Genomic DNA, 250,943 nt, shown 5'->3' with positions numbered 1-250,943 from the left:
GAGATACCGGCTGGGTGCGGTGGCTCATGCCTGTAATCCCAGCACTTTGGGAGGCCGAGGCAGGTAGATTACCTGAGGTCAGGAATTCAAGACCAGCCTGGGCAACATGGTGAAACCCCATCTCTACTAAAAATACAAAAAAATTAGCCGGGTGTGGTGGCGGGCGCCTGTAGTCCCAGCTACTCGGGAGGCTGAGGCAGGAGAATGGTGTGAACTCAGGAGGTGGAGCTTACAGTGAGCCGAGATCCCACCACTGCACTTGAGCCTGGGCGACAGAGCGAGACTCCATATCAAAACAAAACAAAACAAAACTACTGAGATACCATTTGTTACCAATCAAATTGGCAAAATTAAGTAAGATGTCACACTCTATCGATAAGGTTGTAGGGAAACTAAGACTCTCATAAATTACTGACAGGAATACAAAAATAGAACAAACTATATGTCCTAACATTTGTCTATATGCATCAGATTACAAATGCATACATCCTTTAATTCAGCATTCTTGCCTCTGGGACTGTATCCTACAAATATAGGTACTCTTGCACATGTACAAAATGGTATGTGTGTCATGGTTGCAGAATTGTTTTAAATGGCAAAAGACTGGAAATAATACATGCTTCTCAATAAGCTGTCAAATAACATATGGTACAGCTGCACAACACTGTGCAGCTGTTTAAAAAATTGTGAATTTTTTTATGTACTGATACAGGAAATACATATTGTGAAGTGAAAAAGTGAGGTACTGAAAAGTGTATATATGTTATTTGTGTAAGAAAGATAAAAAGGAGAGTTGGGCATGGTGGCTCACACCTGTAATCCCAGTACTTTGGAAGGCCAAGAGGGGTGGATCACTTGAGGTCAGGAGTTTAAGACCAGCCTGACCAACATGGTGAAACCCTGTCTCTACTACAAATACAAAAATTAGCTGGGCGTGGTGGTGCATGTCTGTGATCCCACCTACTTGGGAGGCTGAGGCAGGAGAATTGCATGAATCCAGGAGGCAGAGCTTGCAGTAAGCCGAGATCATGCCACTGCACTCCAGCCTGGGTGACAGAGCAAGACTCCGCCTCAAAAAAAAAAGGAAAAAGAAAAAAAAAAAGGATAAAAAGGATATTTGTTTATATTTGCTTGTATTTCTATAAAGGAACTTCAGAAAGATGCTGAGGATGCCTATATGTGGAGAAGGGACTGTATTAGAGGAGGACATAAAAAAAAGACAAAGAATGAGAGCGATGGGGAGTGGGGACAAAGCTTGGTGGCCCTTTAGCTATTGGAGGTAACACATATTAAATGTGTGATTTGTTCTCCAGTCCATTTGTATTGAATATATTAGTTAAGTTATTGGTTTGGCTGCTAAACAGACGACACTGAAATTATCAATGCATTAGACAAGACAGAAACGTATTTGCCTCTCACAAGACAATCTTGAGGTAAGTGGCCCAAGCCTGGTAGAACAGCTGTGCTCCATAGAACATCCAGGGACCCGAGGTCCTTCAATTATGTGGCTGTGCTATGCCTGGGGTGTTGTACTTATTCACATGCGTCATTTAGCATGATAGACTGGGCATTCATTGCCCAGCTAAAATTCTATTTTAAATTTTAACTTCAGATTTAAAACATAATGGAAAAAAGGGAGAATGGACATTTTGGGTCAACCCACATCAATATCTGACATGCTGAGTGACTTGAAAAGGCTGTCAACTCTAACGGAGCCCAGAGCATCAGAAGAATCTCCAGCTGGTTCAGGTTGGAGCACAAGATAGCTCTGCCACTTGGCCCTTGTGAGCCAGTGGATTTGATGGTGTGCAAAGTGTCTGTGGCCCTTCAGGAAACTGTGATGTCTTTATTGGAGAATCACAGTGAAGATCCCTAACAAAGACACATTTTTAAAGCAAATTACTATTCTTTCTTTTTTCGTTTTGTTTTGTTTTCTTTTCTTTTTTTCTTTTTTTTTTTTTTTTTGAGACAGAGTCTTGCTCTGTTGCCCAGGCTGCGCACTTTCAGCTCACTGCAACCTCCACCTCCCAGGTTCAAGCAATTCTCCTGCCTCAGCCTCCTGAGTAGCTGGGATTACAGACACCTGCCACCACACCTGACTAATTTTTGTGTTTTTAGTAGAGATGGGGTTTCACCATGTTGGCCAGACTGAACTCGAACTCCTGACTTCAGGTGATCTGCCTGCCTCGGCCTCCCAAAGTGCTGGGATTACCGGCGTGAGCCACTGCGCCCAGCCCAAATTACTATTCTTTTGAGAAACAGACCTTGTTTTACTACTGGGTGCTTGTAGCAAATAAATGCCTTATCACAGGACACTGGGAGCATAAGCAGTCTGAGCTGTCTTTCATCAAGTTGATGCTCTCTGACCCTCTAAGCTATATGATTGGGCATGTCCAGGAAGATTCTATCATTAAGATGAAGTAGTCTGTACAAGACCAGACATGAACAGGTCCTGAAGGCACGAGCAAGTTATGTGGGCAGCTGAGTCACACTCCCACCATTCCCGCCCCTGCCACAACTCCTCCCTCAACACGCAGTAGGAGACAGACTAGACAGACACAAAATGAACAAATAGATCTGAAAGGCTGGGATAGGTGCCTGTAAAAGGGAAATTGACATGATTTCCTTTCGGAACTACTGTTAAAGATAGCATCAGGCCGGGCACGGTGGCTCACCCCTGTAATCCCAGCACTTTGGGAGGCCAAGGTAGGCAGATCACTTGAGCCCAGGAGTTTGAGACCAGCCTGGGCAATATGGTGAAAACCCATCTCTACAAAAAATACAAAAAAAATTAGCCAGGTGTGGTGGCACATGCCTATCGTCCCAGCTACTTGGGAGGCTAAGGCAAGAGGATCGCTTGAGAGCCTGGGAGGCAGAGGTTGCTGTGAGCTGAGATGGTACCATTGCATTCCAGCCTGGGTGACAGGAGTGAAACCCTGTCTCAAAAAAAAAAAAAAAGAAAAAAGAAAAAAAAAGGCATCAGACAAGGTAAAGATGTCTTACAGTTACTAAAACAGCAATAATGGTGGACATAAAGAAGTCTAACAGAGAAAGCAGGGTATCCCAGTGCAGTCTAGAATGATTCTCCCAGAGGGGCTAACAACCAGGGAATGATTTAAGGTGGTCTCCTCAAGTTAAAGAAAAAATCCAGAATTATTATAATAGAGACACTGCCCCCTATTTACCGGGACAGCCATACTAAATGGTGGCAGAATTTTAGAGCCAGTGATCAAAATCAGTATAACACCAGTTCACTGATTGACCAGTAATCAGTGAAATTACTGGTAAGTTTCATTGTGCACACAACCATTATAGTGAGTTCAGAGTCATTGTCCTGAGGGACCCTAAGAATCCTTAGGAAAGGCTCTGTAAACGTGAGATTAAAGAGGAGCATGAAGAAAAATGATAACTTGCATCCAGGTCTGAACTGGATGATGGCCTGACAGGGAAACATGTTTCCCAGATGGAATTATTCAACCGAGGGAACTAAAGGTCGACAAGATGTATTTGAACAATGGCTGTTTTTGTAGACCAAGAAGTTATTGATTTTGTATCTCTCACCATAGAATACTTCATGAGACAAAGCTAGATGAATGTGTTAGATAAATAAATACCTAGGCAAAGGGGAGTGCTAGATTCCAGGACCAAAATTTTGCCTGGGATGCTCTAGGGACTGGGGATAGCTTGTTTCTTAAATTGGTTGGATTTGGCCAGGCGCGGTGGCTCATGACTGTAATACTAACGCTTTGGGAGGCCGAGGCGGGCAGATATGTCTTGAGATCAGGAGTTTGAGACCAGCCTGGCCAACATGGCAAAACCGCATCTCTACTAAAAATATAAAAATTAGCCGGACATGGTGGCATGCACCTGTAGTCCCAGCTACTTGGGAGGCAGAGGCGAGAGAACCGCTTGAACGTGGGAGAATCGCTTGAATGTGGGATTTGCAGTGAGCCGAGATCATGCCACTACACTCCAGCCTGGGCGACAGAGCAAGACTGCCTCAAAAAAAAAAAAAAAAAATTGGGGGGATCCAGCACCAGTGTTCTGATTGCCTTGTGTATATGGTAACTCAGGCTCTTTGAAAAGGAAGGTTCATGAAAGACTTGGCACTGAATTAATGCAGCTTCTGAGGCCATGAAGGAATGATATACTTTACAGTAAGAGAAACTTCAGGCTTTCCCTGTTGAAAAAGCTTCAAATCTCACCCAGACTTGAGAAGCGTGTAACTGAGGTTGAGCAGAATGAACAATTGAACATTTAAAGCGCAATTTGTTTCAGGCCTGAAAATTTATTTGGATTTTAATGCCGTTGAACTTTAACATGCAAAGGGACTTAGGTTTTTGGACTTTAAGTTTTCCCTGGGAATTTCGTATTGGGAGGGGGCTTATATTCACATTTGGGACATTTTAAAAAATATTTTGGGCCTTTTATTTTTGGAGTATATCTATGCACAGTACTATCAGAGGACCTTCTTTTCAAGATTTACTGTCATTGTGGAACTTCCAGTATGCTATGTTTGACAACATAGCTGGGTGTCTTGGACTAGGGACTGAACTTGTAGCCTTAGGAACACAGTGGACTTGGACTCATTTGGGCCCTTTTTTTAGTGCCTTCTTGGGAGACATTTATACTGCCCCCTAGTGATTCCAGGAGGACTCCCAAATAAGGAGTAGTAGTTTTGGACGAGCCATCGCACGAAGCTGGAAGTTAATAGCCTCACTTCTGTGAATGCTGAAACAGAAAGTGTTAGAAAAAAAAATCTGGGCCAGGTGCGGTGGCTCACACCTGTGATCCCAGGACTTTGGGAGGCCGAAGTGGGCAGATCACTTGAGTTCAGGAGTTCAAGACCAGCCTGGGCAACACGGTGATATCCCGTCTCTTTGAAAACTAAAAAAATTAGCCAGGTGTGGTGGCGCATGCCTGTAATCCCGGCTACTTGGTGGGGTTGAGGCAGGAGGATCACTGGAGCCTAGGAGGTCAAGGCTGCAGTGAGCCAAGATCACGCCACGGCACTCCAGCCTGGGTGACAAAGTGAGACTCGTTCTCAAAAAACAAACAAAAAACAACAAAAGAAACCAAAATCTGAAAAATTTGGGAAAAGTTAGGCAGAAACACTTTCTCCCTCAATCCTGATTTCCAGGAGGTGGTGGAATTTATCTTATCTACCTATCAGGGAAGCATAAGCTAGGCTCATGGCTTTCTCCTTCCTCTTGAGTGAGAGCTGCAACCCCAGGAGTACTTTTTATCTTTACTTGCATGTCTGAGTCTTACCTTGAGAGGGCCCACCCATCAGGAAACGTGCCCTGATCCAGAGCTGCCTGCAGCTGGGTGTGGAAGTCTGCTTAATTCTAGGCCTCCAGTGTAAGGCCTGTTTGTCTCTCTCTCAAAGCTACAACATCCAACTTAGCCTTTAGCAGAAACAAGGGGATGTTTTGGCTTCCATACAACTTCCTTGTTTTATTTCTCTCTCTCTCTCTTTTTTTTTTTTAATTTTCAAAAAACAATTGGGGAAGAGATGTGCTATTTATTGGCCCTGCTATGGTTTTAATGTGTCCCCCAGAGTTCACGTGTTGGAAACTTAATCTCCAATGCAACAATGTTGAGAGGTGGGCCCTTTAAGAGGTGATTATGTCAGAGGGCCCTGCACTCATAAATCAATTAGTTGTCTCTGGAGCGAGTTCCTGATTAAAGGGTGTGTTCCAACCCCTTGGCTCTGTCTCTCAGCTCTCTTGCCCTTCCACCTTCCACCATGAGATCACACAGAGAAGGCCCTCAGAAGAGGTTGACACCTTAATCTTGGATTTCACAGCTTCCAGAAATGAGAGAAATAAATTTCTTTATAAATTACCCAGTCTGTGGTATTCTGTTATAGCAACGCAAAATGGACTAAGACAGGCCCCCTTGAAAACTGCAAACTATTTCTTTTTCATTCCAGGGTAGCTGGGTACCAGGCAGATTGGGACTGCATAACATTTGTTGATCTTGCTTGAATTCAAAGAAAATGACCAAAAAAGGAGGCAATATACATTGTTTTTGCATAAATGAATAAAAATAACATTTATATTTTAAATCTCTATTTCTTTGGAAATTAGGAAAGACCTTTTTGAAGTTAGCAGGAGCCACCAAGAACTCCCTGGACAACTTCCACTTAACAGCTCATCTTAGTCCTGACATCCCCGGATGATGGTCAGGAGTCAGAAGTAAACAATTCAGTGGCATTTAGTAGAGAAGTAAGAAGGTTGGAAGGGGAAAACAACAGCTGAGTCAGGGTACAAAAGTAAAAATCATTTCCTCCCCCTCCTGTATACAGAGGCAGACAGTGGTTGCGTTTTATTCCTCGGATTTCTCGCTTTCCATTCACTATTCAACCCACTGCAATCTGGCACCCACCCACACTGAAACTGCTTTTGACGACATTTTCAGTGACTTCCTAGCTGCAAAATGCAATGGACAGTTTTCGGCCTTCATGTTGCTGGACCTTTTTGCCTTATTTGAAAATCCTGATTTGCTATTTTCTTTGTCCACATCTTTGACATCAGTTTCTCTTGGTTCTTTTCCTGCCTCCTGACTGCTCCTTCTTAGCCTGCTTCATTCATGTAAGGTCCTATGCTAGGTGCTGGATATAGCAGTAAACACAACAGACACAGTGTCTTCCCTTACAGGGAAAAGCAGACATTAAATCAACAATTATACATCAATATTTTTGTTAGTTTGTTTTGAGACAGTCTCGCTCTGTCGCCAGGCTGGAGTGCAGTGGCACATTCTCAGCTCACTGTAACCTCCACCTCCTGGGTTCAAGCAATTCTCCTGCCTCAGCCTCCGAGTAGCTGAGATGACAGGTGTGTGTCACCACGCCCAGCTAATTTTTGTATTTTTAGTAGAGATGGGGTTTCACCATGTTGGCCAGGATGGTCTCGATCTCTTGACCTTGTGATCTGCTAACCTTGTCCTCCCAAAGGAGGACGAGGGATTACAGGTGTGAGCCACTGCACCCAGCCAATACATCAATTTTTTACTTAGGATTATGAAAAGTACAACAAAGAGGAGTACAAGGGGCTTTGAGAGCACGTGCCAGGGGTCTAGTTTATACCAGAGGCTCAGCGAAGTTTTCCCTAAAGAAATGATATTTGAGCTAAGACCTGAAGGATGAGTGGGGAATTGGGAGAACTGTCCTCCAGGCAGAGGGAACAGAATGAGGAAAGGCTGTGAGATAGAAAAGAGTTTGCAGGTTTCAGGAACAGAGAAGCCAGCATGGCTGGAGAAGAGGAAGTGAAGGGGAGAACTGGAAAGGACAAGATTTTACAAGGCCCTGCAATCATATAGGGTTTGGGACTAAATCTTAAAAGTAATGAGAAGCCACTCAAGTGTATAAGATAGGAAAGTAATATGATTAGATCTGTGATCTAAAGATCTCACCAAGTCTATTGAACTTACCATATCCCTGAATCTGTTTCTCCTCCTGTCTCCCTTATGTGGCACCACCATCCATTAGAAATCCAGCATCATCCTAGATGACTTCATCTCCCTTAGTTTCCACTTCCAATCAATTACAAGTTTGTGAATACCTGCTAATTATTTCTAGATTCAAGCCCTTTCACCATCTCTACTACCATGGACCCACTTAGGTCCTTATTATCACTCTCTTGGCCTATGCAACAGCCTCTTAACTAATCTTCCAGACTTGTCCTTCCTTCAAGCCATCCTCCACATTGTAACCTGTGTGCCTTTGCCTATCTCCAGCCACTGCTGCTTCCAGCCTCTTGCTGGACAGCCCAGAAAAAAAACCATACTGTTTCACTGTACTCAGTCTTTGCTTATATTTCCCTTTTTTTTTTTTTTTTTTTTTTTTTTGAGACAGGGTCTCAGTCTGCCGCCCAGGCTGGAATATGCAGTGGCGTGATCATGGCTCACAGCAGCCTCGACCTCCCTGGCTCAAGTGATCCTCTCACCTCAGCTTCCTGAATAGCTGGGACCACAAGCATGTGATACAATGCTTGGCTAATTTTTGCACTTTTTGGTAGAGACAGGGTTTCACCATGTTGCCCAGGCTGGTCTCAATTTCCTAAGCTCAAGCAATCCTCCCACCTCAGCCTCCCAAAGTGCTGGGATTACAGGTGTGAGCCACTGCACCTGGCCTTATATTTCCCTTCTGCCTAGAATCCCCTTACAATTTTTCTTTCAGTGGCTATCTCTTACTCATCCTTTAAAACTCAACACAGGTGGCTGGGAGGGGTGGCTCACACCTGTAATCTCAGCACTTTGGGAGGCCAAGGCAGGCAGATCATGAGGTCAGGAGATCGAGACCATCCTGGCTAACACGTTGAAACCTCATCTCTAATAAAAATACAAAAAATTTGCTGGGCTTGGTGGCGGGCGCCTGTAGTCCCAGCTAATAGGGAGGCAGAGGCAGGAGAATGGCCTGAACCCGGGAGGTGGAGCTTGCAGTGAGCTGAGATTGCGCCACTGCACTCCAGCCTGGGCGACAGAGTGAGACTCCATCTCGAAAAACAAAACAAAACAAAAACAACAAAAACAAAAAAACCCAACACAGGTGTTAGCGCATCCCTCAGTGGTTTTGGGTCCCTCCTGAATGGTTAACAATTGGAAGTTCTGATAAGCCCCAAACACAGGTCTGTCATGCTTCTGAAGCTAGAGAATATCCACAGGCCAAGAGAATATAAATGGAAGTCTGGGTAGGCCAAGGGGGTATTGACAATGCACCAACAGTACAGTTTCCACCAGAAGTGACATACATCACTTCTGCTCACATTCTGCAGGCCAAAGCAAGTCACATGGCTTCCAGAAAGGCAGAGAAGTCACACCCACCATGTGCTAAAAAAGCAAAGAGCTGAAAATTTTCAAAATAAAATATTGAAAATATTTTATGCTTAGCACTAATGATCACCACCAAGCAATGTCAAAATTAATAAATGATAGGAAGGAAAATATTGGACCAAAACCAATTTTCATCCATACAGTTATTTATCTACTAGCCAGTTTGGGGGCACTTTCTATGTGTCTTGCAGTGTATTAGGCTTATAATATTCAGCTTATATGTTAACCAAGAAGACCAGAATGATTGACTAAATATTGAAATATTATTGTATCAATTGGTAAAAAGTATAACTTCAGTAAGTTATAAAATGAAATAATAATATAAATTCTAATGTAAGCCATTTGTTTAAGCTAATTATTTAGAAAATTGCAATAATAAATCAGTGAGCTCCTGTCCTTGAAACCCCTGAAGAACTCAAGCACTTTACTTTGGAGTTCAGCCTGTGTCAAGGTGGGCACCATGGCACATCCTCTACAAGGTTCTCTGGGTGCTGGTGGGCTCACCAGTTTATAACTATCCTCAAGTGGCACGGTTGTTGTTATTTCTTTTTTTGTTTGTTTGAGATGGAGTCTTGCTCTGTCACCCAGCTCAGAGTGCAGTGGTGCGATCTCAGCTCACTACAACCTCCCCCTCCAGGTTCAAGTGATTATCTTGCCTCAGCCTCCCAAGTAGCTGGGATTACAGGCACCCACCACCACACCCAGCTAATTTTTGTATTTTTAGTAGAGACGGGGTTTCACCATCTTGGCCAGGCTGGTCTGGAACTCCTGACCTTGTGATCCACCCGCCTTGGCCTCCCAAAGTGCTAGGATTACAGGCGTGAGCCACCGCACCCGGCTTCTTTTATTTTTTATTTTTTTTATTTTTATTTTTTTGAGACAGGGTCTTACTCTCTCACCTAGACTGGAGTGCAGTGACGTGATCTCGGCTCACCGCAACCTCCGCCTCCCAGGCTCAAGTGATTCTTCTGCTTTAGCCTCCCAAGTAGCTGGGATTACAGGTGCGTACCACTACTGCCCAGCTAATTTTTGTATTTTTAACACAGACGAGGTTTCACCATGTTGGCCAGACTGGTCTTGAACTCCTGACCTCAAGTGATCCAGCTGCCTTGGCCTCCCAAAGTGCTGGAATTACAGGTGTGAGCCATGCGTCCAGCCTGCTATTTCTTAATAGTGTAGGTTTTGTTCTGGTTTTATTAAGTTGTAATTCTGGTATAAGTAATAAGTATGTTGATAATTAGGATTTTGAGGATTTATAATAAAATGTTAAAAACAAACAGTATGAAGAGAAATGACAAAATGTGGATAAGTTTTTTTATGTTTATTTTAAATGTCATACACACGAATCTTCTGAATCTGTGTAAGAACAAAACAGAAATGATACTAAAATGAATTATACCTTGAGCTGGCTCTTCAAAGAGGGAGGCAACCTTGGGACCACTAAGAGGCTCCAGAGGTGGCAGAGGGGTACCTGCACAACAGCAGGCTGTGATTCCCATAGATCTCGGGGCAATCGTTGTGGCAATGTAGGAGGCAAGAGAAAGGCAGATGTGGGGGCTGGGTGCGGTGGCTCACACCTGTAATCCCTGCACTTTGGGAGGCTGAGGTGGGAGGATCACTTGAGCCCAGGAATTCAAGACCAGCCTGGGCAAGATGATGAGACCTCATCTCTATAAAAAAAATTTTTAAATGAGCCAGATGCAGTGGTATGCACCCACGCTCCCAGCTACTTGGGAGGCTGAGGTGGGAGGAGCGATTGAACCCAGGAATTCAAGGCAGCACTGAGCCATGATCCCGCCACTGCACTCCAGCCTCGGTGACGAAGTGAGACCCTGTCTCTAATAAAAAATATAAAAAATAAGAAAGAAAAATGACCAACACCAGATAAGGAAAATAAGAACTACATATAATTCTGCCAGTAAGAGATAACCTCTGTGATTAGTGCATGTAATTCACTTTTAAAAGTGTATTAAAGTATTTTTCAACAAAAATGGGGATATATTGTTGGGCGTGGTGGCTCATGCCTATAGTCCCAGCACTTTGGGAGGCCGAGGTGGGTGGATTCCTCGAGGCCAGGAGTTTGAGACCAGCCTGGGCAACATGGCGAAACCCCGTCTCTACTAAAAATACAAAAAAAAAAAAAAAAAAAAAAGGCCGGGCGCGGTGGCTCACGCCTGTAATCCCAGCACTTTGGGAGGCCGAGGCGGGCGGATCACGAGGTCAGGAGATCGAGACCATCCCGGCTAAAACGGTGAACCCCCGTCTCTACTAAAAATACAAAAAATTAGCCGGGCGTAGTGGCGGGCGCCTGTAGTCCCAGCTACTCTGGAAGCTGAGGCAGGAGAATGGCGTGAACCCGGGAGGCGGAGCTTGCAGTGAGCCGAGATCCCGCCACTGCACTCCAGCCTGGGCGACAGAGCGAGACTCCGTCTCAAAAAAAAAAAAAAAAAAAAAAAAAAATTAGCTGGGTATGGTGGTGCATGCCTGTAATCCCAGCTATTGGGGAGGCTGAGGCACGTCTCACGCAGGAGGCGGAGGTTTCAGTGAGACAAGATCGTGGCACTGCACTCCACACTCCAGCCTGGGTGACAGAGCAAGACTTGGTCTCAAGAAAACAAAGGGATATATATAATATTATTTTGCTACTCAATAATATTTATTGAGTTGCTGCTTTGTGTTATCCATGAGGTTTTTCCCTAGGGACATGATTTTGTACCCTGCCTTTTCATAAAATAGTATACCATATTATAAACATCTTTCCATGCAAATCAACCTGCTTTTTTTTTTTGAGATGAGGCCTCTCTCTGTCACCCAGGCTAGAGTGCAGTGGCATGATCTCAACTCACTGCCCTCTGCCTCCTGGGTTCAAGCCATTCTCGGGCCTCAGCCTCCCGAGTAGCTGGGATTACAGGTGAGCGCCACCATGCCTGGCTCATTTTTGTATTTTTAGTAGAGATTGAGTTTCGTCATGTTGGCCAGGCTGTTCTTGAACTCCTGACCTCAAGTGATCTGCCTGTCTCAGCCTCCCGAAGTTCTGGTATTACAGGCATAAGCCACTGTGCCCAGCCTCAATATGCATTTTAACTTTTTTTTTTTTTTTTGAGACAGAGTTTCACTCTTGTTACCCAGGCTGGAGTGCAGTGGTACGATTTTGGCTCACTGCAAACTCTGCCACCTGGGTTCAAGCGATTCTCCTGTCTCAGTAGCTGGGATTACAGGTGCCTGCCACCATGCCTGGCTAATTTTTGTATTTTTAGTAGAGATGGAGTTTCACCATATTGGTCAGGCTGGTTTTGATCTCCTGACCTCAGGCGATCCACCCGCCTTGGCCTCCCAGAGTGTTGGGACTACAGGTGTGAGCCACCGACCCTGAACTTAACGTTGTTTTTGATAGTTGCATAGTATTTCATTTTGTGGATATAACAATCCAATCAGTTTCCTTTTTTTTTTTTTTTTGAAATCTAGGTTATTCTCAGATTTTTTTGCTATTTTGCTTAATCTTTGTACACACCCTGAATTCTTTTCTTAGGATAATGTTCCAGAAGTGGAACCCACTGGCAAGCTTGTTAGATAACTTCAAATTGGGTGCGCCATTGCTTTCCCCTGTAGATACTGGGACCTCGAGCTCCCTTGCAGTGCTGCAGCAAATGCGCCTGCTAAGCTCTGACCCCTGCCTCGGAGGTCTGTGGATGCTACATTCTGTACCTCCAGGACTACAGACTGCCTCTAGTAAGGCCAAGGGGTCCCATCCACTGTCACTTGTGTGTAGTTTGCTTTCAAAATATTCTAGATGTATTAAGGAAAAGAAAGCTGAACAAATTAATGTTTTAGTCCATTTGCAAAATGTTTTCAAGAACATTTTTAATCTAGCACCCCCTCTCCCATTTTATTGCATGTGTTAAATAATGTTGTAGTATGACACATTGAGGTACTTAAGTCAATTATAGGTTTTAAAATAAATGTGTTTTGTACCCACTTTCTTGATCAGATCTGATTATTACCTTGGATTATAATGTATAGCATACAGCTGTGTTTTCCATCACTGGATTATACTCTAAGAGTTTATTGCCAGTTGGTTGTTTGGAACCTGAATGAATTTAACCATGAAAAGCAATGTTATGAATAGTTCCCAATCTTGGCTGGGCACGGTGGCTCACACTTGTAATCCCAGCCCTTTGGGAGGTCAAGGCAGGTGGATCACCTGAGGTCAGGAGTTTGAGACAAGCCTGGTCAACATGGTGAAACCCCATCTCTACTAAAAATACAAAAATTAGCTGGGTATGGTGGTGGGTACCTGTAGTCCCAGCTATTCAGGAGGCTGAGGCAGGAGAATTGCTTGAACCCGGGAGGCGGTGGTTGCAGTGAGCCAAGATCGTGCCACGGCACTCCAGCCTGGGCAACAGAGTGAGACTCCATCTCAAAAACAAACAAACAAAAAAAAAGAAAGAAAAATGAGCCAGGTGTGGTGGCAAGCACCTGTAATTCCAGCTACTTGGGAGGCTGAGGCAGGCGAATCACTTGAACCCAGGAGGCAGATGTTGTAGTGAGCTGAGATCACACCACCTCACTCTAGCCTGGGCAACAAGAGCGAAACTGTCTCAAAAAAAAAAAAAAAAAAATTCCCAATCTCTAAAGTAGCACATAAAATCCATTTGATGTGTAGTGCACTTGCAATACTAATCAGGGGTCCTGTGGCCAAGACCCCAACCTTTGACCTAAGGATTATACAGAACTATGGAGGCTTATGCCAAGAAGAGGAAGTTTTTCAAACAAGCCAGTTCCCTTCTCCCTGATGTCCAGCCCTGATGAGTCAGTTGCCCTGGGGGACAGAGGCTCTCTGGTTGAACCTCAAACCCAGTCAGAGAACAGGCATCTCCTGTTGGGTGTGGAAACCAATGCCTGGCTTCACGGGGGTACTTCTTAACATCAGGAATGCTAGTTTGACTTTAATTGGCTCAGGGTCCTTAAAACTAAACGTTTCAGCTGGGACAGGGCCAGGTGGGTAGATGTGAGCCAAAGAAACATGGTAGGAACAGAGACTCCCTTACATCATGCCTAGAGTGACCCTCCCTCACTTCTTCCTCTGAGCATCTTCCTGACCCTCAGGGTCTGGGTCAGGTGTCTCATATATGGGCTCCCTTAGCGCAGAGGGGTGACTCAGACTGAGGTACCCTCAGGTGTCACTGCCGCTCGACATGTCTGTCTCCTTTATCCTGGCCTGGTGGTTCTCAGTCCTGGCTGCACACAAAAGTGGTGAGGAGAGCTTTGCAAAAACCCTGATGCTCAGACTCCCCTGATCCCTTGTCCAGTTAAAGCCAAATCTCTGGCAGGTGGAGCCCACACATCAAGGTGTTTAAAAACTTTCCAAGAGATTCTAATATCCAGCCAGGATTTAGAACCACTTCCCTTGACAATGAGCATTTTGAAAGCAAGGAACATGCTTATTCATCATTGGTATTAAATGAGTTAACAAAGCTCTTAGAATAGTGCCTGACATACATTAAGCTCTTAATAGCTTAGCTGCTATTAGTAGTGGTAGGTTTTTTTGTTTTTTTTTTTTTTTGAGACGGAGTCTTACTCTGTCATCCACGCTGGAGTGCAGTGGCACAATCTCAGCTCACTGCAACCTCTGCCTCCCAGGTTTAAGCGATTCTCCTGCCTCAGCCTCCCAAGTAGCTGGGACTACAGGTGGGCACCACCACACCCAGGCTAATTTTTGTATTTTTTAGTAGAGATGAGGCTTCACCGTGTTGGCCAGGCTGGTCTCAAACTCCTGGCCTCAAATGATCTGCCCGCCTCAGCCTCCCAAAGTGCTGGGATTACAGGTGTGAGCCACCACGCTCGGCCATTATTAGTGGTATTAACTCCCCATTGTCCATTCCAGTTCCTGACATATAGCAAGCACCTCACCACCCATTTAACATACATAAATTAAACCATTTATTCTAGAGAAATAAGAGAGAGAGCAAGAGAGAAATAATGTTTTAAAAGCCTGGGCGATTCCACTGACCTTTCCACTCAATAAGCACAGGTTTCAGAGTGAGCCTGAAATGGGCGATCTGGACCTGCTGTTCTTCCATTGCTATTAGCCCTCTAAGTGCCTTTCAGAGTGTGAACCTTTGGACGAACTGTATTACAGGCAAGGTCATGGGAGTTTGAGAGCAATTTTGACTCTGTGGTTTTTACCAATATAGCTATAGGAGAAATTCACTGGGAGTGAAAAGTGTAAGACTCTGTCCCTTGTTAGCTACATGGCTTTGAGCAAGTCACTTTGTCCTTCTGGGCCTCGTTTTTCTCCCTAGAGATCTGCAATTCTTTCTTTTTCTTTGTTTCTTTTTCCTTCTTTCTTTCTTTCTTTCTTTTTCTCTTTCTTCCTTTCTTTCCTTTCTCTTTCTTTCTTCCTTTCTTTCTTCTCTTTCTCTTTTTCTCTTCCTTCCCTTCCTTCTCTTCTTTCTTCCCTTCCCTTCCCCCTTCCCTTCCCCCTTCCCCCTTCTCCCTCCTCCCTGTCTCTCTCTCTCTCTCTGTCTCTCTCTCTCTTTCTTTTTTTGAGATGGAGTCTCATTCTGTCACCCAGGCTGGAGTGCAGTGGTGCAATTTCAGCTCACTGCAACCTCTGTCTCCCAAGTTCAAGCAATTCTCCTGCCTCAGCCTCCCGAGTAGCTGGGATTATAGGCGTCCGCCACCAAGCCCGGCTAATTTTTTCTATTTTTAGTAGAGACGGGGTTTCATCATGTTGGCCAGGCTGGTCTTGAACTTCTGGTCTCAAGTGATCTGCCTGCCCTGGCCTCCCAAAGTGCTGGAATTACAGGCGTGAGCCACCGTGCCTGGCCTGCAATTCTCTCATTTCGAGACCTGGCTGAACTCTGCCTCACACCTCCTTGTGTGCTTTTGTGATCCTGAGGGATCCGGCTCCCGAGTCCTGACCATATGGGGTCACTCCCAACTACCCTGCTCAGGCTGCCCTGGGCAGGGTGTCAAGGGTCTTGACCTACAAATATCATGAAGCACTTGTAACCCTCCCCATGCCTGGGATGGTTCAGGGGAGGCTATCAGTACCAGCCCAAATGGTTCACTAGCTATGTGAATAAGTGGTTTTGGAAACCAGTTGCCATTTATACCTTAGCTCAGAGGGAAAACACTTCACAGTAGCCAAAGAAAAAGAGGGTAGGGCTGTAAAAAGTCTCCTCTTTCATAGATGCTGGTTCTGGGGATTAAAGAGCTCTAGGAGTCTAGCTCAGGCTTTGGGGCATCTCTCCCCACACCCCACCAAAAATAAAAAAGACCATCTGAACGTTCCTTTTTCTTTTTTTTTTTTTTTTGAGACAGTATCACTGTCACCCAGGCTGGAGTGCAGTGGCACCATCTTGGCTCACTGCAACCTCTGCCTTCCGGGCTCAAGCAATCCTCCTGGCTCAGCCTCCTGAGTAGCTGGGACTATAGGCATGTGCCACCACGCCTGACTACATTTTTTATTTTTTGTAGAGACGAGGTCTCACTGTATTGCCCAGGCTGGTCTTGAACTCCTGGGCTCAAGCGATCCACCCACCTCGGCCTCCCAAAGTGCTGGGATTACAGGCGTGAGCCACCAGGCCCAGCCTCAGCTGACTTTTCAGTCAGCCTGGCCTTTGTTCCAGTTATCCCAATCCAGGGAGATTTCTCAGCCTGGCAACTCATCAGGAACAGCTGGACGGATGCCAACAACAGCCAGTTTCTCTAGTGCACTGTAAACAAGGTGTGAAGTGCTAATCAAACACACGCGTGGCATTTTGGTCAGTTTTTCAAAGCACAAAGCCAGTTGGAGAAATGAGGTCAATTCGTGCTAGAGATGAAATAACAGAATTGCCAACATTCTCTTATTGTGCTTATTAGGCAGGGATTTGTATTTTATCCACAGAGAGAAAGGTTCTAATGGGATTCGCCCTGCATTTAAAAATAGCGACGTGACAAATCATTTAAATCCATGTTTTGTATTTGTATTTGGGATGGTTGCATGTTTTGGTTTCTTCTATTTTGCTTGATTTATTTATTTATTTATTTTATTTATTTATTTTTTTGAGATGGAGTCTCACTCTGTCACCCAGGCTGGAGTGCAGTGGCATGATCTTGGCTCACTGCAAGCTCTGCCTCCTGGGTTCAAGTGATTCTCGTGCCTCAGCCTCCTGAGTAGCTGGGATTACAGGTGCACGACATCACTCCTGGCTAATTTTTGTATTTTTAGTAGAGACAGGGTTTCACCATGTTGGTCAGGCTGGTCTCGAACTCCTGACCTTGTGATCCACCTGCCTCAGCCTCCCAAAGTGCTAGGATTACAGGCGCGAGCCACTGCGCCCGGCCTTGCTCTTGATTTTAAAGGGGTTGTGGACTGGTCTTGTTATTTTTGGGGTTTCCTGTGTGTTGTGTTAGAGTTTAATGAGATCAAACACACTCTAGAGTTGCCCATTAAGTTCACCATCTAAATCAGTTGTCCTTTATGGTAACACAGGATTCACAGAGCAGCAATCTCTTTTTGGGTCAGGCAGCAACCTTTATTTGTGCTCTGCACTTCACCCACATGTTTTTGTCTGGGATATTTCCCCGATCCCATTCTTCTGTTGTTTCACACTACTTGTTGTCCTTCTCTCCCACACCTAGGCAGTTCCAAGCCTGAGCCTTTTCTCTCCCACTGCCACAACCACCATCTCCTCACCCCTGCACTGCCACTGTAGTTTCCACTTGGCCCCACCATGCTCACCCCCTCCCTCTAGTTCATGTCACACAGCAGCTAGAAACATCTTTTGAACACACTCACGTGACCACATCATTTCCCTACTCAACACTCTTCAATGACTTCCCATTGCTGGTACTAGTGACTCAGCAACACTCCATGACACTGAGCTCCTCTGCCCATTGCACCTCCTCCTGCAGGCAGGGGGTCTTGGAAATATTCTAGAACAATATGTCTTGACATAGCAGCCTCCCTCTTCAACAGCAGAATTATACTGGTGAGCCTGGTCTCTCTGCTGCCACTGGTATATAGCAACCACACCAGAGCAGGGTTCGACTGAAGAAGTGTCACTTGCTCACACTGGCTCTTGATGTCTGCACGCCAACTGCACATCACTCCCGTGCAAACAACCCACCTCTCCTCCTGGGCAGTGAAGGGTCGAGTGAATCTTTGCATTAGCACATACGGGATTCCTACTGATCCTTGTTGGCATGGCCACACAAAACACATTTTGGACTCTGTGAACTTATGCTTCTATTTTCTGACCACTGGAATGTGCATTTTCCCCCAATGATCATGATACTTTTAATTCCTTAAGGTCTGTTTTCCCACTAGACCATAAGATCATACTTTTCTGGCATTGCATTTCCAGGCCTAGTCCAATGCTTGGCATGTGGTGGGTGCTCAAACGTTTATTGAAAGCACCTAGCAAACAGTGACAGATATGACTAAACAGAAAATCTAGATTGGCCAAAGCATTTCCCTTTTCTGACTTCAGTTTTGTTCAGGCCTTTTAGTTGATCCATTCCTATTCAATGACCCCTAAATGGGCTTGCCATCTTTGGCTTTTGAGTAGCTGCTCTTGATAGCCTCATGATTTTAGATTTTCCATAGTTTTTCTTCAGGTAAGTTTCACAAGTCAGGAATCTGCTCAGACGGCAGCTTCCCTAATTTTTATCTCTGTACAATAAATTCCACAAAATTATTTCCATTCTGCCAGGTGTGGTGGTTCACGCCTGTAATCCCTGCACTTTGGGAGGCCAAGGTGAGTGGATTGCTTGGGCCCAGGAATTTGAGACCAGCCTGGGCAATGTGGTGAGACCCCATCTCTAAAAAAAAAAAAAAAAAAAAAAAAAAAAAAAAAATTAGCCAGGTGTGGTGGTGCATGCCTTTAGTCCCAGCTACTCGGAGACTGACGTAGGAGGATCAGTTGAGCATGGGAGATTGAGGCTGCAGTGAGCCGTGACCGTGCCACTGCACTCCAGCCTGGGCAACAGCAAGAGAGCCTGTCTTAAAAACGAAAACAAAGTTATTTCCATTCTACAGGACCTACCACATGGGCAGATGAATTATCCTATTGGGGAAACGGATTCAGTCATCTTTGAAATCATCACCTCTCCTCCTGTCTTCCATTTGCCAGTTAGAAAAAACCAAAACAGATCCACAGTATTATGGGAGCAAATCAGAGGTACTCTGAGTTCACTGTTAATGTCTGGAAAGGTATATGCAGCTGTGTTTTTTCTCTACTTGTGTGTTCAGCCCATTTTTGTTACCCTTTGGGTAAGTTCAATCATAATTTCCTCAAAATGTGATGTAATAGCCTGGACTTGAAATAATTTTTGCTATTATTGTCCTCTAGTTTGACAGACCTTCAAAGGCCTTCATTCGCATTGGATATTCAGATTTCTCACTCTGGAATTCAAGCAATAGGCAGCACATGGTGGTAATCGGTCAGACTCTGGAGCCAGATTCTTCAAATCCTCTACTCAGATATGTGACCTCTATGTAAGTTTTTTAAAAATTTGTATTATCTTTTAACCAGCAAAACTAGGATACTACCAACCTTATTGGATTGTTGTGGGGATTAAATGAGTTAATAAGAAAGTGCTTGGGAAAGTGCCTGGCATATAATGGGCATTTGAGACATTATCATTACCTGGTTCTGGTCTGCCAAGAATGTAAACCCCAGAAGGGCAGGAATTTTTGTCTATTTTGTTGCTTACTGTATTCCCAGGGCCTAGAATAGTCCCTGGCACATATTAGATACTCAAATTATTTGCTGAATGAGTTAATCCATTATATATTTATTTATAGCTCAGCCAAACTATAATACTCCCTGATATGGTTTGGCTCTGTGTCCCCACCCAAATCTCATCTCAAATTGTAATCCCTATGTGTTGAGGGAGGGACCTGGTGGGAGGTGTTTAAATCATAGGGGCAATTTCCCCCATGCTGTTCTCATGATAGTGAGGGATTTCTCACGAGATCTGATGGATTTAAAAGTGGCAGTTTCCCCTGCACTCTGTCTCTCTCCTGCTGCCATGTAAGATGTACCTTGCTTCCCCTTCACCTTCTGCCATGACTGTAAGTTTCCAATTCCAGAGGCCTCCCCAGCCGTGCAGAACTGTGAGTCAATTAAATCTCTTTTGCTTGTAAATTACCGGTCTCAAGTAGTATCTGTATAGCAGTGTGAGAATGGACTAATACACTTCCCATTCCTCCAACTATTCTTAGTTTTCCTTACCTAGTGCTTTCTCTGCCACTGACCACTTCTGTTGGGTTAGTCATAACCACTCAATGCCCAGCTTAAATAGAACCTGTACAAGCTTTCCCTGATCATCCTAGGAGGAAGTAATCTTCCCATAGACTGTGCTCTCTCACTACATTGTGTGAACTAACTTCAGCACTTAACAGTCTTACCTTTACTCTTGGTAAGCTCCCTGAGGAAGTTACCATGCCACTTATTACTCAAGTTGGAATATGTTCCAAGTGTGTTTGTTGAGCAAATGTACATGATTTTTTAAAATGGATGGAAGATCTAACCTGTTACAGCATTGTCCTATTGTTGTGGCAATTTTCCTAGGATTCCCTCTGTGTGGAGAGCAAAGTCCTACCTGCAGTGGGGCCAGAGGTAGGGAAGCTCATAACTGAGAAGACAATTTTGAGCCCCAGGGAATACGGTTAGCCTTGTATACAGAAAGCATTTTCCAGTTATGGGCTACCCCCTCAACTTCTAGTCATCTCACAGCCATAGTGTGGGATTTAAACCTAGGTTTGAGGCACACAATTAGGAATTGTAATAATTATGTCTTATTTGATCTTGGTATGACCAAACAAGGAGATCATATGTGGGAGCATCTCAGTAATTACAGAATATTAAAATACTGAAAAACAAATAGCATACTTATAAAATTGAAGATGGTGTGCATCTTAATGACAGAACAAGACAGAGCCTCATGTACTTATGCAGATGCCCTGGGTAGACCTACTCAAGTTTGAAGGACTATTTTGAATTATTCAATAATACTATGTCTTTAAACAAGATGATATTGAGAAAAGGTCATAGTGATTTTAAAATACAGTATCACTTTTAAGGAATGTTAACGGTTTACCAGTTGCTTTTATAACACTTTGATCTTCTTTATCAGTGTCTTGAGATAGTGCAAATTGTAGTACGTTCACTTTACCCCTGATGGAGAAAAAGTCTGAGAGACTCCAAATCCCACAGTAAGTGATGGCAGTGGGACACCAACTTAATTGGAATAATCTGCCTTTCAAATTTGTCATAGTGACCAGGATAGAACAACAAAACTATGAGAACACTGGAGATGTTCAGGTATTGAGAATTTTTCTTCAGTGATTTTGGAAGACTGATAGGGATTTAGTCAAAGTTTTAGCTCAAATCAGTGGAAAATTTCCTCAGCAACATCCTGAATTTGGGGTAGGGTTTGCCACTGCATTCCAGATAAAGATGTGGCCTCGAAGGTGAGCTGTGAGTTGGCTGTTAAGCACCCGTCACCCCCATCCCCGCCCGCTGCCCCTCAATGAAGCATCAGCTGTTTTCTGAATGACACTAAATGGGCTTAGGCTGGTTTTCTGAAACTCCCATAGCAGAATTCCACAGAAATTCCTTTGGCCTAGAATACAGAAAAGCTATGCTGTCTTTCAATGATTTGGACTGTAAAAGAACAACTAAATCTCAAGTCCACATTCTTCACTGGGCAGTCCCATTTGGGATTATTTTACAGGGCTCAACAGACTTACTAGTGCTCAGAGACAAAACACCTCAGCAAATGGCCTCCTTTTGGAAGATGATGCACATGTGGTTTTTGTGGTGTGACTTCAAATTACCTAACAGTCTGGCTGTCCCTGAATATGAGCCATTGTATCTCTTATAAAATCTAAGGTCTTAATTCACGGTCATCCAAGTGATCAGTCTTATCTAGTTGTGATCCTAGTATCATTTAGAATCCACTGGGCTACAGCCCATGAGGCAGATGCCTCTGCTGAACTCTGCCTGCAGATGTGTTTACCTCCTCTTCCTTTTTTTTTTTTCCCCCTGAGACAGAGTCTCGCTCTGTTGCCCAGGCTGGAATGCAGTGGCGCGATCTCAGCTCACTGCAACCTCCGCCTCCTGGGTTCAAGCAATTCTCCGTGCCTCAGCCTCCCCAGTTGCTGGAATTACAGCTGCCTGCCACCGCAGCCAACGAATTTTTGTATTTTTAGTAGATACGGGGTCTCACCATGTTGTCCAGGCTGGTCCTGAACTCCTGACCTCAGGTAACCTGCCTGCCTTGGCCTCCCAAATTGCTGGGATTACAGGCGTGAGCCACCGTGCCAGGCTTTACCTCTTATTCAGTAGAAAAAAGTGCCAAATACAAGTTGCTGAGAGGTTCCCTGAAGGAGGAGGAAGTGTCTTTAGCTAGGTTTCCCAATGGCTGCATCACTAGTGAAGCTCAGCTTTGAGTAGCTGGCTTCAGTAGCTCTTGGTGATAGCACTGATAGACAGGAGATTTTCTCTCAGATCCTGCCATTTAATCCAGATCCTTGAGAAAATTAGTTCAAGTTTGCCAGATATGCTATCATTTTAATTGTGTAAATCCACTGTAACATAAAAACCCGATTTGAAACAGAACAAATGCTTTAAAAGGAACTGAGATGTGGGGCACGGCGTGGTGGCTCAGGCCTGTAATCCCAGCACTTTGGAAGGTGGAGGTGGGCAGATTGATTACTTGAGCTCAGGAGTTTGAGACCAGCCTGGACAACATGGTGAAACCCCACGTCTCTACAAAAAATACAAAAATTAGCTGGGTGGGTGGCGCAAGCTGCTTGGGAGGCTGAGGCACGAGAACTGCTTGAGCCCAGGAAGTGGAGGTTGCTGTGAGCTGACATTGCGGCACTGCACTCCAGCCTGGGTGACAGAGCGAGACCCCGTCTCAAAAAAAGAAAAAAAAAAAAAAAAAGAACTGAGATGTGGCTTCTAATAATATCCCAAGTAAAATTACAACCAAATGTGAAGTTTAACTCATATTTTATATAGATTCTATGAAGGTCGTGGGAACTATAATTCCACAAAAATATACCTGGGACAAGATGTAAGGAAACGTGGGGAAAGGTATGTCACAACCCTAAGAAGTTTTTACAAGTTCCTTTTACAAAAAAATCAAGCCCTGTCCACTAACTGAGTGCAAACCAATACCAATTTCACAAAGTTACAGTACCTCTAGTTCTTGTTTCTTTAACAGTTAAAGTTTGTTTTTAAGTTAACTAGACTAGGTGTTCAAAAATTTTACAGAAGTAGACCCTTTGCTAAGAGGTCTCCAAATAATTGCTTTCAGTGGCAAAGATACTAGGTTTTTTGTTTCTAACAGGATCATAGCAGCTTGTAAGTCAGGTCACTTTGGGAGTTTTGTTTTTTGTTAAAATACGGCAGACTTTAATTCAGAATACCTTTTCAGTGTCATTTTGTTTTGCTCATGTCTTGATTCTGCAACTGTTTTCATTTGTGGCAGTATTAAGGCTATGTTTATGGTTAAGAAATTATCCATTTTACCTATGTCAGAGCTTTTTGTGTTCAAGGTAGCAAAACATATTTTATGTGTGACTTGGAAAAACTGTAGTACTAAATGTCACCGACTTCTCATCTGAATTTTAATTTAGTAGTTAAGCTTTAAATCAAAAAAGATTTATCACAAAGTTCTCATGGCTAAAAAAGACTAAGTGCCAACAGTTTAAAGTTGAATAGGGATGACATGGCAGACATCCTGCCAGAGCTACTGTTGATTCCAACAGCGTTAGCACATGTGGAACCCCGGAGCCAGGAATTTACCCGCAATAAAGCCAGGTTTTCTGTCAGTAAAACTGATGATTACAGAAGCAGGGAGAGTCTGGCTGCCATTAGAGAAGGTAAGAAAACATCATCAGCTCCTTGGGGCTGCCTTTCTTTTGTAACCTCAGCTGTCAAGAAATGGAAATCGGGGTTGGGGAATTAAACAAAACCCCCAGTCTACCGATCACTTCTGCAGTAGTCACCTAGGTTTCCTTTCACTAGTAGTTACTGATCTCTCTCCCCCTCCCCCTCCCTCTGGAAGACTGTTTTCTTGCTTATTGCAGCTGAGCAATTCACTTACTGAGCTGTTGAACTTTAATTTGGGGTCTAAGAAAAACATTATGTAAATCATGTTTTAAGTATGACTACTATACTTCTCAAGTATTTGGAATGTTCCTCCTTGTTCTCGTTAGAGGCTATTCCCAAATCTAAATACATTTTTCTGAGTATTCTGTTAAACTCAGAGTTAACTAAAGATGGTACAATTCTGGTTCAGAGATCCAGAATGAAGGCAGATTCACATTACTGGGCTTCACACCATCTGACAAAAAGTGTACCACCGTGGAGCAACAAGCACAGTGTCTACAGACACAAGGTATGGTTTTGAGCCAAGATGTACCACCACTATATCTGAACTACAAAAAGGAAATAATCAATTTCAAGCTACACGAAATTAGTGTTCTAACATAAAGAAATTATATATTGTAAAATATGAAGCATTTTCAGATTTGCCTCACCAAAATAGATGTGTCAATAATTGAAGCTATTATACACGCAAACACAGAAATCAATCTTTTTTTTTTTTTTTTCTGAGATGGAGTCTCGCTCTGTCACGCAGGCTGGAGTGTAGTGGCGTGGTCTTGGCTTACCGCAGCCTCTGCCTTACGGGTTCAAGTGATCCTCCCACCTCAGCCTCTCAAGTAGCTGGGATTGCAAGCATGCACCACCATGCCCAGCTAATTTTTGTATTTTTAGTACAGATGGGGTTTCACCATGTTGACTAGGCTGCTGTCGAACTCCTGACCTCGGGTGATCTGTCCGCCTCAGCCTCCGCCCACAATGCTGAAATTACAGGCGTGAGCCACCACGTCCAGCCATCTTTAAAGATACTCAAATCTACTTCTTATTCAAAGGTCAGGACCTACCACTTCAATTTGTGAATGTTTTTATTTATAAGCCAGTAAGTAATGCTTTTTACTAATATATAATATTCTCTCATGACCTCCAAAATAGAACAGAATATATATATATTCTCAGCCTCCCGAGTAGCTGGGATTACAGGCATGCGACACCACGCCCAGCTAATTTTGTATTTTTAGTAGAGACGGGGTTTCTCCATGTTGGTCAGGCTGGTCTTGAACTCCCAACCTCAGGTAATCCGCCTGCCTTGGCTTCCCAAAGTGCTGGGATTACAGGCGTGAGCCACCACGCCTGGCCTGAGAGAATATATTAAAGAAGTAAAACCAAAGGCCATTCTGAAAGACAGTGCCATGTTCTTATGTTCTCAGTGTCCTCTGTGCCGTCACATGTAGTGAAGTCATTTAAGAATCAAGCAGACGCAGTTCTGCTTAGACACTACCACGGATGAGGATGGTGTATGTGAAGAGTAAGAACACAAAGTTAAAAGAATTATATATCCATACTTCAAAAGTTCCAAATGTCAAGCCTAACTTAAAGCACAACGAAACTTAAGTTTAACTTGTCTTCCCAGTTACTACTGTAATCACCTTTTATTGCCAGTTCTTGTTCTATTGGAAGACCAGTAAGAAGCCAAAAAAAAAAAAAGTTTCAAATATCAATTGTTAAAAACAACAAAGAAGAGTTTAAGGAAAGAATATATTTGAACCACATAAACAAACAAAAAGGTATTACATAAGAAAAAATAATGTAACAATTTATGTAAGTACCTAACATATGAGCATGCTCTTACATCTAAAACAAAAAATAAAAAGGTAACATTGGTACTATATATATATATTTGACAAGTGTGCATTAAAGAATTCTCTAATATAAAACATTTAAAATGTGGAGAATACTTTTTCAAGATACAGAAAACAATTGTTATGATAGGCACACCCACAATTCTTATAACAACATGCTTGCGAGGATAAAATCCACCTGAGCACTCATTTCTCAGATGTACCAACGCTAGAAAAGTGTTAAGCACTGAATATTGCCACCCACTTTTGCAATGTTTGAGTTTCAACACTGATTGGTATGAATTCTGAATTACACAATTAATTACTGTTATTTTTCAGTCTTTCTGCCATGTTCCATATAGAAGGCATGTATTTAATATGAATACTTAACACAGCAACATTATTTGTAGCAAAGTCACTTCCCTGTGTTCATTTTTCCTTTAAAGGCACTACATTTAGAAAAGTTATTACAACAAATAGTGCTTTGGAAGATCTGAAACTCCAAATCAATGTGCTCCATCAACCATAAGTAGATCTAAGAAGCCCTGACTGAAAATAACACAAATGTAAAAAGTTGATAAATTTAAAGATTATAAAATTGGTTTATTGTAAAAGCAATTCAAGAATACCCAGTTAAAATCTTATCCCAATGCTACCCAATACAACCAAGAAGCAGTTAAGCACTTTTACATTAGGAACAAGGACATAAAACAAGAGACCACATCAAGGCTATGATTCAAACTCAAAAAGGGAAAGGACTCTTAGGTCTCCTTCAGGTCAGTACAGAGGGCATCGTAAGATCAAAGCACTGTGCCAGGTATCACAGTACTGCTACAACACTGAGGTATAACTGGGCAAATTAAAGTTGAGGGGTAAAGGAAGATCTCCATATTCATATTGTTTTGTGGGTGTACTTAGGTGACTGAAACTCTAGAACAGCTGCCTTTAATGGCAGCACGGTGTAAGACAAGTCTTTATTAAAGAGAAAGAAGTTTATAAAGTTCTCTATCAAGGTCCCCCTAAATCTTCACAACCCCCCCCCCAAACTTTCCCACCCTCCCCCTAAGCTAAAGCTAATCTGCTGATATATAAGATATAATCTTAATCTGTGGCTACTGGCAAATTATAGGCACTCCTTCCAAGTAGCTTTGATCTTCTGCACATTAAAAAAAATCCCAACAACATGCTATGTAATTCATATACCCAATTTTGCATTCTAGGTAGAATTTCATTACTACTCTAAAACTCCATCTGCAGTGGCCATTTCCCCCCAGACTTAATTCAAGATTTAATCTTTCTGCTGTTTTCTTAATAAAAGCCTTAGAGTCAATTATTATGAGTGATCAACCTATGAACTATTATATACAACACAGTGATTGCATTTTTTTGAGCACTGAAAGTACTTAAAATAAAACTTCTTACTTCCAACTTTTGCCCTCCTCCAAATTGAAGGGCCAAAATACTTAGATTTTGTAATTGGGGGGAAAAAAATCTATCTTCCCAAGCTGAGGCTTTTCATAGCAGCTTTTGCCAGGAGAAGAGATTTTATGCCTGTTATGAACCCTTGAAAATAAGGGCTTATTCTAGAAACATTGAAAGACCCTTAAAACACAGAGGTGCTAGCTGGTGCCACTTTAATTCACAACCAACTATTACTTCATAGCTTATATTGAAGAGTTAATTCATGCTCGTTTTGTTCCTTTAAAAAATACTCTTTGGAAACCATTATTACTCCTGTAGACACATACTCTAGTTACATCATCTCTTCCTGTAAAAATAAAGGTATAATCATGATTATCTCTATTTCTTTGCTAAATTCAACTACCAATATACATTTATTAATCTGATCACTTTTCCAGCTAACTCAAAACCTTATAGTATTCTATCCAGGGTCAATTTTCAGCATAGAAGTAGGAGCAAGTCTTGTAAGTAAGAACAATCTTGAAGGCAATATTTTAATCTAGTCGTTAATGTGTTCATTACAAATGAGAACTACAAACTAGAATTTACTTCCAAAACTAAGGCAAAGAAAACTTCCAAAGCTAAATGAAGGTAAACCACTATAAAGCTTATTTCTGTCATGCACATTATGAACCTACTCACTGAATTCCAATCGAGACTTAAAAATTAGTCCAAGGGAGAAAATAAAGCCATTTCTGGTTTGCTCCTTTCCAATTCATCAGATAATATCTACCGTATGCCCAGAGGGCGTGGAGCACTCCCCTAGGCACTATCCACAGTAATAGCTCTTTCTAGAACACTAAACTACTTCAAACATCTGCAGACTGCCCCAACCAGATTTAAACTACCAGTGAAATATAAACTACTAGTCATGTATTCTAAATGCATACAAAGCGCTACCATTTTAAAAATTAACTGGAAAGCAGGGAAACCTAAAAAAGGATACATTCCACTACCACACTATTATAAATGTTATGTTTGGGTGTGTGTATGTATATAAAAGAGAGAGCAGATAATCGAGATTTAAATAAGGTGGTAAAAAAAACCAGGAAATGAAGATTTTACCAAAACAACTACAATAACCATCCCAAGCTACAACTATTAACAGATTCACTAATATGGTCATTTGCCTAGGTTCCGACAAAACCAACCAACCAACCAACCCCCCCACCGACCCTGCCAAAAACAAAAAAAACAAAAAACCCAACAAAACAGAACAAAATGCACACCCACAAAATTATCCACCAAAATCTATATTAGAGTATGTGGCAATAATTAATATATTTATATGGAAATTGTCTCATGCCTTATAAGCTCCTAAAATAAAATCAAGGTCATTATGTGACTAATGATAGCACTAGGAGGAAAAGAAAATACTGAAAGTAAAACAGTCTTCAGCCTTGGTTTCAGCTATCTCTTCAAATCAGCATTAAGTATTTAATATCAGATATAACATTTTTGGCTTGTCAGACCAGTAAATCATGTTTTTCCACTGGACAAAGGAAGCTGAAGAAACAACTGTTGAACAAACTAAATGCTGTGACATGAAGCATCTGACTTCTAAGTCTGAGTATTTAGTTAAAATGATTGGTGAACATTTAACTGGGCAAAAGGAATGGCATCCATCATCCAAACAGGCTCACTTCCCCCAGCCCCCAAAATGAACAGTAGTTTTAATAGCAAAAGAAATAAAAAGTTTTTTTCTTTTGATTCTTTAGAGCCAACTGTGAAAGAGGTCAGCAATACATTAACAGCAGCAATGGACAAGGAAGAGCAAAATAGAGGATTAAAGTATCTTGCTGGACGTTTGTTCATCTTTTTCTGTATTAGCCTGAAAACTGCAACTGGCTTATGGAAATTTCCGGTGCATGTGTCTCCTTAGATCCTTCACAGATTTAGAATTCAGTCTGCCTGAGGGCTCTATAACCATGTAAGAAAGCTTTCTTTATCTAGCTTGGTGGCAGCCAAAACAGACTCCATGTCATTAAGGATGTCAGAACTCAAAGCTTCCTGCAGACTTGGCATCAGCTCCTCTCCTTCTATGTTCATTCCATCTCCTTCCAGTGTTCCAAGGTCCACATTTGTCCCAGGAATGGCTTCAAGGTAGTCTGGGAAACGGTTCTGCTGTGAGGGCAGGGTGCTTTGGTTGATAGTATCACCTAGTGGAAACACACAGAGATAACAAAGTCCTTTTTGAAAAGCTAACATCAGGGCTGTATCATATGAGCACAGAGAAATGCACAGGGAAAGAAAAGCGCTCCTGACTGACCTAAACTGATACCTAGAATTTATATCAGGTCAAACAACTCACAGATAACAAAATAACAATGCCAAGTTTACTTTTGCTTCAACATTGTTCAGATATCCAATAACAGCTTGATTGCTATTATGTGCTGAGCACTAAAGGAGTCATGAAAAAAATAAAAAAGCCCTTGAAAAATTATATGCAGCAGCGGGAGAAAGAACAAGTACACAACACGACAGCATCACTACCCTGTCTTCCAGATAAGCACCACCATAATAAGACTAAACATAAACATGAGTGGTATAGACCTACCTTGGCCTTAAATATACTTTGGGAAACACTAAAATAGAAAGACTGCAAGAATACTTTATTCTACCCTTAGGAGATGCACCTTCCTAACAGCAAAACAAGCCTTCCCAGAGGGCTTTGAATAAATCCATCTTCCTAGCCTTGCTTCTAGGTTTCCCAAACTTACTTGGCCACAGAGCCTTTTTTGCATATGACAACATTAACACTCCTCAGAGCTTCAATAGAACATACTTTCAGAAAAACTAACATAAACCATTAAGTGCTACAGGGGTCTGGAGAAGAGAGCAATACAGATTAGAGGAGTAAGTAAAGGTGTTGTGTGTGAAATGGGTTTGAAGTGGCTCCTAAGGATGATTTAACATCTAGATAATCAGAGAGGAGGGGTAGTGTGGATTCTAGAAAGCATCAAAGCCAGGAGCTGGATGAATACAGGCACAAAAGCCTTGCTAAACACTTTCAGAATAGAAGCAGTTAGTGAAAGAGTTGGTAGCTAAAGAACAGCTTCATTTCCCTGCCAATTCATGCACTCTGGCAGTTGTCAACTCTAGGGCAATGGTTGCCAGGTAAGCCACAGGAGAAATGCTTCCGTAATTACCCCTGTGAGGCAGGTATTTCTTAGCTCCTGCAAGACCCCTGCAACTATTCTTTTTTTTTTTTTTTTTTTTTTTTTTTGAGACGGAGTCTTGCTCTGTCACCCAGGCTGGAGTGCAGTGGTGTGATCTTGGCTCACTGCAACCTCCGCCTCCCGGGTTCAAATGATTCTCCTGCCTCAGTCTCCCGAGTAGCTGGGATTACAGGTGCATACCACCACATGTGGCTAATTTTTATATTTTTAGTAGAGACAGGGTTTCACCATGTTGGCCAGGCTGGTCTTGAACTTATGACCTCACGTGATCTGGCTACCTCGGCCTCCCAAAGTGCTGGGATTACAGGTTTAAGCCACCGCACCTGGCCTTCTGCAACTATTCTAACAAAGTAAGTGAGCCCCACCTCCTAGTCTTTCCCACCTGGTTTCCTGAGCCCCATAACACTTAAGGTGGACCAAAAACTCTTAGAGAAAAGATGAAGACAAACACTGAATTACATGTAGACATCTCTCAAAATTAAGGACACTAATCTATAAGGAGAGAGATGTTCTAACAGGGTTGTCAGTTTGTCCTGCCAATTAAGATCAACATGCTAACATAAGTCATGTTATCAGAGTTTTATTCAAATAGAGCTAATATATCCAATTTATGATTTTTTTTTTTTTTTTTTGAGAAGAGGTCTCATTCTGTCACCCAAACTGGAGTGCAGTGGTGTGATCACCGGGGCTCAATCCATCCTCCCACCTCAGCCTCCTGAGTAGCTGGGACTACAGGCATGTACCATGACAGCTGACTTATTTTTGTATGTTTTTTTATAGAGATGGGGTTTCACCATGTTGCCCAGACTGGTCTTGAACTCCTGGGCTCAAACAATACACCCACTTTGGCCTCCCAAAATGCTGGAATTAGAGGCATGAGCCACTGCACCCGGCCAATCCATGATATATATTTTTTTAAACTAGGAAAAGACAAGTTACAAATCACCGTATAGAGACAAAGCAGGATCAATTTAATTCAAATTTACAGGATTTTAATTGGTTTTCTTCTGAATCATCTTTGCTTACAATACCTTATGAGACCTGGTGATAACATATCCCACTGTTAAGTCAGGTTACTAAGAGGAATAAAGAATACCAACCTGTATCCATCTCATCCACACTGTTCAGGAAGTCATCTGGGGTTCGAGGGACACTGTAGCTGCTCATGCTTAGTCCACTGTCTGTACTCTCATCTCGAGAGTGATAGGTGCCACTACATAAACATGACAGTTAAAGACCAACACAAAAAATTTTAAAAATCAATTCAAGGTAAAAATAAACACCTGCTGAGCAGCAACATAATTCTCAAAGAGGATTAGTGAAAATTCCTGTCCTGCAATGTCTGAAACAAGCACCCTCCCTCAGGGCCATAGACAGGGCTTGTGCTATGAAGTGAAATAGACAAGTTAATCCTAATTGAAGCTGGCAGCTCTAAGGAACCAAGATTTCTCCTAAGGTTCTGTGCTTGGTGACAATAAGGGACAAAAAAAGATACCCCCAGTTAGTTTTCCTGGCTGACAGAAAATTCTCTGCATCAGTATTCTCCTCTCTGTAATATCATTTGAATCTGGGGGTGCGGAGGAACCCATACAACTTACTTGTCCCAAGGCCTCAATTCTCCAGGTGGTGGTGGCACAGAGACGTCACAACACAAACTCCAGGTGGGCGAGGAGACAGGTCTGCACTAGACTCAAGTTAAATTCCTAGCTATTGTGCAGAGAACATAAGCCAAGGAAAAATCAACCCCAAATAAACCACCAGAATTCCTTTTAGGACTGAGCCAAAATAGGTGAGTCACTGCCAATAAGATAAGAATACTCGTGGCTTGATCTCCTTGCTTCTGTGTTTGGGCGGGGGAGGAAAAAGCCTCAAACACTTCAGTACGAAACGAAACGGGAAATCATATAGCTCCAGTTAAAGAAAAGAGCAAAACAAAAAACTGCAAGGCACATCCCTTGAAAATAAAATGACCCAACACAGATTTTCACTTTAGACTAAGTAAGGTTTCCCAGATTTACATTAAAAGTATGGTAAATATCCATTACCCTGAGAAATAGAACACTTTCCTAAGCTAGTAGCATCTAGACATCAGCTGGCATTCCCTGAGTTCTACTAACTCTACAAAATCTTAGAGAAACGCATAAAATCAAGGCAGCTGTTATTCTTCAATGGTCTGTGTGAGTGTGAACTTCAACTTTCTCTACGGCTTGTACATTTAATAAGCAGCTATTTAACTTACATAAAAGTTAAAAAATAAAAACAAGTTTAACAATTGCTCAAGGCTAAAAGCTCAGTCAATACCCCAACTGCCTTCCCTAAATGATGCAATGCATTTGCCTTGTTCTCTCTCTCCCCTCATTCTATATACTGCCATCACTGGTTTACTCTAATGCTTCTGCCAGATTTTGCCAAGGCTCAAAAGCCTCACACAGATCCAAGAAAACACACATTTGCCTCTGAGACCATTGGTATACAATGCAGCCATATATGAGAAGGCCTCAGGATGTGGTTTGTTTGTATTTTGCCTGCCCTGATCTGGGACAAGAGCCTGGTCCTAGTCATCACTCTATTCGGCTGCTAAGCATGGGACACACATCAGACATTTTAGTCTATTACTGAATAACTGAACTTACAGAGTTGCGCAGAGTTCATTCCAAACCACAGGGGAAGCACATGGGCATTCCTGAGGACAGAGTTTACAGGGCCATTTTCCTGGTGAGGAACTGCTCCCTGCAGAACCCCACTTCCTACAGGCCCCACTCATTCAGTAAACATTCACTGAGCATCTGCTACTACATGACAGGCATTAGACTAGGCTTTGAGGATAAAGAGGTTAACAATCACCACCACCTACAAACAATGTTTTGTGAGAGGCTCACAACTTCAAGGAGGGAAATGAACAAATATACTAATGAATCATATTTAGGGGCTATATGAACTCAGATGTAAGCACAGTGCTTTCAGAACAAACAGGGAGCTTAGAAGTAAAGGGTAAAAGTTTCATGGAGGGGGACATCTGAGTGAGCTTTGAGGGTAAAAGTAAAAGGGAACTAAGGGAACTCAGCATTACTACTAAGAGTCAATGCCAAGGCAAGTTGGGGCAAAAAGTATTTAGAGCTTAAGGAATATACATAAATCAAATAGTAAACAAGGGAAAAACCATCAAGAGGTTTTTTTGTTTGTCTTTTTGTTTTTTGAGACCAAGTTTCACTCTTGTTGCCCAGGCTGGAGTGCAACGGCATGATCTCGGCTCACCGCAACCTCTGCCTCCCGGGTTCAAGCGATTCTCCTGCCTCAGCCTCCCGAGTAGCTGGGATTATAGGCATGCGTGACCATGCCCAACTAATTTTGTATTTTTAGTAAAGATGGGGTTTCGCCATGTTGGTCAGGCTGGTCTCGAACTCTTACCCCAGGTGGTGGTCCACTTGCCTTGGCCTCCCAAAGTGCTGGGATTACAGGCATGAGCCATCATGCCCAGCCAAGAGTTGTTTTTTTTTTTAAAGAAAAAAAAAGTCAAAGTCAGATGTATGTTATTATTAGAAACTGGGGGTACTGCAGAGAATGCATATACAATTCTGCCCTTAGATTAGTAACACTGATTATCTGCCACTCTGATCTTCCCAGAAAATAGAATCTCAAATTGTAGCCCAGCTCTCATCAAAAGTTTTAAGAAAAAAAATCTTCATAAGTGACTGTCAGAAGGATATGCAGCCTATCCATTTTTAAAATGGTCTAATTTTTATCCCTGGGATTAATATAGCCCCTTCAACAAGACAGGTACTGGAATTACATGGATATGAAATTTTCCTTGTTGGAAAAAAAGTTCTGAGGCTATGCCTCTCTTAATTAGCCTCAGTTTAAGTCTAGAACTATAATCTTATATAAATACACTTACTTTTAGAACTTTAAAGTGTATGTCAGAAGAGTAAATACAAACTTAAAATACATTTTAGATGGTCTTCAAAATCAAACCTTCCAACTAGGCCACCAGTACTAATCTTAAAAACTGAGTAAATGGTGAATTCTATTGCACTAAATACTTTTAGCAGGATAAGATATTTTCTCTTGGAATTACTAAGTTTCCAATTCAATTGGTGAGAACTGAAAAGGTGGTGTAATAGTTTTCCTAGTGCAAAATACCTTTGAGTATTTAAGAAAGTGTGTTATTTAAATCAGTTAGAAAAGGAATCCAAAGCGTAAACTAATCCCATATTTTAAAAAGTTTGAAACTCCACAACCTAGAAGAAGGAATTTTAGTTAAATCTTAATCTTAAATGACTTCCTAGGCAAAGAATATGACCTGTTTCAGCTTACAGACTTCAAAATGGCAGTTTATGTAATATTGCAATCTGTCTGAAACCCAGGATTTGTGGTAACTCACTAAGAAGCATCCCTAAGCTATGTTATTTTCAAATACTGCCGTTAATCTTAGTGCATTTTTGAAAGAGGCACAACCTTACATTTTATCTCCTTGGACTATAGCCCTTAAGAACATGAGGCCTTACAGTGCTGCTGGGTGAAACGTTTTAGCTTGAATAGCTATGTGGAAAATTCCTTCCAGTGATCCTTATAATGCAATCCTAAGTAGGTTTAACATGAAATTCATTTGCTTTCACAGAAAGGCATTCACATGTTCCTTCATGATTCTGTAATTTTAAGTAACTGTTAGTCAACAGTATAGGCAGAAGCAAACACGTCATGACTTTGAATAAGTATCCCTTGTACAAGTCTGAACAGTTCACTTCCTCTCACAGGAGACAACTTTTAATCCTCAACTCTGCATGTACTTGCCATTTACAGAGAGATTCATTTACAGCTATGGTTTTTGGCCCACACAGATGTTCCAAATAGCCTATTACAAGCACTAAGCAGAATGATTTTAAAGCAATGATCCTTTTCAGATATTCACCAGTAGCAACTTTCACCAACCTGTTAAGGAAAGGATCTGAGCTATTGGTCGTCATTGTTCTCAATTCCTGAGACATCCCGGGAGAAGACACTGGATTTTGAGTCCCACCATCCTGCTCCAGTGTTGGTAACTGGCTACGCAGGGCTAACTCCTAATTAAAAATAAAGCCAAAGAGAATCAATCTACTGATTAACACATTTAATGTTAGGTTTAAAGAAATAAAACGTTCATCAGAGTAACCGTGCAGATAGATTAAAAACATCTACTTTAAAGTTAATACATTTCCCAATCAGAATGACCTAATTCTATCCATTTCAAATGACTAAAAATTAAGTTACATATATTTAAAGTCTGTCTAGTCATATTAACCACCCCCCACCCTATATACATTTTGCTACTTTGTTTTCTTTTTGTTATTTTCCTTACTCTGGAAGATACTCCCAAATCCTCCTTTGGGTTATTATAGAATGGCAAGTCTGGTCTTTAAAAAAAAATTCTTCTTTTTTTTTTTTTTTTTTTGTTCTTCAAGACGGAGTCTCACTCTGTCACCAGGCTGGAGTGCAGTGGTGCAATCTTGGCTCACTGCAACCTCCGCCTCCTGGGTTCAAGTGATTCTCCTGCCTCAGCCTCCCGAGTAGCTGGGACTACAGGCACGCACCACCACGCCCAGCTAATTTTTTGTATTTTTTTTAGTAGAGACGGGGTTTCACCATGTTACCCAGGATGGTCTCGATCTCTTGACCTCGTGATCCACCCGCCTTGGCCCCCCAAAAGTGCTGGGATTACAGACGTGAGCCACCGCGCCCGGCCCTAAAAAAATAATTCTTAAAGTTTGCTTTTACTCGACAACTCTTATATGGTTTTGTGTGTTTGGAACCCCCCGACCCCCTCCCCCGCCAAAAAAAAAGAAGTAGGAAGAATAGCATCTGATGATTTTACTATAAGACACCAATCCTTCCCCAACCCCCAACACTATTTCACACTTTGCTATTAAATGTCTCATTTTGACTTTAGGTTTTTCTATCCTGAGCTGGATAGAATATGTTCCATCCTCTAGCAGGGAGAGAGGAGGAAAATGAAAAAAAGACATCAGAAGTTAAAACACAAACCCAAGGCTTCTCCACCACAAACATAATATTTAAAATGGGGTAAAATTTCTTCAGGGTCATCCAACAATTTCTCAGCAGGATTCTCCCTGTAAACCTGAGCAAAGGCTGTAGGTTGCTACTCTGATGGTTGCAGAAGGCCTGCCTTCAAGGGCTTCCAAACCTCCCAGGTTTCAGCCTGTATTTGCCCAGGACCTCAAAAACAGTTCATCTCACTGTGACCCATCCGTAGCACACTCATTACTACTCTGTCCTTTTTCTCTCCTTTATCTGTTCACTGTTTCTTACCCTCCTAAGAATTTTCACTGTGCCTCTCCACCTATCGTAAACATCATCTCTACTAGACCATCAGCTTTCTTTCCCTCTACTTTTTGGGTTTGATTTGAAATACATACAGTTTCTTATCACAAAGGATACTGGCCTGACTCCGTCATCCTTCCACACAGCTTTCTGAGCCAAGTCTGCTCACTGAGGCACGGCCCCACCATCTCCAGCCCTCACCTCCACAATCGCCATGGGGTCCTGAAGTATGGAAAGCTTCTCCTAGCTCTACGCTGCCACTTCTAAACTACAATTCTCCTGCATGCAAATACCACTTATTTTTCTTTAGGTTTATGCCTTCTGGATATACCATCCTTTAAACCAGAGTTTCTTAACCAGCGGACCATGACAGAATTCAGAGAGTCTCTGAACTTCAATGGGGTAAAAAAAAAAAAATTACACATTAACTTTCGCTAAATTTGTCAACATTTTCTCCAATGTAGTATGCACCATTAGTATTCACTGTACCTAACTTTTCACCAATAGAACATATAAATGTTTTCATATCACATTGTAGTTGTTGCAAATATTTTAAAATACCATTTATGATCATTGCTATTTCAATGCTACAGTAGTTACGTTATAAGATGTGCTTCTAGATTTTTTTTTTTTTTAATCTTTTTGAGACAGGGTCTCACTCTGTCACCCAATCTGGAATGCAGTGATGCAATTATAGCTCACTGCAGCCTTGACCTTCTAGGCTCAAGTGATCCTCCTGCCTCAGCCTCATGAGTAGCTGCAGCCACAGAGGCACACCACCATACCCAGCTAATTTTTTGTATTTTTGTAGAGACAGGGTTTTGCCATGTTGCCCAGCTGGTCTCAATCTCCCAGGCTCAGATGATCTACCCTCCTTGGCCGCCCAAAGTGCTGGCATTACAAGCATAGGCCACTGCACCCAGCCTTAGATCTTGTTATTTATACATTAAAAAGAAGCACGTTATATCACAAGTTTCTATTTAATATTTTCTTAACTGTATCAATGAAATTCCTTTTCTTTTCAATCCTGTACTTTAAAAAAAAACAAACACCAATGTCCTGAGAGGGAACCTAGGGACTTGGCCAAATGCCAAAATTGTTTGCCTGTCTTCCCTGCAAGGTAAACTGCTTCTTGTACTCAAATTTACTGATCTCTTCGTTACTCCATCTTATATACGGGAAAATTCTGGAGTCTGGTCAAAGCCTCTTGCCACTCCAAGTATTCTCCATGCCTCTTAACATGCTTCAGTATTAAATGGACAATTCACTTAACCTGACAGCTTCCTGAACCTTCTGGATTCCAGTGACCTTCATCTCCACTCCACTCAAACACCCATTGCACAGCCACTAAGATCCTGTTATTTGAAACCAAACCAACTCTAAAATCTTAAGTCATGTTTTGAGACGATGATCAGTGTTTCTCTTCATTCCAACTGCATTCATCACATTGGAATTATGACCTCCATGCATAAAACCCATATAATAACCCATTGTTGAAATGCCGGGATCGCCTTTACACCGAAATGATACTGACCACTTCATCACTGTATTTCAATCATTAATTCCCTCAGTCATACCCAAGAACTGGCTTAGAAACTTCTCTCCCCAAAATCTTACATGCACTTATTTTACTTTCTCACATTTTTTTCTAACCAGTTCCTGCATAGACTCATGTCCACTCTACCAGCCCTCCAACCTCAGAGACTCCAGACCCATCTCTCCTTACTAGTCTAGTCTATTGGCTGTCTTTTGGTATCTTATTTTTTTTTCTCCTTCCCTACAAGCTTAAATTCATGACTGATCATTCAAAACAGCATAAGCACCTTTTAGATTCCTGATGTACATATAATTTTATCTCAGCCCAGCAAATCCCAACCCCAAAGCAATGCCAAAGTGTATTTGTTCCATTTTCATTCTGAGATTGCTGAGAAATGCTAAGGGAAAAGAAAAAAAAGAAATCACATAACTATCCAGAATGTTATCATTACAAATTAAAGGTCTTTGGTTTTGGATGGACCCTAGTACCACTTATTGGTTTTTTTGTTTTGTTTTGTTCTTGGTCAGTTGTTTTTCACATCCTCATGGTCACTACTCCAAATATGGCATACTATCTCAAGCCCCTATTCAGGGAAGTCCATTTCTTTTCTTTTCTCTTCCTCCAAATTTTTTTGTAGAGACAAGGTCTCACTATATGTCGCCCAGGCTGGTCTTAACACCTGAGCTCAAGCGATTGGCCTCCCAAAGTGTTAGGATTACAGGCGTGAGCCACCATGCCCAGCCAGTGAAGTCCATGTCTATTTCTTTTCCATCTACATTAGAACACTGAGGCCATTGGCTGGGTGTGGTGGCTCACGCCTGTAATCCCAGCACTTTGGGAGGCTGAGGTGGGCGGATCATTTGAGGTCAGGAGTTGGAGACCAGCCTGACCAACATGGTGAAACCCCGTCTCTACTGAAAATATAAAAAAATTAGCCAGGCGTGGTGGCGTATGCCTGTAGTCCCAGCTACTCAGGAAGCTGAGGTTGCAGTGAGCTGAGATTGCGCCACTGCACTCCAGCCTAGGTGACAGAGCGAGACTCTGTCTCAAAACAAAAAACAAAAAACAAAACAAACAAAAAAAACCAGGTCATCAGGTATAATCTTTGATTTTTCTGGCCCCTCTTGCCACCTCTTCCTGCTTGCCTCAAAAGTAACTTCATTTATACTCATCATCTTTTTAACTTTTCTTGCAGTCTTATGGGGATCCCTCTTATTTCTTTTCTATCTTCTACTTTTGACTCCTCCCATGCTCATCTTACAAAGTGAGAAGTGACTTTAAAACAGTGATACTACACTCATTGTAGTCTGTCTGTGGGAGGACACATCCTCTCAATACCATGCCTTTCTTCCGTATTATTTAAGACCTGGTGAAGGCACTACCTTTTTGAAGAAACTCTCCGTGGTGATCCCATCTCGATCTTGAGATTGGATTAGACACAGACATGTCATGTCTTTAACATCCTGAACACAGCACTTATCACAAAATATCGTAATTATTTTTGCTGTACCCCCTAAGGCCAGAGTGAATGAATTACTCTGGAGCATAAAACAACTTAAAATTCCTTGAAGAATTTATTTTGCTCTTAAAATATGAGGATGTATTTAACAATAAACTTTAAAATGAATAAAATTATAGACTCCAGAAAAGGCTGATGCCTAGGGTTCTGTGACAAACATGGGAGTATTGGAGAATATTCTAAAGACTCTCATTTGCTTTTTATCAAAGAAGGTATGCTCCTGTTTGTAGCACAAAACAAATATATAACACTAAACTGTAAGTCATAACTAAAATAACTGAATTGGCTATAATTTTCATATTATTTTTACAACTTTTTATTTTAGCCTTTTAAATAAAATTCCTACTTTTTATTAGGTTAAAACTAGTATCATGTGCAGACTAGACTCTCCATGTTCTTGCTGCTTTGAATTTGGCCACTATGTTTGTTAAAAGCCGTGAAATTTTTACTTTTTACTTCATTTAACAACTGAATTTCTATGTCAGCAGACACTGCAGAACCAACTATGCAGATTTATAAAGAAAGATAACTTAGAGATGTCAGTAAGCAGGGAAATCATTCCAAGTTACCTAAGGAGATATCCGACCCCTTGAAGGGCTATGGAAACACTCTTCTCATTAAACCTATATTTGAGCCATGACTAACAGTAACTAACCTAAGGATTCACCTAAATTAGACTTGAAAGAATCAATGAAAAAAAGACACTTTACTTACTGGTGGCAGGAGTGTATTATTAATCAAATAGGGAAGAATTTGGCATGAAAACAAATATAGTTAGCCTTTCATATCCGTAAGGCAACCAAGTATGGATCGAAATATTCGAGAAGAAAAATGGAAGGCTGTGTCTGTACTTAACATATATAGACTATTTTTCTTGCCATTATTCCCAATACAGAATGACAACACAGTTATAACAGTGTAACAGCTCTTTACATAGCATTTCCATTGTATTATAAGTAATCTAGAAATGATTTAAGGTATACAGGAGGATGTGTGTAGGTTATATGCAAATAGCATGCCATTTTATATAAGGGACTTGCTGGAACCAATCCCCCAAGGGATGACTCTAATGTAACAAGGCCAATGATACAAATAACATATATGCAGATTATGGATAGCATACTAAAGGTATAAATACTCAGCTGAGTTTTGAAACTTTTAGTTACAGGTGATTAGATATTCCAAGTAAATTTTGAAAAGCTTTTTGATATATAACGGATATACAATAAATTATAAAGTGCATAAATTGATGAGTTTTGACATGTGTGTACACCTGTGAAGCTGCCACTACAATCAAGATAATCATCCTCAGCCGGGTGCAGTGGCTCACACCTGTAATCCCAGCACTTTGGGAGGGTGAGGTGGGCAGATCACCTGAGGTTGGGAGTTCGAGACCAGCCTGACCAACATGGAGAAACCCCGTCTCTACTAAAAATACAAAAAATTAGCTGGGTGTGATGGCAGGTGCCTGTAATTCAAGCTACTCGGGAGGACTTGGGAGGCTGGGGCAGGAGAATCGCTTGAACCCGGGAGGCAGAGGTTCTGGTAGCTGAGATTGCGCCATTGCACTCCAACCTGGGCAATAAGAACGAACCTCCATCTCAAAAAAAAAAGATAATCATCCTCAAAATTTTCTCCCACTACTTCTCACCTCCCCTACTTCAACCTTCAGAAGCTAATCATCTGCTTTTTGTCATTGTAGATTATTCGGTATTTTCTAGAATTTTCTAAAATAAAATCATACAGCATGTACTTTTTCACTTAGTGTGATAATCTTGGGATTCATTCATGTTATATCCACAGTTCATTCCTTTTTATTGCTAACTAGTATTCCACTGTAGGAATATATTACATTTGTTTATTCATCTGTTGATAGGCATTTGGGTTATTTCTACATTTTGGCTTTGTGTAGAAACATGCTTTCGTTTCTCTTGGATACTCTAAAAATTTAAAAAAACCTTAAAAATATTCTAAGTGTTTCCAGACTTCTGACTACTTTTACTGCCTTTCTCATTATTTTTCTAAATGATGTGGACTAAGGCATCATTTTATGTAAGGCCAACATACCTTAACTTTCAAAACTACATAATCTTAGCATCTTTTTTGACTTCTGGGAAATTATATTGCTATTTACATGAGAGGAGAGAAATGTAGTAAGAAGGGCCAATGGCTTATGGCTAGGTCTTGGTTCCATAAAAGTCCACTAAATAAAGCAGGCAAACTCATGTTTTCTTTTATGAACCACCCTGCAAAGTTTCCTCCAGAACAAACTGGGACCCTTAGTTTTACTTACAGCGTAGATAGCTCTGACTCCAAATGTGTCCCACATTAGCTAAGATTTACAAGCTCAATGGGAAAAGCTACCACATTTTTGTATTATTACAGAAGAAAATGGCTAAAAATACTTGCTTCAGTTAGAAAAAAACTATTTGACCTTTGAAATACAGAACAGAAGCATGATTATGTTTTGGCTAAATTTCCTGTAACTTATTTCCCCAGTTTTGAAAGTCTGTCAAACTATTTATCCTAGTTACCTTTGGGAAAACAGAAGTTTAACAAACTTGTATTTTTAGTCCAGTATTCTAATTTTAGGCATTGTGTTCAGGATAAAATAATCCAAAAACTTCTTAGAGATAGACGTAACTTTCAACATGAAATGTTTCAACTGAAATCAGTTTTGTAGACAATCCAATTATGTCCCAAGGCTTATGGCTCAGGACATAATTGGACTGTCTACAAAAGAGCTATGCCAGATTTACCCAATTATGAAATAATGTTGATATTCACTGAAAATGTGTTTTGATAAAATTACATTATTGAAATATAATTGGCATTTTTTAACACAGGTATAAGACATATACAGGCTTATTTTTAAATGTAATATAATGGAGAATTTATATAAAATATATTTTTGATTAAACATTCGGATTAATTTGACTTCATGCTTACCCATATTAAGATTTTTTTTTAAAGTAGCAAAATGTCTAGATAACCCTGAAACAAATTTTCACTATTTTACATCTAAAATTCTTAGTTTCCTATGGTAACTTCACTTTCACATTTACAATCCTTTGCTAAGAATACAAGGAATTATAAAACTTACTCACGATGGAAACACATGATTTAACTGTTCCTCCCCAGAAGCAGGACACCTTATAGGAGAAAACTCTTTCATTTGTCTAACTTCATGGTCATTCTCCTTCATAATCTGACTAGGTAAAGCATGGAGTAGGATACTTTCCGAAATTTCCATTTCACTTCTGCCTCCTGAAACCTTTGTTATCTGAGTGTGTTCACGCTAGCACGCGCGCTTGTATGGGAGGCAGAGGTTGTTGTTTTTTGGCTAGACTGAACCACAAAGACATATCATATTGTTAAGAAAGGGAGAAAAAGGCTGGCCTGTTTTCTTATATAAATATATGCAATTTCCCTATCCCATGTCTACTAATTCCCTTAAATAGCAACACTATTTTATCTTCCTTACTGAACCCAATGAAACATACTATGTTCGTTGCATATAAAAATATTAACAGGCCAGGCGCAGTGGCTCATGACTGTAATCCCAACACTTTGGGAGGCCAAGGCAGGTGGATCACCTGAGGTCAGGAGTTCGAGACCAGCCTGACCAACATGGTGAAACCCTGTCTCTACTAAATATACAAAAAAAATTAGCTGGGGGTGGTGGTGTGCGCCTCTAATCCCAACTACTTGGGAGGTTGAGGCAGGAGAAGCTCTTGGAACCCACGAGGAGGAGGTTGCAGTGAGCCGAGATCGTGCCATTGCACTCCAGCCTGGGTGATGAGTGAAACTCCATCTTAAATAAATAAAATAACATAAGAATTAATGATTTGGGGAGCTAACTACCTAGTCAGTGTTACTTTCTTAAAGCAATTCTGTCTTTAGTAAATACTGCATTATATAAAAGTGTGTCTTTTTTCGATAATATATGGCACAGGAGCAAGGGGTTTTTGCAGGGAGGGTGGTAATCAATTTGTTTAAGGAAGATTAACTTAGTGAACTGGAAATCCAAATTTAGAAATGGAGAATAACTCTAAAAATATATGTCTTGTAAGTAGTTTGCCTTAGTGATAGCAGTTTATGTCAACAATTCTAAAAATAGAAAAAAATGCCATTTCTTCCAACTGTTTAAGATAGAGGTCTTGCCATACCCTATTTTCCAACACAGCTTTAAACTGTAATAAAACATTTTATTATTTCTAAAGTCATTAAAACACTGAGCCAATGCTTTATGTTTTTTAATGTTTATGCCATTTACCAAAGCAGTTTTAACTTTAGAACAACTTTTTTGATTAAAAAAAGTATACACATGGATTGGGGGACAGTTATGAGAACTAGATGATAATCTTAAACTCTGAAAAATCACATCCAAAACAGGATGGCAGGTTGGTGTTCCCTAGCATTATCCTAGGATTCTACATTCTTTCTGATAGACTTCTGGAATTAGGCCTTTTGTAATCTGTATTACTCAATCATGGTCTCAAAGTTATTATGGCACTGTTCAAATAACAAGGAAGAGGCAAGTTTAATAAAACAAATGAAATAACCAGTTAAAAGTATGTGAGGTGTGAGACTAAATCTTCCCTCTTATATAAAGTTTTCAATGTACCCATTAAAAATAAAATATAATATATTCATTGGAAAACCTTCAAATAAATCTATGATTTATTTAATATCAGAACTTCGAAGAGAAAGATAACGTTAGACAAGTGTTAACAGGATTTTGAAACAGCTAACATGAAAGACAGTTTGAAGGGAAAAAAGCCAAATACTTTACTTTTACTAAATTCAGGAAAAAAATGGTTGTTGGCAATTGTTTTCATATAGCTCTGAACAATGGTATTATTTTGTTCTCATTAACTACAACTGTGAACATCTGAACCTCTTCACTGTTGAGAGGTAATGGTGCAGTATAATATCCTCATCAGCAATACTGTGGGCTTTATTATTCATTAAACCAGGGACTGACCTTGGTGTCTATTCATTACCACCTATAAGGAATGGCAACTACACATTATTCAGTAGTTGCCAAATATTTATACTGTAATTTCTATACAGATTGAAGCAATTACTTGCCCAGAAATGAAAGTAACCCCATATCATACTTTTGACCACCTAAATTGGAATTATACTGGCTACTGAGTTAAGACATCTTTATACAGCAGTGTTGTTTTTATTTCTGGGTAGTTTCAAGAATTCTCTAATTTTCTTTTTTTGAGGCAGAGTCTCACTCTGTCACCCAGGCTGGAGTGTAGTGGCATGATCTCAGCTCACTGAACCGCTGCCTCCCAGACTCAGGCCATCCTCCCACCTCAGCCTCCTGAGTAGCTGGGACTACAGGTGCATGCCACCAAGCCCAGCTAATTTTTCCGTTTTTAGTAGAGATGGACTTTCACCATATTGGCCAGGCAGGTCTCGGACTTCTGACCTCAGGTCATTTGCCTGCCTCGGCCTCTCAAAGTGCTGGGATTACAGGCGTGAGCCACTGTGCCCTGCCTCAAGAATTCTCATAAGGGCACTTGGGAATGAATCTCACCCTAAGCCTTAAAACAGAAATGAAGAATCTTTACTGGTAAGAAAGGGGATAAGCAAGGTTCTCACTATGGGGAAAAGCTTGTGAGCAGAATAACAGCAACAAGGCAGTGGAGTACACTTAGCTAATAATGGAAGAGTTACTGGCTTAACTGGAACCAGTGAGTGAAAAGGCTACTGACCACAGACCATGAGCCAGTTGCAGAGTTTAAACTCGATCTCATAGGTACTAGGGAACCCCAGATATTAAGAACCAAATTCTTTTTCTTTTTTTCAAGACGGAGTTTTGCTCTTTTCGCCAGGCTGGAGTGCAATGCCACGATCTTGGCTCACTGCAACCTCTGCCTCCCAGGTTCAGGCGATTCTCCCTCCTCAGCCTCCTGAGCAGCTGGGATTAAAGGCGCCCGCCCCACCACATCCAGCTAATTTCCGTATTTTTAGTAGAGACGGGTTTCACCATGTTGACCAGGCTGGTCTCAAACTCCTGACTTCAGGTGATCCACCCGCCTTGGCCTCCCAAAGTGCTGGGATTACAAGCGTGAGCCACCGCCCCCAGTCCAAGAACCATATTCTTAAGCACAAGAGAAGGTAGAAGTGTTCGCACCTCAGGGGGGACTATCTTTCCTCAAAGTTCTTCTCTCAAAAGACCTTAAAACAGAAGCTAGAGTGCATTCCTAAACCCACTTGCTCAAAAGGTCTCTCCAATTTACAAGTGAGCACTGATGTGTAACAGAGATATGACTAGAAAATAGCATTAACTGCTCAATCTCACAAAGCAAAGATGTTTACAGTTTCAGAAAGTTTCTTCTGAGAATGGAAATTGCTTTTGAAACATAAAAATCATAAGTAACCAAAATGAAATTAAAATGTTAAGCTCTTTGGCAGGGTGTGGTGGCTCATGCCTGTAATCCCAGAACTTTGGGAGGACGAGGTGGGCAGATCACCTGAGGTTGGGAGTTCAAGACCAGGCTGACCAACATGGAGAAACCCTGTCTCTACCAAAAACACAAAATTAGCCGGGCATGGTGGCGAATGCCTGTAATCCCAGCTACTTGGGAGGCTGAGGCAGAATCATTTGAACCCGGGAGGCAGAGGTTGCGGTGAGCAGAGATCATGCCATTGCACTCCAACCTGGGCGACAAGGGCAAAACTCCGTCTCAAAATAAAAATAAAAATAAAAATAAAAATAAAAATAAAAAGTTAAGCTCTGTAAGGATGAATTTTTCCAAAATCCTGCCAACATAGTATAATAAATTAAGGTGATAATTTCCATATTTAACTAAGAAGATATATAAATGCCTTTAAAGTTTTTTCAAAATTTTACATTTCAATATCACTTGGGCCATGGATCTTGGAATTTTTCATTAACCTCACCCATACTGACGTTAGTGTACACGAGCACAGCACCCTACAACAGCCACATGATATGTTAAATCCTATAGGAAGTACTTAAAGACAGCTTCTGTAGTAATTCATAAGCATTTTGAAGTTTAGTGGCTTTCCACATCCCACAGCATATGAGGTATACGATTAGAAAATGACACTGATCTCACTATTGCTTGCTAACTCAGCTGCATTAATATCTATTACAAAGTATAAGTTAAAAACCCAGTAACTTTACAACAGCGTCTAGTGTTCAGATACTGAGTGATGTCTTTATACCCTCTGTTCTTTGGGGCTGAAAAGTCCTTTCTAGCTTTCTTGATTATTCTGAGAAACACTATTTAAAGCCATCTTCACTTAAGATATGACTCTTCTGGCTGGGCGCGGTGGCTCACGCCTGTAATACCAGTGCTTTGGGAGGCCGAGGCAGGCGAATCATGAGGTCAGGAGGTGGAGACCATCCTGGATAACATGGTGAAACCCCGTCTCTACTAAAAACACAAAAAATTAGCTGGGCGTAGTGGCAGGCACCTGTAATCACAGCCACTCAGGAGGCTGAGGCAGGAGAATTGCTTGAACCTGGGAGGTGGAGGTTGCAGTGAGCTGAGATTGCGCCACTGCACTCCAGCCTGGGTGACAGAGCAAGACTCCATCTCAAAAAAAAAAAGAAGAAAAGACATGACTCTTCTTTGTGATCTATTTCCTGACATCTACCTTAAGGTTATTTAGAAAATAATAGGATGAGAAAAATATACACATGCTTTCTTGATACAAATACCACCAGATTTCTTGATCTATTTCAAATATAACCCTATACTTGAATTTCATACATTTACTGATAACTTTCCACAATTATGCCAGGTAAATATTAAACACTGACAACTAAAGCATATATAACAAACCAATATTTTAATCTCCAGCATATGCAAAGAAGATTTTTAAAAACCTCTTTCAAGTTTTTTGCTCTGGTCTGGGCAAATCTGAGTAATTACCTCTAATCTTCGTATCTTAGAAGCTTTACTACTAATAAGCCTCACCTTTTCTAAAACTTTACTATTTTAAAAAATCTAAGAATTCCTGATAATTTTAATAACAGTAAAGATTTACTTTTCTATTCAAGTATGAAACAAAGATCAAGAAGAATTTGACTTATTTATCAGATTCAGGGTATAAGACCTTGGGAAAAAAGGAAACAATTTCAACATTTTTTTGGCATGGAGGACTTTTTACCTGAATCCAAATCTCCTTTGAGTTAATTTCTGCTCCTATATTAGTTTCTATTTCATTTATCATGAATAAAATTCTTCTTTCAGAAACACTTCAGGCCAGACGTGGTGGCTCACGCCTGTAATCCCAGCAATTTGGGAGGCTGAGGTGGGCGGATCACGAGGTCAGGAGATCGAGACCATCCTGGCTAACACTGTGAAACCCCGTCTCTACTAAAAAATTCAAAAAGAATTAGCTGGGCATGGTGGCGGGCGCCTGTAGTCCCAGCTACTTGGGAGGCTGAGGCAGGAGAATGGTGTGAACCCGGAAGGCGGAGCTTGCAGTGAGCCGAGATCACACCACTGCACTCCAGCCTCGGCAACAGAGCGAAACTCCATCTCAAAAACAAAAACAAAAAACAAAAACAAAAAGACAAAACAAAACAAACACTTCAGAGAAATGGCAAAGAAAAAAATGGCTTCACGTTATAAAGACCCAATGCTATCCTGCACTTCACAGTCAAATGGTATATTAGTGCCCCCTCATCATAAGAATGTCTATGCTCAACTTTGGTGAAGATGGCTTATTATTGAGTTATCCCTTGCTTGGTCTTTTGATTAATGGTGGCATTTATGAGATAGATAAAGAAGAATAGAGATTTTCCCTCTCACAAAATTAACTGGTTTCTATGAAGACTGTATCTGACTTTTATCATCATGGTGCTCCAACGGACAACTTAACAGTATCCAAAATGAGTAGAATTTTGCCAACTCCTACTTCTACAGCAGATTCTAAAACAATGTACTTATTTAGCATAGTGCAGAGTAAGTTACATAGAAGGTGAGGCATTATATGGTTGCTTCTGCCCCAAGAGAAGTAGAATGATCCTCTGGCTCCGAATTTCTTCTAATCTTGTGGACCTCAAACACCTAAAATCTTTTTGGTTTTAAGAACGAGATTCTTCCCACGAGTCAGACAAGTGCCTGTGTTAGAAGAAAAATTGGCCACAATCTTTCCTTCTAAATAAGATGCCTTCACAACCAGGGCTCCCTGGGGTTCATCAGAGAATGCTGATAAAAGCCAACAAGAAAACCTGAAACACTATCCAGGCAGATACTCTCCTGATAATTTTGATATTTTTCCTTTGGAATGTCCACTAGAAAGAATTTTTCTCTTCCTCATAGTATCATGACTCTAAAATTTCCTAAAGTAGCCTATCCAAGTAAATACTGCTTTTGTTACTGTTCAATTTATTAATTCCTTTAAATCATTACACATACTATTTTAAGCTATTCAAATAAAAATTAGGCATACCTAGCTGATAGGATGTACAACTGAGACACAATACATTTAAATATAGAATAAAAAAGACCTCCATGGAATCAAAATAAACAGAAACTCCCTAGGAGGAGCAGGGAGGGAGCAGACTGTGTAGACTTTCTTGGAAGGGCAATGTTAACCTGAGTATCTTGGTAGAAAGATGGCTCAAAGTTATTCTCTGGGCTAATGTCCAATAAGGACAGGACCCTGGAATGTAAGTTTCTCTTTCCTAATTTAATATCTTTTTTTTTTTTTTTCCAGTGCTAAAACATCAGATAAGAGCCTACCTGACATTTTGGAGAATTTGCTGTGCTGGGATTGATATTCCGCATTGCCTAAGAGTAAAAAATAAGACGGATAAAAATTACTTTAAGCCACATGGTCTGGCTGTGTAGGCTGACTTACAAATTGTATCCAGACATATCACCATAGCACAGAATTCCCAAGCTACCCAAGAAGAAGCAGACTGACGAAGACAGGAGCCAATGGAGTCACCACATAACAAAACTGGAACCTCAGAAGTTTTTAACAGCATTGAGGATAGGACAGCAAGACTTTAGGAGTCAGAACTAAAAAATAAAATTTGATATTGGTCACGTAGGTTCTTTGTTTCTGAGTATTAGATAAAGCAGATACAATATATTTGATGTTTCAGTGCTAAGATAAACTGTCAAGGGAAGAAGTTCACAGGAAGCCAAAAGACTTAAGATATACTGAATTTATTGTGATTACTTTAAAAAAATCTAAAAATAGTCTATTAGTATGAGAATAGAGCAGGTCTGTCAACTTCAACATAAGAAAAGACGACACAGTAGGCAGTAAAGATGAAACAAAGAAGTTACCTTTAAAGGAAGTGAAGCTATTCTGTCCAGGACCCATCACCCAGAGTAAGTTTGAGAATAAAGATTTAGGAAAATCTTTGGAAGGAAGAGTTTTACAAATAGCAGCATTTGCCCACCAAAAAACCCCAGGATGATCTATGGCATAAAACAAAATGGCGAATGGCCCCATTTCTAGACTTTACAAATTATCTTAAAAACAGTATGGTTTTGACATTAGTAATTAAAGAACTTTTTTTTTAGTTTCTTGATTTTGACAGTTTTTATTCATAGTGAAATTGAGACCTGTATTTACTTAGAACAACTACTACTCGGCAACAACAAAATGAAAAACAATGAAAATAGGTTACATAAAACATATTTTAAAACTGCTCTTTTTTTTTCTATTAGCCATGTAATTATATTTTTGATGGTTCTAAGGTGTTCTAACAATAGTAGACGAAAAATATTCTTCCTTTATGGTAATTTGTTAGAAAGTCAGAGGTACAATAATGCTTCCTTTCTCCATCCTTTTTTATGTCAGATAAAGAAACATTTCTTTCAAGATCACTTTATAGGGGCCAAAAGGAAAACTTCCCCTCTACCCTCTAAAGGTTCGCTGAAAATGAACTGATAATAGACAAATTAACAGGAGAAAATGGCAAACAAATTTATTTAAGGTGCATAAGCATGGGGGAAATTGCAAGACAATTATTACCCAATAACCAAGTGAGTTCCAGATACTATATAATACCCTTCTTCACAGGGGAAGGGGACATGAGGGAAATGACGCCATTTTGAAGGGCAGTAAATGATTTTTAGGAAGAATGAATGGGCCCAGTACACAGACAATGGTTAGTAAATAATTCTCTTTGGAAACTGAATGGGATCTGAGAACAGACAATAGTCTGGGCAAAGTTCCTCTGAGCTCTCTAGGTGTGATATTTAATTTTTAGTCTTTTCCTCTGTCATACAAGTTTCAGGCTTCTCTGGTTAATGAAATTTTGAGGAGGGGATCAAAGGCAATTGTATTCCTTTTGGTGGGTCTGGTTTCTAGGCAGATAAAGGAACTTCAAGGAACAGCCTCATCCTGTGCTTTGGCATAGAACTTGAGGCTGCTTCCTTAGTTTGTCAAAGAACCATATTTTGGAGTATCATTTTCTGAGCCCCAACAAGTTCCTGACATCGTATGTTGGCACATACTGTCTTACTCCTTCTATCAGGGTTTACCTTTGATGCCAATCACACTAGAATTGTATGGACAGATTACCGACAAAGCACAGTTTCAACGTGAGCCTGTCTCAGATGCCATGGCTTAATTTAACTCCTGAAGTACCAATTCCTCAAACCCCAAATCAGAGTTCAGGTAGTACTGAGTTCACATATTTTCACTGACACTCAAGAGATACTTTTAAAATACAGCCCTAAAAAAAACCCAAAAAACAAAAAACAGACCTTTAGGTGCCTCCTTCCTGGTAACAGAAATGTAGAGCTTTTTTTTTTTTTAAGAGACAGAGTCTCGCCATGTTGCCCAGGCTGGTTTCGAACTCCTGGGCTCAAGCAAACCTCCTGCCTCGGCCTCCCAAAGTGTTGGGATTAGAGGCATGAGCCACCATGCCTGGCCGAGTATGACGATTTTTAAATGTCTATACTTAGCATGCTGTGATTTAGCTAGGGAAAAAATGGCACAGATACATGTATTTTATGTATGTAAACAGAGTATCTCTGGAAAAATTAACAAAAAACAAAAAACCTAAGAAACTCATAGTTATTTAGGCCCCATAGGAGAGAACTAGAAAAACAGGGAAAAGATCTTATTTTGAGTGTACTTTCACCTCTGTACATCTATCACTAGTATACCATTTTTCTATTATCTATTCAAAAAAATTTTATATGGAAATTTAAAAATATCTACGCTACTTAACAAAAGACCTTATCTCCAATATCTGAACTTAGTAGATTTAACCACTCTGAAATAAGATAAAGTAAAAATTAATGTTGAGATTAATTATATATATTAGGAACATAAAAACCAACAGTACCTTCTGGAAGAAAGCTGATGGAATTGGTGATTAAAGGGCTTCAAAGCTCTCTACTATGTCCTACTTTCCCCAAAATAAAAAAACATCCATAAGCAGGTAATTTTAAAGCACACTGGCATCTTCTAAACTTGAAGATAACTTTTTGTTTTTGAGACAGAATCTCACTCTGTCACCCAGGCTTGAGTGCGGTGGCACAATCTTGGCTCACCGAACCTCTGCCTCCGAAGCTCAAGTGATTCTTGTGCCTCAGCCTCCTGAGAAGTTGAGATTACAGGTGTGTGCCACCACGCTTGGCTAATTTTTTTATTTTTAGTAGAGATGGGGTTTCGCTAAGTTGGCCAGGCTTGTCTTGAACTGGCCTCAAGTGATCTGCCCACCCTGGCCTCCCAAAGTGCTGGGATTACAGGCATGAGCCACCGCACCTGGCCAAAGGTAACATTTATTTTGTTTTCAATGAAAATTCTTAGATTCGGTAATACCGAAGTATATTTGTCATTTGAGAAATGTCATATTGGTGTATCCCGCCACGTAAGTTATTAATAAAGGATGTTTTCTCCTGAGTGATGTTCTAGAATTTCCCCTTTAGTGAAATCCTCAGAAAAACAGCAATCCACAATTCCATGTACATTAGAGAAAGCATCCTTGCTTCCTTCAATTTTTGCTCAATTGCAATGACCATGACCAAAACAGCTCTTCATGATACAGGTTTCCAAGTCACATCCCTTGTAACTTGATCAAAGGCCATTCACAGTCACAAAACTAAGACAAGGACAGGGCTGGATAGAATGCTTCTGTGTCACTCAGTTTTACAAAGACAACATTCCTCTGTAACTAATAAATGTTAAAATGAAATCTGCCCAACTTTAAGAAAACAAACCCCCAAAAGTGGAAGGCTGGTTTCTAACCTGTGGCCTCACCTGCCGAAGCAGTTCTTGCTGTTTCAGCCGCAGCCTCTCCTTCTCCATCTGCAGTTGCTGCAGTCGCATCTGTTGCTGCTGGTTGGAGTTGCTGCCACCCATGACGCCTCCCTGTGGGCTCTGGGGAGCCAGGGGTGGTGGCTGTTTCACTGGAGCACTCTGACTGATTCTCTGGTTCATGGCTGAAATGAAAAGAAAAAAAAAATCTGTCCTAAAAAACTAGTGAAGGAAGATAAAATGATGATTTAATTATTCAAAAGCAATTTGGGATATTCGATGTAACTTTTTTGGGCAGGAAGACTGGAAATAACCTAAAAATCCATCAATATCACAATGACTACATTAATTTATTATTACTGTTGTCACAAGATACAAGGAAGTCATAAGAGAAAAGAAACAAGACGTAGTTTTAACATGCAATAAGGAACAGTTTCTAAGGACTTACTAAATTAAAAGCAAGGTGCAGAAGAGAAAGTGTTTAAAAAAAACGGGGTGGGGGAAGGGAGCGGGGGTGAATATATTGCATATTCAGAGGATATAAAAATTGATGAATAGCTAAGAAGCAACTAACATCTTTTGGCTCCAGAGATGGGAAACTGGGTGACTAAAGGACAAAGGTGGAGAACCTTATTTATAACTTCTGAAGTGTGAATGATGCAAATTCATTACTTCTTATGAAATATATAAATTAAAAATTCATCCACAAAAATTAAGACAAAGCATTCCAAACAGCAAAGCCCATCAAAATAATCAGCCCTTAATATATCCACATACACATCCCAATAAAGCAAGTAGATTAAAATGATCTGATGCTTGCTCATATCAAATTGAGTCCACAAGTATCTGGATGACATGGATTTGTCTCATTTGACACCATGGTAACCCCCAGCACAAAGCCTAGGTAGTAAAAAAAAAAAAATTTTTTTTTGAAGCTGTAATACACCATTTGGTGGTTAGAAATGGACTGGGTTTTTATACTAGTGAATTTCTGTCACTGATACAACACTGATCAAACTGTGAATTAACCTCAGTGAGCAGAGGGAAGTTTTATGTGAAAATGTTAGTAAGAATAATAAACCTTTTCAGATACATATTCAACTTAAGTTGAAATTTTGGGTCACTGTTTCTACTAAATGTTTAGTACACATTGACTAAAGAAAACCCCAGGTCCCAATGGCTTTGCAGTCATTCAAGGAAGAAATAATACCAGTCTTACACAGCCTCTTCCAGAGCATAACAAGGAAAGAATACTTTCCAACACTTATAAGGCCAGCATAACCTTGATACCATACAAGGATATTAAAAGAAAGGAAAATTACAGGCCAATCTCTCATATAAACCTTGCTACAAAAATCCTAAATAACATACACTGACAGCTCTTATAACTTAATGGTCTCCCAGTCACACAGCAAACTCCTTGTGATTTTTAATGTGTCCCATTATAACAGACTGGCTGCTTGGTAAATGCCATTTCTTCTTGGAGACTACTTGAGCAAAACCTCACAAGGCTGGGCCCATCCTATACATTAAGAATTTTCTTCTCTCAAGGAATTGCCTGGGAACTTTTCCATATTGTCTACTGACATTTATTGCCTGATTCTAATTTTTTACTTACAAATTTATATGCTCCCTCAGACTGAGTGCCACAGGAGTATGGGTCATATCGTAGTCATCTATGTGTCCTCAATACCTAGCACAGCATCTGGCACAAAGTGTGCGCTGAAAAAATACTGAGCCATTTCTACATAAGTTGAGTAGTTACTCACTGAGGCAGAAACTATTTAAGACAACAGAAGTCCTACTTTTAATTTCTCTTTACATTAGCACACCTTTTTTTTTTTTTTTCCCCTTTTCTGTCTTACTATGTTGCCTAGGCTGGTCTCAAATGCCTGGCTTCAAACAATCCTACTGTCTGTCTCTCAAGCAGCTGAGACTGCAGGCGAGCATCATACCTGGCTCAAGACTGCCCAATTCTTCTATCAGGCTAGCACAGCACCGAGACAGAACCAAGGATATTAAAGAGAGGAATATTACAGACCAACCTCCCTCAGAATAATGCCTTAGTTCAATCCAATCTTCTCAGCTACCTGTTAATAAAAGATGACTGCATTATTAACTTATTTCTATTTTTTCTGTTCTTTTTCCCTCCAGCTTTTCTGTGTTTCATTTTCTAACTTTTGAATTGAACTTAATTCATTTACATCTTTTTTTGGAAGACTTAAGTCAATAAACTTACCCTTAAGTCCTGCTTTACCTGCATCCCACATGTTTTGAAATAGTATAATTCATGACTGTTCTATTCCAAAAAACGTGTAATTTCTATGGTGACTTACATTTAATTCATGAGCTATTTTGGAATATATTTTTATGTTTCCAAACATATATTTTACATTTTGAAGGTAATTTCCATAAACATAGAAAAGTAGAAAAATTAATACAGATAATGAATCCTTGTGTACTCATCACTCGCTTTCTTCCCAATTGTTAATACATGGCCAATCTCTTTTACCTCTATCCTCAACTACTTTTCAGCGCCAATTATTTTCAAGCAAACAATATAGCATTTTACCCATAATTTTAACATGTATTTCTAAAAAGACAGGGCCTTCTTTAAAAAAAGAAAAATATAATTACAATACCATGATTACACTATCAAAATTTACCAATTCCTTAATATTATCAAAAGTCCATCCCATGTCTACATTTCCCTATTATCAAGGGAATTATTGTTATTTTTACAATTGGCTTGTTCAAAACAGAATCCAAACAAGGTCCATACATTGTATTTGATTCATAATCCAAGACTTCTTTAATAACATGGTTCTGTGGTTTCTGGATCATCAGGAGGAAGAGCACCTAGCAGCGTTTTAGAAATGCAAATTCATGGGCCCTAACCCAGGGCTAATGAATGAGAAACTACGGGATGAAGCCAGCAATCTGTGTTTTGACAAGCCCTCCCAGTGACTTTTGATTCATGCCAGCGCTCTGAGGACCACTGTTTTAATACACAGGTTCCCCCTTGGTTTTTTCTTTGTCATTTATTTGTCAAAGAAACTGTGTCATTTGCCTCAAAGAATCTTCTACAACCTGGACTTTGCTCATTGCATCCCCATAGTACTATGCAGCATGCTTTTCCATTTCTTGGTTTGCTGTAAACAAGTTCGAATATAGAGGCCTGATCACAATTTTTGGCAAGAATACTTCATTGGTGGCACTACATGAGGAGAGAAGGCACAAGATGACTGTCTTCATGATAAGGATGAATCAGTGGTGCAGATGTGGTAAACTTATTATATCCATTTTAGGTTATTTTCACCCAATGGTTTTTAGCAACCACTGATTTTTTTAAACCTAAACCCATTATTTCATTAGAGGTTACAAAATGATGGTATCATTCCTTCCCATGTATTATTTGAAGTTCTATAAATAAGAATTTTCCCATATTAAGTATTTGGTTACTCTGAAACATAATTTGTACAGGTAAGATACAGAATAAATGTTTGATTCATTCCCTTTTTGTGTACACTTTCAGGATGATGAGTTGGTCCCAGAGTCCTCCAAAAGGTAGCCAATGAGGGTTTAAAAAAAAAAAAATCGGCCAGGTGCAGTGGCTCACGCCTGTAATCCCAGCACTTGGGGAGGCCGAGACAGGCGGATCACGAGGTCAGAAGATCACGACCATCCGGGCTAACATGGTGAAACCCCATCTCTACTAAAAATACCAAAAAAAAAAAAAAAAATTAGCCAGGTGTGGTGGCGGGTGACTGTAGTACCTACCAGCTACTCAGGAGGCTGAGGCAGGAGAATGGCTTGAACCCAGGAGGCAGACAGAGGTTGCACTGAGCCAAGACCGCGCCACTGCACTCCAGCCTGGGCGAAAGAATGAGACTCCATCTCAAAAAAAAAAAATAATAATAATTCTGATACTCTGCTACCTGGAGCGAAGGGAAAAAAAATCATTATGAAATCACAGATTTGAAAATATGTTTATGATGTGTTTTAATCCAGCACAGTTATTCTGATCAATGTTCAAAGTGTGCCATATTTGACCAGGTCAAGCTGGATCTTTTTGCTATGGCTACAATGGGCTTGTTCTACTTCCTTGTTTGCTTTTAGGCACAAAAAGATGTTCCAAGGTCATCTAGTATATTCCCTGCCCCAAATTTTACTCAGCCTTTTTTGAAGAAGCCCTGATTTCTTTGAGTGGGAAATGGTATTTAGAGACATTACTCTGCGTACTAGGGGGTACCTATTATTATTCTGTTGCTTTTTTGTAACTGTTTCTAGGTGGTACTCTCCTTCAGAAAATGCATATTTCCAATTCAGATTTAGGATGCATGGTTTTTACTTTGATTTTGTAACAACTGTTTTTTCTCATGCTGAAAAACTGGGTTCTAACAACATTAATATGTATTGTCCTCTATACATACGCAATCATCTAAAAATAACATTATGATCACTAAAATGATTCAAGTTTCAGATTTCTTTGCAATTTTATCTCCTTAAGATATTCCATTAAGTACATAAAGTAAAATCACTGTGCTTTAAAGTCACCTGAAATTATTCTTCTATAATTAGCCAACCACCTGAAATACAGGTGTACTTATGACATTCTGTCTTTGAATTTCAGAGATTTGCTTTATTTCCCACCCGCTTCCTCCTACCTCCAATAGGTAACAGGTAAACTGTATCAGTATTTCCTTTATTCTACCCTTAAAAATGTAAGCAAACACATACACATCACACATCCCTTCTTCTTTGATATATGGTAGCATACTATGCATACTTCCTTCCACTTTGCTTTTGCCTTTGTAACAATATATCCTGAGATAACTCTAAAGCAGTATATAGAGATTTTCCCTCATTTTCCTATTGACATAGCTGGTTAATATTCTATTCAACCAATTTCCTATTAGGTTTTCATTATTAGTAAAGAGTACTGTACAGAATATGCTCATACATAATTTTGTATTTCTGCTACTATATCTTTGGGTAGATGTCTATACGGGAGATTGCTTAGTTGAATGTTGAAAGCATAAATAATTTTGCTAGATATCGCCAAATTTACACCACCGCCCCACCCCAGGAGTTGTACTTTGATGTATCCTCACTAGTAATGTAAGAGTGCTTTTTTGCCCCCAAGGACTTGCCAATTTTGGGTTTCTGCCCATCTGAAAGATGAGTAGTATCTCAGTATGATTTTATTTTTGCTATGTCTTATTATACAATCTATACACTAAGGATAAGAAATCTGTGTCTGTGATATAAGTTACCAATAATTTTCCTCAGATTGTCATCTTTTTGCTTGTTTTTCATAAGAACTTATTCTTAGCCAGGCATGGTGGCTCATGCCTGTAATCCCAGCACTTTGGGAGGCCAAGGCAGACGGATCACTAGAGGTCAGAAGTTTGAGACCAGCCTGACCAAAATGGTGAAACCCTATCTCTACTAAAAATATAAAAATTAGCTGGGCGTGGTGGCAGGCACCTGTAATGCCAGCTACTCCAGAGGCTGAGGCACGATAATCACTTGAACACGGGGGGCAGAGGTTGCAGCACGCTGAGATTGCATCATTGCACTCCAGCCTGGGCAAAAAGTGCAAGACTCTTGTCTAAAAAAAAAAAAAAAAAGCTTATTCTTTACTCAAATTTGTCAATCTTTTTAAAAATCTGAATTACATTTCCTCACTTTCAAACTACAGAGAAATTCACCCATTTTAATTAAAAAACTATAGTTCTCATTTACTTGGCAACTCAAATCTGATCCACTGCAATTTTTTCTGTTGTATGGGATGAATGGATCTAATTTTATCTTCTTCCATATGCTAACTGTGTATCTTTCCCCTCATCTTTATCATAGAATAAATTCTGACATTTTGTTATTTCCAGATTTTTTATTTTATTAATCTAACTATTCTTATACTAGTACGGCAGTACTGCCTTTATGTTTATACTATGTAAACGTGTAAGTTATATACATGTATATATGTGTATATAAACATTATTTAGTATGTACAATATGTACAAAAGTACAACTTTAGTAGTATGTTTTAATAGCTGGTAGGGCAAGACATGTTTTTTGAAACTAACTTTTTTATTATAAGTTTAAATTTAGTTGCATTGAGGTTTAAAAAACATAGTCTACATAATATTGATTCTAGACAATTTGTGACTCTGTGACTTGACAGTGGTCAATCCTTGTAAACATTGTCCTAGGCCAGGGCCAGGTCAGCTGCACGCCTGGCTTTTCCCATTGAGCGTGTTTTGTGTGTCCTCTTCCTTATTAATACTTTTATTAACAGTTCTTCTCAGGAGCCAAATGGCCCCTAAAACTGGCAGGCCTCTAGCACTACCCTCAATGCTTCATGTGGTTTTATTTTCTGACCTATAGAGATTTTTAAAAAATTCCTACCCTAGTTGTGTCTTTTTGGTTATCTTGTTTTAATATTTTGTCTGGAAGAAGAGAGAAGGGATGTCAAAACATGACATACTGCTCCAGCTTGTTCAAAGCCTTATTAATCTCATATGGAAAAAAAACATATTTATTAACTCACGAAGACTTATGAAATGGCTTTATAAAAAGTAAATGGCTAAAACTTTCATCCTTATAGGTTATAGTTTATTATTTTATAGGGCAATGGATACGAAAAAAGCCAACAATTTTTGGGACCTAAGATTTGCCAGGCACCAACAACCTCATGTAATAAAATTGCTCTTATCTGTTACCAACAAACATAGTTACATAATTGACAGGTATCATAAAAAACACAGCCTTTAGAGTCAAATGAACTTGGATTAGAGTTGGGCATACTAATTTGGTAATTCACTTAATCCTTGGTTTTCTCATCCGTACCATCAATACTGACATCTCCATTTGAGTTATTATGAGGACTGATTATTCTCTCACACACCTGGAATAGTGGGTGCTCCATAAACCTTAGTCCTCTCTCTTCTGCAGAACTTCTTTCTAAACCTAAAGACTCTGACTCCTACAGACGAATTCCATATTTTGATGATTCCTATACCTCTCTCCTTCTCCTCCACAAACACATAGACATACACATACATTCTCTCTCTCCCTCCTCCTATTTTATCATACCATTTACTGTTTCCAAATATTCCTATGATTTACAAAAATATGCATGTTTCTCTTTCCTACAAGGTCTAAATAGAAAAAAGGTAGTGGAGATTGAGCCAACGATATAAGAGGATCCTTCTCTTTCGGTGAAACATCTTCTCGGTGTTTCAATACAACACTCAACATATTTCCACACAGAAACATTTTATACAGTGTGCTGTGCCAGGTTTGATAGCATGAGTTAAATATGAATTGGGGAACTGATCTGAGATTCATCACATACAATGAACATGTCGTAAATTGAGGCCCAAGGCAAACAACTATTGGGGAAAAGTGTTTTTGGTTCCAAGCAATAAAAAAGCAAAACACCAAAAACCTGCTAGAAAATAGCCCATTAGTAAGCTGAGGAGTGTTGGAATTATAAAACATGATTGATTTCAAAACAGATTCTAGAGCTATATACACTGTTAAATACTTCATCTATTAAGAAACATTTGGATAAGCTTTTGAGCTTTCCCCATTATATTTTCATTATGTAACATAACATTAAGTTATTTATGAAATAACATACATTCTTGGTGAAAAACACTGAATAGCAATAAAATTACACAAAAATAAAGTGGTAAATATCCTTTGCTTCTCACCAGTTTCCCAGAATTAGATACCAAAAGCAGTAATCATTAATGACAATAGCCAATGCTGACAACAAACTGAATTGGTTGGTAAGGTCTTTTTCAAATCTAAGCTTATCTGACTATTCAAAACCACGGAACAGGAAAAATTAGTTAGGATATCAAAAGATGAAGGAAGAACCAGTCCACAGAATTAAACAGAAACTTGCACAAAATTATGTAAGAGAAATACTCTGATGACTATTGTGAGTACTTTTGGCTTTACCTAAATGTTGTTACCTATGGATACAAGCAGCACTACAAGGTTTCCATAGAAAGAACTCACTTAAATGACCAATTCAAACAACCTTGTTTATCTACTGAAGCTGGGATTTATTCCTCTCCAGAAGCATCCTGTTCTTTACCTTCTGAGTATCTTAAGTCTTTCAACAAAGCACAGAGCGGTGCACCCACATGGGGTGCAGCAGAGACCTCACAAGCAGGCAAGAAACAAAACCGGCTTTGTTTCCTGGGGAAAGGGGGCAGGGCAGCAAGAAAAGAAAAGAATAGCATTACCAACTTCTTCCTCTGGCTATCAACTATTGAAATCCCAATGTTTCCAGTTTTAATAAAATTTCCAAAAGGTAAAAACAAAACAAAAACCCCACAAAATGTCAGAATTTTAAAAATTATGCAATATTTTAAAATTTAGAGTCTGTGCTTCTTGCACTACGAAATAGTAACTGTTTCAAGTTTTGCTTAACAAATCAGCCCTGACAGCTTTATGGTAGAAAACCAATGACTGAGCAATTACTGAAAAATAAGGGACTACTTTCTCAAAAATAAAAGAAAGGGGTCATCACCATAGGTTTTTTTTCCCCAAGTTTCATTCTAAACATGTGAATTTCCAAACTTCAGACAATTTTTAGATTGTCTAAAAATTTACATGATTTGTAACCTCAAAACTTGGATTATAACAATGTATTACAGATCTGTTAGTCATAAACTTTGGAATAATAAATTTAATTCTAGTAATCTTACTGGGTATACATTTACAATAATAAACGATTCTTAAGCTATTAAAACATTACATCAAATCTCCCACAACAAAAGCTTTTGTCTAGTATTTTTTCAAATCTCAGACACTGAATATTTCCATATTAGCATAGCTATATTAACTTGTTCAAAACATTTAGAAGAAATATTTGGGTTTTCCTCATACCTACGAGTGTACTCAAAACTACAAAACAGTAGACTTTTTAAAAGAAATTAATGTTCTTCTAAAAACACAAACTAATAGGCCATCTGTGGGTCTTAAAGCAGTAAAAACAAAACACAAAACACTCACTCCTGGCTCTAAGTGTTTACTGCATGACCTAAGGGGACTGAATCATCAATAGAGAGTCGCTATAAAGTGGCATAATAATTTATCTACTTAAACATAAAATGTAGTTTTTCAGTAAAAATTGCTTATTTTAATTCACACTGAAAAGCTATCTTTTACAAAAGAAAAGGAAAAGACGAGTGTCCTAACCTAATGACTGAATACATCTTTTTATGATCAATATACAAAAGGTATTTCTCAATACACTATATACCTAAATGACATCATGCCTAGAAATAATTTTTTCTCTTTACTGGGATAATTCACCCTTGTTACATGTACTGTCTGGTAGTTCTTACAAATTCACAGAATTGTACACCCATTGCCACGATCTAATTTCAGAACATTTTCATCACTTCAAAAAAAAAAAAAAAAAGTCACAAAAACAAAAACAAACAAAAAAGCCCTGTATCCATTAGCAGTTCACTACCTACTGCCCTTCCTCCCAGTCCCTGGCAACCACTAATCTACTTCTGTCTCTATGAATTTTCCCATTCTGGACATTTCTAAAAATGGAATTAAGCAATATATGGCCTTTTGTGCCTGGCTATTCTCATTTATAATGTTTTCCAGATTTATTCATGTTTTAATATGTATCAAGCACTGCATTCCCTTTAATTGCCAAATAATATTCCATTATATGAATATACCACATTTTGTTAGCCCATTCATCAACTAATGGACATTTGGGTTATTTTCACTTTTTGGCTATTTATTATAAAATAATACTGCTGTAAACCTGGGTACAGGTTTTTGTGGAGACATACGTTCCCACAACGTGGAGACATACGTTCCCAATTCTTTAGCCTCTATACCGAGGAATGGAATTGCTCGGTCATATGGGAATGTTATGGTTAATGTTTTGAGGAACTGTCATTCTATTTTCCAAAGTGGTTACATCATTTTTCAATCCCAACAGCAATGTATGAGGATTCCAATTTCTCCACATTCTGGACAACATTTGTTATCTTTTCAAAAAAAACTTTAGCCATCCTAATGGGAGTTAAGTGTTATCTCATTGTGGTTTTGGTTTGCATTTCTCTAATGATCAATATGTGGGGACAGTTCACCTGCTCTAACATCCTACTCTAGGTTTTGTCACAGGCTAAGTAACCTCTCCATCCCACACTCTGCACTTCTTTCCCCACTTCTGGTACCAATTTACTGTATTAGTTTGTTCTTGCGCTGTTAATAAAGACATACCCAAGACTGGGTAATTTATAAAGAAAAGAGGTTTAACAGATTTACAGTTCAGCATGGCTGGGGAGGTCTCAGAAAACTTACAATCATTGCAAAAGGGGAAGCAAACATGTACTCCTTCACATGGCAGCAGGAGAGAGAAGAATCAGTGCTCAGGGAAGGGGGAAGCCCCTTATAAAACCATAAGATCTTGCGAGCACTCACTATCTGAGAACAGGATGGGAGAAATTGCCCCCATGATTCAATTATTCCCACCTGGTCCCTCCCACAACATGTGGGGATAATGGGAGCTACAATTCAAGATGAGATTTGGGTGGGGACACAGCCAAACCTTTTCCCCAGCACCAACTCCCAGCCTCCCCAAACTGGATTAAAGTTTTCACATCTTTAGCTGTTCAAAAATACTGGTAACAAATATCAATACTTTAGTCAATTCAACTTCCCCCTCCTCCAACCATAAAAATTCATTATAATGTTATTTTTCAAACAATACAATCATGAATGGAGCTAAAAGAAAACAAAAAGAAATCCAGCAGAACATTTTCTCCTCATCACCTCATCAAGCAGTTTAGGGCAGGACACAAGGGTTGCTAAATGAGGTGAGGCAGAAAAGGGAGAACGTGTTCTAATTAGCTTTCAGCTCTCTTTGTCCCCAGAGCACAGCTAGATGTTTTTCCCCACTATGAAAATAAACTTTAAGGTCTAGTTAGGAAAGAAAGTTCAGATAATGAGACTGTAGAGAAGCAGCCAGACATGGTGATTTGCACCTGTAATACCAGCTACTTGGGAGGCTGAGGCAGGAGGACTGCTTCAGGACAGGAGTTCAAGACCAGACTGAGCAACACAGAGATACACCGTCTCTAAAAAACTAAAAATTAAAAAAATAAAGGGGCATTATCTTTTAAAATATACTTGTCACTATTAATTCATGTTAGATTAATGAATAAACAGGTCAATTATAACACTTTATTTCTAATTTCATTTATTACTAGTAAAGCTCTTTCACAGAGGATAATTTATAATTTAGAAGTGATGCATACCTCAGAGTTTTTACTGAAAAACACAAAAACTGGTCTGAAATTTGACTGGTGGCTTCCTATGTGCCTTTTTGAAAAACCTCCCTTGACCACCCAGGTGCAAGCAGGTTCCCACCACCCTAGTTCCTTTCACCCCACATTGTTTAGTACCTTTTACCATACTTAATACATTTGTAATGATTTATTTACTTGTTTAGTAGCTTGTTCCTCCCAACCCATGGCTAGCATAGTGCCTGGCATGTAACTGGCACCCAAACTTTTGTTGCATAAATAAATAAATCCTAAAATAGTTTCTCTCCCTAGTTAGGAGGATGCTATTAGTAATGCACAGGAGAATCTCCAAGTTGAAGCAAGTCCAGAATGAGTTCTAAAATGACCTTAGCAACTAGGGTAGCAGAACAAAATGAGTATAAAACAAAACAAAACAGAATCTGAACCACTCTCCTTCTAAATCACACCAATTACTTTCAACAGAAATTTGACCTTTCCAATAATTCTATAATCTCTTTCTTTTTCTTACATCTGAATCTTTGGGTTGGTACAAAAAGTAGCAAGCAACACCAAATGGTTCCTCTTTTCCAGCATATAAGATGTTTGCTGTTAATACAGAGTTAATACAAATATAACTTGAAAAAGTTTCCTTTTAAAAAACTATGTAAAAGGCTTGGCACGGTGGCTCACGCCTGTAATCCCAGCACTTCGGGAGGCCGAGGTGGGCGGATCACGAGTTCAGGAGATCGAGACCATCCTGGCTAACATGGTGAAACCCTGTCTCTACTAAAATACAAAAAATTAGCCGGGCACGGTGGCAGGCACCTGTAGTCCCAGCTACTCGGGAGGCGGAGGTTGCAGTGAGCCAAGATTGCGCCACTGCACTCCAGCCTGGGCGACAGAGCGAGACTCCGTCTCAAAAAAAAAAAAACAAAAATCAAACAAAAAAAAACCCCCAAAAAACTATGTAAGGTCTTTTTAAGTGTGTTTGATAGCGGCTTTAGTAACACGAATAAGGCATTAGTTTAAACTATCATCTAATTGACGTTGCTGGTCTTAAACTTTCATGTTTAAAAAATCCTGTATGAACAATGTACTCATTATGTAAAGAAAGATAAAAATGTTTCTTCACTGTATAATTAACTAATTGCATCAATGAAATACTGATCAAGTAGAAATTACCTATTAGTTTATCCTCCGTAACATATGTCTACTCAGCCTTGGTTAGTACAGGAGAGATTGCTTACCATAACTGATAAACTATTTTGGAACTACCTTACTGGATATTTTCCCTAGCTAACCAAAGTATTTATTTTTAGATAAAAAATAAAACATTTTAAAAAGGAACAGCGAAATTTCACAAAACATAGTTGAGACATACTGGACAGAGGAATACAACTAAAGTTGTTTACTTTTTAGAATATATCCTACTGAATTTAACATAAAATTTTAAAAACTGCAGAGCTCAAGTGTGGAACTAATTTTGAAATCTATTCTATAATCTTATGTATTAAAATATTCATTTAAGCAAATGCTTGCTTTTGAAGGAAAAAGAAAATGTAGTGAGAGCAATAATTACTAACAATCTCTATTGGTATGTCTTAAATCAGGTTTTGCTAAGCACATGGCCTGGAACTAGGCTTCAAATCTGCTTACATTAGACTTTCTGTCATGGCAACTTTATGGGAGTTTTAAATTTTAGAAACAAAGTGTACCAACAAGGCATCATCTTTAAGGCAATAAAGCTGAACTTTGCTAACATGAACATGTTTAAACTCCCATATGCTTCCAAGAGTTTGAGAGTGTGGACAAAGCTTAACTATTCAGCCCAGCACTTCCCACACCCCCCATCAGATTTGTTTGCCTGGACATACTCACCATGTGATAAGGCTTATCTTTAGATTAAAGGCTGGAAGATTTCCCTGTCTCCTCTTCAAAAGTAATTCCACACTGTGACCAGAGGACCAAAGTTAAACTTAAATGGTGCAATAAATAGTTCAAAAGTATCTCTGAAACCTCAATGCACTCAAATCAAAAAGGCTATTGAGAAGTAACCTTAAGCAAGAGTCCAAAGCAGTTACTGAGCATATTGTATTCAGTTAAAGAGTGGAAATATTCTTAAGAGCATCCAGTCTAATCCAGTCACATTTTACAGATGAGTCAAGAGAAGTTAGGTATCTTTCTGATCCAGTTGGTTATATTGTGATAGCAGAACTTGGGTCTCTTGATTTCCAACTGAGAAGGTAAATTTTTCTACATCCCAATTTAATTCAGTTGAATCAAGTACATTGTTGTAACTATCATGTGGAAAAGAGATGCTAGCCTCTACTGCAGATTGAAGAAAGATTTTTGGAGGAGATTGAAAATGACAGGTCAGAGCAATGACATAACTATTTTTCTCACAGGATAATGTACATATGAAACACTATAGAATATAACACTTAAAGAAGCACTAGCAAAATGAAGGACATCCAGAGAAGTGAGTAAATTGATAAAGAACAGAGAACTCTGAACACATGAAAAACCAGAGAAACCACAGTTAGAAGAGAACACTGCTGGGATTAGAGCTGTATTCACACATGTGAAAGGAAGTAAATTTTTGGGTAATCAAGAAATATAAACTTTGTGGTCATTAGAATTTTCCTTAAGTAGAATGGGCTACACTATAATGAAGTAAACTAGTAAAGGGAAAGGTCAAAGCTGAGATCGGTGAGGCAAGAATTGGGTAAATAATTCAACTAGATGCCTTTAAAGTCTGTTCCAATCAGAGATCTTAAATTCTCTTACGTAATTAGAAACTTGGCCAGGCCCTATGGCTCACACCTGTAAACTCAGCACTTTGGGAGGTAGAGGCAGGTAGACTGCTTGAGCCCCAGGGGTTTGAGACCAGCCTGGGCAACACGGCAAAACCCCATGTCTACTAAAAACACAAAAAAATTAGCAGGGTATGGTGGCACATGCCTGTAGTCCCAGCTACAGGCGGGAGGCTTGTATGAGCCCAGGAATTAAGGCTGCAGTGAACTGAGATTGAGCCATGCTGCACTCTAGCCTGGGCGATGAGAGTGAGACCCTCTCTCCAAAAAAGAAAGAAACAATAAAGGAAGAAAAGAAAAAAAGAAAAACTCATTATCTTTGGGTAACTTATTCAAGATGAGTCACAATACAAGATGCAAGTGCATTAACCACTATTTTTCTCCCTCTCAAATTTTCATGTATCAGCATTAGTAGGTATTTCTGAAAGATTAACTGCATTGAATCTAAATTTCTTTTAAATTCTAGGTATCAAAAGATCAAATTCAAATTTCAGTTTTGCCATTTAACTATATAACCTTGGGTATAATTTCCCTGATCTCAGAGGGGCTCAGATTTTAGACCATATTCCCTAACTCTCCCAGCATTTAAAAAAAAAAAAAAAAGTGTTGGTGGTCCGAGGAATCGTAATGGCTGTGTGGTGCTATGGCACTTAGCGGGCCAGGGATGTTGAATGTTCTGCAGTGATCAGAAGAGTAGCATTCTCCCCACTGAAAAAATGATGATTAGAGGACTCATTATGAGGGCCAAATTTTGTGAGTTTTATCAGTTAATAATTTTTTTTTTTTTTGAGATGGAGTCTCGCTCTGTTGCCCAGGCTGGAGTGCAGTGGTGCGATCTTGGGCTCACTGCAACCTCTGCCTCCCAGGTTCAAGCGATTCTCCTGCCTCAGCCTCCTGAGTAGTTGGGACTATAGGTGCGTGCCACCAGCCCAGCTAATTTTTGTATTTTTAGCAGAGATGGGGTGTCACCATGTTGGCCAGGATGGTCTTGATCTCTAACCTCATGATCCATCAGCCTCGGCTTTTGAGATGGAGTTTCGCTCTGTCTCCCAGGCTAGAATGCAGTGCACCATCTTAGCTCACTGCAACCTCTGCCTACCGGGTTCAAGTGATTCTCAGTGCCTCAGCCTCCCAAGCAGCTGGGATTATAGGCGTGTGCCATCACACCTGGCTAATTTTTGCATTTTTAGTAGACGGGGTTTGACCATGTTGGCCAGGCTGGTCTTGAACTCCTTACCTAAAGTGATCTGCCCACCAGGGCCTCCCAAAGTGCTGGGATTACAGGCGTGAGCCACTGCATCCAGCCTGTTACTAATTTTTATTTTTATTCTTAATTTTTTGAGACAGAGTCTCTGTTGCCCAGGCTGGAGTAGAGTGGCATGATATTCACTCACTGCAACCTCTGCCGCCTGGATTCAAGTGATTCTCATGCCTCAGCCTCCTGAGTGACTACAAGCGTGCACCACCACTCCCAGCTATTTTTTTCTATTTTTAGTAGAGATGGGGTTTCACTATGTTGGCCAGGCTGGTCAGGAACTCCTGGCCTCAAGTGATCCATCCACCTTGACCTCCCAAAGTGCTGGGATTACAGGCATGAGCCACCGCACCTGGCCATCTGTTAATAATTTTTAGCTCGCAATAGCTCTTTTTATCTAAAACACACATCTTTTCCTCTGTACGCTAAGTAATTAATGTAGTCCATAACCAAATACTGACAGCCCAGGATAACCAGGAAAGACTTGAGTTGATAAGGGGAAAAAAAGCCTCAAACCTCAAAACAAAACAAAACAGAACAAAAAAAACCTCACTTTTAGCATACAGCTATCAAGAGACTTGCTTTGATAAAATTTAAATAATTAGATGCTGACATTCTCTTTGCTCAAGACTCCATTAATAAAGTTACCAATTTGGTTTCTAGAGACTTCAGTGGTTTTCCCCCAACACTAATAGGATGGATTCTTAGTTATTTAGTTGGTTGTTAGGTGCATTTTCATCAAAAGGAAAATATTATTTTTAACAACAGAAATATTTGGCTTAAAAAAGAAAAAATGTTAATGAATGTCTCAAAATTTTTATAGATATTTAATTATTAATGCCAAATATTTAACTCTGATGAAAAAGAAGTCTCAACAACCTTCGGCTTTAGTCTTATTTTAATAAATTGCATATAGGTATTTGTATTTTACTTATCCTTTTATTTCTTATTTCAAGACATTATAGTAACACATACACACGTGTATGTAAATGCACAGAAAGCAAGTTTTGGGAAACTGAAACAAAGGAACCAAAATCAACCTATGAGGTTTAATACCTCTGACATTTCTACACATAGAATTTCTGTGCACAGAACTGTAGTTAGGAATTAAATATTCTGTTTTTGTCACTCTGGACTGTTCATTACTTGCTTTAAAATTCAGAAGTATAATTTTTTCCCCAAATCTCTTGCTCCAATATTTTGTTTACACCAAATATTTTTATCCCAGTGGTGCCATCAGCACTTATTTCCTAAAACACAGATTGGTAACAATATTTTAATACATCTTTTTATAATATAAACAATAGCGAAAATAACATTAAAGATCAGTTTATCAACTATTAGTGTTTTAAAGATCTTTTTTCATTCTGAACAGCAATTATAATTTCATTGTGTTTTCATTAGGCCTTTTACTGGAAAATGTCCATGACTGTATTATATACAGTAATAGATCTACAACATACAAGGTGATGTTTAAACCTGAGACTCATGTTTGCCAGTACAAAATCTCCAGGGAAAAAAAATCACCTCCTATGTGTTTATATGAAATAATTTAATGGCTTGCATAATACTCAAGGAACCATTTTCTTGAACAAAGAGTAAAAACACTCCTAATATGACTCCTTAAAAAAACAAACAAAAAAAGCCCTATTTTTCTTAAAACTCAATAAACATCAGGGCATCCTTATTGCCATCTGATGTCACTTCATGATTTGTTATAAATTACTAATGAATTCTCTAAAATTAAAATATTAAAGAAATAGCTTTTAAATGTTAAAGAAAAAAATCATTAAAAAACCCAATCCACAACAAATTACTCTTTTATTCCCTAAAATTACATAAATAACATTAATTTCATGTGAGATGTGAAGGATTGATACTATAAATATAGTCATGTGTCACTTAATAACCAGGATATGCTTTGTGAAATGGATCATTGGCAATTCTGTCACTGTGCAAACATCTTAGAGAGTACTTACACAAACCTAGATGGTATAGCCTACTACATGCCTAGGCTGTAAGGTATAGCCTATCGCCCCAAGCTACAGAACTGTACAGCCTGTTAGTGTGCTGAACACTGTAGGCAACTGTAGCACAACGGGTAGTATTTGTGTATCTAAACATAGAAAAGTTACAGTAAAAACACAGTATTAGAATCATATAGGACCACGACTGTATATGTGGTCTGCCGCTGACTGAAACGTTATTATGCAGCAAATGAAGTGTAATTACTAAATATGTTTAATCTTAAAGCAAATGGCTATATTCTAACTATAATTAATCTGAAAGCATCTGATAAATAAACATATAAAAGGGGTTGTTTGAAGGAGCTAAAATTAAGCTTCTCTAGGGGCTTAGCTCCCATTCTAAGACACTGAAAGACACACATCTACTTGACTTAAGCCAAAAATTGATAAATATTTTAATATAGATTTGAAGAATATCGAAAAGCAAACTCCACAATCATGAAAGCAATATCCTACACCATTTGTTTGTGTTTGTATGGCCCAAAGGGTCAGAAACAAGGGGATAGTTTATATTTCTTTGGCAGAGATAAAACATAATCCACTATGCAGAACTTCTGATTTCAAGGAAAACTTCAAATCCAGCAGCTAACAGCTTGTCTCTATTTGCTGTCACTCTAGATCAGAGAAACCCACACGTTTTTTTCTTTCCTGCCCCCCTTCAGTTACACTTGAGCTCTCTGAGTGAAAAGGTCTGGAACAGATTAAAAGTCGGGCCACAAAATAAAAAGCTCTGGCATATTGTCAAGCCTGTCTGGAATACACACACGGTGGGCCCAAAAAGGGAAACTAAATGCAATAAGAGAATTTTATGAAACTTTTTCTGGGCACATCTAACTGTATGCCTGTGTGTACATAACGTGCTGGAGGGTGGTAGTGTTTTTTTAAAGTACCTCCTCCTCTTAAAACAAAAGACCAAGCTGTGTGTGTAATCAATAGTCTACTTAAGCTTACAGAAAAGTTGTTTTATTTCACTGTTTTAAAGGAAAAAATTTTTTTCTTTAAAAAGCTTTGTTCTTCCTGATCTCTGCAGTTGGTAAAGCGTTCGTCATCATCTTTCATAACCTTATGTCAGGGAAAAAAATTCCGCAACACCATTCTTCAGAATTTCCAAAATGTGGAGAAACTGAATTCATTCATTTCATTAGAGATAATTTAAGGAAACATGGCTGTTATTGTTCCAGTCCAAACAATTGGCCGCATTTATTAAATTCTCTATCTTACTTGGTTTCCTGTTCCAATCACAAGGGCTAATTCAAATAGTAAACAGAATCTGAAGTTGCAAATTATTAACATACCTCATTACTTTTTTTAACACCCAAACAGGTCTTGAAGCTTAAAAGGACAGTATTTAAGCCAAACCGGTTATCTGTCAAAATGACATCACTGCCCTGATCCTGCCATTGACTTAACTTGAACAGGGGGTTCAGTCAGTTTGGGGCAAACTTGAATTTATTTTTTTAAAGGTATATATAAGACACAAAATAACTGCTCATAATATTCCCGATGGAGAAGTTATTTTATCCAACCAGCTCCAGATACAGTTTTTTCTTTTTTCCCCCCGCAGGGTTGTGTTTTCATGGCATTCACAGAGTTAATTCCTCTTTCCCGTGAGGGCCCCGCAGTTGTTGTTAGGTCAAACCCTGTAAAGCTTCAAAGGTTCCGAGTCCCCTCAGTCTGACCTATTCAGTGATCTGCACATTGTTTTCATTTAGCTGCATCTAGTCCAAGATGAAGCTTCAAAACCACAATTATCTGCTCTTTTTTAGATGCATATTCCATGGCCTTGGAAAAATATCTCAGAAACCCAAATGAAAAACTGAAAACAGTTTAAAACACACACACACACACACACACACACACACACATTTTTTAAAAAGCACTGAAGAACTGGTTACACCCTTATCAAAATGTACACATTTGGAAGGGGAGGGGTTCCTTTGTGCAAATGTGATTTATTCATGAGATCTGGAGGGGAATATGGCTTTCTTTGTTTTCTGAATGAAGAAAAAAAAACATTTATTTTTCGAGAGAGACAGAAGAGGGGGCAAAATGCTTTCACTGGGCCATTTCTGGGGTGACATGTTCCTCCTTAGGATGGGAAACACTACAACACCCAGGCATAAGATGGTACTCATCACTCTCAGAACCTAAGCACAAGCAGACATCAGGTCACTGACAAAAGCTGGTACTCCTGGTCTGAGGTGTTGCATGACAGCCTGATTATTATTGCAGCTAAAAAAAAAAAACATTTTAAAAACAATCACTGTGTTTCTCCCAAAATGTGAAAGGAACAAGTGATTCTGGTTAGTCGGCCATTATGACATTCCCCCACCCCAACCTGAGGAGCCCTAAAAATCTGATTCAGATCTAAATTTCTCAAGTTTACAATGAGAAGGATAAAAACACTACTGGTAAACATTGGGTGGGCAGGGTCATTTTTTAATACTATAAAGCAATGCGATTTTATTTAAATGTGCTTTCCGAAGTATATTTACAAAAAAAATTAGCAACCAAAAGCATCTAAAAAGGTTTTGAGATGAACCTTTACCAAAACGAGGGTCAAGCCTTGGGTCTAGCCAAGAGGTGGTCTTGTTCTTATGGTTTATATAGTAAATTTCTCCATCCTGAGTCATGGCTTGTTCCCATCCATCAGGAAGAGGACCTATAATACAGAAAAAAAAAAAAAAATCATGGTTTTTATTTGGTGCACCTAAAAAAAAGTGGGAGGGGGTACTAATTTAAAAAGAAAACACATCTTAACATAAAACAATTCATTGAAACATATTTAAGGCTGTGTTCAGAGAAGAAAGGTAAACCTATATACCTGCTTCTTCTCCACTAAAAAGAAACCACCAAATAATAAAATGAATATTCCTCAACACAGAGATGAAGAAAAAAAATTTTTTTCCAAAAAATCCTTTTGGAAGTCATGGCCCAAATAATTACTATTACTGTTAACATAAGACACGGAAGAGCTTGCAGCTCAGAAACTACCACCCAATCCAATCAGTTTTGTGACAATACCTTCCTAGGAACACCAAGGTTCATTAATAAGAAATACATGCAAGTATTTTTAGAACGTTGAAAATATCATAAACATTCTATTTAATATAAAGCACATTTTAGCTAAGACAGCCAAGCTCTATTTATTTCCATGTTTTATGTGAGTGGCTCACACCAAGAAAACTGTAAGACAGAAAGCTACAGTCCAAACAAAGCTTATTTTTCAGCAGACCAGAAATTGCTAATGGGTTGGGGTTGCAATTTGAAGTTTAAGCTTGTTGGAGGCTTGGGAGGAGGCAAGATAAGTGCTAAAGTTGTTGGAAGGCAAACTTTAAGGAACATCATTTGAGAGATAGGACTAAAGAATACAGTTAACTCTAAAAGGATTTTCCTATCTTTATAGGAATAGAGAAGTCAAGACAATTGCTCTTGGGAGGTAACAGCAATGAAAAGAGAGGCCCAGAATAAATAACTAAAGTATTCAAACATAATTCTTCCTGATTTCCTTGTCCCTCCCAACTCCCCCAGTTCCCATTTCCAACAGGAATCAAAAGAGGCAGGGCAGGAGATACAAACTGGGATGGTCAGTACATGGCTAAAATCTTTTCTTCTGTGGACTAACATGAATTGAACACTTATCTTGTGCTAGTCATTGTTCTTATATATTATGTACATTAATTCATTTAATTCTTACAGTAAACAAATGACATAAGCAGTAGTACTACTTATTCTAATGAGGAAACTGAGGCACAAAGTGCCAGGTTGATCAGTCTGGTACAAGATCCCAAAGCTAGTTAGTACCAGGAATGGTACTCAAAGCCAGGCAGCGTGATTCCTAACCCACTGACTGCTCTTCACAACTATACTTCTTTTCACTCATCTCCCACAGATGACCAGAGCCTAAGTATCCCTCCTATGCACAAATAGAACAATTCCCTTCTTCCTGTATTGGCAGTCCACACCAGTCTCATGGGTGATGCTGAATAAGTAACTTTGGTTAAACTGACCACTCACACAAGGCCCATGGGACCCAAAGTCCTATTTTTAGGCCAGTTTCATTCGTATTAGGAACAGATCAATTTGCAGCTGCATTTTCAAAGGTCTACTTTGATGGGGTAAAATCCTGTTAGGAAATGCAGACGTGTGGAATTAGTTTTCTCCATGCCTAGAATCCTTAGGAAGGCTCCCCTTCAGTCCTGGATGTGTAGTACACACTACTAACCAAGTCCAGAGGTAGAATTTGTTGTACACATCCCAAGTTTACCAGAGGCTGAATGAGAAGCAAACCTGTTTATCACATGTATATCAAACCTTTTCTCACCAGCTTTCACTGTCATTTTGGGCTCTATTTCCTCCCCAGAAAGACAGAACTCCAAAACTGAATATTAATGGTTTGCTACTATCTTTAACTGTAAAATGGCTGAATTATAAAAAGCTTTTGCAAAACAACTAACTGTATTTAAAATTTTTAGGCACTGAAAATACCATGTGACTATACATGGTGATGAACAAGTCAATAGCAATCACTGAATGCCTTTGGGAGCCTCAACTCAACAACCCCAAGATCTCATTGTAGCTTTCTTTTTTTTTTTTTTTTTTTGAGACGGAGTCTCGCTCTGTCGCCCAGGCTGGAGTGCAGTGGCGGGATCTCGGCTCACTGCAAGCTCCGCCTCCCGGGTTCACGCCATTCTCCTGCCTCCGCCTCCCAAGTAGCTGGGACTACAGGCGCCCGCCACTACGCCCGGCTAATTTTTTTGTATTTTTAGTAGAGACGGGGTTTCACCATTTTAGCCGGGATGGTCTCGATCTCCTGACCTCGTGATCCGCCCGCCTCGGCCTCCCAAAGTGCTGGGATTACAGGCGTGAGCCACCGCGCCCGGCCCTCATTGTAGCTTTCAAGCCTGCTTGAATATATGGGTTTCATATATGTGGTTTAAACACACACACACACACACACACACACACACACACACAGAAACAGCATTATTCCCCACCTTAGCTGTCTGAATGAGAGCCACAAGAGATACCTAGGATACAAACCAACCTTCCCTACCTGCTCCACTCACTTCATTTTGTAAATTCCACTTATATTCTCTCCGATGGGTCTGCCACAGTCCATCTCAGAGAACTCAGCCATCAATACTTACCAGCTCTCTTTTTTGACCACTTCCTCAGTAACTGGCTTGTCATCTCTTCTCACTCCAAGGTCCTCTATCAGTCACCAGGGGTTTCTCTTCTTAAAATATTTTCGATTCATCTTTTAAACATGTCATTCATTCTTACTAAAGAACATTCCTATTGCTCTCCATCAAGAGGAAAATGCCTAAATTCTTTACTAGCTGGATTCATTTCTGAAGTCTTCTTCAGATACCCAGTTTTCCCACCAACTTTCCATAAAATCATGCCATCTCCTTGTATATGCCGTTCCCATTATCACAAATACTCTGCATCCCCTACCTCCTAAACTCTTAGTCATCCTGCAAGAGACAGCTCAGATGTCACTTCTTTAATTCAGCCTTTCCATACTACCTCAGACAGAAATTAGTTTCCTCTTCCATTCTCCATGCACATTTAACAGGTAGAATTGTAATTACTTGATTACATATCTGTTCTCCTGGCAATGATCAAGTCATTCTTCTTTACAAGCTTGTAGGCTAATACCTGAATAGCTGCTCAATAAATGTTTGATGGAAGAATCAATGTCTTGCCTTTTAAGTAATACTTTGAACTTTCTGTAAGCTTAAAATCATGTAGAACCTATATTATTTGCAATTAACATTTATACCAACACATATATACCAAATACAAAATAATACTTTATATTCATTTTATCTTTCATTTAATACTCTCTGGGTAAAATATAATGTTATATGGAAAGAGATGGCCCAAAATAGGATACTTTCTTTGTACTGAAAGAAAGCTGCGCACCAAAGGCAAGGAATAGATTAGAAAAGATCACCTTTAAATAACTTTTCACCACACTATCTTTGTCATAGAATTAAGATAGAGAAAACTGAAAAGAAACAATTCTTCCAGTGTTAATGGAACAATACAGATAAAGGCTTTATTCACAAAAAAAGAATTTTTAGTCCAGTGGTCCTTAGAAGAAATTCAGTGACTTGATTCTCAATGCAGGATTCCAAGTCATTCTCTTAAACTAACTGTTGAATAACCATGAAAAGGAGAGAAAGCAAAAAGTGATATGTTTTCTGAAAGTGAAACAAATTACACTTAGTGAAAATGTGTTTCAATCATCTGTTTGGGCTAGGGTTAGGATGCAGGAAGGTTAAGTCCAAGGGGGGAAATGTAGGATTACCACAAAAATAAATGTAAGAGGAGACCACAGTGGCTCGATCAAAATCAATTTAGGATGCCTTTATGTTCAATTTATATTCTGATTATAATGTGCTATAAATATTCATCAGAATCACCTGGAAGGTTTGTTAAAACACATGTTGCTGAGCCTTACCCCTATACTTTTTGATTCAGCAGGCCTGAAAATTCCCAGGTGGTGCTGATGCCGGTCTAAGGAACCACTGATTTAAAACAACCACTTAGGGCCAGGCATGGTGGCTCACGCCTGTAATCCCAGCACTTTGGGAGGCTGAGGCAGGGGATCACGAGGTCAGGAGTTTGAGGCCAGCCTGACTAACATGGTGAAACCCCGTCTCTACTAAAAATACAAAAAATTAGCCGGGTGTGGTGGTGAGGGCCTGTAATCCCAGCTACTCAGGAGACTGAGGCAGGAGAATCACTTGAATCTGGGAGGTGGAGGTTGCAGTGAGCCAGATCACGCCACTGCACTCCAGCCTGGGCAACAGGGTGAGACTCCGTCTCAAAAAACAACAACAAAAACAAACAAAACACAACCACTTAGAATTCTTCAGCTAGTACAGAAGTATTTCTCAAATTTATCTGAGTTATACACAACCACATCTATTCATTTTAGGCAGTTTGGAGATCAATCTATGCAGGTCTGGGAATAGTACACAGTCACGTCTGCTAGGATTAGGCAAATCTACCATGACAAAACAGGCACCACAAGGGCAGTACGTTTTTTTTTAAATTTTATTTATTTATTTTGAGAGAGTCTTTCTCCGTCTCCAAAATTCATTTCACATTTGTCCTTAATGACCAGATAGAAATAAGGAGTAGGTGGCAGGAAGTAAAAAGAATGGATGTGACCCATAGGAGTTATTATTTTATTTTATTTATTTATTTATTTATTTTTGAGACGGAGTCTCGCTCTGCCACCCAGGCTGGAGTGCAGTGGCGCAATCTCGGCTCACTGCAAGCTCCGCCTCCCGGGTTCACGCCATTCTCCTGCCTCAGCCTCCCAAGTAGCTGGGACTACAGGGGCCCACCACCACGCTCGGCTAATTTTTTTGTATTTTTAGTAGAGACGGGGTTTCACCGTGTTAGCCAGGATTGTCGCGATCTCCTGACCTCGTGATCCGCCCACCTCAACCTCCCAAAGTGCTGGGATTACAGGCGTGAGCCACCGAGCCTGGCCTATTATTTTATTTTTTTGAGGCAGGGTCTCATTCTGTCACCCAGGATGGAGTGCAGTGGTGCAATCCCGGCTCACTGCAGCCTTGGACTCCTGGGCTCAAGTGACCTCCTGCCTCAGCTTCCTGGGGAGCTAGGACTACAGGTGCACACCACCACGCTCAGCTATTTTTTAAATTTTTCTGTAGAGATGGGGTCTCATTATGTTGCCCAGGCTGGTCTCGAAATCCTGAGCTCAAGAGATCCTCCCACCTCGACCTCCCAAAGTGGTGGGATTACAGGTGCGAGCTACCATGCCCGACCGAGAATTACTACTGGCCATTTAGCTTCGAAACATTTTTAGTTGAGAACTTTTCACTTCCTCAATACAGATGAAGAGTTCTTTCTCTGTGCTAGTAAAAAAATTTCTTTATATCTATGTCATAGCATTTATCATTCAGTATTATTATTTTTGTTTTGATCTTCTTTTTTTTTTTTTTTTTTTTTGAGATGGAGTCTTGCTCAGTCGCCCAGGCTGGAGTGCAGTGGCATGATCTCGGCTCACTGCAAGCTCCACCTCCCAGGTTCATGCCATTCTCCTGCCTCAGCATCCCAAGTAGCTGGGACTACAGGCGCCCGCCACCATGCCTGGCTAATTTTTTGTACTTTTAGTAGAGACGGGGTTTCACTGTGTTAGCCAGGATGGTCTCGATCTCCTGACCTTGTGATCCACCTGCCTCGGCCTCCCAAAGTGCTGGGATTACAGGCGTGAGCCACCACGCCTGGCTCATTCAGTATTATTTCATTATGCATGTTTTCTTCCTGGCTAGACTGTGAAATTCCTGAACACAGGAGTATATATTTTGCATTTTCCATTTTTGTCCAGTATAGGATCTACTAATTAGAAATAGATTAGGAGGCCAAGGAGGGAGGATCATGAGGTCAGGAGTTCGAGACCAGCCTGGCCAACATGGTGACATGGTGAAACCCCATCTCTACTAAAACTACAAAATTAGCCGGGTGTGGTGGCGCACACCTGTAGTCCCAGCTACTTGGGAGGCTGAGGCAGGAGAATCTCTCGTACCCGGGAGTTGGAGGTTGCAGTGAGCCAAGATTGTGCCATTGCACTCCAGCCTGGACGACGGATGCGAGACTCCATCTCAAAAAAAAAAAAAAAAAAAATAGAATAAATGTTGGCTGAAATGAATGTAATTAAAATCCTTTGTTTATGCTTGTAAAACAAAATATTGTTTCATTCTTTCTATGTAAGCTCAATTTCTGCATTATTTTTATGTATCATTTAAACTGAAGGGACAGGGATATAGCAAATACTTTTACTCAACAAGTATTTATTGAGTTCCTACTATATTCAGGCCCTGGAGATGGAGCAATAAACAACATAGTCCCTATCTGATGGAATTTATGTTCCAGATAGAAGACAGTACAATGTTGGCTAATGATACGTGCAGCAAAAATAAAGCAGCATGCATGAAAGAAAGAAAAATGAAAAATGGGAAAGAAAAAGAAAAATGGGAAACAGTTTTTTAGAAAAGCAGATCAAGGGCAGGAAGTGACCTGTAAGCTCTGACCTAAATGCACTCCTAGCCAAACATGTGACATTCCGGGCATGGGCATTCCAGGCAGGGGCAAGCATGAAGAGGCTGCTACCTGTGGATGGGGCAGAATAAGCAGTTCGCTTCGTTTTTATGGTTAAGAATCTACCAGAAAAACTTTAATTATTTCAACCAGTAAATACTTAAAGGGGATTACCATTATTAAACAGTAATTCCAATCCCCCAAACTCATGACAACCTCTAGATTGGTGAGAATGGATAATACACATTTTCACCCCAAATAACTTTTACACACTCGAAAGCTGGGCCCTTAGACGTGAAAAAGATGTGGAAGCTTTTCAAGGCTGGGCTATCATGCCTGACCACCAATACCAAAGTCTTCTTTCGAAGAAAAGATTAAAAGTAGGCCCTATAGCAAAAAGGAAGAGAGAAACAGGCCAGCATTTTAATGAGACGTAAAGAGGGTGACATGGTTTGGATGTTTGTCCCCTCCAAATTTCATAGTGAAATGGGATTCCCAAAGTTGGAGGTGGGGCCTGGTGGGGGGTGACTGGGTCACGGGGTGGGGGGTGGGGTACCTCATGAATGGCTTCGCACCATCCCCTTGGTCATAAGTGAGTTCTCATTCAGTTCACCTGAGATCTGGTTGTTTAAAAGCCTGGGACTTCTCCCACTCACTTTCTTGCACCATGTATCACACTGGTTCCCACTTGCCTTTTGCTAGGATTGTAAGCTTCCTGAGGTCCTCACCAGAAGCAGACGCTGGCACCATGCTTCCTGTACAGCCTGCAGAACTGTGAGCCAAATTAAACCTTTCTTTATAAATTACTCAGTTTCAGTTATTCCTTTATAGCAACACAAAATTAGATTGACAGAGGGTGAGAAATTTGATTCAGGATAAGCAAAAAGAGAGTAGTAGGCAATATATAAAATAATGCATAAATTAGAACTACTTAAACTTGAGGGAAGCGAGTTTTTATGTAAGATTTACTACTAGTATTACTTGATTGACAACTTAGCTACTATAGCAAAAACCAACTCCCTGTGATATTTTAAAAAGAAATACTCCATGTCATAACACTGAAGGTGACTCACCATTAACTTCCTGCTCTTGCCTAAGGACCCTCTTGCATTAGTAATGACTAACTAAAACCATTTGCCATGTCTATTCAAACAGGAAAATCCTGATTAACTACACCACGAGTTAGAGGACCAACCTCCCCTTGTCACCTGCCCCACAATTTGGGAATAAAGAAGTCACCTAGGACACTGAAGTTTACTAAACACACCCTGATGAGTCCTACAAAGTACAGGATTATCAAGTAGTTTCCTTAGAAAGTAACAAGAGTAGCTGGAAAAGTACATTCAATGACCTTTTAAAGGAACATTCTGCCTGCTGCTTGTTTTGAAATTCTGGTCTCGTGTATTTATGATGATTCACAAACTGTTCTTACTATGTACACGGCACTTTTCCTAAGTTCTTTGCAAGCAAATGTTAAGTCACTTAACAACCCTACGATGGAGGTACTATTATTATACCCACTTTACAGATGAGGAATCTAAGGCAAAGAAAAGTTAGCTTGTCCAGGATCATTCAGCCCAACCTAGTAAGTGGCAGAGTGAGATTCAAACCTTGACAGTTGAGCTCTCCAGAAATCATGCTCTTGAATACTACACCACAATTATGACAAACAGTAATCATATTTTTTTAATCCTCTTTTCTTGGAACTTTCATGAAATCCCATGGCTTGCCATATTCACATAAATGACTCCCATATCTTTAATGCCTCTCACAGGGTCAATACTAGTCTTTCTCCTCCAACTGGACATTTGACACTTCACAAGATATGTTCCCATATTTTGAGTGGGGTTTCTTCAAAATGCCATTTCCATTTGTCCCTCAAAACTTTCACATAAACTTTTTTTTTTTTTTTTTTTTGAGACCGAGTCTCACTCTGTCGCCAGGCTAGAGTGCCATGGCGCAATCTTGGTTCACTGCAACCTCCACCTGCTGGGTTCAAGCGATTCTCCTGCCTCAGCCTCCTGAGTAGCTGGGATTACAGGCCCTCACCACCACGCCCAGCTAATTTTTGTATTTAGTAAAGATGGGGTTTCACTGTGTTGGCCAGGCTGGTCTCGATCTTTTGACCTTGAAACTTTCACATAAACTTTCACATTTCCATGACAAAGTTTTAGCAGTAACTTCCAAATTGGTCTTATTCAACTCCAACATTAAACTTTGTATGTACCACAGCCACATGATCATCTTACCTCACCTCCTCTAAGGAGGAAGTCCTCTGACTCAAGGCTCAGCTCCCTAAAGGAAAATTCTCAAATTTTTAGTGGGTTATCCTCTATAGTCAGGCATTATATAGCACTGCTTCGGTACTGAAAGCATCCAACATGCCAGGCTCTATCTATTCCTCCACATCATTTCACATCCCTCCTCATTCAATCTTCTCTCAGTTCCTCAAACATCTCCTCTCCCAGCTCCAGGACCTTCACAACTGCAGTTGCTCCCTGCAGGAACTCTTCTCTCTACCTTCTTTGCTTAGCTAACTCCCTCTCATCCCTTCCCACTCTGAATGTCACTTCTTCCTAATAACTTGTCTACATATAGTTTCTTCTCCTACTTCATCAGCTGCTTTCTCTCTGGTAAGATGATTCTATCACTTTAGTAATTCATTCAGTCCTCCCAGCCGCATGGCTTGTTCACTCCTGTCTTTCCAGTACCCAGAAGTGTCATGCACTTTCCACCTCCCTACATTCTCAGTATGTCCACCCCAAAGCCTGTGTCCTCCCAGCCTCCATTGTTTTCAACCCACTGAAATTCTACTCTTTTTTTTTTTTTTTTTTTTTTTTTTTTTTTGAGACGGAGTCTTACTCTGTTGCCCAGCCTGGAGTGCAATGGTGTGATCTCAGCTCACTGCAACCTCCGCCTCCTGGGTTCAAGTGATTCTCCTGCCTCAGCCTCCTGAGTAGCTGGGATTACAGGGGTGCACCACCACACCCGGCTAACTTTTGTTATTTTTAGTAGAGATGAGGTTTCACCATGTTGGCCAGGCTGGTCTCAAACTCCTGACCTCAAGATCCACCCACATTGCCTCCCAAAGTGCTGGGATTACAGGCGTGAGCCACCGTGCCTGACCCAATTCTACTCTATTCTTATGCCATATCTTTGTGAAGCTTTTCTCCAATCTGTCCCACTAGTAAGACTCTTCCCCACCTATAAATTTAAATTGCACCTGTTCTGATTTCTTGAATACAGTATGTATTGTTTTGTGTTCATCACTCTTCTACACTGAGTTTAACTATAAGCTATGTGGAATTATGAGAAAAACTTATCACTCTGCCCTAGACTATAGGGAAAAAGTTCTCCATTTTTTATGAGTGGGAATGTACAGTTTTGCAAGGTTGCTCAGGACAAAGATAGCAACATTTATTAGAAACCACTGCCTTGTTAGTAGTTTGTGATACTTTGGTCTGCAATTTGTGCAGACTTTTGGCTTTCAAAATAAACAGGAACTAAAATGTATCACCTCTGATTCTTCTTCAGTTTTTTTTTACAAAGGAGTCTTCCATAAACATAAATATCTGAAATTCATATGCTTGACCATATATGCCTTAAACAATCCCTAATCAAGTTCTGCCCACACTACTAAGATTTTTAGGCAGACGCAATGGAAATAGTTATATACAAATTTGCTGCATAATGACATTTCAGTCAATGATGGATCACATATAGAATGGTGATCCCAGAAACTTATAATAGAGCTAAAAAATTCCTGTCACCTAGAGATGTCGTGGCTGTCATAAGGTAATGTTATAGTGCAATGCATTACCTCTTCTATGTTTAGATATATTTAGATACACATATACTTACCATTGTGTTACAACTGCCTACAGTCTTCAGTACGGTAACATGCTGTCCAGGTTTGTAGCCTAAGAGCGATAAGCTGTATCATTGAGTCTATGTGTATAATAGGCTATACCATCTAGGTTTGTGTAAGCCTACTCTATGATATTTATACAATTATGAAATCACCCAGCAACCCATTTCTCAGAACTTATCCCAGTCATTAAGCAATACATGACTATATTATTATCACTAACTTATTTTGTGGCTTTGATAAGCCGAATATGGGAAAATAAACATTTACTGAAGAAAAGGCAGTCTATACATCAAGTTTTGGTAAAAGAAATAAGTTTTTTTTTGAGACGAGGTCTCGCTCTGTCACCCAGGCTGGAGTGCAGTGGCGCGATCTTGGCTCACTGCAGCCTCCACCTCCCAGGTTCAAGCAATTCTCCCACCTCAGCCTCCCGAGTAGCTGGGATTACAGGGGTGTACCACCATGCCCGGCTAATTTTTGTATTTTTAGTAGAGACGGGGTTTCACCATGTTGGTCAGGCTGGTCTCAAACTCCTGACCTCAGGTGATCTGCCCGCCTTGGCCTCCCAAACTAATGATACTATAAACATACTGATGAAAATAAGCTTTGGGCAAACAAAGAGTGGTTGGTGGCTAATCCATCCTGCCCACCCCATCCTGAGTTCAGGTTCACCCATGTCCTATAGGTACTTAGAAGATTCTTCTGCCAAACTACTAGAACACGCTGATGAATCCAAGCCCCTTCTGGATTACAATGGGCAGTGTGGTAGAATAAGATGAAACTGTGGACCATACATATGAAGGCTTAGATTGGAATTCTGGCACTACTACTTACCTGCATTCTATGCACCAGCATACTGGTGCCCCAACTACTATGTTCATGTCCTCTTTATAGCAGATGCCTCCCTGTACCCCAATCATTTGCCTGCATCCTTCTCTTCTCAACAGACTCAAGAAGTAGAGACGCTGACTTTTTTGTCTTTGTATCCCTAGGACTTAGCACTGCCACCAAATACAACCAAAGTTTGCTGAGCTGACATGATTAAGAGCCTATCTGTGGAAAAGTATGATCGGTCTTTGTGAAGTTGCAATCTCTCAGAGACTTGTTTTGTGCCTTTACAAATAATAGATTTTTTTTTTTTTGAGATGGAGTCTCGCTCTGTCACCAGGCTGGAGTGCAGTGGCGCAATCTCGGCACAATCTCAGCTCACTGCAACTTCTGCCTCCTGGGTTCAAGCGATTCTCCTGTCTCAGCCTCCCGAGTAGCTGGGATTACTGATTTTTGTATTTTAGTAGAGACAGGGTTTCACCATGTTGGCCAGGATGGTCTCGATCTGTTGACCTCATGATCTGCCCGCGTTGGCCTCCCAAAGTGCTGGGAGTGGCGTGATCAGCCACCACACCCGGCCTGTAAATAATAGATTTAAGAAAAAGTAGGTAACATATATTTTGCAGGGTTTTTATATTAAATAAGAGCTCATGAAATGATGGAACCACTCATTTGTATTTAGGTACTCAGTAAAGGTTTCATTCCAGCCTAAAATAGGAATGCTAAAATGATCTCTAAGGATATTTCTATGGATTTAAGTTTAAGCCATTCAACAGTATTCTATTTGTGCACTCCTTTAACCAGCAGTATCAGCATCACCAGAAAATTGTTAGAAATGCAGAATCTCAGGTCCCAATCCTACTAAATCAGACCCACTGAATAAGAACTGCATTTGAACAAATCCCGAGGTAATTCCTTGACACATTACAAATTAAGAAGCACTACTCTAGAATACCAAAGACTAACAAGGACCGCTTGTATGATTCAACCTTTTCTAGAGGTACCATTAACTCAAACTTTAACAATATAGCAAAAGTACTATTCAGTGGCTTACTTGATTAAAAAATCTTTGATACATTATAAATAAAATTCATATGACTTTAGTTTCATATTCAACTCCAGAAAGACAGTATAGTTTAGAGACTATAAAGGGTTTAGATTCAGACAGACCTGGGCTCAAATCTTGGATCGATCCAATATTTATTAGCCTTCTAACCTTGGGCAAATTCCTTTACCTGCTTGATGCTCACTTTCTTTATCTATAAAACAGAGATGAACACTCAATAGATCATTGAGAGAATTAAAACACGTGTTTGACACAGGTCATGGCTCCCAGTAGGTGCTTAAATGTCAGTTCCCTACTCTTTCTTAGAATAGTTCTACCATTTTGGTCCAATGATATATTAAACATTAAAAATTCATGTATACTATACCTAAGGAAGTAGCTTTAAATATAAGAAAATGAGATATTTGGATTTCAAAATTCAAATGATCAGATAATAAAAATAGGGAAAACCATAGCAGAAGACCCCTAAAGAAGATTTTTAATGGTATCCCAACATTTTCAGGACAAGGCTCAAACTTCTTAGCTTATGACACAAAGCCATTCTGAGGTGGTCTTCAGTCTCATTGCTCATCATCTTACCACTAGCAATATGGTATTAGAGGTTCCAGGGCTTAGTAATTGCCCATCTACTAGCTACTTTTATCTTCCCTTTTCTTCTAACTTAACTTCCCACTCGTCCACTAGTACTCAAGTCCTCAACCCAATCACTTTCATCACCACCACTTTGGTCATCCTCTCCCTGGGTTACTGCAACTGCCCTCCAAGTAATCTCCCTATTTTTTAAAAAGTTACTGATACCATGTCACTCCTCTGTTCAAAACCTACAAGCACCACTGTAATGCAGCCCCATTCTGCCTTTCACAGACTCTGTTCATGCTGCAGTGGCCTTTTTGCTGTTCCCCAAACATGTCTCAGGGCCTCTGAACGGGCTGTTGTGTTATGCATGAAGCATTCTCTCCCTTCCCCAGATATTCACATGGCTCTCACTCTCAGTTCATTCAGATCTCTGCTCAAAAGACGTCAATTACAGAGACCTGCACTGGAGAAGGTAATCTAAGCTATCATCTCCCTCCATCCCCAGCCTATCACTCTGACCATAACTGGTCTATTTTTCTTTCTTCCACTTTTAATATCTGACTCATTGTATATCCGTTCTCATAACTTAGAACCATGCCTGGCACATAGTTTGTATTCAATATTTGGATAAAGAAATCAATGAACCTCCCTAAAGAAGTCTTGGCAGAGTGTGGTGGCTCACACATGTAATCCCCAGAAAAGCTGCCAAAAAGCTGGGACTATAGGCATACACTACCATGCCCACCTTTTGTCTCTACCAAAAAAAAAAAAAAAAAAACGCTGTGCATGGTGCCGTATGCCTGTAGTCCCAGCTACTTGGGAGGCTGAGGCATGAGAATCACTTGAGCCCGTGAAGTTGAAGCTGCAATGAGCTGTGATCGTGCCACTGCACTCCAGCCTGGGTGGTGGAGCAACACCCTGTGTCCAAAAAAAAAAAAAAAAAAAAAAAAAAAATTCTTCACTGTTCTTCCTTTCCACTACTGACTCATGTGTTCCTCTCTCTCTACTTTCTCAGCACTCAGTGCATACATCTGCCACAACTTTTTCTTTTATTTTTTTTTGAGAAGAAGTTCTGCTCTTGTCACCCAGGCTGGGGTACAGTGACACAATCTCAGCTCACTGCAACTTCTGCCTCCCAGGTTCAAGCAATTCTCCTGTGTCAGCCTCCCAAGCAGCTGGGATTACAGGCAAACGGCACCAAACACCCAGGTAACTTTTTGTATTTTTAGTAGAGACGGGGTTTCACCATGTTGGCCAAGCTGGTCTCGAACTCCTAACCTCAGGTGATCCACCTGCCTCGGCCTCCCAAAGTGCTGGGATTACAAGTGTGAGCCACCACGCCTGGTCCTGCCATAACATTTTTTATGGTAATATAAAAAAAGTCTGTCTTAGCTTGATTCTGCAATCACAGGGCATAGTATAAAGCAGGGCATTTGATATTTGTAGAATGAATGATTTAAGAAGGGAAAAATACTATTATCTCAAGGTAAAACTATGAAACTGCTTAAAAAATCATTTTCCTGTTTGTCAGGTTATAGCTGTAAGAACTTTCTAGAAGAAAAGGTCAAGTACAAGCTCAGTGAGCCTACTAATATGCAACTCTTCAGACTTTCTTCAGTGCCACTTAAGTCCTTTAGATTTTAACTCAATGAAATGGCTTAGAGTTAGTTTACTAAGTTTATTTATTAAAGATTAGCTTTCTGTAAAGTTTTGCCGAAGGAAAAACAAATAGCACACTTAGACTTCAGACTGCTCAAATTAATACCTTTCATTAAGATTTTAACCTAAAGAAAGTTTTACCACTTCCTTACCTTACTAACATCAAAAGAAAACCTTATTTTGGAAAACTGTGAGTACTGTTGCAAGATTTATTCTGTTTCACTTATGCTGACTATATATGGTAGTCTATGAATATCATTTTTAAAGAATTAGCATCTTAATCTTTCACACAAATATTCCTCCTATGAGTCATAAAATTATTGTAGCAATAGAGTAACCAGAAGGATTTAGAAATCAGTGGGAAAGACAAAAATAATATTCCAACACTTATCAAGAGAATAAAACAGGCATTTGAGCTGGTTCTTAAATGGAAATAATTTAATCTCTTTCTCATTCTCTCTACTCCAAAGCTGAGCAAAGTTTCCAAAAATCTACAAATAATCACTGAAGAAAAGTTGAACACAAATACTTCTATTTTTATGCCCCAATATGTAATAAGTCATTTATTAAGAGAGCTGGTAGAAATGATACTCATGGATCTAAATTTTTTTTTTCTTTTTTTTTTTTTTGAGACAGAGTCTGGCTGTATCCCAGGCTGAAGTGCAGTGGTACAATCTCAGCTCTCTGCAACCTCTGCCTCCCGAGTTCAAACGATTCTCCTGTCTCAGCCTCCTGAGTAGCTGGGATTACAGGCACCCACCATCATACCTGGCTAATTTTTGTATTTTTAGTAGAGACGGGGTTTCACCATGTTGGCCAAGCTGGTCTTGAACTCCTGACCTCAGGTGATGTGCCCACCTCGGCCTTCCAAAGTGCTGGGATTATAGGTGTGAGCCACCACACCCGGCCTACCTTAAAATCTTAATAACATTCAAAATGTAAATGAACTTTACTATCCCAAATGATTACTTCAAAGGCTTCTAGTAAATTTTTTAAAATATTTGATATCTGTGCTCTAAGATCAGGTCAAGAGCACTCAACAGTCTTGAGTTTCTATATGTTTCCCCCTTTTTAGAAGATAATCTCTAAAGTAAAGCAAAGAGGACAGGAAAGAATTACCTTATCTGGAATAATCAAGCATGTAACTAAGCATACAAAACACAGTACTCCTCAACACATTTGAGATTTAGATAGTTACTGTGGATAATCATGATACTCAAACTGAAATAATCTTTTAAAAATATGTGGCACTATTAAAAAAAATACTGATCTGCAGCTACTGAAAAACAAAGTAATTATATACCCACATCTCAGCATAATGAATGTGGGTTTCTTTAAACAAAGAATGAAGAAATTAATACTGTAAAAATCATGACTGGAATTAAACAACATCAGAGTGATTCCCAGTGGAGACGAAGTGAAAGGCTCTCACCATCAGAGTAAAATCAAAGCCATTAGTTGCCCTGACACGAGTGGCATCTTCATTATGCAGCTAAGTCAAGAGCGATGATTAGAAAGTGCCTTTATCAGCCATCACTGGGTTTAACAAAGACTTCAGAAGAACTCCCATACTAGAGTAGATACAATAATTACAAGCTAATGCCATTTGCAAGCTGGATATTATAACTGAATTACTTTTTTTATTTCAAAAAGAAAAAATTTAAGTCATCATATTCCATATTGGCATATTTTATTAAAATGAAATGGATTGGCCATAGTTTTAAGTAAGAAAAATGGTGGTTGTTTCCATATTATCATTTTTCAGGAACTTAATCATCAAATAAATCAAGCCACAAGCTATATAAAACAAACCAAGCTTCTTAAGGATTGGCTATATTGATTCCAGATTATTATGCTTTTCCTTATACTATTTTTCCATTTTATAGGGCCATTTCTCTTAATTTACCTGAACTTCTAGATGGGAAAAAGAAAACAGCAATTTTGTTCAAAAAAAATAAGTGTTTTTATTTTAAAAGTTTTTAAAAAAGGTATTTGGAATACAAGCCCGAGAGTAACTAGTCAAATACACTATCTCTTCATTGCTCTGACTTTGGGCTTTGTTATAGTTCACTGCTATTAGGTTTCCCGTTAGTATAGTCTTTTCCCATATATTGTGACTTCAGACTGACAATTTCCATCTTATAATAATCCAGAACTTTTAGAAGAATCAGGAACCAACTACTTGGAAGAGCCAATGACCTCAATTTGATGATAAAAAGCCTACAGAGATAAACATAACTTCAAAGATAGTGTGGTAACAGATTTTTAACAAAGTAACAGTGGCTACCAGGTATTACAAACTGATTAAATTCTAAAATATCAGATCACATTTATTTTATCACATTTATACCAGGCACTGTACACTATTAATAATACATTTTAACTATGTGATATGGATTCTGTCATTTAATGCTCACAACAGCCCTATGAGTTATTATCTCATTTTTCTAAGTGAAGAATACAGGTAGATACAGTAACTTGTCCAAGATTTCATGGACAATAGATGACGCCTGGGATTCAAATCAGGTCCATGGGATTTCCAGAGCCCTTGGTCTTAACCCTTAATGTAAACTGTCTCTCAGTTTCAAAGGTGAAAAGTAAAACTTTAAAGTTTCTGAATTACAGCACATAAAGCAGGAATTACCAACACCTCAACCCTGTTGGTTCTGCAACTTCTCACATCTTTACCCTCTCTGTGCTTTTTAAAGTTAAAACCTAAATCAATGTGTAATTTACCCATCATTTTTATATTTCACATCTATTTTCTAGCTCTCTCATTTTTCTTGGTAACAATCTCTCATTTGATCTTCAGTGCTGAGAGATATTACACAGGCAGGCAGGAGAACACAAGAGGCAAACCTTAAGGCAGCTCTATACTACTCACTTTGCTTGCTTCTGAACATTTTTCCCCACTTCAAGGAAGGTGCTTAGCACATTCCTCTAACACGTATCACCTTTCATGATCAAGAGGGCATTTTCTCCACCCATCTTGAGGTATTTCCTAGGAAATCCTCACAGTTTTTCATAATAGAGAAATCTGAAAGTGCTACATTGGTAGAGTTGGGAACTGTCAAATAAATCCCAACAATTTCTAACTTTAAAGCATATAAATAATGAATTCTCTAAAATGTACCTGTAATAAGACATTTAGGCTTTGGGTTGTTATCAAATGTACATTTCTCAAAAGCAGATAAATGGGTTGATTCTGCTTAATATAAATCAAGACATAACTTTTATTGATCCTAGTCATTTGTCATACAGTTATTTCTGGATTATCACAGAATATACTTTGACTTTACTGTCCCTTGAAGATTCAGCAATCTTGTGGATCAGTGTTAACAAGTACACTATTTAAAAATTTAATATATATCATACACATAGAGCTAAGGAAGTATCACTTTTCACTCCCCAGGGCTTTCTTTTCTAATGCTGAACACAAAAATCATGAAATGTTTACCTAACTCTCAATATGGGGAGAAAAACTACGGATCCTAAGCAGGCATCAAAAGGCTATTATATATAATAACTAATTTATATTATAACTTTTTTTTTGAGACAGGGTCTCACTCTGTTGTCCAGGCTGGAATGCAGTGGTGCAAATATGGCTCACTGCAGCCTTGACCTCGTGGGCTCAAGCTATCCTTCCAATCTCAGTCACCCAAGTTGCTAGCACCACAGGTGTGTGGCCACCATGCCTGGCTAATTTTTATTTTTATTTTTAATACAGATGGGGTCTCCCTATGTTGCCCAGGCTGGTCTTGAACTCCTAGGCTCAAGCAATCCTCCCACCTTGGCTTCTCAAAGTGCTCGGATTATAGGCATGAACGACCACACCCAGCCTTATAAATTATGACTTTTTTTTTGAGATGGAGTCTTGCTCTGTCACCAGGCTGGAGTGCAGTGGCACAATCTCAGCTCATTGCAACCTCCGCCTCCTGGGTTCAAGTGATTCTCCTGCCTCAGCCTCCGGAGTCACTGAGACTACAGGCGTGCACCACCAATGCTCAGCTAATTTTTAAATCTTTAGTGGAGACGGGGTTTCACCATGTTGGCCAGGGTGGTCTCAATCTCTTGACCTCATGATCCACCCACCTTGGCCTCCCAAAGTTCTGGGATTACAGGCATGAGCCACTGCACCCAGCTATAAATTTTAACTTTCAAAGGACATTCACCTCAAGTAATTTAATAGACTAGACTTATTTATACATATATTTATACATTGAATATTTTAATATAAAGTAAAGTACAACCATTATCTTAATACATTATTCCATTTCCTCTTATTTTTCCATTTTCCTCTTCTTCACCTTTCAAATTCTTTCACAAAGCTTGCTGTCATTTACCCTGCCACTTAAATGGCACAGTTAAAGAATATAAATTAATCTTCTTCCAAGGATGTATTGAGTGTTGCCTCTAGAACCTTTTCCAGGTGCATCTTTGTTTTGGGTGATTCTCAGTTATAGATATTTGGAAATTTGCCCAATCACAAACCACTGGTCTCTAGGCTATATGTAGTATCTACCATTTCAACCTCATATTTTGAAAAAGGACTTATAAAAGCATAATTATACTGATCATTTTTGCTAAAGCCAATTAGAAAACAAAATAGAGTTTCATAAAATCTTAAGAATTGGAAAGAATCTTAAAAGATCTTTCATCCTAGTCAACCATGAAAATTATGCAGAAAACAGGTTTGGGGAGTCTAGAGGAAATTACAGTATCTTAAGGAAAGCAGTTGGATGAGGAACAAGATCTCAGAGCAGAACATGAAGCTGGACTCAATTATGAATGATGGGAATTCTTTTTCAAAAAAAAGCAAAGCGAGGAAGTCCTTATTAAATAATGAGTAATAAAAATGTAAATCAAGTTGCATTTAGCATGATTAACCCAGTAGAGTGCTTCAAAAGCACGGTGTAGCTTTCTCTTTTATGTGAAGGCTTCGGGTTAGCAGACTCAGAAGACACTCCCTTCAGGGTGAAACTTTTCTGTAGATACCCTGCTTCACGGAAGCCATTTTCTGCTTTGTTACATTAAATACCCTCAAAATTTACTTACATGCTCTCACAGTTGTCCTTGTTCACTGTCTCTAACATTTTAAAAACTCCTTAAAAGATCATTTTTCCAAGTAGAGAAGAGCATCCTTTTGCTTACTGAAACCTTATTAACATGTCAACATGACGTTACGGCTATTTTATGTGAACATGAGGTATATCAAGATTACAGTGACATTCATTCCAAAACATGTCAAAACCATGGGCTTCCACTGAAATGGAAGAAAAGACAACAGACAAGTGTATGTAATTTAGAGGAAAAAGAGGCATGTGCTGTAAAGATATTATCAGTACCCTCAGCACTTGATCAGCAGGTCTCCATATGACCAAATTCAGAATAATCCAGATATAAACTTGTCTGATTCTGGGAATTCATATATATTTAAGATAACACTTCACTCTAATTTGGAAAGTTTTGACTGACTCCTAGAATCGATGTGTTGCGGATGTTTTAAAAAGCCTTTGGTTTTGGACCCATCAGCTAGTCTCTTCCCTTCCCCATCATACTGTCTGACCGTCCCCATAAAAGGCAATAACCTCGAGTGCTCTCTTTGAATATTCTCTTCTCTTGAGTGAACAGTATTTTATTTGAAACAAGGCCTCCTTAAACAAACATCATCTCCACACCCATCACCTTCTGGAGAAGCAGTTCCCCAATATTATCTACTATTAATAGTATTTAAAAATAGCGCCTCCAGGACGTTCGTTAGTGGTTCCTTGTCGCTTCTGCTTTATCGGAGGCTTCGCTCTGTCAGTTATCCTATCTGTCAGTTATCCTATCCCTGGTTAACATACAGTGAAGAACATGGGATCTTAAATGAGACAGTGCAAAATGGACCTTCACTGAATGCCTGGTATATAAATAAGAATTATTATTATACTATTATTATTGTTAAATACCTTCTAGCACGCTGTAAACATGCTCAAGCCTCTTCAGAGGTGGCTTTTCTCATTTCAGTTCCTTCTTCCAACTCTCTCCTCACAACCCTCTCCTTTATGCCTTCTCCCCCTCACTCCTAACCCTCCAGTCACGCTTTTTGCCACTCCACTGAAACTGTGTCAAAGTCACCTCTTTACTACATATAGCTCTATTATTTAGACATGTATATGCATACTAATTTTTATGTAATATATTAAAACATTTCATATTTTACAAACAAGACAAAAATTTTTGTTGTTGTTGTTAAGATGGGGTCCCACTCTATCACCTAGGCTGGAGTATGGTGGTGCAATCACAGGTCACTGTAGCCTCAATTTCCCAGGCTCAAGCCATCCTCCCACCTCAGCCTCCTGAGAACTGGGTGAGACTTCACTTATGCACCACCATGACAGACTATTTTTTTTTTTTTGTAGAGACAAGGTTTCACCATGTTTCCCAGGCGGGTCTCAAACTCCTGGGCTCAACTGATCCTCCCACCTTGGTCTCCCAAAGTGCTGAAATTATAGGTGTGAGCCACTGTACCTGCCCAGGACATACAGCTGAAATAAAACATCCACAATTATTTTCAAACCCACTAAAACCGGCTGGACATGGTGGCTCATGCCTGTAATCCCAACACTTTGGGAGGCCGAAGACAGGCGGATCACCTGAGGTTGGGAGTTCAAGACCAGCCTGACCAACATGGAGAAAACCCTTCTCTACTAAAAATACAAAATTAGCCATGCGTGGTGGCGCATTCCTATAATCCCAGCTACTCAGGAGGCTGAGGCAAGAGAATCACTTGAACCAGGGAGGCGGAGGTTGTGGTGAGCTGAGATCGTGCCATTGCACTCCAGCCTGGGCTACAAGAGCAAAACTCCATCCAAAAGAAAAAAAACAAAAAAACCCACTAAAACCAAGTTGATACATACCTTTGACTTAAAGCATAAATTTCAGCCGAAATACTCTCATTTCTCTAGACCATCACCATCAGAAAACATAATAGGACACAACCAAAGCAATGTTCTAAAAGAATTACAATCAACCTTGTTAGACGCGAAATACTTACTCTTCCAAAATAAAGTTTAAATTAATGTTATCTGTCATTAACTGCCGAGATAATTTTTAGATGGAGCATGACAAAATGAATAATGTGAATCATCTTGTTTAACCATAAATACAGGGCAGATTTCACAACTTTATTTGAAAATTTGGTAATAAAAAAACATAATAGTTGCCAAGTAAAAATATTAATATTTGTACAATTTTTGTCTTAAAATTTTTTTAATTAGGGGCCAGGCATGGTGGCTCACGCCTGTTATCCCAGCACTTTGGGAGGCCAAGGTGGGCAGATCACAAGGTCAGGAGTTTGAGACCAGCCTGGCCAACATAGTGAAACCCCGTCTCTACTACAAATACAAAAATTAGCTGGGTGTGGAGGCAGGCGCCTGTAGTACCAGCTCGGGAGGCTGAGGCGCGAGAATCACTTGAACCTGGGAGGCAGAGGTTGCAGTGAGCTGAGACCATGCCATTGCACTCCAGCCTGGGTGACAGAGTGAGACTCCGTCTCAATAAAAAAAAAAAAAAAAAATTTTTACTTAAGTGTCACATATAAAAGAGATTCTGAGAATGTATTCGTAGTATAATGAGTTAAATTTAGATTTAAGGAATTTTTCTTCAGAATTTAAAGTCTATGTCAAGAAAAGCCCAATCACAAATGTTGCCATTTTCTTTGTTTTCCACTCTTAACTCTTTAGAACTCAAATGTTCAACCCACCAAAAGCAAGAGCAGAGGTATGTAACAGCAGAAACATTCCAGCACGAGGGGCAGAAGGACATTTCAAGTTCTGTGAATTCGCCTAGTCAAGGAACCCTCCTGTCAACTAATGGTACCACCCTTCCCACCCAACCACAACAGTCCCTTGCCAAAGACTGCTGTTTAAGAAATCTACTGTGTAGCTACTAAATATGCTTGTTATCTAGGGAAAATGCATGGGCGGTGGAGAAAGCCATCAAGTCTACTAGAGCTGCCACATACTATTGTTGCCATCTGTGTCCTGAACCTGGGCACTGAGCAGCGGGGTAAAGCGTGGGGGCCAGGGGAGTGGTCAGAAATCCAGCCCAAATGCTCCAATCTCTGATGCCAGGCACAATGTTACATCTTCCCAGAGGAAGGGCACCTTTTCCTAATATGTACAAAGGTACATAATGGGCTAACTGTGGCCTTGAACCCACCTAACAAAGGAGAAAGACGCCAGACAGTATGTGATAAGGAAGATGAAGGGGCTAAACTTTCACTTAGTACCTACTCTGTAATTACTAGAGGCTTCATATAAATTGTATTATTTCCTTTCATATCTTCCCTTCTATCATAAGGGGCACTGTTACTCCCCATTATGTAGATGAGAAAAACTGCATATTCAAGTAAATTGCCAAATAAGAGGTAGAAAAAGATTTATACTCAGGTTTATCTTCTAGTAAAAAAGGTGAAGATGCGTTTAATAATCCATGCTTGCCCTGGGAATAAGAAATATTCTTTTGGGTTTACAAAAGTTACTGCCTTCCAGATATTTTCAGAGTAGAATGAATAACACCACATTAAAAGTTGGGTTAAGAACACCATAGCAAAAAAAAAAAATGAAAAAAAAAATAATAATAATAAAAAATAAGAACACTATAGCTTGGCTTTCCATCCAAACCACAAAGGGAAGAGGGTAAATTCAACTCAAATACCTGAGACACAAGAAAGCAGCAGAATAAAACCAAATACGTCAAAATTAACAGAACTACAAATTTGAGATACCCGCTTCAGAACCAAATCTTAAAGAACCACTGGCTTTCAGTTATCGGCCCCCTTATGCGTTAACAACTATACAAGGCAATAATATAGCTTACGTTATTTTAAAATAGACTATGTCTTCTGTATGAAACTGGAGAGACAATAAACATCACCATGTCCCAGTTTCTGTAAACGAGTAATGACTATTTTCCACATCAACTTTTACCAATGCGTAAGCATTACTCCATGTGCTGTAATTACAGTGTCTCACTCACCTGAAGCCGAGTTCATCATATTCTGCTGCACTGGTGGACTGGTGGGGGCTGTGACGTTCATCTGGGACAGCATGGCCTTCCTGGGGTCCTGCCATGTTGTTGTCTGATCGATGTGACTAAGACAAAACAAACCACTGCATTAGGAAACAAATACCAGGTTCCAAAAACAATTCTTATCTTGTGGGCTCATAATCAAAGGGTGCCAAGCGAGCTCTGTAAAAGCATTAAGTCACAGCATCTCACTGCTCCCACCAGCCTCCCTCTGCAACAGACATTTTTCACCCTTAAATCACTCAACTTTCAACTCTTAGATCTTACAAGTGCAACATCTGAAAAAGTTATGCCTGGAATTTTAAGTGAAAGGAAATCATCTTCAACTATTAAGATAATTATTACCCCTTCTAATGCAAAGATACAATGTAGTTTGTAAACTAAAAGAGTAACCATATGACTAAAACCCAAGATTCATAAGAAATTCATACACTTATTTTCTCCTAGAGATAAGAATGCCAAATAACATAATTTTTAGGCCTAAAACGCCTTTTTAAGGTAAAACACCACAAAACCCCAAAAGTCATCTTCTTACATACTCCAAAGCCAAAGCAGAACTTTAAACTTCATCTGTAAGTTTTCATTTTCCCCTGTGGCTCCTGAATAACATGTTCTTACACAAAGCCCTTTGATGTTTGCTGAACATTTTCTACATAATTGTTAACTTACTGAGAAATACATGTATACATATAGATTTCTTAATCTATAAAGTTGGGAATTAAAACAGCTAAATACCATGAAATGTAAGACTGCAAGGCATCTAGCACGTTATCTGACATACAAACTTGCAATAAGTACTAAGTTTTCTTGTAGCAAAGTTTCATTGTTTCAATGAAAGAAAAACTAGATATATTATACAAATAAAACTACCTTAAAAAGTATCCTGCATTAATAGCCAGAAGTAATAAAACCCTTATATATAAACATCTCTTCAGTATCATTTATTACAGCAAGCATTTGAAAGCCAGTTAACATTTAATGATAGGGAATTGGTTAAACATGGATATATATGATGGACTGTATGCAGCTGCTGAAAATGTTTTAGAAGAACATATAATATGAAAAAATATTAATAATACAGTTTTTAAAAATAGGTTATAAAACAGTATGTATTGGACAAGGCTAATTGTTTAGTGTGTGTGTGTGTGTGTGTGTGTGTGTGTGTGTGTGTGTGTAGTGAAAGTACACAGAAAGACTCTGGGAGGCCGAGGCGGGCAGATCACAAGGTCAGGAGATCGAGACCATCCTGGCTAACACGGTGAAACCCCATCTCTACTAAAAATACCAAAAAATTAGCCAGGCGTGGTGGCGGGCGCCTGTAGTCCCAGCTCCTCAGGGAGGCTGAGGCAGGAGAATGGCGAGAACCTGGGAGGCGGAACTTGCAGTGAGCCGAGATGGCACCACTGCACTCCAGCCTGGGCAACAGAGCCAGATTCCATCTCAAAAAAAAAAAAAAAAAAAAAAAAAGAAAGAAATTATTGGTGACACTGGCCAAGAGCCATTTTAGAGGGACAGTGAGAGTACAGTGAGTAGGAAGTAAAGAAGCAGACAAATTTAGTTGTGCACAGGAAATAAAAAGCTAAATAGGTGGTTATGAGTTCTTGTTTTTTCAAGAGGAAGGGATACAAGTGTTTAAATGTGAACACAGAGTAGCTGAAGATGTGCAAAGGGATTATTGATGGGGCACAGTCATCCTTCAGAGAGCAGGAAGGAATAGGATACAAGCATTGCTTCCACTGTAATAGGAGGTAAGAAAGCAAGCAAATAACTTCATTGGCTGGTGAAAGTTAAGCAAATTCTCGTACTACTGGCAACTGCCAATTCCAGTTATGTGGCATTACCAGGAATAAAAACACGTCTTTTAGCTTCTGGCTTGGGAGTTCTTGTCACTCCATCTTACTGGTCTCAAAGTAAAAAACGGTTTTTCTAAAATGATAAGTTTGCTACTAGCCGAGTAGAATTTTTACAGAGAATCCTTTTAAATGCTTTCTTTTTCAAATCATCTATTAAGACGAATCCAGAACTAGCACATAAACTCTGCTGTCAGAACAGAAAGCTACATGTAATATACATAATACACAATGTTCATGATTTGTTAACTGATAGCACTGGTAAAGAGATAAACTGGTTATGGCGGTATTATGCTTACTATTTCTACACCTTTAAGTTGGTGGTTTGAAGCTTAAAAAAATATGCTGGGCCAGGCGCAGTGGCTCACGCCTGTAATCCCAGCTCTTTGGGAGGCCAAGGCGGGCGGACCACCTGAAGTTGGGAGTTCAAGACCAGCCTGACCAACATGGAAGAACCCTGTCTTTACTAAAAACACAGAATTAGCCAGGCATGGTGGCACACGCCTGTAATCCCAGCTACTCGGGAGGCTAAGGCAGGAGAATCGCTTAAACCCAGGGGGCAGAGGTTGCGATGAGCCAAGATCACGCCATTGCACTCCAGCCTGGGCAACAAGAACAAAACTCTGGCTCAAAAAAAAAAAAAAAAAAAAAATCCTTTATGTAAATCAGGTTTTGTCAGCTATACAAATTTAATATAGATTTTTGATTCTTTTGAAATGTCTGATACATTTCTTGACGCTACTCTTCCTCCAGGGGTAATCTTTTCCCCAACTGGCCCACAAAGCACCTAATTTCTATCCAACCTTTTAAAGACCCAGAAGCCTCCTCCTTTTGGAAGACTCCTCTGTGGAAAAGAAAAGTCAAGCAGATGTATATTACAATCCCAGCTCTGCCAATGACAATCTGGATTGTGTGGGCAATTTTTATCAATCTGCTCTACCTTCAATAAAGTGGGACTGATTTATTTACTTACTTTCCAGGGTTGAGGTAATTAAATTCAGTAACATATATAAAAGCAACCAGGACTGTGACTCCTGGTACGCAAAAAGCCCTCAAAAATTTCATTCTGTTGCTACCCCAATATTTAAAATAGGAAAAACTTCATGGTGAATGGGCCAAGAATATGTTTTGTTAAAAATGAGATAAGAGTTCAGTTAAGTGAAGATGACAGGTCTAGTTTAAGAGCTTTAATAGGAGTTTGGTTTTCACCAATAAGTAATGAAGAGATGCAGTAGGTAGATGCCACAGGTTTGAAGGCAAGGAACAGAAATGATAAAAATGTTTCTGGACCGTTACTTCAACCTGCAGAGAGCTATCAGCTTAGGGAAAGAATTAACCAGAAGCCTGGACATGTGAACGGAGACCCTCCTGCTGCAGGCTGAGCACTGCGCCCTGGGTACCTGCTGGCTGGCTGGGCTTTGAGGACCTGTGCGGCACCACAACCTGTCAATAAACACCTCGCCAGCAAAAACAAACACAAACAAACAAACAGAGAGAGACAGAGAATGAACTAGAAAAGGAACTCAGCAAGTGTAGACTATATTGGCTCCTAGGGGAAGGGGAACAACATAATAATTTGGAAATAAAATAAAAATCTCATCCCTATAACCAAATGCCGCAAAATATTAATTGCTAAAAACCTTTCCATACAATCAATTTTTACTTAAGCCATAAGATAGTCGGTTCTGTCAATATAAACCAAAGCAAAGAATAAACAATATTTCTTAAGCATTAGCCAAAGCTCATCCTAATAAATTCTAAAACACACTTCAAATTCTTGATTGTGTGTTTTATTTTCAAATGCTGAATCTATAACCCTTATTTAAGGAACACTGAACAACATAATCAAAATGGGCTTTATAGTAATGAAAACACTGATGACTTTCTTATACCTATCTTCAAAGTTTAGGATTATAATTTTATAATGCTAATTTGTGAAAGCACTAGTAGGAGGTTAGTGCTCATGTAGGTTAGTAAAATAAATAACTAAAAATAATATACTAAGAAAGAGATTAACATTGATACTGGTACTGTGATAAGGTTTGGAAACTTCAAAGAATGGATACTATCAATTCTTTCATACCCCTGCTATTCAAGAGTGTGGGCCTTGGGCCAGCAGCACTGAGCACACCCAGGAGCTAGTTAAAACTGCAGAAACTCAGGCTCCACCCAACCCACTGATGAAGAATCTATAGTTTAATGAGATCCTCTGTATGTTCGTTGAAGTTTGAGAAGCACTGCCTTAGATACTACTTTGAGATTTGATCACCTACAACATTGTTTTAAGAACGACATATGCCTGGAGGGTAAATATTTTGTGTCCATGATAAAGCAAAAACCACTAATCTGAGGAGTTAAGCAACCTCTGAAACTCTCAATTTGTAAAATGATTCCATCTTGGTTAAAATCTAGAACTAGTATCAGTAGAATGAAACTGTTTTTAAACTTAAACCTAACTATATTGTATCTTTTGTCCTCTTTTCTTAATCCATTTTTGAAAATATGTTTCTTCTAAACTAAAAAACTTGTAAAACCGATTTTTCACAAAATCCCAGGAGTGTAATCTTAAATCGTTTGTACCTGTGCACAGCTACCTAACAAACTGGTTCCTTCCAAGTCTGCTAAGATTTCGTGATGTCAGATGGCACAAATTAGGCGTTAGGAATTTAATATAATCTACAAACGTTATAAATAGAAGCTTTTTATGGACACTCCAAATACCATAATTAGAAACTTTTTTAAAAATGCAGCTGTCAAGTGTTTAAGCCCCTAACACACCTTTAAGACTGTCTTCATTGTGTTGTAAGGGGAAAAGAGAAAAAAACCCAAACATGCACTTTTGATGATAGTGACCTGCTCAGACACTGAATTTTTTCTGATAAAAGTGAACAAAGATAACATGACAAAAATGTGCTTTATGTGCCCAAAAGAGACATCAGGACAACCAAGTCACCCACTTCCCTGAAGAAAAGTGAGAAAACTTGAACTTAAATATATGTAAGACCTCACAAAGCCTAGTATCTAATGAGAAATCAAATGACCAACTAAACAATCTTTTTTTATTAAGAAAAATTGACTTTTAGTAAACAATAAAACTGGAAAACCAGGAATAATACAAAACGGTGTGAAGAATGTTTTAAGCTTTTAATATTGTTGTCAGGCCCTCAAAATACTATGATGGCAGTACTGGGAGTGGGCAGTCAGCCCAGATTTACTGCTCACTTATCAGGCCCATGTTTGTTGTGCAAGTGTTATAGAGTCACATGCTAGAGGCTGTTCCCAAACTAGCTAAACCTACACGCTTAACTGACTCTAGGAACAATGATACATTGTTCAATCTAATCCTTCCATGAGCCACAGTTCCTAAACCACAACTATAGGCTTTTTATATTTGTATATGTCCATGGTGGACTATTTCTAGAACCTCAAAAATTCAGTGATTATGCATATACTATATTTCCTTGACATGCATGAGAAGACGTAAACATTTTGCCTCTATGATAATATGGTTTCTGCACTACAGGATATCAGAATCTTAAATTGAAATTTAAATAATTAAGCTATCACTGAAGGCTGTTAATGAGTTAAAATTATGAACAAGTATGAGCAGAAATACATAAAAGCAAACATGACCATTTATTATAAGTCTACAAACTGTACACCACACTATAATCTGACCCTATAGCTTTAGGTTTGATAAAATTAACATTTGCCCGCAAGCATGAAACCAATTTAAACACAACTTAAACATGTTGACAAAAAAAGTGACATGCTGACATGTTTATATATAATACATCTCCCCTGGGAAATGATTATTCCCTAAGGAAAGGGTGAGGATGGACCAGCCATGAGAATAATGCCAAAGCTCAAGTGGAGGCTTCCTGAAGCAAGCACAGTTCTCTCAATCTTGATCCCAAATGGCGTGTACCTGAAGTTACGTTCAGCAAAATTGAACATCTTTTCCTAATGCCATAGTGACTGAGAATATTCCTCCCAAAAGTTCAAAAATTGTATTTGTCCTGATTTCATGATATAGAAAACAACAGATGTCATTAGAGTATGAACTGAAAACAAAGACTAGAATTCCAATGATAAGGTCCACCTAGCTCTTTTCGTAATAATCACCTTACAGGGAAAAGGCAAAAAAAGAGAAATGGCAGAACTAAAAATAAAGAAATATTTTAAAACAGCCCTGAGAAATTTTAGTTACAGAAAGTCTGCTGTAAGTGTTTTTCAAAATGTGGTTCCCAAACAACCTGCATCAAAATTAGCAGGGCAGACTTATTAGCACCTGGGTATTTTTATGAATAACAACAGTTATTTCAGGAAAATAATTGACCTAGCAATTTTACATGTTCTTTCATAATCTCAGATCTTTACATACAGTAAGACATTTATTTACCCAAAAGAGCCAAAATAGCAATTCAACCTCTTCAAAAGATGGTTGGTGGTTTTCTCATATTCTACTGTTTTGCTTAAACTGACATTCCTGAACAAATACTATTTTAAATGGAACTACTACATGTCAGATGTCAAAAAGAAGTGAACTTTCTTATATAGGTTACAGACATTGGCAGTATTATCTTTTCATTTTATAATTGTCAGTCTAGGCACAGAATAAAAAAAAAACTGTGAAGATGAAACAAATGTGATGGGTACCAACTCTGACCTCATTTGTCATGACATGACTTAGGAGTAATGCCCTCAACCAAGGACCAGGAAGGAAGACAGGTTTAGGCAGTCAAACAAAGTTATAATCAGTGTTCTGTGGCCACATCAGACACCAGTGGCTTCCAAATAAGGATCTGTTCAGTCGGCTGGCTCATACGACTACAGTGAGGGAATCTAGTTACAAATCTGGAACCACATTCACTGTATATTTATGGTGACATTCAAATTTTCAACTGTTAACAACATAACAGGGCTTCGGCCACCCAAAATATTATTACAACACAAGTCTAACAGCGAGGGAAACATTTCCCAAAGGGTAAATCACCAGGAAAAGAGTCAGGAAAATCCACACTAAACGCTTCTTAGCAAAGTGGGCAAATGGTCTTCATCAAAATAAAGTGTATATGGAACTTGTAACGTAAACTGCTGACACCACCCACTCCTCCTCCAGCCATTTTGATGAAAATAATACAAACAGTCAAGGAACCTTCTGTGTTCTTTACCACTTACTTTTAACAAGTTTGGTAACACTACAGAATGTCTTCAATCATCTACAAAGATTCATATTGTAAGTTAGCAAAATAACTTGGGGAGGGGCCCCAAAACATAAAACAATTTAACTGTTACATATTCTATACGTAATGTATGTCAAATAATGAGATGGTTTCCATACAAATAGATACTAAGCACAGAGTCTTACCTAGTCTTAACTACTCATTAAATGATATAAAAAATCTATTTTACTTTGATGTTTCATTATTCGTTAGATGTCATTTTTAGGAAATGTTATTTAGGTAACTTTGAAACTTTGGTAATGCTTTCAGGGCCTTCCACAATCAGAAAAGAGGGCAGGACAGTGGTAGAAAGGCATTAGATTTATTTAAGTTGGGAGTTAGGTTACCCAATCTCAGTGAAGTAATTTGACTTTTCTGAACCTCTGCTTCAGCAGCTGTGATATATAACAGGCCACCATTAAACAGGAACAAATACTTCACCTATTGACTGCCTACTGTGTTGTGCAAAACAAAGTATGTTATCCATATAACCAGTTTTAAAGTAAATAAAATAATATCTGATGTCAACACTGTTCAGTCTTTTGGCTCACATGTCTGCTGTGAGGGAATCATACTTAGCTACAAACCTGAAACCATATCCATTGCGTATTTATGGCAACATTCAAGTTTTCAACTGTTAGTAACACATTGGGTGTTAAATTACCAATAAGTAACAAAGTAATTTAAAGTAAGTAAGGGAACCCTTGGCTAAATAAAGGTTACTGGTGATAATAATAAATTAGTGAATAAGTTTTACACGTAGGACTATGACAGATATTAAGGTGGCTTACCAGATCTGTGGATTTCGTATGTGGCAAAAGAGTGGTGGGATTCTTTCAATCATGGCCAAAAATTCTTGCAATAGTCACCCATCATTCTTCCATCCATTAATATCTCTTTGTATGATTATAACATGCTGTGTTTTTCTCTGTATGTATGTATATACACACATATATATATACACATGCATGTGTAATTTTTTTTTAAAGAAAATAAATGCTAGACACTCATACAAATCATGCTTACAGGACTGGCTTACTTAGAAGAGTCAGTAGTCTTTCAATACCAAATTACAAATACAGATTAAATGTCTTCCCTTCTGTCTCCTCTGGATTTAACATGTTTACAGAGAGAAAGCAAGAGAACACAGTTGTGGTATAATCATATAAAGATATTTTAAATTCCCTAGTTCACCAGAATCAGAACATTTGTTCAGGCTGAAAACTAGGATTCAACTTGCTTTCTGTTAAGTTGCAATTGAAATGTGATCCTGTCAGTGAAAATACAGCTTTCTTCTTTGAACCTCTCAAGTTAAATGACTATGAAATTCCATTATACTATGAAATATATTATCACCTTTTTGAGGGGGATTTTTATGGCTACTGGTAGAAAATGTTACTAATAGTCACAGTCATGGTCATTAAAAAGAAATTAATAAAAAGGTTATACTGTAAATATTAAGTAACATGATCACTTAGAGACTGCCTCAATCTATGAGACCCATGCTAGCAGGCTGGATCTTTAGTGTTACATGAGGATTACACAGAAGGTGGGTTCACAGGTTTCTAGGTCTTACAGATTTTTTTTTTTTTAAGAGTTCCTCTGTATGGAGAGGAATATTATTCTAGTCTCCCATTAAGATGTCAGATGTCAATTGCCTAGCAGCTCACTAAGAACAAACTCAAGCTCTCGGAATCTAAAAAGTTAGTAAAAAGGCTGTTTACTAAATTGGAAGAAAGATAATTGAGTACAGCAAATATATTAGGAGTTTCATTGAAATTCTTTTCAAAATTCTTCCAATAACTAAAAAGATTAATAATTACTGAGAAAGGTTCCTGAAGCAGGAACTCAATTTGGTTATCCACAGAACTCACTTCATTGAATTTCTAATTCACATATAATAAACACATAGAAAATAACTGATACTTCAATGCTGTATCAGAAAACACTCTTGCATTTTAAGGTGAGAAGACTGACATACCTAAGAATTATAAAAGAAAGATGATTTCTCTGCTATCCTTTTTAAAAAGAAGACAAAGTTCTATACATGTAAGAGTTTTCATAAAATGTTTTGTCCACTACAACTGTGGTGGGGAGGAGCAGTGGAAGAGTGCGCAGTGACTTTAACCATCTGTGAATCACTCATATCTGTGATACTGTGGAAAATTTTGGTCACTATTGCTCAAAACTGACATATGTAACTGCTACACAAAAGATGAACTATGAAAATGGCTTAAGGGATGGAACAAAGACTAGGCCTAACTGGAATTGGAACACCTCAGTCTATAAAGATGAAGTCCACATGGAGATGTGATTAAAATCTAAGAGAAAAGGAAAATTTCAAAGTTCTCAAAATATAAAAAACACTTCACACCTGAAAGGAAACTTCAGCCGTAGATCACTACGTCATGTCTCCATGCCCTTGTTCACACAGTATCTCCGCCTTCAATTCCTTTCCCATCCCCACTCCTCTCCTGTCAAGTCTTTGAGGACAGCTCAAATGTCCGCTCTTGGGAAGGTTTCCCTAAGCTCTCTCAGCCTCCACACAGCAGCTAACAGAACCAATGGTCCTCTCCTGCATTTTTGAGGAAAAACCCAGAATACATATATTTCCAAGAAAGGCTGTTAAGTTTCCCTTTAATTACCCAAGGACAGCACAACTTACTTCTACTAATTGAGGCAAACACTAAAATATATTCAGATTACTCAGCTATGTTCCAGGCATAATCTGAATCTTTTGAAACACTTAATAGTTTAACCTTTTGAATGGCTTCATTTGGTGATTAAGCAAATAAAAATAACAGAATTGCTGAAATCGAAGGGCAAACTCACACAGAAGAATACAATGTCAGAAAGAAACTTGGAGACCACCTGACCAACTGTTTCATTTTATACACAAAGAAATGGACATTTAATTAAGGGCCCACAATAAGACTAAAACACATATTTTCAGACTTACAGAGTAGCCTGGCTTTCCCTAGACAAAACCCAGACTTACCTCTCAAATCGAGGCGAATCTACAGAGGCCAGAGTGAAAGTCGCATGGCCACTGCCTTATGTGTCACCTCCCCAACAACTGCTAACATCGGGGTCACTGGTAGAAGAGCATCTATGATTACTTTCAGGTCAATGCCTCAGAGGTTGAGAAACAAGTCACTACAAAGCTGTTTCATCAGCATCTTACAGATAGCTTTTCATTAGCGGTGAGAAATGGTTACTGAAGACTATATGTGAACCAGATTGAATACAATAATAGTTCACTTATCCAGGCCATCAATAAAGACAGTATAGGCCAAAAGTTCCTTCACAGATAAGTGAAAGGACCTCTTCATTTGGACTCCCAGGTGTTGGGCATTTCCTATTAACTACTGTTTCTAATCTGCTGTCTTAAGTTATGGGGAAAATATCTGGCAGTTACACTGAAGCCTCTTCTGTTTATTCCTGGACACACAGCTGTGTTCAATAAGGTTGTCTGGCCTCAGTTAAGTGAGCTGTGATACACAGCTTATGGGATGAGTGCTCCTCTTAACCTTGTAGCCCAATCCTCCCTCACTCTGTACATAATTAAAACTCATAATGGTCACTCAACCATGCCTGAGGTGATGGCACTAATGGGTCGTAGAGGCAGAACTAGAACTCAAGTCTCCTGTCAATCAGCTTCTCTCTCCACAATCCCAACCCTCTCCATACCACCAAAAAAACCGCACTAAACCTAAGCCAAACAATATTATCTGAGCTACAGTTTGTCTAAAGCACTTACTGAACACCTACTAAGTGCCAAGTACTGCTGACATCAAAATGAATAACACATAATCCCTGACTTGGAGGAGCTTATCTTCTAGTGGGAAAGATCCATAAAGATACAACTTGAATATAAAATGACAGAGGTTAGAAATGAATATAAAATGATCTATAAATGAATATAAAATGATAGAGGATAGAAAAAGGTTTAGGGTGTTTATGGAAAGGTTCTTGGTACAACCTAGTGATACAGAGGAGGACACATAAAGGTGACAGCCTCTGAAGGCAATGCTGAATAATCTATAAAATTAGCCAGCTGGAGAGACTGGAGAAGCATTCTTGAAAGAGAGGCAAGGGGAAACCATGGGCTAAATTACAGAGGTATGATTTCTGTACCACTTAAATGAGAGAACCCAAGTACATTTCAGCTAAACCCCACTGGCTGAAAAAGGGCTTAACATGATTCTAGCAACCAAATATGTCTTCAGACATAGCCAAATGTACCCAGGAAGGAAAGGGACAAAATCATCCCTTGTTGAGAAGTACTATTCTAGTCTTAAGAATAAAGACCATGTTCAGCCAGGCGTGGTGGCTGACGCCTGTAATCCCAGCACTTTGGGAGGCTGAGGTGGGCAAATCACGGGGTCAGGCATTCGAGACCAGCAACCACGGGGTCAGGCATTTGAGACCAGCCTGGCCAACATGGTGAAACCCTGTCTCTACTAAAAATACAAAAATTAGTTCGGCATGGTGGTGCACACCTGTAATCCTAGCTACTCAGGAAGGTGAGGCAGGAGAATCACTTGAACCTAGGAGGCAGAGACTGCAGTGAGCCAAGATTATGCCAATGCACTCCAGTATGAGTGACAGAGCAAGACTGTCTCCAAAAAAAAAAAAAAAAACCATTTGTATGTATGTTTTCACTGAAAAAAGATTTGCATGTGTAAAAATTTTTTGACAAGGTTCTATTAATATTCTTAATATGACAATATATTTTTAACATGTTTTAAGGTTTAAAGCATAAATTAAGCCAACACACATTTTTTTAAGTTACTGTAAGCCATACACAATGCTATAGACATGTGGGGGCTAAAAAATGAGTAGTACAAGATAGAATCCCTACACTCGAGGATGTCATTTAAAGGGAGAAAAAGATTTGGGTGAAACCATTAGATAATCACATACATTATATAATGCAGGCTTAATTGGTAACTGAACTATTTGATAATATATTTTATATCTCAACAATTTGCTATGTAAGATAACTAAGCACTACGTCATCACTTTAAAATCTCCCAAGACACTGACTGGCAATACTTTACTTGGCCAAAGATCAAAACATTCTGAAACTTCTTGATTGGCAGACAAAAGACAAGGGATGCTAAAATGATACTTCTAATTTCTGTGCAAAGTAGTAAGCAGGCTGGGCGCAGTGGCTCACACCTGTAATCCCAGCACTTTGGGAAGCCGAGGCGGGAGGATCACCTGAGCTCAGGAGTTCAAGACCAGCCTGGCCAACATGGTGAAACCTCGTCTCTAGTAAAAATACAAAATTAGCCAGGCATGGTGGCACATGCCTGTAATCCCAGCTAATCAGGAGGCTGAGGCAGGAGAATCGCTTGAATCCACTAGACGGAAGTTGCAAGGAGCCGAGATAGCGCCACTACATTCCAGCCTGGGCCACAGAGCAAGACTGTCTCAAAAAAAAAAAAAAAAAAAAAAAAAAAGCACACTACTCAAAATCTCTTTTTTAGCAAATATCAGTAGAGCAGTGGAAAGACATACTCCAGTAATCTATATTTCTTCATATACGCAATTAGTTAATGAATGTTCCTGAGCAACAACTATGAGCAAAGTCATCATGCCAGGTGATGTCAGGTACAGAATAAGGGAGATCCAGTCTCCAACTGGAGTCCAAAGTTGCAACAGAACAAGAAAGAGGAGGAAAATTAATTTAATCTTTTATGTAACTGAAAACAAAGGTATTCATCGTTCCTTTCCCAAACAAATCCTTCCTACTTTTCCATGATCACAAAAGCAATATTAAGTTATTTACATACCATTTCTGTTTTTACTTTCTATACTCAGCAATAACAAGTTTGGCCAATCATTTCACATATACCTTAAAAGACTTAAACTATACTCCCTGTATCACAAGCCACTTCCATGTAAATTGCTAGGCCAGCTTCCCTTAAACATAACTGATGTTAGTCTTTCCCCTCCCTTGACAATAAATCTGCCTTCCTCTTTCATCCATCTCCTGGCTTAACATTCATTTTGAACCCTTTATCTCACTAGCTTCTTTTCTCTCTTGAAGGTATCCTATCAATTTCTAATCCAGCATACATATCATACCCATCTTATTCCATCTCCCTGTACAAACCATGTCTCTTCCTTCTCTTATCCTACAGCTTCTTCAAAGCCTGGCTCCAAAACATGCCTGTTCAGGAAGTTGCAGATTGACTCCAATGGCTGGTGATCTCCTATCTAAATGTGCTCAGGTTACATAGCATTAATATATCTTCAATTTGTTGCCTTTAGGAACAATTTCAAGATTTCCTCCAAATCCTCCAGTATGGTGTTTTGCCCAGAAATGTCACTTTAATAAGCAAAAGGAACTCATATTTCAAACTGTAACCAACAAAAACTACATAGCAACACATGAAGAGGTAAAAGATATCAGAATACCACACAAAGCAGTAAAAAAGTAATATTTTAATAGGCTCTATCTATCATTTGCAGCTAGTGGAACAACAAATAGTTATAACTGTACTAGAGAACTGTTTGGCAATATTAAAAGATTATAGTTAAACAGTCTGAAAATATACAGCCAATAAGTTATCAATCGGTTATGAGATCATTTATTTGTTCTTTTGGCTTTTATATACTTTCAAACATTTCCTCCTATATTAAATCTCTACATGTGCAATAAAAAGCATAATTTGTATATGTTCTTAAAAGTAGATTGATATAATGACCAAGAACAGACAGAAGGTGAGGAAAGGCATTTCAGATACTGATGTCTTGTCCAGAGAACAGTAAGAGAAATAATATCTTAAAAATATATTGAATAAATACTTTATAATGATTCTAGTGCTGTATGGTTACCCCCAAGTTGACACCAATACTGAGTATCATGAACTCTCATGGAATCCTTAAACTAGGCACATTAATGCCATCCAAAAACCATCAGTGTGTAGCACACGTTAAGTACACGGGATTTATTGAACTGAGTGAACCACCACTAAACCACCTAAGTCTTTGTCATAGCTCTTGTTTTTTTCAGTTCTTGTCTATCACACAACATTTCTCAGATAAACTTAATCCAAAGCTTCTCTTTTTGCAGAAACACAAGTGTCATAAATGTACACTTATTTCAGCTTTCAAACCAATGATCTTCTTAGGCTCCCCCAAAGCCTTGAAACCATGTGTTTATAGACAAGTCAGATGTTTACTTGCAGCTTAGAGATCAAAGCTGCAATCTCTTACAAGTCAACTAAGAAACACCAAAGTTTCCCAATTTTAAGCATGCTCTATTAATTTCATGTTATGAAACTGGCTAGAATTTTAAAACAGAGTAAAAGCATTCAAAATTCTTAAGTGTCTAATATAGACTACTCTGTGTTAATTATTCTAAATAACCAAGGATAGTCATAAAGCTAACACAATGCTAGAAAATTCAAAGATGCTTTCAAAATCCTTTCTATAACTTTAACTTCCACAATATACTCCAATAATTTCTAAAATCTACATAGTAGACATTTTCTTCTCCTTTCACATGACTATCATTCTAATATCTCTAATATGCCAGTTTTTAAAGCCTGTGGTATAGATGACAGAGAAATGGTGTGGTTAATATTAAGTAATATGTACATGGTTACGAAATGTTTAGTAAAAGCTGTTGAAAATAACTAAAATACGTAAGCAAAAGACAGCTAATGACCTGGTTTTAAGATAACTTAATGGTGAAATAAAAAAATGGTGGAGAAAAAAGATTTCCTAAAAACCCCAAAAATAAAAATAATATCACAGAGGCTCTGCCTGTGTAGAAGCCATCCTCAGGGGTGGAGATTCAATGCTGAAACAGATTCTGCCTGTACTTCTTGTTCAATAAGTTGGTCATATTATTTCATCTTTGAACTTCTTTTCCTCATCTGTAAATAGGGATAATGCGCACCTGCCTTAAGCATAAAAGGTGCTCAATGTTAGTTCATTTCCACCAGAGTCTGGATTTATTTCAGCAATTAAATTTAATGATTTCAAAAGGTAGAAAAGACTAGAAAGATCATCTTATTAGCCCTCAAACTCCCGCATGTACATGTAGAAATTTACTATAATATGTTTATCTCTTCATAGTATCAGAATAGAGACTAGAATTTACATCTAAAGATGACTACTGGAGTGTTCTGGCATACTACACTATAAATCCTCATGTGGCTATAATGAGGATTACATTAAAAAATGCAGCTAAAGCACAAAGCGCAGAGCTGGTTAAATAAACATTCAAATACATTTTAGTATATAACAGTGGTTACGTGGACTTTGGTGCCAGATTAACAGAGCTAGAATCCTAAGTGTGCCACTTATTAGTTCTACGATTTTGGCTGAACTGTACCCTAGCTTTCTCAAAAATAAAATAGAGATAACAGAGTTACTGTGAAGACTCACTGAGTTACTCCAGATAAAGGAATTAAAGCAGTGCCTAGCACAAAATAAAGACTCTCTAAATGCTAATCATTATTGTTATTATTGATAGATTTCAGAACAAATCATGCCCTTGAAATTCCCCTGAATATAGTAAAAGCCAGACACAGTATTTTAATTCCATTTAGCAACATTTGAGCACAAATTATTAGTTGTCGTGCTGGAAGAGGAATTAGAGATATGGACCCAAGAATGAAAGTTCCAGAAGCAAGGCAAGCACAGAATCTCAATTCTCCACCAGAATGGAAGTACCTTGTTTAATCAAAACTAAGATCCCATGAATTGTAAGAAGTACCCTAATTTCAGAGGTTAAAATGTAAAAAATAGACATATTAGAGTTGAGGAAATGCTATAGGAATAAAAATGAGTAAAGTAATGCTACAGAAGTTGGGATAAGGGAGGGGTTCAAATGTTATTAGTACGAGCTACAGGAAAAAGATGGTGACACATTTGAGTTAGATCTGAGAGCCTTAAACGATAAAGTAAAAATGAGGGGTGTGTAAGACCTTCTCAGGGTAAGTAGCTGAAGTAGTAAAGAGCATTTACAATGCTACCAATGCATGCATGAATATACAACATGTAAAAGAGGTGCATCTCTTCAGTACATCCAATTGGTGGTGTCTCACAGGCAGGAGAGAGGAGTGAGGAGGAGAGATGGCAGATGCAGATGAGGCTAGAGGCCGGGTGTGGTGGCTCACGCCTGTAACCCTCGCACTTTGGGAGGTCTAGGTGTGAGGATTGCTTGGGGCCAAGAGTTCAAGACTAACCTAGCCAACATAGTGAGACCCTGTCTCTATTTGTCTTTTATTAATTAAAAAAGAGGGAGGGAGAGATGAGGCTAGAAAGGTGATATGGGGCCAGGCTATGGACCTTAATCTGTAGGTCATCGTTCTATGACTTGTCCAAGTACATTACTTATATGTAATTTAACTAACTTAACTAACTAAACTGATTCCTTGACATTCTGACTTAACTAACTTGACCTAACTGAATTTTGATCAAATGATCTATCTTTACTATCTGGGTCAAAGAAGAGGGCTTCTCTTTTAGTCTCTCTGGCAGACAGCAGCTTCATAGCCACTTTTGTCCTGAAAGACTTCAAGACAGTCAGGAATCAAAACACTGCAAATACTGGAAAGTCCAATGAGCAAAATGAGTGAGCAAAGGAGTAAGGAAAGTAGAAATATATATAAGGCATCTTGGATCTGAGAATGGGAATAGTGAATTTATGAAGTATTATTAATCCTGTCCATAAGATGAAAACTTGTGAAGCTCACTATGTTCTGATTTTGAACAGTTCAAACTAATAGGTTATAAAATACAGTCAACATTTTACATTTACTGCCTCACAAATAACCTAATTCTTTGTCCTAATAACGTCTTTTACCTTCAATTTTTTTCTCAGTTCAATATTTATAATTTATAGAACTTAAGTTTTCAAGTATTAGAGACCTAGATGATACAATTATTATAGGTTTCTTATCAAATTGGTTACATTTAACATTAAAAATGGACACTTCTTTCCACAGTGTCTTTCCACATTTGATAGCAACTTCTATGGGGCAGGAGCAGAGGCAGGTCATACATATCAGTGGTATTTCTGATATACCAGAATTCCTTCATGAACTCTTTAAAGAAATTATTCACATTGTACCTCTCTTTATCCCTACAAAGAAATACTTGCTTGGCCACTCAAAACACAATTGGTGAGATTCTAACCAATTACTGGAGAACACCAAAAACACTGAGCTGAACTCCAATCATTAGGCAGAGCACTTCTATTCTTAGGAAAAGGAAGGGTTTGGTTCAGTTGGCAACAGTCCTGGCCTCTGGATCAAGAGGTCACAGTCTCACATTTCACATATGAACTCCGGTTTACAACTCTTGCTAATACTCCTGCAGAATAATTCAAGAGGCATTAAATGACAGCCTTACCAAAAACCAAGTATCCAGTAAAACTTCAAACCCAGAAATACAATATAGAAACAAATTTGACATACTAATCCCTCTTTTAAACAAAAGACTCTGTGCTCAGAAATAGCTGAGAGGGAGGGAAGGAGAAGGAGAGAGAGAGACAGAATAAGTGTGTGTGAGCATGAGTGTGTGAGCATGAGTGTGTGTATGTGTGTGTGTGTGTGTGTGTGTTTTGGCCAAAGGTAGGATAAATGAATTATATTGCATAACTACATCGACACGTTTTTAAACAGTAACCTATTCCAAAAAGGGTAAGGCAACATTCGCAAAATTAAAAGTAAGCTTCTGGTCTCTAAATATTTCTATTAAATAATTTAACTTCATGCTAGGCTGGTGGGCTAAAAATACAGAAAAAATTCTTGCAGAAATGAGATGCCATATCAAGTGATTTCATGTGAACAATCTACAAGCACACAACTCAGACAGGGTGGCACCAAGTGATTAACAGCCCTTTACAAAAATAGATAAATAATGTTGCAATACATGAGCTCTCATTTGAAATACTAGGCTGAATTCCTGAAAGCAGAAGCTTATTCTGCTCTTTAAAAATATGCATCCTAGAAAAATCAATAAGCCACATTACAAATTCATACAACAGGTGACTTACTTTAAATAGCAGAGGTTCTAAAATGGCATAAGGTAACTTTCTTTACATAAATTTTTTTCTCCAATTTAAATAATACAATTGAATATGTACTTTACTCCTATGGGAATAATTTGGCCCTAAGATCATGACAAGAACTATATAACCTGAACTAATTCTGTACATAGTTGAGAAAATATTACTGGGATTTCTCTATGTATATAGGCATAAATAATCATTTCTACAATGTCAAGAATTTTCACTTTTCATTAAACATTGGTTTCTCTGGTAATCACTACTTTCAGTGCTCAATCAGCTATGCTTATGGACTCTTGATCACAGGTCTGGAGCCAGAAAGCACCCTGGAGGTCATCCTGTCTCTTCTCAGGCTGGACTGCCAATGCTGGGATGCCCTCTACAAATATCTGTCAGCCTCTACATTTGCTTAGTTTTCTTTACACGTCTTTATGATGAAGGCCACTTTATCTTAATCAGGTACTATGAAAGAAATCATTCCTATTGCTTATCATTCCCAGAAGTGGGAAATTCCAAGCAGGACAGTTCCATTAAGGAGGTTATGACAAATGACTGTCAATTTGAATTTGCTACTGTTTTCACAGTTATCATACAAAAACTGAGCAACACAAGCATAAATGAAATCTTTATCAACTTCTAAGTCAATATGTAAGTACTAACAAGTAACCTGTTCGATTAAAACACTGGTTTTCAGATAAAACAAGATGGCTATGTAGCCTTCCTTTCATGCCTACACTATGTGTTCTGCTGTTAGCAATAGTCAGGTAATAAAGGGGAACATATATATGGCCCTTTACAGTTTATGTAGTAGTAGTATCACACATTATCGCACATACATAAAATAATCAAGGAAACTTGAGGGTTGGGGCAGATATGGGGGGTGTGCTGGCTAATGTTGGTGAACATTTCCACATCTGTACAATGAGGGTCTACCCATCTCATGGCTTGATGGATGTATTTGATGATATGAAAAAGTATATGCCAATCATATCTTAAATCTGAAAATTTTCCAGTTCATTCAACAACTATTTGGTAAGTGGATGGATACATCAGAATCATCTGGTGAGCTTCTGCAACAGTACTTAATTCTTCCTTATTGATGCCACTTCTTTTAAGGAACATAGCAAGTGCCCCAGTTTAATTCAACAAGTATTTACTGATCACCAAATGAATAAGTATGCCATATGAGATACTACAGAAAACGCAATATAGTCTATATTTCTCTTAACCTATGCCAAAACTTGTTGAAGGGCAAAAACAAAAAAACAAAAAAAACCTTTTAATGGTTGCAGAGAGGCAGCCATAGGGTCACAGAAACTGCTCCTGCTTTGGAGTGACACATACCTGGACGGGTGAACCTGTTTAAGTTACTTAATCTCTTCAAAGCAGGCCCCCAATTTATAAAACAGTTAACTATGAAGAGGATTAAAAGAGGTAACACACGTTAAGAGACTACACCTAAGTATTTAAGATACAGTTGCTCTCACTTCAAAGCAGTAATATCAAATGCAGGACATAAAACAAATGTTATATGCTCAAAACGAAGTTCCTATCAATTACTAAAAAAGTTTGAAAATATCTTATTAGCCACAAACGGTTCTTTGAAATTAAATCTAAGTATAAATTATTACCCTACTCATAAAATAAAAAAAAATTCTAAGTTTTACTTGACAATCCAAACAATCTAAAACTAAAACTGATTGTAAAGAATAAATTCTGAAAGCTATGGAAAGTGACACATACAAAACTTCTGAGTTGTACTTGACAATCAAAACAGTCTAAAACTAAAACTGACTGTCAAGAATAGATTCTCAAAGCTATGGAAAGTGTCTGGCTATGCCATGGCTCTGACATCAATGAATAGCTCTTCCCTCAGAAGGCTGAAGACGGCCCTTTTTTGGCTCTCAGGAATGGTGACTGCCTCAGTCTTCATGCTAAGAGAAAAGTACAAATCAGAAACAGCTGCAAGTTAAAATCTCAAACTTCTTTAATTTCTTTTCCACAGTTTGACAGATAATAAACAATTTGTGATATGTTAGCATTTTCTCAAACAGGACAAATATTGCTTAAAATTACTTTGCATTCTTACCAAAACTACAACCAAAAACTAATCATCGATCTTTCTCTAGAAAGGTTGGCCCTCTCTTTTTCAGCCCTAAATATCAACTCCCTCTTAATTTCTACCTAAATTCTATAATGTCACTGTTAGAGCTTTTATTCTTCATTTTCCTCCAAAATATCAGTTAAGTAACAGTAAGAAAAATCCTTCTGAAAATACTCCTCCTATTGCCAACATTACTAAATCTTCTGGATTAATGATAACATTTATATATTAAACTTATACTTTATTCTACATGAAAAACACTGCAAATACAATGTTATCACACTAGAAAATATATATAGACTTGAGAATTCACAGGAAATCTATTGAATTTCACAGCATTTTAGAGCTGCAAAAGTTCTTACGAATCACATATTCCAATCCCCGAATTTTACAAATGAGGAAAACAATGCTCCAGAATTCAGTCAGTAAATCAGCTGGCACACCACATTCTCAAATATCTATTGCATACCAGACAAACTATGCTAAGTGCATAAGACACAATGGTGGGTCCAATGGGCCTTACCACATCTAGTGGAGGAGAATAAGCAATCAGGCACCTAAAATTCAAATGAGAGGAAATTTTTTTAACCAAATGCAGAAATACTAAAATTACATGTTGTTATAAAACCATGACAGATAAAGCAAAGTCAACAAAAGGATTCAATACAGAATAAAATCCTATTCTGTCTATTCTTATCCATCTTTCAAATACAACCAAAGACCAAACTTCTCCAAGAATTCCAACACAGAAGTAAGTCTCTCTTTTTTTCCTGAGTTCCTAAGCTACATTACTTAGGGCTTACCACATTGTTTAGCGCCAACTGGATATTTTTTCATACCACTTCTTACCATTGCACCCACCTTGCCTCCTAACCGAGGACAGGGACTGCATTGCTCTCAATCCTTGTCCCATACCTCTGAGCATGGTGCTGAAGCTTTATAAAGACACCAAAACAGGTAAAAATAAGTCAATGCTTCTGAAATGACTGGGAACACGAAAATAGTTCTCAACTTCTTTTTGGTGAGCATTCATATTGTGCTGCATCTCTATGCTAGGCACACAAGACACAATATCAAGTCCAAAGTGAAAACTCATATTCCCAATGCAGTGTAGTTGTGAAAGGCCATGAGGGACTCCCAAGGCAGACTTTGGACAGGAAAAATCTAGGTAGACTCTCTAGAGGAATTAACACCTGAGCTGAATCTTAAGGGAATGTATATTTCATTTAAATCGTTCCGGAAAAGATGGGGGTGAGGCACAAAGGTGAGGCAACAACATCTAAGGACCACTTCCCAAAAGCCACCATTCAGTGAAATAGAAATGTCCTCAATTTCAATTTATGTAACAGAACTAGAAAATTTCTCTCAGTTGTAACTGCCACAGTTAAGAAACTCACTATTTCACCCAATCTTACTGAAACCCAAGAGAACGTAGGGATTAAGATGTCTTTTTTTTTTTGGGAAATGGAATCTCACTCTATTGCCCACGCTGGAGTGAAACAGCACGATCTCAGCTCACTGCAACCTCCACCTCCCAGGTTCAAGTGATTCTCCTGCCTCACCCTCCCAAGTAGCTAGGATTACAGGTGCGCACAACCACGCCCGGCTAATTTTTGTATTTTTAGTAGAGACAGGGTTTCACCATGTTGGCCAGGCTGGTCTCAAACTCCTGACCTCGTGATCCGTCCGCTTTGGCCTCCCAAAGTGCTGGGATTACAGGTGTGAGCCACCACGCCAGGCCTAAGATGTCATTTTTAAAAGGCCTAGTAATCTGGGGGACATCCTTTAATGACACTGTTCTTTCTCTTTTTAGTGTGTGTTGCTATCATGCGTAGTTTTGTTGGCATGGGGGGTACTGAAACAGATTAAGAAATACTTCTCTTTTATAGAATGCCCATATGACTTTTAAATATCCTAGATTATTATATTAAATGTGAACACTTTCAATTTAGAGTAGATTTCAATCCTCAAAACATAATTCCTATCAATTGTTGCTTTCTTGAAATGAAAATCATAGATATTGCTAAAAACTAATTTTCTAGTAGCTATATAAAATTTTCCTTGAAATTGAATTTTTTCCAGAACAATGGAAAAATACAGATTTTTTTTTTTACAGGGACAGAGAATAACATGCAACAACACCCAATTTTTTTTACACTATCAGACTATATATACAGAAAAGCTACTATGCTTTAAAACTTTGACACCAAAAAGTGGAAAGGTTCTAAGATTCACAGGTTAGAAGAGTCCTATTTAGGATAAACCCCTGTTAATATTATCCAGAGCAGATTAAAGCTCATTGATTTTCAGTTCATCATTTGCTGATACCAAATCAAATTTTCCAGCCAAATTCAGATAAGCCAATTTCATCCTTTGATGATAAAAAACACAATTAGGCTATTTTCATTTTCTGTCACCATTTAAAAAAAAAGCTCACAAAACCCTACACAAAAATAAATGATGTTTTCATAGGTAGGCAACAAAGCAATCTACAATCTAAAATCAAATTCCCCTCAAACACAGATTCCAGGTCTACAGGATATAATTCCTTTGACAGACAACCCAACATCTGTTTTTATAAGCGTAAGTAAAACTGCTGGAAAAATCTGCATAAAATCTGCATTTTATGATAAGATGGTTTGATTTTAAGTAACTAAAAGGGAGTAGGGGATGGGGGAATCATTGTATTCTTAAATGCTGAACAATCTCCCGAACACCCAAAAACTAGCTTATATCCTGTAACTGCTTAATAATCTACCAGTTAACAAAGCGGGTTTAGAATGCCTGAAACCCTTGCTCTTTACAAAGTAGGCAACTGATAAACACTGCAGAGGGAAAACTTTGCACAGCAGTAGTTTTGAACTCACTCCACACAGACTGCAGGATGGGGGCTTGAATGACTGTTGGCCTGCAATCACGGACTTGCTCAGCAACTTTGCTATAATAGCTTCAAATTGCAGGCCTGAGGAAATGCTCCATAAATAGCTGCTCTTTTTTCTCGCAAAGCCTCTTCATAGACCCAATACAACTCCACTACCAAAAATGGAGGAGTCACCATGGACTTTTTTTTTTTTTAAGTCAAGAGAACAACTAGGAATATCCTGCTAATCATGTTACTCATTTTGGGAGTATGAATCACAGTGCCGAAATCTGATTCACTGTTTAAAATCAACTTTTGGATAACAAAAAATTACAATGGATTAAATCAGTTTTTATAATCACTCAATTTCATGAAGAGAAAAAAAAAAAACTTGTTTTCATGGGCCTTTAGAGAAAGACATATATGCTTTGCTTTTGAAATTAAATGTCTGAGAATGTGTTAATTACCCTCCAGTGAAGCAGTGCTCCTTAAGTGTTCATTCATAAGAAACCTGGACACGTGTGATGTAATCACAGAAAACATTTCTGGGAAGCAGGAACCACAGGAATATAACAATCATCCTAAAGCCACTGCAAGTATTCGCCTCCTGCATTATTTTATCTATATTTATGTATATAGATACCCACATACACGTACATAACTTGATGACTCAGATAATTTACTAGTCTGTAAATTAACTGAAACATTCAATGAAGAGCAAATAAAGTCTAATCCATCAGTAATAACAATGAACACTTTTCTCAACTTAATTGAACTCAGGGAGGGAGAGAAAGCAACAAAGTAATTAAACGAAACACGGGTACCAGAAAATCCAGGATCCATTTCTGCTAAATTTTCCATTTCAGTTCATGCCTAAACTAATCTACAACAGAATGTGGTAGAAGTGAAATTGTACAATGGCCTCAGGAGGCCTTAAAGCTTCCACCTTCCCCCTTTTGGAATGTTCCCAGCAACACCTAAGGAAGCCTGGACTAAACAGATGAATGGTGAAAACGTGAAAAGAAAGGCCCAGATGAGCTGGCACCAGACATTTGAGTGAGAGACCTTCCTAGACCCTCCAGCCCCAGTATAGCTCCCAGATACAGATGCATGAGTGACTTCAGGCAGTATCAGCAGAAGAACTGCTCAGCTGAGCCCAACTCGAATGACAGAATTATTATTTTAGGCCACTAATTTTTTCCATAGTCAGTTAATGCAGCAAAAGATAACCAATGCACCAAAGAACTTAGTTCCCTATCAGCTGGGCACAGTGGCTCATGCCTATAATTCCAGCACTTTGGGAGGCCAAGGCAGGCGGATCACAGGGTCAGGAGTTTGAGACCAGCCTGGCCAACATGGCGAAACCCTGTCTCTACTAAAATACAAAAATTAGCCAGGCGTGGTGGCACGCGCCTGTAATCCCAGATACTCAGGAGGCTGAGGCAAGAGAATTGCTTGAACTCGGGAGGCGGAGGCTGCAGTGAGCTGAGATAGCACCACAACACGCCAGCCTGGGCGACAGAGCAAGACTCCATCTCGGAAATTTAAAAAAAGAAAAAAAAAAGAACTTAGTTCCCTTCCACCTCTCCAAAAATCAGTTAATTATAAGCTGTGTTGTAAACACTTTTAGAAGATCTTACAAGGTTAATGATATTGAGAAAAGGAACTCCATGACTTTAAAAAAAAAAAAAAAAAGTCAATGACTCTAATAACGTGAAATATTTAGAACTAAATCAACCCACAAGAGCATGTGTGTGCTAATAGTTTCAATAAAACATTTAACCTAAAAAGTCAGATTTAACTTGGCTTTACTGTGATTTCACATGGAGCAGGGAGAGGCAGCAAAGTCTTTTAAGCATTCTATATTTTTCATATATGTTGTCTTTTTCTCAAAAGTTTATGAAAATTCTTCACATACAGCAAAATTGGAAGACTTGTACAGCGAACATTCATATACCCATCACCTAAATTCTACCCATATATGTGATTTTGATAAATTTGTTAACAAGGATATTAAAACATTATATGGCACCCAGTTTAAAACTGAATATCCCACAAACTTTAAGGAGAGAGAGATGTAGTATATTAATTCCATTCACTAAGAGATATTATGCACTAGTTTCTACACTCAGGGTTTTAACATGATACCCTATTCTCTTAGTAACTCTGCTTAGTAGGTATTACCACTTATTTTATAGATAAGAAAACTAAAGTTTAGAGAGTTTATGTGACTTGCCTCAGGTCCTAAGGCAGTAAGAAGCAGAACTGAGGTTTCAACCCAGATCTTGTTAGTTCCATCTTCAGATTATAGAAACATTTACATTAAAGGGCAAAGGAGACAGATGTTTTTACCATTGTCATAGACTAGAAGACTTAATGTAAAGATACCAATTCTCCAAATTTTTCTATAGGTTCATTGCAATCTCAGAATTTCAAGAGGTCCTTTGCGGAACTTTACAAGCCAATTCTTAAATTTATCTGACTACAACAAAGAACAGCCAAGACAAGATAAAAGGACTTCCTCTACTATCAAGACATATTCTAATGTTTTAGTAATTAAGACAGTGCTACTGACACAGCGACAGACAACAAACAGAATACAGTAACAGATCTATGCAACTATTACGGACAGAAGTGCAATCACTAATCAGTGAGGAGTGAACTTTTCAGTAAATCGTCCTAGGAAAACTGGATATCCATCTGAGAAAAAAACTCCTACACTCATATATACATAGTCAATTCTGAGAAGATTAAAGACATATATATGAAACTTTTCGAATATAGAAAAATGAGCCCGGTGCAGTGGCTCATGCCTGTAATCCCAGTACTTTGGGAGGCTGAGGCAGGTGGATCACTTTAGCCCAGAAGTTCGACACCAGCTTGGGCAACATGGTGAAACTCCATCTCTACCAAAAAAACAAACAAAAACAAAATTACCCAGGCACGGTAGCAGTACCCACCTGTAGTCCCAGCTACTTAGGAGGCTGAGGTGAGAGGATCACTTGGGCCTGGGAGATGGAGGTTGCAGTGAGCCGAGATTGTGCCACTGCACTCCAGCCTAGGCGACGGAGACCCTGTTTTAAAAAAAAAAAAAAAGGAAAAATGGCTCCCTGTCCTAGGCACATGGAAGGATTAAAAGCAAGCAGTTATCATACAGGAAAAAGGGGCAAAAATTCAAAAGAACACTGGGCAAAACATTTGAGCAAGTGCTTTAGAAAGTAAAATAAATGACCAAAATGTATATGAAAATATGCTCAGATCCAATGGTGATCAAGCAATGTAAGTTAAAACCACAGTGGTATACTAATATAAACACAGAAGACCAGCAAAAGTACCATGCACTGGACATACCCTGTGACCCAGCAATTCCACTCTTACACAGCCTAGAAAAGTTCTTATGTATGTACACAGAGAAATCCTTGCACAGAAGACATACACATGAATGTTCACTGCAGCATCTTTATATAACACAAATGTTCTTTAATGACAGAATGGATAAACTGTGGTCTAGCTATACAATAGAGCCACACAGCTATGAAAATATACAGCAATAAAAATGAACTATACTAACATTCACGAGTCCCACAAAATTGATCAAAAGATGCAAACTGCAAAAATATTTGCAGATATCACTTCATTTATATAAAATTTTAAAAATTAGAACTATTATAAGAACTGTGGCAAATTAAAAATGACCACCAATTTTTTTACTATTCCTCCCATTGAAAAATGAAGTCTAATTCCTTTGGCTTGAATCCATTCTGGTCTTGGTGATTGGCCTGACCAATACAATGGGATGTCCAAGGTTAGATTTGAAGAAGCTTGAAACTTCTGCCCAAGCCTCTTGAGGCTGCCTCTCTAGGAAATCTCAGCTGCCATTTAAGAAATCCAACTGCCTTCAGACCGCAATGCTAGAAAGGCCATGTACACACACTCTGGTACACAGTTCCAGCTAAGCCCAGCCTTCCAGCCATCCACATCAAAGTGCAAGCAAGACCTATGAGTGAAGCTATCTTTGGATCCAGTCTGCCAGCTGAATGGCACTGAGTGACCTCCATCAATGCTGCATGGAAAAGAATCACCCTGCTGTGCCTTGACTGAATCCCTAATTCACAAATTTGTAAGATACAATAAAATGGTTGTTTTAAGCCGTAAGTTTTAGGGTAGTTTGTTATGCAGTAGTAGGTAACTGAAAGAAATACACATGTAGATGGTAAAACTAAAAAATAATCCAGCCTAGGCAACATAGTGAGACACCATCTCTACAAAAAATTAAAAATTAAAAATTATGGTCAGGCTGTAATCCCAGTACTTTGGGAGGCTAACGTGGGCAGACCACCTGAGGTCAGGAGTTCAAGACCAGCCTGGCCAACATAGTGAAATCCCGAATCTACTAAAAATACAAAATTAGCCAGCATGCACCTTTAATCCCAGCTACTCAGGAGGCTGAGGCAGGAGAATCACTTGAACCAAGGAGGCAGAGGTTGCAGTGAGCTGAGGCTGCGCCACTGCACTCCAACCTGGGCAAAAATAGTGAAACTCCATCTCAAAAAAACACTAGAAAACAAATTAGCTGGCATGGTGGCATGTACCTGCAATCCCAGCTACTCAGGAGGCTGAGGCCAGAGGATCGCTTCAGCCCAGGAGGTCAAGGCTGCAGTGAGCAGTAATCAGGCCACTATACTCCAACCTGGGCAACAGAGTGAGACCCTATCTCTCAAATTTAAAAAAAGGTAAAATAAAAGGCCAGAAGTTACCTCTGGATAGAGGGAAAGGGATGTGATCTGTGAGAGGTACGTGGAAGACTTCTAAGGAACTAGCAATATTCTCTTTATTAACCTGGAGAGTGGTTAACCTGGAAGCGTATTTCCATCAAAATCACTATTTAGAATAAGTGTGTTTTATGCATTCTTAAATATATATATATTTAATATATATATTATACATATATAAATAAATATATATAATTTTTCATAGATTAAAAAAAGAGCCATAACATAGCATATTAGGACAAAGTACATACCTCTGAATAATATGCAGAACAATACTGAGATGTAAAAAAAATCCAACTCTCAATCGTATATCTGCACATAATTCCATGTTGTTTATAGCATCCTGATATTTCTAAATCACAGTTAACAGATTAAGTATGATAATAAGGTACTAATCTAGCATCTTGAAATGAGAAAGCAAAAGGTTTCCCTAACAAGTCAATGGCAAATAAAGTGAGAGACCACCACTACCTAAATAGCTGATTTTTCAAACATAAACGTCCATAATGCAAACTCTTTTCAGTTAAAACAGTGTTTTGGACTAAATATCCGTGTCCTCCCAAAAGTCATCGCTGAAGTGCTAATCCCTCAATGTGCTGACATTTGGAGATAGGGTCTTTGGAGTTAATTACGATTAGATCAGGTCATGAGAGTGGCAGGGTCCTCATGATGAAATCAGTTCCCTTACAAAAAAATGACATGACAGTGTGTATTTTCTTACTGTATGTACAAAAAGCGGTCGTGTGAGCATGCAGGGAGATTGACAGCCAACTACAAACCAAGAGAAGAGACCTCAGGATGAAATCTACCATGCCAAAACTATAAGAAATAAATTTCTCTCGTTTGGGCCACTCCGTCTACAGTATTATTTTTTAATGGCTGCCCAAGCTGACTAAGATAACTAGTAACCGTAAATGACCTCCATGTGGCTTCCTACAAAACAGCAGAGTTGAAATCTTAACAGCCTAATATGCTATTGTCATCTAAACTTATTTCTTAATTATAAGCATTTGTGTGAAACTCATAACTTCCTTCCAAAACCATATTAAACTTTGACATTAGATAAACAATTCTAGGCCAGGCGTGGTGGCTTATGCCTGTAATCCCAGCCCTGTGGGAGGCCAAGACAGGCAGATCACTTGGGCCTTGGAGTTTGAAACCAGCCTTGGCAACATGTTGAAACCCCATCTCTACAAAAAATACAAAAATTAGCCGAGCATGGTAGCAACGTGCCTGTAGTCCCAGCTACTCGGGAGGCTGAGGCAGGAGAATTGCTTGAACCCAGGAGGTGGAGGCTGCAGTGAGCTGACATCGCCACTGTACTCCATCCCTGGGGTAGCAGAGTGAGACTCTGTCCCAAAAAAACCCAAAAATTCTGTGTGCCACAAGAGTTTTATTAATAAACTTAAAATCCTAGAGCTTAGTAAGAATTGTCGAGTTTAAAAATCTTTTTAAGTAAAATCCTAGTATTTTTTAAACCAAATTGTTTGTTTGTTTGTTTATTTATTTATTTTTGAGACGGAGTCTCACTCTGTTGCCAGGCTGGAGTGCAGTGGCGCCATCTTGGCTCACTGCAACCTCTAACTCTCTGGTTCAAGTGATTCTCCTGCCTCAGCCTCCAGAGTAGCTGGGATTACAGGCAAGCACCACCACTCCCAGATAATTTTTGTATTTTTAGTAGAGACGGGGTTTCACCATGTTGGCCAGGCTGGTCTCCATCTCCTGACCTCAGGTGATCTCCTGCCTCGGCCTCCCAAAGCGCTGGGATTACAGGCATGAACCACTATGCCGGGCCCCTATGCCAGTAAAAAATAAAAAAAGTAAAAAATTGTAATGTTTTACACATTTTACTATTAATTCAATTTGCAGGGATAATTACTAACTGAAACAAGAGTAACCAATGTGTGTAAACGGTTTATATTCACTTTGCACAATTCTAATAAATTTATTGGTAAACAAATGAACATGAAGCTGAATTTACCAAAAAATGAAATGCAAACAATCCCTTTCAACCAGCATTTTCTGACAAATGGTGTCAAAAAGAAGCAAAAAAGGAAAATCTTAAACAGGTGCCAACATCAAAACAAACCTTTAAAAAATGTATACAGGATACAATTATAGTTAACAATGTTTGTGTAATGCATAGTCCTCACTTTGAAACAATCTGTCTCAAACAGTGAATAAAACCAAGTCATTAAATGGCTTTTCAAGTGTTTTGATATCAGAAGAACTGTTTTTCAAAAAATGAAAAAAATACCCAAAGTCAGAATGCAAAGTAAACTGAGATTAATTAATTAACAGCATCAAGCGAGGACTCTCTTGAGATGCAATGTCATTCAAGGTGGGGAGGGAAAAGACCTTTGGTTTTACCAGAAAACCTTTTGGCAGCTCTGTCTTTGACTCCTCCAATGTCCACACAATCACTAGCTGAAAATGCTAACTCCCTTAAGCGTGACTTGAGTAGTATCTGACCCATGCTACTACCTCATGACTTTTCTCTCAGCCTTCCAGAGTTGTCTGCTCACCGGTATCACTCTTTTTTTTTATTTTTTTTGACACAGGGTCTCGCTCTGTTGCCCAGGCTGGGATGCAGTGGTGAGATCTCAGCTCACTGCAACCTCCACCTCCTAAATTCAAGCGATTCTCCTGCCTCAGCCTCCCGAGTAGCTGGGACAACAGGCGCACACCACTGTGCCCAGCTAATTTTTCTATTTTTAGTAGAGACAGGGTTTCATCATGTTGGCCAGGCTTGGTATCACTTTTACAACAGAATTTCTTACTCATTTAATCCTAAAGAAATCAGATATTCACTGCCCATGGAACAAAATTTATAATACCACAAAGTGAACTACTGTCACTTTATATCCAGAAGACAAACAATACCCTTTTTTAATAGTTCCTGTTAAAGCTTAAAAATAATCTCAAACTCATAAAATTAACTTTAGAATACACATAGTAAATACTCTAGTTCGCATATGTAATTTATCAGCCATTGTGGGATACTTTCAAGAGTGAAAAGGGCAATCATAATTATGCAGAAACTACAGTCATCAATCAGGAAGACTGTCGACCAATGGACTCTGAAATAAATGAGCACTCTATAGCATGTCATCTGCCAATAAATGTATCAAGAGCTACACACATAATGCTGAACAAAGACAGCAAGATCTCTCTTTATTGAACTCATAGCCTCAATCGTGAGGGACAGTTACCAATGAAAAGGCAAACAAGACACATGACTTACAATGAAGTTTTGAGACCTATCCAGTCCATCAAGACTGGCATGTTATTAATTTTGTCCCTATTACACAGAGTGGGATCCAGAACAACGCCTGCTACATAAAACCACTACATAGGTGTTTATAAAATCAAGAGATCAAAAGCACTTATAGTGAGTTCACAGAAAAGAATGGCAGGAAGAGCAACATCGACAATGGCCTACTAAAGACTAAGCATTGGCTACTCTTTTGGGCTACAGTTTTAGAAACTATAACTACATCAAAGCAAGTAACCAAACACTTTATCCCGAACCATGTGGGTCTTTTTTGAGAAAACCACCCAGTATTTGAGGGAAGAGAGAGAACTGGCTTATTGATAAGCTGTGCAAATTCTTATCTGCAGTATGATGGGCACCAACTCAAAGAAGACAGACAGGTACAAAGAGGGCATGGTTTATCCTCAAACACAGAGGACAATGACACTTACATATCATTGCAAAGAAACAGTGACTATTTTCTCACCCATAAGAAGAGATCTGTACTAGTCCTAACAGGAAAGCCTGCATACCCTCCAGCTGGGAGGGGTTAAAAGTGAACCCATCCAAACTACATGATTTTGGAAACATAACCTGTATCAGTCTGAACATGTGTAGAGGAAAAATAGAAACATCTGTATTTGGACAACTCTTTACCAGTTTTTTTAAATCTTAAAAAAAAAAAAAAAAAAAAAAAAGAGTAGTTATCCAGGAGAGGTCAGGTGTGGTGGCTCATGCCTGTAATCCCAGCATTTTGGGAGGCTGAAGTGAGCAGATTGCTTGAGTCCAGGAGTTTGATTCCAGCCTGGGCAACACGGCAAGACTCCATCTCTACTAAAGACACAAAAATTAGCCAGGTGTGGTGGCACATTCTTGTAGTCCCAGCTATTCAGGAGGCTGAGGTGGAGAATCACCTAAGTCCAGAGGATTGAGGCTACAGTGAGCCAAGATCATACTATTGCACTCCAGCCTGGGCAACTGGAATGAGAGCCTGTCAATCAATCAATCAATCAATCAATCATTATCCGGGAGAGCTTGGGAAATTTTAACTGTGACCTTAACACTGGTAAGAATTGGTTCCAGGCAGGGTCTCAGGAATCTCCATTTATTTAGCTCATTTCTAAACTTAGCACTTGGCTATTCTGACACACTTCCTTATTTTACACGAACTAAGGTGTACCAATTCTGTTCCACTCTTCCTCACACCATTCAATATTTTTGACTCAGAAAAATATTGAATTTTTTTTCTGAGTCAATATTTATGACTCAGAAAACCCTCTTCTCTGACTGCTATATGGTGCTCTGGTCTGGTTTTGCTTGTATGCAGTTTTAAAAGGTTTCTGGCCAGGCACAGTGGCTCACGCCTATAATCCCAGCACTTTGGGAAGCTGAGGCAGGTGGATTACTTGAGGTCAGTAGTTCAAAACCCCATCTCTACAAAAATTAGCCAGGTGTGGTGGTGCATGCCTGTAATCCCAGCTGCTGGGGAGGCTGAGGCAGGAGAATCACTTGAACCCAGGAGGCGGAGGCGGAGGTTGCAGTGAGCTGAGATAGTGCCACTGCATCACTCCAGCCTGGGTGACAGAGCAAGACCCCATTTCGAAAAAAAAAAAAAAAAAAAAAGTTTTGCTTCCTTTTCACCCAACAGATTTTCCTATGTAATCACTTTTTACCTAAACAAGGACAAGACTACTGAAAAATGGAACCTGGAGAAATTCAACTTGAGATAAAAAACAATAAAGGGTCCTAACACATCTCAGCCATCATCTATGGGTAAATTTTTTTTTTTTTTTTTTTTTTGGAGACAGAGTCTCGCTCTGTTGCCCAGCCTGGAATGCAATGGCGCAATCTTGGCTCACGGCAACCTCTGCTTCCTGGGTTCAAGAGATTCTCGTGCCTCAGCCTCCCGAGCAGCTGGGATTACAGGCACCCACCATCATGCACAGCTAATTTTTGTGTTTTTGTAGAGATGGGGTTTCACGATGTTGGTCAGGCTAGTCTTGAACTCCTGACCTCGTGATCCACCCACCTCAGCCTCCCAAAGTGCTGGGATTACAGGCGAGAGCCACTGCACCTGGCCCAGATGAATGTATTTTAACCTAAACCCAGTCTTCATGAAATTCTAACTCATTCTCTAAAAATGCTTACCTGACCATATGATAGTATATAGAAAAAAAAATTATTCTATGACATCAACAATGGTCTATTAGGGACTGAACACAGGCTACTTTTTTGAGTTCTCTATTAAATGAGCACCACCTGCCAGGGAGAAACTGAGATAAAACTCAGTTAAACACATCTCAGGGTTAACTTATGCAGTATACTGCATATTTACAATTACTGATCAATTTAGATATAAACATTTTTCCTACCACCATCTATACTGATGAGAGAAAGAAAGAGACAGTGTCAGGAGACTGGGGAGGGGACACAGGGTTTGGGGATAGGGAAGCGAGAGGGAGGGAGGGAGGTAAAAAAGGAAGAGAGGGAGAGACAAAGGAAGAGAGAGAGAGGCCAATAATTATATAAGGCTGTTTTACTTTAAAGCCCTAATTTTTAAAGCTGTTCATATTAACTAGATGAAGAACTTGGAAATGGCAAACGAACAGATAGGACTACCTCCCTTATCATACATAAGAATAGAAATTATATCTCCAGGCTCTCTGACCAGAATCCAAACCTTCTGAACAAAATTCTTAGACTGTCCATTCAATGCTAACCACTCTCGTGTCACAGCTGTAATTCTCCCTTTAAGAAAATCTAACATGCAAAAAGGTAAGCTAGCAAAACTGATACTGATAAGGACAAATATAAATGAAGTAAGCATTTGCTTGTTAAAAGCACTTAAGGATTGTATTAGTTCATTTTCACAACGCTGATAAAGATATACCTGAGACTGGGAAGAAAAAGAGGTTTAATTGGACTTAAACAGTTCCACATGGCTGGGGAGGCCTCAGGATCATGGTGGAAGGTGAGAGGCACTTCTTACATGGCAGTGGCAAGAGAGAAATGAGGAAGAAGCAAAAGCGGAAACCCCTGATAAACCCATCAGATCTCGTGAGACTTATTCATTATCATGAGAATAGCACGGGAAAGACTAGACCCCATAATTCAATTACCCCCCGCCGAGTCCCTCCCACAACACGTGGGAATTCTGGGAGATACAGCTCAAGTTGAGATTTCAGTGGGGACACAGCCAAATCATATCATGCTGCCGTTGGCCCCTCCAAATCTCATGTCCTCATATTTCAAAACCAATCATGCCTTCCCAACAGTTCCCCCAAAGTCTTACTCATTTCAGCATTAACCCAAAAGTCCACAGTCCAAAGTCTCATCAGAGACAAGGCAAATCCCTTCCACCTATGGGCCTGTAAAACTAAAAGCAAGCTAGTTACTTCCTAGATACAATGCGGGTACAGGTACTGGGTAAATACAGCCATTCTGAATGGAAGAAATTGGCCAAAACAAAGGGGTTACAGGGCCCATGCGAGTCCGAAATCCAGTGGGACAGTCACATTTTAAAGCTCCAAAATGATCTCCTGTGACTCCAGGTCTCACTGATACAAGAGATGGATTCCCATGGTCTTGGGCAGCTCCGCCCCTGTGGTTTTACAGGGTACAGCCTCCCTTCTGGCTGCTCTCACAGGCTGGCACTGAGTGCCTGCAGCTTTTCCAGGAGCACGATGCAAGGTGTCAGTGGATCTACCATTCTGGGGTCTGGAGGATGGTGGCTCTCTTCTCACAGCTCCACTAGGCAGTGCCCCAGTGGGGACTCTGTGTGGGGGCTCCAACCCCACAGTTCCCTTCTGCACTGCCCTAGCAGAGGTTCTCCATCAGGGCCCCGCCCCTGCAGCAAACTTTTGCCCACACATCCAGGCATTTCCATGCATCTGAAATCTAGGCAGAGGTTCCCAAACCTGAATTCTTGACTTCTGTGCAACTGCACTCTCAACACCAAGTGGAAGCTGCCAAGGCTTGGGGCTTCCAACCTCTGAAGCCACAGCCTGAGCCATACGTTGGCCCCTTTCAGCCACAGCTGGAGTGGCTGAGACACAGGGCACCAAGTCCCTAGACTGCACACAGCACAGGGACCCTGGGCCCAGCCTACAAAACCATATCCTCCTGGGCCTCCAGGCCTGTGATGGGAGGGGCTGACGTGAAAGTCTCTGACATGGCCTGGAGACATCTTCCCCTTGGTCTTGGGGATTAACATTAGGCTCCTTGCTACTTATGCAAATTTCTGCAACTGGCTTGAATTTCTCCTCAAAAAATGGGTTTTTATTTTCTACTGCATTGTCAGGCTGCAAATTTTCTGAACTTTTATGCTCTGCTTCCTTTATAAAACTAAATGCTTTTAACAGCACCCAAGTCACCTTTTGAATGCTTTGCTGCTTAGAAATTTCTTTGGCCAGATACCTAAATCATCTCTTTCAAGTTCAAAGTTCCACAAATCTCTAGGGCAAGGGCAAACTGCCACCAGTCCCTTTGCTAAAACGTAACAAGAGTCACCTCTGGTCCAGTTCCCAAGAAGTTCCTCATTTCCATCTGAGACCACCTCAGCCTGGACTGTTCACATCACTATCGGCATTTTTGTCAAAGCCATTCAAGAAGTCTCTAGGAAGTTCCAAACTTTCCCACATTTTCTTGTCTTCTTCTGAGTCTTCCAAACTGTTCCAACCTCTGTTACCCAGTTCCAAAGTCACTTCCAAATTTTTGGGTATTTTTCAGCAACGCCCCACTTTACTGGTACCAATGTACTGTATTAGTTCATTTTCATGCTACTGATAAAGACATACCCAAGACTGGGAAGAAAAAGCGGTTTAATTGGACTTACAACTCCACATGGCTAAGGAGGCCTCAGAATCATGGCGGGAGGTGAGAGGCACTTCTTACATGGCGGGGGCAAGAGAGAAATGAGGAAGAAGCAAAAGCGGAAACCCCTGATAAACCCATTAGATCTCATGAGACTTATTCACTATCACGAGAATAGCACGGGAAAGAAAGGCCCCTGTGATTCAATTACCTCCCACTGGGTTTGTCCCACAACATGTAGGAATTCTGGGAGATAAAATTCACATTGAGATTTCAGTGGGAACACAGCCAAACCATATCAAGGATTCAGTAAAAAGTGATTTTGTAAGGTTTAAACCAAATCATAAAAAATTGCTAATAGTCACTGTTTTGGGCTTAGAAAATTGGCAACTTCCTATAGTCAACCTGTAATTATAAACTGGATTCACAAAAATTCAGCTTACATACAACTTCTTAAAAACCTACTGCATACCTCTCTGCTTGGCCCAAGGAGGAAATCGATTATTCAGATTTCAGAGAAACAGACCTGGAGACTCTGGATTCAAACACATGACATAGCTGAGAGCAGGGATGAGGCCCCACATTGTCAAGCCCAAGAACACTGGTATTCAGTCCTAACTCCCATCACCACTGGTGCTCTCCAGACTGGCAGACTTAGCTAGAGATAGTGGCTGCTAAAAGAGGAAATTACTAAGACAGTGGCATTCAGGGGTCCCTGCAACTTCCGGGCTTGGCTCCTGTTGTATTACTCTCCAATGAAGCCTACCTAGACAATGAAGGCATCAGCACAAAATATAAAAAGAAACAGTATAATATCCTAAGGGAGATATTATATTACTACAACCATAAAATAAGAACAGCATGTTATTAAAAATAATAAACAATGAGCTCAGAAAAGACTCACTGTAAATTAAGAATGATACACAGGCCAGGCGTGATATGGCTGACATCAGTAATCCCAGCACTTTGGGAGGCTGAGGTAGGCGGATCACTTGAGGTTAGGAGTTCAAGACCAGCCTGGGTAACATGGTGAATCCCCATCTCTACTAAAAATATAAAAAAATTAGCCAGGCATGATGACGCATGCCTGTAATCCCAGCTACTCTGGAGGCTGAAGCAGGAGAATCACTTGAACCCAGGAGGCGGAGGCTGCAGTGAGCCAAAATTGTGCCACCGCACTCCAGCCTGGGCAACAGTGCGAAGCTCTGTCTCAAAAAAAAAAAAAAAAGAAAAGAAAAGAAAAAAAAAAGAATGAGAAATAGCTTTTTGGGAAAAAAGAAAATCAGGCCAGGCGCACTGGCTCACACCTGTAATCCCAGCACTTTGGGAGGCCAAGGTGGGTGGATCATTTGAGCCCAGGAGTTCGACACCAGCCTGGGCAACATGGTAAAACCCTGTCTCTACAAAACATACACACACAAAAATTAGCCGGTCCCAGCTACTTGGGGAGGCTAAGGCAGGACGATCACCTGAGGTTCAGAAGTTGAGGCTGCAGTGAGCCCTGAGCGTGCCACTGCATTCCAGCCTGGGCAACAGAGGAAGACCTTGTCTAAAAAAAAAAAAAAATCTGGCTAGGCACGGTGGCTCATCCCTGTAATCCCAGCACTTCTGAAGGTGGACACGGGCAGATCACTTGAGCTCACAAGTTTGAGACCAACCATGGGAAACATGGTGAAACCCATTTCTACCAAAAACACAAATACTTAGCCAGGCATGGTGATACGCAATCTGTGATCCCAGCTACTTAGGACACTGAGGAGGGAGGATCGCTTGAGCTCCAGGGGCAGAGGTTGCAGTAAGCTGAGATGGCGCCACTGCACTCGAACCTGGGCAGCAGAGTGAGACCGCCCCCCTCCCACATCATCTCAGAAACAAAAGAAAACAAAATCAACAGAAAAATTAAAAGTTAAAGTTGAAGGGATCTCCCAGAAAACATAACAAAATGCTAAGTGAAAGAAAATAGTGGGATAAGATAAGAAAATTAAAACAGTTATCCTGACTAGCAAGAATTCCAGAAAAAAAATAACAGATAAAACAGACTGGAAGAAATTACCCGGGAACTAATGAAAGAAATGTTTTCCAGGACTGAAAGATTCCATGCCTGAAAAGACAGTCCTGGAAATTGTACTTTAGGGCAACTGTACTGCAAAATCTTGAGGGGCATCATCCATATTGAAGACCGAGTTTCTTTACATGAACTGATACATGACTAGGCATTGTTGACAATGAATTTTAAAAGAGCATATCAACAGACATCATGAAATTTCAGACCCCCAATATAAAGAACAAAATACTAAAATCCCCAAGGAAAGCAAACACTCAATTAGCAAACTGGAAGCTAGAAGAAAATGGAGTGCCGGGCGCAGCAGCTCATGCCTGTAATCCCAGCACTTTGGGAGGCTGAGGCAGGCAGATCACTTGAGGTCAGGAGTTCGAGACCAACCTGGCCAACATGGTGAAACCCCGCCTCTACTAAAAATACAAAAATTAGCTGGGGCATGGTGGCACACGCCTGTAATCCCGGCTACTCAGGAGGCTAAGGCAGGAGAATCGCTTGAACCCGGGAGCCAGAGATTGCGATGAGCCGAGATCACACCCCTGCACTCCAGCCTGGGTGACAAAGCAAGACTCCATCTCAAAAAAACAAAAAAACAAAAAAAAAAGAAAAAGAAAATGGAGTGGCCGGGCATGGTGGCTCACACCTGTAATCCCAGCACTTTGGGAGGCCAAGGTGGGCGGATCACGAGGTCAGGAGATCGAGACCACGGTGAAACTCCGTCTCTACTAAAAATACAAAAACTTAGCTGGGCGCGGTGGTGGGTGCCTGTAGTCCCAGCTACTCGGGAGGCTGAGGCCAGAGAATGGCATGAACCCAGGAGGTGGAGCTTGCAGTGAGACGAGATCGAGCCACTGCACTCCAACCTGGGTGACAGAGCAAGACTGTGTCTCGAAAAAAAAAAGAAAAAAAAAAAAAGAAAAGAAAACGGAGTAATGCCATCAAAATTTCACGAGAAAATAAGCTTAAATGCTACAACCAAACTGCCCACTAAATGTTAACAGAGAAAGATAGTTTTAGAGACAAGAGATCTCAACACAGCTACCTCCCATGTACCCCTTTCTTCTGCAAATTTCTAGGGGATGAACAAACTCAAAGAGTGAGCAAATAAAGAAAGAGAAAAATTGGGTACCCAACCCATAAGAGTGATTCAGAAACTCCCCAGGATGAAAGCCAAGGCACATCCTAACATGACAACTCTGAAGCAACAAGTCTAGCACAGAGCAGGAAAACAAAAGACTCTAAGGATAGCTCCAAGGTGGGCAAAAAGCAACAGAAATAAAAACAAAAAATCACGGCAAAAACAAAATCACAGTTGGCCAGGCAAGGAAATACAGAATTTTCCAGAAAATCATAGTACATTATATGACTCTGCTGTAGGCACAACATGAATTGTCATAACGTAAAAATATTTAACAAAACAATTATAGTCATTATAATGGGAGGATTAAAGAAAAGGATTTTGAGGGGTGATGAAAATTCAAGAAATAGCAATGTAACACATTTTATAAATATGGAATTTTTAAAAGTACCAGCGGAAAAAACACCTAGAAGGAGTGGAAAGTGCTTGCCTCTGAAGAATGCAAGCTGCAAGCCAGAGATAAAGAAAAGAGGGTCATTGCTCTTTTCTTTGCTTTTTTTTTTTTTTTTTTTTTGAGAGAAGTCTCGCTCTTGTCCCCCAGGCTAGAGTGCAATGCTCGATCTCGATTCACTGCTGCAACCTCCACCTCCCAGGTTCAAACGATTATCCTGCCTCTGCCTCCCAAGTAGCTGGGATTAAGGCGCCTGCCACCACGCCTGCCTAATTTTTCTATTTTTTAGTAGAGATGGGGTTTCACCATGTTGGCCAGGCTGGTCTCAAACTCCTGACCTCAGGTGATCCGCCCGCCTTGGCCTTCCGAAGTGCTGGGATTACAGGCGTGAGCCACCATACCCAGCCTGCTCTTTTTCTTTATAAACCTTACAGTATTAAGGGATTTTCTAAATCAATGCACAGGTTACTTCCCTAAAAATTAAATTTCAAAATATACGTTTACACACAGGCTATGAAAACAAGGTTCTTCAAACACCTCTCACTGGTAGAATCTGGTGCTTCCTTCCGTTTTCTTTCCTTCTTTTTTTTTTTTGAGACAGAGTCTGGCTCTGTTGCCCAGGCTGTAGTGCAGTGGCGTGATGTTGGCTCACTGCAACCTCTGCCTCCTGAGCTCAAACGATTCTCATGCCTCAGCCTCCCAAAAGGAGTAGCTGGGATTACAGGCATGGGCTACCACGCCCATTTTTTTTCCTTCTATTTTTAGTAGAGATCGGTTTTCACTGTTGGCCAGGCTGGTCTTGAACTCCTACCCTCAAGTTATCTGCCTGCCTTAGCCTCCCAAAAGGCTAGGATTACAGGCATGAGCCACTGCGCCAGGCCCCCTTTCTCTTTTCCTGAATTTTCTGATTCTCTCTAATAAATGTTAGTTTTATAACAAAAACCATATGCCTGGCCAGGTGTGGTGGTTCATGCCTAAGGTTCACCTGAGTCCAGGAGTTTGAGACCAGCCTGGGCAACATGGTAAAACCTGGTCTCTACAAAAAATTTAAAAATTAGCCAGGCATGGTGGTGGATGCCTGTAGTCCCAGCTACTCAGGAGGCTCAGGTGGGAGGATCACACAAGCCTGGGATGTAGAAGCTGCTGTGAGCAGTGATCATGCAACTGCACTCCAAGTCTGGGTGACAGAGTTAAGACTGTCTCAAAATAAACCAAACAAATACAAAAAAATAATATACCTTATTAAAAGAAATGCCTAAAATCAGAGGCAGCAGTCCCCCACTTATCCTCAGGGGAAATGATCCAAGCCCCACAGTGGATGCTTGAAACAGCAGATAGTACCCAACCCTATATCCTATATATATACTACAGTCTTTGGATCTGACAACTGAGGTGGCTACTAAGTGACCAATGGGGTGGTGGCATGGGAGGTAGCATAGACAGTATGGATGCATTGACCAAAGAGAGGATTCACATTCCAGACTGGACAGCACAAGATTGCAGGATTGCATCACGCTACTCAGAACACTGCAATTTAAAACTTATGAACTGGTTTTCTGTTTTTAGTTTTTTTTTTTTTTGAGACAAGGTCTCACTCCCATTGCCCAGGCTGGGCTGAAGTGCAGTGGCACAATCACTGCAGCCTCGACTTCCCAGGCTCAGGTGATTCTCCCACTTCAGCCTCCCAAGTAGCTGGGACTACAGGCAGGTGCCACCATGCTCGGCTAATTTTTTTGTATTTTTAATAGAGATGAGATCTTGCTACATTGCCCAGGCTGGTCTTCAACTCCTGGGCTCAAAGGATATGCCCACCTCAGCCTCTCAAAGTGCTGGGATTACAGACGTGAGCTACGACGGCTGGCCATGAATTATTTCTGGAATTCTCCATTTTAATATTTTTACACCACAGTGATGGCAGGTAACTGAAACTTTGGAAAGGAAACTCATGGATGGTGGGGAGGGACTACCGCACATGAAGGAATAAGAGTGAGGGAGGACTGTTTTATAAATATAAAACAAAAGAACCCCCACATCTATTTCCATATACAGGAAAAAAAAATCCACATCTTGCTTCACCTCCTAGGTGGCAGCGTATGTACTTTTTATCCCAAAAGCCTGCTCCTTATTAGTCAGTTCAGGATATACGAGAAGTTGAATTTCAAGCAACTTTCTATACTACATTCCATTTTGTCAAAGCACACAGTAACACTTTAACAAGCACACTATCTTTACTCCAAATCCCAAATCAAATCTGCAGCAATTTTCATGCAAGTATCAACTCTCTAAACATACTTACTGGCCAAATAAATACCTTACTTTAAAAACAAACAGAACTCCTCTCCCTTTAGGTTAAGCAATCAATTGGAAGAAGACAAAGGAAGGAGCTTTTAATAAAATGTCCCCTCACCCACCCCCAACTGAGAATCCTGCTGAAGAACTTGATAGTCGAGTGACTAACATCCCATAAAGAGATAGAGAGACAAATTAAAGTGACAGCACATGAAGTAATGGCACTAACCACAAATAAAGCACTGAAAATATCTGGTAGAAGAAAACCCAAATAATAGATACTGCCATTTGCACTATTTTATTAATTTGCAACATCATTCAAAGAAACAACAGACTATCACTTGGTTGGTGTGTTTAAAAATTATGATTCTTCTCATGCTAGGAGCAAAATGAGGATTAAATACTGACCATTTTCCTTGTCTAGAATATTAAAGGGGAGGTGGGGAGGACTGCTGTGATTTAAACCAAACTTCTTTGTTTGCATTTAGAAGGGGTCAAGCCCTACGTAAATAAAAGTGCTTCCACGGTGGCAGTACTTGTTCCCAGGAAACTTGGTGCTACAGCACTTGAGCAACCAGAACCATGAAGCAATTCTTCTTCATAGAAACGGCAATGTCCCTTTCATGGCTTGTAGTTCTGATTAATCCTAGAATCAGAAGCCCTTTTTGTAAGAAGTGCATCACCTAGTAACCACAGTTATAGAACGACACAGCTCTTTAAGACCTCCCTTTATACAATGCTACTCAGCTATTATTAAAAACTTTCAAGCCACAATTAATGGCTAAATTATGCTATTACAGAGGGTAGCATTAAGTTTGAATAATCTTAAATCTTAGCAACTGATTTTTAAAATGACTTCACTTTGATTGGTCCTAAGCTTAAATTTCTATATATATTTTGGCAATAAAACAGTTTAGAGTTTACCTCCCCTCAAAGCCTTAAGGTACAAGGCAATGCAGAGTCATGATACCCTGAGTATTTTAAGCTGTGAATTCACATTATTTTTCTAACTACAAAGTAAAATATTTCTCTACATAACTAAAGAGGACTTATTTTAGGGTTGTAAAAACCTGGGTTTTTTTTTTTTCCAAGTTTCAACTATTTAAATGCTATCTAGATGTTTGGGTTTTTTTTTAATGGCTAAGATAAAGCTTTAGGAAAGGGTATTTTTTTTTAAATGTGACTTTAAAAAGAAAATTAGCCTACCACCTTGCAGTCAATTGAGTCTGCTACATTTAAACTTCCAGAGATAGTTCTAGAATTCTTTCTAGAACTAAGAATCATAATTTTTAAACACACCAAGTGACAGTCTGTTCTTTGAATGATGCTGCAAATTAATTAAATAATGCAAAGAAGTTCTAGTGAACTTCTTTCTTAGTTCACACTAAAAAAATTCCATTATTTTTCCCAGGGAATATGTTAATCTCTATGTTCTATTTACTCTGTCACATCTACTATCTTCCAACTGTTTTTCTTCTGCCACTGGTGAATACAGTTTCTCCAGGGTTCTCTCCCTAAATCACTGTGGCACTGTGTGCCATTCTTCCCTGGGATGCCCACCCACTGAGCAGAAGTAAGCTCTCCCCCACCCCCCAGAGCTAAGGGCGTACTTTCATCTTCTCTCTCCACTCAGCCTCAATAGCAAGACAAACAAGCAGAGACTGGCCTTCCCTCAAATAGGGAAATACTTCGTGATTGCAATTTGAACTGGTTTTTTGTTTGTGTATACATGTGCACGTGTGCAACTTAACATTTAATGGCAAAATTACAAGCTTTTCAGTTTTAAAGGGAAACTCTGGGTTATACTTGATACAGAAAGAAACAGTATAGCCTTATTCTTCATGAAACTTCCTTTTAAAGAGGCATAATCTTTATTATGAAGATACACTGTATATGTTCTGTATACAATGTATAAATACCAGGTACACTGTATATGATAACAACATACACTGTATATGTTCATAGTCTTTTTTTTTTTTGAGATAGAGTCTGGCTCTGTCGCCCAGGCTGGTGTGGAGTGGTGCAATCTCAACTCACTGCAGCCTCCACCTGCCAGGTTCAAGCAATTCTCCTGCCTCAGTCTCCTGATTAGCTGGGACAATAGGTGTGCGCCAACACACCCGGCTAATTTTTGTATTTTTGTAGAGATGGGGCAGGAGAATCACGCGAACCCAGGAGGCAGAGGTTGCAGTGAGTTGAGATCGTGCCACTGCACTCCAGCCTGGTCAACAGAGCAAGACTCTGTCTCAAAAAAAAAAAAAAAAGGAAAGAAAGAAAAAAGAATCAGCCTATGTATAGCGATCAATCACATCTACAAGGCAAATTAATATAGGAATATGGGTAGTTTTATGCCATGCAATGTCAAAAATCTCTGAAAAACATATCCTTTTTAAATTGTATACCAAGCTACTCAATATAACTTAATCAAATCACAGCCACAAAAAACCTTGAATCTTCGCAGACTAAAAACATTGTGGCCAGTTATTCAGAAAATGATAAACAATGGAAATGAAACAAAACTGTGCTTTAAAAATTATTAGAACATTATTAAAACAATGCAAATGTACAAACTTTTAAAATCACTGATCCAGATTCCTTAAATCAAATTATAAGGTCCTACATGGTACATTATATATAAGAACACATATCTTTGAACATGGTAATAGTTATAAGGCATCAGAGTCAATAAAATAAACTTGCAAGTAAAACACTCCTTGAAACCAGAGATATTATAGAATACTGAGTCAGGAAGTTATTCAGCAGCTTATAAAGAAATAGGAAGTTGTTGACCAACTACTTGAAGAACTATTTCCTGTAGGAAAACCGTAAGACAGCTGAAGAAGGTAATAACTCTCAGAGTCATAAAGAGAATGAATTCTTTTAAAATGAAAGCTCAATACGATGGTAAAGAAAATAGTTTTGAATAGTAAATGTAGTAGAACAAATATTATATGGCTAAGCCTTGTTTACATACTTCACATTCATCCCAGAGCTTGAAAACAAGCCACTGATAAATGTAACTAGCACCATACTTCCACCGTATCACTTGCCAAAGTAAGGTATGAGTCTCCTCCACAAGATCTCACTGACCTAAGGAGGGCTTTAAAACAACGAATGATTGCCTGCTTATAATCTTTCAGTAATCATGCTGCCTGGAAACTAGATGATAGGCCAACTAACTTCAAAAACTCAATCATCTATGGTCACAAGGCCAACAACTGGGTTGTTTCTTAACATTTCTAAGTTTTTTCTCAAATTACATCGTCTTGCCTGTCTGGACCATTTATAGTCAGGTTCTTCATGCCAAATATAAATCTCAATAAGTTATAGACTTTGTAACTTAAAAGTCAGTTCCAACAAATATCTAAAAAGATGCATTAAAATAAAATGTTTCATTGCGGAAACAAGTGTAAGGCAACTAATTTAAATCTTCATTCTACATCTGATGACAACAACACTCCTCTTTAGATACAAGAGGAAAGTATATAAATATTGATTACAAAGACAGCCCTATTTTAAAACATCAAAACTAGGATAAAAATGAACTTTGACAACAGAAACTTGGCACCAAAAGCTTAGTTTATCATCATCTTTGACTAATGGTTAGGATATTAATCTCATTTGTCTGTTCAGTACACAAAAAGAAGTTGTAACAACTATACGGTCCATAACATCATGGAAGTAGCTAACTGGAGAAGGTGAAATAATCTTATTTCATAACTTTTCTCCAAATTGCATAATGTTCATAAAGCAGATACTCTTTAAAATACAAAATTTTATAAGCCCACAGCATTCTTCTCCCACATCCAATGTTTAGGGGCCTCCATAGAATCCCTGACAGATACCAAGTAACCATGATTTTACCTACATTTATTGAGCAAGATTTACCTGTCCAGGAAAACTCTTCTAGTTCTTAAAAGTTTTATATAAGAAAATTCTTCCATGGAATCAAAATTCCTCACATTTCTTATATAGTAAGACTAATCCTACTCCCACATAAAAGTTCCCCAGAAACACTGAAACAACAATCATGTCTTATCTCTCCTCCTCCCAGTTTTTTCTTTTCCGGGTAAATATCTCTCTACCCTTGCAACCTTTTCTCCTATGACATAATTTGAGATTTATTTATTTTAGCCTGGTTTATCTTCCTTACAGGCCCATAGTTGACAGGGGTGAATTGAGGTGACTGGGGTTGGAAGGTATATACCCTTCATTAATCCATCTACATATATCAATACCTTTAAGAGAAACATTTCTTCACAAAGGAAGAATCACTGGAAACTTTGAAAAATGAATAGTCATTCCTTAGCATCTGTGGTCAAGGATTGGTTCCAGGACCTCCTACATGTACTAAAATCCACAGAGGCTCTGGTCTTTCATATAAGGTGGCATAATATTTGCATATAACCTATACATATTCTCCCATATACTTTATATCACCTCTAGATTACTTATAATACTTAATACAACGTAAAGGCTAAATAGTTGTTACATTATTTAGGAAATAATGACAAGGAAAAAAGTTTGTACATTAGTCAATACAGATGTAATTTGTTTCCAAATATTTTCAATCAGAGGTTGGTTGAATCCATGAATGCTGAACCCACAGATACGGAAGGCCAACTGTATCTAGAATACTGATTTCAGCTCAAAAAAAGATCATTCATTCAAAATAATGAAATCGTAGGCAGGTATCACCTACAAGCAATTATTACAAGATACAAAGAACTAAGAAGAAGAGCATAAATGTTGCTCTTTAACCTTATACTTTTAGCCACAGCATCAACCAAAGAAAGAAGGAAAGCAGGCTATTAAGCTGTTTAACAATCTCCCCAGGTCAGCATGTGACCCAGCAGGGAGAGGTTCAAAAAAGTGCAGCCTTTCTTTTTCTTCCTAACAACCTGGTTTGTTTCCACTCCCTTCCCCTTCAAGACACATCCTTCACAGCTAGCAGCTCTTTCAATCATTTACTTTGGATGTCTGCTTGAGAACAAATGATCTTGCTCATGCAGATGAGTTTGCCAGACTTGTGTGTACTTTCCAGTCTCAGGCCCTTTACTGTTCTGGTTGAAACCTGATCCTTTGAAATGGATACCAGGACACCAGAAAATGAATTTTTTTAAAAAAAAAGAAGAAAAGAAAAGAAAAAGTTGCAGGAAAGGGGGCAAAAAAAAACTGTACGAACTTTTCATGATCAAACCTTTTCCTTTGCTCTTCTGTAAGTCTGTCACAAAACTTTCTATCTTACATTACAAAGTAGCAACCCACCCTGGAAGACAATCAATATAAAACACATACTAGGATTCACACAACAAAACATCCTTAATGGTGTTATCTGGTATGATAAATAAATGTTACATTTGCCTTAGGAGTAGACTGTCAAGACCTATCCGAATCAAAACTTACACTGTTTTTCACTTTATTATCTCAACCTGATTAAACACTATTAAGTGAGCTTTTTTAAAGACATCAATTTCAGTCTATCATAATTAGTTTTAGTCAACATTTCAATATATACTTGATCCAAACAAGCCAGAAAAAAATTGAGGTCTTATCTGTAATTTCAAAATCAGAGGAGAGAAAATTCTATTTATGTCTTTTCAGCCTAGTGTAATTCTGCCATTTTATTAAACACAAAAGGACTGAAAAAATAAAAATAAATAAACAACCCAACGGTCATGTTTTTGTTTTCCCAGAGAGGAGGGTTTCTGTTGTGAAGACCTACTAGCTTGAAAGAAGTTTGCCACTGAGCGACTGCATATGAAACCTAAAAATTTTTATTTCCCTTTACATTTTTGGGGGGAAATATTGGTAAGTCACATCAAGCTTCAGTTGTAGTGCTTGTCATTTCACAATTTAAAATACTGTAAAATTAGACTCCCCCAAAAGCCCTACTTATTTTGTAGTTCTCTACCAATAAAATATTTATTTAAAAAGATACAAGTAGCACCATACGTATTTTGTAAGACGCTGCTAGCCCTGTAATTCCCAGAATTTGAAAATTTTCATGGTATTCTTTCTGTTTTGTGCTAGGCTAATTAAAAGGTTTGGCACAAGCTCAAAATGAGAATAACCAAACTTCCACAAAAGAAAAGATTATAAAGAGGCTCAGAACCAAGACTCAGTAAAGCTTTCAAAATATTACCCATACTAACAAAGGTATTTAGGTCATACCAAACTGAAACATATATATGGAAGATAGAGCTACAGAGCTTAACATAAATATTAAATAAAACATAAAAATAAATGATATTCTGTATCTTGACACCACTTTACTGTGTTTTCCAATACATATTTGTCTTAGATAACTGTCTCCCACCATTATTTTCACTTACTTTAAGAAGTATCTCTGACCAGAAGATGTCTTTGCCATCTCCCAACCTGCTGGCAGAGGTACATCATCAGGTATCTCAAAAGAAGACTGTCGAAGATGCTGAGCTGTGGGTGTAGCTGCTGGGCCAGAGACTACTCCAGTGGGGGTCAGTGTCCCAGGAGAAACAGCTCCCAACTGCAGAGAAGCTGGAGAGGAATGAGCTCGAACATGCTGTGGAGTCAGGGCTCCTGCAGTGCCTGCATCAGTACTGGCCTATTAGGGAATATTAAGATGAAAAATTAAAAAAGAAAAAACACAACTGAGTCCCTTTAAATTTCCCAGTCAGCGCTTAATTGCAGCCGAATATCTAAGTACCAAAGGAAAATTTCAACATTTAATATTCGACACTGGAGAACACAGGTTTTCAAATGGATACTTTTAATATTATATAATTTTAATATAAATTTTATAAATGTTTGTAATTGTATTGATGAGCAGTCCATCTAATGAATTTCCCCTGGTCCACACTAGACATGTAAGGGCAACTAGTACTGAATGAATAAAACATTCCAAAAATAATAGTGAATTTTAAAACCTAATTTTTAAGAGGTCAGTGCAGTTATGGGTGCTTTTCCAAGTTCTAAAATGTTCTAAGTATAAACACAACACAAAGAATATGTATTTTTTACTAGGTTTTAAGTAATTAATTTTTTTTCTAGGTCAAACTCAAGAAAAATCAAGCCCTCGTCATTTATTCCAACCATGATAAAATGCCATCAATAAAGAAATCATAACAAATTACACAAATTTTAATGAGAGCAACAAATTTGAACTGCCCAAATGTTCTTAAAAGCCATCTACAATGAACAGGATGAAAAAAACCCAACTATATCTTTGTATGTAGAAGATAAAGATGTTATCAGTCCAATTTTAACTTAAGAACTCACACACATCCACAACTCTATACAAGCAGAAAAAATTCTGCATTCAGACCCCAAAGATCTGAGTTCCAGTCTAAGTTGGCTAGTGTGACACTGAACAAGTATCTTAACTTCCATATGCCTGTTTTCTCCTTTATAAAATAGTTTTCATGATAGAAAAATGGATGTATATGAAAGAACTTACAGTCACCAGTTTGTGTTGTGAACAATAGTATTTACAACCTAGATTTGTACTATTCATAATCTTGCATAGTTTTTAAAATATTTTTAATTAGCATTAGAGTTTGATTATCAAAAAGTTAGAATTTCCTAGATTCACAAAGGTAAGGAAACTGGAAGGACTCAGTAGAGTCATTAATGCCTTAAAGTGATACACCTTTTTGAGTTTCCCATCAGAATAAGTATGATTTAGGAAATCATTAGGAGAAATAAAAGTCGAATTTACAGATGCAAAACACTTAGTTAAAAACTTATTTAAAACAAACAAAACTATAATAGTTTATGAATTTTAGAACTGCTGGATATAAATTCTTGTAAAAATTATTTACTAGAAGAAAAAGTACACTTCCCAGTTGTAATTCTTTGTGGCTGATGCCACAAAATGGGGGATCCAATCTATGTGTATTATACTTTGAAAACATACCGTGCAGTCTGTAGGGTGCATGCCAACATACATTTACCCACAATGAGTCCATAAACCCACTTCGAGGGGTAAGAGAAAAAAGCATACCTAAGACAAATTGAAGTGTTTAGGCAAGCAGCTAAATTGTTTTTCCTTCTTTCCTCCTCCTTAACCCGGGTTTTTGTCATCAGGTTAAGTGATTTTTTCTGAGTTCCAAAACCCTTTGGTCTCCGACAGGAGACTATACAACAGGCCTGCAAATAGGAGAGGGAATGGGAGTGGGGGCGGTAACTCTTCTTTCCACTCAAGTTACATCCCGAGTGGGCTAACTACATTGCAGTATTTGGAAAACCTATTAACTTTTGGGCAAAGTTCCTATGCTGAAGTTTAGCCTGAAGCAAGTTCTCAAAAAAAAAAAAAAAAAAAAAGAAGAAGAAATAAAAAAGAAAGAAAAAGAGAGAACCCTACACAAAACAAATCCACTGGGACCTATTGGAATGTTAACACTCATTATAAACAGTTTCACTTCTATGCTGAATCAAGTTGGCACAATAATCGAACATTGTGTATGTGGAATAGCAGCCATGTTCATATCCGCAATAAGAATTAAAAAGCAATGGCGATCCTAGAATTAGTCATCGCTTCCCAAACATTAACTTTTAATCACAGTTGAACTAGGCAGGACTTGGCCTATGAGTCAACCTGCAGTGTATTATCAAAGGCTTGTGTTAAAACCTCGGTACTGTAAAGCGCAACTCAGTTCCTGCGCAACGTACAGATGTGGCTAATTCAAAAGCGTTTCAGCCGACTGTAAATAATAGTCTACAACTGGGAAACCAACACGCGACCTACTAAGTTTGATAAGAGCAAGCCGGCCCAAGTTCCAACACACAAGGGAAGAGCAGGGGTGAAAGAACTCCATAAACAACTTCCAGGAAAGTCTGGGCAGGGGAAGCCCGAAACCTGTATTCCGAAATCGCCTGAGCCGCGAGGAAAATAAATGCTTACGGGAGGGGGAGGGGAAACGGGAGGGGGGAAGGAAAGAAAGAGCAAAAAACTAAATGGACCGGTTCTACCCCCACCTCTAATCAACACTGGAAAACAAGAGAACAATTATTTGACTCCCCCAGGAGACTGAAGTGGACCGAGAGGCCGCAAAGGAAAGGGGCCCAGGGCTCAACTTCACAAACTCGGCCGCCGCTGGCAACACACCCACACACAAATGCCAGAGGCCCCCCTCCCCCTTTCCCAGCCCGGCCCGGCGGGAGCGAAGGTGCGGAGCGCGCGGAGGCGCGCGCATTGTGCAAGCCCACCGCGGCCCAGGCCCGACTTTTCCCCACCCCCTTCCTTCCTCCCCACCCCTCCTCCACTCCCGCCAACCTCTCGGGAACCCCGGGAAGAAAGAAAGGAAGAAGGAGGGAAAGCACGCCCCCCGGGGCTGCAACCGCAGAGAGAAACTCAGAAGGGAAAAACAAATCTCAGCCCCGGACTCTGGGAGGAGTGGGGAGCTGGTCACCGCGGCGGAGTGGACGACTCCAGTTCCACTTCGCCTCGGGACCCCCACCCCAGCTAGAGTTCCCGCAACCCCCCTCCCCTGACCAGAGCTGGCGGCCGCGGCTCCCGAGCGCCCCCCCGGTCTGAGGCCCGCCCGACGGGGAAACGGGGAGAGGGGCAACGAGGTTACCTGTCGGGAGTGGGATTTGGGCTCCGGCGGCTTGAAGAAGGAGTCGGGCAGCTTCCGGAGCCTCATGGGCACGGTCTGGGGCACGTTGGCCGTCTTGGGGTTCATGACGGCGTTGAAGAGCGCCTCCAGGTCGGTCTCCGAGTCCCCGCGGACGTGCACGATCTGATGCCCGGCGGGGGGTGCCTGCGGCGCCGCCTGGGTCGCCGCGGGTGCCGGTTGCCCGGGTCCGGACGGCGGGCCCTGCCCCTGCGGGGGCTGCGAAGGCGGCTGCCCTTGGCCCTGGGGGGCCGGTTGAGGCGGCGGCTGCTGCCCGGGATCCATGGCTTCTGCCTCCCCCGACGCGCACCCCCTGACCCAGGCGAGCGAGGGCTACGCCCGGACGCCCCGGCTCCACGGGCCGAGGTGGAGAAGCGGCGACGGCTGCGGGCCGGGCGGCGCTGTCCTCGCTCTCAGGGCCGGGGGGCTGCGCCGCGGCCCCGCATCCCCCGCCCCGGCGCCTCCGCCCCCGCCCTGCGCCCCGGCTCCACTGGTCTGGCGGCTGCGCCTCGGGAGGGGCTGCGAGGCACTCGGACCTGCGGCGCCTGAGAACTTTTTCCCTCCAACTCCCTTGACGGAGGCCGGACAGCTCGTTGCCTTTCCCCGCCTCCCCTTTCTCTTTATTTCCTTTTCTTGTTCCTTCCTTCCTCCCTTTCTTTTCCCTGGCGGCGGCTGCGCCCGACTGAGACAGAAACTCGCCTCAAACGCCAAAACTAAAGTTAGGAGAAGCGCCCGCCCGCGCCGCCGCGGCCCCGCCTCCTCTCGGCTCTTCCTTCCTCTGCGCGCCCGCCCGCACCGCGGCCCGGCCGGCAGCGCAGGGAAACTTTTCGCTGCAAGTTGCTACATTCCTGCACACTCCCGGCCCGCGGCGCCTCTCCCGGCCGCACGTGACCCGCTCGCCCTGGCCCGGTCCGCCCTTCGCCCGCGCTCAGCCGGGCAGGGGCCCGAAGCGTGCCCCGTATTCTGCCCCGCGAACCGCAAACGATGGGTCCAATCCGGGTCCGAACTGTGGTGTCTGCGGAGAACGCGGGCGCCCTTGGCTGCAGGAAGTTCTTCCGCTCCGCTCGGCCCCTTTTCCCCGCCCGTGCTCGGGAAAGGCGCTTCCAGTTCGCCTGGACCTGCGAAAGGGCCAAGGCCGAAAGAAGTGGAGAGAGGATGTGCGAACCCACCTCCTCCTCCTCGCGTTACCCCGGCTTGACCGAGCGGAGCGCCTGTGCGAGCTTAAAGCCGCGAGGATAGATTGGAGTTAAAATAGATACCGTGAGCCGGCATTGATGTTAATAAAGATCCATTGTTTTCAGCATTAACTTTATTTTGTAATTGTTTCACTTATCTGTTAGTCTGCAAAAACTCACTTGAGAGGGGTAAACGGTTACTGTAATTGAAGCTTTGAGACCAGGTCTGTAACTCAGTGTAACTTATTAAAAGAAACAAAAACACTACATTTTCCAAATAGTGAAATCACATCAACTTTTTTAGTACTCGAATTTGCAATAGTCACTGGAAGCCGCAACCCAAAAAATTAGTGCGTCTTCAGGTACAAGCATTCATGCCTCTGTACCTGTCTTTCATCCTCAAGGAGCTGGGTCCCTACCCCTGCTATCCCTGTGCCTGGCCCAACGGTGGACTCCGTTAATGTGGACTGAATAAGAAATGAATGGGCAAGGAGGTCATCCCAGGCACCTGATGTACAAGGAGCCCTTCTGGAAGCCACTCAAAAACAATAGAAATGTTTTTTAAGTCATACACTCTGGGTTTTTTTTTTTTAAAGCATCCTTGTTGAGATATAATTTATATACCATACAGTTTTTGCAATAGTTGTACATATTAGTATATTTAAGCAATTCACTGTTTTTTTAAATATATTCATAGGATTGTGCAACATCAGTCTAATTTTAAATGCACAAGCCCATTCTAAGGAAATCTGGCTTTCTTGTTTTAATGATTTTGTCTACAATGCTAGTGAAACAAAGGTATAAGTAGGATTAAGCAAGGAAAAAGTCCGTGAGCAAAAAGGTAATTTCTTCCTTCAGCCAGAACATGCCCAGGAGAATTCTGAAGGATCTGTATCACTTGGTGTGGTAGGGCTCGGCCAAAGGAGCAGGCCTCAGACACTCAAAATTCTAACAGAAGATTCCAATCAACTACTCTGAACCCCCAGTTTCCTGTCTGAAAAAAAGGATCAGAGTAAATGACACCCATGACTAGTTCTTGGATTTGTTCCCACTCCTAAATGTCAAGTGCATTTAACGACAGACTTGCAGGTTCTGGAGTTACAGAGTTTTGAGTTCAGGTCCCAGTTCTGCCATTTACTAGCTGTGAGGTTTTGGACAAGTTATTTATTTCCTGTTCTTTAATATTAGCATCAGGGGTAATAACACCTACCTCATAGTTGTTGGGGCATTAAATGAGTCAATGGATATAAAGTACTTAGCCCAGTTTGGGACGTGCAGTGAGTTCCACATCAATGTCAGTTGTCATTGTTGTCCCATGTTCACAGATTATTTCACAGGTAGTAACATAGCCTCTCCTTGCAGCAGCCCTCTCTTTCTAAGCACAGCCTCAGGGACCCTGTTGGTAGTCCCTTCCTCTCTTATCCAATAATCAGTCCACACAAACAAAACCTTTGGGCAGAAACTATGCATTAAAAACTTTACCTGAAAGAAAACTTTAGGAACCAAAGTGGGCCGGGTGCGGTGGTTCATGCCTGTAGTCCCAGCACTTTGGGAGGCCAAGGCAGGGGAATCACCTGAGGTCAGAAGTTCGAGACCAGTCTGGCCAAAATGGTGATACCCTGTCTCTACAAAAAAAAAAATACATAAAAATTAGCCAGGTGTGGTGGCATGTTCCTGTAGTCCCAGCTACTCAGGTGGCTGAGGCATGAGAATCACTTGAACCCAGGAGGTGGAGGTTGCAGTGAGCTGAGATCACACCACTGCACTCCAGCCTGGGCAACACAGCGAGACTCTGTCTCAAAAAAAGAACCAAAGTGATTGAAAACCTGGGATTGGAATAGAAGCTGTCCCTTTACTAGAGCATTTACTGCTATGAACACTAACTAAAGGGCTTCAGATACAGCAGAGGCTGCTTTGTTCAATATTGTTTCACCTGCCATTAAACTGAGGACAAAATTACTTTGATAAGTGGAGTGAAAGGGTCTTTGGAGTGACTATGTTCTGTAAGCACTTCTGTATCATCAACCAAGATTTTGTAATTTACTATTCCTCGTTTATACAATTTCAACCACGGTGTAGTAGGGGATAAAGATAACATATTCAGTCCTTTGTCTACTCCCTTCCTCTTCTGCCCATTTTGTGGACCAATTATCTGTTGGCAGCATCTTAAAATAGGGAGTCACCTTCTTCGTATAAAGATGCACCCTTATCCTGGATCATTTTCAATGTCCAGGTAGATCACTATCTCAAAACATGCGTATCCCAATTAGTTGACCTGTCAACTAAAATGGACCCTCATCTCTACTTCACTTTAGCCACCTGCCCCTTCGTCTGTACTCTGCATCATCCAGAAATACTCCAGTAGTGAAGTCAGACTATGGTATACCATATTCTTAATAATCATCTGGTTCTCTTATTTCATTACTCACATCTCATTTATCCTTAACCTCTCCCTTTTCTGCAACCTATCACTCCCTTCCCTTTTCATTTCTGTTATGGTTTGGGTGTTTCTGTCTCTCCAAAATTCATGTTGAAACGTCTCCAGTGCATCAGTATTAAAGAGGTGGGGCCTTTAAGGAGGTGATTAGGTCACGAAGGTTCCTCCCTCCTAAATGGGATTAAGAACTTTATACAAGAGGCTTCACACAGCATTCAGCTGTTTTGCCCTTTCATCTGTCTGCTGTGTGAGGACACAGCCTTCATCCCTTTAAGAGGATGCAGCAACAAGGCACCATCTTGGAAGTAGAAAGCAGCTGTCATGAGACAGCAAACCTGTTGCTGCCTTGATCTTGGACTTCCCAACCTCCGGAACTGTGAGAAATAAAATTCTAGTATTTATAAATTATCCAGTATGTGGTATTTTTTATAGCAGCACAAACAGACTAAGATAACATCCTTGCCATTCAGTTTGGAAATCGTAATTCATTGTTTAAACTTCCCATGCCAGGCATGATGGCTTATGCCTATAATCCCAGCACTTTGGGAGGATGAGGTGGGTGGATCATCTGAGGTCAGGAGTTCAAGACCAACGTGGCAAAACCCTGTCTCTACTAAAAATACAAAAATTAGCCGGGCATGGTGGCACATGCCTGTAATCCCAGCTATTTGGTAGGCTGAGGCAGGAGAATCACTTGTATCCAGGAGGCGGAGGTCACAGTGAGCCGAGATTGTGCCATTGCACTCCAGCCTGGGCGAAAGAGCGAAACTCCATCTCAAAAAACAATAATAATAATAAATAAATTTCTCACAATTATCTAAATCTTCAATCCCGTTCTCTCATGGATTTTAATGAACCGAATCTGTTATACTGTTTTAATCCAGTTATCTGTGTTTTATTCCAACGCCTAAGCTTATAGGGCCTAGCCCCACATTCATGAGAAGCTTCAATCAAAGCTTTTAACATTTTGTCCAAATAAGGTTACACTACCTTCCCAAATATATGCCTACACTATACAAGGAGGCATTCTTTGTAGAACTTTAAACTTTGTCTCATCACCAAATGACACTATCTATAATGCATTATGAATTAATAGTTTAAGTAGGCCAAGTGTGGTGGTGCACACCTGTGGTCCCACCACTTTGGGTTGCCAAGGGGGGTGGATCACCTGAAGTCAGGAGTTTGCGACCAGCCTGACTAATGTGGTAAAACCCTATCTCTACTAAATACAAAAAAATTAGACGGGCGTGGTGGCACATGCCTGTAATCCAAGCTACTTGGGAGGCTGAGACAGGAGAATCACTTGTACCTGGGAGGCAGAGGTTGCAGTGAGCCAAGATGGAGCCATTGCACTCCAGCCTGGGCAACAAGAGCAAAACTCCATCTCAAAAAAAAAAAAAAAAAAAAAAGGCCGGGTACTGTGGCTCACACCTGTAATCCCAGCACTTTGGGAGGCTGAGGTGGGTGGATCACCTAAGGTCAGGAGTTTGACACCAGCCTGGCCAACATGGTGAAACCCTGTCTCTATTAAAAATACAAAAATCAGCAGGGTGTGGTGGCGCACACCTGTAATCCCAGCTACTCTGGAGGCTGAGGCAGGAGAATCACTTGAACACGGGAGGCAGAAGTTGCAGTGAGCCGAGATGGCGCCACTGAACTCCAGCCTGGCTGACAGAGCGAGACTCCATCTCAAAAAAAAAATAGTTTAAGTAAATTCTATAATTATCTGGTGAATATCACAATTATTTTTCTTTGTAATTATCCCATGTTAAAAGTATTAACTTGTTAAGTGTAAACATTTGAAACATACCAATGTTTTAGAACCTTCTCTTGGCATTCTGGCATGCTAAGTACACTGGGAACTTGAAAGAAGTGGTCAGCTCTCTTCCAGCCTCCGAGAAGCCTGGCTAACACCTTGGTTTCTGGGGCCAACGGAAAGGAATCTCACATGTGAATGCATTAGTGTCCTTCCACATTTATAGTCTCTAACTGAACCATGTTTCCCTGCATCTGTAATGAGCCTTTTCTTGCATGATATAGCTATTCTAAACTTAGTCACGTAACTCATCACATTTATTCATTATCCCCCTGCCCCTCAGAAAATGACATCTTCTCCAGTTGCTCAGAGATATGGAGGCCACCATATACAAAAGCCTTGAAAGTCTTTCCCTGGCTGGTCGTGGTGGCTCACGCCTGTAATCCCAGCACTTTGGGAGGCTAAGGCGGGCAGATCACCTGAGGTCGGGAGTTCGAGACCAGCCTGACCAACATGGAGAAACCCCATCTCTACTAAAAATTCAAAAATTAGCTGGGTATGGTGGCACATGTCTGTAATCCCAGCTACTCAGGACGCTGAGGCAGGAGAATCGCTTGAACCCAGAAGGCGGAGGTTGTGGTGAGTTGAGATCGCACCATTGCACTCCAGCCTGGGCAACAAGAGCGAAACTCTGTCTCAAAAAAAAAAAAAAAAAAAATCTTTCCCTGACCTACATAAACATATCTACATCCTCACAAGTTCTTCCCTTCACAGGTACATTTTTGGAAAGAGCAATCCACATGCCTGTTCACTTCACTTTGTGTTCATTTACCTCTGACTCAACACATCTAAAAGTGAATTCTTGGCCAGGTGTGGTGGCTCACGCCTGTAATCCCAACACTTTGGGAGTCCAAGGCAGGCAGATCACTTGAGGTCGGGAGTTCGAGACCCGCCTGGCCCACAGAGTGAAACCCTGTCTCTACTAAAAATACAAAAATTAGCCGGGCATGGTGGCACACGCCTGTGGTCCCAGCTACTTGGGAAGCTGAGGCACTGAGAATCACTTGAACATGGGAGGAGGAGGTTGCAGTGAGCTGACATCACACCACTGCACTCCAGCCTGGGCGACAGGTGAGACTCTGTCTCAAGAAATTAATTAATTAATTAATTAATTAATTAAAAGTGAACTCTTTACCTCTACCCTCCTCCATCACCAGCCATGTACACAACCTCGCAAGCCACATCCTTCTTCTGATTCACCAGCTCAGTTAATGGCATCATGGTCCACATGCTTGTTTAAGCCAGAAAACTGGGTGTCCCCTTAATCACCTTCTCACCATCACTTACAACTTACTTACTACTCATTTGTGTTAATTTTCTTTCAGATATCTGAAAGTCTACCACCCAACCACATGCCCATTTTCACGTCTATAATACTTCACTTCTTATCTTTTTGTTTGTTTGTTTTTGCAGTACCACCAAAATCATGTTCCTGCTTCTAGCTTTTTTTTGTTTGTTTGTTTGTTTTGTTTTTTTTTTTGTTTTTGAGACAGATGGTCGCTCTGTCACCCAGGCTGGAGTGCAGTAGCGTGATCTCGGCTCATTGCAACCTCCGCCTCCCAGGTTGAAGCGATTCTTCTGCCTCAGCCTCCCAAATAGCTGAGACTATAGGCGCATACCACTACACCCGGCTAATTTTTGTATTTTTTGTAGAGACGGGGTTTCACCATGTTGGTTAGGCTGGTCTCCAACTCCTGGCCTTAGGTGATCCACCCGCCTCGGCCTCCCAAAGTGCTGGGATTACAGACGTGAGCTACTGCTTCCGGCATCCTGCTTCTAGTTGTACCTGGCTCCATCAGACTTCTATTCTGATGTCAGAGTGAGCTTGCCAACATGCAAGTCTGATCAAGGTGTGATACCATTCAGGACAAATTCAGCCCCCTTAGAATGGCATATGAGGCTTTTAACCATTCTGGTCCTTGCTGCTCTCCTCAACCTATCTTTTGCCACTCCTCATCTATGTCTGCTTTGTTTCCAGACATATTGAACCACTTGTGGTTTCTTGAGTGAGCCATTTTTCCTCTCATCCTTTTACCACTGCAGATGTTTTTACTGCTGCTTGGAACTCACTTGCCTCCTTTTCACATAGTTTCCCCTGAAACTCAACCTTCAAGACTTAACCTCTAACAGAGAGCCCTCATGGTTCTCCCCTGCTCATCGGTCCCCACCCCAGAGTAGGCAAGGGGCTTCACCTCTGGGCTCTCAAAGAATCTAGCTATTGCCTCCATCATGGCATTAACCATAGTTTGTTGTAATAGTTTTTATGCATGTTTGTGTCACAGCACTCCTCTGAGTGCTTCTGCAACAGTATCTCCCATCTTTATATCCTCATGACAGCAATGCTCAACAAATAATAGGTGTTCAAGAAATGTTCAAAAGAGGGAGGGGAGAGAGGTAAGGAGAGAGATGTTGGAGCCCAAAAGTGAAGATACGGTTGAATCTCAAACAACTAACTTGCTGCCATGACTCTAATTTTGAAAATTCAGCCTCCACAGACCAGACAGATGTTTCTATACCATATATCTCCAAGACATCACAACACTGACTAAATGCTAATGCATTTGTCTTGTACGCTCAAATGTTTTTGATGGAATAAAAGTAACAGTTGGCCGGGCGCGATGGCTTACGCCTGTAATCCCAGCACTTTGGGAGGCAGAGGCAGGCGGATCACGAGGCCAGTTTGAGACCAACCTGGTCAACATGGTGAAACCGCACCTTTACTAAAGATACAAAAAATTAGCTGGGTGTCGTGGCGCGCACTTGTAATCCCAGCTACTCGGAAGGCTGGGGCAGGAGAATTGCTTGAACCCGGGAGACGGAGGTTGCAGTGAGCCAAGATTGTGCCACTGTACTCCAGCCTGGGTGACAGGGCGAGACTCTGTCTCAAAAAAAAAAAAAAAAAAGAAAAAAAAAGCCAACATTTAATTGGCTTCTCTGACACTGCTTTGTATATTGAGCTAATTTGTTCAATACTTTTTGCTTGTTTGTTTGGTATGTTGGAGATGTCACGCCTATTCCAGAAAGGCTTACTCCTTTCAAATATATATGTCATTTTTATATTCTTCCAACTATAGATGCATTTTGGTTAATCAGCTTCTTTTTTTAAAATATAAAGTCATATGTGCTACAGTAAAAATTAATTTTCAATTATATTTGTTTTTCTTCTAAAATCTAGCTGAAATTATCCTTATGAGAGAAATTAAAGTTGGGCCGAATAGCCGGGTGTGAAGAATTTTGCAGTATGAGGCGCTTCAGGCTTAGGGCAGAGCTAGGTGTGGCATGCACCAAATAGGCCCCCTAAATAGCCTCTCAAATGCTATATACAATACCAGTTATCAAATTCCGGCTTATACTTTTCCACATCCCGGCTTGAAAATAAAGGCTACTAGATCTCATTATTTACTATACTTTACTAAATTATACTAAAAATGGAAAGATGTCTTCTAAATATACTATATATATGATTATCTGTCAGTGGTTCTCACAATGTGGTCCCTAAACCAGCAGCATCAGCATCACTAACTTGTTAGAAATGTAAAATCTCTGGCCATAACCCAGACCAACAAAATCAGGGACTCTGGAGGTGCACACAGTAATCTGTTTTTTTTTTGGGGGGGTTCATTTTTATTTATTCATTTATTTTTTGAGATGAAGTTTCAATTTTGTTGCCCAGGCTGGAGTGCAATGGCGCAATCTCGGCTTACCGCCACCTCCACCTCCTGGGTTCAAGCCATTCTCCTGCCTCAGCCTCCCGAGTAGCTGGGATTATAGGCATGTGCCACCACACCAAGCTAATTTTGTATTTTCAGTAGAGATGGAGTTTCTCCATATTTGTCAGGCTGGTCTTGAACTCCTGACCTCAGGTGATCCACCCACCTCGGCCTCCCAAAGTGCTGGGATAACAGGCATGAGCCACTGCGCCCGGCACAATCTGGGTTTTAACCAGTCCTCTAGGTGTTTCTGGTGCATGCTGGCGTTTGAGATCCACTGCTCTATATTATCTTCTACATTCTGTTTTTGTTCTATTAATATTAAATATCATCCTTTGTAAACATTATGCATCAAAGTAAATGTCTTCATTTTATAGACAAATCCTTTAATCTCATTTTCCCCGCAAATATCTATATCTAGCGTATATGTATTTAATTGATAACTGAAAATATCTATCTCACTTGTAACATATTCATGTTGTAAAGGATCTTACGAACTGATGTCTTGACTCCTACCTGAAAGCTGACAATTAATCTCTTAAGCAGTGATTCCAATTTGTTTGTAATTTTTTTTTTTTTTTGATGTGGAGTCTGTCACCCAGGCTGGAGTGCAGTGGTGTGATCTTGGCTCACTGCAACCTCCACCTCCTGGGTTCAAGCGAGTCTTCTGCCTCAGCCTTCTGAGTAGCTGGGACTACAGGCATGTGCCATCATGCCTGACTAATTTTTCTAATTTTGTAGAGATGAGGTTTCACCATGTTGGCCAGGCTGGTCTTGAACTCCTGACCTCAAGTGATCCACCTGCCTCAGCCTCCCAGAGTGCTGGCATTACAGGCGTGAGCCACTGCACCGAGCCATGTTTATATGTTTTAACATTCTTGTGACTTGCTTGCTTTGTCATACACGTATCTTCAACATAACGTAGCATAATTTTTTTTTTTTTTTAGACGTAGTCTCACTCTGTTGCCCAGGCTGGAGTGCAGTGGTGTGATCTCGGCTCATCACAACCTCTGTCTCCCAGGTTCAAGCGATTATCCTGCCTCAGCCTCCCGAGTAGCTGGGACTACAGGTGCGTGCCACCATTCCCGGCTAATTTTTGTATTTTTAGTAGAGACAGGGTTTCACTATGCTGGCCAGGCTGGTCTCAAACTCCTGACCTTGTGATCTGCCTGCCTGGGCCTCCCAAAGTGCTGGGATTACAGACATAAGCCACCGCGCCGGCTGCACAAATACATTTTAAAAACCATTAAGTAGGCCGACGCGGTGGCTCAGGCCTGTAATCTCAGCACTTTGGGAGGCTGGGGCTGGTGGATCTCTTGAGCTCAGGGGTTCGAGACCAGCCTGAGCTACATGGCAAAACCCCATCTCTACAAAAAAATATAAAAATTGGCCAAGCATGGTGGGGCATGCCTGTGGTCTCAACTACTCGGGAGGCTGAGGTGGGAGGATCACTTGAACCCAGGGGACAGAGGTTGCAGTGAGCTGAGATCATGCCACTGCACTCCAGCCTGGGCAACAGAGAGAGGCCCTGTATCAAAAAAGCAAAACAAAAAAACTATTAAGTAGAAACCACTAGGCTGGCGCAGTGGCTCACGCCTGTAATCCCAGCACCTTGGGAGGCCGAGGGTGGATCACGTGAGGTCAGTAGTTCGAGACCAGCCTGGCCAACATGGTGAAACTCTGTCTCTACTAAAAATACAAAAATTAGCCGGGTGTGCTGGTGGGCACCTGTAATCCCAGCTACTCAGGAGGCTGGGGCAGAAGAATCGCTTGAACTCGGGAAGTGGAGGTTGCAGTGAGCTGAGATCATGCCACTGCACTCCAGCCAGGGTGACAGAGAAAGAAGACTCCATCTCAAAAAAAACACTAAATTTCTGTTGAGAATTTAATATATCAACTCTCAACTCTCTGGAAGTGCCTTCTAATACCCACTTATTTCCTCTTTAACCTAAGTTCCTAGTATTTTGTCTAATAAGTGGAGAACAGCTGGATACCATTTCTGTCTAATAACCCTTCATATACTTGAATGTAGTCATTATTCCCTCAGTCTTTTTTCTAAACAATCTGGGTCCCTTAACCTTTACTCAGTCTGTTTCTCAACTCTTCAATCATCTCACAGACTTCTGAAGCCTCTCCAAGCAGTCCACATTCTTATTTATTTATTGAGACGGAGTTTCACTCTTGTTGCCTAGGCTGGAATGCAATGGCATGATCTCGGCTCACTCCAACCTCTGCCTCCTGGGTTCAAGCAATTCTTCTGCCTCAATCTCATGAGTAGCTGGGATTACAGGCATGCACCATCACGCCCAGCTAATTTTGTATTTTCAGTAGAGATGGGGTTTCTCCATCTTGGTCAGGCTGGTCTCGAACCCCTGACCTCAGGTGATCCGCCCACCTTGGCCTCCCAAAGTGCTGGGATTACAGGCATGAGCCACCGTACCTGGCCTCTTCTCTACTTATTAATGTCATGATATATGCTACAGACAGTCCAAAACATCATTTTTGTATATACAATTGATTAAAACTTATCAAAATTTTCTATATGTAAAAAGTGTATAATTTAACATTCTTTAAAAATATTTTTTTGGTTAGGAAATAAAAATTTAAGCTCTTCTCTTGTGCCCATGTATTTGTTGTGCTGAATTAATAAAAGAACATTTTAGAATCAAAAGGCAAAGGAGATCACTTAACTTCTTCATTTTACGGAAGAACTCAAGGGCTTGGGAGGTTAATCTCCATCACCCAATATGGCAGCCACTAGCCATATTTTAACAAAAAATTCAGTTCTTTAGTCACACTAGCCACTTTTCAAGTGCTCAGTAGCCACACATGTGGCTAGTAGCTATGGTAGATAGCACAGGTATAGATAATTGTCTCTTCATCACAGATATTTCTCTTGGACTGTGCTGGTTTAAATGATTTGCCCAGAGCAAATCAATAACCAGTGGCAGAGCCAGAACTTCCAGTTCCTGGTCTAGAGATATCCCACCATACTATCTACTACCTTTTAAAATAAGATGAAATATGAGCGATTACGTCTCTAATATACAAGCATTTATTACATTTATGTACAAAGCATTGTGGTAGGCACGGATCCTGACCCCAAAAAGGTTGTTTTTGTTTTGTTTTCAGACGGAGCCTCGCTCCGTTGCCCAGGCTGGAGTGCAGTGGCGAGATCTCAGCTCACTGCAAGCTCTGCCTCCTGGGTTCACGCCATTCTCCTGCGTCAGCCCCCCGAGTAGCTGGGACTACAGGTGCCCGCCACCACACCCGGCTAATTTTTTGTATTTTTAGTAGAGACGGGGTTTCACCATGTTAGCCAGGATGGCCTCGATCTCCTGACCTCGTGATCCGCCTGCCTCAGCCTCCCAAAGTGTTGGGATTACAGGCGTGAGCCACCGTGCCCGGCCTTTTTTTTTGGTTTTATAGACAGGCTCTCACTATGTTGCCCAGGCTAGAGTGCAGTGGCCATTCACAGGCATAATCATAGTGCATTAAAGCCTCAAACTCCTGGGGTCAAGCGAGCTTCCTGCCTCAGCTTCCCCAGTAGCTGATAGTACAGGCACAAGCCACTTGCCTAGCTCCAAAAAGGTTTTAAAAAGAAAATTACTTTAGGCCAGGCACAGTGGCTCACGCCTGTAATCCCAGCAATTTGGGCGGCTGAGGTGGGCAGATCACTTGAGGCCAGGAGTATGAGACTAGCTTGGCCAACATGGTGAAACCTCGTCTCTACTAAAAATACAAAAATTAGCCAGCCATGGTGGCATGCACCTGTAATCCCAGCTACTCAGGAGGCTGAGGCAGGAAAATCGCTTGAACCCAGGAGGCAGAGGTTGCAGTGAGCCAAGATCGTGCCACTGTACTCCAGCCTGGATGACAGAGTGAGACTCTGTCTCAAAAAAAAAAAAGAAAAAAGGAAAAAAAAAAAAAGCCAGGCGCAGTGGTTCACGCCTGTAATCCCAGCACTTTGGGAGGCCAAGGCAGGGGAATCACGAGGTCAGGAGTTCGAGACCAGCCTGAGCAACACAGTGAAACCTTGTCTCTACTAAAAATAAAAAAATTAGCCAGGCATGGTGGCAGGCACCTGTAATCCCAGCTACTCAGGAGGCTGAGGCAGGAGAATCGCTTGAACCCAGGAGGCAGAGGTTGCAGTGAGCCGAGATCGTGCCACTGCACTCCAGCCTGGGCAAGAATGGGACTCTGTCTCAAAAAAAAAAAGAAAGAAAGAAAATTACTCCATTCTCCTGCCTCAGCCTCCCGAGTAGCTGGGACTACAGGGCCCACCACCACGCCTGGCTAAATTTTTTGTAAACCTGGGAGGCAGACCTTGCAGTGAGAGGAGATCGCGCCACTGCACTCCAGCCTGGGCGACAGAGCGAGACTCCGTCTCAAAAAAAAAAAAAAAAAAGAAAATTACTTTAAATAGGATTGCTGCCTATACAGAAAATGACATACGGTTTGGTTACATTTTTCCTTTTGGCCTCTAGCTATTTAATGCATTTATGTATATAAAAGTGTATGTGTGTATGTGTTTTACTGAAATATCTCCAATCCCTTTGACCTTCCCTGGGACATCAGATACTTCTCAGCTCATACCTCAATTTCTGCAGCCAATTCCTGGCTGGTTTCCCAGGCTGCATACAGCCTTTCCTGTTTCTATCAATCTTCTTCAATTCTACAGCCATTTCCCTCAAGTACCATTTTCACCCTTGCTCACCCACTCAAAACTGTATTTGATCACTATAGTGTATCATACACTAAAAACAACCATGATGAAGTTAACAACAAGGACTTACATTTGTGTGACACACTTTTCTCAAGGCTTCCACATATCATCCTGTTTCATTTAATTCCTGTACTTCTCTCTGGATTTCAAAGCCTTCAATCAGCTGTTGCTCTTTTATTTCACAAGATTGTTTCTTGTTAAATATTTCAGGTACATCAAGGCTGGATGTAGTGGCTCATGCCTGAAATCCTAGCACTTTGGGAGGCCAAGGTGGGAGGATCACTTGAGGTCAGGCATTTGAGATCAGCCTGGCCAACATGGTGAAACCCCATCTCTACTAAAATTACAAAAATTAGACGGATGTGGTGGCACACACCTGTAATTCCAGCTGCTCTTGAGGCTGAGACATGAGAATTGCTTGAACCCGCGAGGCAGAGGTTGCAATGAGCTGAGTGAGATAGCACCACCGCCCTCCAGCCTGGGTGACAGAGCGAGACTGTGTCTCACAAAAAAACAAAAAACAAACAAAAAAGGTCAAGCAGATCTATTCTAAAAGTTTTATAACTAGGAGGCTGAGAGTCTTCTTGACTTTCCCAATTCAATCCATCAGCAAGTAACATTGGTTTCAGGTCCAAAAGCACATCTGGATACACCAACTTCCTTCCATATATATGTTTGCTTTAGGCCGTCATAACTAAGTACCACAGGTTCGGTGACTTAAACAATAGAAAGTTATTTTCTCACAGTCCTGGAGGCTAGAAGTCCAAGATCGAGGTTCCAGCAGGATGGATTGGTTTATTCTAAGACTTCTCTCCTTGGCCTGTAGATGACCATCTTCTTCCGGTTTCTTCACATGATCGTTCTTCTGTGCTGTGTTCTAACTTCTTCCTCTTATAAGGACAGCAGTCAGATTTAATTAGGGCCTACACAAATTACCTCATTTTGCCTTTGTTACCTTTTCAAAGGCCCCATCTCCAAGTACAGTCCCATTCAAAGGTACTGGGGATTAGGATTTCGACATATGAATATGGGGGACAGGGGCACACAGTTCAGCTCATGACACTCCATCGTCACCGAAACCATCCTTGCCCAAGCTGCCCTCGTTTGTCATTAGACCATGATGCTAGTTTCCTTACTTCTACATGTCCTCTTGAATCCACTTACCATATAACAGCCACAGTGATCTTTTGATCTTTCAAAAATGCATAGCACTCTCTTGCTTAAAATCTTGTACTGGTTTCCCATTGCACTTAAGTTAAATTTCAAACTCCCCTCATTGGCTTACAAGAGGTGTGTGATCTATCTTTCTATCTTTCCAACTTCAATTCATGGCACTTTCTTTCTTGCCGACTTGTTCCATCCACAATGACTTCTGTCAGGTTCTAGAACATAACAAATTCATTCCATCTTGGAGCCTTTGCATATGCTATAATTGTTTTTGAGAACATTCATACGCTTAAGTCTCAATTTAAATGTTAACCTCCTCAGAAGAATCTTCTCAGACTTACCACTATTATTTCCTAGTAAAATCATAATTCGTAATTACTTTATGTATTTTACTATGTTTTTGGTCACTAGATTGTACGTTTCTTTGAGCCATGATAATGTGTTTTGTTCACCACTGTTTCTCCAAGCTTAGCATTGTGCCTGGCACACAATAAACATTCTTTGAACAATCTACTATTTTGGCAGATCTCTTGCTCTATTCAAGAAAGTTTGTAATTGCACATGTATTTCCTACCTCTCTGCACCATAGCATGGAACATTCTTTCTACCTAGAAATCTTCCCCCTCTAAGCCAATCCATGGTTATCATTTCTTTTAAAATAAACCTCAATTCCCTTCCCAAGGAAGCCTTTGACTATGGATCATCCTTGACTGTCATCTTTCTCTCAGTTCCCTTAGAACTTCAGTGATACGTTTAAATTTATGTTTATTAAGTACTTAAAAACTTAGTTTTTTCTTTTTCTTTTTTTTTTTTTGAGACGGAGTCTGGCTCTGTCACTCAGGCTGGAGTGCAGTGGCGCTATCGCAGCTCACTGCAACTTCTACCTTCCAGGTTCAAGCAATTCTCTTGCCTCAATCTCCCGAGTAGCTGGGATTATAGGTGCCCACCAGCACGCTCAGCTAATTTTTGTATTTTTAGTAGAGACGGGGTTTCACCATGTTGGCCAGGTTGGTCCCGAATTCCTGACGTCAGGTGATCCACCCAACCAGGCCTCCCAAAGTGCTGGGATTACAGGCGTGAGCCACCACGCCCGGCCAGTTTTTTCTACAAAATGTTTTATTCTACAATATGTTAAGGTAATAAAGGGTGCTAGTTGATTAAAAAAAAATTGGCTGAATAAAAGTTAATTTAAAAGTTAACTTATATTATCATACATGGTTTCTACATTACTATCTCCCTCTCATACCTTTCTAATAGCAAAAGTGATAAAGAATATAATTTATAGATCCATAGTGTTTGTTAAAGTCCCATGAGTTTACTTTTTTCTCTTTGCCAAAAAAAAAAAAAAAGAGAAAGAGAGAAAGAGAAAGCATGAGAAAAGAAACATAAGCAGGCATGGTATCACTTCTCAGCCTTTTGGCTAAGATCAAGTGTAGCAGGAATGTTAAGTTTCAACCTTACTTAAACCAAGTTCAGCCTGCTTATTCCAATGAACTTGGCATGTGTACCAAGTCAGGAGATTGAAGACTTACATTAGAGGATATCAGGTTTACCAGCTACTAGAATTTACCAATTGGGACACTGCTAAATATGGCACTAAATGTAGCTTTTAGTGTTAATTAATGCAGCTTTCACTGTAAAAGAATACTTCCCTGTCTCTTATTCTTTCCTTTGTTCTTTTGTTTTCATCTATTCTTTTCTTTCTTTTTCTCTCTGGTTTTTTAAACCAGAGAAGGAGTAGAGAGTAGAGTAGTCATTCCCAACCCTGCAGTTGCCAACCAGAATGAATACACATTTTAAAGGGCAATATACAAAATAATGCTCTATCTCATAAACAAGTTAGAGCAATTAAAATAATACCATTTTGGCCGGGCGCAGTGGCTCATGCCTGTAATCTTAGCGCTTTGGGAGGCCGAGGCAGGTGGATCACCTGAGGTCAGGAGTTCGAGACCAGCCTGACCAATATGGAGAAGCCTCGTCTCTACTAAAAATACAAAATTAGCCAGGTGTGGTGGCACACGCCTGTAATCCCAGCTACTGGGGAGGCTGAGGCAGGAGAATTCCTTGAACCCGGGAGGTGGAGGTTGCAGTGAGCCGAGATCACGCCATTGCACTCCAGCCTGGGCAACAAGAGTGAAACTCTGTCTCCAAAAAAAAAAAAAAAAAAAACTCAGGCTAGGCATGGTGGCTCATGCCCAGCACTTTGGGAGGCTGAGGCAGGCAGATTGCTTGAGCTCAGGAGTTTGATATCAGCCTGGGCAACATGGTAAAACCCCGTCTCTACCAAAAATACAAAAAATTAGCCAGGCATGGTGGTGTGTGTCTGTGATCTACTCAAGAGGCTGAGATGGGAGGATTGATTGAGCCCTGGAGTTAGAGGCTGTAGTGAGCTAAGATCATGCCACTGCACTCCAGCCTGGGTGACAGAGTGAGACCCTGTCTCAAAATGAAAATAAAAATAAAAACAATACCATTTCACATTCATCATACTGAAAAAAATTACAGATTTGACATATACTAAGTGTTATCTAGAAAGTTGTAAAATGGGAGTTCTTACATCAGTAGTGGGAGCATAAATTTGTGCAATCATTTTGAAGAGGAAGTTGTCAATATCTAATAAGGCTGAATATATCCTACTAATCAACAGTTCTATGAGATAGAAGCCTAGAGATCCAGGAGCTCAAGCCCAGCCTGAGCAACACAGAAAGACCTCATCTGCAAAAAAAGAAAAAAGACTTAGAGAACACTTCAGAGGAAGATATGCCCAAGGATATTTATTCCAGCATTATTCATACAACCAACATGTCTAACAACAGTGAGATGGATAGATATGGTAAGGCCATCCAGTTAAAACGGATAAACAGGCTGGGAGCTGTGGCTCACGCCTGTAATCCCAGCAATTTGGGAGGCTGAGGCGGGCGGATCACCTGAGGTCTGGAGTTTGAGACCAGCCTGACCAACATGGAGAAACCCCATCTCTGCTAAAAACACAAAATTAGCCGGGTGTGGTGGCAGGTGCCTGTAATCCCAGCTACTCGGAGGCTGAGGCAGGAGAATCACTTGAACCTGGAAGGCGGAAGTTGCAGTGAGCTGAGATTATGCCATTGCACTCCAGCCTGGGCAACAAGAGCAAAACTCCGTCTCAAAAAAAAAAAAAAAAAAAAAAAGGATAAACAGGAGTTATTTGTATCAACATAGATAAAATCTGAAAAAATGCTGAGTAATAAAAGTAAGTTTGCAAAAATTTTAAAACAGTATAACATATAATATATATAACAGTATATAATGTTAATAGAAACATATGTAGTAAAAGTATAAAATATACAGAAGGGCTGGGCACAGTGGCTCACACCTATAATCCCAGTACTTTGGGATGCTGAGGCAGGAGAATCTCTTGAGGCCAGGAGTTCAAGACCAGCCTGGGCAATATAGGAAGACCTCGCTCTTTAAAAAATTTTAAAAAGGCCAGGTGCAGTGGCTCATGCCTGTAATCCCAGCACTTTGGAAGGCCGAGGCAGGTGGATCATGAGGTCGGGAGTTCAAGACCAGCCTGGCCAAGATGGTGAAACCTCGTCTCTACTAAAAATACAAAAATTAGCTGGGCGCAGTGGCAAGCGCCTGTAATCCCAGCTACTCGGGAGGCTGAGGCAGGAGAATCACTTGAACCCAGGGGGCGGAGGTTGCAGTGAGCCAAGATCCCGCGACAGAGTGAGACTCTGTCTCACACACACACACACACAAAAAAAAAAAGAGCCAGGTAGTCCCAGCTACTCGGGAAGTTGAAGTAGGAGGATTATTTGAGACTGGGAGTTTGAGACTGCAGTGAGCAGTGTTCACACCACTGCACTCCAGCCTGGGTGACAGAGTGAGACTCTGTCTCAAATAAATAAATATATATATATAAATATAACAAATATCAGATATATATATATATACATACATATATATATACACACATACATATATATATGTATGTGTGTATATATATATATATATGCAGGAGAAGGATGCCCACTGGCTTCAGGATATCGGTTATTTCCAGAAAGGGAAGGAGGAAAATGGTTTGGGAGTAAAAACTTCAAGAAAATCTGAAGTAAGGCCAGGAGCAAGGTCACTGTGGTTATAATAAGGTAATCTGAGATATCACTGTGGTGTTAGAATTGTTCATTATCTTTTTATTTTCATTTATTTGTTTATTTATTTATATTTTATTTATTTATTTTTTTGAGACGGAGTCTCATTCCATTGCCCAGGCTGGAGTGCAGTGGTGCTATCTCGGCTCACTGAAATCTCCACCTCTGGGTTCAAGCGATTCTCCTTTGTCAGCCTCCCTAGTAGCTGGGATTACAGGCACCCACCACCATGCCTGGCTAATTTTTGTATTTTTAGTAGAAACAGGGTTTCACCATGTTGGCCAGGCTGATCTCAAACTCCTGGCCTTAAGTGATCCACTGCCTGTGCCTCCCGAGGTGCTGGGATTACAGGCATGAGCCACTGCACCCGGCCTTTTTAAAAATTTTTTTTTATTTGTTTTGGAGACAGGGTCTCATTCTATTGCCCAGGCTGAATGCAGTGATGTGAAGAAGGCTAACTGCAGCCTCAACCTCCTGGGCTCAAGTGATACTCCTACCTCAGCCTCCCGAGGAGTTGGGACTAGAGGCACACACCACCATGCCTGGCTAAATGTTATTTTTTGTAAAGGCGGGGTCTTTCTACGTTGCCCAGGCTGGTATTGAACTCCTGGGCTTGAGTGATCCTCCCGCCTTGGCCTCCCGGAGTGCTGGGATTATAGGTGTAAGTCACTGTGCCCAGCCTCTGTTCATTATCTCGACTGTGCTAGTGAATAGAGAAACTTACACAGGTGATAAAACTGAATAGAACGTAATATACATACCACACACACACACATGCACAAATGAGTATAAGTAAAACTGGAGAAATCTGAATAAGATCAGTCAGTATCAATGTAAGTATTCTAGTTATGATATTACACTACAGTTTTGTACAATGTCACCATTAAGGAGGGGAAACTGGGCAAAGTGTACAAAGGATCTCTCTGTATTACTTCATACAATTGCATGTGAATCTACATTTATCTCAAGAATTTTAATTTAAAAATGTTAAATATCGTAAAATTTTAATTGTCAAAACTGGGTGGAGGGTATGTTATGTATTCCCTGCACTTTTTTCATATTTAAAAGAAAAAAGCAATATCTGGAACCCACTACAGAACTGATTCAATCACCAGAGGTAGAAGTAGAGATCGGTCACCTATACAGACAGTCCCCAACTTACGATGGTTCAACTTGAGATCTTTCGACTACAATGGTGCAAAAGTGATACACATTCCATAGGGACTGTACTTCAAGCACCCATGCAACCATCATTTTTCACTTTTAGTACAGCTTTCAATAAATTACATGAGGCATTCAACACTTTATTGTAAAATAGGCTTTCTGTTAGATGATTTTGCCCAACTGTAGGCTAATATATGTGTTCTAAGCACATTTAAGGCAGGCTTGGTTAAACTATGATGTTTGGTGTGTTAGGTGTCTTAAATGCATTTTTGACTTCTGATATTTTCAGCTTACAATGTGTTTATTGGGACATAACCCCCTCATAAGTTGAGGAGCATCTCAATTTGTAAAAAGCTTCAATCATTATTCTCAAGCAAAGCCAGGATTGTAAACCATTTGTTACTTTGGAGTGAGACCAAATTGGGTTCAAATCCCGGACCCAGCAATCACTTGTCCTGTGACTTACGGCAAATTACTTAACCTCTTTAAGTTTTAGCCTCCTCATATAAAGTGGAAATGTAATAGAACCGTGGTAATCCACTTTTTTGGATGTATAGCATATTTTCTGCTTCCATAACTATAAGCACATCCTTGACTGATGCAGGAATCTAGCTTACTCCTTTTCCTAATGTCAGGCGATGCTGCTCATATACAGTGCTGCTCCTCTAATTCTAGTAACTGTTCCTCATTTTGAGTTTAGGATTTTCACTACTCCTTCCATCTGGTTGTCATGTTGTTGATTCCACCTCTGGCTGAGTAGTATGTATCTCAGATCTGGCCAATAGCATTTCTAAGGCTACAGGGATTAGTTAACAGATGGTCAAAGTACCCCACTTAAGCCAGTGTCACAAGATGGGATTTCTGTTGAGATTCTTGGGAATCTTGAGATAGGTGTTATTTTCCCACTGGTTTTTTGAACTGACAGGATGTATGCTAGGTATACTAAATTTTTTTTTTTTTTTTTTTTTTTTTTTTTGAGACGGAGTCTCACACTGTTGCCTGGGCTGGAGTGCAGTGGCACCATCTTGGCTCACTGCAAGGTCTGCCTCCCGGGTTCATGCCATTCTCCTACCTCAGCCTCCCAAGTAGCTGGGACCACAGGCGCCCGCCACCACGCCCGGCTAATTTTTTGTATTTTTAGTAGAGATGAGGTTTCACCATGTTAGACAGAATGGTCTCGATCTCCTGACCTTGTGATCCGCCCGCCTCGGCCTCCCAAAGTGCTGGGATTACAGGCGTGAGCCACTGTGCCCGGCCAAGTATACTAACATTTTTGTACGTGGAAAGACACAAACTAAGAATGGAGTCAACAGAGAGAATATGAACTGAGAGAGAAAACGGGTCTTGCATTAAATCAGGCCAAAAAGCAACCCAAACTACTATGGGACTTTTCAGTTATGTGGGCTAATACATTCACTTTTTGCTTAAGACAATTTGGATGAAATTTTCTTTCACTTATAACCCCAAAGATTCTACTGACTTTTAACCTACTTTGAAAGGGTAGTTGAGAAGATTAAATAAAGTAAGACATGTCAAGCACTAACTTTGACTAGAAACAAACATAACAACAGGCTGGGTGTGGTGGCTCACACCTGTAATCCCACACTTTGGGAGGCTGAAGCGGGCAGATCACCTGAGGTCAGGAGTTCAAGACCAGCCTGACCAACATGGTGAAATCCTGTCTCTACTAAAGCTACAAAAATTAGCCAGGCGCAGTGGCAGGCGCCTGTAATCCCAGCTACTTGGGAGGCTGAGGCAAGAGAATCGCTTGAACCCGGGAGGCGGAGGTGGCAGTGAGCTGAGATTGTGCCATTGCACTCCAGACTGGGTGACAGGGCAAGACTCCGTCTTGAAAAAAAAAAAAAAAACCCAATAATACTGTCTTTCTACTTCCAGAACTATAAGCACACCCTTTGACTTACAAGGGATGCTAGTTTGTTCCTGTCATTAATGTCAGACAACGCTGCTAGTATAAAATAGAAATAAATAGGTAATCTGATTTGTTGCCAAATAGTATTTTAACCATTTGGTTAATACAAGGGAGAAAGACAAGGAAATCCCTACAAAACTTTATTTTAGGTTTCTTTGGAAATATACTTCTGCCTGTGGAACAGTTTAATCTTTCTTAACTTTCGCCTTTCTTCAAGGTACCTTTCCCCATTCTTTGTTTCTTCACAAACATTATCTAATAGGACTCCCAGATCTATTTTGAATAATTTCCTGACTACTTCGCGCAGGCATGATTTCTTCTCCTGAAGTTTTTTTGCCATTACGGTCTCTGCTAGGCATCCGATACTCACATGCTGTCTTGTACTATTAGTAATACTAACATGTATGAATGCCTTATGTCTCCAGCAACACCAACTTTCTTGAGTAATTGAGTCTTTCTCTTTCTCACTGCACCTAACACAGTTATGGGCACTAGAATGTAAGCTCCCTAATTTAGAAATTTTTGTTCATTGGTGTATTTGCAGTGCCTCGAAAGTGGCCAGGACATAACAGGTAATCAATAAGCATCTGTGGGGCCGGGCGTAGTGGCTCACACCTGTAATCCCAGCACTTTGGGAGGCCAAGGTGGGCAGATCACTTGAGGTCAAGAGTTCAAGACCAGCCTGGCCAACACTGTGAAACTCCATCTCTACTAAAAATACAAAAATTAGCCAGGCATGGTAGCGCGCGCGTGTAGCCCAGCTACTCGGGAGACTGAATCCCGAGAATGGGTTGAGCTCAGGAGGTGAAGGTTGCAGTGAGCTGAGATCGTGCCACTGCACTCAGGCTTGGGTGATGGAGCGAGATTCCGACTTAAAAAAAAAGCACCTGTGGGATGCATGAGAATGAATGTTAGTTCTTTACAAATTCTTGTTGATTAACTGGATGACTGAGAAGCCTTCAGGGTAGATAGTTTTCCTTAAGAAGCCTCCAGTGAGTTTCTAGAACCTTCAGACCAGTTTTCAAAGTTTTAAGGACGAATGCTGGTTGCAGATGAGTTGGAACAAGGGTGACAGACCTGTGAATCTGAATACAAGGAGAACTCAGGACAAGGGAGCTTCCTTCTCTGACCACAGCTTCCTACCACAGTTCCCACTTCCCAGTTCTTAGTACCTCAAACACCAAAATTTAATAATTCACACAGTCGGCTACCCTTTTTTGGGCCATATTTGATTTTTTTTTTCTATCGAGCATTCTGTTGTCCCATACTTCATGATGCCTTGAGAAGTTATCATTGCTATGAGCTAAGTTCAGTTAATTCTGTGCTTTGACAACTACTATGTACCTCTATTTGATCTTTGGACTTTGGACTTTTTCACCCCAATTTATCACTGCTGGACTAATCTTTCTAGAATATCACTTTCATGATGCTACTACCCCTATTCAAAAGTCCTTAATGATTGCTATACATCACCTACTTAAAAGATTTAAATTTCTTAGCTTTGTGCCCACAGCTCTGTGACCAAGTCCCCAGTAATCTATCTTCCCTGTTATTATCCAGAACTCCAGAACAGAACTTATTAGTTTTAACTACTCAAATGTACTCATGTCCCCCGAAATCACCTTGTGTTTTTGTATCTTTGAATTTATTTTTGCTCATGTGATCTAAATATCCCAACTTCTCTAAGTCCCTCTTTTTAACGTCCAAATTACAATTCTGCAAGACCCCTCTTCTTTAAGTTACTTTTGGAATTTTTTTTTTAAATTTATTATTATTACACTTTAAGTTTTAGGGTACATGTGCACAATGTGCAGGTTAGTTACATATGTATACATGTGCCATGCTGGTGCGCTGCACCCACTAACTCGTCATCTAGCATTAGGTATATCTCCCAATGCTATCCCTCCTCCCTCCCCCGACCCCACAACAGTCCCCAGAGTGTGACGTTCCCCTTCCTGTGTCCATGTGTTCTCATTGTTCAATTCCCACCTATGAGTGAGAATATGTGTTGTTTGGTTTTTTGTTCTTGCGATAGTTTACTGAGAATGATGATTTCCAATTTCATCCATGTCCCTACAAAGGATGTGAACTCATCATTTTTTATGGCTGCATAGTATTCCATGGTGTATATGTGCCACATTTTCTTAATCCAGTCTATCATTGTTGGACATTTGGGTTGGTTCCAAGTCTTTGCTATTGTGAATAATGCCGCAATAAACATACGTGTGCATGTGTCTTTATAGCAGCATGATTTATAGTCCTTTGGGTATATACCCAGTAATGGGATGGCTGGGTCAAATGGTATTTCTAGTTCTAGATACTTTTGGAATTTTTGAAGAATGCTCTCAGAAAGTCTCAGAAAGCCATTCTGTGGTCACTTGTCACCATGGCCAGTTGTCTCACTCCAGACAACCCCTCTTCTCTCACTTGATCACAGTTTGCTTTTACAAAGCCGGCTTCTACAGGCTGCGGCTGCTGCTCTCTAGGGACAATTTTTGCCACAGGCATGTTCCTGGGCTGCATATCTAATCCCATGCTGGGCAGCTAAATCCAGACTACAGTATGAATCCAGACTATAATAGTTTGCAAAATTTAACAAAAGGTTGAAGTATAACTAGAGGGATGACTGTACAGTAAATTTAAGGTGGGCACGTAGGTATGAAGGCTGCTAGAGTCCACCAGCTCAGCCCCTGCAGAGGAGGCTTCCATGCTGATGATCTATAACTCTCAGCACCAACCTTTCCTCCTCCCTCGCTTTCCACAGTCTCCACAGTTGCACTTCAAAGGCCAGTTTCTCTCTACCAACAGTACTTAGTCAGAGAATAGGCATGTATTGTCTTTCAAGTTCTAGGCATTGTGGACACAAAGGTAAACAAAATGGACACAGTACTTGTTTTCATGAAAGATATTAAACAAATTATAACAAATAGCTGCGCAAATAGTTCCAAGTGTACAAATGCTGCCAAAGAAATCCCTGGAGTCCGTGCTCAGGACCTCTACGTTCTCTGGGGCCTCCAAAGAGGAAAAACCAATTTTCCCATCTCTTCAGTCAATTAATAATAATCTATACAAAAGCAATTCTGGCCCCAAGAAGACAGCTTTTTACATTATTATGCAGACAGTTAACTGTTTCTCTTTTTTTTTCTTCATATTTCCTCAGTAGAGAATGCAGCCAAAATTCATGAGCACTTAAACTATGTGCCTGGCATCATTCAAAGACCAACATATGTATTAATTAATACAATTTTCCAAAAAAGGGAACTTATGAGGTAGTCCTATTATTATTATTATTATTATTTATTTTTATTTTATTTTTTGAGATAGAGTCTCGCTCTCTCGCCTAGGCCGGAGTGCAGTGGCGCGATTCAGCTCACTGCAACCTCCGCCTGCCGGGTTCATGCCATTCTCCTGCCTCAGCCTCCTGAGTAGCTGGGACTACAGGCTCCCACCAGTACGCCCAGCTCATTTTTCTTTTTTTTTTTTTTTTTTTTTTTTTTTTGTTATTTTGTTGTAGAGATGGGGTTTCACTGTGTTAGCCAGGATGGTCTCGATCTCCTGGCCTCGTGATCCGCCTGCCTTGGCCTCCCAAAGTGCTGGGATTACAGGCGTTAGCCACCGTGCCCTGCGAGGTAGTCCTATTATTTTTTTCCATTTTATAGAAAAGACAATTAAGGCGCAGAGAGTTAAGTAACCAGCTCAAGGTCACACAGCAAGTAATGGCAAATTAAAAAATCCAGGCAACCTGACAGCCCAGCCCAAACTCTTTATCACTACTCTATTATGCCTTATAATACAGATAATTTGCATAATCACAAATGAGTCATCAAATGATTTTTCCAAAACAATGGAGCAATCTTTCCTCAAAGGTCCTATCTACCTCCACCTTTAGAGCGGAGAAAAAATAGTGGCAATTCCTCAGTATCACTTTCCCATCTTTCGCCTCTGGACTTTCATCCAAGGGCCAAGCCCAGAGTACCTCGCCACATCATGTGCTCCCTTCAACTGCTGTTCTCTTCCATTACTGATATCCCACCAGTCTTTCCATAGAAGCCAGACTAAGCCTATCTTAGTTCAGAGTGATCTCTTCTATCTCTGAATTCATGCAACAATCACTATTGGTAGTCACACTCTTAAAGATTACCTTCCTAAATAGGTTTATAGGGAGTGTATGTTTCCCCAAAGTAAACTGCCCAGTGCCTTGCACAGAATTGGTATTCAAAAAGAATTACTGATTGGCCACTTGATTGATCGAAAGGGTCTCCAGGTCATAGGGAACTGTGAGGTAAGCAGCAAAGCTGGTAGCAAACAGACATTTCAGTTCTTGATTTTATGTTTTTATGTAATTTAAAAAAATCTATGGGTATTATGAGGATATCTAGAAAGTAGTTATTCATTCAATAAACATTTAATATGCCAAGTCATTGTGTTAGGTATTAGAAGTAAAACATACTCTTTCTCCTGAGCTCTATACCCAAATTGCCAGCTGCATTCCAGATTCAAATCCAGGTTCAAGTCCAAGATTATCGTCTTTATCCCACAACACAGAAACACATCTTTCAAACTTGCTCCTCCTCAAACCTCAACATTTCTTACAGGCTTCCCATGACCCATGGGATATATGTCAATGATTTTTGCCATCAAAATAAACCAAAAACAATCTAGGTTATACATTCATTCTATGAATGAAATAAGGAACAGTACTAAGATAACCTGCTTCTCACTCTTTGAACGACTTACTAATGCCATCAGGCAACTTTCTCTGTTTACATGTAGCTCTTGTATTAGCCGTGGGACAGCTGCAGTTTTAATTTATTATGTGATACAAGAGTTTACAACCACTTTCAGAACCTTTTTTTTTTCTGAGACGGAGTCTTGCTCTGTTGCCAGAGCTAGAGTACAGTGGCACAGCCTCGGCTCACTGCAACCTCACTTCCCGGGTTCAAGTGATTCTCTTGCCTCAGCCTCCTGAGTAGCTGGGACTACAGGCACACACCACCACAGCCAGCTAATTTTTGTACTTTTGGTAGAGACGGGGTTTCACCATGTTGGCCAGGATGGTCTCGATCTCTTGACCTCGTGATCCGCCCGCCTTGGCCTCCCAAAGTGCTGAGATTACAGGCGTGAGCCACCGTGCCAGGCCCCAGAACGTTACTTCTTTACTGAGGCTTATAAGTGGAACAAATGAAGCAAAAGAATTGTTATGCTTTGCCTAGCTTTACAGATGTAAACGCTTGTGCAATGAAGAAATGTAATTAAATGAAACAAGTTAAATAAACTAACAATTCATATTAATGATCAGTGGTAGACATGTTTAGTTTTCTGCTACATTTTCAATCCATAATTAATTAGCTTATAAATTAAAATACATGGAAAATTGAGGATTCACTTGAATCACAATGCAACAAATATGAACTAGATTTCTAATTCCTTGTAACTTTCTGTAAAAATTCCACAACTTTTTTGGTATAGATTTTATTATGGATGAAATTTGATCCCCGGTTAGTATTCCACACAAATTTTTAAAAAGGCATCTTGGTGTTTGCTTTCTTCTGCTCTAAGTAGGCTCCTTACATTTTTCTTGAATTAATTTGCAAAGTATATGTTTATCTATAAGTTAGTATTAAGATAGAAAAATGATAAATACAAAATAGTAGAGGTACATAATCTGAAAGAACATTAAGACATGTCTCCCACACCATAACAGTGGTATAAAACATGAAGGTGACGCCTGATAGGATCCACAATAAAGTAAGAAAATGTCTGTTCATGATTCTTTGCTGAAGGATAGCACATACCAGCAGAATCCTGAAAAAGACAAACCTAAATTATTATTATTTTATTTTATTTATGTATTTATATATTTATTATTATTATTTTTTGAGACAGAGTCTTGCTCCGTCGCCCAGGCTGGAGTGCAGTGGCGCGATCTCGGCTCACTGCAACCTCTGCCGCACGGGTTCAAGTGATTCTCCTGCTTCAGCTTCCCGAGTAGCTGGGATTACAGGCATGTGCCACCATGCCCAGCTAATTTTTGTGTTTTTAGTAGAGACAGGGTTTCAGCATCTTAGCCAGGCTAGTCTTGAACTCCTGACTTTGTGATCCACCTGTCTCGGCCTCCCAAAAGGCTGGGATTACAGGCTTGAGACACAGCACCCGGCCAATCCTAAATTAGTTAGTATACAACTACATTTAAGTGATAATCAATATATTTGCCTATTATGTATTTTCTGTCAAAACAGGAAACATGGATAAAATCTTTGACAATAAATTGGCAGTTAATTAATGATTTAAAATATTTATGGACAGCACAGTCTACTATGATAGGAATACATATGTACTATACTTACATGCATAATTTTTGTCTTTAAGGAATTTATAGTCCAAAGACAAATCCCATCATTTTAAAAAAAGTGCTTTTAAAGTGCTAATATTGCAACAATTTTATATTTAGCAATTTTCTATCTTTGTTTTCTCTTTTTTTTTTTAAATTTTTTTTGGAGTTGGAGTCTTACTCTTTTGCCCAGTCTGGAGTACAGTATTGGTACCACCACAGCTCACTGCAACTTTTGCTTCCTGGGTTCAAGCAATTCTCATACCTCAGGCTCCCAAGTAGCTGGGATTACAGGCGTCTCCCACCACACCCGGCTAATTTTTTGTATTTTTTGTAGAGATGGGGTTTTACCATGTTGGCCAGGCTGGTTTTGAACTCCCGACCTCAAGTGATCTGCCCTCTCAAAGTGCTGGGATTACAGGCATGAGCCACTGCACGGGGTGGGGACTATGTTTCTTTTGTTTATCACTGTGACTTAGCCCAGTACAATAGCTGATACACAGTATATATTTAATAAATACTTGTTAAGTGATTGAATGAAGATACTTAGAAACTGCTTCGAATGTAATAATATCTTTTGTATAATACTGAAATTCAAGTACCAGATTCTATGTATAAAGACACATTTATGGCATTCTTTTTTTTTTTTTTTTTTAGATGGAGTCTCGCTCTGTTGCCCAGTCTGGAGTGCAGTGGCATGATCTCGGCTCACTGCAACCTCCGCCTCCCAGGTTCAAGCAATTCTCCTGCCTCAGCCTCCCCAAAGCTGGGACTACAGGCGCGTGCCACCATGCCCGGCTAATTTTTTGTATTTTTAGTAGAGACGGGGTTTCACAGTGTTAGCCAGGATGGTCTCGATCTCCTGAGCTCGTGATCTGCCTGCCTCGGCCCCCTAAAATGGGATTACAGGCGTGAGCCACCGGGCCCGGCGACATTTGTGGCATTCTTATTTATCTGCCCTATAAATGATGGTTTGACAGACTAAGAGAACTGTGTTCTACTCTATCTGAGTCACAGATTTAGCTCTAAAATAAGTAGGCAATGTTATTAGATACAGATGACAGAAAGGAAGCCAGGGAAAAAAGTTCAAATTGTTCTCCAAACAAAAGCATACTCTATCAACTTTTAATTTTAACAAAACTCTAAATAACATTGTCTTTTCTCCTAGGCATAACATTGTCCTGATTGTTAACTCCAGTTGTAACAACTCTATTAATAAAAAGTAATTAAATTCTTTGGTTGCAAAAGTTCTCTCACACTTACATAAGCTGAAACTTTAAAGACAGAAGAGGTAATCTGTATTTTCTTGGTTTGAGGATTCTTTCGAACACTAAAAAAAGGAAGAAAAGGTGCTTTTAACATATAATAGGCATTGGCATATACATTTAAGTAATGATCCCTTTTAGTATTTAAGTGTTCTTATTCATATAGAACATGGAAATACATACTATCCAACTAAGTGGTTTGAAAAAATGGCATCTGAGGCTTCATTCAAGAATGGGCAAGGTCAACTGAATTGAAATAGCAGAAAATTGAATCTTACAGTTAGAAGGTTTAAGGTCAGTCTGAGACTCAGATGATGAAATTACCTTCCCAGGCTACAGAGACAATTATTGGATGAATAGGGATTTGTAAAAATCAGACTGAAGTGTAAACAGCCATACGGGGTAGATAAAAGCATGATAGACTGAAGACTTAAACAATGTAAATACAAATGCTAGTTCTTTCACTTTGAGTAGGATTAACCTTTCTGAGACTCAATTTTCTCATATGTAAATTGGGAATAATATGTTCCTTTTAGTATATGAAAATCAAATGAGATAATGTATATAAAAACTATTTGTGGGCCGGTCGCGGTGGCTCATGGCTGTAATCTCAGCACTTTGGGAGGCCTAGGCAGGCAGATCACCTGAGGTCGGGAGTTCGAGACCAGCCTGACCAACATGGAGAAACCCTGTCTCTACTAAAAATACAAAAACATAGCCTGTAATCCCAGGTACTCGGGAGGCTGAGGCAGAAGAATCGCTTGAACCTGGGAGGCGGAGGTTGCGATGAGCCAAGATTGCACCATTGCACTCCAGTCTGGGCAACAGGAGCGAAACTCCATCTCAAAAACAAACAAACAAACAAACAAATCCCAAAAAACCCCAAACAACTATTTGTTAAATTATATATTGCTAAGTTATATCATATTAAAAATAATTTTTTTCAGTAGTTTTCTTTCAGTTACTCTCCCCACAAAAGATTTCCTATGGCAATATGTAGTGAGAAAGCAAACTAAGGATTGAGAAAATAAGCTACAGACATATATTTATAATTTGTTACATATATATAAATAAATATACACACACTTTATATTTATAATGCCTTACAGTTTGTAAAACATTTTTTACACAATTTTTAACTTTTTATTATTTTTTATTTTTGTAGAGACAAAGTCTTGCTATATTGCCCAAGCTGGTCTTGAAACCCTGGCCTCAAGAGATCCTTCTGCTTTGGCCTCCCAAAGTCCTGGGATTACAGGTGATGGCCACTGCACCCTGCCTCCAAAATACCCTTATATACATGACCTCATTTAAAGATCACACAACTCATTGAGGTAGGCATTATTTTGTCAATTTTATGGACAATATAACTAAAGAAGCTAAATGCTATAATTAAGATAAGCTAAATAAAAGTGGTATTTCTGGGAATAGAATACAGGTGACTCAGAGTCCAGTCATCTTTCTGTTACACCTCAGCTGCTCATCCCAGACCTATACACTCTATAAATATTTAATACATAGGTATCAAAGGTATTATTAATGTGTGACATGTATAGGTAAAATTTAAAGAAAGATACCCTCTTCTCTACTTTTTTAGGTGTAAGTATTGCTTCTCCATCTACTACATATGTAAAAGTAATTGGAAGAGGGAGAGAAGAAAGAAGAGGAGGAGGAAAAAGGAAGACTCAGTTTGAGCGGTGTGTGTGTATGTATGGTTGAGCTTGTGTACCTTTTGGGGATGACCAGCCATAGCCATTTCAGGGTTCAACAATCTTAGGTGGTTTTCATCTCTACTAGATATTTCATTTAGACTTAAACCCAGGATTAAATTGATTTCCAAATATTTCTATGACATAGGTCAAGTTCATTTTCTTTTGATTTCTCTATTGCTTAACATACTGCTTAAAAGTTGAATACTACTTTTAAGATTTTGTGCTTACCCAAGGGATGACTATAACCACTATATATAAAATACTTTGCATACACCTATATAATCACCTAGGTCAATATAAATAACATATCTATGGTTATATCTAATTCTAAGTATTGATCTGTGGGTGGTTATATGGTATAAACATACATAAAGATTCACCAAATTGTATGTATATTTATGATTTATTCATTTTACTATACATAAATTATTTCCGTTTAAAAATCTGAGGAAAGAAAAAACTTTGTAAAAGTGTTCATCAAATCAGTTTAGAGGAAAATTTAGTATTTGATATCAGAACAATCACTTAACACATATAAACATGTACCACAAGTATATCGGCCGGGCACGGTGGCTCACACCTGTAATCCCAGCACTTTGGGTAGCCGAGGTGGGCAGATTGCCTGAGGTTAGGAGTTCTAGACCAGCCTGGCCAACATGGTGAAACCCCGCCTCTACAAAAAATACAAAAATTAGCTGGGCCATGGTGGCATGCGCCTGTAGTCCCAGTTACTGGGGAAGCTGAGGCACGAGAATTGCTTGAACTCGGTAGGCGGAGGTTGCAGTGAGCCGAGATTGCACCACTGCATTCCAGCCTGGGCGATAGAGTGAGACTCCATCTCAAAAAAATAAAAAAAAACAAAACAAAAACAAGTAATTGTTTTAGAAAGAAACCACCATTTGTACATTATTAGACGTTAGTTTCTAATAGAAAGAAATCATATTATTCTGTTGCCTCTGATCCTACATTAGTATTACTTTAAAATATCTCTAAAATAATTTGTCTAATTTTTTATAGGCCTAGCAAGAAAGTACAGTTATCATCTGTCCTATATCTCTTAAGAAAAAAGGAAAAGGAAATATAAAGTGATATTGATTAGTGCTCTATGGTGTTCTACTAATAATTGCATTATATCAGATCTTTATCCATCACTAACTCCATCCTCTGATAACCATGGTTTTTAAGGATAAAGAAACATAATTTCCACATAATATTTTTTAAAAGTGTAATTATATTAATGGTTTGGACATAATATAGTTGTTTCTTGTCAATGTCATTTGCGATTATTTCTGAGGATCAGTCCCATATTGACTCTAAACTCTGGGGTGTCCAGACTATTCTAAGTAACTCTGCACATTTTAAAAAACAAGGACCTGACTGGGCGCGGCGGCTTACACCTGTAATCCCAGCACTTTGGGAGGCTGAGGCAGGTGAATCACCTGAGTCCAGAAGTTTGAGACCAGCCTGGGTAATATGGTGAAACCCTGTCTCTACAAAAAATATGAAAAACTTAGCCAGGTGTAGTGGTGTGTGCTTGTGATCCCAGCTATTCGGGAGGCTAAGGTGGGAGGACTACGTGAGCCCAGGAGGCAGACGTTGCAGTGAGTCGAGATTGTGCCACTGTACTTCAGCCTGGGCAACAGAGTGAGACCCTGTCTCAAAAAAAATAAAAAGATAAAAAATAAATAAAATAGGCCAGGTGCAGTGGCTCACGCCTGTGATCCCAGAACTTTGGGAGGCTGAGGCGGGCAGATCACCCGAGGTCAGGTGTTTGAGACCAGCCTGGCCAAAATGATAAAACCCCGTCTCTATGAAAAATAAAGAAATTAGCCAGGCATGGTGGCTTGTGCCTATAATCCCAGCTACTTGGGAGACTGAAGCAGGAGAATCCCTTGAACCCAGGAGGTGGAGGTTGCAGTGAGCTGAGATCGCGCCACTGCACTCCAGCCTGGCCTGGGTGACACGGTGAGACTCCGTCTCAAAAAATAAATGATTAAAATTTAAAAAATAAAAAAGGTGTGTTTTATAGGACCTGTTATAATGGATGAGGAAGAAAATATTTTAATAACATTTTTACCCTTTTGTTTGAGTTAGAGACTCCTAAAATCACACGCTGTAGTGTGCTCCCAACATGTACAAACATAAGGGATGGACTGTGCTAGAATGGATTAGCAATAATATTTATCTGCAAGGGCAGGTTAGACACTGTAAAGCAGTCATACTTTTTCTTAGCATCCAAAAATGTAGAAGAGAATCACAGGTGAGAATCTGGAGAAGGGAATGTTGGGAAAAATAGCAGTTTCTTCAATGTGTAGGTTCTAAACTTATTTCTACTTCAAATATCTCCAACACAATCTCCTCCTCCACAGCACACAGTAGTGAGGAATTCCACAGGTTCATGTGGCGGATGGGGTACAACGCGTTGTGGTAGTAGTGGTAGTAGTATGTGTGTACGTGCATGAGTGCGTGTGTGTGTGTGTGTATGTGTAGGGTATACAGAGAAGTATCTTCAGGGAGTGCTAGAAGCAGTCTAGCAGGTTTACATGAACTTCAAATAATTAGGACAGTATGTTTGATATATTAATAGGTATGTGTATGCTTTTTCTGAAATTCTGTTTCTAACATATCTTCTTCCAATAATCTGTATGTGTTGACAATAACTTGTTCATTAAAATCACAGAGAGATTATAGAAACATTTTTCTGTTTTTAAAACCATAAAATAAATTAATTGCATAACTAAATTATGCAGTTTGCTGTATAGCTATATGACACATGGAATGGATATGAGAATTAAGGTGTTGAGTATAAGTAAAGTAACAATTATGAGTCCAATGAGAAGCTAATTCTTGTTTTCTCCTATTAAAGTAAAATTATATAACTAACTTTTAAGATCTTTTGCTTTCTATTGTTTTGCCTATTAAGATGATCCAATATCTTCATAACTGAAAAACCCAACCAAAGAACATTCATTTCAGTTAAAAGAAAGGTACAAATAAGAAATTTGTAAGGTTTTAATTCTCATTTGATCTTCAAAAAGAAAAATGCTACTAGAATACTTCAAACTGCATAAGCACTGGGATTAATTTGAAAAGGTAAAGATTACACCTACGTGAAAATTCTTCCACTTCTTTGGAACAAAGGTAATAATTGTTTTTACTATTAGTTAAGCAAACTCAAACATCTGGAGGGATCTCTTGTGTTCCCTTCAGATTTAAAAGGAGGCTTGGTAAGAAAAAAAGAAGGCTTGGAAGATGGCAGTTTGTAACAGGTCTGAATGAGGAAAAAAGCAGAAGAGCTAGATGAAGAATGAGGGGACTGAGAACTAAATGAGAGAGAAATCCAGAAATCTTTCTATTCTGGAAGAGAGGGGGAAGGTTATGAGAGGGGGGTAAGGGTAGAGCTTTTTATATGCTTTGGTTGTTAATATAACCACTGAATGATGTTGTGTAATTCCATCAAGGTTAAGCAAATAATTTATTCTATTAACTAGAGATTTACATATTGTGATCTAGCAACATTACCTCACCAGATCCTTATAGATAAGCTTTGTTGTTTCCAGATATGGGCTAATCACATCCTCATATTGACAAAGGGCTCCACCAAGGCAAAGATGTTTGAAAAGACAAAACAGGAACTCTTCTCTATCTGGTTGGCTGAATATTTCATATTTTTCTGAGTCTTCCACTAGCAAAACCTAAGACGATAAAATTCATCTTAATGTAACATAACTCAAGATTTTTACTTTTGTTTTCAAAGGTTTCATTTTATAGACTTAAAAATAATCTTACACCTATTTTAAGAACCAATCTTGAGTCAACTGAAGAGAGTAACCTGTAATCTGCATTTATTTGCCTCTATTTTATCATTAGGAACTGACATTCAATGAAAAGAACAAATCAAAATTTAAAACACAGTGGCTAAGTCTTCCCTCCTTCCACTTTATTTCTTTTTTCTAGTTTATATTTTTAGTAATTGTTTTAGTGTTATGTCACCTCAAATCTTATTTGGAAATAAATAGGAGCATAAATAAATGAGGACACTTCTCCATCCCATAAGGCCTCCGTCTTGGCTTCTACCCAGAGACTAAACGGTCATTTTCTAAGCTCTCTCCTCTTATGGATTTTGGATCACGATTGTTCTTACTCCCACAAGTACTCCTTTTTGAACCATTCAGGTGCTGGAGCCTCATATCCAGCTCTCGCTTTCCTGCTCTCATCTAGTAAGATCACTTCACACATCACCTATTGACACTGACTCTTGCTCTTCTGAGGTCTTGCTACCTCATACAGAAAGCAGAAAACTAGATCCGATGTAGGGGATTTTCTTATGCCATTGGGAAATACAGACCACTGATTCATTTATCGATTGTAGTGGGTATAAAAAGGTGACCAATGTAAGATATAACATATATTTTTTCCACTGGATTGTTTATATCCTACCTACTTTATTTTTTCTTTTTTTAGAGATGGAGTCTCACTATGTTGCTCAGGCTGGTGTCAAACTCCTGGGCTCAAGTGACCTTCTTGCCTCAGCCTCCCTATTTTAAAAATAGAATGTGAAGGCTGGGCATGGTGGTTTGTGCCTATAATCTCAGCACTTTGGGAGGCCATGGCAGGAGGATCGCTTGAGGCCAGGAGCTTGAGGCCAGCCTGAGCAACACAGTGAGACCTCATCTCTACTAAAACCACCCCCCAAAATAAGCTGGACGTGGTGGTGAATGCCTGTAGCCCTAGTGAATCAGGAGGTTGAGGTGGGAGGATTGCTTGAGCTCAGAAGATGATTGAAGCTGCAGCGAACTGTGACTGCACCACTGCACTCCAGCCTGGGTGACAGAGGAAAAAAAAAAAAAGAATGTGAAATAACTAAAAGTAAAATATAGATATAATAAGACCCAAATAATAAAGGACAAAAAAACTATGGTCAAGAAATAAAGTGGAAAAAAAAATACATATAAACAACTTTACATGGGAGGGATGTCAAGATGGTTGACTAGAAGCATCTGGCACTCACTTCCTGAACAAAGTAGAACCAAAATAGCAAGTAGATAATCACACTTCAAAGAGGGCATCTAAGAGAGAATACTGGAATTCAACAGAGAGGTGACAGGAAACACACAAGCACAGAAGGAGCTGGGATTGGCTGGGAGTCTGGAGAGGCTTCCCAATGCAGGAAAATGGTAAGTGAAAGACCCCAGCAGTCTACATTTCTACTGTGGACTCCTGCAATCCTCACCATGGGAGAGCTCCTCAACCCTCATGGGCCCAGAGACTAGTAATAGGCAGCTGCCTGGAGACCACACAATGGCACTGCTCCAGAGAGGAACTCATGCTGGCTCCCACCACCCCTCCCCCACCTCCAAGTCCTAAGCAGCTGCAGGATGGCACCATTTTGAGAATCCAACTCCTACCGGACTGCATCCTTCCTTGGGGCCCAAAAGTCCCTGCATCTCCACATCCCTAGAGCCCCAATGACATCCCCAAATGTCCACATGGACTCTGCATGGTGTCTTGTACCCCAGGGAATGAGTGACGCAGTACACTGAGGAGGCTGCCCTTGAGACAAAGGGAGACAAAGTATGTGTTCCCCAGAGCCTGAAACCCACTTACCTGGGGCCGCTGTCACTGATAGCAACCTTGCCACCACCAGCAGGAGGTCTACCACGCACTTGCATGTTCCCTGAAGATGGGATCTCCCACCCACAGCTGAGGGGCTGAAACATATGCCACTGGCAGCAACCTTGTACCCCCCATTCCCTTGGTAGCAGGGCCACTACACACTTGCATGTGCCCTGAAGACTGGCTCTCCCTACTGTTGCTGCCACTACTGCCATGGCCACTGTTGCTGGGGGCTGAAATGTGTGCTCTCCAGAACCCAAGAGCCGCCTGCCAGTGGCTGCAGCCACTGACAGCAACCCCACCCCACCCCATGCAGCAGGGCCACAGCTCCCTTGCACATGCCCTCAGGATGAGCTTTCTCCACTCATTGCCCATGCTGCTTCCATCTGAGCACTTTGCTAGGGGGCTTGAGGATCACCCTGCCCAACTCACAAGAGGATCCGCCTGAATGTACCACTGGAGGACCTGAGGACAGCCCCTCTGGCCTGGCACTGTCCCCCATCCAGTGCCCAAGCACACCCAGGACTCTGGGGTTTGCCCCGTCCCCTCCACCACTGCTGACATCTGGGTGCTCCTCTTGGGGATCTGAGCACAGGCCTACTCAACTGGCTACCACCATAGCAGCTGGAACCCACCCATACTTGCTCCCTGGGGGCCTGGGGATTGGCCTGCCTAGCACATCACAGCCACCACTAATATAAGTGTGTATTGCTTGGGAACCCAAAAGTTGTCCCACCACTGCTACAGCCATCATCCATTTAATGCACACTGCCTGAGGACCCAAACACACATCCACACACCCAGCCCACCACTAACACTGCTGGCACATGAGCAAGCTGCGTGGAGGCCCAAGAATCAGCCTGCTTGGACCTGCTAACACCACTGCCTGCCTACACTGCTCAGGGGCCCAAGGACAGGTGTGCTTTGGCCAGCTGCTGCCACTACTGGGGCCCAAAAACTGGCCTACCTGTCCCCAGCAAAACCTCACCCCAGCCTCTACTAACAATTGCAACCTAAGCCACTGAGGAAAACACAGACACCAGTGATGCCAAGTACACCTGAATAAATCATATGGAGACTACACTACTGCATACACCCAGAATCAAAACCAAAATGCTCTACCCAACGAACACCGTAAGTACATCTTCGGGAAAAAGTCTTCTCCTAAAAAAGCCAATCCAATAAATTCAAAGAAGTGACTAGATGCACAGATATTAATATAAGGACACAAGAAATATGAAAAAGGAAGAAAAGATGACACCTCCAAAGGAACACAATAATTCTCTAGCAACAGATTTAATAAAAAATAAATTTATGAGCTATAAGAAAAAAATTCAAAATAATGATATGGCCAGGCATGGTACCTCACACCTGTAATCCCAAAACTTTGGGAGGCTGAGGTGGGTGGATCACTTGAGCCCAAGAGTTTGAGACCAGCCTGGGCAACATGGTGAAACCCTGTCTCTAGTCCTAAAAAAAAAAATTCTCTCAAAAAATTAATGATATTAAAGAAGCTCAGTGAGATACAAGAAAGCACAGATAAAGGATACAAAGAAATCAGAAAAACAATTCAGGATATGAATGAGAAATTCACCAAAAAGATGGATATCATTAAAAAGCACCAAACAGAAATCCTAGAACTGAATAATTCAATGAATGAAATAAAAGATTCAATTGAGAGTTTCAACAATAGACTACATAAAGCCAAAGAAAGAGTTTCAGAACTTGAAGACAGGTCTTTTGAAGTAACCCAGTCAGACAAAAAAAAAAGAGAAAAAGAATGAACAAAGCCTACATTACATATAGGATACCATAAAGCAAACACAGTTTTGAATTATGGGTGTTCCAGAAGGTGAAGAGAAGCCCAAAGGCATAAAAAAAATCTATTTAACAAAATAATAGCTGAAAACTTTTCAATTCTAACAAGAGATTTAGACGACCAGATACAGGAACCTTAAAGATCCCCAAATAAGTACAACCCAAAAAGGTCTTCTTGAAGGCACATTATCATCAAACCATCAAAAGTTAAAGAAAAAGAATTCTAAAAACAGCAAGAGAAAGAGAATTCTAAAAACAGCAAGAGAAAAGTGTCTAGCCACATATAAGGAAACCCTCAATAGACTCACAATGGATTTCTCAGAAGAAACCTTACAGGCCAGTAGAGGATGGGATGATTCAAAGTGCTGAGAGAGAAAACAAAGAAAAAAACTAGCAGCCAAAAATACTATACCCAGCAAAATTATCCTTCATAAATAAAAGAGAAAGTATTTCCTAGACAAGCCAAAATGGAAGGAATTCATCATCACTAGGCCTGCCCTGTAAGAAATGGTTAAGGGAGACCTATACCTGAAAGCAAAATTTGAAAACACAGAAAGGATTCAAATATTGCCACTAAAGAAAACCACCAAACCCCAAAGATAAACAAAAATAGAAAAAGGAACAAAAGATATACAAAATAACCAAAAAAATTAACAAAATGACAGAAGTATGTCCTCACATATCAATAATAACCTTGAATATAAACAGACTAAATTTTTCACTTAAAATGTGTAAACTGGCTGAGTGGATTAAAAAACAACAACAACACATGATCCAACTAACTATATGTTGCCCATAGCAAACTCACTTGACCTGTAAATAAAACAGTAAAAAGGGACTAAGAAACTCATTATATAATGCTAATGGGGTCAATTCAGGCAGAGGATATACTATTCTAAATATATATGCATCCAACACCAGCAGACATAAATATATAAAGCAAATATTATTAGAGCTAACAGAAGAGACAGACTCTAATACAGTAATAGTTGGGAAATTCAACACCCCACTCTCCACATTAGCCAGATCATCTAGACAGAAAATTAATAAAGAAACACTGGATTTAAACTGCACTCTAGACCAAATAGACATCTACAGAACATTTCATCCAACAGTTACAGAATATCTATTCTCATCAGCACATGGAACATTCTTCAGGATAGACCATATGCTGAGTCACAAAACAAGTCTCAACACACTTAAAAAATTGAAAACATACCAAGTATCTTCTCATACTGCAATGGAATAAAACTAGAAATCAATAACAAAAGAAATTTTGGAAACTATACAAATACATGAGAACCAACAACACGTATTCCTGAATGACCAGTGAGTAAATGAACAAATTCAGAAGAACAATTTAAACTTTCTTGAACAAATAAAAATGGAAATATAATATACCCATGCCTATGGAATATAGCAAAATTAGTGCTAAAAGAGAAGTTTACAGCAAAAAATGCCTACATCAAAAAAGTACTAAGACTTCAAATAATCTAATGATGCACCTCAAGAAACTAAAAAAGCAAGAACAAACCTAAGTTAGTATAAGGAAATAAATACCAGAGCACAAATAAACAAAATAGAGACAAAAATAAATAAATAAACAAACAAACAGGAACTCCAGATGGAGAAAGGCTATCAAAATTGTACATTACACTTAACACTACCATACAAGGGTAAAAGGAAAATACAATGAATTATACAACAATCACTGTCTAGTAGCAAGTGCACTTAATTATGAAAATTGATTAAGCTCATTCACAGTCTCTACAGAAAACTTACCAACAGGTCTTTGCATATAAGAAGTATTTAAAAAACTCAACTCTATGGTGTTGTCCATACACAGTTTATTTATAATGCCTTGATGAAAACCAAGGTTAGGTATGTCTAGGAAAATATAGGTAAGGGAAAGCAGTCCATACTTAATTGCTCTCTGGGTGTGCCACATGTAACACTTGCATATCTCCACTTCCTTCCTTCCTCCCTCTTTCCCTCCCTCTGTAAGAAAATGATGATGTGTTATTGAGGCCCATGTTTGCAACTATCTGAAGATCTGGCTTAAGAGAAAGGTGAATAAAGTACTTAGGAATGAATAGTTAACACATTTCTTACATGAATACTCTCATATATTGAACTGATTAGGCTGTGCAATTTTTGGGGGGTGGAGGAGACAGGGTCCCACTCTGTTACTCAGGCTGGAGTGCGATGGTGCCATCTTGGCTCACTGCAGCTTCAACTTCCTGAGTTCAGGCAATCCTCCCACCTCCGCCTTCCAAGTAGCTGAGACTACAGGTACACGCCACCATGACCAGCTAATTTTTTTTCTTTTTTTAGATGGAGTCTCGTTCTGTCACCCAGGCTGGAGTGCAGTGGCGCAATCTCAGCTTATTGCAACCTCCGCCTCCTGGGTTCAAGCGATTCTCCTGCCTCAGCCTCCCTAGTAGCTGGGATTACAGGCGCATGCCACCATGTCTGGCTAATTTTTGTATTTTTAATAGAGTCTGGTTTTCACCATGTTGGCCAGGCTAGTCTTATACTCCTGGTCTCAAGTGATCCACCCGCCTCTGCCTCCCAAAGTGCTGAGATTACAAGCATGAGCCACCATGCCCGGCTAGGCTGTGTAATTTAAAAAAATATAATAATTTTTAAAAATTTTTTGGAATGAATGTGAAAACATAATATTCTATGGCTTTTCTCCCTCTCCATTCACATACAGATCTCTTCAGCTACGTAGCTCTTAGAGGTCACACTTCTGAGCCACAGTCAGGAAAGTGGTTATTAGTACTTACTACATTACAGTGAGGCAATACAATCTGTAGTGCTGCACAATGGGGGACCCTTTTTAGTTCAGGCTGAAGCTGGATGTTAGTTTTATTTTTTATCAGCCAGAAAGCAACCAAGTTAAAAGCCTTTCCTCCCTATTGCCACAGAGTAGCAATGAACCCAAGAGCAAGCCATACAGGCAACTAGTAGAAAAACACTGAGCTCCAGCATTTCATGAATAAAGGTGCTATTCATGGCAATAAATAAGACAGACAGCAAGCAGTTTTGCAGAGTATTCTGTTGGAAAACTAATACTTCTTTTTTAAAAAAAATGTCCACTGATGATGCTCTTTCTGTAGAAGTGACAGTGAATTATCTAAAATTAGAGGTAAGGGTCTTTAGACCCTTATGCCAGAGAAGAAGTGTGAGAGAGAAGAGCTGACAGTAGTATCCAAAAGGAGGGAAACCCAGACCAAACATTTCCTGATTAGTAATTTCCAATCCTTGGTAAGGAGAAGTAGAAATTAATATGAGATCCCTACTGCATAGTATTTTTTGTTTTGTTTTGTTTAATTTCTTCTTTTGAGACGAAATCTTGCTCTTTCACCTAGGCTGGAATGCAGTGGTGTGATCTCAGCTCACCGCAATCTCTGCCTCCCGGGTTCAAGGAATTCTTGTGCCTCAGCCTCCCAAGTAGCTGAGATTAGAGGCACCCACCACCACACCTGGCTAATTTTTGTGTTTTTAGTAGAGACAGGGTTTTGCCATATTGGCTAGACTGGTCTCGAACTCCTGACCTCAGGTGATCTGCCCACCTTGGCTTCCCAAAGTGCTGGGATTACAGAAGTAAGCCACCACGCCCAGCCATGTATATTATTTATATTATCTCATGTTAGATATACTTCATTTACCTAAGAGCAAACTATATGTAGTCTCATTCAATTGTGTGTATTTGGGTATTCTCAGTAAGTTAATTTTATTTTCTTCTTTAACTAAGTTAATGAGTGCTTTTAGGTATTGCCTTAGTGTAGACTGGTTGGATACCTCCCTTTCTCCTACAGACAAGATTCCTGTGTCCGGAATGATGGATCAGTAGCTTCCCTAGTTCACTGCTATCTGGATTTGTAATACATCAGACTTGTACGTCTCCCTTCTCTCTTAATTAAGGATAATAATAACAGTAGTAATTAATAGTAGTTGTTAATATTTTGGAAAACTTACTAAGCTCCAGCCATTGTGCTAAGCAGAGTAAGTGCATTATCTCACATAATTCTCACATTATGCCTACTTTATAGATGAAGAAACTGAAGCTTAGAGAAGTTAAGGATCAGTTACTAAGTGACAAAGACTGGATTTGAACATATGGCTATTTGACATGAAAGCCCTCATTTTTAACTACTTTAATACTCTCAATAATTGTAACGATGATAATATCAATAATACATTTCTTTTTTCTGTTTTTTAGAGACAAGGTCTCACTCTGTTGCCCAGACTGGGGTGCAGTGGCACAATCATAGCTCACAGCAGCCTCAAACTCCTGGGCTCAAGCAATCCTCCCACCTCAGCTTCCCAAGTAGCTGGAACCACAGGTGCGCTCCACTGCACCTGGCCTATTTCTTCATATTTTTGTAGAGATGAGGGTCTTGCTCTGTTGTCCAAGCTGACATTTCATTTTAACAGCATTTGATATTTCTAAAAGGTACATGTAAATGCTTCAATTAATTTTCTCAATGATTTTAGGAAGAAGGTAGAATGGGCACTTTCATCTTCATGTTGTATAGATAAGATCTTGAGGCTCAAAAGATTGAGAAATTTGCCTAAGACTATTATCTTCTAAATAATAAATCAGGAATCAGGTAAATAATCTATATAATTTAATTCCAAGTTCAGTGTACTTTTCACTGAAACAAATTTGAATTTAGTTAATCCAATGGCTTTGTTGATATTAGCAATGAGATAAAAAGATTCTTTTACTCCTGGGATGTTTTTATTTATTTATCTAAGTTTATTTTTGAGACAAGGTCTTGCTCTGTCGCCCAGGTTGGAGTGCAGTGGCATGATCACAGCTCATTGCAGCCTTGACTTCCCAGACTCAATCTTCTCACTTCAGCCTTCCGAGCAGCTGGGACTTCAGCCTTCCAGGCAGCTGGGAATACAGGTGTGAGCCACCAGCCTTGGCTAACTTTCGTAGTTTTTGTGGACAGGGTTTTGCTATGTTGCCCAGGCTGGTCTTGAACTCCTGGGCTCAAACCACCCACCTGCCTCAGCCTCCCAAAGTGCTGGAATTACAAGCGAGAGCTACTGTGCCCAGCTCCGGGATGTTTTTAATATTCATTTGATAAGTTAAAAGGCCCACATTGAGCAAAAATGGCCTTATTAAATAGGCCAGGACTTTCCTGCTTCAGCACTATAGATAATTTGAGCCAGATAACTTTGTTGTGACTGTCCTGTGAGTTATATGACGTTTCGCAGCATCTCTACCCATCAGATGTTAGTAGCACCTATTTGAGAATTACTAAAATACACAAATAATTAAGTTGATGGTTAAAGTGCCATCTAAGTAGAAATCTACCAATGTTAGGATTATTACCGATCATTACTTATAAATAGGTGGTATTTTATGACAAGGTATTTTATGCTTTAAGCAGGCAAAGTTTTTGCCATTTTTGCATTTCCTGAAATAAAATTCCACTGCGAAATTTTAAAATTCTGTACTTACTCTTCGTAACTCATCAGAAATGAGAAATGGATCACAAAAAGAATCTAAACATTTAACAATATGTCCACTGTCTCGTACAATATCTTCATCATATAACCGATGAAAAAATGACATTGAAAGCTGTGTGCAAGGAACATTTATAGCTTCAATTTTTTTCACTTCAGTTCCTGAAAAAAGATATTTTATAAAGAATGGAGATAGAAAAATTAATTTAGTATTCTCAACTATTTCCAAAATAAATCGCTATGCAGAAATTCTAAGAAGTTAACAAATATGACATTTTTGATATATTTAAAATATATATTAGTTTATGAATTTTGTTAAATTCTTATTTTGTAGCTTCTTCATTTCTGTTAATCATTAAGAGTTTATAACAAGGTCAGGCATGGTGGCTCATGCCTGTAATCCCAGCACTTTTGGAAGCAAAGGAGGGTGGATCACTTGAGGTCAGGAGTTCGAGACTAGCCTGGCCAATATGGCGAAACCTCGTCTCTACTAAAAATACAAAAATTAGCCAGGCATGGCTAATTAGCCAGGATTACAGCACACACCTGTAATCCCAGCTACTAGGGAGGCTGAGGCAGGAGAACTGCTTGAACCTGGTGGGCAGAGGTTGCAGTGAGCCAAGATTGCGACACTGCACTCCAGCCTAGGCTGCGTCTCAAAAAAAAAAAAAAAAAGTTTATAACAAAATCTCACCATTTCTGGACTAGATGAATATAAATTAGAGGATACTTAAAAATGAAATACATTTTAAAAAAATGTAGTAGAGGATTCTTAATGCATATATTATCAGAATTGCCTATAAAAGCATAGGAATTGCTTCGTATGATTTTTTATTCCTATTATGCTTAATGCTTTATAACTCACTTTTTTTTTTCTTTGAGATGGAGTTTTGCTCTTGTTTCCCATGCTAGAGTGCAATGGCGTGATCTCGGCTCACCACAACCCCTGCCTCCCTGGTTCAAGCGATTCTCCTGCCTCAGCCTCCCGAGTATCTGGGATTACAGGCATGTGCCACCATGCCTGGCTAATTTTGTATTTTTTAGTAGAGATGGGGTTTCTCCATGTTGGTCAGGCTGGTCTTGAACTCTCGACCTTAGGTGATCCGCCCGCCTCGGCTTCCCAAAGTGCTGGAATTGCAGGCATGAGCAACCGCGCCTGGCCACAAAAATTTTAATTGATGAGCATTTGTAAAGTCCTTGAGTGTATCTTGAAAACATTTTCTCTTCATTTAAAAATTTCTTAGCTGGTGTGGTGGGTCATGCCTGTAATTCCAGCACTATGGACAGCCGAGGCAGGTGGATCACTTGAGGTCAGGAGTTTGAGACCAGCCAGGCCAGGAGTTCGAGACCAGCCTGGATAACATGGTGAAACCCCATCTCTACTAAAAATACAAAAATTAGCTGCATGTGGTGGCAGGCTCCTGTAATCCCAGCTATTCGGGAGGCTGGGAAGTGGAGTTTGCAGTAAGCCGAGATGACGCCACTGCACTCCAGCCTGGGTGACCAAATGAGACTCCATCTCAAACAAACAAACAAACAAAAAATTTCTCCCTTGGGATCTCATTTATAGTATTTACTATAAAAGACGGTTTCTAAGTGAAGGTAAATTTCAAATCAGGCCCTAATCAAATTATCACAAATTCAGAATTACAGAAAACTGAAATAACGGCATTTTGTCTATTTTTCTCTTGTAGACTTAGTTTTGCCCCATCCTCCATTCCCTATCCCACACTTATTTCCTGAATTTATCATTCAGGAATGGATTTTCTGCTACTAGAGGTCCCATTAAATTACAGAAAGTCATAAAGATTAAAATGAATATTTTTATTATTACCTCCATCGATCACTGAATCAGTCTCTATGTAGACACATATACACACACTCTCATTCTGATAGAACAGTGGTGGTGTTCTTTTGTTCAAAGCTCTAAGATTGTAGACCTAGGTGTGGTGGCCCTCGGTGTATCCCTACCCTGGATACATTTGCTGGATCTCTGACCTGAGAAGTAGCTTGTGCTTAAGAAGAGTAAGTAATGCTGGTGAATGTTTACACTAGCTCTTTTGGCTGTCCACTTGAGAGTCATGCTAGGACCTGTTATTCTATGTCCTGAGCTGGGCTCATGTGGAGGCATGAAGGATGCCTGGAGCCAGGAACTGTGTATGCCTCAGTAATTGCAAAAGCTATGCTGCTAAGAAGCTTCCTTTGTTTAGAGGTAAGATCCTCTGAGGGATTAGATAAAGAAAAAAGGAGACCATAGGAAATGATAAGAGGAGTTCTAGGTGATGTTGAAAGTCCAAAAAAACAAGACCAGTGTAGAGCCCGATAGTTTCTGAAGATTGGTCAGTGGACACAGGAGGAGGGACTGACATCGGGCATGCCATTTTAATTAGCCTACCCTAGGTCTGATTTGGGGAGTGGAAGGAGGGTTTGGATGGTGAAAAAATATGATTAAGTTCAAACCACTTAATAAGAGATATGAAAATAGCATTTGCTGTGGACTGAATTCTATCTCTTCAAAATTCATATATTGAGACATAAAAAATAGCATTTTCTATGGACTGAACTGTATGGCCAAATATTCATATATTGAAGCTCTAACCCTCAACGTGATGGTAGTTGGAGATGGGGCCTTTGGGAAATAATTGGGTTTCAATGAGGTAGAAGGAGGGATGGTCATGGGACTTCAAAATATGAATTAAGAAAGGCATAGTTCAGTCATTGAGTCTATAACATGTAACCACTAGGACCCCAAATTCATGTTCTTCTCACATGCAAAATACACTCATTCCATTCCAACAGCCCCACAAACTTTTTTTTTCTTTTTTTCTTCAACAAGGTCTCACTCTGTCACCCAGGCTGCAGTGTGGTGATGTGATCATGGCTCATTGTGGCCTCAACTTCCTGGGCTCAAGTGATTCTTCTGCCTCAGCCTTCTGAATAGCTGGGACTACAGGTGTGTGCCAACACAGCCAGATAGTTTTTTGTAGAGATAGGGTCTGCTGTGTTGCCCAGGCTAGTCTCAAATGCCTGGGCTCAAGTGATCCTCCCACCTTGGCCTCTTGAAGTGTTGGGATTACAGGGGTGAGCCACCTTGTCCTGCTCCCAAAATTTTCACTCATTCCAGTATCAACTCTAAAGTCCAAAGTTTCTTCTAAATATCATAAAAATTGGATATGGGTAGACTTGAGGTATGATTCATGCTAAGGCAAAATTCCTCTCCAGCTGTAAACCTGTGAAGAAGGACAAGGTATGTGTTTCCAAAATACATAGGTGGGACAGACATAGGCTAGTCATTTCCATTCCAAAAGGGAGAAACAGGAAATAAGAAAGGGGTGACAGGTGTCAAGCAAGCCCTTAACGTAGAAAGTCAAATTCCTTTAGATCTTAAATGCTCAAGGATAATCTTCTTTGGTTTGATACTCTGCCTCTGGACCCACCGAGGTGGCAGTCTTGCTTCTACCCTGGTGGCGGTAGAGCCCTGAAGGCTCCGGGTGGCCCAATCTCCAAGGTTCCACAGGGCCAATTTAGCCCGTATGTTCTGCAGGGTGGCCCTGCCTCCAAGGCTTTGGTTGGAGGCCATCTGGCCTGTTGAAATGGAGGCAGTGGCCCTGATGGCCCTGAAGATCTCTGAATTGCTTCGGGGTCTTTCTAACCTTTTCTTGAAGAATAGCGCATGTTCACAGCCCAATAGCTCTATGGTCCAGTCTTGCAGGATCTAAGAAGGCCAACAGCCTTCCTTCATCTCATCTCATTGTTCAAACTAGCAGAGTCTTTGCTGCTGATATAATTCCATCTCTATTCCTGACTTCTGTTGAAATGGCTCATTAAGTCCATAAGTCATACCCATGATCTCTTTATCAAATGGCTGTTCAGTGTTCTGAACAGTGTTCTCTTCAGAACAAACCTTCTCATTTTTTACAATAAGGATAGGTTGAAAACTTTCCAAATCTTCAAATGTTTGTTCATTTTTGGTTAACAATTCCTTCTGCAATTCATCTCTCTTCTTTCATACTTTACTATAAGCAAGACATTACTTTAAGACTTTGCTTAGAAATCTCGTCAGCTAAATCTCCAATTTCATCACTTATAAGTTCTACCTTCCATAAAACAATAGAAAACAGTTCATCCAAGTTATTTGCCACTTTATAACAAAGATCACCTTTACCCCAGTTTCCAATAACATATCCCTTATTTCCTTGGGCGCTATCACCAGAATTGCCCATAGTGTCCGTATACATGCACCTCAAGCTTCCATCCATCATTCAGTTCCAAAGCCACTTCCACATTCTTAGGTATTTGTTACAGCAGCTCCTCACTTCTCAGTACCAAGATCCATCTTAGTCACCTTGGGCTGCTATAACAAAATGCCATAGTCTGGGTGGCTTAAACAATAGACATGTATTTCTCAAAGTTTTAGAGGCTAGAAAGTCCAAGGTCAAGGTCCAGATGATTCAGTTGCTGGTGAAGGCACTCTTCTTGGCTTGCAGAAAATTGTCTTCTTTCTGTGTACTTAGATGGCTCTAGTGCTTTTACTTCTTATTATAAAGGCATTAATCCCACCATGAGGGCCCCACCCTAGTGCCCTCATCTAAACCTAATTTATTTTCCAAAGGCCCCATCTCCAAAAACCATCACATTGAAGGGTTAGGGGTTAAACATATGAATTTAGGGGTGGGGACACAACTCACTCCATAACACATGCTATTTTTTATGTAGGAATTTCATTAAATTATGTCCCCAGCATTTATAAGACATGTAATGCATCACTATGATCACATACAGAAAGAACACAGTTTTTCCCTAGTACTAGCATTATAAAACACTGGGTGCCTCCTTATCATTCGGTGTCTTAAGTTAGTACTTTTCTGGCAACCCCATCAACGTGGAAGTGACAGAGGCAGGAGAGTGAAGTGGTGAATGTCTTCAATTCTGGATCCTCTGCTCACTCAGTCGAGTAAAACTGCACACATTACTTAGCTTATGCCTCTGACTATTCATTTGTAAAATAGTGATATATAATACTACCTTTCTTGCATTGTTTCATGAATGAAAGGAGTTAATGTGTATGATGCCCTTAGCTGAGCACATAGGAAGCATCCATTATATGTTATCAAAAAAAGACAAAGTGTATCTAAACATAGGAGCTATGGCGGCTGGCTGAGAGGATAAAACAGCACCGACAACTGGCAATCTCCAGGGAGTGCAGCACAGTGAAGGAGGTTCCATCATCACTTTCTTTAGAACTGGTTCACTTCCCAAAAGAATGTCTCTTCACCTATTTTAAAAAGCTGCTTCTTTTGCTTTAAAAGGGCCCCAGAGGAAAATAAGAGGGGGGTATTTCAGAAAAAGAAATATAGCAGAAAAAGAAAAAGTAAAAGGAGATAAAAATGAGCTAGTGGAAGAGTACTAACATTCCACTAGAACTTCTGCTTCTGAAATAGTGTTATTATTCTTCTGTCCTATTTTTCAGAGTATCTATAATTCATCAAGTCAGGCACATGAGACATTTGAGAACCTCTTTTTGCAATGATTTTTTCAAAAATTAGTATAAAGTTAATGCTATTTTGTGTATGTACTAACATGGGGAGAGGGTTGAGCACTTATTTCAGTGAGCCTTATTTTTTCAAATAGATTGACTGAAGTTACTGTAAACATGTTTTCTAAACACTGTGATACATGGCTCTGATTATTTCCTTTTGAAAATTTTGAGTTGGGTAAATATATTCTCTCAGATACTCAGTTTAATTTTGTAAGTAGTCTGTACCAGCTTTTCGCTCTATAAATTTTGCAGTAGTCTTTAGCCAAAAGCAATAAAATCTGACCTACTAAGTCTAACATCATGAACTGTTTGTAATCTTGTTCTTGACTAATACTTTAAGTTACTTTTGTGTAATTTACCAAAATACACCCCTAAACAAAAAAAATCTAATTTAAAATGCATTTTATTGAGTATAAATCCATATCACCAATCAGATTCTCCTTCTAAATGGAACGTTGCTTTTATTCATTCTGTTGCTAAGATAATCTCAACCTAAAATTTAAAATATAGCTTTCATTTTTTTTTCCCCAAAATAGTCTTATATTAACTCTGCTTTCTTCCTTGTCCCAAGAGTTATTGAAGGGACTTAAGTGAGTGCTACTAAGTGTTTAAGTGTTTGGGTAATTTTCTTAAAAAAAATTTCTGGCTCTTTCAATGTATTATGAAATAATACATTATGAAAATATAATCTAGCTGGGCGCGGTGGCTCACACCCATAATCCCAGCACTTTGGGAGGCCAAGGCAGGTGGATCACTTGAGGCCAGGAGTTTGAGACCAGCCTGGCCAACATGGCGAAACCCTATCACTACTTAAAAAAAAAAAAAAAAAAATTTAGGCTGAGCGTGGTGGTTCACGCCTGTAATCTCAGCACTTTGGGAGGCCAAGGTTGGCAGATTTACTTGCAGTCAGGAGTTCAAGACCAGCCTGGCCAACATGGCGAAACCCCGTCTCTACTAAAAACACAAAAATTAGCCAGGTGTGGTGGCACACACCTGTAATCCCAGCTACCTGGGAGGCTGAGGCAGGAGAATCGTTTGAACCTGGGAGACGAAGGTTGCAGTGAGCTGAGATCACACCACTGCACTCCAGTCTGGGTGACAGTGAGACACTGTCTCAAAAAACAAGTAAGCAAAAAACCAAAAATTAGCCAGGAATTAGCCGGGTGTGGGGGCCCATGACTGTAATCCCAGTTACTGGGGAGGCTGAGGCATGAGAATTGCTTGAACCCAGGAGGCACCACTGCACTCCAGCCTGGGTGACAGAGTGAGACACTGTCTCAAAAAAAAAAAAAAAAGTCCTGTGGTTGGCTGATTCCTCTGTGAGAAATCCATGTACCCATGTACTCATCTCAATTTAGATTTTGCCCAAATATCCCAATATCAGTGGACTCTTTCCTGATCTTTTCCCTCTGGGCAGAACTGACCATTCTTGCCCACACTTTTACATTTTTTTTAGTTTTTGAGGCATTCTTGCTCTCTCACCCAGGGTGGAGGGCAGTGACACAATCTCAGCTCACGGCAACCCTCCACCTCCCAGGTCCAATCAATTCTCCTTCCTCAGCCACCAAGTAGCTAGTATTACAGGTGCTCGCCACCACGCCTGGCTAATTTTTGTATTTTTAGTAGAGATGGGGTTTCACCATGCTGGCCAGGCTGGTCTTGAACTCCTGTACTCAAGTGATCCGCCCGCCTCAGCCTCCCAAAGTGCTGGGATTACAGACGTGAGCCACCATGCCTGGCCCTTGGCTACACTTCTATGGTAGCACCTTTGACATATTAGTACATACACACACACACACACACACACACACACACACACACACACATTTTAACATATCAAGTTCATTTAGTACAGGTTTTCTTATTTACCTTAATGTTCCCTATATCTAGCAGAGTACATGGAAAATACACAATAAATACTTTTATATGAATAAAAAGAGAGAAAAATTGCTCTTATGTGTTAAGCCAGCATAGTAGCAGTAGACTCCCAGGAAAGAGATGCAGGGCAGGTCTGGCACAGCTGGTCATATTTGATCTTGATGTATCAAACAGATGAGTCATTCCCAATTTATATTTTAATAATGAAAATTCCTGAGGCAAAATTTTCTTATAATAGTAAAATAGTATCTGAAAAGATGAAAATTTTATTTACCTAATATGATCCATTGTCCAGAAGAATCTGAAAGTAACTTCAAATTGGGAATAACATTTGGGTCTTTGAAAAAAGCCTAAAATACAAATTTGAGGGGAATAAGTTAGATATTTTATTATAAATGATAGTAAAAATTAACATAAAATAACTATAATCTCCTTTAATTCAAATAGAAAGGACAATTTTAAATTGGTAAAATGTCTGAGTAATAAAGAGTTTATAAATAAATGAAGTTTTATTACATCCAACTTGGAACAGTATGAACATTGTGTGTCCAAGTACAGATGTCTTTGGAACTTAATTTAGAAAATAATGATATAGAGTAAACATTAGGAGGTTATATAATATTTGAAAACTTTGTTTTCCTTCAATCTTGCTTATTGAATTGCCTTCGTAACAACTGACATACTAGATCTAAATCCAAAAGTAACTGTCAATTTAATTCTTTCCAAAAGGCATGTAAAAAAGTGAAAAATCTAACTTCCTAAAAATGAAACGTTTTCTGTATGGCAAAAGACAACAAAGCAGGTAAGAGTTTTAGTTCCAGATCCTTTTGTAGTTTATGAGCATGATGACTGGGTTTTCACAGGTATGTGTGAGATGTGCCATCCTCGAACCTTGTTATGATGTCGGCATATTGTCAGTCTGACATGAAATAAGAAAAAAATATATAAAATAAAAAAGAGCTTTAGTTCTTGGCACCAGCAGCTGACTCAAGCTGAAAAGGCAGAAGAAAATTTATTAGAAGCATCTCAGGGAGTCCACAAAATGTTCCGGGGGTGGAGGGCATCAGGCTGAAGGCTGGACCCAGGAACAATCCAAAATCATATGCAGAACTGCCCTCATGAGGAAACTGTCACCCTTGCTGCAGCCCCACGAAGCACTACAGTTGATCTTAGCCAAAAGGCTGAGAAGCGATAGCCCCATCAAGCACTAGAGGAAGCCACCATCACCCCTTTCTCCTATTCAAGTACTAACCAGGCCCAACCTTACTTAGCTTTCAATATCAGGTACATCGAGGATGGTATGGCCATAAACATCAAGTACTAACCAGGCCCAATCCTGCTTAGCTTCCAGCATTCAGGGTGGTATGGCTGTAGACATCACCATCACTCCCTTCTAACCTAGGCCATTGCTGTGCCAGGTCTGTCTGGCCTGAAAGTGGTCTCTGCCACTACCTTTGCCAAAGAAATGAATTCTGTGTGTGCCTCCTTCCTTAAGTTGCTCACTTCAAAATTCCAGTCTTGCACTGATGAGTCTGTTTGTAAACCTAGGTCCCACGCTTACTATCTGGATGCAAGGGAGTTCCTTGCATTTTGGGAGGTTTCACTTGGACTTCCCAAAAGTTACTCCCAAATTGCATGGTTGTTTACAAGGTGCTGGACAGCCAGAAAACATAATGTCTGTGAAGAGCAATAAACAAAAGAAAAATAATAGACTGAGAGAAAATATTTGCAACACATATGTTAAAACGGAGAAACTGACATCCTAGTGATTAAAAAAAAAAACTAACTGTAAGAAAAACTGACAAACCTAAATTTTCTTCTGCCTTTTCAGCTTGAGTCAGCTGCTGGTGCATGGAACGAAAGTTTTCTTTTTTTCTTTTTTTTTTTTTTGAGATGGAGTTTCGCTCTTGTTGCCCAGGATGGAGTGCAGTGGTGCGATCTCGGCTTACTGCAACCTCTGCCTCCCGGGTTCAAGCGATTTTCCTGTCTCAGTCTCCTGAGTAGCTGGGATTACAGGTGTGTGCCACCATGCCCGGCTAATTTTTTGTATTTTTAGTAGACAAGGGGTTTCACCATGTTGGCTAGGCTAGTCTTGAACTCCTGACCTTGGGTGATCTGACTGCCTTGGCCTCCCAAAGTGCTGGGATTACAGGCGTGAGTCACCGCACCCAGGCTAGCTCTTTTTTATTTTATAATTATTTTTCTTTTCTCATGTCAGAAGGGTAATGTGCTGACATCATCACAAGGTTTGAGGGTGGCACATGTCAGCAAAGGATAAAAATAGGCATATAAAAAATAAAAATAGGGCCAGGTGCGGTGGCTCAGGCCTGTAATCCCAGGACTTTGGGAGGCCAAGGTGGGTGGATCACTTGAGGCCAGGAGTTCAAGATCAGCCTGGCTAACATGGCGAACCCCGTCTGTACTGAAAAAATACAAAAATTAGCTGGGCATGGTGGCACACTCCTGTAATTCCAGCTACCCGGGAGGCTGAGGAATGAGAATTGCTTGAACCTGGGAGGTGGAGGTTGTAGTGAGCTGAGATTGTGTCACTGCACTCCAGCCTAGGTAACAGAGTGAGACTATCTTAAAACAAACAAACAAACAAAAAACCCAAAAAACAAACAAACAAACAAAAAACCCCACAAATAGCCAATAAACTTTAGGAAAAGATGCTCAATTTCAAGAGCAGTGAAAGAAATGAAAATAAAATCCAGAAGATACCACTTTTATCCATTACATTGCCAAGATTTAAAAAGACTGGTAACTTTTGGTGAAAGCACCAGAAGACATGCACTTTCACAAGCTGCTGGCAGAAGTGTGAATCTTTATAACCCTCTGGGAAAGTAATTTGCTATTATCTTGAACAATAAAAACATGCATATCTCATCCAACAAACTCTACTTTTGGATTCTGAAACCACCAGTGGATAAGATTTAGGTATAAGGAGTTTTTTGTTTTAATATAGTATGGTTTGTAGTGTCAAAACTTGGAAACAATTTCAATGTCTATCAGTAAAAAAACAGTTGAATAAAACATAGTCCATCTATATCAGACAGAATGCAGCTATTGGAAAGAAAGTATTAGAATAGAATGTAAGCTCCCTAAGAGGAGGGGTCCTGTTTTTCTTATTCACTGCTATCTCCCAGGACTTAGAACAGGGCCTAACATATAGCACTTACTAAATAAACATCCCCTGAACAGACTATGTATTGATTTTGAGGAAAAACCATAAATACTTTCAGTTAAAAAAGGGTAGTTTAGGGCCGGGCGCGGTGGCTCATGCCTGTAATCCCAGCACTTTGGGAGGCCGAGGCGGGCGGATCACAGGGTCAGGAGATTGAGACCATCCTGACTAACACGGTGAAACTCTGTCTCTAAAAATACAAAAAATTATCTGGGCGTGGTGGCGGGCGCCTGTAGTCCCAGCTACTCGGGAGGCTGAGGCAGGAGAATGGAGTGAACCCGGGAGGCAGAGCTTGCAGTGAGCCAAGATCGTGCCACTGCACTCCAGCCTGGGCGACAGAGCGAGACTCCGTCTCAAAAAAAAAAAAAAAAAAAGGGTAGTTTAGGAGTAATGTATATGGCCAGGTGTGGTGCCTCACGCCTATGGTCCCAGCACTTTGGGAGGCTGAGGCTTGAGCTCAGGAGTTCGAGACCAGCCTGAGCAACCTGGTGAAACCCCATCTCTACTAAAAATACAAAAAATTAGCTTGGCACAGTGCTGTGCACCTGTGGCCCCAGCTACTCGGGAGGCTGAGTTAGGAGGGCTGCTAAAGCCCAGGGGAGTGGAGGTTGCAGTGAGCTGAGATCGCACCATTGCACTCCAGCCTGGGTGACACAGTGAGACCCTATCTCAAAAAAAAAAAAAGAGTAACGCATGTGGTAAAACAAAATAAAACTTTTATACATTTATATGAGCATAAAGAAAAGTATGTAAGAATATGTATCATAGGCCGGGTGCGGTGACTCACACCTGTAATCCCAGCACTTTGGGAGGCCAAGGCAGGCAGATCGCGAGGTCAGGAGTTCAAGACTAACCTGACCAACATGTTGAAACCCTGTCTCTACTAAAAATACAAAAATTAGCTGGGCGTGGTGGCACGTGCCTGTAATCCCAGCTACTCAGGAGGCTAAGGCAGGAGAATCGCTTGAATCCCGGAGGCAGAGGTTGCAGTGAGCTGAGATCGCACCACTGCACCCCAGCCTGGGCGACAGAGAGAGACTCTGTCTTCAAAAAAAAAAAAAAGAATATCAAACTACTTGCTTCAGAAGTGGTGGTTACACACTCGTGAGGAGGGTTGAGAGGGTAGGGAGTAGGAGTAGATTGGGATAAGACTGACTTTTTCTATGAATTATTCTTTGTTGTTCAAATTGTTACTATAAATAGTTTCATTTTTTCAACATTCCCTTCAAGTGATCACTCACTTTTCCCTCTTGAGAGAGGAATACCTTCTTCAGAGAGGAATCTAAACTGTCTCACTTTTTTTTTTTTTTTTTTTTTGAGACCAAGTCTTGCTCTGTCATTCAGGCTGGAGTGCAATGGTTCGATCTCAGCTCACTGCAGCCTCCACCTCCTGGGTTCAATAGATTCTCCTGCCTCAGTCTCCCAAGTAGCTGGGACTACAGAAGTGCGCCAACACACCCAGCTAATTTTTGTATTTTTAATAGAGACAGGTTTGCCATGTTGGCCAGGCTGGTCTTGAACTCCTGACCTGAGGATCCATCCATCTCAGGCTCCCAAAGTGTTGGGATTACAGGCGTGCACCACCGAGCCCAGCCTCACTTCTCTTATCTACTTCTCATTCCTCTCTATCTGGTTCCTGCTCCTATCACTTAATGAATAGTACCTTTGACTTCCTAATACTAAAATCCAATGGACAGTGCTTGCCCTCATGGGCAGGCAGATAGTAAGAGAGGAGATAGTAACATGCCATGTATACTACAAAAAAGCGCAGGTGCTATCAAAGTACAAAATGGGCAGACATAATCTAACGGCATTGGGAAAAAATGTTCATATAGAAAGAACATTTAGGTTTAGATCAGAAAGTTGAGTAGGAGTTAGCTGGGCAAAGGGGTATACTGGTAAATGTTTAACAACTGGCCACTCTTCCTCCCCTAAAAAGCCCTGATTGTGGCGTTTGCCTGTTTCCATGGTGGATTTCAAGTTGCCAACAGTGTAACAACCAGCAAACAAAGATTCCTGAAAGTCTAGCAATCAGGCTCTCCTAAACTGGTTCCAGTATGCAACTGGAATTACCATTTTTTAAGGGAGAGAAAATGGTAAGTATGAAGGCTGTAAGGTGAGAAAGGATGATACATTCCATTCAAGGAAAGTGAAGAGGTTTGGTGTGACCCAGAAGCAGCAATGGTCAGATAAGGCTGGGGAGTTAAATTGACCTTGCAGTCAAGTGAAGAATTTTAATCTTGATCTAAAATCGATCTAGATCTTGATCAGTATTTTGATCTAAGGGCAGTGGCAAAACACTGAAGTTCTTTTTCTTTTATAATTTTATAATACGGACAGAGTCTCACTTTGTTGCCAAGCTGGTCTCAGACTCCTGGCTTCAAGTGATCCTCTTGCCTTAGCTTCCCAAAGAGCTGGGATTATAGGCATGAGCCACGACACCAGCCACACTGAAGGTTTTTGTTTGTTTGTTTGTTTGTTTGTTTGTTTGTTTTTGATGGAGTTTTGCTCTTGTTGCCCAGGCTGGAGTGCAATGGTATGATCTTGCCTCACCGCAGCCTCCGCCTCCTGGGTTCAAGCGATTCTCCTGCCTCAGCTTCCCAAGTAGCTGGGATTATAGGCACCCGCCACCATGCCCAGCTAATTTTGTATTTTTAGTAGAGATTGGGTTTCTCCATGTTTGTCAGGCTGGTCTTGAACTCCCGACTTCAGGTGATCTGTCCACCTCAGCCTCCCAAAGTGCTGGGATTATAGGCGTGAGAGCCACTGTGCCCAGCCTTTTTTTAAATTTTATTTTTTAATTAATTATTTTTTTTTGAGAAGGAGTTTCACTCTGTCGCCCAGGCTGGAGTGCAATGGCGCAATCTCAGCTCACTGCAACCTCCACCTCCCAGGTTCAAGTGATTCTCCTGCCTCAGCCTCCTGAGTAGCTGTGATTACAGGCACCTGCCACCATGGCCACCTAATTTTTGTGTTTTTTAGTAGAGACAGGGTTTCACCATGTTGGTCAGGCTGGTCTTGAACTCGTGACCTCAGGTGATCCACCCGCCTCAGGCTCCCAAAGTGCTGGGATTACAGGCTTGAGCCAGTGCGCCTGGCCAGACTGAAGATTTTTAAGCAGAGGAAAGAGTTATCAGAATCATCTATTTTTCTTTAAAGTTCATTCTGGCTGCAGCGTGGAGAATGAATTGAAGGGCTGGAAAAAGACTAGCTAGGAGGAAGGCTACTGTTGTAATCATGGAAGAGCTGATGTCCTCATCAGTCAAGGAGATACCAAGTGGGGAGGTAGAGAAGTAGATGGATTTAATGTTATTTAGGAGGAAGAAACAAATGGAGAAGGAAGATGACTCCTTGGATTCCTCTTCATGAAAAACCATTTAATAAATGCTATTTAACAAGAAAGAGAACAGAGAAGAGATGTGAGCTGAGGATTATTTACAAATGTCTACATTATGCCAAGCCAGACACAGTCCCTGTTCTTATGGAATTTACATTCTAGTGGTGAAGAACTAAAGGTAAACACATTTTTTTCAAAAAGGTATCATATATGCTTAATTATAAAAAGACAAATTTTCCCCAAAGTTATTTCTAGACAAAAAGCAAGTTGCCTTATGACATTTTAGTCTTTCAAATAAAAGAATATTCACGCGAGTATTTTAATTTATATAATGGTACATTTTGAAAAAGATACATAAACTGGAATTAACCTCAATTAATATTGGTTTTGAATGCATTTTATGCCTTCTGAAAGAATCTCTTAAAAAAAGAAAATTTAATTCAGATTTAGTAATTATTCCTGGAGGTTATTAACTTAACAGTTACATGTTAGATGTCATTATAAATGGAGCAGCAGGTCAACTGGCCTGCAGTGAATTGAACTAGAACCAAAGGAAATGAGTCTTTATAAGGGACCCTCAAATAAGGCAATGCAAGTTACATTATTGAGATTACAATTATATGTCTAATAAGTGAATTTTTAAAAAATGTCCTAATACATGTAAATTGCATTTCTGGCTTGTTATGGAATTTCCAGTAAGGCATTAGAAGAGATTTTCTGTATATCAACTTTAGGAAAGCTGACTGTGCTTTGGAAAAATATAAGATGATTCCTAAACTAGTTACAGTAATAACAAAGATACTGATGTCAAAATGCATGTGAAAATGTTAAATAAACTTGTTTCATAAAATGTGAAAGTGGGCTGGGTGTGATAACTCACACCTGTAATCCCAGCACTTTGGGAGGCTGAGGCAGGAGAATTGCTTGAGCCTGGGAGTTTGAGACCAGCCCGGGCAACATAGTGAGACCCTGTCTCTATTAAAAATAAACAAATAAATAAATAAAAATGTGTAAGGGGAAAAAAGATAAGTTTCTCTATTTTTAATTTTCTTATTATTTTAATTTTTACATCCAGCATGCATACTGGACAGACAATATTTCTAAATTATTTAAGTATATATTTGACTATATTATCTATCTGGCAGACTGATGGTTTCTAGTCCAATATCAATTCTTTCTTCCTTAAGGAATCCCATTTTTATTTGGGACAGCAATATGCTTAGCTTAGTCTGCATTTCCAGCCTCCCTGGGATGTGGGAGGCCTAAATTCTGGTCACATGCCTAAGTTCTGGTCATGAGATGTAAGCAGAAGCGTTGCGCAGGCTTCCAGGAAAGCTCTGTAAATTAAGGCGCTTCCTTGAAGTTGTTTATGTGGAAAATTCTCCTCATCATCCCCAGTCCCATGGTGAAGATGTCAACACTATATACTGGGCCCAGAGCTTTCTTGAAATTCAAAGTTAAATGTTATATTCAACTATCTAGAATACTGCCACTTGTATGTACCTCGAATTCAGCATGCCTGAAACTGAACTCATTTTCCTTGTAATTCTTCCATGTTTTCTACACATTTAATGACATCATCAGCCACTCGAGTCAACCAAGCCAGAAACTTGGGAGTCATCCTACATGTCCCCCTCTCCTTTACTCTCAATATCTTACCATTCCTTAAGCCTTTCTCCTAAATCTGGGCCATACTGGTACTTGACATTATCATGTAACTGTCTAGAGGACAACAGTTTCCAATTTGGTGTCATTACTTCCTGACTCAGTCCTAACAACCCACCCTCCACACTTCTGCCAAGGTGATCTCAATATTTTAACATTTAAAGTCTGTCTTAAAAACTTCTCCTTCTTAGCCAGATAAAGTCCAAATTTCTTTGCATGGCACAAAAGGTCTTCTAAAATATTATCCCACCCATCTCTCCAACATTATCCTTGCCACTTCATCTACCTGATGAATTCCTACTCATCTTTCAGGCCCCGCCTTAAGAGTCCTGTCTTTTATAAATGCTCTTCTGACCACCTCAGTCAAAAATGATCACTTTCTCTTTTGTGTCACCAAAGTACCTTATGCCTCAGGTATGTATTTTATCACTTCTCTCTCTGCAATGCAATTTTTGGTATTTCCCTCCCTTTAATTGTGTCTATTCATCTATATAGACCTAGGAACTAAAGAGATGTTTGCCAGATAAATGTTTCCTTCCATCCATTTATCATCTCAGAAATACATTTTTGGAACATAATTTGTTTTTAAATTGAAAGGGAAAATTCAAAATCTGGAATTCTAGTTTAAACAATACCCTCTGTTCAGTAGTGAGTTTTTGTTGTAGAAACAGCATGGTTTCTAGAGTCAAAATGCCTGGGTTCTGCCCTTTGTTGAATGTTTTTGCATAAATTATGTAACCTTTCTGAATTTTAAGCTATAAAATGGGAGTCAGAACACCAAACCTGGCAGATTGTTGTAAAGATTAATGATAAACATAATATAAAAAGTGCTGACAGCTGAATCTGTGCACACTGGAGTCACTACTGCTATAGAAAAATACTTCATAAAGTAATAGAGAAATTATTTTTTTTTTGAGACAGGGTCTTACTTTGTCACCCAGGCTATGGTGCAGAGGTGCGATCATAGCTCAAGTAATCCTCCCACCTCAGCCCCGCAAGTAGCTAGGACTACAGGTGTGTGCCACCACACCCAGCTAATTAAAAAATTTTTAAAAAATAGCCACAGGATCTCACTATGTTGCCCAGGCTGGTCTCAAACTCCTGGGCTCAAGTGATCCTCCTGCCTCAGCCTCCCAAAGTGCTGGGATTACAGTTGTGAGCCACCATGCCCTGCCTCAGACTTTTTTTTTTTCTTAACATTTCTAGCTCCCCAAACTATACATGCCTTGTAAGCTGGGATCAGGTCTCTTCATCTTTTTATACCCTCTAGAGGGACACAGTAAATATTCAACAAATATTTATTGAATAAATGAATTATACTAAAATTTTTACAGTATTCTAAAATTCAGTGTCCTCAAATCCTGATCTTTAAAAAAAATTATAGACAGCCAGTACTGGTATAAATAAAAAATATAAAAAACTACATAATAATCTAACCATGAGTATTTGAGAAATGTTATTAATGTCATTATCAGTAGCATTATAATATAATGGCACTATAACACCATCTTAGGGAAAGGGAGGTAGACATTTAACCAATTTACTCTCTGTTATGGGTTGATAGTGTCCCCCCAAAATTTACATCCTTCCTGAAATATCACAAAGTGACCTTAGTTGGAATTAGCGTTGTTGCTGATGTAATTAATTAAGATGAGGTTATGCGGGGCCCTTAATTCAATATGACTGGTGTCTCTATAAGAAGAAGAGATGCAGACATATGAAGGGAAAAGGCTATGGGACTGACAGGAAGAGAAGAAAGTTCTGCAGCTGCAAACTAAAGGACGCCAAGGGAGGGTGGCAACCGCCAGAAGGCAGGAAGAGGCAAGGATGGATTCTCCCCTACAGGTTTCAGAGGAATGATGGCCCTGCCAGCACCTTGATTTAAGACTTCTAGCCTCCAGAACTATGACACAATCCTACCTAATGTTCTCCTTTCTCCATTTCCTCCTATTTTCTTTACTGCCCTTATCACTATATGAAATAATCAGATTGTTTTTTCATTTATTGTAGTCTTGCCAAGGCCCGTACAATCTTTGACAGCTGGGCTCTTGTCTTGTTCCTCCTCGTATCCCCAGCACTGGAAGGAATTCCTAGCACATGATAGGCCCTCAGGAAGTGTTTGTTATGCCAAACTATAAACTACAGTCAATGCATGAAGGACATGAATGGCAGAGAATGAAGATAACTTCATAAACTGTAACAGTATTTTCCATTTGATTGAGGAGAAAAAAAAAACAGGATTGAAAATAATGGACTAAATTTTAACAAACACACCAAAACTTAAACTTTCAAGTGAGTTTTACCTCTCTCAAAGTAGTCACCTCTAGTAGTCAAAAGACTTATTCAAATCACTGTGCTACGGCTTCATACTTTTTTGGGGGAATTCCTCATTTGGAACTGTTGGTAGAGCCTGAAGCCCAGTTCTCAGAGTGGGTGTGATGTTGAGAAAAAAATCGAAAGTAATTTGGAGCTAGTAAATAAAGCGGCGATAAAGCTGTGTGATAATATTTAAAATATTTTAAAATGAGATGTGCCTATTGAAAAAGAGAGGCTGGGGGTGGTGGCTCGCCTGTACTCCCCAGCACTTTGGGAGCCCGGGGATTCAAGACTAGCCTGGGTAACATAGTGAGACTCTGCCTCTAAAAAAATTTTTTTTAATTAGCTGGACGTGGTGGCCTGCACCTGTAGTCCCAGCTATTCAGGAAGCTTGAGCCCGGGAGGTCCAGGCTGCAGTGAGCTGAGATGGTGCTACTGCACTTTATTCAGCCTGGGTGACAGAGAAAGACCCTGTTTCAAAAAATAAGTAAATAAAATAAAATAAAACAAAATAAAATGAAACAAAAATAAACAAAGGGAGAAACTAATCTTCTAGAGAGCGCGCGATCTTCCAGAACTGCAAAGTTCCCCGAGGCAAGATACAAGATGCTGAAAGTAGAGAAAGAATGAACTAAATGGCAAACAAATTTATGATGACTGATTCGAAACGTAAAAGTTCCTTTAAAAAAATCATTTGCACCTTTTATTACTCCCAAACGCCAAGAAAACGACGTCAGTAAGGAATAGCGTGTTCACAAGAATCTATGCCAACTTGGGGGGAAGTTTAAAAATCCGCAGAGACCCAGGGAACTCTCCGACCCCCATACTAACCATAACGAAATCATCCTTCCGATAGGACTGAAAGGTCTGGTCAAAGCCGAACGCCTGCGCCTTGATTCTGCCCAGCATGGACCTGGGGCAGAGGAGGAAAAAGAAATCATCTGGGGGCTGGCACCCTCTCAGAGCGCACCGATAACCGATCCCACCCACAGCATCCGCCCTTCCCGGGTGGTTCGGGGTTCACTCAGGAAGCCTCAGGGTTCACTCAGAATGGCGCCGACCCGCGCGGGCCCCTCGACGCCCGGCCTGCGCCTCCACAGCCGCGAAGACCAAGGGCCTCTTCTCTCCCTGTGCCTCGGTTCCTCACCACTGGCGGAGCCGGCTGGTGATCTCCTTAGAGCTCAGAGACTGGAAGGTTTTCTGAGGCAAGAACCTGAAGTAGTAGCCACCCAAGTCCCCGAGCTCCCCAGTAGCCATCGTGCTCTCGGCTGGGTGGATGCCTGGGCCGTTTCCATGGAGACGCGGCGGCCGTCGTGTCGGAGCGACGCTGCGGGGGCGGGGCCACACGTCTCTAGGGACCCAGGAGTTCCGGCCTTGCCGCCGCGGGTGCAGGGAGGGAGGTTAGCCTGTCTTTCCCAGGAGCTTGTGCCACTCCACTCCCCAACCCCGGGCTTGGCGGTTAGGGAAACTAGGGGTCGGGGATGGAGACAAATTGCCAATCGATACTTGTTGACATTAACTTTTAATAATAATTACTCAGCATGGGTTAATATTCTAGTCTCAAGAGCTATAACCTCAGATTTACAGTTATCTACGTTTGATGACTCAAACGTTTCTGAAGAAAAGATTATTCTGAATTAATTAGGTTTATCTATTTTGGAAGACAAATGTCTATGTGACTACTTAGGAAACTATTCTGTTTTACCATCTGTTTTTTTTTTTTTTTCCTTAAAATGTACACTTGAAGGCCAAAAAAAAAAAAAAAATGTTTCCATACACAGTACATTACAACATGCTGTTTATTTATTTTTGTTTTTTAGACCACTTTTGTTCTGGTATGCGTGCTGTTTAATAGAAAACACACTTTTCTTATTTTCTATTGAAAATTATCTTCGTTTCTACTTTTTTTTTTTTTTGAGATGGAGTCTCGCTCTGTTGCTCAGGCTGGAGTGCAGTGGCGCGATCTCGGCTCACTGCAACCTCCGCCTCCCGGATTCAAGTGATTCTCCTGCTTCAGCATCCTGAGTACCTGGGATTACAGGCTAAGTTTTTGTATTTTTAGTAGAGACAGGGTTTCCCCATGTTGGCCAGGCTGGTCTCGAACTCCTGACCTCGAGTGATCCGCCCGCCTCGGCCTCCCAAGGTGTTGGGATTACAGGCTTGAGCCACCGCACCCGGCCTGTTTCTATGGTTTTTATTTTTGCCTTATAGCAGTGCATTTGGACTTCAGAATGGAGGGATAGTTCTTTTCCATCTCGTTGCTTTCTCTCCTTTTCCCCTAGCCCTTAAGAACTTGATTATTTTTTAACAGCATTAGCAGAAGAAGAGACAGGGAACAAAGACAAAAAAGAGAAACAGAGGGAGAGAGAGATAGATTATTCCTTTTCATTGATGTTTAGTATTCTGTTACTTGACTATACTACAGTTTATCCTTTTGGGCTGTTTCCTCTTTGAGGTTGTTATGAAAGCAGCTATGAACATTCCTGTGTATGCCTTTAGATGGACTTATGCACCATTTCTGTTGGAAATACATCCAGGATTGGAATTGCTCAGTTACATGGCATAAGTATGTCTAGCTTTACTACATACTGTCAAAAAGTTTTCTAAAGATCAGTTTACATCCCAACCAGCAATGAATGAGATTTCCCGTTGTTCAACATCCTTGCCAACACATAGTATTGCCAGTCTTTTAAAATTTTAGCCATTCTAGGGAGTTTGTATTAATTTTTTATTGTGATTTCAGTTTGCATTTCCTTGATAGTTAATGTTGCTGAGCAACTTTGCAATATGCTGGGTCATTTGGATATCTTCTTTAGTGAAATGCCTATTTGAGTGTTTTGTCCATTAGGAGGAAGAAGGGTTGTCAGTCTTTTTCTTACTAATGTTTAGGAAGTTTTTATATAATATGGATATGAGCCCATTGCCAGATATACATATTGCGAACATTCTCTTTGCTTGTAGCTTGCCTGTAGCTTTGATGCTCAGAAATTCTTAATTTTAATGAAGTTGAATTTATCAACTTTCTTTTTTATGTGTCAGGTTTGATTTCTGCCTAAACAAAGTCAAGAAGATAGTCTCGCATTTATGTCCATAATCCATCTCAAAATAATTTTTTGAAGCTGAAGATTAGTTCTTTCCCTGTGGTTTTTCAGTAGACGCAGCTCTATATATTGGTAAGACTATTTCTAATCCAGTGAATTGCTGTGGCACTTAAAAAAAAAATCAAGTGAGTGTTTTTGTTCTTTCTATTCAGTTTATTGGACTGTCCTTACACAAATGCCACATTGTGTTAATTACTGTAGGATTATATAAAGATGTGATATCTGATGGTATAAGTTGTCTAACTTTGTTATTCTTTTTCTTCAAGATTGCATAGGCTGTTGCTGTTTCATTTCTGTATAAATTTTAAATTGGGTTTATCATTTTCCATCAAAGAAACCTGATGGGATTTTTTTTTTTTTTTTTTTTTGAGACAAGAGTTTCACTCTTGTCACCCAGGCTGGAGTGCAATGGCGTGATCTCGGCTCATGGCAACCTCCGCCTCCCAGGTTCAAGTGATTCTCCTGCCTCAGCCTCTGGAGTAGCTGGGATTATAGGTGCCCGCCACCACGCCTGGCTAATTTTTGTATTTTTAGTACAGACGGTGTTTCACCACATTGACCAGGCTGGTCTTGAACTCCTGACCTCCGGTGATCCACCTGCCTCAGCCTCCCAAAGTGCTGGGATTACAGGCGTGAGCCACTGTGCCCTGCCCATCTGATGGGATTTTAATTGGAATTGCATTGACTATCTACATGAATTTAAGGAGAATTAACCTTGTAACAATATTGTCTTCTAAACTATAATAAATATCTATTTATTTAGATCTTTAATTTCTGTCAACAATATTTTATAGTATTGAGTGGAAGAGTATTGATATCTTTCATTAGATCAATGATTCTCAATCAAGGTTAATTTTGCTTCCCTCAGGGACACTCAACAATGTTGAGATATGTCCCAACTGAGGTGAGAAGTGCTGTTGGCATCTAGTGGGTAAAGATCAACTATCCTGCTAAACATCCTGCAATGTACGGGATAGGCCCCCACAACAAAGACTGATCTGGCTCAAAATGTTGATAGTACCAAGGTTGAAAAACCCTATTTTAGTCCGGAAGTGGTAGCTTATGCCTGTAATCCCAGCATGTTGGGAGGCTGTGGCAGGCAGATCACTTGAGACCAGGAATCAAGACCAGCCTGGGCAACATGGTGAAACCCTGTCTCTACTGGAAATACAAAAACATTAGCTGAGTGTGATGGCACATGCCTGTAATCCCAGATACTAGGCTGAGGCATGAGAATCACTTGAACCCGGAGGTGCAGGTTCCAGTGAGCCGAGATCACACCACTGCACTCTAGTCTGGGTGACGAAGTGAGAATCTGTCTCAAAAAAAAAAAAAATTGCATTTTTTTGGTGCTATTATAAGTGACACTTTAAAATGCTTATTTTCTTCCTGTTTGTTGTATTATATAGTTATACAATTTATTTTGTATATTGATGTTGTATCCAGACACCTTGCTAAATTATCTTTTTATTTCTCATGGATTGTTAGTTTTTTTTGGAGTTTCTCTATACACAATTGTGGTATCTGGTTATAAGAAGAGCTTTACTTCATTTTGTTTAATATTTGTGCCACCCCCCCAGCTGCCCCCAATTACTTTAGTGCACTGGCTATGATGTCCAGGATAATGTTAAAAAAGAAGTGGTAGTAGAGGACATTCTTGCTTTGTTTACAACATCATAGCAAAAATGTTCGGTTTTGGGTTATTTATTTTTGTGTTTATGTTTATGTTTATTTTTTGATTAAATTTTTTTTTACCATTACATAGGGTATAAACTGTAGGTGTTTTAGTTGATACCTGTTATCAAATTGAGAAAATTTCCATCAATTTTTTTTGAGATTTAAAAAATTATGTAAAAGCGTTAATTTTTTTCACATTTACCAAATTGACCATATGTTTTTTCTTCTTTATTCTGTTAATGTAGTAAACTAATTTGTTTTGTTACTGTGAAGCCAACTTTGCATTTATATAATAAGCCCCAGTTTGTTATACTTTTCTTAAAAGCACATTATTAAATGTGATAATACCATGTTTAAGATGTTTGATTCTATGTTCATGAGAGATATTGGTTTGTGATCTTCCTGACCGTTATATGCTTGTTAAGTTTTACTACTATTAATGTTTTCCTGACCTTCTACAAGGAGTTGAAAAGTTTTGTCTAATTTTCTATTGCTAAACTTTTTTTTTTTTTTTGAGATGAAGTTTTCCTCTGTCGCCCAGGCTGGAGTGCAGTGGCACGATTTTGGCTCACTGCAACCTCCGCCTCCCAGGTTCAAGAGATTCTCCTACCTCAGCCTCCTGAGTAGCTGGGATTACAGGTGTACATTACCATGCCTGACTAATTTTTGTATTTTTAGTAGAGACTGGGTTTCTCCATGTTGACCAGGCTGGTCTTGAACTCATGACCTCAAGTGATCCTCCTGCCTCGGCCTCCCAAAGTGCTGGGATTACAGGCGTGAACCACCGTGCCCAGCCTAAACTTTCTATAATATTGGTAATATGTATTTCTTAAATGCTTTTTAAAATTGTGCCAAAAAGAAAACTCCATCTATGACTGTTATAGTTTTTAAGGAATTTGAACACCTCATCTAGATTTTCAATTTTATTAGCATAATATTATTTCTTACATTTAAAAACTTATCTTTTAAATGTTTGTGGAATCTATAATGGCGTTATTTTTTAGTTTTAATATTGATGATTTATTTATTTTCTTTTTTTCTTGACCACCCTTGCCAGTGGTTTATCGATGTTATTCTTTTTTTTTTTTTCAGATGGAGCTTTGCTCTGGTTGCCCAGGCTGGAGTGCAATGGGGTGACCTTGGCTCACCACAACCTCTGCCTCCTAGGTTCAAGTGATTCTCCTGCCTCAGCCTCCCGAGTAGCTGGGATTACAGGCATGCGCCACCACGACGGCTAATTTTTGTATTTTTAGTAGACACACGGTTTCACCATGTTGGTCAGGCTGGTCTCGAACTCCTGGCCCCAGGTGATCCACCCGCCTTGGACTCCCAAAGTGCTGGGATAACAGGCATGAGCCACTGCGCCTGGCCGTGGCCTTGATGTTATTCTTGACAACCAACCAACTTTGGCTTTGTTGAATTTCTATATTGCATGTTTGCTTTCTACTTAGTTGATTTCAGTTCTTATCTTTATTGTTTTATTCTTCTGTTGAGTTTAATTTGCTGACCTTTTTCTAGGTTATTAATTTCTAAGCTGGGATCATTAATTTTTGACTTTTTTTTTTTTTTTTGAGACAGTCTCACTCTATTGCCCAGGCTGGCATGCAGTGGTGTGATCTCGGCTCACTGCAACCTCCACCTCCTGAGTTCAAGCACTTCTCCTGCCTCAGCCTCCCAAGTACCTGGGATTACAGGTGCGTGCCACCATGCCTGGCTAATTTTTGTATTTTTAGTAGAGATAAAATTTCACCATGTTGGTCAGGTTGGTCTCGAACTCCTGACCTCAAGTGATCCATCCGTCTCAGCCTCCCAAAGTGCTGGGATTACAGGCGTGAGCCACCATGCCTGGCCAATTTTTGACATTTTAAATGATATATGCTTTTAAAGATATAAATAGGCTGGGTGAGGTGGCATAGACCTGTAATCTCAGCACTTTGGGAGGCCGAGGCAGGTGGATCTCTTGAGCCCAGGAGTTGGAGACCAGCCTGTGTAAAATGGTGAGATCCCGACTCTACTAAAATGTCAAAAAAGTAGCCGGGTGTGCTGGTGTGCACCTGTAGTCCCAGCTACTGGGGTGGCTGAGGTAGGAGGATTGCTTGAGCCATGGGAAGTCAAGATTGCAGTGAGCCATGATCATGCCACTGCACTCCAGCCTGGGCAACCAGAGTGAGACCCTGTCTCAAAAAAAAAAAAAAAAAGAAAGAAAAAAGATATAAATAAATAGCTTACACTATTTTAGTTACATCCTGCATGTTTTGACATGACATATTTTCTTCATCATTCAGTTCAAAATATTTTCTACTTTCCAATAGAGTTTCTTATTTGATGAGTTATTTAAAATATGTTTAATCTTAAGCATTTAGAGATTTCTATTTTTCATTTTGTTACTTATTTCTAGTTTAATTGTACTGTGGTCAGGAAACATAAAACATAATCTGTATGATTTCAGTTCTTTCAAATTTATTGAGACTTATGGTTTTACATATGCTTTATTTTGATGACAAGTCTATGTACACTTGAAAAAGATATATATTCTGTAGTTAAATTTGGTGTCATATATATGGTAATTGTTCTGTTCAAATATTTTATGTTTTCACAGATATTAAGTTTGCTTTTCTTAACAGTTACTGAGAGAGGAAGTTTAAAATCTGTAGTGGTTGTTGCGGATTTGTGTACTTCACCTTTTTGTTTACAAAAATTTATAAATAGGCCAGGTGTGAGGCTTACCCCTGTAATCCCAGCTCTTTTTGAGGCCGAGGTAAGAGCATCTCTTGAGCTCAGAAGTTGGAGACCAGCCTAGGTAACATGGCGAAACCCTGTCTCTACAAAACATAAAAAATTAGCTGGGGATGGTGGTGCATACCTGTAGTCCCAGCTATTCTGGAGACTGAGGTGGGAGGATTGCTTGAGCCCAGGAAGTCAAGGCTGCACTGAGTTGCAGTCACACCACTACACTCCAGCTTAGGTGTGTGTCTCATCAGTCAATCAATAAAAATGTTAGTCATTTCTTTCTATTGCAATTAACCTTTTATCAATATGAAATACCCCTCTTTTTCTATTGTAACAGTTGTGCTTGAAAACCTACCTGTATTAATATAGTTACTATAGCCTTTTTTGGTTAGTATTTTCATGATATGTCCTTCCATCCTTTAACTTTCAGCCTTTCTGTGTCTTTATATTTATAGAGTCTTTCTTCTAAATGGCACATATTTGGGGCTTATTATTCTTTAGCAAGCATTTGTCTTTTAAGTAGATTGTTTAGTCCATTTATGTTACTGACATGGTTAGGTTTAAGCTTATCATTTTGCTCATTGTTTTCTAATTCTTTTCTTTTCCCCTTTTATCCAAAAGTAGGCAAAATCGAAGGAATAATAGAGTACTTTTATTATGCCATTTTTCTCCTTTTAGGTTTTTACTTAACATTTTATTGTAACTTTTTATGGTTACCCTAGAGATTACAGTATGCCTCCTTGATTTATTATAGTCCATCTTAAATTAGCATACTTACCATATTTCAAGTAAACAAGTATTTTTTTTTTGAGATGGAGTTTCACTGTTGTTGCCCAGGCTGGAGCGCAATGGCATGATCTCGGCTCACTGCAACTTCTGCCTCCTGGGTTCAAGCGATTCTCCTGCCTCAGCCTCCCGAGTAGCTGGGATTACAGGCATGTGCCACCACACCCGGCTAATTTTGTATTTTTAGTGGAGATGGGGTTTCACCATGTTGGCCAGGCTGGTCTTGAACTCCTGACCTCGTGATCCACCCACCTTGGCCTCCCAAAGTGCTGGATTATAGGTGTGAGCCACTGTGCCTGGCCTAATTTTTGTGTTTTTAGTAGAGATGGGGTTTTGCCATGTTGGCCAGGCTGGTCTCAAACTCCTGACCTTGTGATCCGCCCGCCTCAGCCTCCCAAAGTGTTGGGATTACAGGTGTGAGCCACAGCACCCAGCCAAGAATCTTGCAATCTGAAAAGTCTACCCACATCTTACTGTTGTTTTGGTCAACATTATATTTCTACGTATCTCCAAAATACATTATTTTATTGTTATTGTTTTAAATAGTAATTATTATTTTATATTTGTTAGTACGTTTTTTTCTTTACAGTTTTCTTATTCTTTCCAGTGGTTCTGAATTTACAACTAGGATTATTTTCATTCAGCGTGAACATCTTTCTGTATTTTTTTTCTGAGACAGGATCTCACTCTGTCACCCATGCTGGCATGCAGTGGCAGGATCTCGGCTCACTCCAACCTCAGCTTCCCAGGCTCAAGTGATCTTCCAGCCTCAGCCTCCCAAGCAGCTGGGACTACAGGCTCAAGTCATACACCCAGCTAATTTTTGTATTTTTATTTTTTAGAGATAGGGTTTTGTCATTTTGCCCAGGCTGGTTGTGAACTTCTCAGCTCAAAGTGATTGGCCTGACCTAGCCTCCCAAAGTACTGGGATTATAGGCATAAGCCACTACGCCCAGCATGAACATCTTTCTTTAGTATTTCTTATAATTGAGGCCTCCTGATGATTAGTTCTCTCACAGTTTGTTGTCTGAAAATGTCTTTATTTCACCTTTATTTTTATTTTATTATTAAAAATATTGAGACAGGGTCTCACTGTGTTTCCCAGGGTGGTCTCCTGGGCTGAAGCAGTCCTCCCTTCTTGGCTTCCCAAAGTGTTGGGAATACAGGAGTGAGCCACCATGCCTGGCATTATTTTACCTTTATTTTTGAAGGAAATTTTTAGGCTACATAGAATTCTAAGTTGGCAGTTGGCAGTTATCTTTGTTTTGTTTTAGAGACAGGGTCCTGCTTTGTCATCCAGGCTGGAGTACAGTGGCATGATCACAGATCACTGTTAACCTCAACTCCTGACTCAAGTGATCCTCCCACCTCAGCCTCCTGAGTAGCAGGGACTACAGGTGTGCATCACCACACCCAAGTAACTTTTTTATTTTGTGTAAAGATGAGGTCTTGTTGTGTTGCCCAGGCTGGTCTCCAACTCCTGGCCTCAAGCAATCCTCCCATCTCAGCCTCCCAAAATGCTGGGATTACAGGCATGAGCCACCACTCCTGGCTGACATTTTGTTTTTCAGCACTTTAAAAATATTATTCCATTAAGGATTCCATAGTTTCAGATGAAAAGTCAACTGTTGCAAAGTAATGTGTCTCTTTTCTTTGACTGCGGTGAAATTTTTTCTTTGCCTTTGTTTTCAGCAGACTTGCTCTTCTCTCCCTCCCTCTCTTTTTCCCTCTCTCTGGTATGTGTGTGCTTGTGTATCTTATGTATTCAGATTCATCCTGTTGGGGGTTTTCTGAACTTTCAGATTCTTTGGTTGATGTATTTTATCAATTTTGAAAATCTAGCCATTACCTCTTCAAAGATTATTCCTGCCTTGTTTTCACTCTCTTTTTCTTTGTTTTTAGTTACATATATATTAGAACTTTTCACTGTGTCCCATATTTCTTAGGCACTGTTATACCTTTTTCAATCCTTTGTTTCTCCTTGTACTTCAGTTTTTCTCTTCTCTATTGACCTGACAATAGTAAATTCTATTGAAATTTACTAATTCTATTTTCTGCTCAATTTTAGGTATTTTATTTTTAAGCCCTAGAAATGCCCATCTTAATCTTGTTTAATAGATTCTGTTCCATTTAAACTTTCAAGTTTTTCATTTACTGCATGTTCTTTTTTTTTTCTTTTTCTTTTTTTTTTTTTTTGAGATGGAGTCTCGCTCTGTCGCCCAGGCTGGAGTGCAGTGGCGGGATCTCGGCTCACTGCAAGCTCCGCCTCCCGGGTTCACGCCATTCTCCTGCCTCAGCCTCCCAAGTAGCTGGGACTACAGGCGCCCGCCACTACGCCCGGCTAATTTTCTGTATTTTTAGTAGAGACGGGGTTTCACCGTTTTAGCAGGGATGGTCTCGATCTCCTGACCTCGTGATCCGCCCGCCTCGGCCTCCCAAAGTGCTGGGATTAGGCGTGAGCCACCGCGCCCGGCCTTTTTTTTCTTTAACACAGTAATCAGAGTTATTTTAAAATCAGGATTATTTAATGGTCTGCTTCTTTTGCCTATGTTGTCTCTTGTTTATAAATCATGTTGCTCTGCCTTCTCACATGTTTAACAACCTTTTAATGTAAGATATTGTGTATTTAAAAAGCATAAGATATTCAGGAAATACTATCTTCTACCAGAAAGTATTTATTATTTGCTCTGTTAAGCAAATAGGGTGAATAACAACTGTAATTCGGGATTTGACAGGATCAGGGCTTGGTTGTAGTTTTAGTATGATTGAAATGCAGTTTGTCTCTTTTGTGTCTAAAACTTGGGTATTCCCCCTCCCCTTCCACCCCACCACCACCTGGGGCTTTTGATTGAGAAACTAAAAGATCTCTGCCTTCTCATCCCCCAAAGATAAGAAGAGTCAGTTCTGCCTTTCAGAGGTGTTGAGCTCGCTCTTTGGCTTGCCATGCTCTTCAGCACTGAAATGTCTTCAGGGGCCAGGTGTGGTTGCTCACACATGTAATCCCAGCACTTTGGGAAGCTGAGGCGGGTGGATCACTTCAGGCCAGGAGTTCGAGACCAGCCTGGCCAACATGGCAAAACCCTGTCTCTATTAAAAATTAAAAAAATTTGCCAGGTGTGGTGGCATGCATCTGTAATTCCAGCTACTCAGCAGACAGGCATGAAAATCGCTTGAACCCAGGAGGCGGAAGATGCAGTGAGGCATGTTTGATGCATGTTTTCTAGACTATTCAATGAAAAAACAGTCCCGTACTTTCTTTAAAATTTATGTTAAATCTCATTGCATGAAGGAATTTACTCCAGTGCTTCTGTCTGAATTCATATAGATTGGGATCTTGCCAGATGATCAAATATTTGCAGATACTATTTTGTACTTTTATCTTTCTAATATTTTGTGAACATCTTTGCAAATAGATTATATGCCACTCGGCATGGAGGAATTTGCTTAATACTTTAAAAAAAACTTCCTTCCTTCCTTCCTTCCTTCCCTCTTTCCTTCCTTCCTTCTTCCCTCCCTCCCTTTCTCTCTCTTCTCTTCCCTCCTCTCCCCTCCCCTCCCCTCCCCTCCCCTCCCCTTCTCTTCTCTTCTCTTCTCTTTTCTTCTTTCTTATGTTTTTTTGAGATGGGATTTCACTCTGTTGCCCAGGCTGGAGTGCAGTGGCACAATCAAGGCCCACTGCAGACTCAACCTCCCCAGGCTCAGATGATCGTCCCACTTTAGCCTTCTGAGTAGCTGGGACTACAGGTGAGTACCACCATGCCTGGCTAATTTTTGTATTTTTTTGTAGATACATGGTTTTGCCATGTTGCCCAGGCTGGTCTCCAACTCCTAGGCTCAAGTGATCCTTTTGCCCTGGCAACCCAAAGTGCTAGGATTACTGGTGTGAGCCACTGCGCCTGGCCTAAAAAAACGATTTTCCATAGAACCTAAGCACATAGTATTTTAGTTAATTTTTCTCTAAAATTTTCCAACTTTTATTGAAATGTAATTGACATATAATTAACTGTACACATTTAAAGTGTACAGTGTGATGAAGTTTGACATATGTCATCTTTGTATTTTTAAAAAACAAAAACAAAAACATAGAATTATTTTCATTTTGGGTGTCAGATTCTAATTTAAATTTAGTTTAGGAATTTTTTGCTGCTTTTCGCATTACTCAGAAATAACTTTTGGCTGGGCACGGTGACTCACATTTGTAATCCCAGCACTTTGGGAGACTGAAGTGAGCAGATCACTTGAGGTTAGGAGTTCAAGACCAGCCTGGCCAACATGGTGAAACCTCGTCTTTACTAAAACTACAAAAATTAGCCTGGCATGGTGGCACCTGTAATCCCAGTTACTCAGGAGGCTGAGGCAGGAGAATTGTTTGAATCTGGGAGGTGGAAGTTGCAGTGAGCTGAGGTGGCACCACTGCACTCCTGCCTAGGTAACAAAGTGAGACTCCATCTTTAAAAAAAAAAGGAGAACTTCCCCAACCTAGCAAGGCAGGCCAACATTCAAATTCAGGAAATACAGAGAACACCACAAAGATACTCCTTGAGAAGAGCAACCCAAAGACACATAATCTTCAGATTCACCAAGGTTGAAATGAAGGTCACGTTGCCCACAAAGGGAAGCCCATCAGACTAACAGGGGATCTCTCGGCAGAAAACCTGCAAGCCAGAAGAGACTGGGGGCCAATATTCAACATTCTTAAATAAAAGAATTTTCAACCCAGAATTTCACATCCAGCCAAACTAAGGTTCAGAAGTGAAGGAGAAATAAAATCCTTTACAGACAAGCAAATGCTGAGAGATTTTGTCACCACCAGGCCTGCCTTACAAGAGCTCCTGAAGGAAGCACTAAACATGGAAAGGAACAATTGGTACCAACCACTGCAAAAACATGCCAAATTGTAAAGACCATCGATGCTAGGAAGAAACTGTATCAATTAATGGGCAAAATAACCAGCTAACATCATAATAACAGGATCAAATTCACACATAACAATATTAACCTTAAATGTAAATGGGCTAAATTCCCCAAATAAAAGACACAGACTGGCAGATTGGATAAAGAGTCAAGACACATCAGTGTGCTGTATTCAGGAGACCCATCTCATGTGCAGAAACACACATAGGCTCAAAATAAAGGGATGGAGGAAGATCTACCAAGCAAATGGAAAACAAAATAACACAAAAAAGCAGGGGTTGCAATCCTAGTCTCTGATAAAACAGACTTTAAAACAACAAAGATCAAAAGAGACAAAGAAGGCCATTACATAATGGCAAAGAGATCAATTCAACGAGAAGAGCTAACTGTCCTAAATATATACGCACCCAATACAGGAGCACCCAGATTCATAAAGCAAGTCCTTATACACCTACAAAGAGACTTAGACTCCCACACAATAATAATTGGAGACTTTAACACCCCACTGTCAATTTTAGACAGATCAGTGACACAGAAGGTTAACAAGGATATCCAGGAATTGAACTCAGCTCTGCACCAAGCGGACCTGATAGACATCTACAGAACTCTCCACCCCAAATCAACAGAATATACATTCTTCTCAGCACCACATGACACTTATTCCAAAATCAACCACATAGTTGGAAGTAAAGCTCTCCTCAGCAAATGTAAAAGAACAGAAATCACAACAAACTGTCTCTCAGACCACAGTGCAATCAAACTAGAACTCAGGATTAAGAAACTCACTCAAAACTGCTCAACTACATGGAAACTGAACAACTTGCTCCTGAATGACTACTGGGTACATAACGAAATGAAGGCAGAAATAAAGATGTTCTTTGAAACCAATGGGAACAAAGACACAACATACCAGAATCTCTGGGACACATTTAAAGCAGTGTGTAGAGGGAAATTTATAGCACTAAATGCCCACAAGAGAAAGCAGGAAAGATCTAAAATTGACACCCTAACATCACAATTAAAAGAACTAGAGAAGCAAGAGCAAACACATTCAAAAGCTAGCAGAAGGCAAGAAATAACTAAGATCAGAGCAGAACTGAAGAAGATAGAGACACAAAGAACCCTTAAAAAAATCAATGAATCCAGGAGCTGGTTTTTTGAAAAGATCAACAAAATTGATATACCACTAGCAAGACTAATAAAGAAGAAAAGAGAGAAGAATCAAATAGATGCAATAAAAAATGATAAAGGGGATATCACCACTGATCCCACAGAAATACAAACTACCATCAGAGAATACTATAAACACCTCTACGCAAATAAACTAGAAAATCTAGAAGAAATAGATAAATTCCTGGACACATACACCCTCCCAAGACTAAACCAGGAAGAAGTTGAATCCCTAAATAGACCAATAACAGGCTCTGAAATTGAGGTAATCATTAATAGCCTACCAACCAAAAAAAGGTCCAGGACCAGACAGATTCATAGCCGAATTCTACCAGAGGTACAAAGAGGAGCTGGTACCATTCCTTCTGAAACTATTCCAATCAATAGAAAAAGAGGGAATGCTCCCTAACTCATTTTATGAGGCCAGCATCATCCTGATACCAAAGCCTGGCAGAGACACAACAAAAAAAGAGAATTTTATACCAATATCCCTGAAGAACATCAATGCAAAAATCCTCAATAAAATACTGGCAAACTGAATCCAGCAGCACAACAAAAAACTTATCCACCAAGATCAAGTTGGCTTCATCCCTGGGATGCAAGGCTGGTTCAACATACCTAAATCAATAAACGTAATCCATCACATAAACAGAACCAAAGACGAAAAACACATGATTATCTCAATAGATGCAGAAAAGGCCTTCGACAAAATTCAATAGTGCTTCAAGTTAAAAACTCTCAATAAACTATTGATGGAACATATCTAAAAATAATAAGAGCTATTTATGACAAACCCACAGCCAATATCATACTGAATGGGCAAAAACTGGAAGCATTCCCTTTAAAAACTGGCACAAGACGGGGATACCCTCTCTTACAACTCCTATTCAACATAGTGTTGGAAGTTCTGGCCAGGGCAATCAGGCAAGAGAAAGAAAGAAAGGGTATTCCATTAGGAAAAGAGGAAGTCAAATTGTCCCTGTTTGCAGATGAAATTATTGTATATTTAGAAAACCCCATCGTCTCAGCCCAAAATCCCCTTAAGTTGATAAGCAAATTCGGCAAAGTCTCAGGATACAAAATTAATGTGCAAAAATCACAAGCATTCCTACACACCAATAACAGACAAACAGAGAGCCAAATCATGAAGGAACTCCCATTCACTATGGCTACAAAGAGAATAAAATACCTAGGAATCCAACTTACAAGGGATGTGAAGGACCTCTTCAAAGTGAACTACAAACCACTGCTCAACGAAATAAAAGAGGACACAAATAAATGGAAGAACATTCCATGCTCATGGACAGGAAAAATCGATATTGTGAAAATGGCCATACTGCCAAAGGTAATTTATAGATTCAATGCCATCCCCATCAAGCTACCAATGACTTTCTTCACAGAATTGGAAAAAACTACTTTCAAGTTCACACGGAAGCAAAAAAGAGCCCACTTTGCGAAGCCAATCCTAGGCAAAAAGAACAAAGCTGGAGGCATCACGCTACCTGATTTCAAACTACACTACAAGGCTACAGTCACGAAAACAGCATGCTACTGGTACCAAAACAGAGATATAGACCAATGGAATGGAACAGAGGCCTCAGAAACAACACCACACATCTACAACCATCTGATCTTTGACAAACCTGACAAAAACAAGAAATGGGGAAAGGATTCCCTATTTAATAAATCATGCTGGGAAAACTGGCTAGCCATATGTAGAAAGCTGAAACTGGATCCCTTCCTTACACCTTATACAAAAATTAATTCAAGGTGGATTAAAGACTTAAATCTTAGACCTAAAACCATAAAAACCCTAGAAGAAAACCTAGGCAATACCATTCAGGACATAGGCATGAACAAAGACTTCATGACTAAAACACCAAAAGCAATGGCAACAAAAGCCAAAATTGACAAATGGGATCTAATTAAACTAAAGAGCTTCTGCACAGCAAAAGAAACTACCATCAGAGTGAACAGGCAACCTACAGAATGGGAGAAAATTTTTGCAATCTACTCATCTGACAAAGGGCTAATATCCAGAATCTACAAAGGACTTAAACAAATTTATAAGAAAAAAATCAAACAACGCCATCAAAAAGTGGGCAAAGGATATGAACAGACACTTCTCAAAAGAAGACATTTATGTAGCCAACAGACACATGAAAAAATGCTCATCATCACTGGTCATCAGAAAAATGCAAATCAAATCCACAATGAGATACCATCTCACACCAGTTAGAATGGCGATCATTAAAAAGTCAGGAAACAACAGGTGCTGAAGAGGATGTGGAGAAATAGGAACACTTTTATACTGTTGGTGGGACTGTAAACTAGTTCAACCATTGTGGAAGACAGTGTGGCGATTCCTCAAGGATCTAGAACTAGAAATACCATTTGACCCAGCCATCCCATTACTGGATATATACCCAAAGGATTATAAATCATGCTACTATAAAGACACATGCACACGTATGTTTATTGTGGCACTATTCACAATAACGAAGACTTGGAATCAACCCAAATGTCCATCAATGATAGACTGGATTAAGAAAATGTGGCACATATACACCATGGAATACTATGCAGCCATAAAAAAGGATGAGTTCATGTCCTTTGTAGGTACATGGGTGAAGCTGGAAACCATCATTCTGAGCAAACTATCGCAAGGACAGAAAACCAGACACCACATGTTCTCACTCATAGGTGGGAATTGAACAATGAGAACACTTGGACACAGGGTGGGGAACATCACACACAGGGGCCTGTCGTGGGGTGGAGGGAGGCAGGAGGGACAGCATTAGGAGAAATACCTAATGTAAATGACGAGTTAATGGGTGCCGCAAACCAACATGGCACATGTATACATATGTAACAAACCTGCATGTTGTGCACATGTACCCTAGAACTTAAAGTATAATAAAAAAATTTGAATAACTTTTGTTATGTTGTTGGTCAAATTATCATCTTTTTTCAATCCTATAATCAGTGATTAGGCTTTGAGTGTATAGTTTTAAGTGCAGTATTTACTGGAAATGGATAGTTTTCTAAGTGTTGGTTCTCACTCAAATGTGCATGACTGGTATATGTTCTATGTAACCTTCATTAATTCAGTCTTGACAGTGTATTTTTATTTTTTAGTACCTTCCAATCATCTTTATGGTTTAAAAAAAAGCTTGTATAAGTAACACATGTTTAATATAGAAAACAAGCAAAAGAGTAAAAATTACCTATCATCCCAGACGTAGAATTTTACATTCTATGTGTATGGCATTTTTATAAAGTGTATTTTCTTCTAGGCTATGCGCAGTGGCTCACACCTGTAATCCCAGCACTTTGGGAGCCTGAGGTGGGTGGATCACGAGGTCAGGAGTTCAAGATTAGCCTGACCAACATGGTGAAAACCTATCTCTACTAAAAATACAAAAATTAGCCGCGCATGGTGGCTTGTGCCTGTAATCCCAGCTACTCGGGAAGCTGAGGCAGGAGGATCGCTTGAACCTGGAAGGCGGAAGGTTGTAGTGAGCCGAGATCACACCACTGAACTCCAGCCTGGGCAACAGAGTGAGACTCTGTCTCAAAAATAAATAAATAAATAAATAGTGTGTTTTCTTCTATTCTATTTGTTGCTCAGCCAGAACTCATTTTCTTATTTTTCCACCTTAACCCAACCTCTGTGTTGTTCATACAGCCATGTGTCTTTGGCACATAAGGTAAAATTTCACATCATCTGCGGCCAAATGAGGTAAATAATAAAAAGGTAAGGTAATACGTGTTCTGATAAATCTATTCTATTAAGCAACCTTCTTTATTTTGAAATTGTGTAATTTTTAAAAATAATTATAATATTCTATCTTTTATAAAATTATAATGATTAAATTAAAACGTTATTCTTGGCAAGGCAAGGTGGCTCATACCTGTAATCCCAGCACTTTGGGAGGCCAAGGCAGGAGAATCACTTGAACCCAGGAGTTTGAGACCAGCCTGGTCACATAGCAAGACCTTATCTCTACAAAAAATTTAAAAAATTAGCCAGGTGTGGTGGTGCCTGCTTGTAGTCCCAGCTATTTGGGAGGCTAGGGTAGGAGGACTGCTTGAACCTTGGAGGTCAAGGCTACAGTGAGCCATGATCACACCACTGTACTGCAGCTTGGATGACAGAGCAAGATCCTGTCTCAAAAAAATATATTTTTTTTTGTTGAAAAGTTTGTAATCCTATGTGTATGGTGTTTCTATAATAGAGCCTTGCCACTCAACATGTGGTCTGTGGACTAGCATCATTGACATCATATGGGAACTGGTAAAAACACAGAACCTCTGGCCCAACCCCAGACCTCATGTCATGAAGCAGAATCTATACTTTAACAAGCCTCTTTAGGTAATTCACATACACATTAAATGAGAAGTGCTGGTCTAGACACTATCCATCCACTGTATATATTAGCCCCTTTGACTTTTTTTTTTGAGACCGAGTCTTGCTCTGTCTCCCAAGCTGGAGTTGGAGTGCAGTGGTGCGATCTTGGCTCACTACAACCTCCGCCTCCCGGGTTCAAGCGATTCTCCTGTCTCGCCCTCCCGAGTAGCTGTGACTACAGGCCCTTGCCACCACATCCGGCTGATTTTTTTAATTTTTACTAGAGATGGGGTTTTACCATGTTAGCCAGGATGGTCTTGATCTCCTGACCTTGTGATATGCCCGCCTCGGCCTCCCAAAGTGCTGGGATTACAGGCATGAACCACCACGCCTGGCCGCTTTGACTCTTACTGTAAGCTATTCTACACTTCCATCTACCCAATTGCTCAATTCAGAAACCTGGGACTTCTCTTTGACCCCAGCTTGTCCCACCCCTTCGCTATCTTTCCCCATACCAAATTAGTCACTAAATCTTATTATAATCTCAATGTATATACAATCTATCCACTTCTCTCCAGGTTCCACTTCTCTCCACTGTTGCCACTTTAGTCAAAGCTACCATCATCTTTTTGCTTGGATGATTGTAACTAAAACTTCCTAACTGTTCTCCCTTTTCTACTCTTTCTCTCCTGACATTCATTATGAATTCATCAGCCAGATTGAGCTTTAAAAAATGGTAAATTAGATTGTAAAATGACACTGAGATGGGACAGTTCCTTTGACCTCCTCTCAGGACTTTAGATGGGTGTGGTTCGTTCACTTGGTTACTGAGCTCAGCTCAAATCCCCTGCAAAAGGGGGAGCATGCAGGTGAGCGGGTGCAGGAGCTGGTGCAACTACGTTTGGATGCTGGCAGGAACAAACTCTGTACCGGCCTGCGGCAGCGTCTAGGGGCTGCCCATGACCTCTGGAGCCCTAGAGGGCATGTGTTACAAACAATGCTCTTTTAGCTTTGCCATCTGTGGACGGCAGAAGTGTTAAACAGCTCAGTGAAGAATCAATGTGACAGCCTTTTTGGGTTCCCACACCCAGTGCATGCTGAATCCTTGTCCGGTGTGGAGGAAGAATTGGATCACACGAACGGACTGAAGGGTGGTGTATGTGGAGGGTTCTATTGAGCGATGAAAGTGGCTCTTAGTGGCCATTTTCTTGCTGCAAGAAATGTTAAGGAAATGTCTGTATGTGCTTATCACAGTGCCTGGTATGTGCTGACTAAATGAATATCATTATTATTTCTTTAGTGGGATGGGGAGCTAAAGGGGATGGAGTGGGAAGATAATCTTCTCTTGGAGTTTGGCCATCCCAACTGAACTCCTCTCCGACTGTAGTCTCCGATGTCCAGCTGCCTCTTCTCCTCTCGACATTCAGATGCTTCTTCCCTTCTCTCCTTCTCTGCTGCGCCGCTCTGCTCCTCTGCCAGTGGAGCTTGGGGTTTTTATGGGTACGGGGTGGGGGGCGTGGCAGGCCAGGGTGGTTTTGGAATAGGCAACATTCAGGTGGAAAAACAGGAATGCATATTCTCATTTATGGCCACGGGTCCAGGCTTGAGGGTGTAGCCCTCGCCAGGGACCACCTTTCTCTACTCAGTGTTTCCCTGCCTCCTGTCTGTATCAACACTATTGAGAATTCTTCAGTGAATTTTCATTTGCACATAAGGTAAAAATACAAAATCTATACGGCTTACATTGTCTTTCTTTCCAATCTAATTTCCTATCTCTTTCCCTGGTTCCATACTTAAGGATCACTAGCTTGGAAAAAGCCAAGCTCTTTTCTTGCTCAGGGCCTTGGCACAAGGTTTGTCCCCTGCCTGGAACACCTCCCTTCCTCTCACTCTTAGCCTAACTACTTCCTATGCATCTTCAAGTTTCAAGTGACAAGTCGTTTACCTACAGGGACTTTTCTGACCCCCAATCAATATTAGTCTTTCTGGTCATTCTCTCATAACAATGTACTTGTTCCCAATAGCACTTATAACAGCTTGCAATTATTTAAATATTTGTATGCTTCCGTATTTAATGTTTGTCTCTCTCATTAGCCAGTAATCTAAGAGGTCAGAGATCGAGTATTCTGTTCAACATTGTATCCTAAGTAGCTGGCACACAGGAGGGGATTCCAAAAAATTTATTGAGTAAATGAATCAATGATTCCAATTTTACTGATCTATATTATATTACAGGTGTGAAAAATACAACTGATTTGACTAAGTTGATTGGTTATATTTTTGTTGTAAGCATTAAGATTAGTTATAGGCACACTTGCTCCCCGGATATATTTAATTTAAAACAATACAAGCTTTAAGGATTACCTTTAAATAAATAACATTTTATAAAATTAATTTATAGGTAATTTATTTATAAATAAATTTATAAATTATAGCAAATTAATTTTAATTTAAATAAATTTATAGAGACGTTATGTATAAATTTAATTTACAGGTTTTCGCTATAGTTAAAACTTAGATTTTATGGGGAAGCAGATCTGCTCTTTACCTTGTCACTTACTGGTTGTATAAAGGTAATTGGCCAGTTACCTTCTTTGTCACAGTTTCCTCATCTGATTGTTGTAAGAAGTGTTGAGGAAACTTCTGTATGTGCTCATCACAGTGCCTGGTATGTGCTGACTAAATAAATATCATTATTATTTCCTTATTAACTTTTACTTTGTTTAGCTCAGCAGCAGCTTGTGGTTCATGATGCAATTAATATATCTGCTGGCAGTTAAAAGGACCTGTAGTAAAGGAAAGGGTTAAACTGTACTGTCTTTTGTTTCTGGAAGACAGCTAGTGTGGGGGTGCAGTTACGGCCCCAGGAAGATATAAACAAGTAGGGGCTGGAACGTGTCTTTCTGTTCTGTGACAGGACTCCTGTCTTTGACATTAATTTAAAGCTTTCTAGGGCTGTCAAGAAAAGCAGTTTCTTTGCCTTCCTAATGGCTGGGTACAACTTATGTTAGTCTTTGTTTGGTTTCTATAAAAATACTTTTTATTGCAAAATCCTGTTTTTGGTTTACTCTTGTTTAAACAAAGTTTATGAAATGTTACAAAGCAATGTACCCCAACTTACTGCTCAAATCAATCTGCCACGCCTCCAGCACCAAGGGGTTGGGGTGGACATTGGTGGGCGGCTAAGACCCAGTGAGGGGCTGTAACTATTGCCTGAGATGGAGGAAAATGCTAAAGAGACAAAGTAGGGGGTCTAGTTAGAGAAATTGATAAGCAGAACTACTACTCTAATGGGAAGGGGATAGCTCCTGATTATTATTTACATGTTTTTTCAAATCATGGGTAAACCTATAGATAAATGTATGCTTACTTAGTCCAAGAACTGGGAGTGCTTGGAGAAAAGGACCATTAAGCTGTTTCCCACTCATGTAATAAAATGGAATTCTGATCAAAGTTCCATATTAACAGGAACGAGCGAGCACATCGTGTCCTTACACCTTTATCTGCCTTTCCTCATCTAAAATGCCACAGCTCATTATGTTGCGTCTCATTTGGAACTATGAACATACTTGTAAGGCTCAGTCAGTGACTGTTCCTTAGTGCCTCTTTTAAGTGTGATGTTTATCTAGCTTCTCATTCAGGGAGGCACAGCCACTTTGAGTCTGCAGGTGAGTCCTTTTTCATTTGTGTGTTGCAATATCAGGGGGCTGGGTGTGGGGAGTGTCCCTCAATCAGACAGATCTCTTTGGAGATCCCAGATAACACATTCCCAAGGTTTTTTTGTTTTTAATTTTTTCAGAGAGAGAGAGATGGGGTATTGTTGATGCCTTAAGAGATTATTATAAACAGTTCCTCAGAAAGCCCAGTGATTTTGCTAAATCGGCTCACCATGTTCTTTAGGCATATGTTTTAATAATTATAATGATAGGATAAGGGCTTTAGAGACATGAAAATGTGTACACCAGTCTTTTTTGGGCAATAGGATCACGCAGTTTTCCTGTCCAAGTATTTCTTAGCTTTGCAGCTAACTGTGAATGTTTTTTAAAAAATTGGTTTGAATAAGATGCAAAGGCATATGGAGCTGTGTATGTGGCATTTTGATTTTTTTTCTCACCTACTGCTTACTCCCTCCCCCCTACTGCACACATAGTCTCTATCTGTAGACTATCTAGTGTGTCCAGGTTCCTATGCTCCAAATAAACATACCTCCTTACATTTGGCCAGCCAACTGACATGGTGGGTTGTAAGGATTAATGAGTTGATACATGGAACATGCTTAGACCAGTCTCCAGCACACAGAAAACACTCAAATGTTAGTCATTGTTATTATTTATTGGGTGTCCATTATTTGCAAAGGGACCTTATGTTCTGAAAGGCATATTAGGTAAAGAGCAATCTTCTAATAGCTAGAAATACAGAAGGGGAGACAGGACAGGTACACTACAGCCAGAGAGGTTGTTGAAAAAACAATCTAATCATGTCTATGGCATTAAAATCCTTAAATCCTGACCAGGCCATTAGTGGTCTGGCCTCTACCTACCCATTCAGCCCCATCTTGCACCACCCTCTCTTTTATTCTCTAAATTCTAGTTATATTAAGTTCATTTATTTCCTAGGATGGAAGCTCTAAGGAGGAAGGACTTTTCTTCTGCTTTTGTTTAGTAATGGAGCCCTTGCACCTGAGATGGTGTCTGCCATATAGGAAGAGATCAACATATGTCAGGTTTAGCATTTGCTGCTCTCTCTTACTTTTTTTTTTTTTTTTTTTTTTGAGACAGAGTCTCACTCTGTCGCCCAGGCTGGAGTGCAGTAGCATGATCCCGGCTCACTGCAACCTCTGCCTTCCAGGTTCAAGCAAGTCCCCTCCTCAGCCACCTGAGTAGTTGGCATTACACGTGCGTGCCACAATGCCCAGCTAATTTTTGTATTTTTAGTAGAGATGGGAATTTCACCATGTTGGCCAGGCTGGTCTCGAACTCCCGACCTCAAGTGATCTGCCTGCCTCAGCCTCCCAAAGTGCTGGGATTACAGGCGTGAGCCACCGTGCCTGGCCTTGCTCGCTCTTACTTGCACACACCCCACTCCTTATCCGTACCACCACCCTTCACTGAGCTGCTCTCTACTACTGGGTTTCATATCACTTCTTTAGAGAATCATTTCCCGACACCTTCATTTGAATTAAATTTCCATCCTATGTACTCTTTTACTACTGTGAACTTTTTAACTTCTATTTGTTTAAAGTATGAAGAGGATCATATCTGTTTTGATCACTTTATATCCTCGGGTCCTAGTTTATTGCCTGAGTAACTGAAAGTTCTCAATTTATTGAAGTAAAAAATAGCTCTTATGGAAGGTAGAATAAGATAAGTGTTGTAATGCCACGAGAGGAATATAAAGTGCTCAAAATTTAAAGGAGAAAAATACTATTTACAATGACAAGAGTCAAGGAATGTTTAATGGAGGATACAGCATTTGAGCTGGGCTTAATCGGAGGCGGTAGGAATTGGAGGTGGTAGGAAATGTCCTTGAGAAAAATCAATAGCCTGAGCAAATTCAAAGAAGTGGTATAGGTGCTGTGGTGTGCCACCAGGAACCCTCTTCAGAGCTAAGGCACTCATTTGCTCAACTGATGGAATCCTGGTCTGTGGATGGCTTAAGGTTAAGTCCCTTTCCAGGAACTGTGCACAAACAAAGCGAGCTCCTTCACCCAAATTGATGCTACTACCTCCCCAGGGCAATCAGAATACATTGACTGGACAGCAGGGCCCCCTTGCCTCAATGTGGGGCATGTAGGATTGACCAGAATCTCTGTTGTAACTGCTTCATAGTTCCAACATCTCCCTCTATGTAACTCTACTTCCTTCCTTTCTTTACAGGAGAGTGTGCCTCCATAAACTTCTTGTGCACAGATCTCTGTCTCAAAGTCTGTTTCCTATGGAACCCAATCAATGACAAGTAGGCATTGTAAAACTTGCACAAGAGGATCATTTAGCCTAGAGAAGAGGGTTTTTGTTTGTTTGTTTGTTTTCTAAAGCAACTGAGTCTAGCCAGGCGAGGTGGCTTATGCCTGTAATCCCAGCACTTTGGGAGGTGGAGGCGGGCAGATCACTTGAGGTCAGGAGTTCGAGACCAGCCTGGCCAACATGATGAAACCCCGTCTCTACTAAAAATACAAAAAAAAAAATTAGCCGGAAGTGGTGGCACATGCCTGTAATCCCAGCTACTTGGGAGGCTGAGGCAGGAGAATCACTTGAACCTGGGAGGCAGAGGTTGCAGTGAACTGAGACTGTGCCACTGCACTCCAGCCTGGGTGACAAAGCCAGACTCTGTCTCAATAAATAAATAAATAAATAAATAAATAAGCAACTGAATCTCTTCAAAAAAATTCCTTTTTTAAGACTCTGGCTCTGTTGCCCAGGCTGGAGTGCAGTGGCACAGTCTCGGCTCACTGCAACCTCTGCCTCCCAGGTTCAAGTGATTCTCCTGCCTCAGCCTCCCCAGTAGCTGGGATTACAGGCGCCCACCACCACGCGGGGCTAACTTTTGTATTTTTAGTAGAGATGGAGTTTTACCATGTTGGACCAGGCTGGTCTCGAACTCCTGACTTTAAGTGATCCGCCCACCCCGGCCTCCCAAAATGCTGGGATTACAGACATGAGCCACCGCACGTGGCCTCTTCAGTAAAATTCTCATTTGGAGGCATCAACATGTAAATCAGGTGAAGGGAGAGTTCTAGTGTTTGAAGTGGGATGAGTGGCAGGATCCTTGCCTGTTTGCTCCGTTATCTCACGCCAAGATGGCTCTGAGAGGGCTTTACACAGCCCCTAGGGCTTATTCACAATTTGAAAACCAGTAGGAAAATCATAACGTCAGTGAAATAGATCAGGAAAAAAAGTAAGACCAGGCAATTGAGTGCTTTGAATGTCAGAACAGGAAATCTGGACATTATTCTGGAGGTCGGGGGTAGTAGGATAAGGAGAGTACTGATAGTATTGAATTAATGGAATAATGTAAGGATTGCACTGAGGCAGTTATTTTTCCCATTTGGAAAAAACAAAATCTCTACCACATATTGTATTACAATTTCCGGTGGATTAAAGACATACATATAAGTAAACCCTACAATTACTACAGAAATGTAAATATCATCTACATGCCAATTTAAAAAATCTCTGGCTTTAGGCCAGGGGCAGTGGCTCACACTTGTAATCCCAGCATTTTGAGAGGCTGAGGTGGGAGGATTGTTTGAGCTTAGGAGCTTGAGATCAGCCTCGGCAACATAGCGAAACCTCGTCTCCACTAAAAATAAAAATAAAAATAAAAAAATTAGCCAGGTTTGGTGGCATGTGCTTGTAGTCCCAGCTACTCAGGAAGGTGAGATGGGAAGATCATTTGAGCCCAGGAGTTTGAGGCTGCAGTGAGCTGGGATTGCGCTCACTGCAGCCTAGGGGACAGCGTGAGACCTTGTCTCCAAAACATAAAATAAAATCCCTGGCTTTGACCCCTTTCTGAATTTCCAAACGTGTATTTCCAAATGCCTCCTTAACATCTTGCATGGTTGTCTAACCAGCACCCACTTAACATGGCCAAAACAGGCTCTCACTTCTGTTTCTTCCATCACTTTCTAGTCTTTTCTATCTTAGTCATTAGTTCTCCATTTTATTTAGGTACTTATGTATTCATTATTTTTAAATAAAGAATAGAGATGAGGTCTTACTATGTTGCCCATACTGGTCTTAACCTCTTGGGCTCAAGCAATCCTTCGGCCTTGGCCTTCCAAAGTATTAGGATTACAGGCATGAGCCACCTCACCCGACCTCTCCATTTTATTTACAGTTTAAGGTCAAAATAGAATTACTGTTACTGGCCGGGTGCAGTGGCTCACGCCTGTAATCCCAGCACTCTGTGGGGCCGAGGCAGGCGGATTACCTGAGGTCAGGAGTTTGAGATCAGCCTGACCAACATGGTGAAACCCCATCTCTACTAAAAATACAAAAAAAAAAAAATTAGCTGGGCGTGGTGGTGGGCGCCTGTAATCCCAGCTACTCAGGAGGCTGAGGCAGGAGAATCGCTTGAACTCAGGAGGTGGAGGTTGCAGTGAGCTGAGATGGCATCACTGCACTACAGCCTGGGTGCAACAGAGCAAGACTCCATCTCAAAAAAAAAATTAAAAATAAAATAAAATAAAATAAGAATTACTGTTACTGGGCAATGAGGGAGACGCCATTTATCTTTCTCTCCAACATACGAGCATTGTCTTCCCATAAAACAACAACAACAAAGACAACAACTGGATATTGATTAGGTTTTTAATTTCTGTGGAATTCACTAACTCTATGATGTTCTTAGTCCATGACTTGCTGTAACAGAATATCACCATCTGGATAATTTATAAAGAAAAGAAATGTATTTCTCACAGTTCTGGTGGCTGGGAAGTCTAATATCAAGGCACTGGAATCTGGTAAAGGCCTTCTTGCTGCATTATCTCATAGTAGAAGGGAGGAAGATCTAAAAAGCAGGTGTGGAAGAGAAAGGGGGAAAGGGGCCAAACACATCCTTTTAACAGGATCTTGCTCCTGAGATAACAGCATTAATCCACTCATGAGGGCAAAGCCATCATCACCTAATCACATCTTTTTTTTTCTTTTTTTTTGAGACAGAGTCTTTCTCTGTCACTCAGGCTGGAGTGCCTAGGTGGGATCTCAGCTCACTGCAAGCTCCACTTCTTTGGTTCAAACGATTCCCCTGTCTCAGCCTCCCAAGTAGCTGGGGCCACAGGTGCCTGCCACCACACCCAGCTAATTTTTTTGTATTTTTAGTAGAGAAAGGGTTTCATCATGTTGGCCAGGCTGGTCTGGAACTCCTGACGTCAGGTAATCTGCCTGCCTCGGCCTCCCAAAGTGTTGGGATAACCATCGTGAGCCAACGCTCTGGGCCCACGACCTAATCACCTCTTAAAGATCCCACCGCCTCAGTACTGTTGCACTGGGGGTTAAGTTACAACACATGAACTTTAGGGGGCACATTCAAACCATAGCATATTTCCACTATGGTTACTCTCTTCCACGGCTATCTCCCCATCTTCCACCACTTCTTGGCATCATAAACTAGCTGGCTAAAGCCATGCCTTGGACACCACACTCATATCTGGCTCTGTTAATCTGAGATGGAAAACTAAATAGATTAGAAAAGCATTAGACTGCTTTTGACACCAATGTCAGTTGGTAATCAGTATATTGGGAAGAGTGCTTAGGGGTTGAAAGAGCAGTCATGTGACTATCTCTGCACTTTAAGAATAGCCTGGAACTTATTACAATTTCCCATTGGGTTAACCAGGAAAATACTCACTTTACTATACCTTGGAAAGAATTTGTCTATTTCAACTCCAGAGTTGGACGTTTAAACTTGGCTGATCCAGCAAAGTTTATATAAGCAAAACAAAAGAAGATCTGGCCCACACTATTGTGACCCATGAATCATTTATCACCTGTCTCCCTGGTTTTTACACCTTGGCTCTTCACACTGGTTTTAATATCTGTTTCTAGAACATTTAGTTTGGAGTTCACTTTGGCCTTTTCTTTCCCCCTTTTTTTTTTTTTTTTTTTTGAGACGGAGTCTCCCTCTGTCACCCAGGCTGGAGTGCAGTGGCGGGATCTCGGCTCACTGCAAGCTCCGCCTCCCGGGTTCACGCCATTCTCCTGCCTCAGCCTCCCAAGTAGCTGGGACCACAGGTGCCCGCCACCACGCCCGGCTAATTTTTTGTATTTTTTAGTACAGACAGGATTTCACCGTGCTAGCCAGGATGGTCTCCATCTCCTGACCTAGTGATCTGCCCGTCTCAGCCTCCCAAAGTGCTGGGATTACAGGTGTGAGACACCACACCTGGCCTCTTCTTCTTCTTCTTTTTTTTTTTTTCCTGACACAGCCTTGCTCTGTTGCCCAGGCTGGAGTGCAGTGGCACCATCTTGGCTCACTGCAACCTCCACCTCCTGGATTTCAGCGATTCTCGTGCCTCAGCCTCTTGAGTAGCTGGGACTACAGGCACGCACCACCATGCCTGGCTAATTTTTGTATTCTTAATAGAGATGGGGTTTTGCCATGTTGCCCAGGCTGGTCTTGAACTCCTGGCCTCAAGTGATTCACCCAGCTTGGCCTCCTAAAGTGCTGGGATTATAGGCATGAACCACCATGCCTGGCCCACTTTTTGAAGTTTAGTTTTCTATTCTTTTGGTTTTATCATTCTTTGTGATCTTGTAAGCAATCCATTACTGCTGTCTTGTGTGGGTAGGTGAGTGGATGGGGGAGTCATACCTGGAAGGTTAACTGTGCAAGGATGGAGATGAGTTAACTTTTGGGTTTATTAAGGATAAGATGAGGTCTTGAATGCCTTACTCCTTCAAGGGTCTAATTTTGCACTCTAGGTCTCACCAAAAAGGATTTCTGTGGAAAATATTCAGCATTAAAAAAATGTATACTTCTGAAGTGCTTGCAGTTCATTCTTTGACTATGTTTGGTGATGATTTTATACCATTTTCATTTCTGTGTCCTAGGCATAGCTTCTAGGACTTCATCCAATTTATTGATAAAAAATGCTTAATGGAATTGGACCCGATACAAAGTCCTCTGGCACGATACTAAAAACCTTCCATTAGATGGACAGATCTATTGTTACACATAACTGTACTGTATTGCAACCTGTATTCTTCTAGTTTGTCTACAAGAACATTATAAAATACTTTGTTCTGTGATTTTTGGAAAATAAGATCCAATGGGCCTATAACAATCCTTCTGTCTACTTCAATGGTTTTCAGGCTGTCTTCCTTGAAATCCAGCATTTTTTGGAAGTGTCTCAGGGTCTACTTTGTGGAATAGAGAAAAGAGGCTTTTCCTCTCCCTCTTCATTCAGAACAAATCAGAGAAGCTCTACTCTTATCTATTTTAGGTAAGACTTCATTTGCCTAGAGGAATATTTGGCTTTATAATGTTTGAAAACCATTTTTTCAAGGTAAATAGCTGCTGCTGCTAAAAAGAGACAAAACACCCCTTATGCTACCAATTCCTTCTGTGTCTGAACTGGGTCATTAGTCATTACAGTTCAGTTGTGTACTTACAAACTATTCTCTAGACATGTTTCCAGGCTTTTATGGACTATCTTGTGAAATTAATTACAGTTACAATGTGATTCCACAGGAAAATTCATTCTGAGTTTCAAGAAGGAGCATTAAGGAGTTAAGAAAGAGAGTGTGTTCTGGGGTCAGATTTCCTGGTTTTGAACTTCAGCCTGCCATGCTTTCTGTGTGGCTTTGGACAAGTTTCTTGACCTCTCTCTGTTTCACTCTTCTCATCTTTTTTTGTTTTTTTTTTTGTTTTTTGTTTTTTGTTTTGAGAAAGAGTCTCGCTCTGTTGCCCATGCTGGAGTGCAATGGCGTGATCTCAGCCTACCTCCTGGGTTCAAGGGATTCTCCTGCCTCAGCCTCCCAAGCAGCTGGGACTACAGGGGCCTGCCATCACGCCCAGCTAATTTTTATATTTTTAGTAGAGATGGGTTTCACCATGTTGGCCAGGCTGGTCTTGAACTCCTGACCTCAAGTGATCTGCTTGCCTCGGCCCCTCCCAAAGTGCTGGGATTACAGGCGTGAACAACCACACTTGGCCTGTTCTCATCTTTTTAAAAGAGGACAATATTCTATCTACATTACAAGGCTTTGAGAGCATGAAATGGGATTATCATGTACTGTGCCCCGCAGAGTGCCTGGCACATGGTAAGTATCCAGTCATTTGTGGTTATTATTACCGTAATTTGTTCAAAAGCTGCTCATGATTGCACACGACTGTTTACTTCAAAAATTATCTGTAGTACCTTAATTTATGAGGACTTGACATAAGGTGGGTCCTCAATAAAAACTGACTGAAGATCTAACTGAAGCCTTCTCATCTTTCCCTTTAGGGGAAAATTCATTGTTGGATTATATACATTAATTCAACCTTCACTGAAGTTATTTTTATTGGATTGTTTTAATAGGGGAAAAAAGGCATATCAACAAAATTCATTACTAGGAAGCTTGAATTTTACCCAAAAACTTAATATATTCTGGCTGGGTGCTGTGGCTCATGCCTGTAATCCCAGCACTTTGGGAAGCCAAGACAGGTGGATCACTTGAGCCTGCGAGTTCAAGACCAGCCTGGGCAACATGGCAAAATCCCATCTCTATAAAAAATATAAAAATTAGCCAGGTGTGGTGGCGGGCATCTGTAGTCCCAGCTATTTGGGAGGCTGAGGTGGGAGGATTACTTGAGTCGGGGAGGCCAGGGCTGCAGTGAATTGAGATCACACTACTACACTCCAGCCTGAGTGACAGAATGAGACCCTGTCTCAAAAATGAATAATGTTTTATTTGATGTTTCTTTAGGTAGCCATGCTGAAAGATGAAGTTATACAAATTATTTAAAAGTTACATTAACTATTTAAGAATTGTTTTGAGAACAAATATGTGTTAATGAAACCACTATACAGGATCAATACTTTAGCAGTTGCTTCTGGGAGGAGATTACCTTTTGTTTACTTCTGACTTATAAAACTGACTAAAAAATAATTTAAAAACTAATGTAGTCAATGAAATCTCATGTAATTTTTAGCTGGTTTGTCATGGAAATAAACTGGAAAGTGATGAGTTAGCTTTATGGAAGAGGCTGATTTCATTCTCTCCCATTTAAAATGATACTTTTGGCTGATGATTTATTTGTATTAAAGTTCCTCTTGGCTGCCTAGCTGTGCACACCTTCCAAGTTTTTTCTTGTAATGCTCTTAAAGCATCTTTCGGTCTTTGATGCTATTTTTGCCTTCCCAATTCATTTGGCAAAAAGCTGTTTGAAAACCTTACTCACTTCAGACAGTACGTACATTTAGAAAGCAATCTAAATAAATAACGATGAAATATTTTGCATTAGGGTAGATCAGCTAGATTCTCCTAGAAATATGGTATCCACTTGCTAAGCCAGTGGCTTTAATAGCTTTTTTCCTTAAAAAAGACAAAAGAAAACCCATTTATTCTTTGTTTTTTCTCAAGCCAAGGAGAAAACAGTTCTACTTCTCCATGTTGATGAAATAGATTTGTAACATGTTTTTATTCTAAACCCTAGCCCTTTAAATATATGTATATATATCCACTATCTTGAGCTGTTTGTACTTTTTTTTGGTGGCAATTATTCTGCCAAATAGAATATTTTGTATACAGAAATTTCACAACAAAAGGAATATGACTCTTACACTTACTGTGTTCAAATCTGAGACATGAATTTCAGTGTGTGACCCTCCCATGAACAAAAATCTCTATACTTTTTTGACTAAATTAACCATGACATGCATTTGCTTGAATTGTTTTTTTATTTTTCTTTTGTTTCTTTCTTTTTTAATCTTACTATTTTCTTCTGCCTTTCTCATTTCTTTGTTTTTATATTTTTAATTTTTTTGGTATTTTTTTTATAACAGCTGTAGTGAGATATAATTCACATACCATAATATTTACCCTTATAAAGTATATAAAACTCAGCGGCTCTTAACGCATTTGTAGAGTTGTGCAACCACCACCACTAATTTTAGAATACTTCATAACCTGACGTAGACTCTATACCCATTAGCAGTTATTCCCTGTTTCCTCTTCCTAGCCGCTGGCAACCACTAATCTATTTTCTGCTTCTGTAGATTTGCCTGTTTTGGACATTTTATATAAATGGAATCATACAATATGTGACTAGCATCTTTCACTTAGCATGATGTTAATGTTTTCAAGATGCATCTATACTGTAGCATATATCAGTACTTTATTCTTCATTGCTGAATAAGATTCCACTGTGTGGATATACCACATTTTATTTATCCATTCATCAGTTGATGCACATTTGGGTTAGTTCTTCTTTTTAGTTATTATAAATAATGCTGCTATGAATATTTATGTAAAAGTTTATGTGTAGATATATGTTTTCAATTCTTTTGAGTATGTGTGTATCTAGAAATGGTCTCCTTTTTTTTAACTTTCATTTTTTAAAATCCGAGATAAAATGTCAACAATACATTGTTATTCACATTTTTAGTTATTTTATGAATCATTTGTTTAATTGTGGTGTTTGACTTTTATTAATTTCTTAAAACTCTGTATATTCACATATTATTGTCAAATTATTGCAATTTCATTGCTTTAAAAAAAGCATTTTAATTGTTTTTTGGCCCAGTGTGGTAGCTCATTCTTGTAATCTAGCACTATGGGAGGCTGAGATGGGAGGATTCCTTGAGGACAGAAGTTCAAGACCAGCCTAAGCAACATAGCAAGACCCCCATCTCTATTTAAAAAAACAAAACAAAAAAACCAAAAATGTATTGCTCAATAATTATTTTGAATTTAAAGTTTATCAAAGTTACAGATAGCTTAAACATAAAATACAAGTCTTATTATTATGGAATAATTAGCAGTATCCCTCTCCATTTCTTCTCCCTAGATAATATTCTTTTAGCTTTTTCTTATAGTATTTACTTCCATATTTCTAAATAACATGCTTATCCTGTCATTCTTGGTATTTGTTTCATATATTACCTGTTAACCTCTTAGTATATTCTCTACCTGTCTCCCTCACACTTCCCATTCTCCCAGCCTACTAAAATTCTTATTAATTTTTGTTAGATCAATATTGAACATTTGCATTATTATGACTAAATATAATTTTTGCTGTTGTCATCTAGTATACTATGAATATTTATTATTCCTTGTTCACATTTTTGTTTTGGTTGTCATACAAATTATGATTTTTCTGTTTAGTTTTCTACGTAATTTATCACTAATTCTTTCTCTTCCAGATTGCACACATCCTCTTAGTAACTCAAACTTAGTAGATTTCCTATCAATTTTATCTTCTTGTGGCCATTCCTTCTGTACTTGTCTTGACTGGTTGCTTTGTAGGCTTGCCGCACAGCTGAATTTTTCCTTTACCGTCACCCTGGGGATTTCTGTTTGTGTTTTGCCTTTTCCTTGTTGCTCTGCATCCTTTGAGAACCTATCCTCTGGGCTGGGATGGGTTTCAGAGCACCTCAGCTAAGGTCTTTGATCAGTTATGCTCCGTAGCTGGAGGGCTGCAAAGTGCATTCTCATGGCCACTGCAGCTCTCTTGCCTCTCAGATTTCTTATCTTTGTTTTCTTGGTTTACTCCCTTGTTTTAGTAGATCGTATCGTCTAGTAGCTTAAGAACATCATGGCCCAAGATCCCGCTTCAGTAGTCCTCAAATATTTGGTTATTCCCCTTTCCTCAGTGTATTCCCACAGAAATGACCATAGGTCCCTTAAGACAACGACTGAGGGAATCTTTGCAGTATATATTTCTTGGGGGAATTGCAGGGTCCTTCTTCCTGGAGACCCGGCCATCTTATCATTTAATGGGTTTCAGTTTAAAAATAGGGGCCGGGCGCAGTGGCTCACGCCTGTAATCCCAGCACTTTAGGAGGCCGAGGCGGGTGGATCACGAGGTCAGGAGATCGAGACCATCCTGGCTAACACGGTGAAACCCCGTCTCTACTAAAAATACAAAAAATTAGCCGGGCGCTGTGGCGGGCGCCTGTAGTCCCAGCTACTCCGGGGGCGCTGAGGCGAGAGAATGGCGTGAACCCGGGAGGCGGAGCTTGCAGTGAGCTGAGATGGCGCCCACTGCACTCCAGCCTGGGCGACAGAGTGAGACTCCGTCTCAAAAAAAAAAAAAAAAAATTGGCTCAGGCCGGGTGCGGTGGCTCATGCCTGTAATCCCAGCACTTTGGGAGGCCGAGGTGGGCGAATCACTTGAGGTCAGGAGTTTGATACCAGCCTGGCCAACATGGTGAAACCTTGTGTCTATCAAAAATATAAAAAAGTAGCCGGGCATGGTGGCATGTGCCCGTAATCCCAGGTACTTAGGAGGCTGAGGCAGGAGAATCACTTGAACCCAGGAGGTGGAGGTTGTGGTGAGCCGAGATCGTGCCACTGCACTCCAGCCTGGGCGACAGAGCAAGACTCTGTCTTAAATAAAAAGGCTCAGGTCTGGAAACTGAGCAAGATATTATAATTTTTATTGGGACCACTGTCCTAAGCTACCTACTCCTCCATTCTTTACTTGTTTTGATTGTAGATGTTAAGTAGTACCCTTGTAGGGTGCCAACTTGTTTGGACCCTAGAAACTCCAAATTATATTCATCATTTCTACAACTGCCTGACAACCAAGCCCCCTCTGCTGCTTCTTTAACCTTGCTGGTTTTTAGAGTAACTGTGGCCCCTGGCTTCTGGCAGTTACCTGGTCTCTCTTACTCTGGGGGCTCATCATGCTCGCTACAATTAAGGAGCCCAGCTCTGTAATAGAGGAGGCTTGATCTCCTCTCATACCTTCAGTCCTGGCCTACAGAGCAGAGCCACCACTGAAGTTCTTCGTGATATCAGTGCCCCTCTCTCACTACTCCTTGTTAAGAGCTAGCATTTACTCCACCTGAGAAGACCCTACTGAGGCCTTTCCACCACAAGGCAGCCAGAAACCCCTCACAGTTACCCTCCGTCTGCTGACAAGCAGATAACTAGTGTTAAATCCCAGCCCAATACAGCTGGGGAAGTTCTAGGTCTGAAGGATCTGCAAGAAGGATCTGCAGGAAGAGGCAGCAGCATCACTGAGATCTTGTTGGTTCCTGCAGTCTCCTAATGGTAGGAGAGATAGGCACCGATTTGGGAATCCAGTGACCAGGAATTCTTGGGGCTACCCACCCAGATGTTTCAGGGCTCTGGTCTTTTTGTGACAGATCTGCCTTGCCTGATAAATGCCTCTGCAGCTCCTTATTCTAAGTCCTATGATTGCCCCGCAGCTGAGCTCTCTTCCACTGCAGGGTGATAAGGATCTCTTTGTAAGCAATACCACCGCAAGTGCATCCTGGCTCTCATACTTAACCTTTAGTTGTTAACTGCTCTCAGTTTCTCATCACTCTGAAGGTTTTCAATTCAACTTAGTAATAACTAGCTACTGTCTTTGCAGGTGTTAGTCCCACTGCATCTTTTAAATGCCTGGATTCTTGAATTGGCAAGCCTGTTTTTCTCAGGGAATGTTTCCCCAGGTCATCACCTGTGAAATAGTGGCAGTCGAGCCACTACCTTGAGCCAGGGACAATCTGTGACCCACTCTCCACTCAGCATGGGGTTTTCCTTGCCATTCAGTGATTCCATCCCCAATCTCCACCTTTTAGCCTGCTTTCTTGGACTGTTCCTGGTACCAACTATGTCAGTTAAGTTCCTCTGAAAAGCAGATCTCAAGATGGAATTAGAGGTGTATGAGATTTATTGGGAAGAAACACCTGTGAAGGATAAAGGTTATGATGTTATGATGTGTGTCTGACACATGTGAAAAGAGCATGGGAAGGAAGAAGTAGCTCTGAAAAAGGAAGTCTTGCCCAGGCCTATTGAGGCACCCATATGTAAAGACTATCCACCAGAGAAGTCCCTCACTGGTTAAGAATTGTCTGTTTCTGGGACACCCACAATTTTCCACAGTCTTCCACAATGTTCAGTCACTGGGAACAGTCTGCGGGGAGAAAGGCATTGATGTGAACACCATGGTGGATGCAGGAGGTACAGCAGGTAGGGGCTGTCAGCCAACAGTCTCTTTTGCGCAGGTTATCTCTTGAAAGGAAATCTGAGCGGTGCGTGTTCATAACTACCATAGCTATTGTAGCTTGATACAACGCCTGCTTTGCTGTAAATCAGGTTTATTTGCAAGAGTTTTTATTTATTTTTATATGTATTTTGATTTTTAATATGTACTTTATTGATTTTTATATGTATCTTGTGCCAGTACCACATTATCTTAATTATAAGAGCTTTTGCTGGGTGCCATGGCTCACGCCTGTAATCCCAACACTTTGGGAGGCTGAGGTTGATGGATCACTTGAGGCCAGAAGTTTGAGACCAGCCTGGCCAACATGGCAAAATGCTGTTTCCACTAAAAATACAAAAATTAGCCTGGCGTGGTGGTGCATGCCTATAATCCCAGCTACTTGGGTGGCTGAGGCAGGAAAATCACTCGAACCCGGGAGGTGGAGGTTGCAGTGAGCTGAGATAGTGCCACTGCACTCCAGCGTGGGTGACAGAGCAAGATTCTGTGTCAAAAAAAGGAGAGAAAAACAAAAAGTCTTGTTATTTGATAGGGCAAGTACCTCCACGTTAGTCTTCGGACACAGGTGTATCTGGGCTATTCTTGTTCTTTCCTCTTTCACATAAATTTTTAGATCATCTTGTCAAATTCCACAAACAGGCCTTGAGTGTTTTAGTTGGAATTGCATTGAATGTTTAATATCAATGGGAGGAACTGACATGATATTGAGTTTTCAAATCCAAGGATATGGTATATACATCCATTTATTTAAATCTTTTAAAATGTCTTTCAATATTTTAATCTTTTTTCCAGAAAAGGCTTGCATATCTTTTTAAAGATTCAGAGTTGGCATTTTAAATTTGGTTATTTTTGTAAATGGTATCTTTTAAAAAGTTACAAATTTTTTTTTTTGGTCGTTTCTTGCTGGTGTGCAGTCGTGCCTTTCAAAACGGACCTACCTTGAGGCAAAGGGGCCAGGACTTCATGCCCCACATCAACCAGGCATTGGATAAGGGCGGCCCTCAGGGACTGGGTGTGGCCCCGTGTGAGGAGTCTCTTGGCCTGCGGGAAATGCCTGGAGAGTGACTCAGCTGAGAGCTGTCAGCCGCCGACATTCCTGTCAGCTGGGGAAAGACTCCTCAGGTCCTGACGGGACTATCTCAGCAGCAAGCCCTCAGCAACCACTAAATGCCTTCTAATGGGTTAAAGAAATTCTCGTTTATTCATAGTTTTAAAGTTAAATGTTCCTGCTTTGGCAAAAGAAGGAGAGTGGTCCAGCTGTCTTGCATGACATTTGGATCTGGGGTTTAACTGTTTGTCTAACAGACTTCCAACTAATCATTACTGTTTCAGTCTTACCTTTACCCCCAGTTTGCAGAACTACCGGATGACTTTCAAACCTGGGCCTTTCTGGTTTTGCAGGAAAGACTGGCTTGCTTTAGGCTTCCCCTACTGCCAGCATAGGTTTTAGCTTTCTTTGATTATCTAAATCAGTTACCACTTCATCACCTGCTTTCTAACCTTCCAAGTTTTGGCGCTGTCTTCCCTTGTTTTCTCTTTGTCTTGTACTCCCTCCTTTTATTTTATTATTACTTACAACAATTGAGACATCTAGGGTATCTCTTTCTCTGTTTTTTTGAGACAGAGTCTCACTCTGTCGCCCAGGCTGTCGTGCAGTGGCGCGATCTCGGCTCACTGCAACCTCTGCCTTCCGGGTCCAACCGAATCTCCTGCCTCAGCCTCCCGAGTAGCTGGGATTACAGGTGCCTGACACCACGCCTGGATAATTTTTTTGTATTTTCAGTAGAGACGGGGTTTCACTAGGTTGGCCAGGCTGGTCTCAAACTCCTGACTTCAGGTGATCCGTCTGCCTCAGCCTCCCAAAGTGCTGAGATTACAGGCATGACCCACCGTGCCTGGCTGCTATCTGTCCTTTTTAATCCTTGTGATTTAAGTAGGGCTTCAGGAAAGAGCAGAGGTATAATAATGCTTCCAATTGCTCTCTTGCCTGAAAGCCCTGTTTGATTTGGAGATTTATGAAGTATGGGCAAAGCAGGCTGAGTTTGACACATGCTGTTTCTAATGCCTGAAATTACATCCTCTTCCATCCTTGCTTGTCTAACCCATCCTTCAGCCCTCACTTTGGTAGTCACATTTTCCAGAAAGCCTGCCTTCACAGCCCAAGTCCTGGATTAGATGGCCCTTCTAGGCAATCTCATTATAATCTGTGTTCACTCACACTTTGCTGTAATTGCCTGTTTGCCGGTCTTTAAGATCTCATAGGCTAAATGTTTTGATTAGTGGGATTGTATTTGATCTCTATTGGAGTCCCTGGTCCCAAGCATAGAGATGATTTAAGAGGTACTCAGTAAAGTTGTATTGAGTGAATACGTATTACATAGCTTTGAATTGATTTCTGATCAATGCAGTAACTTACAAAGTTCTCACTTTCTGCAAATATTTTTTTCATTCTTTCTTTGCTGGGCTGGAGAAACCAAAAAGGCAAAATACTAGTTTTATTTCCGTGGACATTGGAAGCTTTAACTAATGTCATTTAAAAAGTACTTGGATTTCATCTTTAATATGAAGAGTTAGATGGAGTGGCTGATGTATAAATTTCTTTCTTTAAAATTATTTGAAATTCTTGGAAAGTTTTCTACTTAATCTTTAAAAAAAGGCATTGTAAAAAATCTCTGGAAGAAAGGCATTATGACAACGACTGCATATACAATAAAATATGAGGATAAAATATTAAAAATGGAAAAGAGATTTTTAATGAGTTTTAGGTGTTCATAAATATTGTTTAGGTCATAATCCATTTTAGGAAATATAAGCAACATTGATAACTTTGGCAACCTTTTAATATAAATTAATTTAAAATTGCATATCATATTTACCATTCTGTAGAGCAATACTCTTAGTGCTTTCATACTTTGCAGTCAAAAGTGCCACTGTGCCTGGCCTGGATGGCAGGAAGATTGCTTGAGCCCAGGAGTTTGAGACTAGCCTGGGCAACATGGCAAGACCCCATCTCTTTAAAAAAATTAAAAAAAAAAAGGGCCATCCAATGGAACAAAACTCAGACTGATGTAACCTTTCCAAGATAAAGTTCTTGGAGAGTTTGTTTTGACTGATACTTATATACAGGAGATAACACAAAATTATACCTACTCATCTTCTGATTCTGAAGGTCCAGGCCTCCTTTTACGAATATTTGTAGATAAGGAATACCCTGGAAGATGCTTTTGTGACAAGCAAACTCATCCTCCAGTATAGAAAATCTGTTACAGGGTCTGTAATTCAGCTACACAGGACATCTGGAAAGGCAGACTTTGAGGGGCATTCTTTCTCTTTCATGTGTACACTTTTATCAAAGGAGACAATTTCATTTGCTTTTAATTTTTTTGGACTTCTCTGAAGTTACACATGCACAATGTAGATAGTGTGAAAAATATAAAAAAAAAGTATTAAGAAAAAATGAAAATCACCTGGAATCTGATTGCAGAGAAACCACTCCTGATATTTGATTGCATTAATTTCCTGGCTTTTCTTTCTTGATGTGTTTATTTCCTCCCATGGTTGAGACACTCTAAGTATAGCTCCAGGTCCCTCTCTTTCCACTTAGCAACGAATCATTGTTATTTCTTTAATTCATTAAATATTCTTTGAAAATATAATTTTAATGGCTGTGTAATAGTCATCATATAAATGTACCATAATTTAACAGTTTCCCTGTTTATCACCTTATAGAATGTTTTCTTATTTTTCCTATTATAGCAATAAGCTATATTTCATAACTTTATTGTAAGTCTTGTTATGACTGAGGAAATTCAGTCTGCAACTCTGAAGAATGAAAGTAAACACAGATTTGTAGTAGAGACTTTTTTGAGGTAATACATGTGAAATGTATGTAAGTTACTAATAGAAAAGATAATATATTTGGTAGGTATGATTAGTATTAGTGTATGGGGAATTTTATTTGTATTATTTATATTATCTGTATTGTTAAACTTAAGCAGCCTACTATTTCAGAAAACGTTAAATCATATCTACTTTCAGAATAAATTAAATCATAAACCATAGTCTATATGACATAGTTAATATATTAAACCAAGTGTTCTCAGAGAACACTCGTTGTCAAACTGGATGGCAAGCTATTAGTGGGTGAAGATATATTATTCCTTGTAACCAACATTTTTTTAAAATAAAATACAATAGAATATAAAAATATCAAAGGGCATGCCTTAGTTAAGTTTTCTTACTGGAAAGAGTGAAAGCTACTGGCATTGACTGATAGAAAAGTTTATTGTTTTATAACCACTAGAGGGCAGTCATTACATTAGTTTTAAAAAAGGCCAACTAACAGCTTAATACAAGTTGACCTAGTTTTACAACTGATTATGATAGACATAA

General features: G+C 40.1%; 2 protein-coding genes, 1 long non-coding RNA gene, 1 other non-coding gene and 2 pseudogenes across 25 annotated transcripts, besides 6 other annotated features; 2 read left to right on the top strand and 4 right to left on the bottom strand.

Moving 5' to 3' along the window:
- On the bottom strand, positions 25,465 to 148,442 carry YAP1 (Yes1 associated transcriptional regulator). Of its 14 annotated transcripts, XM_011542555.3 has the most exons (10): positions 147,118 to 147,340; positions 146,144 to 146,289; positions 144,495 to 144,745; positions 96,318 to 96,433; positions 72,752 to 72,871; positions 52,803 to 52,996; positions 49,325 to 49,372; positions 35,137 to 35,267; positions 31,308 to 31,420; positions 25,465 to 29,187 (listed from the first exon to the last, which is right to left on the bottom strand). In XM_011542555.3, exons 3-10 carry the CDS (start codon positions 144,530 to 144,532, stop codon positions 28,949 to 28,951), a joined length of 999 nt encoding a protein of 332 aa, XP_011540857.1. In that variant the 5' UTR covers positions 144,533 to 144,745; positions 146,144 to 146,289; positions 147,118 to 147,340; the 3' UTR covers positions 25,465 to 28,948. The 14 variants fall into 14 exon arrangements, with proteins under 14 accessions (XP_011540857.1, XP_005271435.1, XP_005271437.1 ...); XM_005271378.4 differs by lacking the exons at positions 146,144 to 146,289; positions 147,118 to 147,340 and adding an exon at positions 147,720 to 148,442; XM_005271380.4 differs by lacking the exons at positions 146,144 to 146,289; positions 147,118 to 147,340 and adding an exon at positions 147,720 to 148,442 and having other exon boundaries at positions 52,815 to 52,996.
- Positions 60,837 to 61,131: an enhancer, noted in NCBI's record as "tiled region #8516; K562 Activating non-DNase unmatched - State 24:Quies". NCBI's record gives its function as "activates a minimal TATA promoter and a strong SV40 promoter by Sharpr-MPRA in K562 cells {active_cell/tissue: K562}" and the evidence as "EXISTENCE:reporter gene assay evidence [ECO:0000049][PMID:27701403]".
- YAP1-DT (YAP1 divergent transcript) lies at positions 148,432 to 149,062 on the top strand. Its single transcript, NR_198976.1, has one exon. It is a non-coding gene; the product is annotated as a YAP1 divergent transcript (long non-coding RNA).
- Positions 148,530 to 148,659: a silencer, noted in NCBI's record as "silent region_3859". NCBI's record gives its function as "represses an Ori minimal core promoter by ATAC-STARR-seq in GM12878 lymphoblastoid cells {active_cell/tissue: GM12878}" and the evidence as "EXISTENCE:reporter gene assay evidence [ECO:0000049][PMID:35858748]".
- Positions 148,670 to 148,719: a silencer, noted in NCBI's record as "silent region_3858". NCBI's record gives its function as "represses an Ori minimal core promoter by ATAC-STARR-seq in GM12878 lymphoblastoid cells {active_cell/tissue: GM12878}" and the evidence as "EXISTENCE:reporter gene assay evidence [ECO:0000049][PMID:35858748]".
- Positions 172,607 to 173,108: an enhancer, noted in NCBI's record as "NANOG hESC enhancer chr11:101956512-101957013 (GRCh37/hg19 assembly coordinates)". NCBI's record gives its function as "activates a minimal SCP1, AML or CMV promoter by ChIP-STARR-seq in naive H9 embryonic stem cells {active_cell/tissue: H9 hESC(naive)}" and the evidence as "EXISTENCE:reporter gene assay evidence [ECO:0000049][PMID:30033119]".
- On the bottom strand, positions 174,335 to 211,452 carry CFAP300 (cilia and flagella associated protein 300). Of its 9 annotated transcripts, none has more exons than NM_032930.3 (7): positions 211,309 to 211,452; positions 210,993 to 211,074; positions 199,934 to 200,009; positions 192,238 to 192,404; positions 182,844 to 183,016; positions 177,608 to 177,674; positions 174,335 to 175,818 (listed from the first exon to the last, which is right to left on the bottom strand). In NM_032930.3, exons 1-7 carry the CDS (start codon positions 211,416 to 211,418, stop codon positions 175,690 to 175,692), a joined length of 804 nt encoding a protein of 267 aa, NP_116319.2. In that variant the 5' UTR covers positions 211,419 to 211,452; the 3' UTR covers positions 174,335 to 175,689. The 9 variants fall into 9 exon arrangements, with proteins under 9 accessions (NP_116319.2, NP_001428196.1, NP_001428194.1 ...); NM_001441267.1 differs by having other exon boundaries at positions 182,849 to 183,016; NM_001441265.1 differs by lacking the exon at positions 177,608 to 177,674.
- Positions 200,481 to 200,584, top strand: LOC124902830 (small nucleolar RNA U13). The gene has a single exon (XR_007063015.1). It is a non-coding gene; the product is annotated as a small nucleolar RNA U13 (small nucleolar RNA).
- On the bottom strand, positions 200,929 to 201,035 carry RNA5SP535 (RNA, 5S ribosomal pseudogene 535; annotated as a pseudogene).
- On the bottom strand, positions 201,872 to 201,962 carry LOC124902842 (uncharacterized; annotated as a pseudogene).
- Positions 246,767 to 247,966: an enhancer, noted in NCBI's record as "MED14-independent group 3 enhancer chr11:101881654-101882853 (GRCh37/hg19 assembly coordinates)". NCBI's record gives its function as "activates an origin of replication core promoter dependent on BRD2, BRD4, P300/CBP and CDK7 cofactors, and independent of MED14, by STARR-seq in HCT116 cells {active_cell/tissue: HCT116}" and the evidence as "EXISTENCE:reporter gene assay evidence [ECO:0000049][PMID:35650434]".
- Positions 248,252 to 248,878: an enhancer, noted in NCBI's record as "H3K27ac-H3K4me1 hESC enhancer chr11:101880742-101881368 (GRCh37/hg19 assembly coordinates)". NCBI's record gives its function as "activates a minimal SCP1, AML or CMV promoter by ChIP-STARR-seq in naive H9 embryonic stem cells {active_cell/tissue: H9 hESC(naive)}" and the evidence as "EXISTENCE:reporter gene assay evidence [ECO:0000049][PMID:30033119]".

Source organism: Homo sapiens, chromosome 11, assembly GCF_000001405.40.
Source record: "Homo sapiens chromosome 11, GRCh38.p14 Primary Assembly".
NCBI lineage: Eukaryota > Metazoa > Chordata > Mammalia > Primates > Hominidae > Homo > Homo sapiens.
The sequence above is the reverse complement of the archived record's forward strand: the minus strand, read 5'-3'. Positions and strand labels throughout refer to the sequence as shown.

Excerpts from the sequence above, each read along its gene's own strand:
- CFAP300 (NM_001441265.1), bottom strand. The coding sequence starts at position 211,418 with ATGGCTACTGGGGAGCTCGGGGACTTGGGTGGCTACTACTTCAGGTTC. Across the intron at positions 200,010-210,992 it reads GGAAGGATGATTTCGTTATG|GCTTTTTTCAAAGACCCAAA; the intron begins GTTAGTATGGGG and ends TTTGTATTTTAG. Across the intron at positions 192,405-199,933 it reads TGGACAATGGATCATATTAG|GAACTGAAGTGAAAAAAATT; the intron begins GTAAATAAAATT and ends ATCTTTTTTCAG.
- YAP1 (XM_005271378.4), bottom strand. The coding sequence starts at position 148,040 with ATGGATCCCGGGCAGCAGCCGCCGCCTCAACCGGCCCCCCAGGGCCAA. Across the intron at positions 52,997-72,751 it reads TGACCCTCGTTTTGGTAAAG|CCATGAACCAGAGAATCAGT; the intron begins GTTCATCTCAAA and ends TTTTCATTTCAG. Across the intron at positions 35,268-49,324 it reads CAAATTCTCCAAAATGTCAG|GAGTTAGCCCTGCGTAGCCA; the intron begins GTAGGCTCTTAT and ends ATTTTTAATTAG.